We start from the raw sequence: 263,611 nt of genomic DNA, 5'->3' as shown, positions 1-263,611 counted from the left end.
TACTACACCCACAGGGAAAGAGAGATTAACTCCAGAGGTGACAAAGGGGGAGCGCTGTGCGGTAGGGGGAGGAAACGCAAAGCTCCTGAGCTGTCTGACACGCTGGGAAGGACGAGCCTGAAATGCACAGGCGGCAGAGGCCGTGCGCTGTGGGCAGGCACGGTCAGCGGGCCGGCAGTGTAACTTTGCACTCCCAGCACCTCACGGCTGCCGCAGCACCGCGCCACTGCCGCACCCCCCATCACGACGCCGCGGCCATTGCCGCAGCCCTGCCCGGGCACACCCGGCACTGCGCCTGCGCCAAGCGCGCCCCCTGCCGGCGCGCCGCCCGCGCGCTTCCAGAACCATCCGCGCGCGCGTCACCGCCCCGCCGGCCAATGGCGCCCGCGGGCCCGCGTCACGTGGCGGGAGCGAGCCAGTCGCGAGGGGTGCGCGGGGCCGCTGGCGTCACTTCCGCTTCCGGGGGCAAGGCCGGGCGCGGTGCGGCGGCGGAGCGGGACCGAGCGCGCGGGAGCGGCGGGGACCGCGCCGGGCCGGGCAGGTGCGGGGCTGGGACCGGGACCGGGGCCAGGGCCAGGGCCAGGGCCAGGGCCAGGGCAGGGGCCGGTGCGGGGCCGGGGTGGCGGCGGCCGAAAGCGGGAGAGGGCCCGAGCCGGCCCGGCTGAGTCAGGCGCCGCCCTGCCGGGGCTGGGAGGGGTTTGTGCGCGCTGTGGTGCGGCAGTGACTCCCCAGCGTTACGTTACGCTACTGCCAGTTAAAATGTGGGAATTTCAGCTCTAGGCTCTCCGCCCTCCTTGCTTTTGATAAAACACTTGAGGTTGCCTTGCTGTAAATGCCGGTTTGTAAAAAGAAAAGTTCAGATTTCCGAGTTGGCCCTGTCAGTTCTGCAGGCCGTGCCATCCCGGTGGGAGAGCTCCGTGTGCTGGCACGGTCGGGATGTGCCCCGCCAAGCGCTCCCCGTTACAAATGCGGCATTTCAGAACTGCGCTGCAAAGTGACTGTTGAGCTGTGGGATTGTTATATCCTCTGTCATTCCTCTGTGATTAATGCCAGCTGTCCGGTGCTGTGCGTGCTTGTTTCTCACCCGTGTTTAAACCTGCTTTTCTTTAGAATTCTCTCAGCTTCTGCTAGTCACTGCCCACATAAGGTATGACCGGTCATTTGGAAAAAGACACTGGTAGTTGGGGTGTTCGTGATATCAGAGGTTGTGTGTAATTGTAATTAAAGGACATTAAAGTGACTCCAAGGCCTTGGGGTTTCTTATATGATGTGCACCATTTGTGGCAGTTTTTATGCTTCCAGTGCAACACGCAGGCTTGTTTTGCTGGTGCTGTGGGTTTACCCGTGAGTGGTGTCACTGTTTTCTGATCAGAATTGCTTAGGGTGGTCTGAACCAGTGTTCTGGGCTGTGACCTTGACTGAATGCTGTGCCCACTGAGGTAACTGATTCTTTAAAGGATGGCTTAAAACCTCTCTCTGTTTTCCACCATACATATTGTGCTGGTTGTTCATTTGGGTTTACTTAAAACATGGAATTTTAAGTAAATTTGTGCAACAGAGTAGTCATGCAGTGTTGTGTCTCAAAATGAAGTTTAGTTGCCAAAGTAATTCAAACATAAGTACATAAAGGGTCTTGATTTAATTTATACATGTGAATAGTGGAATGTGCTCCTGTTTTTGAGTAAATTATGCAAGAGAAGTCTCTGATGGAACTGAGGGACAGATACAGGTAAAGCAAAGTTAAACTGTGTATTTAAGAAGGTTTAATTTCCTATTACAGTACTTCAGTGATAATACTGTTTTTACTATGGATTTTCAGGTTTTTTTACAGGTTGCTTGATTTTTATTATTTCTGTTATAGTTGAGAGTAAGTAGTAAATGTACCTTGTCTGACAACCATGTAACAAAACAGCAAATACATTTTCTTGTACGTTTGCAGGAATACGGTGTGTTAAGTTTTCTCAGCAACCATGTTGGCTGCCAGGCTGGTGTGCCTGAGGGCACTGCCATGCCAGACCATCCGCCCCACCATCATTCAGGCTTCTCCAGCCTTGAGGAGCTCCAGCATAAAAGCATACAGGCTGTGGCAGCCTAGCCAGGTGAGGTAATTCTCTTTCTGATAGCCCTGACTGCACATATTTAAAGGGTTGAGTGTATTGCTAAAATAACAACTTGATGTGAATGAGCTTGAGCCTTCTGCTTGTTTGAGGTGCCTGCTCTAATTTACTGAAGGAAAAATATTCTTTTGTCACAACACAGGGGTTTTGGAGCAGATGAAGTGAAATTTTCTCTTTCAATGACTGACATGGGTCTTGAAATTAATGGGCAAAAGAGGTAGTTGTGGATGTACAGGCCTTACTGGGTAAGGTGGGAGGAACAGAAATTCTTACCCTGTCCCTCTGTTCCCAGTTAGAGTCTTAAATATAACATTAAAATAAACACTTTATTTTCAGTTCTTTTAGTCCCTGTATGTGTTTAGAGCTGTAGTGTAGGTTAGAGCAATTTCTGAGCTATGGCAAGACAGTCACAGGTGTAAGCAGCATTTTTAAAAAGCGCACTGTCATTATCCTGAGACATTGTTTATCCTTCATTGAGAGAGGGTATCACAGACCTGCAGTTCACAACTGTTAGGGGCTGTTGTTGTTCTTCTGCCATCTTGGTGAAGCTGCTAGTGGCAAAGTCTTAATTTATTTTGTATTTTCCTCTTAAGCATTCAATGTTTGTAGGTGCATAGTGGGCTTTTTTGTGTCTGTGAGTTTTCTAGCATTGGGCTGGATTTCATTAGCTGCCAAACAGAGGCAAACTGAAGGGCTCTGGTAAACCCCTTGAATTGTAGTGTTCTAATGGTTCATGAGTAATGTTTGTAGGTTTTGTATTTTAGTGTTGAAACAAGCTCACAGCTTGATGTGAGTCCTTGACTGCTCAGATGCAATTTTAATTTAAAAATTCCTGTAAAACATGGTAAGAAAACATAAAGTTGTTTCTGAACTTAAGTATGAGTGTATTCTCTGTTGCTCTTGCAATTTACCAAGACTTTGAGCAACATACTGTAATTACTTGGAGCTTGTTGACCTTAAAAGTCTTGAGTTTCTAGGCCTTCATTCAAGGTTTCTTGAAGTCTAACCTTGATTTATAGAACAAATTTGTGCTGCTTTTCCAGCTTTAGTGTCTCTAAAATAGCAAAAACTATTGTGCAAAAGTTTTTTTTACATTGAAGTGTTTGCATGGAAGAGTGTTTTAGCGTAGAAATCAAAAGGCTTTTGTACAAAACAAAAAAGCAATGATTATGTTTTTCTATTTAACAGAGAGGCTTGTGGCAGTGTTTAGTACAGTGGGACTAAAGTAGAAGAAATGCAGTCTGAAATTTCCAGCTTCTGGAGTTCACTGCATTGGTTCCGTACTCCTAGAATATGTGAATGTTTTTCACAAGGTTCCTAAATTTTAATGCTCATTTGTTTTCCTTGGGCACTGTTGCTTGGAATGTATGAAGGTAATTACAGATTAAGAAGAGATTAATTAGCAATTTTAAGTGTAGCAAGTAAGTTGGTAAGACTGTCTTCTATTTTATTTCATTAAATATGTGTTGTGTTATTTCTGAATTTAACAGAGTTATGCCACCAGAGCGAGAATGGGTGCAAGGCGTGGAAAACTTGGCCAGGAAGTGAAAGAAGCAGCATTTGAGCCATCTGCAGAAACTGCACTTAAAGGTAGAGGAGCTCTGTTTTAAATACTGAGAATCTTTTAACCTGAACTGAAAACTTCCTTCAAAGGAATATGATTTTCACAGCTGCAACTGGTAGTGAACCGACTTGAAATTAAGTGAAGCTCTTAGAAGGAAGGTTAAAGTGGAGCAGCTATTGCAGATACATCAAAATTCACGTGAGGATGTTGTTAACTACCCAAGAAAAAGCATTAATGAGCATGTGTGGTTTTATTTCTTCACACAGTTGATCGCCTGGGGAAATTCATTGTTGCTGGAGGTGCTGCTGTTGGCCTGGGAGCCCTGTGCTACTATGGAATGGGCATGTCCAGCGAGATTGGGGCTATCGAAAGGGCTGCGTAAGTAAGACACTTTACCTCTTCAGTGAAGCAAATCTCCTCTTTACCCTCAGCTTAGGTTTTTCTAAGATCTGAAGAGTAAACCCCCAGCTATGTCTCTGCAGGTTTTTTAAAGCAAAATTAGAATCATTCAGCCTTAAATGGATAGCAGTAACCTGAATGAGTTTGTTTTGCTAAATCTAATGTGAAGAGTATATAAACTTGTCTTATAAGTTAGGAAGTGTGGTCTTCCAAAAAGCATTGCTAAGACCAGTTTCCCTGGTGTTCTTGTGACACTGTTCACTAAACTTTAATTCAGCTGTTAAGAAAGTCTTCATTAAACACGGTGTCTTGGCATAAGCTTTGATCTAATAAATGCGTTCTTAAAACTTTGTTGGTCAAAAAAAAAAACTGGCTAATGGCAAAACTCTAGTTAGACTTGAAAGATGGGTAGTAATTAGCATGGGTTTGGGAGAAATGTGTTGGGGACATTTTGCTTTATTTTGCATTTGTAATTGGAAGTGGCAGTCTGTATTTATGATGAATATCTGCCATTTTTGTCTATGAGAAGCTTGTCATAGAGCTGTGTCTTTTTTTCCTTCACAAGTCTTGAATAACAGGTCAAAAGAGTGAAGTGAGAAAAAAATATGTGCAGTGTTCAAATTTAGCGTTAGCAGGGGAAAGTTTTTTCTATAGTGTGAACAAATGATACTGCAGAAACTTGCTTATGTCTAGGTCCGTTGCTATTGTTAGAGCTCTCAAAATGACATTTGCGCCCTGTGGTGTCAGATAACCATGTGCACTATGACTCAGCAATTTGTGAGCTGCTCAGCAGGTTGCCTTGTGCCAGTATACATTCTGTAGACCTTTTACCTGAAACCAGTTTCTTATATGCATACGCCATTCTTTTATTTTTTTCTGTAGTTCAAAGCATTCATAACTCTGTTTTCCATGCATGTTTCCTGCTTAGAATTGGAATTGTAGCTAGCATTATTTGTAATTTTCAGTGTTTCTACTGAGTTAACATTAGATTAAATCAGCAAGATAGACAAGTTTAGTCACCATTGTAAAGTAAACTCATGGCAGAAGTTGCTAGAGCACATCATCATAATGAAGCCTCCCTTATGTCCATGGCTATAAATGCACTTAACAGCTTGATTGTGTTTTTAGCTGCTGTCTGTTCTGAACCTGGTAACTGCACAGTTCTGTATGACTGTTTATTTTTCAGTATTTGGCCACAGTATGTGAAGGACAGAATTCAATCCACGTACATGTACTTTGCGGGCAGCATTGGCATGACAGCTCTGTCTGCTGCAGCAGTGAGCAGATCTCCTGCACTCATGAACCTCATGACAAAGAGCTCCTGGCTGGTAAGCTTTGTTATAAAAATAAAAGTATTTGCTGAGGTATGTCACCAAATGATGGTTGATATTAAAAAATCTGAGAAATATAACTACTTGGTTACATTTCCTTGAAAAGTAAGATAAAACCCAGATTACCATACAGACTATTCAGGTATCCTGATGATATTTTCTGATGTAAGAGTTGGTGATTCTAGTCACATTCTGACATGTGTTTTCTATACTGTTTTGGTGGTTTGTCAAAGGTAAACTACATGAGCAAAAACTGCTATGCTACCCTTACCAGCTGTATATGTGCAAATAGGAACCTCTCAGAAATAGCTTCCTAAAGCTAATGGCACAGTTTCTATTGCTGTCTGTAAATACAAATTGGGGTGATCCCTGTGCATCCTTACTCTGCCCTGTGCTCTGACATGCAGCACTTTCTGCCAAGGCTGAAACAATACTGATACGCTTAGTATGTATTCAGTGTATTAAGTGGAGTGAAACAGTAACAAAGGCCAACACCTACGTGACTTAGGGAGATTATTTTGATAAAACATAATTGGTGGTAAAAGTTGAACAGTTGAACACTTCTGACCAGATTGGTAGATGTTCAATGATTCTGCTTGGAATCATGAGTAAAAAGAGGCACTGAGGTTAAAATATCATTGGTAGCAAAAGCTGATGAGCTAGGTGTTGGCTTTGGGTGGAGAAATGTACAAGAAGGAAGGCTAACACATTTCAGGTGCCTTCATGAGTGTGAGGGGCAGAACCATGGTTTTCCTTTTCTTACTTTACACAGCCAAGAGAGTTTACCAACTTCATAATTAAATTTGGATTTCTAGAAAACAGTAAAAATAAATGAAAATTACTGTAAGCTAAGATCTGCAAAGATTTGACTGTAGCAGAATTGATGAATACTCCTTCCAGTTGTGAGTTAGGTTGCTGTTTTCAGAATCAGTGTTGACTTTTGGGCTAGGAGATTGGAATAGAGAACGTATGTCCATATGCTAACTTGAGCTCTATAATGCTGTTTCTTCAGGCAATTGGTGCAACTTTTGCAGCCATGATTGGTGCTGGAATGTTGGTCAGGACCATATCTTATGAACATAATCCCATAGCTAAACATGCAGCATGGATGATGCATTCAGGTATGTGGCTTTAGTGTTTCTTGTAGAGATGTCTGTGTTTCTGTGACTAGATGCTTACTTTAACAAAACTCCAGCTTTAAAGTTAATTTTTATATACTGCTCAAGGGAAGTTGATATTTTTCAGAGATCAGAGAGAACTTCTGAATGTCAGGGAAAGACATGTGGCTGTTGGGCACTGGAAACATATTTGCCTCTCCAGAGCTAACATGTCTGCCAAGAAGAAATGTTTATTGCAGTGATTATTGTTAAGTGAAACAACCTAATGAGATATTAATGGGCTAGATACACATTTCCTACAAGCCTCCAGCAAAAAAAAATCTGACTTACTTGCCTAACTAATTGTTGTATTAGAAATCTGTCCTGCTTTTCAGTGTTGCATGCTCCTAATGCTATTATGTAGTTGATAAGTCCACACTAAATCTCTTCTTACCAGCTCTGTTACGAACCAGTCAGTATGTTGGCTTTTGTTAGTTTTTTTTTTTTTTCCCAAGATAAACTCCCTGATGTATTCTAGTGCTAAATAAAAGTACAAAATTATATATTTATATATATAATAAGGTCGATAATTTATTGTGCTTCCTTCTAGATAAAAGCACAATCAAGTGCATTGGTGTTTTGTTGTGGATGGTTTAGTTTGAGCCATGCCGTCTGGCTGGAGACGAAAACCAAGTGGGTTTGGCATGTGGTGTTCCAAGTCTTACCTGTGTTCTGTTTTGTTTTGCCTAGGTGTCATGGGTGCAGTGGTGGCTCCTCTGGCCTTCCTTGGTGGTCCTCTGCTGATCAGAGCTGCCTGGTACACTGCTGGAATCGTTGGGGGGCTCTCAACTGTGGCCATGTGTGCTCCGAGTGAAAAATTCCTGAACATGGGAGGACCACTTGGCATAGGCTTAGGCTTTGTTATTGCTTCTTCAATTGGTAAGATACTGCTTCAGGACTGTCATAGAAAGTAGATTGTGAACTTAAGCTACTAAGGTGCAGCTCACAGTTGCAGGCTGGTCTGCCCAGTGAAGATTTGCCTTAAATATAGCCCTTGCAACTCCTGCACAGCAGAAAATATCCCATCACATTTGTTCTTTGAAAGGAACATGAAATTATGGTTCTGGAAGATACTAGTCTGACAAACAGCTGATAGGGGTACCTTATATTTAGATACTGTAATGAGTAGGGAAGGCAGTAAATGTGATCTTAATTCTTGATCCAGTTGTTTTCCTTCATCTGTTTTAGTCATTGTTGTAGTCATAGGTACTTTCAGCTGAAATAAAATGCACAGTTCCCCAGGGTGCTCAAAATTAACAGATCAGGTTGTATATGTGACATCTTCAGTGTGCATGCTAAAGGTCTTAGTATCAAACACACAGCACAAACAGAGAATTGAGTGCCTACTGGAAAATGTGTGCTCCAGTGACTGGAGTTTGACCTAACTTGCAGTAGCAGATACACGGAGTTACCTTTAACACCCTTGTACGTTCCTCTCCAGGATCCATGTTCTTGCCTCCCACCTCTGCTTTTGGTGCCGGCCTGTACTCGGTGGCGGTCTATGGTGGCCTGGTGCTCTTTGGCATGTTCCTGCTCTATGATACACAGCTGGTGGTCAAACGGGCTGAAACCCTGCCTGTCTACGGAGTGGCTAAATATGACCCCATCAACGCGTGAGTGTTCTCTGTTACAGCTGATCTCGGTGTCTGCCTACGAATTTGCCCCACGTTAGATTGAAGTATGCTTTGAAAATAGCCTTTTGTTTGTTGTTCAAAAGCGTATTGCTGTTAAATGTGAAGAATCACAGGGTTTGAAAACAGCAGTGAGAAAATAGCTACAGAAGTTAAAACTGAAATCATTGTGAGAAACAGAATTGAGCATCTGATGTCACATACCTCCAGCAATACATTCTAAAATGTATTTTTGTTTTCTAAAGTGTTGCTGGGAGAATTTATACCTGCTTTCTGAAAAAAACTGTCAGTATCAGTTGAGACAAAAAACGTTAATCTTCCATAGTCATTTAATATTTATTATTCTTTGTCACTAAATAAAAAAGCTGAAATGGTGTGATAGGGAATGAAGGATTGACTTTTCAGTAAAGATCTAAATTTTGACTAACAAGTAACTTTCTTGTAAATATCTGTCTGGTGCTAGGTGAATTCTTATCTGTGGTTCTGTTTTATTCTAATTAAAGTAGAATAATACTGATCTTGAAAATTCTTGAAGATAAACAGATCAAAGTTCAATATAAAAGCAGAGGCTCCTGTATGAGAGCAGTATACTGTCTGTTAGGATTTCTGTAAATAGTTCTTGCTGGCAGAGGTGGTAGAACAAAACATGGGTGTTCTTTGACATACAAAGCACTGAGGGCAGTTAGACTGGGTTTTGTAAAGATGGTTCATGCAGGCTCTTAAAATGAAGTATAATGGTGTGAAACGCCAAATAATTCTGTGTCTGTTCAACAGTAATAACTGTGATTTCTTGTTTCCTAGATGCCTGGGTATCTACAGTGACACACTGAACATCTTCATTCGGGTTGTCACCATGCTTGCAGGTGGTGGAGGTGGCAGGAAAAAGTAAACAGAGACTCACCTTTGCAACAGTCTGACAGCCTACCTAGTGCACATATTAAATAAACATTCATAATTAAAGCAGTAATGCTCCAAGTGAGAGTTTTAAAGCATTTCAGCATACTGGTTCAGTGCAATGTGATTCAGTCTTAGTTTTTCTTCAAACACTTCCCAGCTCTGTGTTTAAAATAGTCTGAACTGCTTCTTGCAATTGTACATTATTTTGGGAAAGTAAATTATTTTTAATATATGAATAAAATAGTCCTACCTGATTTTTAGGGGGGTTGATGGCAGTTCAACTCTTACTTTTTTTTTTTTTAACTATTGTTACATAGTAAAGGAAGTAATTTTTGAACTGGTATCCCATAGGCAGATAGGGATACAAGCGACTTCATGAGATGCTGCTTAGATGCATCAATTTTCTGTTAAGTTTCATAAATTTTATTTTAGTGGCATCTTCTGAAGAACTGAATAAATTGCTTATGGCCCTGAATGCAATCATGACTTTGACCTGGGCAGAAATTTCAGAAAAGTTTAAGTTTAAGTTTTGACAGGTTAGATGACCAAAAAGTGTAAAGGAGGCAAGTTATGGAAACTATGCACTATTTGTCCCATATGAACTTCAGTCTCCTTCTGGAATACACATGAGAATTCCTTGCTTTAATGTTGACTGGCTATAATAGCTAGCTTATTTTGCTACTAGATTTATAAAACTGTTGAATGGCAGTATAGCTCTGTCTTTCTTCTGGTGGCTAAATTTCTGCACTGCAGATGAAGGTCTGTCCAGAAGAACTCCTAGTGATCATCTCTTGGAAGCTTGTACGATTGGCACAGAAACTGGGAATTCAGGATGGCATGCTGTAAACCCCAGGATCATAAATTTGCCATACTGTTGTGCAGTTTAGTCTGTTTAACTCTTCTCCAAATTGATATGTTAACTGTGGTCTAAAAGAAATGTTTCCTAACAGTGAAATTGATTTAACAGTAAGAAATCTATCCTTTCCAGACTCTATGTTGGAATAAAAGGGGAGTTCTTGGGCCATGAAAATTTTGACCTAATGTCAGCACCTCATATTTTCAGTTTCTGGCAAATATGCTATGTTTATGTATTGACCTATGAACAATAAAATTCTGGCCTCACAACTTGACTACTCTCACTTTTCCCCATGTTAATAGAAATATTTTAGTACCCCTGCACTAACAGCTTGGTGAAGAGTACTATAAACATTTTTTTGGTTATGGTTACCATTTCCTTTGTAAGAGAGTACATATTCCTCTGTAAAAAAAAATCTGCAAAGATGATTTTCAGTTTCACTGGCTAGCACCTTTTTGAGGGTGTTTCCCGGCTGGAAGATACTGGCTACACTTGAAGTGATTCTGTTGGTGTAAACTTTTGGCCACTTACTGCAGCCAGTGCTGCTTTTATGTCTGTCACACACTGTAGTATTTTTTGACTCTTCAAACAGAGGGAAGAAAGAGTGGATTGTGAAGAACCTTGTTGCAGCTCCTTTGTACCAAAGATTGTAAGGCACAATCTAGTTCTTGGCACTATTACAGCTGGAGAGACATCTGTAGTTCTGAGAAGGAAGAAATCTTTGGATCAAATCAGTTGTAAGTAGCCTGTTCAGAGAGTTTTATCTTTTTAAGCAATATGATAGCCTTACTTTCTTCTACTGTAGTAAAAAACAGCACTGTGATTGTTCTCAAAATCTGAAATGTACAGGGAGATGTCTTAAAATCCTGACATTTGTGCTTGTTACAAAAGAAAATTAAGGCAAGAGTCCTTTTGTCTAGATTGTGAGGCTGAAGTTTTAGAGCTTGACTATAACCCAAGGGAGCGATTCTGGACTGTTTGGAATAGTGAGATGTAGAAACCAGCACACTGCTTACGGGAGGTATTTGTATGGAAAGTGAGGTCAAGAGGAAATGTAATAACCTTTTTGGAAATAGTGCCTGAAGAAACTTGAGTATCACTTGTGCTCAGTCTTGTGGAAAGCTGTGACTTGGCTTCTGTGGATGACATCACAGCACTAGCAGTATTTTCCTAGTGTTGTCTCCAAAAGAAGAAAAAAATTTACTTGTTCCTTTACATTTAAAGTCTTAAGTCAAAAAGTAAGATGTATCTTAATTAAGACAGCTCTGATTTGCTGGGAGATGGAAATCTAAAGCCAGCACTACCATTGGTGACTCCTGGCAGACTGACTTCTGATGGTGAAACTCTGGGATTTTTTGTAGATCCAGGTGTGATTCATCAATACATAAATTGAATTTGCCTAAAAATTTCCCCACCTTCTACAGTAATTAGTTATTACGTGTGCCTGAGGACATTAAGGACATAAATACTGTTGTGTAGTCCACAATTTAATTAAATTCTGATCTTTGCTACTGATTATAATTGGTTTCTATGGGTTTTTATGATGTTTCGAGTAATTATTTTAAATTATGATCTAAATGAACAGCTACATAATATTTAATCATTTACTTCTATTTTATCAAGAATATAAAAAAAATTATTTTCCTAAGAAAGTTCTTCACTGTCACCTAGTATAATTAAGAAAGCCAAGTTCAACTGATACACATATTTTAAGTTTGTGTAGCAGAATGCAACATAAAATTTAGATCTCATCTAGTGAAATTATTGAATGTAATTAACTGTGCAATTATCATCCAGATTTCCTCACCTCTAATGCTGCTAAAAGCTGTCAAGTAATACACACTTACCCTCATGACCTTTACAACTGACCTTTATAATAGTTTGCCTGTAACACAGTAACGAGGTGTGCCTCCTGTCCTGATGTAACTTGAATTGCTTCCAAGACAAAGATTATTCTGTCATATTCCTGCTGTCATTTAAGAATAGAACATTTATTTTTAAACTTTTCAATACTTGAAAATAACTTAGGAATACAGCATAATTATGATTGAACTTCAGTTTATAGCAATCTTGGAATTTAGAAATTGTTGCCATAACTTCACTTCAAATATTGAAACAGACCCTCTGGAAATAAAAAAGGGCATTTAAATAACCCCTCAACAGAGTATTTAAGTAAGAACTGGATTTTTATTTCAATATTCAACCATCTTGGTGACCTTTAGACATCATAAGAAGGAGAAGTGGGGAAAGCAGGACAGGCTCTTGCAACACAGGAACCCATCCATCAGTCTGTGGCAGCCGGGGTGGGGGCGGCTGTTCAGGCTTGGCACAGGGGCAGCTTCTACAAAGGCATGTGACTTGTGGCACAAGGTGTGACATCAGGCTCTAGCCCAGCCTTCCCCCATCTGGTTTTTCCAAATACCACAGAACTGGCAAACACAAACCCAACATGTCTGAGAGTGATGGCTTTTAGATCTAACCACCTATCCTCTGCCAGTGATGAATAGGAGTATGTCCAGAAAATAGTCTTTGCTAATTCCTTCACTCAGTTTTGACACTTTGGTGTGTGCCTGCAGACATCATTAAGCTTCTGAGCAAATCCTTAGTACTGCTGTAAGGCATTTCTTTTATGAGCTTGGGCACAGGAGCTAAACCTTTATTGCAGTATAGTGATGCTTGTTTTTCCTTTTATGAATGATCATTATGTACTACATTATGTAGTACATAATTACCTTTTGTATTCTTGCTAGTGAAGAACACCAAAGAGAACTACTGAAACTGTTTTTAAATTATAACCATTTCCTTTAAAGAAAAAGCATGACATCACATTCTTGTAATGTTGGTCAACAAAAATTAAAGTGGGATAGGGAAGGTAATGAAAAGCTTCTAACCACTATCAGAGAAAAAATTTAATCTAAATTTTTACTGGAAAAGCCAAGATTAAATATAGCTCCCATGAAAAACTTTACATGTTTATAACTTGCATAGTGATCTGCATATCTATGGAAGTACCAGACTTCTTCCTGGACACTGACTCAGCACCACTGCAGTGGTGAGCTAGCAGAGGCATGGTAATGTACATATATCAGGGTAATGGCCTTGGAGTTACAGGTCTTTACTGCCTGCAAGTGTGAAATTACTGCATCATCCCACCTAGATTGGCCATGAGATGTTGCACATCTACTGAGCCTACCAACTCAGCTTATTCCTGACTGTTGAGAAGTCCATTCACAGATAAAGATCTATTTTTTCCTTCCTAAGCAGTACAGTACATCCTCATGCATCATCATATTTTTTAAGAAAAACAATGCTACAAGTTTAAAAGCCCCAACAATCTGGAAAACCAAACACAAATTGCATGTCTTGTAGCACTACATTTCTTAAGGACTTCTGAAGAACTTGTAGGCACAAGAGCCACTGATCAGATTCCTCTTCCTGCCCAAGCCAATCTAAGAAAACAAAACTCCATGTGTTTACAAATTATATTTGAGTCTCAAGGTGATGAGAACTACTAAGCTGAAGTGCAAAAATCTTATGTCTCATATACAGATGGATTCATTCTTGGATTCTTAAAAGTTGCAGCAGAGTTCTCCTGTCCCATCAAACTTTAACCTGAAAGTAAAGCCATTCCTGCAGAAGCCTTTTTTCTTTTACTGCTTCCTAGTCACATAAATGCTTTGGTGGACAGACTGTGTTCAATGCATTGAAATGGTGCCCAGTAAACTGGATTATGGGATTTTAGCAAGCTGACAGTGAATCAACAATTGAATGTTCTCAAATGTCTCTTTGTCGGATGTGGCTGGAAGAAAAGTTGAAATTCATACCATTATAGAAATGGAAGGATCTTTAACCTCTAAATTCCTTAGTTCAAGTTCGGGAGTTTATTACCAGCTAATTTTGTTTGTATAAAATTATTATCATATCTACAATGTACAGAATAACCAGAAAGAAGTGATAGTGGCCAAGTAACTTCATCAGGACGAAACACAGTTATCTCTGCAATCACCTCCTATCAGATAGCAGAGACAGGGCTTATTCATGTCTTTAAGAAAGAGATTAATATGCAGAACAATCTCAAAATCTTTCCAAAAGCCTAAGGGCTGACATCTGCACAGTATTTTCTATTTTGGAGGCTTGCCAGCTGAAGTAAACACCTTATCTATTCAGGAGAAAGAAGAGTGAGATGCCTGCCCAGACATCTGTCATTGTACCACTTCACTTGCTCTTACCAAGTTTTCTGGAACTAAGCACTGGGCAGCCAGACTAGTTACTTTGTACAGAAGACCAGATCGACTTCATATTCTTCTATCATCTTTCTGAAAAACAAGTGCTGAAAAACAAGGACTAATCCTTTAGAGCCATGGTAAGTGGCAAGAGAGATAATCTTCCCTGCTTAGGTGCCTGTTTTTTCCCTACTTTGGGGGAAGTAACATGCAGTGGGAACAGATCTGCCTCCATAATGAGAAGGTTACACTCCATAATGAGAAGGTTACAAAGCTCTTCTCACCACCCTGTCATGGAAGTGCGAGCTCTGGCAGATCACCTGTCAAAAACAGTCTCTTAAATCACATCTTGCCTGAACTAGAAGACTGGGCTACCACAAAGAAATGTTTCCATCACACCTAGCACACTGAACACTGCACCCAATGTAAATTTTTCTGGCCTGAACCCTTGTTGAATTTCCTTATGCTGTTTAGAAGCCTACAGCAATCAGATAAACCACATCTAAGGCTTGAAAAAGAAGAGAGAACTCATTAACTAAGCAGGGGGAAGGGGAAAACATCCGTTTTTTCAAGTTTCCCAGCAGGAGGAAAGTTAAAATCAAGCAAAATAGAAACAGCTGTAAGTTCCATTTTAGTAGAACTAGGACAGTGACCTGTGAAGAGAATGGAGTGAACACACAGAGCCTGGACACCCTGAACAGCACACAGATTCACAGACACTCCAGCTGGCAGATCTGCAGAGGCTTTACTTGCAGGCACAATGAGTGGCAGGACACTCATTGAAAAAGCTGTGTCAAAGATGCTTTAAACCCTGTTCCAGGACAGTCTTCAAAGTGTTTATCAGCTCACTATAAACTGCTAGGAGAAATTATAACTTCAGTCTTGCTCTACATTCTGATCTTTGTTAGTATAGTTAGTCTACCCCACATGTTGTCATTATTGCTTCTCATACAGTGACTGCTACTGCAGCCTTCAGTTTCTACACTGTGTTCCCTTCTTCAAAAACAGAGCAGCACATGCTCCTGGATAACTGTGTTGGTTCACCATAAGTGGTCTACCTTGAATTAAATTAACTTTGTATTCTTAAAGTTCTTAATGTTTCCTGCCTTCTCACAGCTCAAAAGTTAGTTTCTTTTAGCTCTAAATTTAAGACTATTTGCTCTGTGTTATTCTCCTCATGTCACAAACAGCTGTTTCAACCTGACTAGAAGAAATTTTCATATACAAAATGCAGATTCTTCTAAGAATGGCATGACCTTTAAAAAATATCAGTGAAATCTTATTAACATACCACTTCCAGAAATAATGACTCGGTGAAGATTGGAAATCCAAGAGTTTTGGCAAGCATAAAGGGAGACTCTGGATCATGCCTTAATTTAATGTTAAGAAATCAAACTACTTTCTTTAAGATTTTGAGAGACATCCTATATGGATTTTGAACACCAGGTATTAATGCAAACATAATGCAAATCTCAGGATGCATCTCTTATTTCCCTGGATGATTCAAAAATACCTCTGCATTCAATTTTAAACTTTTTTCAACTGGAAAGGTGTACATCAGCTGCTGCTCATTTCATAAAATTTATGTCCAACAGAAGACTAGCATACAGATGCCTCAAACTTCCAGCTGATAGATCCTAAGGACACAGGTTATCAGGCTATTTAGCAATCTGTGTTTTTATTCTATCTTCTGTCTCCAGCCACTCCCTTGATACAATTCTGTCTCATTATTTTATATAGTCTGCAACCTTATTTGGTAAAGATTTTTATCTCAGGGCAAGTCTAAAGATTATGCTAAGTCATTGCTTCTAGTCTTCCCTTTTCAGTTTGCTTCACATTTCCTGTAACATTAGCATTTATAGAAGCATATGAAACAGGGCATTAAGAATTACAGGGTTTAACCACAGCAATGATCAGATTTTACAGCCTGAAATTTAAGATATAAAGCACAGAAATTTCTTCTGAAAGTATTCAGTCTAGGAGGAAAAAATGTCTTAGCTATATTTCTTCTCAAAACTGCTAAGTAAGATATAGTGCATGGACCCCAATACCTACTCAAAAGAATCTCTCAAGGTTTTCAACTAGACTTCTCAATTGCTGAAAATAAATAAATTGCTTACGATATTCCCACCACAGTAAGTTAGATCAATAAATTTCATGCAGTATTTTAGTTTTAGAAAGTTTTCGGGTTTTCTATTAGCATTCCTAGAGCAGCCTGACAGTAAGACAGCACAAACTCCTCAAACTGATGCTGTCCTTGAAAAAATGGGCGCTTGCTCTTGTTCCTACCAAACCCCTCTTTTGGGGTTTTGGGTGTGCAGTGATGACTGTACAGGTTTGCCTCATTTCCCTCATAGTAGCTGGAAGGCTTGGATTGCTGTAATAGAGACCAAGTAGCAGCCTGCCTCTTCCACACAGAAAACAAGTGGAGCATTCAGGTAGCACATGCTGTTTTCTTGCTTGGGGTGATTGGTAAAGGTACAGTGCAGTGATGTATACTTTGAAAAACAAGTCTTTGTAAATACTTCTGTTGCCAATGTTATGTTGTAAATATTTCAGAAGAAAAGTTTTGAGGTAGGTGTTGGCAGAACTTTTTGTTTAAATGAACGCATTTGGAAATGTCAGTAGCCATCATGTGATGAGGTTCTGTTTTCAAAGTCATCTCCCATCTTAACCTGGTTACTTTTTTGTATTCATTTTTTATTTCTTATCATGCACACAGAAAGTAATGCTTCTAGTTAAGGCTAAAAATACATAAACAATTATTTGAGTAGTAACCCCAGCTGGCAACGAAGCCCCACACAGCCATTCACTCACATTCCCCAGTACATGAGCTTGCGTGGAACTTTTTCAGAAAGTGTAATGGAGATAAAATACTGTAGTCGCCAAGTGAAATCCTTGCTTCAGTGCTACCACTACTCACACAGCCTGATTGAATGTTGCAGAAAATATTACTCTCCTACCAACCCTTTCATGTGCCTTATTGACATTTTAGATCTTCTGCAAACTTGTATGAGTAGGCTGACGAGCTCCATTTTACATGCTCAGTTTCTGTTGGGATTTATGCTATTTGATTCAGTCTTAACCAGCAAAAGTGTTGACTTTAAAAGTACAAAATGAGGACACACACCCATATGTTTCAATATTCAAAAGAAGCCTGAGATCATAACAACATTGTTGCTCTGTTGTCATTCATCTTTCTCTGCATCCACTGAACTGTAGAAGTCCCTCCTGACATGTTCAGCAGGGATGAACATGGGACTAGCAGCCTTACTGCAGGCCGAGCAAGGTGTGCCAGTGTGAGGCAGGGCTTTCATAAAGCACTTTGAAGGTTAATACTATCTTGTGGCAAGATTTGTTAGTGATTGATTCCTGAACCTTGGTAATGCTGGCCTTGGCAAACAAAACAGGCTGTCAGACATTCACAATCTTCACCATATATGGATATTGCTACGTAGGACCGCAGAAATAAGCTTTTGGGGCTGAATTTGATAGATTAAGAGGTGACCCAATTTGGAAGCCTGATGATGAATTGAAGAAACAAGCCAAATCCCAAAGCTGTAATAGGAAACCTTTAAAATGGGCTGGGAGCAATATTTGTGTACCAGAGTGAAGCCTTCATCCTGCTGTGATTCTGGGTGGCTTGCAGATACTGCTCCCACCTTTTAAGGAATCATTTTAACATATTCTGTTGTTAGAGACCCAAATCTTACCAAATTAAGCTGGGAGAATTGAATGTTCTCAAACCTGAACTTTTTGCCTTTTTTAACAGACACAGCTCTATAGTTGATCCCTCCTTGAAGGACTTTTTTTTAAGTACACTCTGTGAATCTTGATACTATGTTGAATTTGATGATTTTTAAATCTTAACTGTTAGCTGGAATCTTCACAACTTAATTATTCAGATATAACAGAAACTGAGATGTTAACAGTAAACTCAGAAATCTGCTGCTTAGCCAGCTGTCTTGTTAATTATGGTAACAACACACTGGCAATTGCTTTGAGTAAAACACACTGGGTTTGGTTTGCCTTTTCAAGCCCTGATCACTGTCCATACAGATTCAGTTCCGCTGTGCTCTCTCCCTTTCCAAGTGTGCAGAGGAACACACCAGGTCCTCTGGAGAGGCTGCTGTGAAGCACAGGACAAGGATTCTGCCTCAGGACATCCCTGTGTACTTTAATGCTACAAGCTCCTGTGTAACTGGTAAGGAGCTCTCTATGCTGCCTCATTCTGAGTAAATTGCTTCTTGAAATAGGAAGTGTTGTTTCTTTTCATCAGTTGATGCAATACAAAGGCCAAATCTCCACCCATTCTGAAGGCTCTATCTTATAAAAAGCTGAGGTTGTGCTGGAGGAGACTGAGACACTCCTTCAGTCTCCTCTGGTGACTAGAGGAGACTAGCTGGAAGGATGAAGCTCCTGACCCTTTGTGGCTTTTTGTTGGTCTGTCTTCTGTGCCTCAGTGTTGTTGCTGTAGAAGGTAGAGTATTATAGTCTTCTAACACAGCTTTCTCTTTTCCGTTCTTTCCTTTTTTGATATAAAATGCTTAATTACTGTGTTGGTTTTAATTAAAGGAAACAAACAGAGCTTGACAATGAAGAGGATTGAACTTAGAAAAAGCCTTAGACTTAGACTATCAGTGCTTTGGTTTGTACAGTAGTGTTTCTTCTGTTATTGCCTGTTGCACAGCATGATTAACTTTTACCTTAATCTGTGTTCTGAAAAATCTGCTCTTCTGAAAATACTTCCTGTTATATTTTCCCAGTAGATAACCAAACATCCACCAATGTAAAAAGTATAATTTTCTCAATAGTGGGAAATGTATTAATGGAAAAAGCTTCTACCCTTATGAAATAAGGGAACATGAATCAGGTTAACAGAGTATATGATAAGTTCTTTATAGAGGAGTGAAACAAATGACAGTAACTCTTCTGACCTTCGGTCAGTCTAAACCTTTTTTCCTTTTTGTTTTGTTGATTGGGTTTTTTTACCACCAATAAACCACACTTCATCTGCAGTACCTTGAGAGACTTAGTTACCATTTTGCAGTATTAACAAATTCACAAAGCAGTTAAAATCTTGAAAATAGAGGATTTTTCATCTGTCTGTAGCCACATCTCTGCAGATGTCATTGTGCATTTGCAGGACAGTTCAGTAGCATTTTTTAATTGAGAGGTGCAATCTAGAGTTACCTGTACAGATTTGAGGTTTGAAGTTGTAAATCTCTGAGACTCACCATGATTTTTAACAATGTGTATTTAGAAAGTAAACGTGAGATAAAAAAAACAACTAAGCTAAGTGTCCAAAGGTCAGGAACAGCAGATTTGCAATGCTTGATATTTTCTAGGAACCTTCTAAGAATTGTTTTATGTGTAAATATGAGCAAGGAGAAACGTGTAGAAGCTGTTTTTCTAATTGGTTAAGTCAGCTGCCCAGTTTTCTCATTTAATGGTGTCTGTGCTGGTAGAGCTATTTGCCAGAGCAGTGGTACCTGAAGCCCTTCTGCTCCCTTTGCCTTTTTTACTTCTTTTTATTCAGTTTTTTCCATGACCCTTGAAGAAAACTTTAGGAACAGTGCACGGGGAGTTGGAGAATTTCTAGGTGTGGCCACATCAATAAAACACAAATTAATACCTGCCAGTTCCCCTAATAGTGTTTTCTTTTTGTTGATGTGCATGGTACTTCCACGAGTCAGAGGTTGGGGAGGAAACGTGCAAAGAACACTTCCTTATATGTAAGCACTGATGTCAAAGTCTCAGTGTCCTGGTGTCCAAGATAAATGTACTTTGTATGTTAAACCTGTTATATCAGAACTAAATTGTGGTGATAAGATAGCTCATCACCAGCCTTGGCTGTATACTGTGCCTTAGTGGTTTCTAGAAATATTGACCATATGTTAGGTTTTGTTGATGAGAAATCATCTGTCTCTGTCCTTTCTGCTCCATCCCAGCTCCAGAGTAAACCTTTTTTTCCCCCTTTATTGTGACCAGCACTGTGGTCAACTGCAGTCAACAGCTCACTTATTTAGGTGTGGTGGGAGGGAATATTTCAGTGGCTTTGTCCACCAAAACAATTTATTCTACACTCCTATGCATCTGGACACAGAGATGCTCTTTTTCCTGTTGGTAATTTTCTATATTTTCTCAAGGTGGTGTAACTATAATTGTTACACCTGCCAGTGTGACATTTTGAGGGATAAAGAAATCTTTACAATGTGTATCTGATGTATGTATGAGTAACGATGGAAAAGAGCAAGTAAGTTCCTGTTCAAGCTGTGCAGAGATCTAAAAATCAGTCATGATAACACTTTGTTTTACAGATCTCTCCATACAAGAATGTCAGTTGTAAATACAATAAGCAAAATGTCTGTGGACTCTGACACATTTGCTGTATGTGTACAGTTATTTGCCTTACCTGTCTCCACTGATAATGTATTCTTTTTCACCCTTAGGTCAGGTTAGAAGACGCTGCTGCTCAAAAGTACCCAAACGCAACAAAAATTCACGTGAAGGTAAAAAAGTTTACAGTTTCATTAGATGAATTAGGTGATCATTAGAGAGAAATCACAGCACTCTGGGTTTCTTCCATGGGGTGCAAACTTCACAGAATTTTCCATGCAGGTAAATATTAGCTTCATTGAATCACTGAGAACTTGTTCTCTTTTTCTTAGGAAACTTGCTGAGTGTTTGGATTGGGAAAAAAAACAAGATTAGAAAATATTAGAATCCATTTAATGCCCACAGGATAAAACAATCAAGAGAAATATGATCAAGTCTGATTAAAGGAGTATCAGTGTTCCTCACTGATAAGAACAGTTGCAGAAGTGAAATATTATCCTGCCTTTTCCCTGCTGTATTCTATCACCATTCATCTGTGGCTGCATTCATTTTATGTTTTGAGAGATCAATCGAAGGGTGGTTCTGTAAATTCCCAGAAATCCAATTTTTGAACCCACAGCTCTACCATGAAGAAGAATTAGCTGAGATTGAATTTGTTCTAAATATTGCATCTAAACACTGTGTAAGTAAAAGTACATAATATCCCTGGTTTCAGTGAGACTCCAGTGGACAAAAAAGCTAAACCATGAAGAAGTCTAGGAAAAAAGCATTAGTATTCTTTTTAGAATCTTAGCATCTTAAATCTTAATGTTTCTAAATTCAATAAAATGTCTAGCTGATAACTTCTGTCAAACTCTAAAGATAAAGAATTTGATCTAAAATAGTTTATTTCCTGTTTCTAATCTTTTAGTAATAAAATTACTAATTTGTAGTTCCAAACAAATCAGTTCTAGCTGATAAAAATATCTTAAATGCTTTATTACTTTTTATATTTATATAACTTAGATGGAAATCTTTGTGTTACTCTACAATTTTCCTTTAACTGCAGCCTTTCCTTCCTGTCCAGTCTCCCAGTGCTGAATCATGGGCTCTGTTTTATAGGCAGAGTCCCACTGGTACCAGGAGCAGTGAACAAATTGCAAAGTTATTATGGGTCAGGGGTTTACAGCTGTCTGGGGCTCCTCATTTAATCAGCAGGTGCAGTAACAACTGAGGGCTTGAGCAATAGCAGGTTCCCAGCTGGTCCACAAGGCCTGGGGGAATGTGCAATGCCAGAGGCACAGAGGCAGCTTCTGTCACTCCTGGCCTGAGCTGGATTCACCTGCTGCTGCCTGCCTGATCCTGTGCCTTTTCCACATTACTGAGACTTCATGTGACCAGCACAGCTGTGACTACTCAGTCTGAGTACTTTCTGCTACCTGACAAAATAGGGGATGTTTCGGGTTTTTTTACATGCAACAGGCATGAAAACTCTCTGCTAAAAGTGCTTGCAAAGAGAATGTTCCTTTGAAAGCAGACTGCTGTGTCCTGGGGATGAAATCCAGTGGTGTTGGTCTCTCAAAACAATAGAAGGTATTGTGCTGGGGGAGAAAAAGGAGTACAAAGGAAACACTCCATTAAAACCTGTAAATTCACCACAAAGATCTGCTACAGAGGGAATCTGAAATGCTTTTCTCTGCTGCAAACACAGTAATACTTTATGATCTTTGCTTGTCACATTACACTGTGGCCTGATTCTCAGAGCATTCCAGTATGCCTGCTGTAATCAGCTCCTGTCCTTACCCACAGCCAAACCTTTTGTACATCAGGGATTGTTGGTTGTTTGCTTCCTCATAGGGTGCATCTTTCTACTGCAAATGACTTCCTCAGATCTGCTTGTATCAAAATGCTTGATCTGAATTGGTTTCTACTCTCACTGAGAGGCAGTTGGAAAAGCTTGGGCCTAATGCAGCAACTGCCCAAAGCTGAATTCTTCTGTTTAATGTGCAGTTCTTGACTGGAATCGTACAATGTTGGCTTTGTTTTTATTGTTGCTATGAGATTTCTGGATGACTTGTGCTGTCTTTTTTTGGGGGGGATATTCCTTGCCTTATAGTCTGCAAGCAAAGCACAAGGACTGTTTTTCAGCATTGCTCTGCACTGTTCATTGTGCTGGGCAATTGCCATGGGCAAGCTGCAAATCCACTTGGAGACCAGCTCAGTGTGGCTTGAGGAGAGGGTTATGTATAACCACATATAAGCACACTGGCTACTTCTTTTGAAGCAAAACCACTGATTTCCTAGGATGTTGTCATTCCATCAGAAACAATTGCTTTCCCAGAAAGCAAATGCTTCAAGCCAATGTCAGTCTATGGCTTCTGACCAGGAAATAGGGAGAATGTGATGATAGTAAGGGGAATATACTGTTTAATGTGTCAATTGCAGAATTCAAGCTCTGGAGAGGCAGTAGCACCATCCTGTGTCTATGAAGACCTTCACCTGACTATGGAAGGTTCCAGCAGCAGCAAACTTTCAGTGGTTGAGTACCCTCACTAAAGGGAAAATAGGGTGCTGGGCATCAGTGACCACCAGCAACCTAATGAAAAATAAATTGCCATCATGTCCCTATTTATTTTCAGATCACTGCTAATCTAAGTCTTCCCACACAAACATAGCTGAAATTCAGATATTAAAGTTTTGTGCCATTCTCCACACTCCCAGTTAAACAAATCTCTCAATTTTCTCTCTTTTTCGTGTTTGTTTTACAGGTATAAGTTCTAAAATAATTCCAGTGCCAACAAGGAGATACTGCAAGCCTTGTCGTTGGCGAGACCCTATGTTTCCTGGACCACTTCCACAACTAAAATAAGCAGACTGAGAGGAGGGTGAAAAGCATCTGCCTACATACACAACCAACAGTGCTTCACTATCTTGAGGATCTTCCTTTCACAGAGAGGACATGAGTGTACATTGCTTTGTGTTTGGGGAAAGGCTTCATTACTGTTTATTCATGCCTTCACTCAGGCACCTTTGATAGTCTTAACCTGGCAGAAAGAGCCAGGCAAAGTTGTCTGGCTGCCACCAGACTTTGTGGAATATTCGTCTGCACCAAGTAAGAGAATGAAGAGGTAGCTGAATTGCACTGGTTTGCATTTCTAAATGCGTTTTAGGCATTCCATTGCCTAAAAGGGGGTGAAGGGCTGATGCTTTTGTTTCTAATTATCAGTATACATGCATATTTAACCTTTTCTTGAATCATTTATTTTATATTAATATAAGGTGTTTGTTTTTATGATTATCAATCATTGATGATTTTTTCTGCAGCCCTTGTGCTCGGTGCTTGCAATCTACTTGGAAGTAGAATTCTACAAATTATAAAAATCTCATCATTTACAAAGACCTGAGAAACCAGATAAGCAGATTATTAAAATAGTGGTGATGGGCCAGATTCAAGTAAGCTTTTCAATATTTCCTCTGAGGGGGCTAAATCTGACTTTAAAAATCAAAGTGGCCTGGTTTTAACTTCCTTAAGAGTGTCATCAGGTAGTTATTGAAGAGCGTACTGAAAAGATGCTGAACCTAATCAGATTTCATCTGTTCCTCTGAAGCCAGAAGGCAGCTGTTCTTTCAAGGCAATGGAATTGTGTGATCACCTCAATAAAAAAAGCTTACTGGAGCATGAAATAAATGCTAATAATACCAAAGGGCTGAATAACAGAGAAACTGAAGCACCCACAGATACTTCAGCCATGTATCTTCTGTCCTTTCCTAACTGTCCTCTGCATTGCTGCTGTTTCTCTGCCTGGGGGAGAGTCCTTAAAACTGAATTACTTGGTTGTTCATAAATTCAGTTCTCCTTTTAGTGAATTTGAGGAGGAGTAGAAACCTTTTCTGCTGCTGGGTAAATTGCAGATTGCAAATAGTAATTTTTCTGTCAATACTCATAGTACTACTCTTTATCTTAACATAATTGTCAGTATGATAGAAATGGTTTCAGTGCCCTTCACAATTTGGGGGAGTTGAATGCGAACAGTCAGAGGTCTGTTGTAATTCACACAAACAAATGCAATTCCAAAAGGTCAGGTTTATGGGCACTTACTCAGGGTCCTGCTCTTATTGAGAATGTTTCTATTGTACTGAGCAATTTAACCTATTTCTGGGTCTTCTGTGTGCTTGCTATTACTTTATTTTCATATTGGTTTTGAGAGTAGGTAGATCTGACACTCAGCTTCCCATTTTTGAAGACCTGACCATGGATAGCATTTTTTTAATCAAGGATAAAGGATCTGCCAGTCCTCCTTACAAGACCTCCAAGTCAGGAGGTTGGTGAAGGAACTTGTGTTTCATTCTTCAGTTCTGATCAGAGAGCCAACATATTTTATTTCTGTTGTTTTGTGGAGCTCACAGAAAGAATCTGTAGGATATAAATGACAAGTAAATGTAAAAAGCATTTTTGGTATTGTTTGCAATAGGGTTTTTCTCTGTAAAATATGGCCATGTGTTTACAGCTCTGTATAAAGCTTCACTAACAGGTTTGAAGATTATGTTCTCTAATTTGAGTTTAAGGCCTTTTCTTATATATCTGAAAAATGCTCTAAGATTTTCCTCTTTGTCTTACATCCTCCAAACAGCATGCTCCAAACTCTCCAACCCTCCTTCATGCAAGATATTCTCTCTGATAAAAAAAGCATAAACCCCAGAGACCACTAACACAATTCTTACAGAAATACTCTGTGTAGGTAGATCATCTGTGGTGATTGGGGTGGGGCTGACCCAGCTTCATCCCCATGAGCACAGCTGTGAGCAGCAGTGACAGCAATGAGCCAGGGAGTGCCCAGGGCACTGACCAAAAAGGGAGCAGAGGCTCACAGGTGCACTGCATGAACAATCAGGGGTATAAAAGGCTGGGCTAAAGAAACAGAATGGCAGATGCTTGCAGCCTTTTGAAATGATATTGTGCTGCTCTGTATGGGCAAATGTCTGAAGCCTTCTGATGTGGTGAGGTGTTACTCTGTATGGGCAAATGCCTAAAGCCTTCTGAAACGTATGGGGATGCTCTGTGTACTGTGGCTGTCTCGACTGCAGGATGTGCTGTGGCATATGCTGAGACAACTCTGGATCTCTGGAGAGATCCCAGGACATAACTTAATGCACTCACCAAGTTTCCCAGGCTGGCCTCAATCCCAGGTTGGGGGCTATTCCACTTAAAGATGTTAATTGTCTGAAGTCCCAGACTTGGCTGAGCAGACTACAGCAAGATCCTCCAAATAATTTCAGCGTGGATTGTGACTGCTGCCCAAATGCTTTGTTGAGGTATCAGAATGTTGTGTGTCCTTTTGTGTGTGTGTCCTTTTGAGAGTAATTCCTCAGCAGAGTTTGACTTTTATGTAAGAGGCCATTTCTCCATGTGGTACAACAGAGCTACCATCTGATCATGGTTTCACTTACAGGCATCTGTTCTTCCTTTTTATTTTCCTTTCACTTCTACATGTATTTGTCTGGCATTACTGGAAGAGAAACACATTTGCTCAGTGGCTTTTCAAAATACACAAACTGTATGCTTATATAAAGTAAATTTATCTTGTCCAAGCTGACAAATGCATTTTTTGTGTCTTGTGTTTTTGTGTGCAGTCGGCTGTCAAGCTAGAAAATTGCACAGCCCTTAAGTTGCAATAAAGATGTTTCTGAAATGTCTCTATGCCTGACAGGACAGATGTTGAATCCTGGTCTGACCCTGTCAATTAAGTGAGCCAGGTGCCTCCTCACTTTGTTTACAGCTTAATACCACTAGCTAACATCAAATCAGTCTGTTTTGTTTGGCACTATGACTGTGAATTGTCAGGAGCATGGGAGAAATGATCCCTGCTGACAGGGACTGTTGGTTTAGAGGCAAGTGTTTGGATCTCTTCTTCTAAGTGGGCAGTAGGAAAAAGAAAAATATGTGTTCTTTATACAAAATATTATCCCAAAAGGTGTAATGGAGGCTCTTGATGTTGGCTTTTCAGCTCTAGACTGGCTCACAACTGATGCAAGGGCCCAGGTGTCCTCAAGGAGTTCAAAGTTTTGGCTCTGGTGAAGTTCTGTTTATCCGAAGTGTGGACTAAAGGGGCAACTTCTTGTGTTCCCATTTGCCAAGGAAAGCTACACTCCTCCATGAACTCAGCTGGAATATAAAAGCAGAAGGATATTTCTTGTGTAGGTACATGGCTAACTCTTGCCAAAGCAGAATAGAAGACTTGTGGCTTCAGTGTTCTTTGGATCAAGTCTGAGGACCTGTTGCCTGACTATTATGTCCAAAGTTATTGCTAACTAGGTTTAGTAAAATACTGTCAGATTGTGCAGGCAGGTCAGATGTGTGTGCACTTTTTACCAAAGTTTTTTCTGAGGAGAATTTATCCAAAGCTTGTCTCTTTTGTCCCTCTTGTCGACTGAGGGGAAAACCCACTTATACAGTCTTTTTTACTTCAGTTGTCATTAGATATAGGCAGTTATCTTTACCATAGCTAATTGCTCTGCAGGAATAATTTTTTTAATTGCTGTTGGGGAGCAAAGAGAGCCCTCTAATGGCAGGAGCAAAGATGTTGGTTCCAATCCACATATGCCTGTGGTTCCCAGTAGCCTTCAGTATTATAAGATTTACAGCAGCCATTGGAAAATCTACCTTGCTTTTGAACACATAACTGTTCCATTATGCTTTGTCTTCTGATCTTAGAGCAGGGCTCTTGGTACAGAAGGAATTCCCAGGAATTACTTCTGTTTTCAGTGTCTCAGTAGTAGATCTCTGCTAGAAAAGTTCAGTATCTGGATATAGATTTGTTCACATTATCATTCAACCTTTGTGCCAACATCTATTAGTGTGTTTAAGATGCACTGACTGTGAATATCTTGAAGTGTGAGGGATTTAGGCCCACGTATCCAGGCTGATGCTCCACAAGGGAGCTAAGGACAGATTTCCTATAGGATAAGCACCTTACACTCACAATGCCATCTGGTCAGGCTCTGAACACGTTATCAGAGAAATCGGGTCGCTCTGTGTCTGTGAGCAATCCTCAGGTGAACGTGACTGGTCTGGCTTCTGCAGCCTCACAGCCACAACAACCTCAGCTGACTTGCAGAATAAGGGCTTTGCAATTAAAAATTGTAAAGCAGGCATATTTTATTCCAGCTGGAATAATGTTGCAGGTATGTTTTATTCCAGCTGGGCTGTATGGGGGATATTTCCACAGAAGACATGCGTACCTGGTGAGACAGATTCCAGGTTTAAATACACATTGATCCCCCAAGCCCATACCTCCTTGCCTGCCCATTCCCTTCCCAGAGTCTTTGGTGGTGCCACACCTCCAGGTGGTCCTGGGTGGGTGTCTTTGATGAGGTAACATCATCCTCCTTGATGTTCACTGCCTTCTTCTAGGCAGGTGCAGTAGAGGTTTGGCCAAAACCAAAGGGAGCAGAGGCACACAGGTGCAATGTATGAAAAATCAGGGGTATAAAAGGTTGGGCTAAGGAATAAGAAAGGCAATGCTCGAAGCCTTCTGATGTGGTAAGGTGTTACCCTGTATGGGCTGAAGCTTTCTGAAATTGTGAGGTGATGGCTCTGTGTGTTGGGGCCATCTCAAGTGCAACGTGTGCTGCAACACGCAGGATCATTTAACTGCATTGCTGCGTGCTCCATTTGTGATGCATGGTGCAGACACAGCAATGGTTGCATCCTGGCTGAAGGAACTCTGCGTGCAAAAGCCAAACAGCAACAGGGTTTCTCCTCAAATACCTGACAAGCAGGATGCTGCTTAGGTCGGTGAAGAAGAGTGCTTTTCTGCTGGGTTTTGTCATGTTGTTTGGACTTCAGCACTGATGCCAGCCTTAAGGGGCAAAATATTCCTGAGACATCATTTGGTGCTTACCTGATCTCTGAAAAGTAAATCTCTTCAAAAGTGCTTCAAATTGTCTCCCAAAACTGAAGTGCACTGGAAAATGCTGTCTGCTAGGTGGGTCCTCCACACAAAGCTTCCTGTTTGCATTATCCCAGAACCCTGTGTCCCAGTCAGTGCCAGTTGTGTGGTCTGTTCACTGAGCAATGCTAAAACCTATTTGCATCACAGATTTCTCCCCAAGGAATCAATATGCCTGTATAGGAAGGTGTTTTCATCAGGAAAAAAAAAGTGTGAAGAAGTCCATCTGTTTATGAATGCTATCAGGGAAGCAGTGAGGTGGTTAAAAACAAGATTCTGTATGAGCTGAGATAATGCACTAGTGTCTCCAAGTCCCTCTTTAAAGCATTCTTTTTGACTCAGTGGTTTTCCTGTTGTTAGCTTCCATTACTTGGGAAACCATAAATGATGGCAATTGTCACTGAGCTCTTATCTTGATGTTGTTTGAGTGTACCAAGGTTAAACAATTCGGCATTTTCTTTTTACTTAGTTAAATATATACCAATGCTGCTGCTTTATTCTGCACACATCTTCAGGAGTGTGGTTGATGAAAAGAGAGAAAGCACTCTATGTCTTGACCTTAACCTCATAAGCTCCACCTTTGATAGTCTTTGAAAGGAACTCCTCTTAAATTTCCATTTAAGTCAGGACTCAGCAGTTTTTAAAACAGATCCTTGATTCTGAGCAGTAAAGTCAATCTACTCTTCATAATTTTATTTTGAAGAATTAGTGCTTTGCACTTTTTCCTGGCTTTTGAACAGAAGTTTCTATTTCCTTCCTCAACATTTTTTTCCATACTTTCTTTTGTTCCTAAACATGTCAAGTCCTCCTTTTCCTTGTCAGTTTTCATTGAATAGAAAATTAATATTTTGCCTCTTGGTAAAATGATCTCTCACCCCTTCTTTGTGTATGTGGGATCTCAAATAAAATCTGTAGTCTGAATTTCCTCAAGTGCTGAACTACATTAATTTGTCTTCATGAAATTCTGTCCATGAGACTGACTGGAGTGTATATTTTCAAAAAATATGTTGTGAAATGGGGCTGCATTGCTTTTTTTGCTTTGACACTAATTTTGTACCAAGGACACTTACAGGATTTGAACATCTCTGTTTCAAGGCACCATATAATAATCTTAAAGCAACAGTATGATAAGGGATTTTTCTGTCATTTAATTTGTATTTCAGCATTCACTGCAGTAACTTTGGATTGTGTAATCTTAGCAGATGAGAAAGTCTTTTCTCGGATATTTTATTAATTCCTCAGTATCTATTGTTGAGATTCTTGCTATGTAGTTCTCTTGATTTACCTTATTGATAGATTGATGAAAAAAAAAAAAGCCAAGTACAGCATTTTGAGATAAAGTTCTAGAAATTGTGGGAGGAGATGGTGAGAGCACAGTGCTCATAGGTAGAGCTAGTAGGAATGAAGAGACAATCTTTGGTCTCTTACCAGTTTAAACTATTTGATTTGATTTGAGAACCATATACACACACTGTAGAAATCTCTCCAGGCAGAGTGGATAGTTGATGAAAAATGCACGTGGGACTAGAGCAGTAGTCCCACATGTTTTGAAGGTAAATTATTCAAAGCTGAGTATTTAATATTCTTGTAGTAGAAAATCTGTTGACATGTAGCTTGTTTTTTAGGTTAAGGACAAGCACTGCTTTGGTATAAGGCTGCCTGGATATTCAGGTTTCCTCTGGCCACAGCAATCCAAGGCAAAGGCTGCTGTGTGCCCTGGCCAGTGGGATCTCCATACCCTAACAAGGTAAGTACCTTGTCACTTAGTCCTGTGTGAGAGGTGCTGACTTGTGGGATTCCCTTTGGAGAATGGTTTAAAGCACACCCCTGCATTCCCAAGAGAGATCATAGGAAGAGCTACCTGCAGTCAGTGTCATACATTTATTTTTATTTACCTGAGTAAAATCCAGGGGCTGCATCAGCCCCTGTGGCCAAAGTGCTGGTGTGGTTCAGAGCTGATCTCTAGCGAGAGCTTTGGCTCACCTGTAGTCTTTGCATTCATGCCCTTCCTGCACTGAACAGCTGAGTCTGGACAGATATGGCAGTGAAAGGAGCATGTTTCATCTTCATACATCATGTTCAACAAGTCATGTTCCAGTCTTGTAAGCAGGTCATCCACACAGGGGTGCCCAGGCATGCACACCAGCCAGGAGATTTATGGGGAGAACACACGTGTTTCTTTCCGTTGCCTAAGCAAGTCTCATTATTTTTCTCAGCCACACTGAGTAAACTATAAAATCTTGATTTATTCATTATTCACACCTCAACTCTGAGTTATATGTATAATTTTTACAGGCAAAACAATGAACAATACTAGTTCTTTCATAAATAACTTGGACTACCTGTCTGCTGCTAAATGGCATCCTTCACACAGATCTGTGTCGTGCTCCACAGCACCACATCCATCACAGATCATGCTGCTGAAGTGAATGTAGGCTAGCTAAATATACCTGGATATTCTAGGGACTATTTGTTCATTTTCCATCCCTGTCAAAAGAAAACTAGGAGAGTGATTCGTAGCTCCAAAGAAGGAAAGTTACTGAATTGTAAATGGATTTTGCAGTGGTCTTTAAAAGCCTCTAAGCTATCAAAATGGATAGCAGGAACTTTAATTACTTAGCAGCTGCAGAAAATGTTCCCCTTTTCTCAGTTACCTGCAGCACCTTTTTTGCAAGTGCTATAAAACACTTTTGGCAGACTAAAACCAGGAGAAGCTGTATCTGAGATGAAGTTACTTCTTTTTCCCAGGAGTTCCCCAAACCTCTGCTGCCACCCACAGTGAATGACAATAACTCATGATAAATCATGCTGGCAAATGCTCTGAGATTTTTGGTGTGTAGACTAGGATTTTTTTCTGATGGGATGAAAGTACCATCTCTTTACCTGTGTGCAAAAAATGCCCATCACATTTTGTTGGGAAAGCACTTAGTTGTCTGTTTTAAAGCAATTGTGGAAATGGTAAAACTGGTAGATATTTGTTCTCCTGACATTGTAATATTTAAATTCCTTTGGAGATAATAACATCATAGCTGAGTGTTCCTGTTCTTGTTATCTAAAATAGGGGGGTTGAAACCCAAGGGGCTCAAGTTGATATAATGCTGGTAGTTACCTCTCTAAATCTTGTTTTTTCTTTCCATAAATTGGGAATGTTTTCCTTCTTCTGCTCTTTGGGTGTATCTTCCCGAATCAGATGAGTTACAAAGTCTTTTTCATGCTGTGTAAACACATATCAGACTAAATATTTTCTGATGAGGGTGCTGAAATACTGGCACAGGCTGCCCTGAGAAGCTGTAGATGCCCTGTTCCTGGAAACATTCGGGAGCAACCTGATCTAGTTGAAGATGTCCTTGCTCATTGCAGGGCTTTGGACTAGATGAGCTTTAAAGGTCCCTTCCAACACAAACGTTCTGTGTGGTGCAACCCAGGTTTCACCATTCTCCTGCACACTGCTGAGGTTCAGCATAGCTGCTTAGTGGAGCTGCAATATAAAAAAGGATGTGTAGACAGCTGAGTTAGAACTCATGTTGTTCATTAAATTCCATAAACCAAACAGTACAGTGTCACTTTCAGCCTGGAATTACTGAAGTAAGAGAGGTTTATAATTTTAATCAAGATCATGCATGGTCACATCAGTATCTTTTGATTACTTCTATGAGAATTTAATGATCTTTGGCTGCTTATTTATAGACTGACTGTACTAGATATGAAAACCCCCATGAGTCAGAACTGTAACAATGAGCTCATTTTCCTTTTAGAATGTTAAATTCATTCCATTAATAGCAAGAAAATAAGAGAGGAAGAAAGAGGTGTTTATTTGTTTGCATTTTAATGTGTCATGACTACTAAAACTTCCACGTCATTTTAACAAATTTGCCTATCCTAAGTGATGAGAGTGGGCTGTGGAGAGATGTGGAAGCTGTCATTTAGGAGGTGACATATTTGTTCTGGCAACTGGAAGGAACAGAGTTTAGTGATAATGGCCAAGGACTCAAGAACACATCTCTGATTAGATTTAACCACCAAAACATGGGACTAATTCTCTTTTGTAGTTCCTACTGAGCAAGGTTTGACTTATTGCAAGTCTGTTTCTCTCTCACAGTTGGTAATTCAAAATGTAGAGGTGGACCTTGAAGACTTCTGAGGGACTTTAGTCTTTTCTCTCCTACCAAAAAACTGGCCCAGGTTCTTGCAGATGCCCCAGTTCCTGTAGTTTCTCCCAGCAACCAGACAGAAGGTATAGTGCTGTACTATGAAAATGTAAAATTCTTCACCACCAAAACCAGTCATCTGAAATGTCATCTACAGCTGTTCCTGGATTTCCAGCATCATCTGTATTCTGTATTAATGGAAATTGGTGGAGAGTGATGATATGCCCCCGTAGAAATCATCTCTCAGTCCTTTGCAGGGAGATGTTTAGGAGGAGGAATGATGTTTGGGCAGGCAGAGTGTTTGGTTTGTGGTGGGAGCTGTGTGCTTAACTGTGTCTCAGCTCTGGTGAAACAAGAGTGCTCTGATCCCTCCCAGGTGCCAGCCAGGCAGCAAACACCCAGCAACAAGTGTGATCATTCCATTTACCTTACCTCAGCGTGTCCTGCTGCTCCTAAGGTGTTTGGAAATCAGCTGAGACAATTCTTGCTCACACCATGCTGTGGGACTTGCTACTGAGCTGAGCCTTTGGTGTTCAAGGGACAGCCCAGCTGGGGCCAGGGTTGTTAGGGTGTTTGTCTTACCTATGGTTTTTGTCATAGCCCTTTGCTTTGTTTTCAAGCTAAAAAAGAACTTCCCAATCACTTTCAAAGATGTGAGAATAGAGAGTTTTGAGAAAATTTGACTGATGCTCCACTTCTCTCCTTTGCAGAACTGCATGAGGAATTCTGAGTAAACTGTGCTGTGCACAGTGCCTCCAGGTACCAGTGCTAAGTTCCACAGCCCCTTTTAGCATGTGATTTACAAAGAGAAGGCCACAATGTGATTTGGTGTCTTTCTGCCCATGCTGAGGTTTATATAAAGTGTGCAGCACTTTCTATGTTGAATTTATTGACACACCCAAATGTGCACACAGAAAATGCTGCATACTCCTCTCCAGGATAATGCCTAATGTCATATACACCCTGAATTCAAGGACAAGCGTGTAAAAAAATAGCTTTAACTATTGTTATATGAGTGTGAACTTTATTACTCATTAATACTTGTCCAGAGCATAGAACAGAGGGAAATGGAAATACAAAATCTGAAGACAGTATATAGTAGTTAAAAAGCAAAGCAGGACAGTGGAAAATAATATCTGTTATTTCTTTCATTTTATTTTTCTCACTATTTTTAAATTGCAAATGCATGTAAGCATCCAAAAACTGATCAAAATGCAACTCATGAAAACCTCCCATTTATATGCCAAGCAGGCATTCCCCAGGTGAGCAGCTCCAATGTGATCACCCTGAGGTGGAAGGGCCACTCAGGATGTGGAATGAGTAATTTCCCTCTGTGCCAGCTCAGTCGTGCCCTCTGCTCAGCCTGCCAGCACAGGTGGCAGCTGGGATTCCAGTGGCACAGCTGGGATTCCAGTGGCACAGCTGGGATTCCAGTGGCACATCTGGGATTCCAGTGGCACAGCAGGGCTCTCCCTCCCTCAGCTGTGAGCAGGCTTCCTACTGCCCCCACCCCAAGCTCCTGGTGGCATTGCTGTGCTCCTGGGGAGGTTTAGGTGCCATTTTATGTTGGCATCTGCTGCCCCTTCTAGTCTAGCCACTATTTTAGGCTGTGCTTTGGGACTGGGCTCAAGAGCAGCTGTCTTTGTGGGACCCACAATTCCCCCATTCAGGGTTGTATAAACAGAAAAAGTGAAGCTCTTGGTAGTGGTGAAAGCCCTTTCTTGATTAAGGAGGATTACTAGTCTTAGGTTTAAAGTTTTGGGCTAAAAAAAAGTTAACATGGTGGGGTCCAGGATTCTCCAAGATTCTCAAAGAGATGAGAGTTAACAGGGCAGGAGCTGGCTTTGTGTGTGCTGGTTTTGTGTCTGGCCCTGTGCCCAGCAATGATCTAGTTTCATGTTGGGAAGTAGCTTTGTCTTGGAGGAAGAAAAGCATCCACTGCTCCGGGCATCCCAGGGGGCTTCTCAGTGCTCAATCCAGCAGTTTTACAGCCATGCAGTTGCACACCCCAGCTGCACTCGGAGGTGGGGAAGTCTGAAAAATATTCACTGCATTATTGCAGCACCCTTCAACATTTAAACTTAAATGGTATAAAAATTCAGGTTGTCTAACAAGCTCCTGTAGATATTGCTAATCAGTCACCCAAACTTCTGTTCTGAAGATATTGGAATCTTTCCTGGATGTTTTTCATACTGAATAGAAAACAAAACCCTGGGTAAACCAGTTGGTCCAAACCAGGTGGGTATATTTGAGATCAGATGGGTGAATTTAATTTTTCTTTTATGTTTCTTGCTATTTGATCTGCTAAAGATGTACAAAATAGCAAGTTTCTTCTACATAGAGAGAGACATCCTATCATTCCCAAAAATGCTGGGACAGAAGGTACTGCTTTCCTGAAACCCCCTCCTACCCCTTTTCTTCCAAAGGAGAAAGATCATCAAAATAAGCCTGGATCCATGACCTCTGTTGGTTTTGATCAAAGTGTATTTTCTGACAGAAAAAACAACTCTGTCAAATGTTGCTGGGTTAGGTATGGATCTGACTGTGCATAGACACATATTAGCTATGTAAGGGGATTAAGAGCTCAAACTCCTTGAAATTCAGGAGGGAGGCATTTTGCTTCTGTGGAGATGCAGGCCCTAGAGATTCAGATCCCCAGGGGAACAGACAGCTATTAACTTTGACAAGAGCTCTCCATCACTTGTTCTAGGAAAATTCTCAGTAGAAAAAAATCATGTTGTTAGTCCTGGATTGAGGAGGCAGATGAGAAGACATTTAGGTGCTATTTATATTTTCTTTTGGGCACCATGCAGATCTATTTCTGTGATTTTTATCAGTGGTTTAATACTATTTTTGACAGAGTTGGGTGATAGTCCCTATAACAGGGACTAAATTTATATCCATCTTCTATATGTGTATCTGCTCCCACACAGTTTTCAGCTTTGAATCCCCATATCATGAATTTAAATGCACTAAAAATACATTTGTTTTTCAGAGTTGCCTGCTGCAGGTTTTCCTGAGCTTTACAGGCCACTGCTGCAGTCACAGATTGGTTCAACATGGAGCTTTTGTAAATAGTGCTCTACAAATATAATCATAGAGTCAGAACAAAGGTTTGATCCCATAGGAGATGGTCAGAAAGAGATCAAGATGTTAAAGAGCCATCCCCTGGTTTAATTTCCGAGCTTCTGGCAGGTGATCATGTAGTGCTGTACCGAACCAGGGTTTGCACCTGTGCCATCACGTTTGTTAGTCATCAGTGAACCCAGTCTTCATTAATTTGGCTCATCCATTTGCAGCCTTCTTTTGCTCTCTGTACCATTCTCTGGTAAATCCCATTATGCACGATGAGTTTTGTTAATATTGGCCCAAGAGTTTTGTTTTTCTCCCTCAGAGAGCCTCGCAGTTGATCTGTTCTGCAGCGCTGTGGATCGCAGGGGATCTGCAGGTGCCCACCAGCCCTGTCCCCATCCCACGGCATGGGAGCAGCACAGCAAAGGCCTCTGCCACGGCCCCCTCCAGCATTGGTAAGGTGCACTATTCACACAGGATCTGTCAGCTCCTTCTGCAGGACAATTATACTGGAGCTGCCCAGCCTGTCCCTCCCCTCCATAAGTGATGAAAGCGCTGCCCAACTTCAGCTCTGCAGCCTGGGGCTGGGAGAGGGGGGAGCCTGTCTGTGGGGGTATGGCTGGACAACAGCCACCTGTCCCTTCTGCAGCTTCAGCAAACAATGGTAGAACACATGGGTGACTGAGGGAAACAAAGCTCCCACTGCTGCCCTGTGTGAAGCTGCTTCCTGGCTCTGCCCCTGCTTTCAGTGTTCCCACCTCACCTGTGCCACTGCAGCACCCAGCACATGCAGCTTCTGCCATGTTCTAAAGCACTGTGATGGGCAGCTCTTTGATTAATTCCTTGGACATGTCTTTCGCTCTGGCTCTTCATTAACCCAGAAAACTCCATTAACACATCCTTAAAGAGCAAGTGCTTTGCTGCAGGTCAGGTTTAGACAGCTCAGCTCCAATGTAAACATCTCTGCTTGGCAGCCAGGTGCTGCAGGATCACTGTCACAGAATCATCTGAGCTGGGAGGGACCACAAGGGTCATTGAGCCACCACTGTCACTGATGGAGTTCCTTTCAAGCACATTTATCTGTGCTTTATCCTTAGTGTGGCTGATTTTTAACCATATAGTGTATTGCAATATATGTATTTTTAGTTAGTGAAAACATCTTTTATATGTCAAACCAAGCAATTTTAAAAAGCTATTCTGTTAGCTTTTTCAGTGTGTTGATAGTTAAACACACTTCTTAGTATGTTGAAAATTTCCTGCTGAAAGTAAAAGATGCTTTCAGCAATTCATGCAGTGTAAGAATTAAATGATCAGGCCAATTCATAAAAATAACATTTTGACTTCTGCATTTTTAATATGCAATATTGTATATGTTTTTGCTATCATAAGTGCTTTCTTTTAAATTGTAACAATCATTTCTGTTGGTTTTGCTAATACTAGATTTTCTTCTTTTGTAGTTTCTCAAGATTACCAGAGCTAAAATAAAACTAAACTTCTTTTAGCACTTTAAAACACAGAACAGTCTTAGAGAATTAGAGTTCAGAAAGAAAACTAATTTCTGCTTTACCTTCTCCCTGACTTGTGTGTTTGGACAGCACAAATACTGACAGCAAAACATGGGAGTTACGCTGATTCCTCCAAATCTTGTCTCAGAGATGAGTCCCACAGCTCCCTGCAAAGTAATTGGTCTAATTAGGTGGTAGGAAGGAGCTTCTTTAAATTCCTCAGAAATTAAGACGTGTCATCCGCTTAACATCTTAGCATCTGCTACTGCCTCTTCCACATTTCTCTGCTACGTCAGTCTGAAGGGCACTTTCCTGGACATTTCAGAGAGACAAAAAAATAAAAATAAATAAAACCAATAAAAACCAAGCCCTTATAACACAGAAGTTGGCTCTTTCTTCAGTGGGATGAAGCATGTAAGGCATTTCACCCCCTCCTTATTTCTCAGTTTGGTGCATGTTTGCCTGGGTGAGTACAATAATCACTTTGTTAAGTAAAAATATAAAATAAAAGCATAACCTTAAATCCTGTAATTATCCTAACTGATGTAATGTTGTTCTGAAATATTTTCCATGGCAACTGGTCCTTGTGCAAATGTTACCCTCTGTGTTTATATACTTGCAGTTTTGTTTCAAATGGGCTATTTTGAATCTAACAGTCAGTCAGTAGAATGACAACTAATTTGTTGTTTTTTGTTTTGTTTTTTTTAACTTTGCTGTTGTCTGGCAGCAAGTAAGTATTTAATTATGGCTAATTGCTCATGTAGTAGGCATAATTTTAAGGCAGGATGTGTTTAGAACACTGGGTAAGAATACTGGGTAAGGCACCAAGGCACTGGGAAAGTTTCAGGCTTGTATGTGTAGGGGAGAGGTGTTCCATCACTGCAAACTGAAAAAGTTAATTTTTCATTGAAGCTGTCTGGACTGGTTGAGTTTTTTTAAGGGAGATCCTGCTATTTGTTTTATTTCTGTTGGTTGGGAGGTTTTTCATATACTCTATTTCCTACCGTGTAAATACTGGCACAGTGGTATGTAGAAGTAATTTTATTAAAAAATATCTATACAGATACAGTTCTGAAAGCTCATTGCAGCAACTGGGTGTGTTATACACTTCTAGTATTCCCTAAACAGCTCCTGTTTACTGGGAGTCAGGTAACTGAGACAGCCAAATAACTGTCACCTACAAAATGCTTCTGTTTGGCTTCTGTTTTGTTTTAATTGCAGTTCAGGCAAATTATGCCCCCTATTTCTTTGATAATGGAGCCAGAAGCACAAATGGGAACATGGCACTTCTCAGCCTTTCAGAGGACACGCCTGTTGGTCAGTATTAAAATGTTGTTTAATATATGTTTAAATGTATGTTAAAACTGTGAAACTGGAATTGCTTGCTCGTATGATTAACATATATATTTTCTTGTAGGTTGTTGTTATATGTTGTTACATATTTTTCTCTCAAGCTTTTAATTGGCTTCAATTTAAAATGACATGTTTGAATTGTAGCTGCAATTTAAAACATGAATTCTAGCTCCCTCTTTTCTTTTTTTTTTTTGTTTTTTGTCTACCAATCTATTCACAGCTTCAGAGAACAGACCTTTGGGGTTAGAAATAAACTTGTGGTGAGAGACTTCTTACCAATTCTGTAAATGCTTATGAGAAGAAAGTCTAGTTTCTAGTAATTTTATCAGCCTTGATAAAAGCAAGCTGTACATTGAAAATTAAGGGGCATGATTTTTTTCTAAACACATTTCGAATATTTATGTACAAATGGTAGAAAATGTTTCCACTTGCAGTGAAAATTGCTTTGTCTAAATAACTCATGTTTTTTTTTAATGGTTTTGTTTTGTTGTATTGAAAATTCAAAAATTGATAGTTTTCAGATTTCAGCACTTCAAGGCAGGTCTATTTATGCTTCTTTTAACAGTAGTTGCACTAAGAAAAGTTAAATAAGAACAAAAGGTGATTTAGAATCAATATTTTCTGTAGGGGAAAAATAACCTCCTCAAACCTAAACAATTACTTAAAAATATATTAAGTGATGAACATTGTCTTTACTTCAATCTTTGCACTGAGATTTTATTTAAGATTTTCTTCTGTAGCTTTCACAGGCTAAATCAGAAAAATATTTAGTTAATGCAAACTGGGTACTGAAGCACCCCCTTATTGTGCTCGTGTAGAGAGGAGCGATATGGCTGCACGGGGGGTGCAGCCAGCACCCCCTCCCAGGGCTCAGGCAGCTGGGGAAGGCCAGGCTGAGGGAGGGATCAGAGGGCACAGCCTGCTCTGCAAGCCTGGCATTGCCACCCACGCCTTCCTACAGCAGACCAAGGTCACTCTGCCCTGGCAAGCAGCTGCTGGGTTTGCTCAAAGTCTCCATTTCTGAGCCAGTGGTGTTCATGTCACCCAAGACCCACACTGGGCCTGCTAGAGGTTGGGGAGAGGGGTATTTGGAAGTAGCAAATTCTCCTTTACCTGCTCAGCGTGAGAAGAGGAGGGGGAGAAGGCAGCACATAGTGTAGAAGTGACACAATGAACTTAAAAGGAGCTTGGTTATGATGCAGCAGGAATTTGCTATAAGCTTGCTCAAGCTTAAGTGGAAAGCTCAGCCTGAAGGCCAATAGTAATGTAGTAATGTAGTGGCACTTGCAAAAGCCAGAGGCAGACCAAGGAGCTGCAATTTTTGCTGTACTTCTGCCTGGATTCTCATGGAAACCACACTTAGTTCAGCCTTGGCACTCCCAACAGTTCTGCTGATAGCTGGATTAGATTAGCCAGTGGAATCACTTGTCCAAGTGTGATAAGGCTGTAATGCCAGACAGCCACAAAATGGGACCCCAGCTCAGTTTGTTTGGGGTGATTCTTGCCAATTCCACCACTGAAACCACAGGCAGTACAATTGCTTGCCATCCAAGTCCCAGTCCCTGGTGTGGTGCCAGCCTGCTGACATTCACAGAGCACCAGCCTCTCCCTGCCACCACTGGGAGCCTGCAGGCACCTGCGTGGGGATGAGGAGATAAAGATGGCACAGAGCCACAACACGGGGAAAATGTCCCTCCTGTCAGGACTGCAGCACCACATCGTCTCTCAGATGACAGCACTCCCTGCAGCAGTGAAGTACAGCAGTAATTCCAACTGCATCTGATCTGCTGCTCCAGCAGCCAAAAACAGGACAGTGTGCCTCAATAGCAAAACAGCAGTGTGAGGGATCAGAGCCTGTGATAGTGCTCTCCTAATTAGCCCGAGTAAGAATAATGAGATGTATGTGATAGGCTTCTGTATGTGCTTTTGTAACATTAGCAACCAGACTAGGAACACAGAGGTCTCAGGAGAGTTTGTGCTTTGCTTCCAGCAGTGATGAAGCTCAGGCTGCTCTGTCTTGAGAGCTGCTGTTCTTCCTGCTGACTAGCTTCATCCAGAATGTGCTTACATGTATTTAAATTGGCTGGCTTGTACTTCTAATTTGATGTGTAAATGTGCTTTAAAAGACAAGAGAGAAACAGCTTCTCTCTGGAAGTTCCAAAAGACCTGTGGAAACCCTTGGGAAAGAGAGATAATACCTTACTTTTGAGAAGACCAAACGTGGTTGCTATGTCACACAGCTTCTAGTGCTTCTTTGGGCTAATTCCCAGAATACTTTGACAAACAGCTCTAAGTACTGCAAGGTCCTCTCTTCTGAAAGCACTTTTGGAAGTTCCATTGGAACATGGTTGCTTGGGATTTGCTTAATGCAAACTGCTGCTGCCCATGTCAGCATAGCCACTCCCCGGGGAAGCTTTGGCAGAGACAGTCCCAGAGAAGGGCACAAACAGCACTGACACTTCAGTGCTGGGTGTTCTTTCACTCTGTACAGGGCAAGAGGACCAGAGTTCACATCAGAGCACAGCCAGACCTTAGTGCTAAATGGCTCCCAGGCTGGCCCTTTTCTGTGGCACTGCAGAGGAGAATATTTTTCTTCATCTCTTGCTCTGATCTCCTCCAGAAGCAGGAGAAGGAATCTGGTCTCCCATGTTTGTGTGCAGTCCCAAGCATCCACACTCCCACAGTCATCTCTCAGGTTGAGCAGGATGATCAGTGACAAAACAGGGGAACTAAAAAATGTTTGATTCTGGATGGCTTCACTCATGTTTAGGTGCTGCAAAAATGGACAGGTTGCTATTGGATCTTCCCTGTCCTTATATAAAGCTTGGAGTCATGGGTAGGATGCTTTTCTTGGCAGCAGCAGTGGTTTGATCTGTGCAATGCCACAGACAGCAGCTTTAATAAACCTTCAGAAATTTTATGGTCTTTGACCCTGCTGAGATTGCAAGTGGTTGGCAAAGTAGTATGTGTTAGTTTTATTCCCAGACATCTGTAGGCAAGGGACACGGAACATTTGGGAACACAGAAAGGACACAATGGAATCTGTGTGGCTGTAGAGATATTGCAGTTCTGGAGCTGTGAGAACACATCAAATTCATTATCATTCTCGTATTGTCCCTAACTTGACCATTTTTCCCCTTGTCTAGTTTTGCTTATTTACAGATAGTTGTAACTTTTGTACCAAGTTATCATAAAAACAGCAAGTATGATTTCTGCAAGAATGCTTCAAAGTACCTGCAGATTCTCAGATCCTATTTATTGCTGCAGGGCTTGAGACCCCTCAGGGTAAGAGGGGCCAGGACAGCAGCCCCTTTCAGTGCCACATTTAAGAAGAATGGGAGAAGTTATGTTATATTTCAGGTATATTTACTGAAATAGCAGTTGATGCTTGTGGTTTGGCAGGACAGGTGGGTAATTAGCTCTTTGCATGTGTACATACAAAATGTGCGTGTGCTCCTAATCAAGGTCTTAAGGCAGGAGTGGGATACTATTTCAGGTTGTTTGTTTCATCTTACCTCATAATCCACTGTAAGCCTCATGGTGGGGACAGAGTGGGGCTGGGAGCAGCTGCAGAGCAGGGGATTGAAGCATATGCAGAAGGCCTAAGTTCATTACTCTCTCAAAGCCCAAATATCATCGGTGCTCTGCAGATCTCTGCATGATCTGTTTTTTCCATTCATTCCCTTAAAAGCCAGTTTGCAGCAGCAGTTCTGTGATCAAAGCTACAGCTGCCACCTACTCACCACTGGGTGACTGATCCCTCCAGATCCCTCCATCCTTCAAGCTTGCCCTGTCCCTATGTGCTCCTGGTCTCCTTTCTTCCCATCATTCACAGCTGACTGAGCCTTCTTGTTCCCTGTGGTACCTATCATTCTTTCCTTGTTTCTGTCACCCTGGTCCACCTCTAGGAAAGCTGGGAGCTGCCAGAACAGAAGTGTTAAGCACAGCCTGCCTTCTGCACCCCTGCAGCAGTGCCAGCGTGCACAGAGCAAAGCAGAGCACTGCAGAGATGCTCTGAGGACTCACAGGTGTTACAGCCTTCAAATCTCTTTAGATTCTTCTGACAGAAACTGCAGATACATCAGAAAATTGCACTCAGATTGGTTCTCCTTGGAGCTGGCTGCCATGGGTGCTGCAGGACATATTGCTGCTGCCCATGGTCTGGGCCCTGTGCTGAGCCCTTGCTGCCATATCCCATCTCTCCAGGACAGGCACTGGCAGCTGCAGGACGTGTTTTGGCTGCTGCTGTAGCTTTTTGGGCTGCTGCTGCTGCCATGTCTCTGCTTTGCCAGCTGGCTGGTGCACCAGGGTGCAGGGAAGGAGCAAGGAGTCACCTGGGCATGGTCTGGAAGGAGCAGTAGCAGGCAGGGAATGGGGAAGGGACTTTGGGGTTGTCATGGTGTGTGTCCATAGCCTCCAGGAGCCTGAGCTCCCCTCTGCCTGGGGTGAATTTGGTGTGAAAACAGCCATCTGTGCATTAACTGTCCATCTCCTTTTCTGCTGGGGAAATGGGCCCTCAGTTGAGACAGGTGGAAAGCAGGCATGGGACCCCAGGCAAGGTGGCATTTGCTGTGACATTAGGAACAGAGGTCTCTTGTCCTGGGAGCATGGCCACACATGTCCCTCTCAGCATCTTGTTAACAGTTGTCAGCTGTGGGGGCTAAAATTTGAGTCACAAATAAAGTAAAATGGAGCAATGGCATCATGAGACAGCCATCAGCCCAAGTGGCAGAGCAGAGAGCAAATGACTTTTAAGATGGAATAGAAAAAACAGAGTGAAAAAGCCTGGCATGGCTCCTGTGAGAAGCCACAGCAGGAAGCAGCAAGCAGCTCCCCAGGACTCCCCTGTCCCAAACTGATGCATCATCCTCTGGGAACTCAAAATATCCAGCTCTCCTAACTGTGGCATTTGCCCTATCCTCAAGTAAAGACCATTTTATTCCCATATTTTTATGACAGAGAGAGGGTGTTTACTTCATATCCTCTGGTAAGATTTCATCTGTCTTTTTCATTTATTTCATTTTCAGCAAGTAGAGGCAGCACACTGAGAACAGATTTTTAATTGGCATTAACACTGTGGTGAGAAGTGTTCCTGGGGGTGTTAATGATATGGAGAGTACTGTGCAGTGAAATTACAATTTGGAAAAAATAAGGAATTATAATGAGTTAGAAAATAAATTTTGATCCACAATGTAATTTAAAAGGCATGCGAATATTTTGTATTATGAAAAATAAAGTATCAGCTTTAGCTAAAATGCAGAGTCCACTGTAAAGATCAATGAAGTCCATCGTTACTTACTCAGAAAGCTCAGTAATTTCAGTCTGTACCAACATCAATGTTTCTACTCAAATTTAGCAGCAAGAAAATTCCTGTCTTCCTTATAAGAAAAATCTAAGACATGTAGGAAGGGAAACTGAGATTTAAAGAACCAGCCCAAGTTCAAATGGGTTCACATAAACTTTGAGCCTATTGTTCTCCAGGCCTGTGCCCCCCGAGGAGTGGTTTGCATTTGTGTGCTGCTGGTATTGGTACTTCAGAGCAGCCACAGCAGAGACCTTGGTGGTGTCCAAGGGAGCCCAGGGGTGGTGTCCAGCCTGTTTCTCCTCAGCACAGAGAGCACTGCTCAGCAGCTGCTGCAGGCATCCACACAAGCTAGAAACAGGCAGGACAGCCAGCATTGTGTCAAGTGCAAGGGACAGAAGGTGCAGAAAACAGCTAACTAGAGACAGCTAATGACCAAAAAAAGGCTGTAAAAAAGCATATTTTTATAAGCATATATTTATTCATTGAAAGCATATATTTATAAGGACAAATGACACCTTAAATCTCCACTTGGACTCAGCTGTGATAGGAAGGCAAAGCTTTTGAGAAACAAGAATAAATAAGTCAGTGCTGGTGCTCCAGAACCTTCAGTTTTCAAATTTCTTATATAGTTGTATCAGGAAGCAGGTGTCCTTTCAGGGTACTATTTTATATCAGTCCCAGTTAATTCCTCTCCTTTCATTTCCTTGTGTTTAGAGAGTTGTTACAGTCAGAAGTGTCTCATCATACTGCTCATTGCCTTTCCCTAATATTTTTCAGGGATCACAGTTACAGATGTGTGATTTTCCATTCTGCTTTGTGGGAAAAGTACAAGAAAAGTATGGGAAAATGTTTTGTAGTTTTGTGAACTGTTTTGTAAGTCTTGATTATTTGTTGGCTGGCTGAACCAGCTCATCACATGGTCTCTTGTAAGTGTTCTTGTGGGTGCATTGGTTTTTGCAATGTAACATTTTTCTGTACAAAGGTGCCCAAATATTGCCCTGGTAATTATCATAAAAGAGTTACTCCTAAGTGAGCACAGATTCCACATGGTTTGGTATAATCTCTTGCTGTGACAAGGAGACAGCCATGCTTTGCAAATATCACCACTGGATGTCCCACGGCCACTAAGGCCCCTGAGCAACTTCAGTTTGCATGCCAAGGAAGAAGCAAATGACATCCAAAGGTTGCCTTGCAAAACTGAGGAAACCTTTGAGAAGCTGACCTGTCTGTGGTGTGGGCAATGCTCTAGAATTAAACACAAGCTTACAGATCTGGTCAGTGATCTATGCTACTGAAGAGGGGAAATAAGAAAAAAAAAATCTCACTTTTGTGTACTAAATTAAACATCTGCCAAACTTAGGGACAGAATAATTCAAAACTGAGAATTTAGTGTTCTTCCTGAACTTTATGCTACCTTTCTTAGCAGGGATGCTTCCATCCTATATTTGGGTTGCATGCACTAGCAAAGCTCACTAATGACTAGTGAGTCACTTGTCACAGTATTTCCATTGCAGAGGGCTTTGTTAGATGAAAAGCAGTTTCCATAAAGCTTAACCTCTACAACCTGAATGTCTCAGGTAATTTATCCAAGGCACAGCAGATAGGAAGGAAACAACAACAGTGGTTTATATTTCAGGCTCAGTTAACTGGTGTTTGTAAACTGCTTGAAGTTATTTAGATAAAGCCGTTAAAGCATAGTAGAATGACAGACATGTAAGTTTAAAAAATAATACTAATAAACACTCTCACCTTGCTTTGAAAATATGGGTGTTATAACTCCCCCAGAAATTATCATTTATAATACACAAAGTCAGTTTAGTGGAAAAACTGGCACCAGCTTCTCAATGCTTAAAAACAGAAATAACAATCTTTCTCTAGCTTCTGAAGGAAATACATTGATGAGTTTGAAAAATTTAATAATTGGTATGAGCATGACTGGGTGTGTCAAGTAAAGGGTTTAATGAGAGAGAGCTAATGAGTGGAGTGAAATAGGAGAGAAGACTTTTGCATCTATTAATTCTGAAAGTGGGAAAGTATGAAATGTCCTTGTATCTCCCAAGTTCCATATCTCAGTTCCAGTCCTGAGTGAGCTCTCCTTGAAGGGAGATTGCCAGATTCTCTGCATGCTAGTTTGCAGTTCTGTTGTTCCTACAAAGAAGAGGTCTGTGAGGACCTTTTGCTGCTGCTGAGATTGTCACCCAGCTGAACAACAGCATCACTTCTGGCTCACCTGGGCTGAGAGCTGGTGAAGAGCTTGTCACCCATGTAAACCCTTGGATATGAACAGCGTTGACCTGGGTGCAGCTCCACAGGAAAGGGCCTAAAGTGACAGAAACCAGCACTGATGAGCTCAATTTAACCAGCTGGCTAAAAAGTTGCCATCAGGACTATTGACCTGTCTGCTTATCCGTATTTCCCAGTAAGGGGGTTTGATTGACAAAGCCAGGTTCCTAAGGAGCAGACCAGTGAAAGCTTCACTGATGGAAATAACCACAGGGAAATGCTGTTGAATATCAATTTTTCAGGTACCCACGTGTACACTCTGAATGGCACTGACCCAGAAGGAGATCCTGTGACATATGGCCTGACCTATGAAGCTGGATCAAGGCGCTACTTTTCTGTTGACGAGAATTGTGGAAATGTTACTTTGATCGAGGAGCTTGACAGAGAGGTACAATCAAATGGCACCACTCCAGGTGTTTGTGGAATTTCTTTCAGTTTAATTTGATCTGAGGCTTTGAGGGACAAGGCTAGTTTATTAGCCTCTGAAGCATGTAATATACTTTGCAATTCTAAGACATTATACTTCACCCATCATATTGCATTCCAGTTGACTTGTGCCACTAACATTGCTGTCAAATTTTTCAGCTGCTGTCTGTCCAGCTTTTCTCAAAAGAGAAGTATAGTCTTTATTTATCTTCCCCCCTCCACACCCCATCAAGAGCTTAGGGGCAGCTGCAGTCATCAAATCCTCAGACAGGGAACTCTCCTATCATGAGGAGGAGATAGAGATTTGTGTAAGCAGTGATCCAGGACACTCCTCTAGTACATCACAGCCCTTTAGCCAATGTAGCTATGCTGGTTAAGATGCCTAAAGCCAGCCTTATTCTGGGAAGAAGGCATTGAACCCTTCATATCTCCTCACTGAGAAGCTTACACAATATTTGGTAAACGCTTTAAAATTCTGTACCTTAAGACAGAAGAATTTGGAACCAAAGTGCCATTTTAGGGAACATTCCTTGAAAAGGGTGACTGATTTTTAGGAGCACTTTAGGAAGCCACAGGGATTTCGAGAGCAACCATCTCCTGACAGTAGCCACAGAAGGTTCAAGGAGCTGGAACTTCCAAGGGGTCATCCTGGCCTCTGCTGGGATTGCTTGGTGGTATTAGTTGTTACTTTCATCTGCCTGCCTAGACAGGTTTAAATCTGCAGTCCCTTTTCCAATCAGGACAAACAACATCTCTCTAACAAAAGAATTTTCTTCATTTACAGAAGGAAGATGAGATTGAAGTTATTGTCAGTATTTCAGATGGCCTGAGTACAGTAAGTATTTAATTATGCTGTAGCTTGTCAAACTGTCTGTCCTCACATACCTACTTCTATGAAATTACCTTAAAGGGAGCATCTCATTTGATCAGAAAACATAATCTCATTAGAGCCTTACCTCCTGTTCCAAGAGCCACTGAACTCACAGTTACTCAAGTCTCATTTCATCTCCTTGCTCAGCTATTTGAGGATAATTACAATGAAGTGTGAGCTGAAATAGTGACTGAGCAGCCTGCAGAATTACAGCAGCTTCCCATGGAGTTTCACTGCCAGCACAGTCAGATTCATGCCTAAGATCTGGAGGCTTTTTGGAGAAATGTGTGACATTATAGGAACCAGTGTTGTGTGCCCAAGAGCTGCCTGTCCCCACCCCCACAGTGTTTCTCTGGCATGATGTTAAGAAGATTTGCTTGGGCTAAGGTGGTGGGGGTTTCTTGTCTGCTGCTAGATAAAGCTTTGCTCATGACTAATCATTAAGAACTTATCTGAGGTACTGAGCATCCAGTCCTACTTTCACAGATTTTCTTGGTATTTTCAATTTATGAACTGATGCTGTCACAGCCAGGATGGCAGTCTGCCAGTAGGAGGATGTGGGCTTCATCACTAGAGGTACCACAGAAGTGGGGCCCTCTTCACATTCACAAGGCTGGATAAATCTAGAGCTCTTCCTCATTTCAAATAAATTAGTTGAGATTATTACAAGAAATTTTTTGAGTATCCCAGCCTCCTACAGGCACAACTGCCCTGGAAACTTCTGTAAAAAGTAAATAATGGGATTCATAAATAATGGGAGTCATAATATACCCTTCATATTCTACTCCAGGTTTCTGAAAAAGTCAGGATCCTTGTAATGGATGCCAATGATGAGAGCCCAGAGTTCATCAATACACCTTACATAGTCCAAGTCCCAGAGGTTGGTGAAGCTCCTTTGCATACTGGAAATATACTTCTATAGGATGTAAACAGGGGAAAATATGTTTTCAGTAAAATAACAAGTTGTGCAGGACAGACTTGCATTCTTTTCATTTAGGGTTTGGGTAGATATTTAATATTCACTGCAAACTTGGGGAATAAGTCTGTGAGTATTTAAGGTGTGCTATTTTTGGGGTAAGTTCGAAGATGTGAGTCAATGTGAGGTTTTGGAATTTACTACAGTGGGAATAGGATACATCCAGTTTCAGCTAAAATATTCTGCTATTTTTATTTCACAAAGTGTTTCTTCTTGTTTTCCAGTTTTAATCTCTTCCCTCTTTCCTTTCTGCTCTTTGGTTCTCTCAGTGCTTTTACATTCTTTCTACCATCACTCTCTTCTTCTGCCTCCCTGCATGCTCATTGTTCATTTCTTTTACCTCACCTGGTTTTCTGTTTCTGTGTGACTCTGCTAACTCTTTCTGGTCACAGAGCACTCCCTCCAGCAGCAGTATCTTTAAGGTCGAGGCAATAGACAAAGACACAGGTTCTGGAGGAAGTATCACCTACTTCTTGCAGGTAAAGTATTGTCCGTACTTTCACAAGTCATCTCTCATTTAGTGAGGTTTCAGAAAGCAGATTTTAAAATTATTTTGGGGGTTGAGTATGCTGCTAGACCAATTTTATACCACACACAAGAAAATAAGCATTGGCAGGAGGGATGTTGTCTGACTGCAAGCAGCCAAGGGGGATCCAGCAGGCAGAAAGGGGAGCTGGAGTTGCCACTGACACTCCTGTGCTTGCCAGCAGGACCTCTCATGGCTGGGCCTTCCTTTGGAGTGACAGAGATTAGCTGGTAATCTTGTATGCTTATGGGATTTCTAAAGCATGAAATAGTTTTCTTTAGGGAGTAAAACACACTGGAAACACAAATGTGCTCTTTAGTGTAGCAGGCTGGTGCATAATTGATACCTGGATCACAGTGTGAAATGAGAAGTACTAAATCTTCTCCCTGACAAAACAGTGGCTGCCTGAAACCACCCTCAGTTCCTACCCACTGGTGAAGAACTGAACAGGCTCCAGATTTAAAGCAGAACCTCTGTATTACAGATTGTCTGTATGTCACAAGGGCAATTTTTTGCATCATGCCCTTCAAATTCCTTCTTTCTACAGGTAGTTTCATCCAGATTATCTGCAGTTCCCTTGCAAACAAAAACAAAAAAAAAACAAAAAAAAAAAAAAGGAAATTTGTTTTGGATAAGGATATTATTTAAATTTATTTTATCCAAATTTAATTTTGGATAAGAATGTGGAGACAAGTTAGAAGATATTTACATAGCACTAAAGCTAATCCTGTTAAGAGCTTGGGCATACTGTGAAAGAACACCTTGAATGTCTCGTTGAAATTTAGCTTTGATTTCACAAATTATGGTCCATGCACAGGATTCAATTTTGCACAGGACTTTTATCAGAGAGCTGATAGTCTATGAACCAAGAGACAGCAATTTGAAAATTCTATGTCTTGTTTATAATATACTATGTGGCAGAAAGGATCATAAATATGTGTATTTGTTGAAAAAGTCTTGCCATGTCTTTGGGCACAGTTTCTGAGAATTCTCAAGTTGCACAGAAAAAAACCTCTCCACAAGTATGATAAAGGCAGGTGCTGATGTCTGCTCAAACAGCCAAGATTACCTGACAGTGGCCATTGTGTCTGGATACAAGAACAGAGGTGTTTGTACAGATATCTCCAGTTCAGAAGAATGGAGGGAGGCACTTTTTAGGCCTCTTTTAAAGTCAGATGTCCTTTAGATTTTTTTTGTACATCACAAAAATCACCAGACCACCACTGTGTTTGACAATAATCTATACATGCAACCTTTCAGCTTTTTTTTTTTTTTTAAACTACTAGAACTTCAAAACACTAAGGGATAACACCATTTCTTTTTATTTCCTTTTTCCCTTCATTTTTTTTGCTATTAAGTCTCCCCACCTCCTTCCATGCAATTAACTGAGTTAACCAAAGTGTAAGTTTTTGCAATGAATTACTGAAAGATTAAAAAAATCTACATTAGAAGTAACTGATTTATTCTGAATAATGAGAGTCTTGTGGTCGGCTCATGAATAGTTCATAAACACACAGAGGTGAAATTTATCAAATACATTATTCACCCAAAACATGTCATTATTCTAGTTTGCTCCCTTAGCACATGAAATAAAAGATGAATCCCTATGGCAATCCTATCTCCATATATGTAATCCCTGGCTGTTTCTTCTTTTCTTCTAGAGCATCCATGCTAACAAGTTTACAATAGACCGTCACAGCGGCGTCCTGCGCATCAAGCCAGGGGTCACCCTGGACTATGAGAAATCAAGAACACATTTTGTTGTTGTCGTAGCCAAGGTAAAAGGCTTTTATGTGAGACTAGAGGAGCTGGGCTGCTGTGTTTGAGTGGGACCAATTAGTTTGAATATGAGTGCTGCTGAAGCATGAAGGTAGCAGAGTTACTTCTGCTGTAACATCTGGAGGTGGGGGGGGTAACATGGAAAGGTGAGGGAGGAAAGGTAGCAGGTGTCTGATGCTGAACAACATCTGGAGGATTTGGGAGGGAGTTTCCCACATTTCATTCTTGTCACCTGAGTGCCATGAGACTCACCTAAAAGTGAAGGGTTGGTGTGTCCAGCCCTGACTTCAATGGCAGCCCACAAGGACAAACCCCTGGCAGGCAGATGGGCCACAGTCACTACCCACAGTAAGACAGGACACAGCACAGGTGATGGATTTCTTTTCTGGAAATATCTGTGAATGTTTCTTTTTTTCCCTTCTCTGCTGCCTCATGGCAGGAGCTTATTTAAATAAAGCCTGCAAATATTGCTGCGCATCCCTTCTTGCCACTGTCTTTCCCTTTCTTACAGTGCCTGTGCCTGCACATGCTAACAGGCATTAAAAGTTTATAGATTCTGAAGTCTCTCACAATCCTGTGGGGACCTGTCACACAGACAGACTCACATGGGTGGAAAGAGGGCAGTTTTGCTGTAACTTATGGGGACTTGGAGTTGCTCATATTTTATAAAAAATGTATGGACCTTTTCATGTATTTTTTAGCCAAGGTTCATTTGAGAAGAAGTAACAAAATTTGGCTTAAATTCTGCCTTTGGGGCAGTAAGGAAGAAAAAAAATCAGTGTTTGTTTTTTTTTTTTAATTGTAATTTTTAGTATTGGTACTGCAGATATGTTGAACAATTCACACTTACACACCAGCATGACTACTGACCTACAGCTGGTGCTCTGAGACTGAGGGTGTTAAAAGCTTCTGAAGTAGCAAGTTGTCTTCCTAATTGGCTCAGGTGTATCAGTCGAGCAGAGCTGGTTGTAGCCAGGTCCCCAGAGACTGCTTACACAGTGTGGCTGTCTCGCAGGTTTTGGCTGCACAGCTCCTCTGTGCTTGCACTTTATCACATTGGAGCTCCTAGGAGACTTTGAGCATGTACACTGTTTATTTCCCTCTAGAGATGCACTACCTTGCTGCCATGCCCTGCCTTGTGTTCATATGTGGGATGAAAAGTTGTAGACCTTGGTCACTAACTTTTGCATCCATTTCTAGTGTTCATTTTTCCTGAAAAAAATTTTGAATTCCCTGTCCCTTCTCTAAAGATCATTTATGACTGCATATATTGGCTCAATCACTTTTAATATAAGAAATTACTTATGAGGCACTGCAAGCTGTCTTCCTAATCAGAGAGAGAGCAGGACAAATGGAAAAGAGAAAGGACTTGGGCAGCACAGATTAAATCAGTATGTTCAGAGAGAGAAAGGATTCCTGGAACTGTGCTTCTGAAGGCTCATGAGGTCCATGAAATGCCTCAGCTGATTTGCAGGCATGCTTCAGCAGAGACATCTAACAATGACTTCTTTTCTAGGATGGTGGTGGGAAGCTCAGGGGAGACAACAAAGTCTTTTCAGCCACAACAACAGTTACCATCAATGTGGAGGACGTTCAGGACACTCCTCCTATGTTCATTGGGACTCCCTACTATGGATATGTCTATGAGGACACGCTCGCAGTAAGTTCTGGTTTTCATCTGTGGGAGAACAAGTACAGCCTTTCCCATCTTACTCAAGATAGCCCTAAGGTTTCTAGCATGGGCTTTGCTGGAAATAGGACCTAAACTCTGCTTTGACTCCTGGGTGAACTGAGCTGACCAAATCTCACATTTGCTCTTTCTTATGTCTACTGCAAATTTGCCATGCAAGGCTTCCTGTTTTTTCCATTGAAGTAAAAAAAGATTCTGCCTATTTACATTGGTCTAAACCCAGACAGTGGCTAAGAGCTCTTCTGTAGCTCAGACCTCCAGAGGCACTTGGCTGAAGGCTTAAGGAGGCTGCCAGTTACCTCACCTGAACACACAATGCTTAAAAGCCTTTGTGTGTCTGTTTGCTCTGTGGTCTCACAGTGCTTTTATTTTCTAGCTCAGATCAATCTGCTACCAACAGTTAGTTGTACAAGATGCAGGCAGAATTTATGCCCAAATACTCCAGACTCTCTGTTGTCCCATGGACATCACGTGGGGAGAAGCAACCCTGACATCCCCAAAATGCAGGATGCTTTCTGCTCAGTGATGTCTGGTTAAGCAGGATGGACGAGGAAGGCCTCCAAGGCCTAAACTCAACCAGATTATCAGTGAAGCAGGGACATAATTAGGAGAACCAGTCATTTTCAGAGACATATTCTTGAAGCTGCAAACTAATGATTTTTCTCTATATCTAAGCAGTGACATGATTGTGTATGGATCAGCTTTCACCCTGATACATAAGATTTAGTTAAAATTTTCTTCATATATAGGACAAGAAATGGTAGCTACCCATGAAATTACCCAATATCAGGCTATTGATCAGTTTAGCAGTGTGACTGCACTCTGTTCATTTGACCTTCCTTTGAGTTTCAGGAAAGATTGTGTCTTACCTTTCTATCCAGAAAGGAACACTGCAGCCCATGCATGACTGCAGAGGCTGTTACATTTCAGCAGGGCGGATAAGTAATGCCTGTGTACTTTGCAAGCATTTAAAATGAATGATATTATGTATATTGATTTATTCTGCGTAGTTACATATAGATCTTGAAGTAACTATAAGGGTGCACACAGGAATTAGTGTCTACTATGGAGATGAGAATCAATAAATGTTAATTACATCCATCTTGAGCTCATAACTTACATTATGATATAATGATGGAAGCACGAATCAGTCCTTCCCTGTGTGGGTTTTACCATTAGAATGAACTCCACAGAGAAAGAGGCAATAGCTGATTTTAGTGGTTTGTGCATTTGGTGTTAATTTTGTAAACTTGCTTCTTTTCTCCTTTGGTGGAGTTGTCAGGATTTACAAGTACTCTGTCACCTTCAAAGGGATTGCACTGCATTTTGCCCAATAGGCAGATTTTATTGCTGCTACCAGCATAAACAATAATAAACACAGTTCTGTATTTCCAGTTGCTTTAACAGAGCCTTGCTCTTGTTTGAAAAATTCACTCAAGGGTTGTCATGAAAATATTCTTTGTTGCCATTTGTGATTCACTGACAGTTACTTCAGTGTTCCTCGGTTCTGCAGCCTCAAACAGAAACACTTTAGTTCAGAGGCCTGAATTGTGCAGCTCATTGCCACTTGTGAGAGCATTTTAATGTGACACTCATCATCCCTCTGAGCTGATAGGAGCAGTCACATGAGCCAATAGGTCCTCAGTACACAAATTCTGTATGTATGGCCCATGGCCACATTACTTGTGCAGAAAGACAGCGAAGGTTTAAGGGCAGTTAAATCACCATCATTTTCATTACAACTTTATATCCTAGATCTTCTGTGGACCAAGTTGTTCTGTGATCTCTGTTTCTATTGCCTGTCTGAACTTAATTGGAAGAACCAAAGTGCCCCAATGACTTGTTGGCAGCTGCCTGTGTCTCAGCACACGGTGTGGCCGTGGGACACAGGAGCCTACACAGAGGCAGCCTGAGGGAATCTTGGTAGTGCCCCAAACTCAGCTTTGGGTTTCAGATTGGCTGCTCCAAATTTTGTGGCTCCAGGCAGGGGACCTTGGCTGCAACTTCCAACCATTCCTGTGACCAGCCAGCCCCAGGGCTGAGGCACCCATGGCCTGACAGGGGATACAGCCATTTCCCCCAGAGCAGTGGGCACTGGCCCTTTTTGTGCTCCCCATGTGGCACAAGCACAAGTGTGAACTCTGCCCCCAGCCCTTCACTGCTGAAATACTTGCAGGAGTTCAGTTTATTAATGTGCAGCTGCAATTTCACTGCTCTGATCTTGGCACAAAGACTGTGATTTCCCATTTCTCCCCAGGGCTCCGAGGTCCTTACTGTTGTTGCCCTTGATGGAGACAGAGGAAAGCCTAACAGTATTCATTATTGTATCATGAATGGTGAGTAGGCTCATCTTGTATGAAATTTGAAGGGCACTCAAAACTCCATCTGGCATTAAATTAGAACAGAATATGCTAGAGTTTAATAAACCTGAGACAAAATCTCAGGAAATAATATCAGGTACTTCAAGCAACTTCAGGGCCCTGTCCAGCAGAGAGTAGCGAGGATTCAATTCAGTGTGTTTCAGTATCTTTACCGAACTGTGCTTGGAGCTGTTAATGTTGCTGATTTGTTAGGCATCAGTAGCCTGCTTGTCATTTCAGAAAGTGTAAAGGGAGATTCACTCTTCTGAGCATCTCTACCACTTAATCTGGGAGGTGAGATAATTCATTGGGAGACCCAGATATGCCATTTGGAGGGATATTTTTATTAATACAGTGATGAAAGTGGCTAAACAGTCAAACCTCAGATTTCTTGGAAGAATTTATATTTACCAGTGAAGAGACATTGGCGGTACACTGAAGTGGAAGAAAACAGATGTTATCAGAAGATTGATGCTTTCCATGAGCTATTCTGAGAGTGTCTGTCACACATCTTTTAATAGCATGAATGTGAAACTTAGTGGAATTGGTGATTCATTAGGTGGTGAAGACAACAGCTTAGAGCAACTAAACTCCAGGCTACAGCTTTGGGAATTTTGGGTTTTATACACTCTCCCTTCCACAACAAGGCTTCTGTAGGAACTGGGCACAACAGCTCACAGGTGTGAAAGATCCCAAAACTTCCTAAGAGAAATCTGAGGTGTAGTTGAAGAGCTATGGAGTAAGTGCTTCATTGTGTTGAATGATCTAAACAGCCAGAAGAGAGAGATAGAGATGAGTTTTTGTGTTGGTGTGAGATGAGACCCATGCTGAGGTTCCTTTTTAATGTGAGGAAACAGGTAAAAGAAAGGCAGAAACATTGAGACAGAAGACAATGGATATAAAATTACAAAAAGTATAAAGAAAGGTGCAAAATGAGGAGGAAGAACAAGTAAGTGGGATGAAAATATGCTAAACAAGGGAGAAATTAAGTAAGGAGAACAAGTGAAGGCAGAAGAACCAGGGAAAACGTCAAAGGGAAATAAGATTAATAAGGAAAGATACTGGATTGCCAAAGAAAATAGAGAAGGATCAAAAGAATTCTCTGGGATAAAAAAAAAAGGTAAGTGTTTAGGAAAGAGTGAGAAAGGAAGATGGAAGAGGATAACAGATGAGTAGAACAAAATATGACTTAATGGGGAGCAGCTTTTCTCTTGCCCATTAACAAAGGGCTTTGTTTGTGTGAAATGGAAAAGAGGGGAAGGGAATATGCTTTTAGTGCATAGAAAGTTGAAAAACAGAGAATAGAAGATTGCAACAGGTTTCTGCCCCTGCACCTCAGGCACTGGCATTATTTTTGACAAGCCATTATTCCAATAACTGCAGGCTGGGATGTTAAAGGACAAGAAAACACTAACAGCAAACAGGAAATTGTTTGTTCTTAATAAGCATTTCTTATCCCAGGAGTATGAGATAATGATAGAAAATGCTCCAATCTTCTAAGCATGCTGTTTGGAGGAACACACATACACACATGTACTTCAGGTTACCAATTTCCCTGGGATAACTAGACAATAACAAGAAGTATGGTGGTTTGAAACCACTATTGACTTAAGCTTCCTCTCAGTCAGAATGTATTTTGCAGGCCAATGTATCTTAATAATTGGGTATTGTGAGTCAATATCTGTTCAATGTTGTATCTAGAGTGCTTTAATGAAATTGCAGTTATTGTGGGTATCAGCTAAAGAGGATACTATCAGATTGTTTACAAATCAGCGTTGGGAATGCATTTGAGGAAAAGAAGAATGACTGGGCTTTCAGGTCATCATCTGTTATTTCTGGAGGCTTGATCTCCTACATTTAAAGGAATTTCCTCTTTTCCTTTCAATGGTAGACTGCCACAAAGCACAGATGTGTGTACATGAGGCATACTGTACATGAGGCAGCCCTTCCTGCCCTTGGCTGTGATGTGAGCTGGTTCCTGACATCCTGGTGGGACACTGCTGCCTCTCTGCAAGCTGGCATTTGCTTCACATCAAATATACCAATCTCAATAAACTGCTGCCTGGAACTGGTATTCTCCAGATCAATGGAAGTTGGGTAGCAATAGCAAAGTCAGCTGCAGCCCTGTCCTGCCTCTGTCAGACTCTGCCTCAGTTCAGAAACCTTGGGGTTACCCCAGATACTCCAAAAAACTCTTATTGTTCAGGAAAGCCTTGCAACAGGCTGAAAGTTTTTTTTCTGACAACTTAATGTTTAAGACCAGAAGACACTTCTCCAGAGATGCTGTCTGAAGGAAGAGATTGTGTTTATTTTTAGCAGATTGTCAGATTTCTCACCTTAACTGATATTAGTGAGAGAAATGTTCTTGCTTCTCAGAGACTTAATTAAGCATTTGCTCATTACAATGACAAATTTCTATTTTTTTCTAAAGTAGCATATGAAGAAGACAACATAATAAAAACTAATACCAAATTTGCATTGGTAATGCCTGGATGCTGAGGCTTGAGGGGAGCCCAAGCAGGATGGGAAGAGAAAAATACTCACAGTTGCCCATAAAGGAAGAACTCCACTGAGCCGTTCCTAGGGGAGGAAACCCTTTTAGGCCCCCATCTGTGTTTTTATCTCACTGTGACCAGTCATAGAAATGCTTCATTTTTCAAGAGAGGCTTCAGATCTACTGATACTTATGAATACACATATGGACAAAGATGTGCTTAATGAAGTGTACAGTTGATTTTCCCATGTTTGTTCAAAGAAAGTGTGGCATGTAACTAGAGCATCTTGGTTTCATTGCAGGAAGTGAAGGTTCATTTGAAATCAGCAACACAACTGGAGCCATTTCTGTGATAAAAAGCCCAAATCAGCTCAAGAAAGAAGTGTATGAACTAAAAGTTAAGGTAGGTACTGTGCCCACTTTAAGACTATTGGTCTAAAATGCCATGAGTAGGCATGATTATCCAAAATTGTGCAATTTACCTGTTTCAGAAACTACCTCCTATATCTGAGCAGAGTGCCACATAGTATAAAGCAGTACTAATTGCTTCTGTTGGGATGTTGGGATATTTTTGTTGGGATATTTAGTATCTCAAATTACTTCTTTCAAATGAAATCATCTTGTCCTAATTTCATCTCTGAGGCTAGAGAATCAATGTTCTTTACAGTCCATAGATGCCTGTTTTCTGTGTTTCCAGATTTTATTGCTAAACTGGGAGCTAATGTCTGGAAACCTCCATGTAACAGAAATAACAGACAGGTAACAGTCAAGTCTATGATGAGCAATAGGACTGGGCCAGTTCATGCAGTGTCATGTCCATTCCTGAGTCACTCATCAGCCATGTACCAGTACATGCTCACTCCTTGATGAGCTAACACCTCGATGAGCCAGTACTCATGTGACAGGCTGTGTTATTTGAAGCAGTTTCTAAAGAAAAAGTGTTTAAAAATGTAGAATTAAATTGTGAAGACTGTATATCAGTCTTCTCCAGCACATTGGAACTGCACATTATTGTTATGATAAAGACAATACTGGCTTAAAGGCAGCTTTGAGGAATTGCACACTGCCAGAACCAGTGTGCAGCACCCCAAAGGGCACTTGCTTGCTGCTGGGCTCAAGCAGTGAGCTGTACCTGGGAGAACACAGTTCTCATGGGCTCAGTTAAACTCAGGCACCATTTCTTCCTCTATCAGCTCTGCTTCACTGAGTCTCCTACCACTCCCCAGATGCAGAATGAGTTAAAGCCTTGCACGCTTTTCTGATCTCCTAATTATGTATGTGGTGACCCAGAGCCCATGCAGGCTGCAAAAGCTGCTAGAGGAACAAAAAAGCATGTTAGATATAGTTGTTGGGACAAAAAACACCAGCCAGTTTCTGTCCTGGCAGAAGAAATGTCTCAGGTTCAATCCAGTGAATCAGGCTGCATGTTGCAGTTGTTGAAACCCAGACAGATTTGATTTTGTGCTTCAGAAAAATACTAGCTGGGTTTGCCTGTCTGTCTAAATTATATCCACTTTAAATTAACCTCATCTAAATGTCACAGAAGAATTTTGAATCAGACTCAATCTCAAAAAAAAAAAAAATGCACTTCTTCAAATATTTACCTAAATGCCACAAGTAGAGTTTTTCTCACAGTATTAAAGGCTGCAGTCCTTGCAGCAATGAGACAATGAACTGCCTGTGGTACCTCAGCAAATTTAAACATTGTCTTCCTTTTCTATTCTATCAACACTTTAGGCAAGCAATTACCTTAACTCTATTGGATTGTTTTTAGAGAACTGTTTTCACCTAGAGTGAGTTACTGAGATGACAAAATTAGAGAGAGATTCAACTGGTGCTCTACTGGGGGTGGTTTATTACCATAATCTTCTAATCATCATAAACTTCAGTGTGAAATGGACTGAGGTTTTAAAGAAATATAAGTCTATCAATCTTCCTACAAGTTAGAGTGCTTTGTACATGTGGAATAATACCTGAACATGAATCTCAAGAAGGAGAAAACTGCTTCATCATTCTTTTCTTCCTCTTGCCTGCTGTAGGCATCAGAAGTCAGTCAGGAAGGTGACATCTCCGACCACACGTTTGCCACGGTGACCATACGGGTGGTGGACCTCAACAACCATCCACCAACATTCTATGGAGAAAATGGTCCCCAGAACAGGTTTGAACTGACCATGTACGAGCATCCCCCAGAAGGTGAAATCTTAAGGGGATTGAAGATTACAGTCAGTGACTCAGATCAGGTAAATGGAAACTATGTAGATTTTCCTATTTTCCTAAAGACTAGAAAGAGCTCTCAGATGGAGAAATGTCATTTTAGAAACTCAACTGTTTCACCTGTATTTCCTAAAAGCCTAGAATAGACAAAGTAGTTGTGGGGTCCAGTACCACAGAGAGACTGGACCCAGGAGTTCAGTTAGTCTGTCACATATGGTTATGCCAATGGGAAGGGTGGTCCTAAACCTGCAGCCCAGGTCTTGTGGCAATTGAAGTTGAACAATCCTTATGAACTTCCCTAACCACTGGTTGTGTTCATTTGTTGCCAGTGCATTCTCTGAGAACATATTCCCTTTGAAGATTTTCTTGAAGGTTCCAAGCCGTTTAGTAACTTCAGGTGCAATAACTGTTTGCATCTTCTTCTGGTCTTTATGCTATGGTCAGGGTCTGCAGTGCATGTTTTCATTAGTCATTCCCACTGGAATTATATTTTTAGGTATTCTTAAAAAATATGCCCAAGCCAAACTAACTCTTACCAGATCCAGGAAAAGGAAAGAAGTCTCCATCCATCTCAGCCTGCTGTCTAACTGACCTGTGATGCCTGTAGGTACTATGGCTATGGTTGCTATAGGGACCCCTAAGCTAAATACTGTATGAATGACATCCATCTGAGTTAGCCTCAGGTTAGGTAGTGACAAGAAAAAAGCTTAATGCATCTGAGAATTGTATTACTATTGGAAAGAACTCTCTTCTCTAACTGTGCTCAGTATTGTGCTGGTTTGATGGTATTGTACTTTATCAAACCCACTGGCTTCTTCCTCCTCCCTCCTGCTGCTCTGCAGCAAGCAGATAAATGACTGCTTTCAAAGCAGTGCTATGTCTATCCTGCTATTGTCATGGGGGATGGTGCTGCAGAAGGGGAGAAACAAAACCCATCTCTTCTCTTTAGAGACAAAATATATATCTAGGCTGACAAAATATTCAGGCTGCAAGTTAGGCTATAAAATAAGCAGAAAACACTGATAAATACACTATAGATTTCTCAAGAATCTTCCTATTACAACATAAGGCATCATGCTAAGGGGGGATGGGTTGCTTTCCTTCTAAGGCAGAGACTGCAATATTTTCCCTTCCATACAAGATAATTCCATAGAGAAGAAAATTAAACATGTGTCTGTCTCTGTCACAGCTGCTAGAGGCTCTTTGTTTTGGGGGAGTGGATGATACAAGTGAGGAGGAGGAAGAAGCTGTGGTTAAGGTCTGGTTTAGGCCTACAGGTTGATGGAAATGCCATGCTTACTTGTAAGAAAACTATACAGGAATTTCCCTCCCAGACCTCTTCAACATGACTTAGAACTCAGTGCTGCTGTTCCCTCAGTCATTCCTGCCCCCTCCAGTCCCGTGGCTGTCTGCCTGGAGACATGCAGCATCATGGCTGGCTCTGAGCAGATCTGGGTTCCATGGACATCAGTGGCAGAAATCACTCAGTTGTTGGAGGGAAGCAGTTCTCTCCCTATCCCATGCCACCCTTCTAGTCGTGTGCAGTCCCATGTGCCACACACTTTGTATGACTTTGTCTGACTTTGTGTTGTCAGACTGTCCGCTCTTCCTATTAGCACTATTTTCCACAGTCCAGCAGCTCTGGCTTTGTGTGTTTGGCTTTGTCACCCAGCAAAAGAGAGCCTGTTATCATCTCTGTAGTTGGGGAGTGGGTTTTGGGTTTGTGTGACCAAACAACACAGACCACTGAGTTTGGATGCAGGGTCATTCCCTTAAGGGACTATTGCTGAATACTTTTTCTCTTGACATGAGCTAGGGCTGCTCAAGAACGGCTCATAACAAGCTCTCCAGGGATACAGCTGAAACTAAAGTTGTCCTGTTTGAAAGCTATTGTTAGAAATTCATCATCTCAGGCAGAATGTGGCACCAGGCAGGCAGTGAATCTGTCTGTTTGTCACAGTGTAAACATGACACTGAGAAATTGGTGAACCCAGAGAGTTTGGTGTGGTAGGCTTAGTTCATTTTTACATCTTCCCTGTAAGGCAGAAACATCTTTTCTTTTACATGCTCCAGTTTGGTTTGAAAGAACTAAGCTGGCTCACTCTTCCCAACTTGCACACACACAAGTGGTGATAACCCTTTAGATACTGCTGCTTCCTATGTTCTCTCTGGCTAGAAGGTTTATCTGTGTAATGAGATTTGCCTTCTCACTTCACATGGAGCTGTCAAGTGTGTGTCAGATTTTGTCCTGCACAAGTGGAGCTCCTCTCTACCCACAAGTGCATCAACTTCCAAAAACTTTAGTGTTTGCATCCCTGGGCTAGCTTAATCCAATCAGTGTAAAATGTGGAGTACCACTTCTGTCTGGAAATTGGCTGTCACACATCATGCAGAATGCATGAACTCCCATAGCATGTGAGTTACTAGGACACAGGCTGGACATGGGAAATGTTCAAGGCCAGGCTGGATGGGGCTCTGAGTAACCTGGTCTAGTGGAAGGCATCCCTGCCTGTGGCAAGGGGGTTGAAATGTGGTGATTTCAAATGTCCCTTCCAACCCAAACCATTCTATGAGACTGGGTTTGTGAGGGTTGTGTTGTCCTCCCTCGAGCAGTTCAGTCTTTCCTTGGTAGGAAGAGGCAGGACTTCCCTGCCAATATGCACATGGTGTCATCTCTGCCTGTCATCCCAGTGTGTGCCACGAAACCCAAGGCTGCTTGCCACAGATTCCTCTCTTAGCCAGGCTGCTGCAGGCTTTTTCCATTATGACCAAAAGAATAACCAAGCTTGTCAATCTATTTTAAGAAAAGCTGTGTCTGTCTTGTGACTAGGGCTAGAGGGATTATACAACTAAGCTTCTTAGTGATCTCCTGCCCAGGGGATGGAGCAGAGGGCTCTCAGCAGTAAGGCTCGTTCTCATTTTATATAGTTTGAAGAAACAGAGCAATCTAGGCTGTAAGAAATGTGACATTACTGAAAACAATCAATGTCATATTTGCTTTTCTTAACAGGGAGCCAATGCTAAATTCAACCTCCGTCTTGTTGGACCTGGTGGCATCTTCCGAGTGGTTCCTCAAACTGTCCTGAATGAGGCTCAGGTTACAATAATAGTGGAAAATTCTGCTGCTATTGACTATGAAAGCTTCAAGGTGTTAACCTTCAAGGTATTTCAGCTTTCCAGGTCCTCTTTTTAAGTATATACAGTATGAGTATGGTGGCTTTTGTATCAGATGTGATTTAGCTTCTTAATCCACCCAGAGCTGTCTGATGCATTATCAGAGATACAATAGTTCATGTAAGGGAAACTCATTTCTGCCCCTGGTTCACCATCTTCACAAGGTTTAATGGATGCATCTATGGACTGGTTTAGTCCAGTCGGTGCAAAATGTTGATTTTTGTGTCTCTCTGGAAACTGTACATGTTGGTGGCTCTGAATCATTCTAGACTGAACCCTCAGGGTGTTATTTTGCACTCACAATGATACATTCACAGGATGAAATCCTAATTTCTCTGCAGCGAGAACTTTACCTACTTAGTGCTAAGTAATTTGATTCATGATCATGCTTTTGGATGTTGGCAGCCTGAAGACCCCAGCTGACTGGAAGATAATTCCCCAAAATTGCTCACTGCCTTTGTCAGAGTCTATTGCAGGCTGACCTGAGGCTCACCCATGCTCTAAACCAGCTCTGCAAGAACCAGTCTCATCCAAAAGCTGGAACCTTGCATTACCACCTTCCCTGATGGATTTTTTGGCTCATCAACAAGATAATTAAGTAGTCTGGTTTTCTGTCAGCTACCTCTGGACATGAGTGTAGATGTTTCAGTTCAGACTGCAAAGAGCTGCATAGACAATCCCTGTAATCATTAAAAAAAAAAAAAAAAAAAAAAAAAAACCTGCCAAAAAAATCTAGGTGAGCATTAACATATGCTAGTTTTGTAACATACAGAGAGAGGCATTTCTTGCACAGTCCAAAAGCCAAAATTCCACATTTTTGTTCTCTCCCTTGCTGTACAGTTTTCTTTGTGTCCTTAGCAAGTTTCACTTCAATACATTTCAGGCCTCTTCTTGTAATGCTCCTAAGCTATTTTGAGCTTTATCATTATAGATGCTACAAAAATATAAGGCATCATTACTGTATTAAAGTGGAAGATTCTGAAAGGGCCATAAAGTGCTACTGAAACTAATTATAACAAGCACACATTTATTCAGGTTAAACAACCAAAAGACCGGTAAAGGAGTTACACATGGTTTCCTCATGAATGCCAATAGAAATCAAAGTAGTTAATGTGATTGCCATGAATACCAAAAGAATTAATTATCAGGAAAAAGGGTATATATTTTTACAGCTTAAGCAGTTATTCACCTTTTTTTTTTTTTTTTTTAATTATTTCCACTGAAGAAAGACTTTCCAAAATTATTTCCACTTGAGACTATAAGACTTGGCTTAAAAAGTGCAGCCTTTTTCTGGATTCCAAATGGAGAAGGTGCAGATGGATGATATGGTAGCAATATATGGCAGCAAATACTTCATAAAGATCTCATTGCTGGCTTCATTTTCCTGCAAAGTTCAAATCACTTCCTAACCAATTTTAGCTGTCAGTGTAGTCATTCTGGTTAGAATTTTGGATAAAATATATTTCTTATTTAATGTGTATCTCACAACAGCTTTGAGAGGTTATCTTCAGGCTTTTGGATTTTTTTCTGTAAGCAATGATCCCTTTCCTCTAGTTCATTTTTGAAGAGTAAAATGCCAGATAGTAATTAAAGCTAATTTGTCTGGGAGATGCACTGAAAAACTTTCTGAAGCAAAGGTGACTAGAGAAACCTATCTTCCATTTAGTGCTGGCTCTTAAATGTAGGTGGTAGTCAGGAGTTCCTCCATTTTCAGCTGTCTAAGAGCTCAAATGTGTTTCCCAGAGTATGGCAGTGATGGTAATTCACACAGTCCCTTTGCCACAGGAGCACATATTGCTGTCCCACCTTCTTGTGGGCTGCCATGCTTTGGGGGCAAACCTCCTGCCTCCATCTCCTTCAACTTAGAGCACATCCTGCCTTGGCAGGAGCCTGGACATGCTGCAGACACATCTACAGACTGGGACCAGCTGAGGCTGCAATTATCTTCAGCTGCCAAAATCAAGCTCTATTTTAGAAATTTACCTACCACTTTTAGGATTGCATGTCAGTTTGCTCTTCTGGCAGTTAAGTATGAATTGTTGATATGTAGTCCTGTGAGGTAATATTTTAAGCTACATTTTTTTCTCTCTGCATGAAACAAGCAATACAGGTCTGCATAAGGTACTGCAGGCAAGTAAGATGATAAAATTTCCTCCCTGAAGGAAGATGTTGTCAGCATGTTGACATAGCACAACCGTGCTGCTTAAAGAAGAGGGAATAAAAAATGAGTGTAGAAAAGAAAGAAAAAATACTGAGCTTTCATAAGGTGTACTAAGATGGGCTGATTGCAGCAGCAAAGATGATTTAACAGCAGATGTTATAATTTAGTAATAGCTCCATGTGCACAATCAGCACTAAGATTTTACCTCTGTACTGCTTTAGGAGCTGAGATTTTTCATTAGGAGGTTTTTGCTGATGTCTGCATGGCTGTCCCTTCAAAAATTTCTTTTGCTGTAGCACCACTTCAGAAATTAGCACAGCAATGGAGTGACCAGGCTCCCCTTTTAGAGCAGAAGTGTCCTGCAGTAATGGCAAGCAAACCTTTGAGATTCATTTCTTCTCTATATTTACAAACATTATTAATGTCCACACAGCATGCACAGCTCTAGGAGATGACACTGAGATAGCCTTTTCCCTGTCTACTTGAACAGCTCCCCACTCTCTGCTTTCACCTCGAGGTGGTACAAATGTGTCCAAATCTGGCAGAGCAGAGGCTTGAGCCCAGCATGTCCCCGGGCACTCGTGGTGCCACTGCTGGGGAACATCGCTCGCCCACCCCGCGGGCCTGGGCACGGGAAGGAGGAGCTGCCACGGCACCTATGGCAGCCCTGCTGCTCCTGCCAAAGCTCACCTGGGCACTCCCTCTTCGTGGGAGCTCCTAGGACACGTCTCCTAGGAATTAAAACCCCTGCAGGCCAAATTCCAGCTGAGTCTCTTAGATCTCAGTTGACTGCTCACTAGTCTATTAGTGGTGTGCTGTCTTCTCAGAGCCCTCCTGCTTTGTGTTAACTGTGTTCTGCCCAAGCATGAAAACCAAGCATTAGACCATCGTTTTTGGTGTTAGCCATTTGGGCTCAGCCCCCACAGAGCCCAAGACTGATGGCCTAGTGCTGATCCTGTGTGATGCAGCCACCCATGGGACAGACGCTGTGAAGGTCCCAGTGTCTCTCAGTACCCATGGTTGAAACTGCTCTTTCTTGCTCAAACACAGACTACCTGAGCTTGCTGCTGTACCAGCTGAGGCATCCTACTGATGCTCCCCAAATCCAGTAGATTTTGCTCAGTAAGGAGCAGACAGATACAGTAAATACCCAATTTACTCTATGTGATTGCCTGTTCTTTCAGATGACCAATTATAAGAATGTGTAATGTCAGAGAGCTCTGTTCTCCTCAGAGACAGGGAGGCAATTCAAAAGTCCCCATGAGGATCTGATAAAGTACCAATCAGCATGAGGCAATGAAGATAGAAGTGCCATGAAGTTGGTAGTAGAAGTCCTCACAATCTTTGGGAAATGGGATGGCCAACCATCTAGCATTTGGCGTGGGAATCATGTTGCTTCAAAACAAAAGGTTCCCTCATCTTTTTACCCTGTTTGGTGCAGTTTATTGTTCCTGACTTCTTTTCCTGATGAAGAACTTCCTTTACAAAGATTGCAATTAAATTTATATGGTTATTGAAAATAATTCCGTGCTTATGTTTCCTGAAGTTCCAGAAACTGCCCAGGGATGATTGTTTGACAGCTTCTGTTATGGCTTTTAGATGTGTGTTGGTTAGGTGTGTTAGTTATGACTAGTCACATCTGTCACATGAAGTCAAACATGAATACACAGGTCTGAAGGCCTCTCCCCACAGCTTGATTGCCCATTGCAAGCAGGCACCACAAGCTGAGGCTGCACGTGGACCTGGCTCATCATCCCCCTGGTTCTGAGCTGTCTGGTCCAACCAGGCTAAAATGCACTGATGTGCCATGGGTGGTGGAGGAAGCTCCTTTAAGAGAACTAACAGCTGCTTTGTAGTGATTTCTGGTTTTTCTCTTCCTAGCTTCTTGCAATAGAGGTGAATACACCGGAGAAGTTCAGCTCGACAGCTGACATAGTGATTCGCCTGCTGGATACCAATGACAATGTCCCAAAATTCTCCTCTGACTACTACATTGCCAGGATCCCCGAGAACTCCCCAGGGGGCTCCAATGTAGTTGCTGTTACAGTAAGTTCCATTCACTTCTTAAGAATTGTTCTCTTTTCTGGGTGTCTCTGGAGACAGTTCAAGCACGTTAAAAATAGTGGATAGAGCAAACAGCAAATATTACTCAACATTTGACTTCTGGACCAAACTCCAATTCCTTTCCAGAATCAACTGAAAAAAGAATCACTTTGGGAAAAAATAAAGTTTTACACAAATATTATTTAGAACAACAAGGGCCATCTGCTTTTAAGACAAATCACATGGCCTTTGGGTATTAAGAAAGCCTCAGCCAAATCAGTGTCCAGTGGGAAGATTCACTGCCTAAGTGGAATTAGATTTACTGGATTTGCTTGGTCAAGTATGAGTAAAAAGAAAACAAGATGGCTGCTTAGTCAGTATTAGTGTCCTCCTCTTGGGGGGAACCTGGCTGCTAAAGGAATAATTAAACAGTTAATGAGGGCAAGAATATAAAATTAAAGTGCTTAGGACTGGGGAAAAAAGATCCCTATGTATGTATCTTCTCACAGTGGGAAAAATATGCCTATAGATTTTCCAGTATCTTGCGTTTTCATACAAAGAAAGACAGGGTATTACATGGGCCCTGAGTGCTGGCGGAGCATTTCCAGCTGCCTCTCTCTAATGCAACTGCTGAGACTGGAGACAGCCCTCATGTCACAAAGCCAAGAAAGCTCCTGGCCACCTGGGCCTTGGTGGGGGATGCAAGTCACCTTGCAGAGGCCACATAGGTAAGGAGGGTGGAGGCAGATTGCCAGAGATCTCCAGCAGAAGCTAGCAACACATAAGAAAGACAATTAAATAATCAGAATACTAAAGTACCGAAGGCAAATTTTAGCAATGAAAGAATCAAAGAACTGAAGCATAAACAATAGAGAAAAGGTTATTGCTTTAAACTAATAGGAAATCCATTAGAGACTCTTAAACATTGCTATCTTTGAGGTAAGAGGAATAAAAAATTTCAAGGATGGGGACTGCAAAATAAAAAGGTATTTAGGTATTTTAAAAATATTTACAGAAGCAACAAAACTTCTGAGCCAAAGTGTGCACAGGAAGGCATAGCTGAGGAGCCCCTGTAAAATTTAGTTATATCCTGTCAACTCAGTACCTGACCCAGATTCACACCTATATGTGAAAAACTAATATGTTTCAAGTACTCAGAACAGCAATTCTGGAAGAAGTCCCAGGTATGCAGATGTTTTAAGTAAAGTTAGACAGTACTAAACTAGGCTGTGGTCAAAATTATGGGGTGAGAGCATCTGACGAGCTCACGCCAAAGAACAAAACTACATCTACCAGTAGGGCTGCAGGTGTGTTATGTTAATCATGCAGGAATCAAAGACAATGTCCCAGTTCTCAAATATTGAAATAGGAAGATGAAGTAATCAACCAGCACCACCATGAATTTTGATGGCCAGATACAATGGTATAACACCTCAGAGCTATGAGAGAAGCAGGAGCTTATGGAAATAGCTGCTACCAAATAAATAGCTCTCCTAAGCCTGAGCTAAGAAAGGAAGCCAACAAGAGTATGAAACAAAGATATCATCTGGTAGTAGTATTTGCATTATTAAAAGTCACACAGGCACAAGAGTGATTAAAAAATAAACAAAGCTGAAATACAATGTATAGATTGAAACATTTGTTATTCATCACTATAAATTGACTCAATTAAACAAGCAGAAGCTTAAAAATACAATATATAAAGTAAATCATTTTGTCTAGGGAATATTCATTAATGTTTAACTGATAATTAGGAAGGTTTGAGAGCTGGCAGCGTGTTCATGTCATTGAGATTATCTCCATCAAGGAGGATGAGGTAACTGTGGATGGATGGGGCCATCTAGCGTTGCTCTCCCTGCCAGAGCCCCAGAACAGGAGGCACAGCGCTCCTGGGACTGGCAGGGACATTTCCTGCTGCTAGGTTGTGCACTTTCTGGGGGCATATTTGCTCATATTTGCGGTTTCCTACTAAAAATGTGAGGGCAAAGAGATTGAAAAGCATTTGGGTCTGTTGTTAAAAATGAAACAGTTCTTTTTCCATTTTACTAAAGCTCTCTTTTTTTTCTTTTCTTAAGGCTACAGATCCCGATTCAGGGCTCTGGGGAGAAATCAAGTATTCTATCTATGGAACAGGAGCAGATCTGTAAGTAACAAGCAAATACAGAAAACTACATAACCTCTAAGCAGAGTTCTAAAATAATTATAAAAGAGAGCTAACAGGCTCATTCTTGGTCTGCCCGTTTCCAAGGAAATTTATGCCATTCTCTTTTTGAGCTCTGTGAACACAACAACTGTAAAGCTACTGTGATTGTTCAACATCTGCTTCATGAACCCAAGGAATCCTACCCACAAACCCCCAAAGAGAAGTATCAATACACAGGATTTGTTAAATCACCGTTTGAAAAACACTTGTAAAAGAAAGAGAGGTTTTGGTCTAGTTGTGCAAAAGTCAGTTCTATAAAAAATAATTTCTTGGTTTTTTTCCCCTTCCCTTCCTATATGGCTTTGCAAATAGCTCTTGTCAAGATAAATCAAGGAAGACAAGATATCCAAGGATACACACTTCAGCTTTGGAGGTCAGCTGCACTGGGTGTTAAAAGCTTTTCATATATTTAAAAATAATAGTCCTGCACCAGGAAAAAGGGAACCTGATGCTTACTTGATTTGGTAATAATGCCTCCCTCCCTCTCCCTGTCTCTGGAGACAGTGCAGTGGGTAGAAGATCTTGAAACACTGGTTCCTTCACACCATGTCCATCCCAGCTCTGAACATGGCTGAGATCTGTGGCATGGCTGTCACAGATATTCCTGCTGGAACCTGCATTCTGCAGGGCAGAATGCTGGAAATGAATGAGCTTTTCAGACACTCATCTCAAGAATCATTTTTCCTCTGTACATTATCCACCTGGAGCTAAAGCTGAACTCTTGTTGTTAAGGTGAAAGCCGTTTAGGAGACACAATCAAAGTCCAAAATCCAAGATGTTAAGGGTGAGCCTCTTCTGTATCCAGAAGGATACACATATGGGAGCATTTCCACAATGGATTATTTTGAGCTCTTCACTAAGTCTTTAAGCTAGCTGCTAACTGCACAGAGAGAAGCAAGAAAAGGTCATGTCATGCAGGCAGACCTCTTAGGTTTAGAATGTAGCAGCTGGTGGAAAGAAGCTTGAGAAGGTTGTTGACAAAGGATTTACAGGGAAAAAAATCTAAGTGCAACTTTATTCTGATTGGCATTATGGGGATGCTCAGATTCACTGTTCTTCTGCTGTTGAATGAAGAAATTATGATGTGAACTTTTCTTTTCCTTCTTAAGTATTTTTGATTGTTTTCCTCATGCCAGAATGGCATAGCTCTGCGAGGCTGGATTGATTTTCTAGCCCTGGCACCTCTAGATGTGCTGAACACACAGTTTGATGCAGATAGGAGAATTTCAAGTAGAGGCACGATGTTTCTGTCTTGGATATTACATCAGTGGGTGTGCAGTTGTGTGGGAAGAAAGATGAGTTATACTGGAGTAAGAGAAATAGTGTTAAGTGTTAAAGATGAAACCCATCTGATGGTAATCCTACTATGGCAATCCAAGCTGGCAGTGGGAGCACTTCTTTTCTTCCACTAAAATGGGAATGATAGGGTGCTGTCTTCATGGTTAGGCTGGGCTGGGTGCTGAGGAGATAGCACAGGCACTGTCTCCTACACACATTTCCACTTCCAGATCTTGGATTTCATCAAAACTTGTATTTGTATTTAACAGGGTTATGAGAACAATTGAAGACTCTGGATTGTTAAATGCAATCACTCTCAATTGTATTCAGAGTTGGAATACAGAAAATATTTTGCTACCCTGTGCATCGATCAAAGGAAATATAAAAACTTTCATCTGTTAAAATCACTACTGCTTGGAGCCTACAGTGGCAGTCCATTTTAAAAGGACACTGTGTTGTATCCTCTCTATAAATCCAAACTTTGGACTGACACTTTTGACAGTGTCTCTGTAATTACAAATGTGTAAAACTGAACTTGCAACAGATAAATCTGAACACCCACACCATCCCAGTGTCAGTCTATGGAAAAAATTATTATTTATGGAGAAGATAATTTGCCCTGCAGTTTGGGAGATTTAAGAGCAGATTTTTTTTCCTACCCATTCTGAGAAGTGAAGAGCTTAAATATGACATTCATCACACTTCTTTTAGGTATTTAGATGATAAGTCAATCTTCATTTATGCAGGACATAATCTATTACACTGAAAAAAAAGTAAAATTAGGTTTAATGTTTTTCCTTTTAATGTGAGAAAATCACTCTGGGAAAAGGCCATCACACTGAGCATTTACTGAGGACAAAGACTTTTAATGGAAAATGCAGCTAAAATGGCACAAGAGAGAGAAAACTATGAAACACTGATAGTTCTCTGGTTTTCAAGCCTAAAGGAACTAGACAAAAACTAGGTAGAGTGAAGGATTTGGAGACATCACCCAGAGAGAAATTAGGTGAAGAGTACCAGTGTCTGGGCACAGCATTTTAGTGTTTACAGCCTAGACCAAAGGTGGGATCTAAACACATTAAGTGACCAAAAGTCTTTTCTTGCTTCTTTTCCAGGTTCCTAATCCACCCATCAACAGGTATAATTTACACCCAGCCCTGGGCTGTACTAGATGCTGAAGTGAACTCGAAGTATAATTTCTATGTGAAAGCAGAGGACACAGATGGGAAATACAGCTTGGCTGAAGTGTTTATCACCGTGCTAGATGTCAATGACCACTCTCCAGAGTTCAATGAAAACATCCAGGAAAAGACGATGATCATTGGGTCACCGGTGAAGATAGAGGTGAGCGATGGCACTGTGTGTCACAAAGCAGAGTGCTTTGGAAAAGCCTTGGCTCTGCTGTTTGCTCTCAGGGGTCATGATGAATGTCTGAAAGTTGCCTTTTCTTGCAGCTTTATTTTGCACATCCATTTGGATGTAACAAATGGATTAAAGTGTAGAATTATAGTATTTACTGACTGCTGAGAAGGAGAAATAATTCTACAGGCAGAATACAAAGTCTTGTTATAGTATTTGAACAATCAGCTGGGAGACAGTCCTGGATTATAGAGTGATCACAAGAAGCCCAAATAAGATAAGTGAATGAAAGTACAGGGTTTTGAACACATAACCTTCTTGACACCCCTTTGTGTTCAACCACACAATGTAGTTCCCTTCATTTTGAAGAACCATATCCAATAATCCAGTGTGGAACAGAAGGTGAAAAAATGCAATAGCAATTCCCAGGCAGAACATCCTGTATTACACACATTTAAATGCATATCATGAAGCCTGATCACACGACACCTAATGTTAGTAGAATAAATACTACAGCACAAAAATTAAGGCAGCTATAGTTTATGGCATGGAGCTAGTCCCATTGTTCTGCATCACTCCACATTTGTTCCCCACACTGTGTGAGAAGCCCCCAGCTGAGGACCATTTACATTCCACAGATAGTTTACGGTTCAGTTTTTCCTCTGATTTTATTTCATCTCAAATAGAAATAATTTACAAAGAAAGGAGCCTAGTCCTGCTGGTTTTTACTAGAAAATGGAGCCTAGCTTCCAAGATGAAATGAAAGAAGCCCAGTCATGGCATAGATACTATCAAAAGTGAATGCTCAGAATGTGTTTGTCCTCAGGCAAAGATACAAACAATAAAACCTTTGTTTTTCACACTTCCCCTACCAGGCTATAGACCAAGATGCAGAAGAACCCAACAACATTGTGGATTATTCCATCATGCAAGCAGATCCAGCCAATGTGTTTGACATAGACCAAAGCACTGGGGAAATCAAGCTGAAATCCTATATCCGATCTTTGGACATCATCCACAACATCACAAACAATAAAGACTGCATATGGTCATTGGTGGTCCAGGCCAAAGACCGAGGCTCCCCATCCTTCAGCACCACAGCAGTTCTGAAGATTGACATCACAGAAGAGGTAAGCAAATGTTTTAGAAAAATCCTTATGGGAGACAATCCCTGAAAGGCACCAAAGAGTAGACATTGCTTACTCCATTTCTGGGACTTCTTTGCCAGCTCTGTTTTGCACAGTATTTTTATAGCCTTGTGGTGAAGTTGGATTTTACAACCACAAATGTGAAACATATTTTGATCAGAAATATTGCAAAGGTACAAAGGTAGGAGTATAATGTAATTGGAAGATGAGTTTTTTGTTAGAGATTCTTAGATATGAATTAAGGTACATAGACTTCTGAGAGTGAAGCTAAATCCCAACTGCTAAATTTCTGTTGTTTTATCATTCAGAAGAAAAAAAACCTCTTTTTTCCTTAGAAAAAGTGAGTGGAAAACAGCTGGTGTCAGAGTGAAATAAATCAGAGAAATCAACCCAAGTGACATAGAAAAAGTGAGAAAAATACAGAAATACTTTAAAGTACATAGAACTTTGGATGAGAGTTTAATAATTGCAGTATTATTAGCAGATGAAACAAGAAGACTCTTTTAGAGTCTTGCACATGTAGGTTGAGATTTTCCTTAGTCCAGCTTTTATGTCAGCTGAAGAACAAGCAGCGATTTATGGTGTGCAGCACACGCTTGCACGATTCTTATTTATTGTAACTGCCTTGCCATTCCTTTAACTAGGTACCAGCAGGGAGGAAATGGGCTTTAAAGTAAAAGAGAAACACATCATTAGCCTAACAGTCTCTGGCCACACACATAAACTGGGCAAAGATGTAAATCTCATCCTACAGACAGCAGCTGGCCTTCTCTTTGTTTGGTCGCAATACTCCCACTGCTCTTAGGTCTGTTATAATATTTTTCTGTTTTCTCCATCTTCTGTTATTCAATTGATACTCCGTGTGAGGCACATTCATATGATAGGTTTTGTACATAGTTCAGAGCCTGCTGGACTGCCAGGGCAGTGCCTGGCATGGGGCTGCCTTTTGTGGCTGGCCAGCCCTGTGGGCATGGGCTGAGCTTGCTGCTGCAGGCTCTGCCATGCGGAGCTGGGGGGCTCTGCATGCGGGGTGTCGGTGGTGAGTCCACAGATTTAGCTGCTCGTACAGATACAAAGGATTAACACTTAACACTTGGATTTCTCATGGAAATGAAGTTTTGGTGGGTTTTATACTACAAACAAGAGTTGCTGCCCACAGCCAAGAGTGGGAGTACTTGCCCTCCCTGCCTTGCTTCCAGGCTTCTCACAGGCTGCACGTTTCAGGAGTGCATGGCAGCAGGTGCACCCAGGCACAGTCCTCAGGCATGTCCCTGCTGGTGGCCACCAGCCTTCCCTTCCCTCCTGGGTGAGATGGAAACCTCTCTGTCAGCATGTGGGGCTGATGGGTGTGAGTGGAGGGAGGGTGTCCCACACTTCCCCTGCTGGGGGACAATGTCCCTGAACCAGCTGATGAAGGACAACTGTAAGGAAAACAAACATAGCTGATACTTTGGGAAAAGGAGTTTCCTGAATTTCCTTCTAATGCTGAAGCAGTAGCAGTACCTGGTGAAAGATGGTGTCTTGTATGAAGTCCCCTGTCTGCTCCCTTTTCTCCCCCTCCAGGGGCACATATTTAGCACAAAGTGAGGGAGAGCCCTCCTCATAAAGTCTAAAGGGGAAGCAGAGAGCATGTGATGACATGGATTTTCTCACACACACGTTTTTTCCTTTTTCCCATGCTCTTCTTGATGCCAAGTCCCAACAGAGAGTCTGAGATAGCAACAGCATCTTCTCTCTTTGAATAGGTTTCTTCAGCATGATCTGGGCTACTAATCTACTGTCACATCCTCCATAACCTTTTGTATATGTGTCTATTACTTCTTCCATGGCTTGTAATGATTTGGGTTGTTTGGGTTGGGGGAGTTTTTTATCCCATAGCATGCCATCTTTTTTGCAGAAACAGATTTCAGTTTGCAGGTATGTGAGCTGCAAAACCCTTGGTCATTGCCTTTGTCCCAGGGACAGCACAGTCACTGCTAACACTTTGAAGAAAACAATCTCTTGGTGTAGGCATATTGCATACACACTCTCTCTCTCTCTCTGAGGCTGTTACAAATATGCATTTCATCCCTCTGTGCTCCTGCTGTACAAAGGCTCTTATTTCACTGTTTGGTGGGCATTTATGTATTACTGATTTTGGATAAGGAGGATATTTTTGAATGCATCCTCTAGAGGTTTCCTGCAGTGTTAATCACAGTAAGTAATTAAACAGGCATATTTTCTGATTAACGTTTACCATTGCAATTAGCACAAGTCTGTGCCCTTCGAGATGGATGCCTTGTGGCTAAGTTCAACAGTATTGCACATCAAAAGAACCTTCTCTTGGAATAATACAGTGCTAAAAGTATCCAAAGGCCTTTTAATTTAACTAAGTCTGATTTTATGGAAATTGGTATTGAGGGGCATCTGTTAATATCCTATCTTTTCACAATAAATAAAAGATACCCTTTCACAGAATAAAAAACATGTGCTGGAAAAGACAGTCTTTTTCCATCCATATGTCTCACTCAGAAATCTATTCCTGCTGCCTGATATTTTCAGAGAAGGCTGATTCCCATTCCTGTTCCTGAAAGTTGGCCTGATGGGGGCATCCCTCAGCCTCTTGATAATTCCACTGAGGTTCTGGAAATGTAGAGGGGGGGTTTATTTACACCTCCTCACAGACTGAGCCTTAAATCTATTTTTAGACAGCATAATCTGTAGTTCTTAATAGCTTTGACCACTCATTTAGACTTCTAAATAGAACTGGTGAGTCTCAGTTTTAGATTCTCTTAACTGAAATGTTCAACAAAAATCTTTGAAGTAACATGGAGATGTTTTCCTCTCTCATATTAATGGCAACCACGGGAGCTGTGGTTGATGGCACTGAACAGCCCTTGCCACATTTGCAGAGCAGTTATCCTCTTCTTTCCACAGTTTCATGGACCTGAAAAAAATATTAGTTTGATTTGAGAAGCCTTGCTTCATGCTGGTGTTTGTATTGCAAAGTGATGCAAACACAGCCTTCATAAACAATGATAGCACTGAGCTTTGGGATGAGCACTGCAGGGCACTGGCATTCTACCTTGGATCAGGAGTCACTTCTGCAGCAAATCCCCTGATCATCCCCATGTACTGTGGGATGGCCTGTTCCTCACATAGCTCAAAGGGTGGACTTCCTTCAGAGGAAAATGTGTCTTGGGAGCACACCTAGTGTGCCTGGGTACCAATAGGCAGTCCCTCCCTGCAACTAGGCTAGAACAAAACCCCAGAAACCCTGAATGTGTGAAGTGGGCTCCTCAGAACCAGCTGGTTCATTGCACAGATTGTACAGATCCACTTGCTCAAGTTAACACAGCCCAAGTTGTCTTTAACACGATTATTGAAACAAACATTTAAGATTGAGTCCAACTGTTAACCCAGCACTGCCAAGTCCATCACAAAACCATGTCTCTTAAGTGCCACATCTAAAAATAATCTGCAATAGCTTGGGCTCTTAACAGGTTTGCCTACTTAGACTCCTAAATATATCTGGTGAGCCTTAGCTGCTCTTGTGATGAAGAGCTCAACTGCATTCCTTTTGGGTCCAGCTTTTGGATATTTGGCCCACGTGCTCTGTTCACTGCAACCTATGCATTAGGAAAGTCTCTTGAGAAGCTACCACAGCCAAAAAAAACAAAAAACAAAACAAAACAAAAAAACAGCAAAGCATAGTCTTCTGTGGGCAGTGGAATTTTAACTCCTTCATGTCTGTTAAGAAGGAGTGTTTCTTCTAGGTCCTGGGCCAAGAGATATGACAGCTTTCATTTAGTCATATATCTGCTTTTATTTTATGTGTACCATGCCTTTTAGGAAAAAACAACAGCTTCAGCAATTGCTAAGTGGCACTGTTTGTTGAGCTGACTACATGGCACTGCTGGTAATCAACACAAGGATTTGATGTTTTAAATGTGCACTTCCCATAAGTCTCTCTACAGCCTGGCTAAGATGATGGCATTCCTGGCCTGTATTGCAAGTTATTCCTTCTATTTATCCTGCCAGTGTCATGGCCATGACAAACAGAAACTCTCTCACTGTGTGCTTACAGAGTGCCTGATGTTTTTATGCAGAACAGTTGTTGTCCAAGGCTAATTCCAGGCAAAGCTTTGTATAGTAGAGGTCAAGTAACTAAAATAGAGGCTGAACCAGCTAGCTGTTAATGGGTTTAGTTTTGGTATTAATCGTCCCTTCATCATTGGAAGCTCTGAATAGATGCCAGATTTTCTGAGACCAGGCTGAACAAAGCCAAATGTCAAAACTCTCCTTACAATTTTTATCTGTCCTTACCTCTGCAGCTGTAGAGCACAGGCAACATGTACTTCTGTCTAATCTCATTTATTCAAGGTTTTCAAATAGCTAGTCAGATACTCTTCAGCCATCAGTGCCTTCCTATAAGACAGATCTTGACAAAACTCATAACAGGTGGACTCGGGTCGTGTACTACTTAGCAGGGTTTATCTGACACTTAATTCATCTGACTTTTGCATGAAGTTAAGTAAGACAGGGTAGAATTTCTGTCATCTGATGGGATTTAAGTACAAAGAAAATCCATGGAATGCAGAACAGCAAAGCTAATGTAAGTCTAAGCTCCACCAAAGCCACGGGCTGCTTTGCTTTTGGTTTTAGGTCCACTCCTAATTAAATACTGGAAGAACTCTCTGTACAGCAAAATGATGAAAATTTGTCCCCAGCTGCCCAGTGACATGGTCTGTCAATTCACTAGCATTTCTTTGCCCCTTTCTTGTTGGCAATGGGATACATTCAGGGTAGGAGAAGAGTGGGCTTGATAATGTGTTTGAGATAGGTTGTGAAAAACAAAAATTAAGACAAGGAGGTGTTTATTAGCTAATATACATGCCCTAAGTTTATTGCTGTGACACTAATGATGAGAGGTACTCTGAAGCACACTCTGGGATACCCCACAGACTGGGGAGGAAAAAGAGATAGGCATCCTAGATTAGAGTCATACAGGGAAATCCATCTGATCCACAAGTCAGAGGTTCAAGTCCAAGCTGCTGACAAGGTTCTACTTACACACACTGTCTTTGATACCTATTTTGGCATATGGTGACTACTGCTCCAGAGGGGTCCTTTTCTCCCCAGTGACCAAAAGCTGGGAGTTTAGATCTCTAATTAAAATACAGATCACTAGACAGGCAAAGTTTGGGTGAGGATTCCCTCTTGTAGTCAAAGACAGGGGACTAGGGCACAGTGGACAGCCCTGTCTTTCTGCAGCCACACATCACTTTATGACCAACTCTCAGTAACCAAACCTGCACGTGACTGTGCCATTTCTGAATGATCTCCTGGCCTTACGTAGCACTACTGTCTGTTCAGACACCACCTGTATTCACAGTGAACTTCTCCTGGGAATGCAGTCCAAGGATAGGCTACCACGCCCTGAGTAAGGGTGATCTATGTGCCATGCCTCTAGCCTTTACTCCCCAATCAGCCAGCTGTTTATATGTGCTTCCTAACTTCTTTTACTGCTTCTGGATTCAGTTCAACATCATTGCAACTGCCTCCTCTCCTGTGCCTAGTTCAACACTTAGCTCCCTTTATTTTATAGGCTCTCTATCCTGTACACATTTCAGCCTAGTTCCCCAGTTGTATTTATAATATATACTGGCCTCTTTCAAATGTAAGCATGTGAGGGTTGACCATTTCTCTTATTTTTGATATTTCCAGATCAAGTCCAGGGTAAAATCCTATATTTTAGGCCTCAAGAAGCGTCCATGGACAATATATGGAATATGCATGAGTGGCGTCCTTTCCACCATTTCTGTTACAATGGTGATCTCCACCATCATGTACTGGAAAAGTGTGAAAAGATCCAAGCTCCACCCGCAGGGCAAAATCCGCAAAATTATACGGGGACCTCCAAGACGTACAGTGTGCTAAGCTGGAAAGTGAACTGGCCATTCATTTGTCCTTAATATGCCATATGTAGCTTATGTCATTGCTGATTTCTTTTCTTTCTATAAACAAAGCTCTTTAACTCTACTTACCTCCCCTACCTCAAAGAGTTTTGTTATGTCTGTAAAAGAGTACTTGAAAACAGAATGCAGCACATATCTGCTAACTACTCGTTTGTACACTGACATTTTATAAGCAGAAGCTTTCTCCTAATCCTTTTCAATGCCATGCTCAGTAATTGAGCCAATTATTTTCTTGTTCCATTCTTGCAAGTTAAACACTATGGTGACATGCAGGAATCTGCCCTAATTTGGTGGCAATGCTTCTGTAGGCTTTGTGTTCAAGTCATCTACCTCACAATACTATAATGTTTACCCAGTCTCCAGCCCTATCTAAATTCTCCACCACTTGACTGAACTGGCTGTGTGACTCTCATATTGTTTTTTTAGAGACAACTTCCATCAATCAGCTCTACTTGTAACATATTTTGGACAAATGAAATTTCTGGGTCACTGTCTGTCCCCTAGAGTAAGTCACGTGTTTTCTTTGTACTCCTTTACAGACTCTTCACAAAGGGCCTATGGCCGCCTTTTTGATGCAAACTAAAGATAACCCCATGAAAGCCTTAGGAGTGCTAGCTGGTGTCATGGGCATAATGGTGCTGATAACTATCATGATCTCTACTGCCATGTTCTGGCGCAACAAGCGGTCCAACAAAGTCATGCCGGTGAGAAGGATCATAAAAAAGAGACAGATGCCGCCATCCCGGGCAGTCAGGATGGAGTGGCTGAAGTTCAAGAGGCCCAGCAACGCTGCAGAGAAGTTTGTCGTTGAGGAGGACACGAAGAGCCTACACAATGAGAACAGCAACAATAACATCCAGGTTGTCCCCGTGCCGCCAGCAGCGCCCCTGCCCCCGCCACCCCCTGCCCTGGCTCCCCGGGGTGATGCCCCAGGGTGGCGGGTGCCAACCGTGTCCGGGTCCCTCACCCCCAAGCATATAATCAAGCCACCAAAGAAGAAAGGTCACAGCAGCACCCACAACGCCCTCGTGTCAGAGCTCAAAATGAGGTTTGAGAAGAGGAATGCAGCTTTTGGGGAGCCCCACATCTAGGTGCTCTCAGCAGCCCCCAGAGATGGCAGACTGTGGCTGGGCATGGATGTTTTTACTTGCTGTCTCTTCCCTGTGTCTGTCAGCACCCTGTGAACCAGAGCAGCTGCTCGCTGTGATAGCCACCCCTCACCTTCTGCAAGTACCATCGTGACTGCAGCTCCCTCGGCCGTGTCCCGTGGGCCCTCCCTGCAGCCGTGTCTGACCACGGTGCTGAGCGCACCGGCCACAGCTTCCCCAGGTGAACAGGGACTCAGGCTGCCCCTGGTTTGAAGGTCTTGACCCAGAACTTGGGTTTTCAAACAAGATGCTCTGCAGCCAAGGCCCTGGTGGATGCTTCTTCTGACCTGGTCTGGCATGTGGGTTTGAGGTGTCTGAAAATCCATCACTTCAAATCCCAGACCCATTTTTGAAGATGTTGGCCTGGCTGTGGCAGCAGCACTGAGTCAAGGTGCAGGTCTCCTACAGCAGTGACACTGCCCTGTCCTGTGCACAATGTGCTTTGCAACAGCTGGCGGAGCGATGTGCTCATGGCCTGAGTACCTTCATTCCCAAAGGGTAAGCGGGCAGGCTTGGAGAAGTTCTTTGTTTTCCTGCAGCTTATGCTGGGCTTTGCCAGAGCACATTGCCATGATGCTGTGCTTTGCTTCTGCCCTGGACTTGCCTGCCGGGAAGGGATGGGATGGGCACCTCAGCCTTCCCTGGACCAGCAGGGACAGGATTTGAGCACAGAAGTTCAATAGCAACACTCAGCATTGCCTCCTGAGACTGCGCCCCAAAAGAGCGGGAGCCCAGCAGGAGAAGGACATGAATAAAAACACTGGGAAGACAAGGTAAAACTGAGAGGCAAACGATAAGCAGAAGACAGAGACAAGTACTGGAAAGTTGCATATGTTGGTCAGGGAAGTGTCTGGAAAGGTCATGTGGTGTTGTACACTGCTAACAGAAAGTGTCAAGGAATATATTTCATCACCTCCTCTGGCTTGTTGCAGGGACTGGTGTGTGCAAAAGGAGTTTTCCATAAAAAGTTCAGGTATTTCATATCAGTATTTTTGAGTGAATTACACAACAGTTGATGGGGGAGGACTGGCAGGGCAGCTGACAGGTTTTTTTTCCTGTTACATGACAGTAAAAAGGACCCAAGAGCAGAGCACATTTCTCACTGGACCTACCCCACGGACTCCCCCTCAGGTTGGTTTCTGAGGAGATGTTTTTTAGCTGTTTCCCATCCCCTGGGGAGAAGGCAGCACCAACCAAGCTGGCTGGGGAGCAGCACCCTGCACCCTCTTTCTGAGACCCAGCCCTACAGAAAAGCTGTGCTGTCATGGTGCCAGGAACATCAAGGTGGGGAGCACACCTCGTTAATTCAAGGGTTCATGAGAGTTCTCCAGCTGTCATTTCAGCTGAACCAGCAGACCTGGTCCTCAGGATCTCATCTCACTCCAGTAGCTGAAATAATTCCCCTTTTTGCACCAGGACTTCCTCAGTTTAGAGGATGGCTGGTTGAATATGAAATTATGCACTTACAAGGAAAATCTTGTATTTTTTAACTTCAGCTCAATCTACCTAGAAGCCAATAGTGCTCGTTGCTCATACCAGCAGAAGCTGAGCCAGCAGCTGTAGCCAAGAGGTGCAGGAGAGTCCCAGCTGGGAGCCATGGCAGGAGCGCTGCTCCCAGCACCTCTCCTGTCACATCTCTCATCTTCTCTACTGTTTTCTTGCTTATCCCTCCTCCTGGGGCACTGTGATGTGAGGCCAAGTTCTCACCTGTCCAGTCCCCTCGTCCTTGTCCCCTGGCCATAAGCTGGCCGGAGGGAGGGGACATGCAGCTCCTGACCCCAGTCCTGTTGCCCTGCCTTCTGCTGGCTGAGTTTCCACAGGTTCTGCAATGTTCCCCCAAGTTCCTGATTTATTCCCCATTCTACCGTCTTCCCAGTGTTGTGTTATTGCCAGTATTCAGTGTTCATTCTCTAATGAGGAAAGCCTATAAAGACCATTCAATTAGTCAGATTTAACAGGAATTACAGGCTTATAGTCTTAGAGATTATATTTAAGAGGCAATAAAGATGTTTTATTAATATGTTGTGAGACTCCCAGTTACTCTGTATTTCAACTTCAAGGGTTTTTTTAATAAATAAATTTTTTAAAAATCTGAAAAAGGTGCTTCTGTGTGCTTCTGCTGGCAACAACGCCCTGTGCACACCTATTACATCACCAGACAGCCACAGGCAGCCAGGCCACTTTTTAGGATGGCCAAATGAACCCTTCTGTGGGCTGTGAGTCGGGAGAGGGGCTCTGTGGTTTTTGGACAACGCCAGGCTGGAAGGAGGGGAGGTGAGGAGCTGGATGCCATTGGCACAGGCCATGGGCAGGGTCACAGAGAGCCCCTGGCCGAGGTTCCGTGGTACAGCTCACTGCAGCATGGTCCTGGGGCAGGGAGGTTCAGTCTGATGCCAGTGGCCAGTGTCTGCAATTTGTGATGAACTTCCTCCACATGGTCAGGGGATGTTTTGTCTTGCCCTGGCTATTTCCTCACTGTGGTGCAGCAGCTCTCTCCAGTCTCTGCAGTGTGCTGTTGTCCCTCCCTGCTCACTGGGGTGGAATAAGGCCAGTCACTGCTGCCAGTGCTTTGTTATTTACTCCTCACCACAGCCCCACATTGGTCTTCAACCAGCATCAGCTCATGCCTCACTCTGTACTAGCTGTGTCTGCGGGTGGCTTTCTCAGGACAAGGTTTTTCTGCTTGGCCAGCTGCTGCTGCCCCTTCCTCACCACTTCAGACCCCTGTGATTTGTACTGAAGCTGCCTGGCCTCCTCCATCCCTGCAGCCAAACCCTAGAGCTCCTTGGAATCCAGGTTTCTTCTCAGTTTGTAACTGTAAAAGGCCAGAGATGAAGCAGAGGACCTCTGTGTATTCTGAAAACCTGTCGTGTTTATTCCTTTGACACTAAAAAGACTGACAAGACTGGGAAGTCCTGTGAAGTATTAACAGCGAGAGTCAGCAGTGACGAAACAGAGCTCTGTTCAAAAGCTGTGCAGTACGGTACAGCAGAAGGAGATGCTGGGAGAGGAATCATAGGTCCTGAGGAGAGACAGCATGGAAAACACACACCAAAAACCAAAATACAATTAGAAAGCCAAGCTACCACAGCATGAAGTTCACAACAGCTGGGGTGTCTACTCTAGGTTTTTCTTTTCGAGATTATCTGTAACACATATAACAAGGGCTGTGGGTCTGTGGGCCACATGCTTTGGTTGTGCTGGAAAGCATGAGGTCAAAAAAGAAAAACAGTAAGTCACATGTCCTCAGACCTCTGAGAATCACAGCACTGAGCTGCTTCACAAGCAGGAGGCAGTTGCTTTTACATGCATCTTTGGGGTTTTTTTGCCTCTAGCAAAGAGGTGAGCTTTGGTTTCAAAGCAGCAGGATAGGCAGGCACCTGTTTGCACTTAGGGAATGTGCCTGGCTTACATCTTCAGCTCCTAAACCTCTCTGCTCCACTGTGTTCTCTGCCGCTGTCCACTTATCCCACTAGCCTGGTTCAAGCACTTGCACTTTTCCTGTTTGTGGCACAACCAAAGCTGTGAATCTCTTAGGGCTGCGTAAACCTTAAGGAGGAGTAAGAAATGAAGAAAAAAAAAAAAGGAAAAAAAGGAAAAATCAAAACAAACAAAAAACCCACCCCCTAACCAACAGCTATGGTCAAAAATAAATTCTCTCCAACTAAAACAAAATCTCTTCACCGTGTTGACCCAATCCTCCCCACCATTTGTTGTTGCTGGGCTGTGATGCAGGCGTGCTCAGCTTCCCGGTCGGCTCCCAGCAGCTGGCACACAGGAGAGCCCGGCACCGAGCCTGGACAGAGCTGCGGACACAAATACTTAAAGACGCAGCTGTGAGGGTGAGTGAGGGGACACTTCTGCCCTTGGCCACAGGCACTGCTATTGGTTCGGGGGTTGCTTTTTGCTCGTGCTGGTTGTCTCGGCGTGTCGGTGCGCGCTGCCCCGTGGCAGTGCAGCAGGGCAGCGCGGGCTATGGAGGCGCACTGACCCCCGTGGGCCGGGCAGCCCGGGCCCTCCACTGCAGGGCTCCCCGGGCCCGCAGGGCGGAGCCGCCCCGGCGCCGTCCCTCGGGACAGCCGGGCGGGCCCGAGCCGCCGGGGAAGGCGCCGCCGGCCTAGTAGAGGTCGGCGCTGTTCCTGTGGGGCGGCCGCGCCTTGCCGGGCTCGGGGCGGTCCGGGGGCCGCCGTGCGCCGCCGTCCGAGCGGCAGAGCCCGTCCTCGCTGCCGGCGGGCAGGCTGTCCAGCGTGCTCTCCTTGCTGCCCGCCGCCTGCGCCGGGCCCCCGCGGCGGCGGCGCGGGCAGGCGCCGGGGCAGCGCGCCAGGCAGCCGGGCAGCGCCTCGGCCGTGCAGGCGTACATGCCGGCCGGCACGGCCAGCACCATGGCGCACACGATGACCACGATGTGGATGAGCTTCTCGCGCTGCTCCATCTGGCTGACGTCGCTGCCCGTGACGAAGACGACGCACTGGCCCTTGCGGGGAGCCTGGTTGCGCACGGCCACGCACACCTCGTACTTGGTGGCGGGCAGCAGGTCGGTCACCGAGTAGGTGTTGACGCCGGGCCCGATGTAGATGGTGTCCTTGTGGGCGGCGTCGTAGCGGCCCACGAGGAGGGTGTACCAGGTCTCGCCCGGCTCGGCCGCCGCCGCCGCGGCCGCGAACCACTCCAGGGTGATGCCGTAGACCGTCTGCTTGGCGATGCGCACCTCCACGTGCGCGCCCGGCTCCGCCGCGGGCGCCCAGCCCCGGGCCGGGGTGGACGCCCACGGGGCCACCACGCGGAGGCTGATGGCCACCGAGGCGTTGCCCAAGAAGTTGGCGGCCGTGCAGGTGTAGTTGCCGGCGTCCGCTGGCCGTGCCGCCGGGATCAGCAGCTCCGAGCGGACGGTGTCCTCGCTGATGGGCTCCGTGGACACTGCGGGCAGAGGTGAGTGGGTCAGCGGGGAGCCACCGTGCCCGTGGCCGGTCTGGGACGGGACCCGCCCTGCCCAGGCACAAAGGAAGAGGGGCACAGGAGTGTGCCAAACCCCACAGAGCTGACAGAAAGCGTTGTCTGTCCGAAAGGCAATAAACGCGTTGGGACACGGGCATGGGAGACATGCGGTGTGTCCGCCCCTGACCCAGCAGGAGATGCTGCGGGCAGAGGCCGAGCTCCCCATTGCCGTCAGCATTCTTAGGTCAGGGCAGACCGGGAGAGGCACTGAGCAGGCACACCTACATTTTGGACACATGCTCCATCCTGTGTTAGGATTAAAAATGTCAGTCTCAAGAGGCTCAGAACGAAATAGGTGTAGGAAGGTAGAAAGTGTTGGGCTGGAAGTGAAATGCAGTTTTAAGTGAAACCTTGTCATCTACCCAAACAGAGGTGTGTGGCTGTGGTTGAGAAGAAACTGCATGTAATTAATCAGCATGTGCTTGTGGAAAGACACACAAGTGCTGCTACAGCACTGCAATCGAAGCAAATTATCAGTCCAGGATTAAGGGCTAATACTATCCTATTTAGTCGGCTGGTTTATTAGGGACACTGAACCTGTGCGCTGGCTGCCTGTATGTCTTACCTCACCTGATGAAAATAGCAACTTGTCCTATTGAAGGCTCTTAGTAAAAATAAACATGAGGGAGGACGGATTGGGAGGAAGAGGAAAAGATCTCATATTACAACACCTTTGCTAAAGAATGTAAATAAGCAAGACTTCAGATAAACAACGACCTCCGTTTCAGTTCATTCTGAACGTGAATGGACACAGACAGAAACAGGGCTGAACAGTTTTGTGGCTTGTGTTCTATTTCTTGAGGGAATGCGTGGGAATAGTGTAGGAACATACAAGTCTGTGTATAAGGGTGTACATATAATTATACAAAATGTGTGTATATATATAGTATATGACATAGTAAATTGTGTAGTGTATAATATATATAAATATACATGCATATTTCGATAACTACATTTTTATTAAATATGTACAACTAATATAGGATTAGTAGCTCCTACAATCATGTATCATGAGGAAAGAGCTGCTTCTTAAAATCCGCAAGTACGATAATTGTATAAAAGTGAGGCCATGCTCCTTTTATCTTTGACTGATGTCCTGCATGAAGCAGCTCTTCTTATGCTGGTCAGATGTGCTTAGATGCACAGGATGATTGAGATCATTTGGATTACTGCCACCACAATAACTGTGGTGTTCTAAAGGGGCTGGGTTGCTGTGGTGACTGTGATGGCCTGCAGACCTATGTAAGTAGAATAGCACAGCATAAATTTTTAATTAAAAAAAAAAAAAAGAAAGAAGAAAAAGCTTTGCTTACCATTAAATGCCCTTAAAAGTTTGAGTGCATAGGTCCACCAGACAGCCGGGGAAGGGCTGGCTTGCACAAAGCAGGTCAGGGTGATGTTTAACCCTGCTGGGACTGTCAGGTTGGTGTCAAGGGCTGAGGTCAGGGGCTTCGTGCAGCTGTTAAGCTCCACTTCGTGAAAAAACTTCCCTGTCCTGAATTTTGGGCCTGAGCAAGTTAGATAGGAATTCATCAGAATAATAGGTGGGCCCACAGACTTGATAAACTGGACAAATCCCCGCAGGCGACAGTCGCAAATCCAGGGGTTGTCATGGAGGGCCAGGACAGCATTGGAAATAGCTTCTAGCGGCCCCTCCGTCCTCTGGCTTCTCTGGTACACGGGCCAGTTGTAGAAGACATCCCTGGATATGATGGTAAGCTGATTTGAGGATAGATCTAAATAGGTCAGGTTGGGCAGATAGCGCAGCGCGTGTTCTGGAAGGACATCCAGCCGGTTGTGCTTCAGATCCAGGATTTTCAGAGTCGGGGTGTCTTGAAATGCTGTCCATGGCACCGAACTTAATTTGTTCCCTTGCAAGCGCAGCTCCTTCAGAGCTGGCAGGTATTCCAGGCTCTTGATGTGCATCACTGTGATGTTGTTAAAATTGAGCCACAGATACTCCAAGGCACTAACATTCTCAAAAGACCCACGAGGCAATTCTGTTAGGTGAGAATTTTCTATTCTGATTTTCCGGATGTCCTGAGGGATGTTTGCAGGGATCTGCCTCAGCAGTGCTGACATGCAGAGCAAACTCCTAAGGGGGAAAGCAGAAAATTTTCCAGGTCACAGACTACATTTGAGGCTAATAAACCAGTTCCCTATGCAGGTCTACAAGCACTTGAATAATTATAAGGTATTGTATACAGGGCATGCATAAGCCATCCATCCATCCATCCCTGGAGTTTACACCAATTTTGCCATAAAGAATGCAATTAAGTCATAAAAATGTCTATGTATGTAACTACATATTTCAGAAAAATAAGAGAAATCTCATTCTATGCTCACGACAGCACAATTCAAGTATTACAGGTGGCACTCCATGCATCAAACTGTTTGGTTTTGGTGCTCACATCACCAGCAAGTTCCTACTGGGGCTGTCTGAGCCACTTCACTGGTGCTACAGCAGGGGTAACAGTGTTCTTACCTTCCAAAGCTGTCCTGAGAACATGAGCATCCTGTGATGCAAGATGAAACAGATGGGTTTATCTCGTGGAAGGCCAGAAGAAGAAGAAAAATATGACAGAGAGGGTCCATATTCTCCTTTAAGAAAGCACTGTGCGGGGGTTTGCACCAAACACACCAACAGCCTCCAAGAAGCAAATCCTATTAGCTGTAATCTTCCTTGACGCAGAAATAAATCCTGCTGGGGACCCAACCCTATGGAAGACATGTAGTGTGGTTCTCAGTCTGTGTCTCAGTGCTAAAAATCACCCCCAGGATCACTCTTGGCATTTCTCCTCCAGCTGAGGGGATTCTGGCAGACATATTTATTTGGTTGGGAATATAAAGATGGAGCCAAAACCGCTTCTTTTGCCAAGTGCTTGCAAGTAATTAACCAGGCCTTTTTTTTTTTTTTATTTCATAGGGTCTGTCTCTGTCTCCTATATTTTAATGACTTTTATCAAGGCAGAAAGCCAGGGTAAGGGCCAGACTTCAGCTGTAATTTCCATAATGCCCCATTGCACAGTCCATCCTCTCCCAAACCCTGCCTGCAGCGCTGTGCAAGGTGTGTTCTACTCATGGTGAGCATGAAGCCTGCTCCCCAATCGAGGAACCTAAAAGCATGGAAACATAAGCATGGCACCTTTTTCCTCTGAAATATAGCTGTGGCCAGCCAGTCCATGGGTCTCTCTGACAAGAATCTCTAGGAAGTCAATCTCTTTTGTATAAATACAAAAGTATTTATAAATAAATATAAATTTATAAGTATTAATATTATATAAATACAAAAGTATTTTAAGTGCTGTTCTCTGGCTTCCGTCATAAGATACATGCTGACGGCCTTTCAGTCATCTTAAAAAACTGAGCCAATCTGAGAAGGGATTTTGAGTAACCAAATTCATTGATCTTTTCTAAGCCAAAATAGCAGGTTTAGTTATGCTTTCCAGGGAGTTCTGCGTTCTCCTGGGGCCATCTAGTGTGGATGGGCTTCACTACAAACCTGCACAGGAGCCTGCCTGGGAGAAGGGCTGCACCTCACTGCCTGTGTGTGATGCTGGGTCACAAAGCAAGATTAGCCTGAACCTGCTTAACCTCTAACCTATGGGACCAGAATAGGAAAGTATTTAAAGTGTGGCAGCTTAGAGCTATATGTGGCTCTCATGGTTGTGCTGCTTTCAGCCTGCAGAAGACACAGGCTTGATTCTGCAGTGCTTAAATCAACAGGAGCTTTTATTTCGTGGCAAATCAGCAAAATGAACTGGTGGGGAGCTTTTGGGGATTGATAAGAGTGCTCTGTTTCTGTACCCCATGTACAGGGAACGAGCCACAAGGAATGGGCCTGTGGGGATGTGGTTTCTGGCAGTGCCTGAAATCTAACCACAAGCATAGGGGATTTTTACGGTTTGGGTTTTTTAGCTGAAATCTTCCTTATTTGTCCATGGTGCAGTATTTGATTTTTCAACACCTGCCCTGTATTCAAACCCGTCAGTGAGCTGGGAAGGGGAAGGGCTGTGCTCTGTGGCACAGCAATGCAGCAGCTGTAAATCCCCAGCGGGGTGGTGGCTGCTGAGGAGGTTCTTGGTGAAGCTGCTGCTGCTGCTGCAGTGGGGGTGGCACCACCACAGCCCCTGTCACCCGAGGCACTCACTCATGGCACTTTCCATGGAGCCAAAGAGAGGAGACACCCATCAGCAGGGCTGGCTGGCCAAACTGAGGATGTTGCAGGAGTAACGGGCAGCTGCCAAGGGAGGGTGTGTCCTCCCCCATCATCCATCAGCCACTGAAGCTGAGGGACTCAGGGACCCCCACTCCCACCCAGCAAGTGCCACAGTCACTGGTGCCTTTAGTCTCTGTGGTCTGCCATGAAAATACTCCCTAATAAATACAGTTATATTTTTTATTTTAATAATTTTCTATTTTTACACTTTACCTTAATAATAATTTTATAGTAATAAAATAATAACATATAAGTAAAATTATAAATAAAATAATTATATTATAAACTATTATATAGAAAATAGAACCATAAAATAATTCTACATATTAATTTTATATTATATTATATTATATTATATTATATTATATTATATTATATTATATTATATTATATTATATTGTATTGTATTATATTATATTATATTATATTATATTATATTATATCGTATTATATCGTATTATATCGTATTATATCGTATTACATTATATTGTATTATATTGTATTATATTGTATTATATTATATTATATTGTATTGTATTGTATTGTATTATATTGTATTATATTGTATTATATTATATTATATTATATTATATTCTTATATATAATGTATATAAAATATAATATATTTCTATTATATAAAATATTTTATATAGTATTTTATATAATATTAATATAATATTTTATAATATTTTTATAATATTTTTATGTAATATTTTATATTATATATTATATATTATATAAAATATATTATATTATAATTATATTATATTAGGGTTTTATTATAAATATAATATAATATAATATAATATAATATAATATAATATAATATAATATAATATAATATAATATAATATAATATAATTAATATAATGTATTTTACCCTTTACGACAAGCAATAACGGTAACAAACTGCTTACGATGCAGTAGTTAGAAAACGTCTGGGTATCGGGGGAAATCCTGGGGTTGGCCATGTGTGTGTGGGCTGCAGGGCCTGGGACCAGAAAGCTTTCAGCAGAGTCAGAAGATCAGTGCCGTGATATGTTCAGCTTTAGGGGGGATGGGGCTCCTCCCTCTGGGGGGATCCGTGGCCAAAGCCCCCCAGATCCCTGGCATGTTCAGTCTGGCTGGGGAGGTGGCAGCACGAGGGATGGAGACACCCAGCAGGGATTCAGGGAGCTGGGATAGACAACAGCACACGTGGCACCGGGGCGGCTCTGGGGTGGGATGCTTTGGCTGTGCCAATGGCACCAGGAGGGACAGCTGGTGGCATTCACCACTTTTAAGGCCCAAATCTACTTTGCTTGAAAGGAAGAGCTCTTCCTTATCACCTTCCCACCCCTCCTCCATGGCCCATGGGGAGGGTCTTAAACTAAGTCACGTCTTCAAATGTCTTTCATGAAAAGTGAAGTGTTCTTTATTTACAGGTTTATAAACTACTGGAGTTTCCCTCCATGTAGATCTTCAGGCACAATGCCAAATGTCCTGGGATACAGGAAGAAAAATTACATCCAGGGTTCTCTGTTAGAAATACTTTATTTTAAATAAATGAATTGCTTAAGAGAGAAAAAAAAAAACAATAAAAAATAATTGCAGTTGTTTTCCTTTTCCCACATGACAATTCCTGCCAGTCTGACCTATCTTCTACAGGGCTAGAAAATGGCCTTTCAAAGAGTGGTGTTATTCAGTACCATGGGCCAATGCTCTGGCTGTTTTCAGGCTGGTATTTATTTGCTGCTTGAGAGGCCATTTATCTAAATATATCCAAACCCCAAGTGTACTCAGAAGGTTCATTATTAACCTGAGAGTCCAGTGGTGAACCAGTTACCTAAGTTAGATGAATTAGGGTAGAGAGAATGGGGAGGAGAAGGGGGGAGGGGGAAGTAAGGGAAATAAATCCCCCAGCGTTAGGCACAGTCATTAGGCTTATGTTCCCTACTGGACTGGGATTTTGCTGCCTTTTTAATTCCGCCCGGTTTATGCCTGCTTGTAAATTTAATGGTCACTATTGTGACAGCAGATGTCCACTCAGTTCAGCTGCTCTTTTACATCATGTGGCATCCTGGCTGAAGCCAAAATGCAGAACAAGCTGTCTAAAACTCAAGATGTCAGAATAAATCTCCACAGAGACAGTGTCTATGGGAAGTGGAGTTTAAGAGACTGCGCTGATTGCCAAAGCAAATGCCAAGAGATCACCCACTGTGTGCTGCCAGCTATGGCTGGGGAGTCAAACTCCATCTTGAAATGACATTTCTTCTTGTAAGAAATCAAGTCTGGGCTGATACTTTTCAGATAGTCCCTCTGCCACGGCTTTCAGTGTTAGAAATCACTGCTGGGCAGGACATAGGCATTGAAGGCTACAGTTGGGTATTTCAGATAGTGCATGTATCAAAGTGCTTAAAAATTGAGTTGACATAATATGGTTTAGTGGGCATGGTAATATCCTGTCCAAGCTTGTTAAGAGGGAGTGCAATAGCAGATGTTTGCTTTGGTTCTTACAGCACATCTTGAGAATTGACTTTAATCAAGAAAGAAATGGTTTCCTCCTTACCTGGAGGTAAGGATGAAACTAGGTGCCTAACAGCCCTTCAATGACAAACAGAAAATCCAGTGAGGTACATCTTTACATATCTGATACCTCTGAAAAGCTGACCCAGAGCATTGAAGTCACATCAGCTTCCTTCATGGTTTGAAATTTCCCTCATAATTTAGCAAGTACAGGGTTTCTTCTCTGACCAATGCCAGACAAGACAGAACTTGTGCAAGTTTGTTCTTGTTGCCTATTGTGTATGAACTATCAGTGCAGTAGAGAAAGGCTTGTCTTGAACAACAGCAATGAGATGATAAACTGCAATGCCTCAGCTATGAGACAGTGAGGGAAGGCACAGGAATGAGAAAAATCACATATTCTATTTGGGATCACTATTTATTGAAAGTACAAAAAATATCCAGTAGAGTCTGTAAAATTGAGCACATGCACAGTGAATGTCCCAGGATGATCCCTCGATGGAGCACAAGAAAAGAGGGCCAGGGCTGGCCCAGCTGGTGGCTTCTCCACAGCCAGCCCACAGACCGAGGCTCGCAGCAGGTGAGGGCTGCTCCTCACCCGGGCTGGTGCAACAAATGGCCCAGCTCATGTCTCCAGTCAGCTGAAAAGTGAATAATTCTGGTTCCCAGTCAGCTCCTGCAGACCTGATTTACAGGAAAGTCCTTGGGCAGCAGGTGCACTCTGTTCACCACAGGAAAACTTCAGGACAGCCTTGGTTCTTTAGGAGCTTACCCATCCAGGGCAATGGTAGGGAGAGTTTTGCACAGCCCAGTGCTCCTGCTGCATATGTGGGCAGGACCCAGGCTTACATACAGCAATCCTTGCAACTCAGCACAAAAACTGCTTCTGGAAAGACAGTTTCTTTCTGACTCTAATAAGCAGGCTGGACAAAACTTTAAAACATTTTATTAAACTTTATAAATAAGGAATAGATCTATTATGCACCATCTTTCATCAGTCAATTTGTTGCATTAAAATATATAATTTTACAAAACTTTATTTGTAAACCTAAAAATCTACACAGTCCAGTGATAGAAATAGCATGAATTATTTTATACAGGGACTGACAAATTCTCCCAATAAAAGAGAATTTCCTTGTCATAAATGCAAGGAGTACAAGAGTCCTTCAGAAACTCTTGTGATGTATCCCTGTTGCTGGTATTTTTGTTGAGATCAAATGACATGCTTTTTCCATCAGGCCAAGTAATCTGACATAAGTGAAACCCTTCTGTGTACAAGGAGGACTTGCAAAATCCATACAGGGTTCCATCCCAGCCAGTGAATCTTGTTAAGCCACACTGTACATACACATCCAGAATGTGAGTAGAAGTCCTTCCAATAAATTTACAAACACATTGCAGAACAATTCAGCAAGCTTTATCCATTAGCATTTCAACTTGACTGGATCTTTCCCATTCAGTATTTGGCAGAACATATATAATTTTCTTCATGAATAATATTTATTACAAAGAGAAAAATGTTATATACAGTATTGCTACATGAGGGACTTGAGTGGAAAATTACACATCTGGGAATTAGTTTGTGATAAGCACTCAGATTCAAATTCCAGTGAAGCTGCAGAACTTAAATGACTGGTCAGTTCACCCTGACTACATTTAGATTAATATTAGACAGGCTTTTTTCAGAGTCCTTGAATTTGTAAAATGTTTGAAACCCAAAAAGACTGCACTGAGACCATAGTCAGGAGTGGCTGATGTGTGCATGGCCAGTGGTCTGACACCACATCACTTTCTCCTACTCTTCACAAAGCAAGTTCTTTCCATGACCAAGTCACATCTACCTGGCTGATCATGTGGGCCTTCACCATGGGTTTTGCCAGGAGCTCAGGCAGCAGTGACAGAGCTGGTTTGGGAGATGTTTGCAAAACTCTCTAGTGTAGGTTTTCCAGTATGATTGCAAAGCATTACACCACCACACACAATGTGCAAAGTAAGCCATTTTATGATTGTAATGTAGCATAGCTGGTATAAAATATATTCTACTAATTACAATACAGATACAAAATCCCAGCTAGGACTGATACTGAAAGACCTTTACTATTGTTTCATATCTTTAGAACAGAGTTTAGGGACAAAATGCGATCAGCAAATGCTCTCTATTATGCATTCTTAGGAGTGGATTGTCTCTTCATTTTAATCTCCTTTGCACATTTCTCTGAATTCAGAGCATAGAGTTGTAATTATGTTGGACATATTAGAAAGGGTTGCTGGACATCTCTATTTGGTGATCTGTTAAGCATCAAGCTGTATGTTTCATGAAAACATGGAGGGTGTAAAAGGTAAGACTCTCAATCTTCACTTTCCTAAGTGTTTTTATTAAAATTACTAAATACTCCATCTTGTCAACCGAAAGAACATCAAAAGAGCTGAGAATGAAATACGTAGCATATTGTGGAGCGGGTCCTAAACAATACCAAGCAGAGCACACTCAGAAATGTTTCTTAATGTCCTTACACTTAGTGTGCATACTTCATTTGACAGGCAAAAAAAAAAAAAAAAAAAAGTGGTCCAAGAGAATGAGGCCGTTATCAGAGAAGCTTTTGACTGGGTACAAAGCAACCAACCCCAGGTGGCATGAGCAACATGTTTCTGTAAAGCTTGGGCACCGTCTATGCTCTTGCATCCTCTTCCAGAACATGTCAGAAGCATGGACAGGCTGGCCTGCAGTGCTGGCACAGAGTCACAGATTCAGCCACATGCTTCCCACTGGGGAGCTGACAGTCAGCCTAGGTGCTGTCAGCAGAAGTATTCATTAGGCTGTCCCTCTATCTTTGGTATGGCTTCCGAGTCCACGCTGGAGCGGGCAGACAGCAGCCTGTTGGACTCGTCAGGGGTGTGCCTGGTCAGGTACTCTCCTTCCACGCCTTTCGCCTTGGCCCCGGGGGACAGGCTTTCAAAGGTGACATAGGATTCCTGCACGTCCTTGGGCTTTCGCACAAAGCATTTTTTGCAGCGCCGTTTCAGTGCTCCACAGCAGACCACCAGAGTCAGAGGAACAGCAATGACACAGGCCACGCTGATAACAACCACATTGATGAGCTTCTGCGTCCCTCCTGCACTGACAACTTCATCTGTGGAAAATATGATGCACTGCTCCTTCCTGGGGATCAGCCCTTTCACACAGACACACACGATGTACTTGGTCTTTGGCAGCAGCCCATAAAGAGTGACCTTGGTCTTCCCTGGCTCCACATTGATCCGCCGCATGTCCCTCTCCCCAAAGACAGCATAAAGCACACTGAACACCGTGGTGTTCTTTGCCATAGGTGCCTTCCAGGCCAGGGTGATGCTCTGGTCACTGTCCCCTATGACCCTGACAGACCTCACCATCCTCTCTGGCTCCTGCTGGCCCGTGGTGGGGCTCACCAGCAGGTTCTGGGAGTTGCTGTCTTGTGCCATGTCTGGGAGGAGGACGCTGTCTCCGGTGCCCACCCCAGCCCCCAGGGTGGGCACAGTGGAGGTGGTGATAACATACCTTGCCACCAATTTGTCATTGTAGGCAGCTGCCTCCATCCCGCTGGCCTTGCCATTCCATGTGCCTTTGGCACTGGAGTTAGGGTCATCCGTGCCTTCTGAGTCTGTGATGATGAGCGAGATGAACGCCTCTGTTGCCCCCAGGAAATTCTTTGCTTTACAGATGTACTCTCCTGAGTCAAGGTAAGAGACTACAGGCAGGCCCAGGATAGACCAGCTCATCCCATCACTGGAAATCTCTTGGTGAACTGCAAGGCAGGAGACATGTTAAATAAACAGGCAATAATAAATGGAATTAATTCCAAGTTTGTAAAATATTAAGACTCCATCACCAAACATCTGCTCAATAAAGTATATGATAAAGAATCATGGTTTCTGCTCACCACTAAGAACATTACAAAATCAAACTGAAGAAAAGGACTATAATTAGATTATGTCAGGATTTGAACTGCTTCAAAATTAATATACATTAAAAAGTTGATGCTGTTTCCTCAAAATTAATGTACAGATTTAAAACATAACAGGAAAGGTTCTTCCATTAAAAATAAAAGCTTGAAAATTCTTATATAAGTACAATACTTGAAAGAGTGGATGGAGCAGGCAGCAACATGATCTATTAGAGCATTTGATGCAGACTGTGGAGGCAAAGAAAATGCAAACAATGGAGATGTTATTGTAATAAACACACACAGACTAGCCTAGAGTATATGGGAAAATAGTTGAAAGATAATATCCCTTCTACTACTTAATTATTGCAGGTGTTTATCTTTACAGAGGTGTACATTTGGTTACCACCAAATGATACATACATAGCTGCCTGTTGATTTGCTCATGTGATTTACTTGCAGACTAAAACTAGCTTTTTTTGCCTTTTTCTACTGGTGCAGAAAAAAAAAAATAGTTGGGATCTTGTGGAAAGGTAAAGCATCCTCTTCGTGATTTAACCAGCCTCCTTAGGATGGGCATGTGCTGTCTCAGCCCTTTTCTGCTGAAAGGTAAACCAGATATCTGAAAGGCAAAGGTGAGAGAATGCAAACTTCTCCCAAGCCCTCCTGGGGTCAGGATCCAGCCTTGGCAACTAGGGTCCCTTCCAATGACAGCAAAATACAAGATAAAATAAGTTACTTTTTCAGTTTAATTATTTACTGAGTATGTATTTTAAAAAACAAAGCTATGGGTCTACCTATGGCAATAACCTGTAGATACAGACTGTGTACTGTTTCTCACTCCTTTCTGCTAAGAACACCTCAAAATAGTCACATTGTAGCATTGGCACAGAAGCTTTTTATTGAAAGGTGCTAGCATCTGATTTAGTGTGGCACAAAATAAATCATTCTCAGTTGTAGCTCAAAGTAAACATAGGCTTTCAGGAAATCATCCCATTCTATTTTTTGTGGTGGCTCTCTTTCCAAGTGTAGGAGGCATGTTTGCAGCATGATGGGTACACATTATCATCATGAGGAGCAGCTCTGCTACATCGTGCACAACAGAACAATGACATGTGAAGATCCAGGAAACAATACTTACTACAAATGGTTCTACTGCTGAGAAAGAAAATTGCTCTCTTCCCTGTTCTGTGCACGGAGGAGCCCTGTAACCCTTTGAAGATCAGACCCAATATCTAGCAATTTATCTGCTGGGTTTAGATTCTCTATGGAAGTCAGGGCAGGACTAGGATACAGAAGTATTCAGGGCAAGTTGGAGGCAAGAAGGTTCAGGTCCTGACTGAAAACTTCTAGGACAAAAACTAAGGACAGCTGTCTTCAGCAGAACAAAGGCTTCTTCTCTCAATTCCATCACAAAGTAAAAGACCAGTGTTGCAATTACAGCTCCAAACTTTCTTGTGAATGGAAATGAAATCGTGATCAGTCACAAAACCAGTGTTGGTTTGAAGGCTTCCCCCAGGAGAGGTGCTCAGACCAGGTGGTCAGGGTTTCTTCCATAAGCCTTTTTTCCCAGGACAGCTTGTCAGTCTGTCAGAGGGAATGATTCCTCGGGGACATTCCCACTGAAGTATTTTAGTGGGTTTTTTGTTGTTTAATATATCAGTGATGCTGTATGTTTGCAACCTTTTCTTTTTTCTACAGCTGATCTGAATCCCAGTTGAATTCACATCAGACATCTCTCTGCCGGAGATGTTTCCTAATGGATTAGCAATAGAATACATGAATAGAATATAGAGTAATTCAGTGGAAAGCCTTTTCAGTGACTGAATTATTAACTAACTGAAAACAGCTAATTGCTACTATTGGAAATATTTCATTTCTTTAGCTCCAGCAGATTCACAGAGAATCCTCATCTCACCACCAGAATTGCTATGAAAGAAAGCAAAACTTCCTGCACATGATAACAGACATTTATCTGATAATATTAAGATCAACATATAAGTAATTCTATAGTCTATAGAAAATCACAGTGCAAGAGTGGATTGCACCTAGTACAGGTCTGCCTCACTCATTCCACGTGTGCAGAAAAGCTTAAACCAGACCCACCTGTGCCATTCAGGGGAGCCCCATCAGCTCTCCTCCAGCTGAGCTCGGGGATGGGCACGCCCGTGGTGCCGCAGCGCAGCAGCACCGTGCTGCCCAGGATGGTCTTCACCTTGGCCACAGATGTGTGCACCACAGGGCTCTGACACTTCCTCAGCTCCACCTGGCTGAAGAAGACTCCTGCAAGGCTCCGGGGGGTGAAGCATTTCAGCCTGGGCTCAATGAAGGCTATGTTAGGAGACTGGAAATTTAGGAAATGCACCATTTCGTACAGACTGCAGTCACACACCCAAGGATTGTCTTGCAAGCCTGTCAAAAAGAAATTGGGGCACTAAGTCACTCCAACAGCACCTTTTGTTTCTCCCACTTTGGTTTCTATTTTTCAGCAGGACAGTGTGGTAGACTCCCAGTCTGCTCCACAAGAACTGCCTGTGCAGGACTATGTGGGATAGGAGGGGTGTGTACCCCCACTGCTGCTGCATCTGATGGAGCCCACAGTTGCCAGAATGGAATAAATGTGACTTGCTAAAGTATCTCCAAACCTGATCTGAAATCATATTCTTTAAGTTTAAAGCAGGATTATTCATATAATGAAAACATTGTGATTCATGCCTACAAAGAAGCAAAACAAGAATTTATTATAAATACATTTTGTTCCAGGATGAAAGAAACAATTACTCATGGGAGAAGGGCTGTGGATTCTTCTGGCATGAGGAGACTATGAAGTCTCAGACAGGCCAGAAAATTCTCACTGGACATTCTTAAAATACTAGGCCAGATTATCATCCCACTTTTCACACCTGCAATAGCTGTGGCTGGTCCTACTTGCCTGCCATAGTTGTCTTCCAGCTCTGTTAGTCTAAGTTATTTTCATTATTTTGGTAATCAGTTGCTTTTCCTGAAATTCTAATTGATACTGGATAACAAGGAAAAACTGTTTTAGGGATTAAATTGGAGAATATGCCTGTTATGGTATATAAAAAATGTAGATAGACCATAACTATGTTCGGGCTATACACACAGAAAGAGATATATTGAAAAACACACTCCTGTTTCAGACTCTTGGAATGTTTATCTTCTTTATTCTGCTCTCCCAGTTTACACCTATTGAATTCCAATTCTGAAAAAAAAATATACATTATTAAAAATAGACCTGTGAAGATAGTACTGAAAAAGCAAATTTGGAACTGGAGCAATGCATATCCATGAACAGAAGTTGCTGCATTCTGATTAAATCTGTGTCATCCTACTTACAAATGTTCGCATCCAGCTGTGCTGTGGACAGGTATCTCTAATGATTTTAGCTAGCAGAATTGGCACCAGGGATATTAATGCCATCAAACCCCAGGCACACATTTGAAGCCTAAGCCAGGAGCATGGCTCCCAGGCATCCTGCCTGCCACAGGGGTGAGTTCTGCTCCCTCTGAGGGGGCTGCACCTCCTCTTTTCCTTGCACAGCCCAAGGACGTGCCTGGGGGCTGGCACCTGCCCGAAAGGGAAAAGTACTAATACTGCCTCAAACTGTTTTTAAGATGCTGTGGAAAAACTTCTGAGTGCGTTCCATATCTTCTTCCCAGGGCTTAGAAGAGGATCTAGAAGTGATGGGTTTTGGCAGGAGCTCAGTTCTAAATTAATATGTTATAGTGAAGGGGACTAAGTAAATAGTGAACATTCAGCTTGGCTTTGTTTTATGGCATTTTTGCCAGCAGTTTCTAGTTCATGCACTATATAACAATTGATCCCAGGTGAAGCAGCAGCACCCACAAAGCCCAGTGAGGCCTTGGCTGCCCTGCACAGCACAGTTCCATGGGCTCACGTGGGCAGCCCTCATGTGGAAAAGCTTGCACCCTTGGCACAGACTAGCAGCCAGCAACTTAGCAGAGGAATTACTTCTTCTTGAAGGAGTCTGCAAGTGGTGGCTCTGGAGTCACAGTGATGCACTGCAGACAAGAAATGGATTGGGCTGACTCTTTTTATTATTCATGATTTTTTTATGCCTCCATGAGAAACAGTCATGAGCAGAGTGAAACAGAAACATGCAGCTGTGTTTTCTCAGCCTGCTCCTGTGAGGGACATGCATTTTATCTCCATGGTTCCTGTGGGTGTCCACAGGATAGGACCTAGAAGCTGGAGTGTCTGTACATTACTGCATTAATTTTAGCATTGTACTCATATGGCTGCATGATTTTTTTAGGATCCTGGCACAATCAGCCTGTGCCTAGCTGGATACTATTCAATTTGGCCATGTGCATCAAGGCATGATTTGTTCTTGATAAAACACTCTCCTAATCTGTATTGAATGGAATAACATTTTTACACATAACTTGACTCTAAAAATAAAAAGGAAAAAGTATGATCTGGGCAGTCTTGCCACAAATGAAATGGGCAATCCCAAACTGCCAATTTTGGTTTAAAGAACTTGTTACTGCATCTGGCAAAACAGGATCGTGAAACACCTGCTCCTCTCCTGATACTAGTGAAACCTTCATCAACATCTGCTAAGGACACTAAAAGCTTTGTAGGTGGTATTTTGTACATTTTTAAAGTCTTGTATCTCTTTCCACTGCAGTCTGGTTTTAAAAACTTCACCTCCCTAAATTTATCAAGGGAACAAAGAGCAGCAAGTACTTGCCAGAGTGAGAGGAAACTTGCAGTGCTTCTGCTGAGATTATCAGCAGGTGCCTGAGCTCACAGCCCTGGCTGCAGAGGCTGTACATGCAGATGGCAACAACTGAGCCATCATCAACCTGTCATGGATTTGAACAGTGAACAATGGCTAAAGACCATGCAATAATCCCCTGAACGAAGAAACGGGCTCAGAACCTCACCTGGACATCCTGCAACTGAGAGTCAGCTGTGAGAAACCCTGACACAAAAATGGGTAATTGCCCCAAAGCTGTACCTCTGGGGAGCCTAGAGCTGCCACCAGAAAGGGTATTCTTGGCACTTCATAGGTGCCCTTCTTGGAGCTTCATAGCTGCCCTTCACCACAGCACTGTCTTGGTGTGTTCGGGTAGACTAGGGTTTAATTCTCTGAGAACAGATAAACAAGGCTCTGGGAAGAGACAAATTGGCAGCTCTGACCCAGATTTTATGCTCAGTCATGGCATTATTCCTCTTTAACTTAGGCATAATAAATAATCCGTCCTTTTATTTAGTTCTGCTTAAAATGGGTCAATTCCAAACACAGTGCTATTAGAAAAGAGCACACAAATGATGAAGAGCTGTAAATATATTTATATTTCTATGCAAAATGGCAGTGGCAATAACTAAAAAAGCCTTGAGCAAGAGTCACCAATTTTGTGCTGCAAAGATCCAAGCAAGTAATCAAATTTACTGCATAATAAGATGGGTGTGATGAGCCTGAGGCGAGTTTGTTAATATGCAGATGAATTTACACACATTATTTGGGCTATTAAATTGTATACGTATAATAGCAGTGTACTTGCTGTGGTAACCACAGTGGGTGAAAATGCTGTAAGGAGATGAGGAACCCTTGACATTTGTGTCCCCTGCAAAATGGCAGGTATTTCTCTTACCTAGGATGATCTTGGAGTTATCATTGGGGAAGTAGGGAACAGCTTGGAGGTTGGCCCAGGTGGCAATGAGAGCCTGAGGAAGAGTCATCAGCTTATTGCTAGACAGATCCAGGTATGTGATATTCTTGACATAACGAGCAGCATCTGAAGGGACTGAGGTGAGTTCGTTGTTGTGTAAATCCAAAAGCCTCAGCTGTGGCATCCCAGCCAGGCTCTCCCAAGGGAATGATATTAAGTTGTTCCCATCCAGCCTCAGCTCCTGCAGACGACGAAGGCCCTTGAAGGTGATGCTGCTGAGGCTGGCCAGGGAGTTGTAGGGCATCCAGAGGTACTCCAGGTTGTGAAGCAGGTGGAAAGCCTCTCCTGGCACCCTGCGGATGGCTGTCTTTTCTATCCGAAGCTTGGTTGTATCAACAGGGATGTTCACAGGAGGGAGGGTCATCTCTGGGTCATTACACAGCACTGTCCTGGTGGGGAAAGACAAGAACAAGCAAAGATGTGACTCTTATTTTGAAAATATTTGAAACCTTATTTTAATGCAAGATTTTGATCTGCCTTTCTATTTTCACAAGATTTCTTCTTGTCATTTCTTTCTTGCTGCTGATCACTGCATTATCACTGTAAATACAACAACTTGCAGTAATTCATATTACTGCCTTCTGACTGCAGAGAGTGCAGTGGTGTGAGTCCAAACCTGGCCTATTCAGTCTTCCTGTTGGGTTTTGCTATCAGGTCTTTTAGAGTACTTATGATAGCAGTGACAACATTCATGCACAACAGGATTCTAATGCAAGTTAAAACTAAAGGATCCATAAATTGAACTACAAAATCCCTACAAAAAGAAGCCTTATTGACATGTGGGAGGGCAAGAAGTTATATAGATTAAATATGACATGGGAACTCTGGTTTGAGAAATGAGAATAAGAAAGCCAGCTAACAACTCCTTGGAAGTACTCTGGAGTAAACTCTGCTTTACTATGGAGGGTGTGTAAAGATGGCAGCAGTCACTGCACCGCAGGCACGTATAGTCATGAGAGTGAAAGCACAGAAAATTAACTCTTTGGAAAATGCTATACTGAAAGCAAGGCAGATTTATGTGTTTTAATCATTCCTCCCCATTTCTAATCTCTAAAGGTCAAAGCATGAAAAGCCTGTGCTGCATTTTTGCAGCTTTCATACAAAAAATGTGATTTGGGATTGTAGAGAGCCATAAGAAATGAAGGGAGATAAAACAGGTCTCTCAGACTGAATTTTAATTTGCCTATCAGCAAGTAGGGGAAGGCAAATTCTTAACAAAATACCAAGCCACCTGCAAAAGGTAAGAGTTTGGATGGGTGTGTTCCAGTTCACTTGCTGAACAAGACACCACAAGAAATGTAATGTCATCAGTCAAGTAACATTTTTCTATCACACTCTCTATAAACAGAATATTACAAAGCTGTCAAAACCAGGCTGGTTTTGGCTGAAAGCAATTATTCCTCTACAATCAACAAAAATATATAACATTGTTGAACTGCTCAGGCAAACTTCCCAGATTTAAATGCTATTTGAGCCTGCAGTTAAATTGTTAATTTATAATCAAAACACAGTACATTACTCTCACCCAACACTTTTATTGTGGCATTAAATCCTGCCCACCCTCTGCCGAAAGTTGAGATTTTGAGGAAGATAAAAATCTATCAAATAAGAAAAATTTAGAAATCCACTTTCAATAAAACATTTTTACTTTGTGTAGTCATGTCACAAAATGTTACTAACAGAAGGACCACGGCAGTAAAGCAGAATGCTTCTCATAGTGTCCCTAAATTATGTCAGTGAGCACTGAACATTTAATCTATGGGATAATCTCCTTCTAGTGAGAAATATGAATTCATAATACATAAAAAAGGCAGCATTATGCTCCTTAAGGGACTAAGGATATTTGCTTCATTATGTATCTTACTAAAATGTACAACAGCTTTTTCCAGTCACTGAGAGGAAATTCCCCTGGGAACTGTCACATTTATGGAGAAATAATTGGCTCTCACACTGTTACACTCCCTTTTTAGCAATTGCAGGCTACTTGTGTCTCTACCATGCTTCTTCTTACTGGGAAAGTTTCTAGTATTAAATCTATAGTGCCATAAAAGAGATAAGAAAGTAGAGCTATTTCATGGGGTTCCAAAATATTTCAGTAATGAAAAAATATTTCAGCCTTGAGAAAGTTTATTACAAAGGATTTTGCAAATCCTGTATCTCTGTCACAAAACCTCCTCTTCTGTGAACCACACCTTATGAAAATATGGCCTCTATTTTCTTTAAGTCAGATACTTCGTGCTTACCCTTCAGAAGGACTCTTTTGTAACAGTCCTCCAGAGAAATATATGTTCAATGGCTTTGCATTCAAAGATGGATGTTCTTCTGGTCTTGCCTTCTTTTTTAATGGAAAGTTTCCACTCTGAGAATGAACTTCTTTTAATTTTTTTGTTACTGTCTGTTTTTTTAGTTCATTCTTGTATAAAGTATATTGCTATGCCTAAAATCTCCAGCTGAAAGATTTTTTAAGTAAATTGTTGGGTTTTATACCACAACGTGAATCAAATCTAGTCACTCTTTAGTAACAAACCAGCAGATCAGAATAAAACCTTTTAGAACCAGAATTTCCAGCAGAAAAGTAAAAAAAAAAAAAAAAAAATTGTTTAAATTTTATTCCTTTTTTGCCATTACACCAGCAATAATTATGTCACTTCTGTTCTCACAGAAGAGATGCCCAAACGCTTTCTCTGAAATCAGCTTACTGTGTTTTCAGAAGCTAATCCTCTGCAAATATAGCCAGAGCTTGGAGCAGCCGGAAAAATAATGGCCACAAAGTCCAGACACGATATTGTCTCCCTTGAGCATCCTCGCGGAGGAGCAGAAGCACCCCCCGACCCCGCCGCGAGAGCGTACCTGGCCTTGGTCCCCTCGCCGAGGCTGTGGAAGGCGCAGCTGCACTGCGAGGGGCAGGAGCCCCGTGCCCGGGGCAGCGCTGCCAGCGCCCAGCAGCACAGCAGAGTCCCCGCCAGCCACATGGCACCTGGGCATGGGCACACCTGGCTCTCGGCAGCGTGGAGGGCTCCGGCGATTGTTTTATCCCTCGCCGCTCACATCTTGTTAACTCCCTTTTGTTTTCAGCCACGCTGGGATCTTCCAGCGCTCGCTGAGTCCATCAGATAAAAAAGGATAGGCAGGGATTAAGGATGGGGACTTGAGTTATTTTCATGAAGGTGCTTATTGGTTCCTGGAACCGTACTAACGGCATTTCTTCCTTCAGCAGCCCCTTCAAAACGCCTTCCTCTGCCAGTCTGGGGCTCTCAGGCAAGAAAAAAAGCAAATATATTTTTGGGGGACCTACATCACAGGCAAGATAACTGATCTGACCAGGAATTAGCAATAATTTACTTCCCCGCAGAGGTGTTGGTAAGATTTAAAACAGTTATTTGTGCTAATGGAATGTAAGCCTTCTATCTAACACTATACATATATATATATATATATATATATATATATATAGTGATGCTATTAAAAGGCTTTATTTTCTTTTAAAGACTCCTAGTGTGATAAAGCAATTACTGAACTGTTGGCAACAAGTCTGTTACTGCTAAACAGTTGATAACCCAGTAAATACGTACATATTTCAGTTTCTACCAGGGCTAGCATCCACCTGCAGGACTGACCACTGTGCTCGGACTCGCTGACACAGCTAAGCTCAGATAAGTGACCCTTTTGGGAAATGCCACCTGGTGCAGGGCTGAGTGGCAGGAATTCAGGAATGCTAAGAAAAGCTCAGTTCTCTCTTAAGGTCAGCTGAAGACTCACCTCACTTTTCCAGCATTTCTCCCTGTTGTGGACCTGTTGATACTGCTTTTCCTTTTGGAATACATAATGAGAAGTTACCACTCAGAAATGCAGCAATAACACACCTATCTATGTACTACAAACTACTTGAAGGTTAAAGACTGTGCTTACATCAGTGTTGTTCCTAACAAAGATTGCTTGCCAGGATTTCTGGAGTGGAGCCCTTCTCTGCACAGTTCAGCCTGTGTTCTTCACAATGAAATTATGCTGGTGATATTTCAATAATTCTTGGTAATGAACTTTTGAAGTTTCAAGGTAATCCAGATGTGCTTTGGGGCTAACTATTAAACAGATATTTTATGATGCCATTTCACATAAGCTTGTTTCACAAGTTACTCTGATAATTAATTAAGGCTTGCAGAAATCATGTATTGAGAGGATGGCCCAAAGGATTACTTCCCCCCTGATATTTTCACATTCTACATTTACTGTTGTTCAAAGAGAAATTCAAGTATCTTATTATGTGTCTCCGAAGAGGTGAGAACATAATGCAGTGTTGCTCATGAACTATCCATAGTTGTTCTCTCATTGACTTCCATTAGGTCTCATTTCTAGATTTAATGATTTCTCAGTTCCCTTAATGATCTCCAAGCTAAGACCAAGCTTATTGGTTTTTTTAAGTGTACTCATTGGTCAGCTTGCCTTGCTGCCCAGACTCTGCTTCAGCTCAATACTTACAACATTGACTGAAACATCTGAAGTTAAATTCTATTTGAAAAGGCAGTGCAACATAATTAACCTGTTGCATCTGTTTTCTTTTCAACACATCTGATAAAGTAGTTTCCCTCTATTGGAGGTCTTGGATAATAAACTTGTAGAAAGCAGAACTATATTGTAGGGATTGCTTTCATGCACCTCAATTTTGCCTCACTAATGAAACATTTAAGTTACCACTAAATGGCAGGAGCAGTAGAAGTAAACTCAATTTGTAAAAATCAACAGCAATCAAAGCATACCTTAGCAGCAGCTAATGCTCTGCACTTTGTCAAGAAAGCTGCTATTTACTTAACATGACAGAGTCACTTCTGAACAAGAAAGAGAAAGACCTGGAGGTAGGCTGAGAGATTAATAAAACCAGATAAATAAAAGAAGTAACATGAACAGGTTTCACATCTTGTAGTGTATTCACAAGTGTGTCTCTGGAAGGAGGAAAAGGAAGGGAAAAGGACCAGTTAACTATTAACCCAGCTATGTTTTATCAGCACTTACATGTTGGAATTTTCCCTCCCTGTTGATTGGATTATTTTATAATCCTTCATCAACACACCACCAGATGATGCACATGATGGGTTAACCATCAAGACACAGACACCATGTTAGCCTTGATCTGAATGGTTAAGAGAGTGAGTCTGCCCTCACCCTGCAGATCTCAACAAGAGCTTCATCAGGAGAGTGGAAACCAGCTCAGGTAGGCTTTGGACATAAGGAACTGGAGGAGAAAGAAGTAGAGGAGCAAGGCCTTGGTGGGCAGGGAACAGATACATTCCCCTGGTTCACAGGCTACATAGATCATAGCATCACACAATGGTTTGGTTTGTTTGATTTGGTTTGGAAGGGATATTAAATATCACCTCATTCTGAACTTGCTGTAGTGGGCAGGACAACTTCCACTACAACCACTTGCTCAAAACCCCATCCAACCTGGTCTTGAACGCTTCCAGGGAGGGGCATCCACACCTTCTGTGGCCATTCTGTTCCAGGGCTTCACTGCTTCATAAACAGTAAATAATTTCTTTCTAATATATAATCTAAACCTGTCCTCTGCCAATTTAAAGTGATTCCCTCTTGTTACTACACGCCCTTGTGCAAAAAGTCTCTCCAGCTTTCTTCTAGGCTCCCTTTAGGTACTGGAAGGCTGCTGCAAATCCTCCCCAGAACCTTCTGTTCTCCTGGCTGAACAACACCCATTTTCTCAGCTTGTCTTCATAGGGGACATGCTCCAGGCTCTGATCATCTTCATGACTCTCCTTAGGATTTGTTCCAGCAGGTCCAGATCCTTCTTTCGTTGGGAGTCCCTGAACTGGATGCAGTACTAGAGGTGAAGTCTCAGAATGGAGCAAGCAGAAAAGAACAGAGAGAATCAATGAAACAGAGATGATGAAAAGAGATCCTTAAAGCTGTAAGAGGAGATGCCAGTACCTGCATGTCAAGGACTGCATGAGGCAGAATTGATGATGAGTGGGTTGCAAGAAGATTCTGCTTCTGCTTACATTCATGCTCCCTCCTTAATTCAGGGAGATGGGAGAAATAAAACTGGAAGCAAAATCTGATTGCTGTGTTCAACAAGACTATGAATTTGCTTCTACAAAAAATCTGGTTTATCCTGAAGCACTGTTTGCAGTACAACAGCTTTCTAGATTTTCATTCTATTTTTAAGGCTTAAGTGTATTACCTCCTCCCAACTACTGAACAGTTATTCACACATTATGCTATCAATGTAAAATGAACAGTCATTAGATAATTTCCTTGTAAGTGCAGGTGATATTTATTTGAGACTTTAAAATCAATACTATATTTTGCAGTGCAGAGTAAAAACATTTTTTTTCATGACAGACAATTCCATTCCATAATGAAACTAGTGGGAGTTAGGCTCTTTACTTACAGTTCTGCACTCCCAATCTTAATAATTGTGCTTCTTGCTGTTTACTTAGGAAGGGAAGTAAACAGTTTCTTCTCTGCATGAAACTAAAAATATCAGTTGTAGGAAAAAGCATACAAAGAAGCAGAATGTGTCATTCATCTGAAGTGTAAGAATTTGTTTTTCATTCGCTGAGAAGAACCAGATCTCCCATTTATATTTTTGGTGTAAATAAATGCAAAGCAAATGGGGTCAAAGTCTACTGTTAGCAAAGTTCAGCTGTGTTCAGCCAAGGCAATCTTTCTTATCTTTCTTAGGTGGGGTTATAATTCAAAGAAAAAAAATTGCTTTGTATTTAATGAGATTAAGCTAATTACTTGACATCATAGTTCCATTTTTTTTCCCCCAGAAAAGCCAGAAATATTTTATCAGAAGATTCTCCTCACAAACTCTCCAGCTAAACCTGAGTGACAAACACAGCATGCTCCACTAAGTCTTTCATTTTTAATATGGCAATTAGACAGAATTTGTTTTTATTTCTGTTCTCCATATACTTAGAAAAATATGGCATAAAGCAAATCAAACAGCATATATTAGCATAAATGAAAGCCATAAAATACCTTATTATCATGATTTTGTATGAAAGATTTTATTAGCAGGCAACACAGGCCAGACACTAAATCAATTTCATTAGGTAAATGTACCTCCAAGAAGCTTCTGGCAGGGCACACGTAAAGTGGAAAATCCTTCCCACTGATGCAAGCCGTGCGCGTTAATGCACGACGTCATTCTAAATTGGATCTCGCACTTAATGCTGATGAAGGCAGCTCCTCCAGACCTGTAGGACCAAAGTCATTACCAGAGCTCTGGACATGCTGAAGAAATAAAACAAACCCCCATAGCTTTTGGGCACATTACAAGCCTATCAGTGGTAGTTGTTTTGTGCATATTTAGCGTGGTTGTTGGAGCCAGTGCAGAAGAGCAGATGTGAGGGCAGACCTCTGGCCTGTGGGGGAGATGAGCTCACACACCTCTCCCATGAATGCTGCTCTGTGCCCATTTCTGTGCGTGCAGCAGAACCGCCCCGAGGCCGCACTGTGCTCAGCAGTGCTCAGCAGGCAGAGCCTGGCAGAGGATGCAGGGTGGCACCCAGCCAGGGATTGGGTTGGGTGTCTCCCTGTCTGCTCCCTCTGCGCTCAGGCACCGCGACACCTCGCCTGGCTGTGAAGGGCTGGGCAGAGCTTCCAGGTCCAATGGAGAATGAGCCCCTCAGCAACCAGAGAAATAAGCTGGACACAAGCTGTTGCCTCACCTTAGGGGAGGAGTAGGCCAGCCACCATAGCTCTTCTACTCTTCTACAAAGGCCCCACAGCAACAGGCAAATTCCAGGATTGGACATTCAGGGCCCCAGAGCGAAATTCTCTGGGACAAACCCTTTGTGAACTCCTCTACAGAGGGAAGGCAGCAGAGGAACTGATTATCAGGGATTACCAAAAACACCTAGAACAGCATAAATGTCTGTCCAGCAGCATCATTCTCACTGAAAAATGCACTGTTCTCTAAGATGCCTCAGCCACATACACATCCCCAATATCCCAGTTTAATGACTGGACATACCATGGTCATATCTGATGTATTTTAAATGAGTGATGCTTTCTTGGGTTTATATTCCTCGTCCCATATCTCTTTTGTATATTTATGGCCTAAAATCCAGTGTAGTTCCCTCAGTTCAACAAAATCAGCTAATTTTGGGCTTAGCATCCTCAGCTGTATGACAGAGGGGGTCATGCAGTAATATTGCTGATTGCAACCACCTTTTCTGATTTGGACCTTAGTAGTATTTGTCTAAGCCCAGCAGAGTCACCTCTGCTTAGGAAACAGTGGCTGTTTTATTTTGCTTCTTCAGGCATGCAAGAACATCCAGCATTTTTTATCTGGCTCCTGAATGCAGATGGAGCAGAGTGTTTTACACAGCAACCCTCTGCCCTCTTGCCAGTCTGACAGTCACCAGCTTTCCTACTCTGATTTACCTGAATACAGCTCCAAGATTTTGCAGGCTGAGTACATACCTTTGTGGCAGTTCTTGTATACTTCTTGGAAGCTGCAAGTCTTACAAGGACCAAGAAAATGTTTGGGAAAACAAAACAACCAAAAAAAAGTACAAAGAACAAGAAAAGCTTTTCCCCTGTTTTTATTTTTTTATGTTATTCTTCTCTGCTCATTGCATCCAGTAACAGTAAACAAAAGCCTAGCTTAGACTAGATAATTAACACATTTGGGTTTTATATGAGAAAAAATTTAGATGTGATTAATCCCTCTAAAAGTAAACACAGATCTTACACTGAAGTTGAGGCTGAACTAATGCAGAATTCAGGCTGAAGTAATGTTTGTGAGGGAAATATCATTAGGAAATTTGGGGAAATTCTGACACAGACACTGATAGAAAACTGCTGAGACAAACAAAATATACAATAATACATTGACAGGAAAAAAGATGTGACTATGTCATATGTGGTATAGAAGTTCATCTACATACATGGTCAGTAGCATAGACTCATGAGAAATGGTTCAGGGAGAATCATGTTGCTTTTTTACAAGAGAAATAATAAACAGGAGAACTGGTGTGCAAATCCTCTCTTAATACAACTAAAGCCCCTCTTGAAAGCAGAGGGTTTTTTGATAACTGGGTACTGGTCTTTGAACTGTAATCCCTGGAGGAGTTATTCTTCTGCAGTGGGAAGGTCTCAATGCCAAGGGGGAAATGCACTACCAGTGTTAGGTACATCCTGCATTCTGTAGGACTGCCTTCTCCTTCAAAGTCACTATTCAGCAGAGAGAGACAGCATATCACATTATACTGTGAATATGTATATGCCTCTAAAACTAGTAGGCTAATTGAAAGAAAAACACATTTATAGGTGTCTAGAATGCATTTTGAGGGATGGGTAACAGACCAGGGCAACAGCTATGCATATTTGATGATGATCATGTTTGGTACATCCAGCAAAGACTAAGAAGTCTAGGATGCAATAAATGTTCTGGTAACTATTAATTTTCTACCCTGGGTGGATATACATATATTTATGAATTACATATTCAATTTATGGTGAATTAAGCTACCTGTCTCTGGAGAGGTAACTCAAACAGTAGTGGCAATGCTTCCCAGCTCTACAGGATGTTCTGACTCTCAAAAGACTGAAGTGCAGCAGCAGGCAGGGAAGCCAGTCTCAGGCATTGCATCCTCATAGAGCCAATTACAGGACTAAAGTGTGATATTTGGGGAGCAGGTGATAGATCTGTGTCCTTTTTTGAAGAGACTTTGACATAGCAATGCTCTGCCTCTGACACTGAAGTTGTCCCTCCTGGCTTTCTTACTTCCCACTAAGTTTACAGCTCCTTCATTTTTGCTCAGCATGGCCAAGGAGCTTTCCCCAGAATTATCCCTGATCTTGATGCTTTCTTTGTACTTGCAAGTGAGCCCTTTCCTCTACCTTCCTCTGCACAGACAGCACCTCCACGCCTGGACCCCATCCTGCCCTGGGCCCCTCACACCATCCCCACCACACCTGGGGCTGCCACGCTTGCTCCCCAAAGCACAGTCCCTGGCTCCTGCCTGCCCCAAGCTTCCTGGGCTCTCCCCAGGCCTTCACCACTACATCTTCCTCCAACAGCTCTGAGATGGCTGCAGAGAAAATCAGATTGAGCAGGGTGCCATACTGTGTTATGCAGACTGTTGAGGAGAAGGGTTATTATGTGGCTGCAGGCATTTCCAAAGGGCTGATGCCTGTCCACACACTGCTGTGATGACTTTTTCCCTGCATCATCCCTCCTATGGCCAACACCAGGTGCTTATTTACAATCTGGGTCATGTTCCCTATCACCCCTACCAAGCTGAAACACATTTACACAACTGCAACTAGAAGGTCTCCAGACAATACTCTTTCTGTTTCCTTTCTTTGGCAAGAAGCCTTTCCCATGAGGACCAAGATTACCACTCATTTCAGTGATACCAAACTGCAGTTCTGGGTGACTGCATTTGCAGCCTGCTTCTCCTGGGAAATGCTGCCGTGTTTCATTTAAAGGTATATTTCAACATAAAAAGTCAAATTTGGCTAAACCTGAATTAGAAGAAAGGATTAGGAAGGCAGAGGAATAATAACACATCAATTTAGCAAAATTCTTGCTGTGAATATAAAACACTGTGTCAGTAATCTGCATTGATTGCTTGAAGAAAATTCAGAGTGCATGAGCACTCTGTTATCTTTGCACTGCACCTTTTTTTGTTGTGCTTGTACCAATGCATATTTTACAAAGATTAATGCGCTCCCACCAAATCTATACAGTTCTATGAAATCCATAGGAACATCTGGCAAGAACCTATCATACACTTTTTCTGTGCATTCCTTGCAAACTGATTAGTAACCAGTGAATTATTCTTAAGTGAGAGGATAAAAGGAAATGGATCTGTTATTGATGCAGAAAAGAGAACAGTGGAATTCAAATTATGTAGTTCTAGGATGACATCAGGTTGAGCAAAAGACCTTTCCCCCTCAATTTGGAAAGAGCAAGTAGTTATTGAAAGAGTGCATAAAATAGAAAGGCATCACTAAAAACTTCATCACTAAGGAGTTAATGAGTGTCTTTGGCAAACCTGTTATTATCTGCACGTTTTCCCTGACTTCACAGGAATACACAATGTCAGGTTACATCTTACATAAAAAGGACAGAAAGGAAATAAATGCAGCTTTGTTTTATGAACTGGAAAAAGATCTTTATAAGATTCTATCAAAGTCAGTAATTTATTCCTTATTTGCACCTCCTCTTTGCTTGAAGAAAACCATTTACAACCTGAACTTGTAACTGAAGTTAGAAGCCACATTGGACCATATATCATTCCATACTATCTCAACACCCCCCTAGGAAGTCAGCTTAACACAGCATCAGCAAAGGACTTAAGAGACTGATGAAAGAAGTTTCTGTCAACATGAATTTCACTTGAGTCAGATGCTGAACTGCCACTAGAAAGTTTGCCTATGACTGACTTGCAATTAGACTCTGCACTGATAAATTAAATGAGACTTAGACATGGAAATTGTTAAGATACTTTAAGAAAAGCAGTCAACAAGTTAATAATAATCATTCTAATAAAGGTCTGTTAATTCCAAGGGGACTGGGGTAGTAGCCTACTTTCATGGAAGAAATAGTACTGGAATGAGCAAAGTTTGCCCCACAGACTTTAATTCAATCCACAAAAACTACCAGCAGTGTAACACATCTGGGAGTGAAGGTGAAGTACAATGGCAGGCAACCAAATTTACCAGACAGGCCTCAGGAGGGCAGTTCAAATATCTGTGTCCTTTATCCCCAGTCTAGAAGAGTTGTGCAGCTTTATGTTGACAAGCATTACAATGAGCCATCCATTTTCAGAACTATCACACTAGGAAGATTTACATCATATTTACAAGATCTAGCACTAATTTTTTTTTTTGCAGGAACACACAATGGATCACTATTAAAACACAGGTTTATATCATTAATTTGCCATGCTAGAAGGCAGGACTGTCACCTTCTTTGTCATCAAGACATGTAGGTGAGTGAAAGGCAAACATAACAATGGATTTATGAGGTGCAATGTAATTTTACTCTGCTTAAACCAAATATCTGAGTAGCCTAACAAATATCATACCCTCCTGAATTCTACTTCAAAATCGAAGAGCATATCCATCAAGGCAATTACCTACATCAAAAAGAGCTGTAAACTGAATACCAGGTATCAAAAAAACTCAGCAAGATGATTTCACAACAGCCTTGAAGCTCTAATCAGTTCTCCTGGGCATCACAGCCTTTAAGCACAGATTTTGGGAAAACTGCAAAAAATCCACGATCTTCAACCAACACCCCTGACTGTAAATACGTCCCTGAAATGTAAGCTTCACCATGTAGTCAGGAGAACTGAACAAGCTCTGGTGGCATCTGGAGCAAATTTACTCTGACACCTCAATCAACAGGGAGCCAGGTCAGCACAGCATGGGGCTTGAGCTGGGGAAGCTCATATCCCCTGTGCTCATATCCCTTTCTGCTCCCAGTTTGCAGTAGGATTATCAAATGAAGAAAGTTATGTATCAAAGAAACAACTATCATGTTAGTGGCACCTTGTTAAAGCAATGATCTGGAGGTTGGACAAGCTGCAGGCTGCACCTACTCCAGAGCCACTGTACACCCAGACTGCAGTCCCCAAACATCTCCAAAAGGACAGTAAGGTGATTCCTGTGAGTGCTCACCACTGAGCAACTCACTCACATCCTTGTATGTTTAGGGCCCCAAATCAGTACTTTGTGTTTGTCTTTAATCAAGCTGTGCCAGTGTGCATATTAATTTAAGGCCAGTTACAAAAAAGAAATATGTTAATATAGAGAACAGTCATTACCAGAAAAATACACTGGCCAGTTTCTAAAAAAATGGGTGAAGGGAAATCCACAAGCTGCAGAAATTATTGGTTCATACTTTTCCTCTAATTATCAACTCAATGAGTGCCCCTTTGTTTTTCAGGTCACTCCCCAATTACATGTTTCCTTTGTTCCACAACATTTAATTCTTTTCCAGTGTTGCAAAATTAACTGGACAGGTTTCTTAATCTTGTGTCTACAAAGAACTTGTTGTAATTGCCATGAATGCTTTCATTTTGCTGGTGTCTGAAATACGATTTGCAGGGGAAGGGGGAGTGCGGGTTGATGCTAGTCCCATCACTAATAACATTCCTGCAGGGATTGCAGTGGTGGGAGTAAAAACCCCAAAGCTTTTATATAATAACAGCATGTGTTTGCACGTGAGCTGCTCCTTTAAGAAGCCTTGGGCTACTGGAAGTAGAGAGATCCAGAGAAAAGACAGCCCCAGAGCTATAACAGAGGGCAGAGGTTAAATCTTTTGGCATATTTACCATAAGAATGGTCACTGCACACCCTCTCCCTGAAGGCTTCACTGAAATAGAAGTGTTTGCCATTGGCACTGCCCTGCTGGTTGAAGGTAAGTTTGGTGTGGGACCTCGGCAGCAATAAGATTTTTTTCTTCCTATTATTTCTGGTAAGAGGGGGGAAGGAAAATTGGAGTGAACGGCAGCATTTGTGGTGTGCAGACCCTGGCTACTGTGGCTACATCACCGAGCACTCATTACTTCTGGTGAGTAAATCAGGGTGAGCTGCAAGCTTTTTGCTGTGAAGATCTGCACTCTATGCGTAGCTGTGGCAGTGAAGTACTTGCTACTCAGCTCTCTTCTCAGGAACCTGGGATGTAATGTTTTGTTGTTGACTTTTAAAGGCAGTTTTATCTTCCTCTGGGGAAAGAAGTTGAAATGACTGATAATCTCTCAATAAAATGGGACTGTTTGTTTTGTGGGTTGTGATGGTTGTCTTACAATCAAACATGATAGCTCCAAAAAAACCTGCAAACTGTTAGCATACATCCAGACTGTATTGGTAGCACTGCAATTAATGGCTGCTGGGTAAAAGTAACAAACCATATCAATTTAATTTAGCCAATGTGATCTTTTCTTAAGGCATATTCCACTTATTGAGAGACTGCAACACAACTGTGAGTTTATATTACCTGGCAGCCAGCAAAGGCTCATAGGTAGGATAATGTTGGTGTCAGTCCCAGGGCCTGGGATCCCATTCCTGCATAGTGCCGATCAGACGGGGATGTTGGAATTGTGGGGCCCAAGAGCAGAGGAGGAGAAGCTGTGAGCACCCTCAGAGTGGGATAAATGCTCATTAGCTCACCCCATGAACGTGGAGCATGGTTGCTCACCTTTGCTTTGCACCTGAGCTCGTGTCTGGCTGCACAGGAAAGCTGGAAATGCTGTCAGACACTCTTCTTTGGAAGAGAGGGGAAAAAGCTTCTACTTCTTGCCCAGGGGCAGGCTGCTGCCTAAACAGAACTAAGCCTGGCAGACAGTCCTGAGCCATGTGCACAGCCTGGCAGGACTGCACTCCGATCCCGAGGGTGGAAGCAGAGGAGAACAGGGACAGCACTGGGGGCTGGCAGAGCCCGAGAGCCAGGTCCTGCTGGGGACATGCTTGTGAGACCCTGGCTTTGCTAGTCCTGACCTGTGCTGGGGGCTGCAGCCTGCCAGGGTCCTGCAGCTGTGGAAGTTCCAGCAAAAAGCCCCGTGGTAACCTTCACTTAAAACTAGGTGTAGTCCAATACATTTATGATTTACTAAACATAAGTATATTCCATAGAGTTTTAGGCAGAATGTGCCCAGTAGATTGGCATTAAAACTTTATTATTGTCATCTGGGTTAGAAGACCAAGCTAAAAAATCAAATATTAATTCACTTTCTGAAACACTCTGAGACAAAGGCAATGAAGACCTCTCCTTTTCTTGTGGCAGCTTCTAAGTGCAGTTTGCAGAAAAACGTTGTGGTTAAGACTTGCATTCACTTTATTAAGTGAACATATTTGCTGATCTAGAAATGAAAATTAAACACTTTTTAAAAACATTTAGTAAGTTCTCTATTTTTACACTCATGCTGACCTTCAGGAAAGCAGAATCTGGTAAAGCCTGAGGCTTCCAAAAAGAGGAAAAAGATAGAAAAAGAATCTGATATAGTAATAACTCTTCAGCTGTACTCTAAATATGCTCAGAACACATCTCTCCTGAAGGCTTCTCTGCATTTGAGAGAGTTGACATCAGTTTTACCCTGTGGGTGGGAGGTAATCTGGCAGGGAGGAACTAACAACAGCAGATCTCAAATGGCTCCAAATAGTTCTCCTGGAAATATTTTGTTATATGTTGTGCAATGATAGACACACATCAGCTGTTACTATGGTTATGCCATCAGGCATTAATGCAATAAAGGTAGAAGCAGGATTTCTGACTAGAAAAAAATCATCCATCTTATGTAACTGCAAAATTAAGACAATAAGCATAACTACACTACTTTATAGAATTAGGAGATACGGATTTTTTCTGTGCTACAGCATTTCTTTTTCCAAGAAGAGCACAAAGGCATAGTGCCTCTCATCTAACTGAGACTTAGAGTCTGGATGTTGAGTCAGATCCTCATCAGAGCTAAAATAATTCAGGTTGCCTTGAAAAGGGCATTAAAGGACAAAGCTTGAGTTTAAACCAGTGAAGGATGGGATTCAGAGTGGCACAGCTCTGTGCTGGGTGAATAGCTCAGGTTGCTTGGATCACTCTCTGAGGAACAACATAAACCTATTTTTTTAAGTCTCTCAGTGACTGCTTTTCATAATTAGATTCTTCCTTTCCTTGTATAGTCTGTTGACGAGGGACAGTAATAAGATTGAGCTGGTGTAACCCAAGTACTGTGTAGGCTACCCTGAGAAGCCCAAAGGGAAGCAGGTTGACTGAAACATGGCTGAGGGATTTCTGGGCTTAAGCAAAAAGGAATGTTATGATGGATATTAAATACAAGCCATTTTTCTATCAAAGTCATGCCTGGACATGTGTACACCAGCAGCATGTGCTGGCTGTCAGCTCTCTTGAAACTCACTCACACTCCTCTGCATCTCACTTGCTCTGAACCCTGAACCATGTGTCCCTGCATGGAGCCTGAAAATCCCGTTTCTCTTATTATAACAAAAGGCAGAATTACAAATAAGATCAAACTGCTTCTGCTCCACATGACTGAAGAAGTCTGAAGCAGTCTGGCTTGAACTGTCATCTAGGACTTCTCTTCTGAAAGCCTTTGTAACTTGCATGCAGACTTGACCACTACAGATCTATTCCCTGTGCATAAGATTCCACTGTAATTATTGTTCTCTCATCAAAGAAAACAGCACTATCATTGTAGTTATTTTCAATTTCCAGTTGAATCACACCAAACAATTCTATCTTTCAGCCCTGCTTGGTTTCTGTCTGAATGGCTTGACAATTATTTCTTTCCGAAAAATCAAAGAGCTCCGAACACCCAGCAATCTGCTGGTTCTCAGCATCGCCCTGGCCGACTGCGGGATTTGCATCAACGCCTTCATCGCTGCCTTTTCCAGCTTCCTCAGGTATGGCACAAAGGTTTTCCCAGAGCATGCTCAGAAGAGCCACATGAAAATTAACTGCTTAAGTTCTAATTAAATGGCTCTCTTTCTACCATAAATCATAGCCAAAGTTCTCATGCCCTCAATCTGAAACAACAAAACAAAACCCTACATGGCTCTGCCAGGCAAGTAGAAAAGCAGATTTTACTGCATAACATCACTGCCAGATTATAAGATTGACCAGAGAAGACATTTAGCCAGACAGATTTGCCAGTGGTTATAGAAGCTACTTGAATATCAAAATATCACTTCACTGAACCTCTAGATTGACCCTAAATTTGTCTGCAAGTCTTTATCTGTTTGTTGTGTTGCACTGACTAGCACACATTGACAAATTGGCTCCTCACAAAGGAGGCAAAGTCTTGAAGATCTGGATGAAATGTCAATTTCAAATTTTAAAACCCCAGCTTTTTAATACACAGATGCAGGGTTATATCTTCTTCTCAGTATTAAGAGTACAAATAGCTGTTGTACCATAAGAGACACCACAACAAGAAAATGCTGGCAAATACCTAAAAACAAGCAAAGTAACATTTTTCACAGTGTTTCTCAGACAGATTCTCAGAACGAGCATAGGCTATCATTTTACCCTCTCTGTTAATGCAATTTCCAAACATGTCTTCACCTTTCTCTATCATTTTCATAACACATTCCTTGTTTGATAACAGATACTGGCCCTATGGCTCTGATGGCTGTCAAATCCATGGATTCCAAGGCTTCCTGACAGCCCTGGCCAGCATTGGCTCCAGCGCTGCCATTGCCTGGGACAGATACCATCACTACTGTACAAGTAAGGGTTACAATTTACTTCACAACCTTACCCACAAGCTGCAAAAGGCAGCTGGCTTATGTTTCTGGGACTCAAAGCAAGCACATACTTATTATTTGTGTATCTTATATATAAGTTTGTTTTTCTTACACACTTGTTAGAGCAAATATAAAGTTTCTCTAAAGGACCTCTTCCCATACAGGGGAAATTATCAACCACTTTCAGGAGATATTTCCTTGTCTAGATCACAACCAATTTGTGACCCTCTTGCCATGCTTTCTTTTAATCCATAAGTAAACGTTAAATCAAATCCCAAATAAAATCCAATTCTTCATATTGAAGAAAAATCTATTCATCTTGGGCTTTCATCCAACACCCTGCTGTGTACCAAACAGATCATCATGTCCATGCAGAGTTTACTACTGACAGATAAATTTGGGGTAAGCAGAGAGCTGCCTCTGCAGAGGCGGTGGCTGGAACAGAGCCCATGCAGAGGCACGACTGGGCAGACACAGCTCATCAGGCCCTTTGTGCAACACAGGTATTTTGGAGTGCAAGAGACTTCTTTTACCCATAGAGCCTTTCAGGCACAGCCTCCACATGATTCCACCAGCAAATGGCAAAACACACCCAAAGCACACAGGGAATATGGTCAGTCTGATGATCCTGTTGAGGAAAGGCAGCCAACTTTGTTGTTCTACAATTTCTGCAGGAATCCAGCTCAGGCAAAGAAATCCTTTTTCATGTCTAGATAAAGGCCCCAAATAATGCAGGCTGTGAGCTAAATCCATACTAACACCCCTTGGACACTGAAATGCATTTGGAGCTAGAGAGGAGCATCTGTATTTTACAAGAGAGAGCCTGAAAATAAGCGTGTCTGGGAAAGACATTTTACTCTCTGCCACATTAATGCTTTCGTGTCACGCGCTCCCACCAAGAACATACACTACATTAAGAGGACAGAAGGACCTTCAGGGCACAAGCTTCTTTACTCTGCTCAAATTGTTACTTACTGGTGGCCAAACATGGCTCCTAAAGTGAACATTTTGAACAACAAAACAAAACTAAAAACCCAGAAGGTGCTCATTCCCTCTGGTTATTCCAGTAAAACCAGCCCCTTCTAGTTCAATTCTTCACATGCTGATTGCAAAGATTAAGTCATATTTCATAGATGTGCTACACCAAGCCCACAGGCTGTGTTCTCAATCCATACATTAAACTCCTGTTGACACCGGTGCGAGTTGCATGCCTGTACAGAAGGTACAAAATACCTTTACCTAAAATACAAATCTATCAGCCTTTTATCTTCATTCCCCAGGACCTGGTACTCCTTTGAGGCTCAATTACATCATCCCCAGTTTTTTGTTATGTCCTAACAGTTTCCCAAGAAAACCTTCATTGTGGCATTCCTCAGCTTGGCACTTGATTATTCACTATCTATATTTCTGGGACGAAAGAGCTGATGAGAATGTAAGAAATTACTATGATGGTAGGATAACTTGGGACTTTACAACCATTCTGGATCCTAATATGACAAATTTGTTCACCAACATTCTGAAAATTGACCAGGTTTTTAGATTTGGAAGTCAGCACAACCCTGAGTGACAAAGCACTACCTTTAAAGTGTATTGATAACTAGACAAGTCACTCACCAGAAATCAGGTTGATGTTGCTTGGCATATGGAAGAAAATAATATTATTGCCCCATGTGGCAGAGAAGGTCAGGATATTTTACTCTCCCCTCTCTTGTTTTTTGGTATTTTTTTTTTACTTCTAGGCAAGCACACTGGGCAACTCTCTGTTCATCCCCTAAGTGTGGCTCTGGGGTCTCTGAGATTCTACTTTCACAGCACAGAGGAGAGAATTAACCTAAAAAAAGAGAAATAACCTAAAAGTATGCAATAAGAGGAGAGATAGCAGGGGAGTCTGAAGGGTATCAGTGTCAATCCCTGTAAGATGGCAAAAAAAAATTAAAATTTGATCATTAGGAGGAAAAGGAGAAAACAGAAGTAGTTATATGTTAGTTCCTGACAGTGAAGAAGAAAAGGGCAGATTCTGAGGAAGCTGTCCCTCAGCAGCCAGGTATTCAGGACAGAAGGTGACAGTTTAGATCAAGGCAGCTCCTCTCTGGCCATTCACATTGCCATTAGAAGTTTGGATCAACTTCTATATGAGGACAAGTTTGGGAGGAGGGGAAGGATTCATAAGCACAGCATAAAGTTATAGATTTAAAAGGAAAGAAAAAAATACAGATTTTTAACTTGCATTTAGGGGGAAACAGAAAATCTGACATGATTTATATCATTGTTCCTTTCAATATCATAAAAAAGAAGACAAACAAAACCAGCAGGGATTTCACAGCAGCATTCAATTTCTAAAAGCAGCATTACAGTGACTTTTATGTAATCCTTAACAACGGAGGTAGCCTGGGTTGTTATATCAGTATTCAAAGATTACCAAACTACCATTTGCTAAAATGGCAGCTGTCAGCTCTGTCAAATTAGGAGTAAGTCCTAAACTCCTGTCACACTGACTGTATTCCCTTCATCTAGCTTTGCACCTGGATCAGCTTTCCCTGACACAATGATGATGTTTTTACAGATCTCATGTTTTTCACTGAAGCAAGACAGTCATCAAGATTATGGTGAACCACAGCAAAATAAATTTTAAAATTGAGTAAAAAAATCCCTTAAATAGGTTATTTTAAAGAGCTTTTTATAATGATATGCACAAAATAAGCTATTACACATTACAGCTTTCTTATTCCTACAAAAATTGAGTACCTGTGACCACCAGTGACTGGTGCTTTTTGCACTGCAGATAAAGTAGGTGCTAACACCTATTTTATTTATGATTGATATATATTTTTCCTGATCAGATTTTCAGACATTTCTGCCTTTGACAAACTTAGCTAATTTTAACTGATGCATGCCAGTAAGTTTGGTACAAGCCATACACTGTCCTGGTATATATTATAATTTAAAATTATACAGCTATTATAACTTAACCATTTGCAAGAATGAGAAAAAGGGACTATTTCTCCCCTCCCTCATCGAAAATCCTGTTGACCTTTTATTTCGGACACTCATTTTAAACAGCAGACTGAAATCTAGCTGAAAAGTAGCCTAGTGTCACAGACGTATTTTTCAGTCTGTGAAAATCAGCTAAATGTTTGAATAAATCATAAATCTCATAAAAATACATTCATAAATGCTACCAGAAACTAAACCCCAAAATATAATTATGATTATATCACTAAAAACTGGCTTTCATGATCAAAAAGATTAAGGTTCCATGCTCTATCTAGCACTTTCTAGAAGTTCATCTTTCGGCATCACAATTTTAGTAATCTTTGAATGATGAGGGAGCAGTATTCCTGTTCCAAAGCAATTAGAGAAACCATTTAAAATTCCCTGTATTTCTATTTCCCTTTTGCTTTTCAAAGAGAGAAAACCAGAGCCAAGAGTGATTGGATTTAATGGGACCAAACTGCCAGCACTGGGTCCTAATTAAGAATTATATCTGTAAGCAGACGCTGAACCTCATATATGTGCATTTAATTGAATTAGGACCTATACAGCTATTACATCAAATTTTATCAGGCCAAGAAAAGTCATTTAAGGTAAAGCGATGGTCTGCTGTGCACAAAAACAACTGAACTGCTCTCAACTTGTCCTCTTGCTTTCAGCCTTCTCAGGGGAGGGCATTTTTGCCATGTGAGCACAGCACGATTCTTTCACTGTTCTTGTATTGAAAGTTTTTTCTGAGTAAAACTAAAATAATCTCAAGCTTGTTTAATTTACATTCATACATTTTTTAGCTACTTTTGATGTGTGTGTGAATATTTTCTGAAGGGTCAACCAGCAGCTGGTTTCACCAGGTCTAAAAATAAATGCACCTCATCCCCAGTCCTTCACCTCCCAGGGACAGATCGGAACTGGCCTGAATCTTCTTGCCTGCTGTCACGATGCTGTGTCTAAGGGCAGACAAAAAGACTGCTTCCCAACCTCCGTGAAAATGACATCATTACTTGTCCCTAATGGGAGATTGGATTAGAAAGGAGTGCTGGAAAGTCACTGTTCTCCTTGCTGGCGTCATGGGCTGCTCAGCATGGGCATGATGACAGACACTGGCCTCAATAACAAAATTATCCAGACCTTTTCACATGCAAGCAGTGAGGCTAGCACAATATCCTGCAGCTGCAAGGAAGCCTCCCTGCCTGCCTTCTCCATGAATAAATACTTCCTGTGTCTTCTCAAGTTTCCAGTCTTCCATTACATTCCTATAGTATTTGATGGAACCAGATGGGATAGGCACAAGGGAACATTTTATTATAAAATTAGAAAAAAATTACTAATGCTGAGCTTCCCATTTCCTGTTATAGGCTAAGTGATGATCTTAAGGGCAAAATTACTTGTCCAGTAGTATTTTTAGAACAAGCTCTGTTCTCAGGTTGTATATATATATTCACATATATATTGATGACCAGTAATTTTAGAAGAGAGTATATGAGATATACATACATGCTGTGCACTCCTGGCCTGGCAGGAAGGAAGAAGGCAGGGGCTGGGGAGTGTGTGCAGAGTCACATTTCTGACCTGACCCACACTCTGCAATGGGACTAATGTTTCTTCAAACACTGTTTATTGCATCACACTGTTCATTCTACTCGCTGCCTTGTCTGTGTCTTAAAACACATTCCCAAAACACAAGAGTATAATGTTTGTAACAGCAGCTGTATCTCCAGTGTGGTACAAAGCTGAGCAGCTTGCTGTTTCCTAAAAGCTTTCTTCGTATTTTATGGAAGACTGATTCCTCCAGACTCAGATCAGCTTCAGGATACAAAGCAAGAACAACTGCTTGTTTCTGCCTGAGGCCCAAGGGCCTGACAGCTGTTTCCAGTGGTTTTGTTCAGGGCACGGAGACCCCCTTTCCTCTTCCCACAGGGAGCAGGCTGCAGTGGAGCACAGCTGTCTCCATGATGGTGTTTGCATGGCTGTTTGCTGCCTTCTGGTCCGTGATGCCCTTACTGGGGTGGGGGAAATACGACTATGAGCCGCTCCGAACCTGCTGCACCCTGGACTACAGCAAAGGGGACAGGTGAGGGCCAGGGCAGCTCCCACAGGAGCAGAGTGGAGGCTGCCATCCCCTGGGACAGCCTTGGTGGCACACAAACCCTCTCAGCTGTGCCCAGCACTGTTCCTGGGGCAGATGTCCCTCCCCAGCAGCTGGGACAAGGCAGGCACCACCCCAGGCTGCCTGGATTCGCATGGTGGCACACGGAACAGCTAAAGTCAGCTTCCTCTGTGGGAGAGGCTGGTGCTCCACTTTCTGCCACTCCCTCACTCGTCTATAGGCTGCATTTTTCCTGGGTTTAGGGCTTGAAACTATTTCAGAATGTTTTTGGCTTTATGCAGGCCAGCACAGATGTCTGAGTAGTGGTGTTTGGGTTTAGAATACAGATATCTGTTGTGATTTTCTACAAGACTATCCATCCCACACACACAATAGCATGGCACAGCTTAACTGGCCTTCACTGAAGCACATTGACAAAAGTGGTTTTTGCAATTTTAAAACTACAATTTGGTAAATATTTACAGCAAGTTTACATAGTTGCACTAGAGTTGACTTAACACCTCTTTTTTTTCTTTCCTCCTCACCTATCCCAGAAACTATGTCACATTCCTTTTTGCTCTGTCCACTTTCAATTTCATGATCCCAGGCTTCATCATGCTGACAGCCTATCAGTCCATACACCAAAAGTTCAGGAAAACTGGGCACTTTAAGGTAAGAAAGCTCCCTGAATCCCTGCAATCACCATGACAAAACAGGGTTCCATTCAGTAGAGACAAAGTCCTTGAAAAACAAGAATTTCTTTCACAAGGACTTTGACCCAGCTCCTTCTGCCCCAGTGCTACTTGAGTAGGAGGGTAGTGCAACACAGGATGGGGCCATTCAGAAAGTTCATGGAAACACCATCCTTGGAAATGTCAGCATTTTACCAGATGGCCACATTTGCCCCAACCTAGTGATGTAAACAGTTCCCCATCAAAGAGGAAGTTGCAATGGTGATCCTGAAGATTTCCATCCATCAACACTGGCCCAACTCTCCTCAAAAAACAGAGCATACAGAATATTTGCCAATATCATATCAATGTTTATCCAGGGAATTTTATCTCAGGAAGGATTGTTATTTCCTGCTTTGCTACAGGCTTTTGGTTTATGGCTGAGGAAGTCAGACAACTACAGCTCTGCAAGGAAGCATACAGGCACCCCATGGGGGAGAAGGACCTTCCCATACACATTATGTTAACACTTGGCTGAGGAAATTCAGAAATCTTTATGAGCTGGAAACAAAGGAATTGTTCTGGTGTGGCAGGTTTATGGGAATCTAATGTGGTGATTATATGAGTTGTTTGCTGAGGCGCAGTCTGGGGCACTATGCATGGCTGGTGGGCACGGCCCAACCCCTGCACTCAGTAAAGACAGTCAGATCTCAAGAGAAATGTTATATTGACAGAGACAGGCAGACTTGATTGTAGCTGACTGGAATAAATACTTGTGCCCTCTATGTATTTCTTGAACAAATATCAGTGTTCATTATTATGTCTATTACTTTTTTCCAGTGAGTTTGTATGCACTAGCATGTGATTTCTTTCTTATGATACTCTAGCTCTGCAGAGAAGTTACAATGCAGAAAATTTGAGGATGAAATTTTTACTTCCTTAGTCATTAATATTTATAAGATACTTGGGAACAGCTAGCCATGAAAACCATGGATAGGCCCTAGCATAAAGGACAAGAGAAATTCTCCTACCATAACAGAGCTACTGCATCTGTACGAGCATAGCAGTGGCTTCACAGTTTGTCTACAAGACCATTGAGGAAGTCAGCAAAATATCACTCCTTTCAATCTGCTTTTAAATTCTCACACTGCTCTCTCCCCTCAGGAGCAGTTTCTGGCCATGGCTTCTATATCTAGCACACACAGATTTATCTGATCTACCATAAGGTGTTTTGCCACCTCTGTCACTCCCCACCCACGCCCAGGATCAGGGCTTTGGTGCTGCTGCACTGTTCTGTCCCACATCCTGTTGGCTGATCCTCTCCTGCTACTGAACACAAACAGTCCCACAGTACTCTCCCATCCATTTGTTGTAGTGTGTGATTGTGAAACACAAAGAAACCTATTGCTCTTGTTTTCCAGTTTAATACTGGTTTACCACTGAAGACACTGGTCATTTGCTGGGGTCCCTATTGCCTCCTGTGTGCCTACGCAGCAGTGGAAAATGTGACATTCATCCCACCAAAATACCGCATGGTACGTCGGTGCCACCCCAGAACCCAAACTGACGTTCTCCTCACTCCCCTCTCTCTGTCTCTATGCAACATTCCCCATTTACTCACTTCTGGGTTTCGTTGTAAAAAACATATATAAGAAGTAGTCCTTTTGCTCAAAGCATTCTGTTCATCTACAGTTTTTTAGTGAAAACAGGTAAGCACAGTGATACAATGGCCATTGCATTACTGCTTTGATCAAGCAAAAAATGTAGGAAGTCAGGGGTATTTTTCTTCAGCAATTAGTTAGGGGTGTGTAACCTGTACTGTTCTGTGCCATGTAGGAGTTTTTGGGTCCTTCCCAGAGTGAGGTACCAGCTCAGAATTTTCAGTTTTAAAGAGACTGGTTGTTCCATGCATATTTCTAATACCTCTCTCTCCTCAAGGAAGCTGTCATTGATCACTTCTAAGGTTCTGCCTCCTTTTTCCCCTTTCTTCTATGAGTCTTGGCTCCAAAGCCACTGCTGGGACTCAATAATATCACATCAAATCTTTCGACTTTCATTCCCCAAAATGAGTCCCTTTCAAGTCACCAAATGCATTACTGTATTCAGTATCCCACATTAAGTATGTTAGCAACATCAGCCTATTTATCCATCCAAAGGTGTCCATGGCAACACCTTTCACTCCTCCTAAGCGTTTGTATTCACTCTCAACTGAATTGTCCCTGTTTCAGGCAATGCCAACCTAAACCCTTTCTCCTGGAAGCTATAATTTCCTGAATAGGACTTCCCACTAGCCAAATTGCTTTTACTTCTCCCTGTCTTTGAGTAACAAGCTAGCGTCATTGGAGACAGGCTTTTTTTTTGGTAAAGGGAAACTAAACCTAGGCTGACATCAGCCCATTGGCTTCTCAGTGTGTTTTCCTGGTAATAAATATCGTGTCTCATGACAGATTCCTGCTCTTATTGCCAAGACTGTGCCAACAGTGGATGCCTTCATATATGCCCTGGGAAATGAGAACTACAGAGGAGGAATATGGCAGTTCCTCACAGGACAGAAGATTGAGAAAGCAGAGGTTGATAACAAAACTAAATAACCCATTATGGTACTAAACAAAATTACTGCAGGTACATCACTGAAAGCAAAATTCAAGAGAAAACTGAGTGCATTCTCTGATATGTATGTGCAAATGTGGTTCCACATTGGAAAGGCTGTGCACTGGCTACAAACAATGAAGTATGGAAAGAAAGCCCTCCAGATAACTGTCCAAACCATCATGAGCTGCTTGTCAAACAAGCTGCCTTAAACCTGTGTCGATTGTCATCAGTCTCATTTTATAAGTCACTATGAATAAAGTATGTGCTGGAAAGCATTTTTTTCTCCTGATAAAAGTTAACATAAAAGCTCAGCAAATTAACTGGAGCAGGATATTCATTTACCCAGTGAAGCCTCATCAGATCAATCTGTGCAGGTTGTCCATATGGTAATGTCTGGATTACCAGAAGATTAAACCAGTATCCAGTATTGACCACATGTCTGTATAAATAACTTGTTCATCTGAACAACTCATTTTCAGTGCACTCAAAACAAGTATTTCCAAATTTCCATCATGAATCTGACATCCTAGTTCCATAAAAACACTTCAGTGAGCATGTTTCCCCAGTAAGGAATATTGGCTTGGCTCCTATTCAAATGAGTTACTGCATGACATTCAGCTTTGTCACACACTAAACTGCATCGGATTGTGCAGCTGCTGCTTAGTAGGACAATCAAAAGCTTATAGTCCCTCATAAAACACATTCATCTTTTTGTTGAACATTGAGCAAAAATTAAAGGGAGGTATGAGTCAGATTCTGTTCAAAAATGTCATAAGAATAAAAAGTAACTTCACATCTTCCATTAAATTTCTCTATGTTCTACATGAGAGAGCAATCCATGGATCAGTGGTGATTAAAGAGTCTGAGTAATTAACAAGTCACTTTGATAATTATCATAATTTGTATGTATTTTAAACTCTCAAAATGTCCATTTTAAACACTTGTATTTGTCCGTGTTGCTCATATTGCTTATGGGATGAAAAACTGTCAGTTGATATTGCCTGTTATTCCAAGATGTGTCTCAGAATTGCCCATTTGTAAAAAAAAAATGTGCACAATACAGATTAGGAGAGATTTTATGCACAAAAAAAAGCAAACCTAATTGATACTTACAAGGACCACATGGTTCACTTCCAAGCACTGACAGTGAAAGGATTTTTGAAACTAACCAAAGAAAAATCTAATCCATCCTTTTGATGCCTTCCAACATACTAAAAAGGAAATCAGTTGCTTATGAGATACAAAAGGGTAAATGTTACAATCCTGCAAGCTAAACAATCAGTGGGTAGAAAGAACATGTCTAGAAATAGGGAATAAATGTCATTTTGTCAGCAGTTAACCAGCAGGATCCCATTCAGAGATGTGCTTTGGGACTTCATGAGGTTCAGTCTGGTCACAAACTACCTGACAGAGCACCGAATAATGCCATGACAAAATTATGCAGAATAACATATAATGCTGACAGCCAAGACTTACATCTTAGGTACACATAATATAAAGTGAGCAGATGACAAAATGTTTGCACTGATAAGTGCAAAATAATGTGTCTGGGCACAAAATTATCTCTAAGTATGTATCTACAGTGACAAGTTCTAAATGTGCAATTATCTCTTTCTCAGGAAAGAGGCCTGGGTAGGTCTTGCAATCACCAGCTCCATTGTCAGAGGGGTCACAAAGATAAATCCCAGCAGAATGCTAAAAAATAACTAAAAAAAGAAGTAGGTAACAAAATAGAACACAGTGACACCATTTGAGAACTATTTATTCAAACTTAGTGAACAGGGTGCATAGTTAGGGTCATTCCAACTCAGAGAGGATAAACTAGAGATGATCAAACACAGGGAGAAGTTTGAACACAGTAGCGAGGAAATGGAGTGTTGGCTCAGAAGAGATGTCTGATGAGGAGAACAGAGACAGCCTTATTGAACCAGGGACACAGGGCATGAGAGACAGACTGATTGTTTGCTGCTCCCAGCAGCAGAAGAATGATGGGGTATACAGTAAAATTAGTTTGAGATGTGCATTTTCTGAAGTTCATGGTTTGAGGAGTGTTCTTCATATCTGCCTACTGAAACACATTATGGCTTACATAAAAAGACTGTAATAATCTAATAAATAACAGCTAAAGACATTTCGTTGGGGACCGAGTCCCTTTGGCTTAAAGGAAACATACATCAGGAACTCATCTCAGATTTTGGCTCTTAGTCCATTTGGAGATTGACTTTTGACTTGCTCTTACTACAAACTTTCTAATGTGGGAGTAGAAAGCAGCAGAGCTGTTTCTTCATTCTGTTGGACAGCCACAAATCTAAGTGTGCCTCTGCTTAGGTTTGTGCACTCTTATTCATATTGATTACTGAGAAGTAGTGATGGGGAAAGCTGACTTAGAGAGTATAACATGGGTAAATGGTATTAAAGCCTTGAGACAAATGGGGCCTCTGTCCCAAGCAGCAACCAAAGCTGTCCTCTGGACCCCACTGAATAAATGCAAGGTAACAAAGTCACTGAAACCTTTCAGATGGTGCAAAACTTACAGATGAATTGTGAAGAACACAGGGTATGTTCATATGGCCCAGCATAGTGCTATAAGCCTGGGAATAAGCAGAGGCAGCAGAGTGCATTACAGTGAGATGAGAACAGCCTGTCCCACCCAAGAGAGAGACCTCACTTCAGATGGTTTCCTGTGCACATTGGGTCAGAAATTCCACCTGGTTTCACTCTGCACCTCTAAACCTAAAGATGTACACAAAACTTGAGTGATTTCTCTTGTCATTTATCTCCCTCCTAAATATCTTCAACAAATACTTCTCAGCCAGTCAGGTCCATAGCTGTTCCAGCCTGAGGGTTCCTTTATACAAGTTACAAAAGCTCCTGACTGAGTGAAGAGAAGTAAACAAAGCATTGGAACAAACTATTCAAACTCTAGTTTATTGCCTTGGCTGCTGACTTCCTGCCTGTGAGGGGAGGAACTGAGGTTTCTCATGGCTCATTTATTGGATTATGGATACTTAAAAAAAAAAACTGAAACAAAAAAAGACATAGAAAGAAAAAAGAGAGTTTCGAGGGACTGTTCACCAAGACCTAGCAGTACCTGATAACTGGTCACTCTTCTGGCTATGACTAGTTCTCACCACTGGTTTATCCACATTAAGAAGGGGTGATGACCACTAACAAGTGTTTAGGCTGATGGGCTAAAGAAGTGTACTGTGCTTCAGGAAAACGTCTGAAAGAAAACTGCAGTGCATCAAGAAGCCCGACACATATTTCCAGTTAATTACACAGTTTATCCTTAGCACAGTCAGCCTTCACCACAACATGCTGGCCCAGTGCCCCATGGCACTGCTGGTTGTCCAGGTCTTGCCAGTGGGTATCTCTTACCATCCCCTGCCACAACAAGGTGTTATCTTGAGTAGTTTAGGCTGAAGTATACAAAATCCCATAAGGATCTTGCACTCTGGAGAGTCACAGATGGCTAGAAACAGGATTTACATTACCCTAACCAAACTACAGGCCAGTGGGGTATACAGGGGATGCAAGGCACTCCTATACACGTAGTATTCCACCTATTCTCTAAAGCAAACTGCATAAGAGCAAAAATTGGAGAGTCAGCTTAAGCCAGTCCAGACAATATGAACAGCAGTGATTAATACCTGTCCTGTCACTAAAGATGAGAGTGACTACAACAACTGTGTGCCCACTGTTAAAAGTAATTAAATGACACCTCAGGTTATGTCACATAAGCCGCTGGAACTCTTTGCTGGGGATATTTTGAACACAACCAAAATAGAAGTGGAAGGTGGGCCTCTCCTTAGGCTTCAATTACTTGAGTCAGTATCCAACCCTTCTTAACACCCAGTGATCTGCAGCATTATATCCAATATCACTTAAACACCCTCCCGTGCCTCTCACAGGCAAACTAATACTGCTCATTTGTGTCAGAGTGAGCATTGTGACACACTGATGAAAAACAGACTCTCAAAGAAAAAACAGAAGGCAATTTTATCTCCTTATCTTTAGATACAAAGTGTAATTTCTTCAGGTTTTCTTTCAGCAGACATAAATGCCTCACACCTCAAACAGCATTTCACACAGTTCTATGTTCAAGGTTATTAAACGCCCACAACTCCAAATGAAGTTACTATGTCCTCAATAATGCTGCAAATCCAGATCTGGCTGACTCAGCTTTCCTGCACTGCCCACACTCACAAACACCCTCCAGTTCAATAAAAGGGAGTCAGGTTTTTCTGCAGTGCACATTCCTCATGTGCCTCACACACATTGTGATGTGTTTTTCCCAGCACCTGCAATACAGCTGATGGGAGCGTTACACAACAATTCTTCAATAGGGCCACAGGAGGAATCTGCACTGTTCCCAGTCTATCATCATGATTCTTTGAACAGCATTACTGTAAAACAGGGCAGTGAGCTGGTTTTGTCATCACAGAGAACAAAAAGGGCTGCCAAAATCTTAAACATGGACCCAAGTGCTAGTGATTGGTTTGCTTCAACAATGACACAAAAAGTGAAATATAAGATCCTTATAGCATGATGAATGGCAAGTGTTAGTCACAAGTACTCATCCTTCCTGTATGTCTCACTTAAATTTCTGTTTGTGTTCCACCTACAAGGATGACAAAGTAGAGGCTCGCACCTCAGCCCATGATAGTGAGAGTTTGCATGTTGGAGTTAAACTGCAAAAATATTTGTACCATCATGCCTTTTTATACATATTCCCATTTGAGATTGTTAGACAGAGGATTACAGTCAATGGTCTGTATGAGCTACCCTGACCAGGCTAACACAGTAAATACTCACAGGGCTTTTTGTTATGAAAACAGACACTTCACTTTCTGCAGAGAAAAAAGGAGGGTGGGCCTGGTGCATTAATATTATGTAAAATAATAAGAATTTTCAAATGGTGAACACACATGCCTACACATATATATTAGGTGTTGTTTGGAAGCCTAATAATGTAAAGTAATCTTTTTTGTATATCATTAAAAGGATCCAGTAAGAGCATTGGGAAGCACAAAAATGCTTCTCAATGAGATGCAAGTCTGAATGATTATTAACACAATTTAAATTGTACATGCAAGATTTAAGAATTATTTTTTAACACTTTGAGATCCTTGGATTTCTGCAGACTGTAATTTCTTCCAGTGTTCGCCATGTATGAAATTTTCCAAAGCAGGTTTTGTTCAGAACAGAACATCAGATTACAGAACTGTCAGAAAAGGAGAGCTACTGCTGTGTAAAGGGGCTGTGCTGGGCTACAGGTTTTCCTTGTTTCAGAAGAAGCAGGAGACAAGCACAGAGCTCACTGGTTAGGAATAATACCCCTGAGCAGTGCCACAGAGGTGAGGCAAAGGGAGCTGCAGAGAGCTGATACCTCCCTTGAGACTCTGACCCACAGAAATGGTCAAGACAATTAAGATTTTGCACCTAAATGCCAATTTAATGTCTTTCGGATGCAAATTCAATTACCTGTTTTAAAGGAATCTAATTTTAATTAACCCAGGTCTCAAATTAATGTAAACTAATTAAACATTATTTAGAAATATGTTTCAGAAGAAAATACCTAGTTCAGTAGGTCTGTCAAATTCGGTCAAAAGTCAAGTTTTAAAAAATTCTTTCTAATTATAGTAGTACAAAAATATGACTCTAGGAAGACAAACATTTGTATCCTACAAACATATCTTTTTTTAAATGGAGACAACAATAATTCACTTACATATAGGCCAAGTTGGATGGGGTTCTGAATAACCTGGTCTAGTTAAAAGTGTCCTTGCTTAAAGCAGAGGAGCTGGAACTAGGTGATCTTTAAGATCCTTTCCAAACCAAATAAAGCCATTCTATGTTATAAAAACCAACAAAGAATATTATGCAAGTGGAAACAGGGAGCAAACTTGCAAGTGCTACAGCAAGAGTGCTAAATTTCCAATGTGCTTTAGATCCTGACAGTGAAAACAAACTGTATTTTGACAGCAACAGCTGGAGGCTCAAATTGCTGGAGAAGCCACTCTTTTAATCTTTGTGGTGAACAGTGAGAAAACATATTTTCATGGTATTCATTGATTCATGCCCACTGTCCCAAGATTTCTTCCACTGACCTACACCATGAGGTGCTACAGCAACATTCTTGATTTCTCTATCAATAAGCTGACCCATCATTCAAAGACAACCACTTTGCAAGCAAATTATATCACACTGGATGAGAAACCATTGTGCTGAAATCAGCTGTAGAAGCAGCAGGTTAAGGATGCTGTTAACTATGGATGGGGCAGGGAAAATGCCATCAAACAAACAGAAGGAAGGCAAACCCAAAGCTTTAGTGGCAATATTTGTCAGCTCTTTCTCTACTGAACCAGAGTCAGTTCAAACTTTAAAGCTAAAGTTTCAGCACCCTGCAGTTGTGCTTCTGTCTCAGCAGCTCATTGAGTAGCAGCATGCCCCAGGTATCACATGGAATGGTGCTTCTGAGGCATGGATTAAATACTCCATTTCCCAGAGAACTCTGAAGCCTTTCCTTTACTAGGAAGGTTCAACTTTCTTGAAATAGAAAACAAACAAAAAAATTAATGGAGACAAGACAGTGGGCTGATTTACTGTTAGCCCTTTATCTACAAAGAATCTGCATACTGAGATGCGTGGCACCACCATGTGATACATCAGCTCCTGGAGGATGGTCTCCAAGCCTGAGTTTGGTACATAAGCTCTCCCCAAAACTGGAATCCACAAAGAAAGTAAGGAAAGGCACCTTAGACTATAAATCTGAAAAGAGGGGGAATTTTTGTTTCATGTCCTTTCTCAGCACATTGAGCCACTTCACTGCAGCCTGTTTTCAGCAAGGTTTCAAAACTTGGGACTAGGCAACTCAGCATCATTGAATTATTTAATCCAGAAAAGACCTTCCTAGAATCACATTCTTGTACTACAAATTAGGAATAATTATTTTTAATTAATGGTTGGACCTGGTTTTGCCAACTGAATGAGAACATGTAATTTGGAATTTATTTGACTTGACCAGATGCAAAGAAATTTAGATAATGATATTTTTCCAAGGATAAAATGCAAAGACTCCCGTGTTCCTAGTGAAAACTTGAATTTCCCCAGGATACTCATAAGGATAAGCAAGATACAGCCAATTACACCTTTTATGGAATTACCACATAACATGTTATATGAACTGAATAGTAGGTTACTGCCAGCTCTTAAAATACAGTTCATAGGTAGATACCACTGAATGGGGACATTTTAAAACCAGAGACTTTTTCTTCACTGAGTCTTTGGTTTTGCTTCTCTGTGCTGTAGTCCCATCTTCAGAGGACATAAAACTGTGTGGAGTAGTAACAAGAGAGAGATGGGTAAATGAGCCATCAGGGTTAATAGTTGTAACCTGAAAAAATGTATTTTGGTAAGATCAACTGAGATCCAAGAATGGAAGTTGCTTATATTTACATGATAGAAGACATTGCTTTGAAAAACAGAGCTCAGAAAAGGATTTAGGGGTCATTATAGATAATCGCCTCAATGTAAGCTGTCTGGGCAATGCTGTTGCAAAAAGGACTAATGAGATTCTTGAATATGGGTGGGGGAGAATAATACGAAGCAGAAATAATGAAGGATTTCAGCATCATTTGGCAGCACTGCCAAGACCATTACTAGGTTACTGAATGCTGTTCTAGTGTCTGCATTTTAAGAGGATTGAAGATATTGGACAGAGTTCAAGTGAGTGTCACAAATGAATTCTCTGGCTTTAGAAAAAGCTCATGCCTTCTGACATGATGGGTAGGAAGCTCAGCATATTCACCTCACTGAAGAGAAAGTGTAGACATACCTTCATCACACTGCAGAGGTAATTGTTCTTGGGGAAGACATACGTGAGGAGCTTTCCAATCTGGCTGACAAAGACCCAATGAATAAAAGTTGAAGCCAGAAAAATTCAGCCTTGAAGTAAGGGGAAATTTCCCAGCAACAAAGGAACGAAAGACAGAAACAACTTTTCAGAAGAACTAGTGAAACCACCATCACTTGCAATCTTTTGGACAAAGACAGATAGTTCTGAAGATACACATTTGGCCTAGTTTCAGACTAGATGATTGTAGTTGTCCTTCCTGGCTTGTAAGCCCTTAGTTTCCCATGCACAGCTTTATTTCCTCAGCCCTTGGTGAAACAGGGCTGCCTATACTGTAATCAATGTGCTTGCAATGTTTCCATGGTGGCTCAAATGATGCAACAGGAGCTATGACTGGCAAGGATGAAGGGATAGCACTGTGGGGCCACGTTGGCCTCATGGTCAGGGAGAAAGGGTCACCTTATGTCCTGTTCTGACATAAACAGTCAGGTAAAGTTTGATAGCAGGTGTTTGAGAGATCATAATCCATTCCTAAGGATGCAAACCAATTATAAAATCTTGGGTAGCAGTGGAGAGTGATCAACCCTTGTGAAGCTATGAATGCTTTCTTTTACATTAAGGCCAAAACTATTTTGAAACAGCTTCCTAGTTTCTCCAAACTCATCCACAGAGAACTTGGAAAGTGGAGAACATCACAGATATGGTCAGATCTGATCCCATGTGCCTGCTGAAGAGAGTCACACTAGCCAACTTCACTGGTCTAAAAGTTTAGAAGAACCCAGGTGCTTATTCAGAGGCAGGATCGTGCAGGGAAAATGTACACTGGAGAGCATTGCAGACAGACAGATACACCTGCTGTGGGATAGAGAGATGGGGAGAACAGAGTATCAGCACCTCTGAAACAATTGCCTAAAGATGGCATTTGAAATCAAATGTATATAGCAGCCATACCTATGAAGCAGCAATGAGTTTTTACCTGAAGCACCAGTGAAAAAAACATGGTTCTTGACTCCAGTGAAACCTCATCCAGTAGCTGAAATTAGAAATATTAATCCCATGGCATGTCCATAATTAAAGACTCCATCTACCACCAAACAGCTGTGTAACTACTGCTGGCTGAACCTCAGTGCTTTGAAATAGGATTAGGAGGAAATTAAAAGAGAAGTAAGCATTGCAAGCATCAGTAAGACAAGCAATACCATTGTGTTACATGGATAAAATTATAAAACTAATGTTCTTTTGCAGTTACTCTTTCTTAGAATTCATTACCAGCAAAAATGAGAGTATTACAAACAAAACTAAGGAATTCAGGACTTGAGGCATGTCAAAATTCTATCACCCAACAGTGTCTGCTTATGTTGAACATTTATTAACTTCTTTTTGCTATTTTTCAGGGGCCTGAATTTGCTATTTGTTCTGGTTTTGGCTGGGTCAGAATTCATTTTCTTCATAGCAGCTGGTGTACAGCAATATTTTGTGTTTATAATACAGTGATGTTTTCCTTATGGCTGATCAGCATTTACACAGAGCCAAGGCCTCTTCTGCTCCTCACCCCACGCCACCAGTGAGGAGGCTGGGGGTGCACAAGGAGCTGGGAGAGGACACAAGCAGGACAGCTGACCCCAGCTGACCTAAGGGATATTCTGGACCATATTACATCATCCTCAGCATATAAAGCTGGGGGAAGAAGGAAGCACTTCCCAAGTAACTGTTACATGTGAGGAAGCTCAGCTTTCCTGGGGATGGATGAACATCTGCCTGCCCATGGGATGTGCTGAATGAATTCCTTGTTTTGCTCAGCTTATGGATGTGGCTTTTGTCCTGCCTATTAAACTGGCTTTATCTCCACCCACAAGCTTCCTCACTTTTACTCTCCCAGGTCCTCCCCATCTCACTGCAGGGGGGTGAGTGGGCAGCTGTGTGGAGCTTAGTTGCCGACTGGGGGTAAACCAGGACACTGCTGAAATCTACTCCATTAATTTACCACCACCATGCCTCAGACAAAGATTTACAAATAATTATCCAAAGGGATGGTTTTCTCTCCTTGAATGTCTCTAAACAGTGCATGTTGTTTTTCTGACTGAAAACTATTTGTAGATATGGACAAATAACAGGATAGCAATAAGAAAGTGTCATCCTGTGAGAAAGGTGCCATATGGTACACAAATCCTATTAAGAGGGTTTAATTGTTATTTAAAAGCCTACAGACAAGCAGGAATAAAAGGGACCCCAGTTCAGACATTCTCTGGATGATGATTTTGCTTCAGTTTCGGTTGCAGTCAGAAACAAGATCCCTCCCTCCTCCTGCAGGGAGCCATTAAATGTGACTGGAAGAACACAGAATAATCCCCAGTAAACTGGTGCTGTGCATGTATCTGACCAAATCACCAGGCTCCTGCAGTGTCTCAGTGCTAGCAGCCAGTCCTTTCTCAGTTGCACTGACAATTTAACTCAGAGAAGCTGGTTCATCTATAATGTATGATGGGAATTCCATGGTTTAAAATTTTTTGTGTCTCTTTTCAGAAGGAGTCCACCCTCCTGCCAGAGCCATAAAGCCATGGCTCCAAACAACATTATTTGTCACTATTCTGTCTCTTCTTCCTTTTTTTTTGCTCCAGGTGATGGAAAATAAATTAGCCAGGAGGTCTTTTCAGGCGAGGTGGCTGTACTGTGACCAAGGGGCAGTACTGGAGCTGCAGAGCTGCCATCTGCACTGGTTCCTCACATCCCAAGCTGGGTTTCCTTGTCACTGTCATGGAGGCAGGAATACAGACAAGGAGCTGGCTAACTGCTGCCTCCAGTAATCAAAAATTATGGCACAGAGTTGGCTTGCCAAGCTTCAGGCAGTGGGAAAAAAAATGACCCCTGAAAATGTATCCTGGCTGTTCTATCAAGGGTAAAACTGAAGTGTCTAGTTTGACTTTATTAAATTGGTGTATGGAAATAGTACATAATTTAGAATCATAGGCTTTGGATAAAGATATGATTGCAAGGTTTTTAGCAGGTCAGGGGCCCAATTAAAAAAATTAAGTCCACAAAATTTAATCCCTCTGTACCTTTATGCTTCAATGTGACTCCTGTTAACTCCCTAAAATTAGATTTTTAATCTCAGATTGGCACCCCTTTCTCTGCCTCTCAAGTAACACAAGCAGTGAGAAGATTATGGCCACTTATGTAGTATCTATTTTCCTATAATCCTTTTAGCACCATAAATGCTAAATATAGTATCCAGTTTAAATTAGCTTTAACCTCAAGTTGACTCCAGTTAACCATGCAGAAACAGTCAGAAGAAAGGCAAAATCAAAAACAAACCACACCCCAAAGAAGGCTAGAAAGAGGTAAAAATATTTCCACACTTAAAAAAAAATGTGGTAAGCTGTTCAGTGCATATTAACAGATGACTGCAATAGTGCTGAATTGTCAACAGCTTTTTGAAAATGTGGGGCTTGTGAGCCCTTAGTCTGCCACACACGAGTAGATTGGTCACAGTACTCACCCTTGCAAACAGCCATCCCAAAAAGTACAACAAGAAATTGGGGCTGCTCCTGCAGCTCCTTACTCCCAGCTGTATTTACAAATCATTAACACTGAACATGGAGGCATTTCTGTGAATCAAACTCCCACTAGATTTCCCAGGACAACCCTTTGCAGGCATCATGAGACCTTCACAAGGAAAACTGATCCATCCCCTAATTAGGGGAGGACCCCCATCATAACTCAATACTGAGAAGAGCTAAAACAGGCTCAAAACCTAAAACAAGAATTACTTCAGTAAAACAACTGCAGAAAACCCTGTCTTTTGCCTGACAATTGCTTCAGGAAGAAAAAAGCTCTCAGCACCAAAGCAGGAGGGTCCCAGGGAGTGGGTGCCAGCTCCTGCTGACCACAGCCAGCTTTACAGCTGCCAGGGCCAGATCACTCCATGCATTTTACCTGGGACATTGATAGGTACATACTTGTTATCTTGTATGCTCTGTTTCTGCCTCTGCAACAACACTTACTCTGAGCTGTTTTTCCAGCTGTTTTAGCCAGTTTGCCTATAGAGCATAACAGCAAATGAATCCCAACAAACAAATCATCCTGAAGTAAACAATCATACACCATTAAAGTTACAGGTTCATCTCAAAACTTAATACTAGATTTAATAAAGCTGCAAGTTTCTCCACTGCTTACTTTTGCCCTTTTCAAACATCACATGGAGACAAGGGAAACCCTCCCTCAGACAGCCTGGCGTTTTTCATACTCCAGAGACAGAATGACTGCCAAACCCTACTCTGGCATGGAAAATATCATAGAGATGCAAATTAAAATATACCTGATTGTGTCTGCCTGTCCATTTTGCTTCAGCTTGTTAGGAACAATCAAACAGATGCCTAATGCTGAGCAGTAAAATGAGTACCCAGGAACTCTTCCCACAGTTTTCCTCCTTCACTTGGAGGACTGCCACATACACAGATTGCAACAATCTCAAATGTTCATTATCAAGATACACTCATCTGTTAAACACAGATTAGAAGGAGAGGATAGGCAGGGTTGGTGAAAGGAGAAATAATGAATTAGGAAATGTTCGTGTGTACTGTCACAGCCACTACCAAAACATGTGGTTAGCTTCTGTTTAAAAAGCTATGAAATTTCAGCAAGATAAACAAACACATTGATGAAATGTGGTAAAATTGGGGTTCTACACCAAAAGCAGAATCAAACTGGCTGTAGGCAGGAACTCCAGAGCCCACAGTACACTCATGCATCAAATTTCTTTTACTTTTTGGAAAGGATTTATAGTAGATGAGTAAATAAAACATTTTCAACTACACCTGGCTAAAAAACCAAGACAGCAACCAGTATAGGTCATATCTGGAGGAAATATAAACTCCAGGTATTTGTCTTGAGCCTCCTGAGGTTAGACTGAGCACCTCGTGGACCACAGCAGGAGTATCACTGCCTGAGGAACACTCAGTCTCTCTGAGACATGAGGGGAGCAGCAGTACCCTAGAGAGCAGGGGGAATACCAAGGTGAAAGCTAAGGGCACAGTGGTAGAATCACATATTTAGAGAGAATATTTATTGCAAACCTATTCAATTCCTGACTTCAGCAATCTCTCTCACTCTGAACCAAACCCCTACAGCAGGTGATGGACAAAGATCCCAAGTAAGTTGCACAAGAAGTTATCTGGCTTTCATAAACTTCACTTTTTGGAATAAAATCTTTCTAATTACTCTCAATCTGCAGAATTTTCAAAAGTTTCTAATGGTTCTTTTAAAGTGATTAGCAAGCTGAGCAATTATCTAAGCTATCATTTCCTCCTGAAATACAGGTTAGTTAAATCTTCTTAGGCTCTGCAATGGTACTATGGCACACATTACAGTACAGAGTAACAAGCCACTCCAGATGAAGGAGCCTATTAAGGTTTTGCTCTCCTCTTTATTCCTAAAAACGAAAACCAAGACCTCATCATAACATAAGAAAACCCAGTCCTAGAAACTGGAAGAAAGAGATTACTGTTATGATGCTAGTGGGGCCATGGCCTGTAATAGTGAAGAGTCAGCATGTGTTCTCCTTATTCAGTCCTGTGTGCCATCACCAGCACACACTGAAATGGCAAATTTCCACAGAGGGCAAAAATAAATGGCTCTATGCCAAATCACCCCATCCACAGCCCACAGCCAAAAAAGATTCACGGCTGGCACATACCTGAGGTTGCCTAAGGACATTTCCCACCACAGCAGCACCCTCAGCTGGGCCCCAAGGAAACCTCAGTCAGTCCTTTTTGTTCTTAGTTAGCTCTTTTTCTGTCAGAACAAAAGACTTTGAAGTTGAAAGTGTAATGAGAAGAATATTTCTTTAATAAGGTTTTAGGCTTAGCCAATGCCCAGGCACTTCCTAATGTCACCAGTGCTGCAAGTCCCTTGACAAGAGCACTGGACCTCTCTTTAGCTTTTTGGGGTATTTATTTTTTGTTTGTTTTTAATTTTTTTTTATTATTTTCAATTGGGTTTGGGGTTTGTTGTTGTTTTGTTGTTTGTTACCTTTTTGTTTTATTTTTTTTTTTACCATGGCATGGATAGGGATTAATCAATTTCACATTAGATTTTTCCTCACCCTTCCCTCAAGACAGCAATGAAATCCAAACTCACATCAAATTGATTTCATTTGTCATGAAACAACAGGTCTGTGTGTTGAGGAGTATTGAGTAGTCCTCATATATAAATATATACTCGTGTACAAATACATGAGTGGCTTGTTTAACTTCTGCACCTCTTAGGGACCTCTCTAACTAGATCTCTGTCATTACTTCCAAGTAATGACAAAATAATTTCTCCAATTAACTGTTTCTAGTAAGAGTAGTGTTAGAGGGAGAGAACAGTTCCTGCCTCTCTTGCTTGGGGATCTGGTGTCCCAAGTACATGCCAGTCCATTTAATACAGTGACCTGTCTCCATTTACTGAATTGATTTGGCATATGAATGTTTACACTGCCGAGTGTATTTAAGCTAATGGCTGCTAAAGCAGCTTATGTGACTTTTTAATCTAGCTTTTGCTTAGAGTCATTTGTGGAATGACTGTTTGAAAGGGAAACAGACAAGAAATTGGGGCAAAACTTACTCTGACAGACACTGAAAATGGGATGATGTGGCCACAGCACTTACACAGGCAGATTTGTGGCTCATTCATTACCATCAGACTGTTTCCCACAGCTGAGCTTTTCCACAGGCCAGCTGACCAGAGGCACAGCCTGCTCCCTGTGAGCAGACCTCAGGCAAGCCCTGGACAGCCTGCACTTTACAAAATTAATTTCATCCTCTGAAGCAGAAAATACTAATTCCTCTTTCTCCCCGAGGAAAGGGGCTGGTGGGGAATGTGACCAGTTAAGAGAGGCCCAGCTGGGTGCCTCATTCCCCTATGCTGTCTAGGGTTTTGACTTAATGACCTCAAAGATATTTTCCAACCTAGCTGATTTTGTGATTCACACATTCGTTTATAGGATTCTGTGTGAATTACAGTGAACCTCAAAAGCTGACAGATAATTCTGTGTGACTATCATTAAGCACTGAGGCTGAAGGGCCATTGGTGACTGAAAGATAGTTTCAAGGGCCTGCTGCAATGTACAGAGACTGGCTCTGATCACAGATTACCTGATTTATTAAGCAGGTATAATATTCTGTGTCACTATATGGTGGAAGTCTCCTTGTGCCATTTTCCCTTAGAGAACATAATGTTGATCTCTTACAAAGCACTGAGATCTGTTGATCTGTTAGCAAATATATCTGTATCATACTATTTTCCTTTTCAAACTCTTCCAAATCTTTTTATAGTAATTAAGCATGCTACATCAAAAATCAAACCTGTGCAAAATCATACTGACCCCCCCCAATATTTCAGACAACTCATCTCATTTCAGCATATGATGGAAAAAGTGAATCAAAGGACAGAAAACAATCTTTGCAAGAGTAATAATTAGATTTACTTCTCCTAATTCCTTGCACATGATCTTCTGATTTGCACTGCAGGCTTATCCACCTGCCACACTGCAGCCCTGCTGCCATCACAGAACCACGTCTAGGTATTCTAGATAACACCTAACTTCTTCACAGGCCTTCTTGTAGGTATTGCCACTGCTGTTTTAAATATGACCAATAAATTGACATAATGTTCATTTGAAAATGAGCATTGTCTAAACCTGCTATTCTGACACTGATATATCCTTACCAACATTTGGTACAAACATTGCTTCAAAATTAGAGAAAACAAAGCCAAAAACTCCTTCAAGAGGATTGGTGCCTATCCCATCAAACATCTCCACCTGCAGGTGCCCCCACAGAGCCAGGAGCTGGGGCTGCTCTCACAATCACAGATCCCTGGTGACTGTCCCACTGCACTCACAACTCTGCTCAGAGCAGAGGGTTGATGATCCAAGGTACAGAAATAGGAAAAGGAGATGAGAAGGGACACATAACACAATTATGGTTCCCATCTTTAGTTTCCTGAAGGAAACCCTATTCCATCATCCTGACTCCAAAGGTGAAGAGTCAGTTCCCATCACCTGTCACAGCAAGAAAAGAAGTCATCTTTGGGTAATCTCATCCTGGGGATAATCATGTTAGCTCCTCCTGACAGCTGCTGCAGATCTGAGAAGCAGGAGGTGCAGAAGCAGCATAAGCAGCATGATGTGGCCAGCCCAGCTCTTTATGAAAGCCACCTTTACTCCTGTGTGGTTGAAGCTCTGAGCAGGACCTTCCACTTTTCTGGGTATCCCACCTCCCCACAGCAATGGCAGCACCTGACTTTTGCTGCAGCATCCAAAACTTTGGAAGGAAATGGCATGATTGCCTTAAACTGCAAGATCCACCTGGCAGAGGATTTCTGAGTGATTATCGCATACCTCTGCTTGTCCCTGGACTTCCATCACCCAAAAGTGTGATAATCCCCAAAACACACGCCCTGCTGTGTCTTATCTGCAATTACAGCGATGTCTAAACGATGAGTTGTGCTTTCCTCACACGTGTGGATCTGGCACGAATCCCAGGAGCCAACTCGAGCCCTCTGCTGGGTCAGGTGTGGAAATCGCCTCTCTCCTTTCACCGCTGCCGGCTTAAAGACATGCCACAAGGTCATCTCCAAACACAGCTCATCAAGCATTTCTGACTAGATACTTGGATTCACAGCTGGGAAATGGAAGGTCATTCAGCACCGTGTCTCCTCTCAAAACATAGCGTGACTTGGATAGAAGCTGCTGAATGTAGATTGTCAGTCCCAGACTGACAGCACAAAGCAGCAGAAAGCCAAGCAATGAGAAGGGAAAGCCACAGGACCCTGTCATGATTATATCTTCAGTTTCAAAAATTGCTTTGATGTTCTCTCAACAGGGGATAGTTTCCATTCCCTTCAGTCTTTCCTGAAGCTTTAGTACAAATATTGGCTGTTTCTGTTGGATTTTTAGTTAGAAGTGGACTAAACAATTTCCTGCACAAACCACGGTGTCATCCCTCAGCACCCATTTAGACAGTATGAAAAGAAATGAGTAAGACCAGAACCAAAGGGGTGCCTAAAAATACAGAAAATATTCCTTGGAAGAAGGCAAAGACACAGAGGTGCATTCAGGCTGTAGACACAAAACAGTGCAAACCTCTAAAAGCCCAGCTGGCTCCTGCATTCAGCACCTTGTCTAAGGAGCCCAGCCATAGCTCAGCTTCAATTCATTTTAGACTTCCAGGACAGAGCTGAGTGTGACAAGCTGGAGGAAGGTTCATTCTCGGGTCTCCTCAGGCTGGTGGCCACGGGCAGCACACATCTCACTGCAGCTTCATCAGCTCTAAGCAGCCCAGACAGCAGCTGCCCTTCGCTTTGTGCTCTTGCATAAATGCTACAGATTTTACTCTGCAATCTGGATTTGACAAACTGGGAACAAATAAAGATACTGATGGTAGTACCCAGGTATCTGAGCAGACCCTTAATGGAAAAGAACTCTGCCAGGAAGAAATTTGTTTCTTATATTTTTAAGATTTATCTTTTTGTTTGCTGTTCACCAAATAAATAATTTGAACAATATTAATCTCCTACATTATAACCCATCTTCACTGACATAAACCTAATGCATTACTGGAGTTACAATAGAAAGAAATAAGAAAAAACCAAAACACAATGTCACAAGTGAATTAGTATTTAACCCACTGATCATAAATCACAGTGGGTACATCCTCAGAGAGAGGAAGCTTTTATCAGGATCCTCATGAAGTGTTTAGAGAGTATAAAAATAGGACTTCCTCCTGCAAAACACCTGTTAAAGCCAATAACTTTAAGGTAGCTCCTAAGTGAGGAAAAAGTTCCTAAATGTTCTATCAAGCATGAAGATGCCAACATTTGTCAAAAAAAAAGTTTTTTATGTCAAAAACACTGCCTTGTGCTTCTTAATTCTTTTAAATAGTTCTACCACTACATACCTACCACTACCCTATATATAATCTACTGAAGATATACAACATTTATTTTAAAAATTTCTAAACATATAAGACTGCTATCAGAGTCTCAGAGCTATCAAATCAGACAGCTAATGTTTGTGTTCAGAATTCAGTGTCAGATATGCCAGCCCAGAACAATACTTGCTAAAGCAGCAAATCAGGGTTTATAGTGGTAAGTAACAGAGAATGAAGTTTGTATATCAAACCCTCTAATAAACAAGAGGAAATATCATATAAGTTCACTCTGTCATCCTGAAGATGGAATTAATTTTTGGTATGCCCCAATAACGAAATTCCTTCTCACGTCAGAAAAACCTGTTTTTTACATGCAAAAGGTGGCATCAGATCTTTGTGAAAGGAATGAAAAGGCAGAAGTCATTCCATAGCTCGAACATGAAAATAAAGTTGTTTGTTTGCTTTTGTGGAAAACACATGCAGAAATGTTGTGTTGTCAATAACAATAAAAATACTCTATAGAAAATAGAAATGAGTGACAGTAAGTGGAGGGAACCCCATTCCCTGCCAGGCTCCTGTAACTGGCATATGTGTAAAGTGAAATTAGATTCTATCAAATAATGCTTCTCCATCTGCTGACACTCTGCATCACCTGTGTTCCCTTTCTCCTTTTTCATTAAAAACTTCATTAAAGGCTAGGCACTAGATACTTGTGGGGCTGATCTGAAGAATAAGAGGGTTTTTTCCCCATAAAACACACGCTACCTTTGCACCCCCTACCGGAAGAACAGCCACGAGCAAAGAGCCTGCAGAGTCTCACCACGGAGATCTTTCCCCCCCCCATTACCCAAATATTACCACAGAGGAGTTGTGTTCATCTTAAAAGGGTCATTTCTTCTAACCCTGTCACATCGATTGGATTCTAATCAGAATCTTTACTGACTTTAGTTCGAGACAGCAAAAAGTCCACAAACATGAAAATACTTTATCATATTCTTGCAAGGTAACTCAGGTTTTTTGTTTATTTGGGTTTTGGTTCTTGTGGATTTTGGGGTTTTTGTATGGAGTTCCCTTGCGCTGAGTAGAAAGGCCATTTAAATTTAAAAAAAAAAAAAAAAAAAAAAAAAAACAAAAAAAACTCTAGTGGCAATATATATCACTAAATAATATGTCCAGCGGACAAACAGTTGCTAGCTAGTAAAAATCAGACCTTTGTTATCGATGTACAGAAATGGCTGTAGCAGATTTTCTGTTGTGAGGCTGGCAAGTCCTTTTCCAGAACCTTCCCTCTCCAAGGTAAGCAGCAGATCACAATATAATATTTTCGTTCTTATCTATAGTATATTTTACTAGTATAAACAGTAACCCAAGGGAATTTTTTCATGTTACTTGGTATAAAAAAGGTGCTTAAATAAAATTATCCAAGAAAGCCACCGAAGAAGTTTGTCAATATTTGTCAATCCCAGTTTGTCAAAGGCAGCAGTAAACCCTTTAAGAGCAGCTCTGCTGTTACATTTATAACCAGGAGGTGGCATTAAATGGCCACAAATCTGCTCCCAGTGTCCTTAACTGCTGCTGCCAGAGCAGGGAAGGGTCCTGCGCGATTCACACAGCGAAAACATGAAATTTAGGTTACCCCTCGCATAAACTCCCTGGAATTAGAGCGATGTAGTCATTAACTAATTCGTGTTACAGTAGCAAGAAAAAATACTTTATTTCTTCTCTCCCGTCTCTTCTCCTTGTACAACCAACCCATGGCATATCTGCTCTGGCTTTTTTGAAGCCCACTGAAACCACAGGACTGAGAGGGACCCCGTTAGTGTGTGCAGTACTCTCACGTGGGGCGGACCTCAAAAGCTCGGGAGAATTTCAGAGGAACGGGTTCCATGATCCTTGCCATTTATTCACATCATCTCCAACGATTCCCACTGGGGAAACTGGGGATGCGATGAGGCTGAACCCTCAGCTGGTGTCCAGCAATTGCGAAAGGCACGCTGCCACCTTGCCTCTCCCCTGCGGCGTTTCTGTGTAAGTCCAGGGATGCAGCTCTATCGGTGGCCCAGGAGCAGCTTGCCAGGTTTTACTTTGGACAAGTCCTCCCAGGAGCTGGTGCGCAGACAGGAGCCCTGCCCGAGGGCATGGGAAAGCTGCCCAGTGCACACCGAAAGCATCTCGCATGGCTGTAGCCTCGGGGGAAAAAAAAATCCACACATGCACACCGACACCAAAGAGCCTCCGAGCCCGGGCTTCCCGCCCGCGGTCCAGCGGAGCGGCAGCAGCCCCGATCCCCGCCGAGACCCGGCTGTGGCACACCCTGCCTGCGGCACCCGCGCCTGCCAGGGTGCATTAGAGCTGTCCCGTGCCATGGACGGAGCCGCGGCTCGGGGTGCCGGGAGCAGGCGGTGAGCGTGCGGCTCCGGAGCGGCGCTCAGCCCGGCGCTGGGGCGCGCACGGCGGCAGCGCTCCCAGGAGCACTGCAGCAAACGGCAGAGCCAGGGCCCCGCTCCCCTCGGCCTGCCACATCCCCTCACCAAGTTTCAGCCCCGCCATCTCTTGGAAGATAAGGGCTTGGCTGCCACGGGGCCAGCTGTGAATCAGTCATACTAACGGCATGCAAACACATGATGCTCTGCCAGGAGCAGTTGCTGTCTCAACACAGGCTGTGGTATGCTGACATAAAAGAACTTAGAAACAAAGAAAAAAAAAAACTTTTTTTTTTTTTTACTAAGCCAGCTTAACATGGCTGTTTCATTTACCCTTTTTAATGAGTTATTACTCCTTCTCAGTAAAGCCTTCTCTTATTTAGTCTAGTGTTGTCCCCAGCCCATCACAACAAACACATCCGGGAGAAGAAAAATACCATTTACTAAAGCAGTACAACAAGAGAAAAAAAAAAAGGCATCCAAAACTCCAGAATGGCAGGATCAACTATTCATGATATTTCAACTGTACTGCAGGATAAGGTGACTAAGTGAATACTGGAATTTCCTTCTTTCTGTAATCATTTACCTGCAAATGCAAAAGAAGACTCTTGCAAGGAACAACCCAGTTATTGGAGCCATTCTGTATCTTTTATACTATTACAGAGTAAGTAGCAATTATCTCAATGATCTTTAACCTTACCTCAAAGTTTATGTGTAGTCTTGCTTAAAAAAGAAAGATTAAAATAGTATATTTTATTCCTGTATTTCAGATAAATAATTCAGAGGTTTCTGAGTTTTTAGACATTTGTTTTGAAGAGAAGGTGCTCCAAAATGATAGACATGTAAAGAAGAGAAAAGCTTTGTCAATCCTCATGGCAGCCCAGACAAAATGAATATATGCATGCAGAGGGAAAGCAGGGAAATAAAATTCAGGGTTGGAAGAAGCCTTGCCATTTGGGCTGCCAGTCAGCTGGATCAGCAGAGCCTCCTGACAGCCTCCAAATCTGCATTTCCTTTTCCTGGGGCTTGGTATGTGAAGGACAGGCTGAGACCAGCTCCCAGCATGACATGAGCTAGATGTGGTCCCGAGTCACACCTGGATGTACAATATAAACATGGTACAATATAAACGTGTGATCTGGGGGGTGCTTAGGTGTGACCCCCGTTACTGCTGCCTCAGACTGTGAGCCCCATTACTGCTGCCTCAGAAAACATAAGGCAGGGAAAGGCTTCGAGTGAACAGGCAGTGGCAGGTCGATCCAATCAAGAGCACAGCGATGCTCAGTTTGTAGCACATGAAACTGCTGAAAGATTGAGTGCTCAGAGAGACTTAGGGAAATGCAAACAGAGCCCCCGGAGGGGACCCATTTTTCAGCAGGTCATGAGCAAGCCAATAATGATTTCCACTTCATTTGTATGTGTGCTAAACATACTTGGCATTACTTCAGAGACTGGGGTCAAAAGTTCGATGGTTGCTAAAGGCATTGTGCTAGAAGATGCAGCTGGATAGCTGCTAGGGGAGGGTAAAAGCCAGGTTTGCACTAACCCTTACCCCTGCACTACCCTGGTGGGGTTTCCCAGCTGAGATCCATTATATCTGCAACTGGCACACTGAAAAATGGCCACAAAGTTCATCTTGCATGGTACCTCATTGCCATGATACATCAAAACAGAAAAGCAGAAAGCAGAGCAACTAGGGCCAACATTCCTTTTAAATATCTCAATAGCCTTTCCATGCTGCTGGTCTCCTGGGCCAGCAAGAACCTCTTTGCTCCTGACTCTCTTCAGCATGTCCACCAAAAACGTATCTAAGCACAACACACACAAAAACCAAGTCACAGACACATGAGCTGAGGGAGCAGCTCCCTCAAACAGCCATTGCCACAGCCCTGTGGCAATTGAGGACACTGCACCATGAGCTGCTCACTGCTGGCTTTGCTGTAATGCAGCAGCAGAGCCAGGCCCAGCACTACCTGATGTGCCTTGAGCCAAGGGATGCACTTGGCAAGAAAAAGGTTGGCCAGCCAATAACTTAATTTCTTGGAGACACCATCAGCATTTAGCCTCACTCTTCAGGCTTTGGTGGTCTGGTAGACTCACAGTGTCAACATCACATGCTCAGAGATACATGGTGGAGTTTCCTCCTACCTCCAGAGAACTCCTTGAACTCCATGACCTCCTTATGCTGCCCCTTATGGTCCCAGTAACACTTCACTGTGCTGCCTGGGGATGAATGGAAAAGAAAACTATTTGCAAGCACGGGTTTCTCTGCTTAAACATGATGACAAAGCTACAGGAAAAAAAAAAAAAAAAAAAAAAAGAGGGTCAAGTACATAAACACAATGCTACAAATGCCCCTTCCCACAAGCACTCCATTTCTTCTTGACTGCCTTGCCTTTCTCTGAAACATAACTGAGTTTCAGCACAAAATTTGACTTTCTTTGCATTGAACTTGCAGGAAAGGAGGACATTTATGTTGGTCCCAGGTATATTACATTGACTGTGTTTTCCAGGCACAAGTAGCCCCATGGAAAAGAAATCTTCCAAGGGAACAACAAGCAGACTCAAGGGAAATGGAGGAACAGAGGCTTCCATTAACTCACACAGGGCATGGCTAAACAGAAGTCAGGTACTGAATATTGGCTGGGGACAATAGAGGCTCATTTTTCAAAGACCCCTGTGCAACTGTCTTGAACGTGACTAGGAGCTTGCAATGTGTGTTCTAAGACTGTAAGCCTGATAGATATGCATTGTCAATTTGACTTTTCACAAGGTGGGGAAGAGTAAAGAAAACAAACCTCTCTTTTTTTAGTAACTCTCCTCTGCCTTTTTCATAATTAAATTCACCATAATGACCACTGTACTAAATCTAATAAGAAGTCCAGTTTCTGGTTTCCATTGGCAGCCACTTGCACAGCTCAATTTAGGCAACTCACTAAAGCATAAGAACAGTATTGTAAGGCAACCTTCTTGAGTCAGTAAGTAAGAAGAAAAGCTTACCTAGAAAGTACTAAATCACTAAAATTGATTGTACCCTATTCCTTATGCTCTGATTCCACTGACAGGAAGGCTCTGAGCTGGCTTATTTACACATGCACTAGTGAACTCATTCACACACAGCTGCTTTCCACCTCAGAGCAATAAAAATTAATAATCAAAATAATTAAACCTCATCAGCCTTCAAGCATTTGTAAACCCCAGAGCCCCATTGCCAGATCCTCTAAAAATGCATCAGCCTTCCCATGAGAGAGGCTGGGGCTCAATTCCTGCAGGGACTGGCTGCCAGAACTACCGTGGTGCCTGGTCATCACACTCCAGCAACAGATTATTCCATGCTATCGACCCTCCTGCTCTGGGTTAATTCTTTTAATTGTCTCACCACATCTTTTCCCATTAGGCTGATGTAACTTGTTTTAGCATACGCAGATTGATTTATGATGGCACTAGGGATGTTAATCCGATGCCTGCTCCCAGTTAATGCACGCACAGTGAGAGATGCAGGGCAGCAGTCTCCCATTTGGGAGCTCCAGCCTTTTGCCTTGAAATCAAAGGCAGCTTCCCAGAGAGAGCAGAATTACAGTACTCCAGGAACAGTGGTTTCCACTGGTGCTATGGGTAAGTCAAGGTCACTGCATCCTGCTCTCAATTCTCAAGTGCCATCTTTTTAAATATAGCAGCAACCAAGGAAATGGAAAATCTCTTTAAAAGTTCACTGTTAGGAAACTATTGGAGCCTACAGAATTCCTAAAATCTTGTCAGGAGGTAAAGAGGTCCCTTCAAATGCAACCTCATTTGTCTCCTATTAAAACCAGTTTCCTTCACAGTGTATGTTCAACATCCTTTAGCTCATTGCTGTGTGTTCCCTACATTTCCCTTTTAATCAAGGGATGAGCGCATAGTACAGAAACTTGCACAGAGCAGCCTTATGTTTCATACATACAGTTTAGGTCATGAAATACACAGAATACATAATGTTTATATAGTATGAGTTGAAAAACAGTTCTCAACAGCACCAATAAAAATCACAAAACTCCGGGAGAACCAAAGTACTTTTTCAGTCTGTTGCATGTTCACAATTAAAACAATTGAGTACACTAAAAACAATTAAGTTCATCTGCAGGTGCTACCATCTTACTGAAAGTCAAAGAAAACTTACCCTACAATTTTGTGGGTTTGGGACAAAAAAAAAAAAAAAAAAAACCAAGGAAACAAAACAATCAAACAAACAAAACAAAAAAACTCCCAACATATCCACTGTACCAAATTGCTTAAGAAAACTGCAATTCTGCTTCTGAATCTGACCTACATATAACCAAGCATTCTTTGGGATTACAACTGGGACACCACCAGTCCCATCACATTTTGACAGCAAAGCCCATGCATTTTCCCACCTCCAAGCAGGCTCAGAGCAGGAGTTGTCTCAACTGTTTCTCCCAGGTATTCCTTCTGCTACCTAGTTGGTCCTGCCTAGGTTAGTAGTAAATAGACTTCATCTCCTTAGATTTTCAAATCCTCCAGACAGCTTCCAGTACAATTTCTAAACACAGACTTACTAGATGTGCTGTCAAATCACACCACTTTTTATGAAGTTTATTCCACTTATGATCTACTTTGCAGTTTGGAGGGCATAAACATGCTCGGGCTGAGACACTAATACTAATTCCATGTGACTCCAGCCCAAGCAGGGAAGCAACAGGTGGTGTTCCACCCCTGAGAGCCAGTCAGCTCAGTCCAGATTTCTAATGTCAGGCACCTCATTCTTGCGGCAACTTCTGACAACAGCCTTCATGCTAAGAACAACTTACAACATTTTCAAACAAAACAAGAGACAGCTGTACAAGTGTCTCAGCACATGCCACAGCTGAGATGGCCACAGTACACAGAGTATCCCCATACAGTTTCAGAAGGCTTTAGGCATTTGCCCATACAAAGTAACATCTCACCAATCAGAAGGCTTCAGGTGTCTACCCATACAGAGTAACATCATTCCACTTCAGAAGGCTGCAAGGATCTGCCCTTCTTGCCCTTTGGCCCAGCCTTTTATACCCCTGATTGTTCATGCACTGCACCTGTGAGCCTCTGCTCCCTTTGGTGTTGGTCAGTGCCCTGGGCACTCCCTGGCTCATTGCTGTCACTGCTGCTCACAGCTGTGCTCATGGGGATGAGGCTTGGCCACAGCCCCATCCCAATTATCACAGACTGTGTGCCTACAAACAAGTACCTTCAGATGGTTCATGAACAAAAACGAAAAAAAACCCCTAATGTATTATTAAGTACAGGCTATTATTCAACTTTATTAAAAAAATACCAATACTAATACTTTTGATAGATCTAAAAGCACCAGCAGGAGTCACTGCCCTTTGTACCTTGCAAAGAAGAGCCCCCAGCTGACAAAGGCCACACATGGACTATAGACTGCTCTGAAGCTGCAATGGAAACAGAGACTTCAGCAGATACTCCCAGTGAAAAAAAGCACCACAAAATCACTAACTTCACTCTTCAGCCTCTACTGAGAACCAGTTCCAAGCCTTCACTCCAAGAGCAGTTTCACAGTGACATCAGTGGCTCATGCCATCCCAAGACCAGCTGCAGGCTAGCAGGCTAAGAATCAGTCTCGTAACCTCCTGAGGTGGAAACCCCTGATTTCCCTACCTAAATTTGTGTGACTACTAATCCCACACAGCTACAAGGACCTTCAGGGTGGCTTCAGTCTCCACTGGCTTTATCTGTGCTGTAGAAAGGAGCATTTTTTTCCACTTCTTTTTAAGCACTTTGTTTTGAAACACCACAGCTATTCAAAATGTTAAGGCACAGGATGAAAGCTACAGAAGCATAACTTCTTATGAACTAAACAGTGCACTGGGAAGATATGAGCAAGTCTGGTGGCAAAAGCTGCCACAGACAAACCTAACATACAACATATGGACAGGAGTAAATATCTAAGGCTTAGATATTTAGATACATTAGATATACATGAGTATTTACCTAGGTTTATTTTTTCTGATTTCCTTAGGTCAAATGGGAAAGTAGGACCCACTACAACTCTGTGTTGAATCCTGACACCAATGCCTAGTTCATATCGGAATTTTCTCCTTGGCAATAAATTTGTAGAAAGGCATTACAAAATTTCCAGATAGCTGAGCTTTTCCTGATAGTGAAATTTTACTTAAAGAGTTAGAAGATACAAGCTGACTTGTATCCTGTCACTGGGATATGTCACTTACAATGTATCTTTCAAATGTATATTTAATTATTTCCCAAGATATTTGCTTCCCCATTTAACTAAAACATTCATATTCAATTCGTTCTGTTTTGGACAAATGAATGTCTTTGCAGATTACCAATCCAAAATATCTGACAAGTTTTTTGATATATCATTCTTCTGTAGTCAGCACAAGGAGAATGTCCAGCATGATGGAAATGCACATTTGAACAGTCAGCAAACTAAATTGCCAATCTGACACCACTTTTAAATCCTGAGAAAATATTTGAGCATGTGGAAGATGTGTTTCCTGTATCACAGTTTTGAAAGGCTGTTAAGCAATGAGGAATTTGATTTGGACTGCACCAAAGCCCCAGAAGTTGAGCAGAGATGAGTAGCTAATGGAGAAGGATGTTAAGAATCAGCAGCATCCAAACATTCATTCAGCTCTTGTTCCCTGCAAAATTGGATCAGAAATGAACTTGAGGAGTCTTGGGGCAAGGACAGATTCTGTATTTTTACAGCTGAAAAGATGAAAACTGGGATAAGTTTGGGGGAGGAAATATACTTTTGTGGTGGGTTGGAGAGCATTTTGACAGCCTTCCACAAAAGAGCAAAGACATGACAGGAAAAAAAGGGTGTTCAAGGACCAGGAAGAGAAGCAGTCATTGGGAGGAAAAGCATCTTCCCAAAAAGCTTCTTGCATCTGGGACTAACACAGGAAATGTTTGAAGAATATAAAGAAGAGAAAAAAAGTGGTTTGATGTAATGCACACAGCAGACATAGGCTTAGCAGGAACAAAACAGGAAAAGAAATTTCAGACTGAACATCAGGAGATTATTCAGGCCCTGAATTTTATTGGACATATAAGTATTCTCCAAGAGGGAAAACTGAAATTCCATTCACTGAGCTATTTACATATTCAGAAATTACTTTGTCATAGAGAATACCCTGTACTTTTAGAATTGGAAGACACACCATCATTTTCTAGTTTTCTTTTAACTCTAAATGAAGAACTATCTCTTACAACTATCAAAAACATCAACTATTGCTAGAACTGACATAAACTTAGACACAAATCCTTGAATTGTTTTTTCTCTTATTTTCCCTATCTTCTGCTATTTTTCCTTCCTCTCTAAGCACTATTTCCAAAGAATGAAGCAGCATGAGGTATGGGTATAACATTAATTTTAAAAATCCTCCCTGATCATTTCACCATTCCTCAAAGTATGACAACCATTAATCAAAAGCAGTTTTGCCTATTGAACAAAGCTTTTACAGAAGTGGAAGGACACACCTTCATGTACAGTCTCCATCCCACATTACACCTGCATCACACAAGAACTTTTGACAGAGATACAAGACACACAGTCTCCCCAGAAGGTTGTGGCTAATCCTGCTAATCACAAAAGTACCGATGGCTAGAGAGGCTAAGGCTTGTCCAGCCAGAACTGCCAACCAGCCCAGCTGGAACCCAAAGCAGAACCAGGGGCACCAAGCCCTGCCTGGCATGTCCCTGCCCAGTGCCACCTCATGGCACCACCAGCTGCTGGCAGGATTCCCTCTTTGCTCTCCAAAGCTCCTCTGGGTGCTTCATGTGCTTCTGTCTGTACTGTGTGTCCATCTGCCTTGGCAACAAAGGTTTCAGAGCCCAACAGGAAGAGCAGGAACCTCAGCTACTACTGACCTACTGCAGTATGTTAATGGACAATGCAAAATACCCACTGTTTTCTCAATAATTACATTCATGACAATAACTTATTGGCTGCCATTTGACAGCCTGACCGTTCTCTGCACAAAAATGCATCTGAAATTAAGTTGCTGAAAATGGACCTTACCTTCAATCTCTTCCATTTTCCTCTACCACACTTCTAAAGATTGTAACATACTTGTCAAAGTAGGTGAGCCTCTCCTATTTGGCAGAATCAGATTAGCAGGTCTTCTAATCAAAAAAGGAACACATAATTAGTTCAGTCCTAAGTGCTAAATGTATTGCCATATCCTGAAGAGGGCAAGCTCTCTACTGCAGACATTAAGTACTCAGGCTATTAGGAGTATTAATATTTTGCAGACCTGGAAGACTCTTAACTCTCTGACTCATTGTGTTTGGACACCTCATAGCAAAACTTTTTCTCCTGTAAAGAAGGGCTTCTAAGGATGCACAATTAACTCAGTTCCATTCCTGAGAGCAGAGTGCATCACAGCAGTTGTTGCTTCTCTCTCTCTCTTTCTGTAAAATTGCCCTGATACAGCATCAAAAACAACTGTCATTTCAAAGCACAAGGACTATCAATTCAGTAGGTAGCAGGACAAGCAAGAGCAGACTGTACACAAGTAATTTTACCTGTTTAACTACTTATATATTTATTTTGATGTTTGGAGAGAAGCCTCTCTGATTTTTCCAAAATTCCCAATGGAGGTAGGTGTTCTTTTTTAAACTGATTGTTAGAAATGTGATCAACTGGTCATACTAAACCCTACTTTACCCTTACATTCAATTTAAACTGATACCATCATCAGATATAAAGGTTTATATGCTCACATATGTTATATATTTTCTAGGATTTTTTTTTCTGAAATCTTGAAGATCCTAAGTATAATTTCTCTTCCTGGGCCATGGGCTCTTTTGGATTCAATAATAAATTCCTTTTTATTTCCAAATAGTCATCCTGAGCTATTTTTCCTTCATCTACAGCCTCTAGAACAAAGAAGGTGGTAGAAATCCTAGTGCAGTCATCCCTGTTCTTTATACAGATCCAAAATCTTCTCTATCTCCTTGATATTAACAGTGGCTTTCCAAACCCGCATGTTCTGCACTGGAGGGCAAATGAAGTACATCACCTCCTCCGCATTCCTCCTCTCAAACTAAATAATTGTCACATCTCTGGGCTTTGGGATAAAAGCACAAAATTTTAAAAGTCATCTCATTTCACCTTAAAGTCCCTTCCTAAATATAATTATAAATTTCTAAGCCAAACACCAGGGATACTTTTTTTTACTTTAATTTACTGTGGGTCCATCAACTTTGACCACACTCGAAGGTACATTTTCTCCCCATTAGTTCTGTCTAGTCAAAGAAGCTCACGTAGAGATGACGCATCTCTTTCAGATAAGGGTATCCGCTGATTTGATTTACTAAGGAAGCTAAATTTATTATGCAACATTTTACAAGTATAATTCTGCTTTCTCTTGATGGTAATAAATTCGATATCAACTCCCACGAGACAAGAGAACCAGTCCTTTTATTATCCAGACATGACCCCCAGAGCCAGATTCCATTTTAGAGACGGGAAATGACCATATCTCTGATTAAAAGGGAAACTTTAATCAAATAAAGTGCCTCATCAAGCGAGAGCCAAGATTCCAATACTCCTGAATGCAGCACAGCAACGATCCAAAGTCATATCTGCCCCCAACCCATTACTGCCTACTGCAAACGTGATATCCATCCTAAATGGATGCATCCTAAATGCAGGTGCATCCTTCAGCCATTTCCTCATCATCTGGGTAGCTGCTCCTCCCATACTCACAGTCCTCTGCAGAAACATGTTCTAAAGAAAGCTGCCCCAGGGGTCTGTTTGAGGAATCAGAGGAGGATGGACTTTGTAGTGTTTAGTTTGATTTTTTCCCAACTAAATCAGTCTCACAGGTGACAAGTATCTTGACTCCACGCAGTCAGCGCAGCCAGCCTTGGCTTTTAGCTCAGTACCCTTCCAGTTAGACTCTTCTATTCCTTCAGACACTTTCCTTCTACACCCTGAAATTAGCTTTTGAAGCATTTAGGATAATAGCTTATTTAGAGTCCCAGGTCAAGAGCTTTATCCCGATTGTCACTGGTGCGTTTCTGCAGTTTTACAGTGGATATAGTACATGAGTCACAACGGTAACAGTGACAATATGGATGTCAAGGACTCTTGTTATTTTAAATATTCTCTAATGTTCTACTTCTGTACAATTGGATGTGTATGCTACTCCAAGCAGGGATCCATCTTAAAGTGTTTCTGGCCATCTAGAATGGTTTCTTCAACAGAGCAAGATACAAAAACTGACAGATAAATCAGCTCCCTTTCAGCTGTGGAAGCCCGGCTACGCAAGCAAATGAAGTTGCCCAAGCTCCACATCCATTCAGGAACCGCCCGGCTGAAAGATGGGATTAGTTCATACAGCCTTCTGCAGAGATCCTCCTTGGATCAGCCCACATGTCATTTCTGCTACAGGAGTACAGATATGCTGCTTTGCGCTAAGGAGTACTTCTCAATATCAAAGCCTCTGCACCGGGCGAGGCTCCTTGCTCCGCAGCTCTTCCAGCTGCCACGCTGGCCCGACAAAATGCGGGCAGTGTCCAACCGCGCCTGAGGATTATTTCCCTGGCGTTTGTCTGAGTGTCAGAAACACGCTCGCACGCAGGAAGACAGTTATTGTGTTGCTCTCTGATGTCCAATAAAGCTTCCGTGGTCTCACGCCCCCGCTGAGGCGTGCCCACAGCCCAGCCCTGCCAGCCCCGTGCCCGACGAGCCCAATCTCCCCGAGCGCCCCCACACCCTGCCCTGGCCAGCTCCCGCGTGCTGGGGAGCAGCCCCGAGCAGCTCTCGGGTTAGACGGCGGCAGCACAGCGGCAGAGCCCGTAAGCGCCGACCTCCGCAGGCGGGCCGGGCGCCGCTGAAGCAGCGGCGACGCAGGGCTGAGAGGACACATGGCCCGCGTCGTCCCGGCCCAGGGGGAAGCAACCGAGAGCTCCGGGAGGCTGCCGGAGAACCGGGCTCGCTACCAGCGATACGCGGGCGTCCGCAGCCAGCCGCGCCGTCGGGCCCCCGCCTCGGGGGCGGTGCCGCGTCCCCAGCGCCCTCCCAGGCACACCCCCGGGGCGGAGAGCCCCGGCGGCACCCCCGCCCCGCGGTCCCCTTACCGCGGCGGGCAGGGCTGCCGTCCCCGGCGCGGTGCAGCGGGCGGGGCGGGGCGGGGCGCGGAGTGCGGGCGGGCGGGCGGGCGAGCGAGCGGCGGGGCCGGCGCGGTGGCGGGGGCGGGTGGGGTTTCCGTGCGCGGCGCTTATTAGTGTGGTGATGGAGGATCGGCCCCTCGGAGCCGCCTGGCAGCGGCGGCGCGGGCTGACGGCAGCCGCCCGGAGGTGAGCGGCGGCGGCTCGGGCGGCTGAGGCGGCGGGGCCGCCCCCGCCGTGCCCCATGCGGGCGGCGGGGCGGCGGCGGCGGCGCTGAGGGCGATGTCGGAGGCGGGGGGCGCGGGCCGGGCGCGGGCCGCCGTGGAGCGGCTCTCGGAGGCGGTGGGCGAGCGGCGGCGGCGGCTGGGCACCGCCATGGGGGAGGCACGGCGGCAGCGGCGGCTGCTGCTGATGGTGGTGTGCGTGGCGCTGCTGCTGGACAACATGCTCTACATGGTCATCGTGCCCATCATCCCCGACTACATCGCGGCCATGCGCGGCGGCGGGGGCACCGCCGGCCCGTCCGCGCCCGCGGGGGGCAACGGGAGCGGCGGCGGCAACCGGAGCCTTCTGCCAGCGCGGTACCCGCCGGCCTCGGGGAGCAACGAGGACGTGCAGATCGGGGTGCTGTTCGCCTCCAAAGCCATGCTGCAGCTGCTGGTGAACCCCCTCAGCGGCACCCTCATCGACCGCGTGGGCTACGAGGCGCCGCTGCTGGCCGGGCTGGCCGTCCTGTTCCTCTCCACCGCCACCTTCGCCTTCGCCGAGAACTACGCGACGCTGTTCGCGGCGCGCAGTCTGCAGGGGCTGGGCTCTGCCTTTGCCGACACCGCCGGCATCGCCCTCATCGCTGACCGCTACGCCGAGGAGCCGGCGCGGAGCCGCGCCCTGGGCACGGCGCTGGCCTGCATCTCCTTCGGCAGCCTGGCCGCTCCCCCCTTCGGCGGCGTCCTCTACGAGTTCGCGGGCAAGCGGGTGCCCTTCCTGGTGCTGGCCTGCGTCTGCCTCCTCGACGGGCTGCTGCTGCTGGTCCTGGCGCCGCCCGGTGGCACCGGGGCGCGGGCCAACATGCCTGTCGGCACCCCCATACACCGCCTCATGATTGACCCCTACATTGCCGTGGTGGCAGGGGCCCTGGCCACCTGCAACATCCCCCTGGCCTTCCTGGAGCCCACCATCGCCAACTGGATGAAGGATTCCATGGGGGCCAGCGAGTGGGAGGTGGGCCTCACCTGGCTGCCCGCCTTCTTCCCCCACGTGCTGGGCGTCTACGTCACCGTCCAGCTGGCTGCTGCATACCCACACCTGCAGTGGTTTTACGGGGCCCTGGGCATGGCCATCATCGGTGCCAGCTCTTGCTTGGTGCCTGCCTGCAGGAATTTCGGGCAGGTCATCATTCCCCTCTGTGGCATCTGCTTTGGCATCGCCCTGGTGGACACAGCCCTGCTGCCCACCCTGGCTTTCCTGGTGGATGTGCGTCACGTCTCTGTCTATGGCAGTGTCTACGCCATTGCAGACATCTCCTACTGTGTGGCGTATGCTCTGGGGCCCATCGTGGCCGGCCAGATTGTGCACACCATGGGCTTTGCGCAGCTCAACCTGGGCATGGGGCTTGCCAACGTGCTTTATGCCCCTGTCCTTCTCTTCCTCAAAAACGTCTGCCAAATGAAACCCTCTCACTCGGAGAGGAACATCCTCCTTGAAGAAGGACCTAAGGGACTCTATGACACCATCAAAATGGAGGAACGCAAAGGCATGGGTAAAAGCCTCCAGCCAGCGGGCGAGATGGATGAGAATGGCATGGGCTCTTACCACAGAGACCTGAAAGGGGTGTCTGAGGAGGACTCATCCGACTATGACTACAGTTAGGTTCCCCCATGTGGCTCAGACCCAAGAACAAGGAGAGATGTGGGAGAGAAGCAAAGTGGGGGATGAAAATGTTACTGCATTATGTTTCTGTACTGACGTGCAATATCTACAGTTTAACCTTTGTCATGATGTAATGGCTTTCTTCTAGACTTACTTTTAATCAGTATTTCCCTCAGCATTCTGACAAGGTGGAGGGGGTGGGAAATGGGAGACAATACTGAAAAAAATTATTGGAGTAATCATTAGCAGAAATCTGAGGGGAATCTTTCAAAAAAAATCACCAAAAAGAAAACAAAAACCCAACAGCTTTGTAGCTGGGGTATAATTGTGCAGAGTGTTCTCAAACTGAAACTGTGTGTGACATACTGTATATCTCTGTAAAAATTATGAGAAAAGCAAAAAAGTATGTGTAAAATTTCAAATGGTGTATTCAGGGACTTAGTAAATCTTGTGTACATATTCTCAGACTTTCAGTTGGTTTCCTATATTTAAGAGCAACAGCTGTCTCATTTTATTCTTCCTTGGGAATAAACTGAAGTATTGTACCTTTTTTTCTCTCTTGTGCTGCTCTCCGGTAAGTGCAATATGCTGTATTATGTTGAAGTCCAAGTTACAAGAATAATACGATCTGAATAAACAGAATTGAAGGGGACCGATTGTCTTTTGTTTTTGAGGGCTGCTTGAGGAGGGAGCTGGTCGTGCTCAGTGTAACCCTAAAGTAACAATTTCCCAGAGCATAATTCTCACTAGCTACCAAAATGGCACAGGAGAAAACCCCAGTACAAAAGGTTCTCATTCATTCTTCACAACATAACGGGTCTGAGCAAACAACATCGTACTGCAACCGTGCAACTGCTTGCTTTAAAAACAGCTCCTTGAATTCTCATGTGAATTCAATTTTAATTCCCCAAAATAATGAATTTCAATTTTCTAATATTTCAAAAATTACATCACCAGCAGTTAGAGGTACAATGCTGGAAGGTGCCTTTCTCAGTGCTAAATGCTGCCCGAATTAAAAGGCACCCACCTCAGTGACTCGACAGGGATTAGACAAAAACAAAAGATGGGTGAAACCCTTCATTGAAACATTTGCAAAGAGTGGAAACCTTCGATTCATTTACAAGGGAGCCAGACTGCATAATTTGCCCTATAAATTTCTCTTAATATAAAATGAAATCGTTTCTTTTAATTCCTAACCCAATAGGAAACAAAATTAATTACTTGTAACCGCAAAAGGGGCAAAAAGACATTTGCAAGCGGCCGTAACACCTATTAAAGGGCTCCCAGCCGTCCCTGGGGCTCTGGGCGCCGCGGAGCAGCGGCCGGTCGGTTCCGCTGAGCTGCGCGGGTCGCACGACTCCGCAACTCCCGCCGGGGAGGCCGAGTCGCTGCTCAGGCGGCGCAAAACTAATGAAGACAGCGGGATGGCGCTTTGGCACGGGGGTTCGGCGAAAGAGCAATGGCCACCGCGGTGTGAGGCGGGATCCGCTTCCCTAAACCGCAGCCGCTTCTTTGCGGTAAGCGGCAAAAGCGGGGCGTCCCCCAGGCTGCCGCCCGCGCTGCCTCCCCGAGCCGCTGCTGCTGCCGGCCCCATGGCAGCTCCTGCAGAACCCGGGCCCCTCCCGGGACCGCTGCCGCCCCGTCGGGGCTTCCACCCTTCCCCGCCGTGATGCCGGCAGCCACCGGCAGCGCCGCCCGCCCGTTCGGCCACCGAGCTTTCAGGAGCCGCAGATGCCCCACAGCGACACTTCTCGACATCGGCGACAACCCCTGCGGCAACGCGGGTCTGCGAACACAGCAGCCCCTCGGGGCTGGACTTGCCGCTGCCGAGGCTGACCCCGACGGCCCTAAGAACGCCGGCGAGCCTGGCTGTGCCCGACTGCCGCCGCCCGCCCGCAGGGGACACGGGCGGCACTGGGCGCAGCAGCCGCACGGGCACAGCGGGCGGGCAGCAGCGCAGGCAGCAGCGCCTGTTGCGCGCAGCGGGAGGGGCGGTGGGGCCGGGCAGGGCAGGGCCGGGCCGGGCCGGGGAGGAGCCAGCGGCGGCGGAGTTGAGCCGCCCTCCGCACGCCCCCACCCAGAGGGGACCTGGCCGCGGAGGAGGCGGCGGTACCTTGGACAGAGCCGCTGCGTCTTGCAGAGCCCGCCCGGCAGCCGCTCCGGAGCTCCCCGACGAACAGGTACGGGCGGGCGGGCTGCGCGCCCCGCGCCTGCCGCTGCCCGGACGGCGCGGCTGCGGGAGAGCCTGGGGCCGGGAGAGCCTGGGGCCGGGAGAGCCTGGGGCCGGGAGAGCGGCAGCGGGGGCGGTGGGTCCCGCGGAGTGGAGCCGAGCGAGCTCCCTTCGCCAAGCCCGGCGGGTTAGGCGGCACCTACGGGGCCGCCCGTTTTGCCGCCGCCCAAGCGTCCCGCCGCGACGGATGGTACGGGAGGGAAAGGGCTCCTTCGGGGCTGAGGCTTAGGAAGGCTTCGGGACGCACCGGCAGCCTCCGGCGGAGCGTGAGCGCTCCCCGACGGGTCGGGCGCTACCATGGCCCGCAGGGAGCTCACGGCCGGCGACAGGGCGGGTCCTGCTCCGCTGGCAATGTCCACTGCCGCGGCAGTGCGCGCTTCACACGTGTACTCCTGACAACGCATACGTTCCTCTTAACTTCAAGCATAGGTTCCTGAAAACTTTAAGCTTATCCTCCTGATAACACTGAGTGAGGAGTAATGGATGGGGACTGAATGTATTGCCCCAACAACACCATATACTGCAAGCTGCCTCCTGAGTCCATCATGTCAGAAAAGCTCAAGTATAAGCACATGGGCTTTAGTTCTTCTCTGCTATCTGCTCATGGAGAGATCAGTGCCTTTTGTTATGGAATTGAGTCGCTGCTCTGAGCTGTGGGGAAGGCCACCCGGCTCCCCAGCCTGCTGTGCTCGAAGCCACTGTGCTAAGCCTCTCACCCTGGCCCTCCAGCTAAGCCAGCTGTAAATAAAAACAGCTAGGATTTTTATTTTTTTTTCTGCTTAATAACTTTGAAAATGTACCTCACAGCTTTCTAGTGAGCAACTTTGAAGTCATCTTCAATTTCTGCAGGATTTTCTCCTGTGTCAGTTTTCTTCTCCTTTATTAAGCAAATACAGGATTGGGTGTGATGCTAAGCTGTCAGCACTTGAACCAAAGACAAAGCCTCCGTTCATCCCTACAACAGAGAAAAGCACAGTTCAGGCTACCACTTCCAAACTCTTTATCACACTGTTTTTACAGATATGCAGGGCTGTTAGTAGTAGCACTTCCTAGAGACACTGAGCCAATATAGACTTCTAGTCACCGTGACACGATATTGCAGTTTGACAAAAAAGCATAAGGAAAGAAAGAACAAAAGTGACAGCAAAAAGAATACCAGCATGATTTTTCCTTTAAGGGAGTACAGTTTGAGGGGCTCTAAAGACAAAATGGCTGCTCTGTATTTGAATGCAGGTGGGGGCTGAGGCCAGCCCATAAACAACTGGGCAAGCCAACAGTCTTCCAAGAGTTACAGGACGTGCCTTATTTGAGGTGCTTTGAACCTGTGTTGTAGGAATAGAGTGAATGGCTAAGTGATGAGCCCTGTGCAGCACACGAGGGGGAGTGGAGCAGTGCAGCGAGTTAATGTGGCCTTTCCACAAGGGACATCGTCTCTCTCCTGGGTTGAAATTGTAAGCAGATGACAAATCAACACGAGTTTGCTGTATAGCTCATTGCAGGGCCCCAGGGACATCTCTGAACCTTATACAACCTATTTCACAGCACATGGCCCCAATGACAGCCAGTGCAGGACAGGGAGAGGACAGGATCAACACAAGGTGTCAGTGACCACATACACATTGGCAGAGCCATGCTGAAGCTGCAAGGCTGCAAAAGCCAAGCTAATTCCTCAAGAGAGGAATAATCCACAACCATCTCTGCCCTATTGCTAAACAAAACTCTTCAACTCACTTTCATACATTGTAGAGTTTAATACAGATTATTCTTAAAAGCTGTTGTAGAAATAATTTCAGCACCCTGAATGTAATAATTCCAAAGATTACAAAAAAAAATACTTTCTACATAGTCAACACATGTTGTCTTTTATATTTTGCATATGCACAATGCAAAGTAATTAGAAGAAAACAAAAAAAAAAAACTTTTAATCCGTCAAGACCTGACTGAACACAAAAAATTCCCTCTGCTTTAGCTGTACTTATGTACTGTCATAATTGAAGGACAGTTAGTGGTCACTAGTATATCAGAAGAAATAGAAGAAATATCAGATAGCTTATTCCTGCACAGAAAAGGAGTGAAGAGGCATCTTCAGAAGTGAAAACCAGAATAAGCACAGTACAAGAGAGAAACCAGTGGAAGTGTTTGCTGTGTCACAGATCATTTCTGTGACTTTTAGAAGGTTAAAATGTCTCCTTGGATAAGTATATGATATTTGGAAAAACTGCTCTACAAGGCAGCTCAAACCCAGGGTACAGCATCCCTGGTCAGTCCTCCCACAGCCTTCACAGGCAGGCTCACAGGGTCCCCCTGCCCAGACCTATGCCCCAAAGCACTGGTACCCTGTGAGATTCTAGGCTGCAGAGTGCAAAGGCACATCTCCATCAAGCTCCTTTTTACATCTTCTAGCACAGCACCTCACCGTACCCATGGAGCAATGCCATGAAAAATACATTTAAGGGCTGTGGTGCTTTCATATAAAATGGTAATGGGAGAAAAGATACGATCCTAATAGAGAAAACTGCAACATTATTATTACCTGTGTCAACATAAATACATTCAAAGGAAAGTCCTCTCTTTCCTCTGGCTAACATATAATAGTAATACAAAGCACGCAGGTTATGCCACAATAAATTGCAAAGTAAATTACAGTGACAAAATAAACCATGCTGAGAAGGGACCTTTTATGAGCATCAGATAGTTCTGAATAAATAAATTTATAGCAAATTAGACTAACAGAATGTCAGAGCAATCTCCACAGGGCTCAGTTTAGCTACATTGAATGTTGCACTTCTATTTCTCTTCAGGTTTGCATTCTGAAGCTTCTGTATGTGTTTGTGCAGGGAATACTCCCCTCGTACATTTTGGTTATAAATAATGGGTACTGACAGGACTTTAAATCTTTTCTATTTCCAGAACTGAGGCATCAGGCTCCATAAGTGCCCCCAAGTGACTTCAATTTCTGTCCTCAGCGAAAGATACCAAAAGAAATGCAGGAATGCCTGACCTAGAAAAAGACATGCAGAAGAACGAGAAAGATACATGCAGTAAAGATGAAAGAGTAAGTAACTCTTTCTGGGGAATCAAAAAGGAAAAAAGAAGATGACTTAAAAACTTTTCATTCTGTAAATTAATACCATAATAGTAACCCAAGCTCTGTTCTAGAGCTAATTTCTTCATTTCAGGGAATACCAGTTATCCTGCAACAGTTTATAGCCAGAAACCTTGATTTAACACTATGCTTCCCATATCCAAATAAACTCTTTCTCCCAACATCCTCTGAAGAATTACAGTAAATTAAATATCATTATACTACAAATATTTTTATACTACAAAGTCAGACATGGCATGAAATTATTCATGCTAGTACAGCACTATTAAACTATCGCATATGATTCACTTTCAAGCTGGTTTAGAAGGTGCTGGGTGTGTATGCCTGTCAATAGTCAGCCTTCAGGGTTTTTTTCCTAAGCAAGTTATGAACTGCACAGGAACCTTTCCCAGAAAGATTGGGCTAAAGCCAGGTATCAAAAAGAAATACTAGTTAGCACATCTGTTTCCAATGACTGAGAAATCAATGACAGAAGAAATATGTATTGACTAACCTGTAGAATTGTCATTATTTTCTTCCTGGGTGTATTACAGGCTAAGTTGGATTTTCATTTCCATTAATAACAGGTAATCCTATGACACTTTTCATGAGTATCTAAAATCTTTGGTTTCTAGATAGGGAACATAATGCAGCACTGACTTTTCTGTGTATGTCAAAAGGCAGAACTGGTACTTTAGCTCAGAGGACACCCAGTCCCTGCCTACTGTTCTGAGCACTTCCTCCCTGCATGCACTGGACTAACTCTGAGCAGCAGGTGGGACAGGTAACTGCTAATCCTTTCTTTCCACCCAAAATCACACTATGGTCTGCAATCCTTCCTACTAAAATGAATGTCCATTACAGCAAGAACTAGCAAAAAAAAAAAAAAAAAAAAAAAAAAAAAAAAAAAAAATCTGAACATTGCCTACTTTAGGAGGCAATGGGCAAAAATCAAATCAGAAAAATAAAACCTCCAAAAATTTATGGCCTACACTAATCACTAATGGACAAGCATAGCTGCATTAGATGACCATTTCTCAACTAGGCAACACAGCTCCCTCCCTGAGGAACCACACTTAGAGCATCACAGCCTCTTGCAACTTCCCAGTCTTTCATGAATTACCTCCTTGCTTTGTTTTCCTACTGCTCCCATAATTGCTTACTGGTGATGGAGAGAGAGAGAGATGGGGAGACTAAGAGCTGGTCAGAATCCAAATTGATTGTGGATGTGCTTATATACTATTCTAGGAAGGCTAGTAATGTTTTACTACAATGATTGGGTTAATCATCACATAAACAAACTTATACATTTTACAACATCTCTTACTTGCAGAAGTCTTGATGTAATTTTCTTTTTTGGTAAGTCTTGATTTAATCTTCAGCTAGTCTTGATTTAATCCTCAAAGTTCTCTTTGTTCTTGCCAAGGCATCCTGATGATCAAATCTCTTATGCTAATCAGGTCCAAAGTCCATCATCTGTCTTGTGTCCCAATATCTCCTCCTTCTCTTTTCAACCAAAACCACTCATTTAAGGGCCTTATCATTTAATCTCTGCACACACTGAAACAAGCAAGATATCATTATTAATACAGTTATTATGAAAATCATCACATACATACCCGTCTTAAAAATAATCTTTTAGCTAAAACCTTAGCCACTAAAGGCTCAGGCTTGATCTTTATAAACTAAAAACATTCCTGATGGCAGCCACAGGAGGGGCATTACTGGATTTAGAAAGATTGCAAAAAGAGTAATTGCACCAAAAGGTTTGATTCTTATACATGGGTTGATAGGGAGAAACATTTTTAAAGTTTTAGAGTAATTTTTCCCCTGTATTTAAAATTAACACAAAAATCCATTTTCACAGAACCCAGGGGCTCTAATTCTTAGGGTTCCAAGGGTGCTTCAGGAGGGTAAGGGGTCAAATTTGATTTGATTTAAAAATTTTTTGTGTCAATATTTGTGTACAGTTCTGGAGGAACTATGTTCCCCCTAATCTTTTTGGGTTTTGGTAGCATGTGTATTTCTCATTATGAACGTGAAGGCAACATAGAACAATAAAAACAATAAACTTATACTAAGTAAAAATAAATTAGATAATATATACATTTAGTAGCACTTGAAAAATAGAATGGTGATTTAAAATAATGCATTATCAATTTCTCAAATATTGTACTATTACTTATCTGTAGCAATTGGCAAGCTTCATTTTTTTAAAGTGAGGGCTTGGAGAACTATTCCGGGTAAGCCCTCCAAGTTCACTTTAAAAGGAGGTTTAGCATTTATAGGTCCAAATTTGGCAAGTCAGAATGACTTGAGTATAGTTTTGATGTAGAAAACACTTGGGCTTATTGGTATATTTCTCTACTAGTTAAGACTAGGATTTGGCCAAGATCCAGCCTTTAACTGGAAGAGACTTTTTAATATATTTTAAAAACCTCTTATTAATAGTAGCTAGAAAAATAATATATGTCTTGTAAATAGCTATACAACAATATGTGAAGGTTTGTAAATCAGCTGACTTTGTAATTTATCTTTAGTTAAATAGTAGCAAAACAAAAAAAAAAAGCATTAAACGGATTACAACTGATAGCAGTCATAATCTGAAATTATTACCCATTCTTCAGTACTACTTATAAAAATAAAATAGCACAAATTGTTCTTATTTCTATTATAAAATAATTGTAACTTATAATTTAAATGAGCAAATTTTGACAAAATTCATTTAGGCTTTATGTTATTCGCTTGTATAGTAAAGTAATTATATCTTACAATTTAAACAGGTATACATCAACAAAACTTAAAATCAACTTCACTAAAACTTAACTTCAGTAAAACATTAGAAAAATATACTTAAAATAACTTAAAGTAAACATCATTGAGACTAAACAAAAATTAATCTTAACAAGAATTAACTCATTTAAACTCTGTTATTATCAAAAAGTTACTGAAAACTTGTCATATAACAGTTAAACATCAAGGCAAATAACAACTGTTCTGAAAAATTTACAATAAAATTACCTTTTTGAAACTATGGAGTAAAAAGCAAGCACTTAATAAAGCCTACAGTGGGCGCCTATACACTAATTCTAGTTAAGTCTCAAATAACTACTACAAATAAAGTTCAAAGTTTGTCTTGAATCTGAGCTAAGGAATCTTGAATTTATTACTTATCTAATTACTCTCAATGAACTATGCAGTTTTGCTTCTTTATTAATATGTAGGAAGACACCACTTTCACACAAGCACCTCTGAATTTTTCTAGTAACAATCCTGTTAAAAATCACAAATCACAAGTTACTAAAGGTAAATGTTAACAGAGTTAAGATAGTATGTAGCATCAATTGGTATTTTGATGTGCTATAACTTCAGCATGCCATGTAGGTTAGACCATGCTGGTGCCAGGCAGGGGGGCTGCACCCCCTGCAGCAGCTTTTAAAGATTGCTTGTATGAGAAATTTAAGTTTGAGAGATTTAATAAAAGTAATGGGATATAAACATTGAAGGCTAAAACAATAAAAAAATAGTTATATAATACTTAATAGCTCTCCTAAAAAATTCAAAAGAAAATACATTGTTAAAAAGCAAGTACCTGAAAATATAACTGATTTGACTAAGGTGAGGTGTCCCTCAGGGCTTTACGTCTCTATCAAGTATTGCCTTTTCTAGCTGGGCTGCTCCTTCTAATGCTTGAAAGCATCTTGGGCACTTCAGTCAGGGACCATTGTTGGGGGTGTCCCAATGACTCCTATACAAAATTTGAATGCATAAAAATTCCTCACTGTGTCAACACATCCCTCTCCCATAAAACCAGGGGGACAGACAGCACAAAATGTTTACCTGTGGCAATCTGCCCATCAGGCCCTGTAATGCACACGAAGTGCTGTCTTCACAAGCTCTGACTATTCCTACCCACACCAGAGCACTTGAGGCACAGACAGTAATGGCCAATCACTGGGCCATTGGCCTTTTGAGATAACAGTCACATCTGCTTCAGTACCAAGGAGTCCTGCTAAAAAGTATGAGTTGGGCAATTCGGCTCCCAGCCAGGACCACACAGGGCAGCTGAGGAGTCCAAGCCATGAGCTTAAATTCCCCAACCGAGTCAGAGTGAATAGCCCCAGGGAGAACAAACAACCCTCTAATCCATGTGGATGATCTACCTATGATCAGAGCCTGCATATGCTGTCTCAATGGTCCGAAAACTCCTGTGGGAAGCAAATGAACAGATGAATCGAGTAATGTTACTGTGATATTGTTTGATATGTCCAGTCCTGTGCTGCCTGTGGTGGCTGCACGTAGGTCAGCGAGAGTAGTCCGGCGGGCAGGAGCAGAGCTGGTTGGAAGTTGGCATTGCTCCTGATTGCTGCATCAGCTGTGGGATTTGTGACTTTGCATGGTGCTGCTCCGCGCTCCAAGATGAGTTTCCCTGCAAAAGTTGGCCATTCTGGTGAAACTTATAGCGGCATAGATTAGCAAAGTGAGGACCTTTCCAACAGTGAGGTCGTATATCTGGGGCTTTGGGTTTCTGTGCTTTTTGGCAGTCTCTTTTAATGTGTCCAGACTCCCCACAGCCAAAACAAACCAGCTGCTTTCCGGGGGTTAATTTCAGGGCAGCAAAATCATACACTATGCCTTGCCCCATGACTTGATAGGTGATTGCCGTGGTGTGTTGTAGTATCCCCAGGTGGTTGCATGCTTGTATCATTCGGAATAAAGTGGGCTCAGGTTCAGAAGGCGAAGATTTCAAAAGGCAACTACAATTCTCATCAGCATTTTCTATGGCAAATTTGAGGAGTGCAACATTTCTTGCTTGATACTTATTGACTTGTCTCTCCATTGTTTGATTTAATCTGTCCACAAACTGCATATAGGGCTCTTGTGGACCTTGTTTGATATTTATGAAGGACTGTTGAGGGGTTTTGGCATCAGGAACCTTAAGAAATGCCAAATGAGCTGCATCTCTAGGGCTTCTCTTGGTAAGACAGCTTGGCCATTAGGATTGGTATACCCTCCCCACCCTCCCCTGCAAGGTGGTCCATATTTAAGGCAGCCAGGGCTTGGTTTGCATGCCCTGCATACATTGTAATTAAATTCTCCAGTCCTTTGTTCCATTGCACCATAAATATTGCATATTGTGTTGGTGTGAGCAAAAGATTTGCCAAAAACTTAACATTATGAGGACTCATGAGGTGAGTAGTAAAAGTTGCTCTTAATAAATTACAAAAGTAAGGGGACCCCAGTCCACATTCCACCATGATATGGCACAGTTCCTTAATTTCCAAGTGACCTAGGGGCTCCCATCATGGATTTTCCGCCCTCAGGCTGAGTCGCATGGGGACCAAAAAGATTTCTGCAGCAGTGTCAAAGTTTGACACTGGCTTAAGGCTTAAGGGCTTCCTTGCTCATTCGTAACCAATCATTTTGCATACCCGAAGGAAATAAGTCCGGATCTTTTTCAGGCCGGGGTTGAAAGGGTCCAGCTCCCCTTTACTGCTGGAGTCAGTGTCTGCTGCATAAGCAATAAGCGTCTGGCAGCTCTGGGATCACCGGTGGTGTGGTGGTGGGACTGGAGGGGTGACCAGGCTCTATCCCTGGTGCTCATGGGGGAGGGTATGCGGACAGGGGATGGGGAGCGGGACTTGGGAAGGTTTCAATCTGGCATGGTTGCCGGGACCGTCTCAGCAGTAACCTCACTGGCTGCCTTGCTCCCTCTCTCCTTTTTAATCATGTCCATGACTGCCCTCAAGGCAGGAAGCATTCAGAGCTCTGGCTTGTGGCTAGGCATCATAGCCAGGTTGTAGAGTTTTACACTGGCCTTGTCTGAGAAGCAGAGGGGATGGTGTCGAGGAACATGTGTGACACCCATCGTAAAAGTGATTTAAGGTCGCGCTTTAGGATGGGGGAGCCATGCCTGCCTAGAAGGCAAGCAGGTTTCATTGATGTGTCTCTCACTGGACATGTTCCATGCCATAGTTCAGCTCCCCTGGCTCACCTGTCACGTCACAGCAGACAGGTGATTGTGGGCCCAAACGCGGTTCTCTCACTGTCACAATCAGTTCCGGGGCCTCGCCGATTGCAGCCAGATAGGCTGTTCCTTCTCCTCACACAGAGCACCAATTATCAGCCATGGAGAGACTGATGGGAGACTGAGAGCTGGTCAGAATCCAAATTGATTGTGGATGTGCTTATATACTAGGAAGGCTAGTAACGTTTTATTACAATGATTGGGTTAATCATCACATAAACAAACTTATACATTTTACAACATCTCTTACTTGCAGAAGTCTTGATGTAATTTTCTTTTTTGGTAAGTCTTGATTTAATCTTCAGCTAGTCTTGATTTAATCCTCAAAGTTCTGTTTGTTCTTGCCAAGGCATCCTGATGATCAAATCTCTTATGCTAACCAGGTCCAAAGTCCATCATCTGTCTTGTGTGTCCCAATAATTGCTCTGGTTTTTAAAGGACTAATTACACTTCACTTGGTTAATTCTACATTAAAAAACAAAGGAAACTTTATTGCATGGACAGCATGGAACTCTTTTCTTCCCAGATATTATTGCTCCAAACAGGGTAAGGATAAAGGAAGTATAAACAGAAATGTTTTATCAAGCCTTTTGGAGGTGGTCCAGACTGACTGACAGCAGAGGTTTGGCAGGGTGAAGTACAAGCTTATTGAGGACTGTACATAGTCAGTATTAATAAACAGGTAGACCTGCATGTTTTCTACGTCTATCATTGTATAACTATTCATATTACCAACCAGACAAGTATTAACCGATGGTTTTACTAACCAAAAGCTAATCACAACTTCTTTACTAATGAAATACCATTAAGATATTATTTGATTATTTTTTAATGTATTTGCAGATTTCCTAGAGTTAGTTCAGGGTATTTCCTTGCCTCGTGCCTCTTTGTCCTAGGATTTCTAGAATTTTTACCAAGGAATAGTGTCCTCGATAATTTTCCACTAGTCCACTGCTCTATCCATTTGAAAGTCTACAAACAGTAAATTTGGCCTCTCAAATGTATTAATTTACAAATTAACTTTAAAGGGATGTAACATATTAATCAACAACAAAAGAAAAAAAAAAGAAAACAAAAGAGGACAGATTGGAATCAAGTAGAATTACTCACTAATATATATTTCTTTTTAATGACTAGGAAGTGCCAAAACTTCCTGTTCCACCACTGCAACAGACATTACACATGTACCTACAGTGCATGAAACACTTGGTGCCAGAAGAGCAATTTAAAAAGACCAAAGCCATCGTGGAGAAATTTGGAATTGCAGGAGGCCTGGGGGAATCCTTGCAGCAAATGCTTGAGGAAAGAAGTGAAAAGACAATAAACTGGGTAAGCAAATGCAGTGGAAAAATAATTGCTGTGTTTCACATTGCTTATTTACAAGTTCTTTCTGATGTCCTTTATTCAATCACTGTTTTCTTTCAGCAGGTCAATGCAAACAGGGGTCACTCTGATAAAGGAATATTTCAGAAGAAATAGGCTAGATTTTTAAAATTATGTCAAAATCCATGTCATTATTATGTTTTCAGATCAGCAGTTTGTTGACATTAATGACGACATTCATTCAACTCATGTTCATGCACAGAAGTGTCACAGCACTTGTAGGAAACACACCTTTTGGATGTAATTCCTTCCTTTGCCCTAAATAACTGAATGTAGAATTTTTATTAGAATGAAAAATACTTTCTGATAGGGCTTTAAAAGTGCCTTGCACAGCCATCTACACAAAGTTGTGATCCACTCCAATTATTCTGGAATGGAATACTTTATTCTAGGAATTAGTCTTTTAAAATTGAACTATTATTTGCCATTCATTGTCACACTATACCAATGCAGTTACCCTGAAGTAGTTACTTTGCCAAATATGCACATACATGTATACACATGTACATCTATCACACAGACCACTTTGCTTTTACAAAAGCTCAGCTTTCTGCTTCCCAAGACAAGCAAATTAGGTAAGGCACAGCTAAAGTAGATTTTACCATTCCACAAGGTCACAGTTCATCCTGCCCTCATTAACCATGTTAAAATATGGCAGCTGAAAATTAGAGTTTTATTGAAATCCTTCTATTCCAACAAGAAAAATGATTCTATGCATTCTGTGAAACCCTGCAGGCTTGTTACTGATGTCAGTGAATTGTGTTTCTCCTTTTTGTGTGACACACCAAAAAACTTTAGCAAATTGCTGCTACAGTCAGGGGGAAAAGGCTACAGTGTTGTCAGTGCTTTCCATTTTAAAAGCAGTGCTTAATTTGTGAACAAAATGCTGCCCAATCTTCTTTTCATATTGTGATCACAGAACTTTGTGTTGGTTAAACTAACCAGCATTTAAATAGCGTTCCTGATAGGAAATAATATTCCAGAAGACAACTGCTCATTTGAACACTTATAGCATGAAAATTACACAGGAAGGATGCATAAGTATTTTCTGAAATTGTGACAGTTTAAAATACTTGTTATTAAAATAAATACCTGATTCTTAAGGTAAATTAGAAATGGTTTTATTTGGAATTTAACTTGCCAGGAGTGCATCTCTAGCATGTTCCCCCAAAGACTCCAGAGACTGTGGGGGAAGCATCTGTTCTAACAGCAATGAAATATCTCAGAGGAAAACATTTCAACTGATGCATGCATTTGTAATTATTTTTGCATAATTTTGCTGTTGTTTATAGTTACCATATGCAAAGCCTGCCCTCTCAAAAAGGCCATTTGATCTTTTTATGATCTTTTAAAGCCTCAATTTTCCAAATAATGATTCTTCAATCTCTGCTCAGACATAAAGGAATGCAGTTGCTGCTCATCTGTGTTTTCAATAAAAATTGTTTGAAATTTAATGTGTGTCTGTCTGGGTCAAGAATCAGCACTCTGCCTTTGTGTCAGTGGACACAAAGGAAATTCTCCAGGGGCCCTATCCACATGCCACTCTCTGCAGGACTGAACTATTAGGCTTGGGAAATTCTTCTCTGCTCTGTCTTGCTACAGGACAATATCTGATGGCTAGCAATGGAGCACCTTGGCACCATTCACAAATATTGAAGCCCCCTGAGAAAAGGCATCACTAGTAAAACTGTGGTCCTCTCTTAAACATATTCTAATTGCCATGCAAGAGTTAACATGTATTCAAACATTTTCTGGTTGTAGAGAGAAGCAAACAACAAAATACCCAAAGCACCACAATCTGTAGTTTTTAATGGAACACACTGTAAATTGCCATTGATGGAGAAACAGGATTATGGAATTGTGGCTGACATCTGCTGAGCTGAGGTCACAGAGCCCAGGCTGAAAATGCTCAGCAGCTCCATTAATCAGAGCCCATGGCTGACACCAGGAGCACCAGGCACTGTCCCCTCACCCCCCAGACTGCTTTTCTGAGTGCTGTTGGCAGCTTTGAGACGTTGTGTCCCCTTCCCTCAGGTGTTTAACTACTGGCTGGATGACATGTACCTCAACAACCGCCTGGCTCTTCCAGTCAATTCCAGCCCCGCAATTACCTTTGCTCCTCAGCATTTCAAGGATATAAATGACCAGCTGAGGTAATGTATTACGACTTTGCAGCTTTTGCTAAACGAAAGGATATTTTAAATGTACGGCCTTTGCAAAAAGACAATCAACTTTCATTAAAAAATAAGGGCTGTAGCCATTAAAATGATTTCTTATGAGGCCTGCTGACTGAGGGTAGTGTTTCTGGGGTAACTCATAATGATATGCAGAAAGAAAGATGTCATTACTATTACGTTCATTGCATGAAAAAATGCCAAGGTACTTACATTTTTAAGGAATGTTAACAAAGCTTTTTACTGTACGTGATTCAAGTAAACCACTTTGCAATGAAAAAAAAAAAAGAGTACTAATTTCTGACACACAGTTTCAAGGGAAATAATCTTTAACATGGCTTCACTGTAACTCATAGCCACCCTGCAAACTGAAAAGGCCACGCTGGCATTAAATTGCCCCTCTCAGATGCACAAAAGGGCACCAGAAACACAGGGGATCTAAGAATAAGAATTCAGAAATCATTCTTCCCCAAGAATACTGCTTCCTTCAGGGCCATCAGTCCCAGCTCTGATCTGATCTTTCTACTTTGAGCTGTTGTGGGCAATTACTATCATTTAAAAAGTGAGAAGGTAAGCACATAGCCAAGCACAGAATATACCTCTCCAGACACCCTTAAAACAGGATTCCATTCTTCAGCCTTTGCCAAAACATCCTTCCTTTTAAAACAGTAAAAATCTACCTTCATATAGTGCAATTTTCCTCTTTGCTTTTAGCACTCTCTAGCTGCTCATTACTGAAATAATTAACTGCATGTGAATTTATGCTACTATAAAACAGCCAGAACCTTGAAACAAATATGCATTATTTTAACATTTTGCATAGACAGCTAATGCATCTTTTTACTTTACTTTAAACATAACTATAAATGCTTCCATTCATTACTAACTAAATATATTGTGCACACAGCTTTCAAAAAACCTCCACTTTGCATTTTCTAATGCACATGCTTTAACAAGGAAATATTTTTCTCAGAGCTTCCCATTCTAACGCAGTGCAAACAGATAATATCAGGAAAAAATACACTTGTCCACAGCTCTGGAAAAAGAATATCTGTTTAGGACAGAAAGTTCTTTAATACTGGACGGGTTGTGAGTATTGATATTGAAACCCATGTGAGGATTCTATTAAATATTCAGTCTCTGCTCCCATTCTCTAAATAAGCACTTTCAGGCTTCCTCCTGTGGTAGTCTGTTTAACCATTTGAAAGGACTGTCTCTAGGATTTTATATTTCTCTTGACATGAATTAATTTAGGTTTTGGGTGGGGGCAGGGAGCTCTTCTTGGCAAGCCAGAAGACTTTCTCTCCTTCTGCCGTGTCATCAATCATTCAGGCTTTCCTCTTGTCTCCCAGAAACAGCCCAGTGTTGCCAAATGACAAAAGACTGATGTCACTTCTCTCTGCTACTTGCAGGTTTGCTGCCAATCTCATTTCAGGAGTGCAAGACTACAAAGCTTTACTGGACACGTAAGTGGCTTGGAAGGAGAGCTTGAGTATCCACAGGGCTTCTGATTCAAGGCTGCTCTCAGTACAAAGCTGGACTGTATTGCACCTCTCCACCATGGGGAAGGGCTGGGGGTCCAGCATGCTTCAGGGCAAGTGCTTCAGCAATTTTTTATGCCCTTTCTGCTGTATCCTGCAGTGTAACATATTGAAGAAGGATGGTTTTTGAGGGCTGGCAGTCATCACTCTGGAAGGCACAGTGCAGCCCAAAAGGGCACAGACAATTTGCCTAACAGAGTTATTGAGAACACAAGAGGAAGCTTGTGCTCCCCACACCCAAAGGGCAGCAGCACTGTGGTTACACAGCCTGCACACCTTTCCTGGCACTCTCCACTTACAACAGCACTGTCCCACCTCCCTCCCCCCAGAGAAATAACACATCCCAGCAGGGGAGGGAAGTCTCACCACAGAAATGCTGACTCAGTAGCTAGTAAAAATAAGCTACTTATGCTCTTGTTACTTTCTGAATAAAAACACATGGGAAATAAATGGTTCTTCAAGTCATGTATGTATTATGCACCTGCACAAGGAAATAAGTGATACGGAGAATTTAAGAGTTGGGAGCTAAAGAAACAGTTCTAAAGACACAGTTAAGCAAAGTAAACTAGGATAAAACATTACCCCTCATAAGCTGTATGAGAGTAAACCTTGCCTGCTTCTTTACCCCTCCCCTCTGTCTGACAAGTTGGAAGCTTAGTCCCCTTTTGCAAAAGAAAAAAGCTCTGCACTGTAAGATTTTCTTCCTCCTGTGGTCTCTGCAGCCTCTCCTGACCAGCACCACCATTATTTCCTGCTGCAGTGGGGCATTTTACAATCCATAATAATAATTGTGACTGTGGTAATTCTTTTTTTTCCCTGGCCACTAAAGAAGCTTTTAAAGAGATGTTGGTTTCACCTACCTTCCAATCCAAAAAATAAGTTTTAAGCACATATTACTCCATGGATCTAAGTAAAAATTAGCACAAAAGTAAATACCTGTGGAAAACAGAAATTCCCACTGTATTGACCAAGTCATTCCTGTTTGTCGAGCAAGACCCTCACTTACACACTCTAACCAGTCAGCACAGCACAGTACATGACTTCTGTAATTTGCAGGGAATTTCATCAGTACCTTTCTTTGAGGTGCTGGTCCTTCCCAGCTGTTCTGCTGACTTCTGTCCTGCCAAATTTCCAGGGTCCCATCTAGGCAGCCTTCCTATGCACATTGCAAAGCTGCTCGTAACCTGTCATTTCCATTTCTACTAGATGACAATGCAATTGCTTAATGAATATGCATGAAACTGCCAGAAATGATGTATTTAACTTTGGTATGGGAATTCATCTATTTCCCTTATACTGTAATCGCATTTTATTATTCAATTTGTGTTATACCTGATCTAATTGTAACAGAACAAAGGACAGATAAAATTTCTTTTCCTTTCTGTCTCCCTTCTTTTCCTCTGGCTTTTTCTCCTTCTCTGCAGCCATGCTTTACCGACTGATTTTTCTCGTGGACAGCTGTCTGGCCATCCTCTCTGCATGAAGCAATACTATGGACTCTTTTCTTCCTATCGTCTTCCAGGACTTACCAAAGATACCCTCGTGGCCCAGAAAAGCAATGTAATGCCAGAACCAGAGCACATCATTGTTGCTTGTAACAATCAGGTAAATTGGTTTTCTTTTTTCATACCTTTCTATATTTCTTAATTTGCTTAAATTCAGTCCAGAAGAGCCTAATCTAATCTCTGTTCAGAAATGCAATTAGCATGCTATGAGCTCACTTCTTAGCAAGCATTTGCAGTCAATATTTCTAAAAGATGCTTCTGCAGCATTTTTGTCCTTGGCCCATATTATGTTCCAAGTACAATGATGCAGAAAGGAGGAATGTGACAGAATTTATTTGCTTTCTCTTTCCAATAAAAATGTTTAATAAACAGAGATGAAATCACAAAATAAAAATAATCCAATTAGAGTGCATTTGCTGGAAATGCTCTTCTCATGACAGTCAAGTATTGGCACAGTCAAGTTCATGGCAACTATACCACCATCACACCTATGCATGGCATAGACACCATGTAGGGGCCCTAAGCTATCTATGCCTGAAGAAGTTAGCACAGGTGCAGGCAGAAATACTGAAGTGTTAGAGTCAATCTACCCCAACCAGTAATTACCAGGGAGCAGCAGACTCTGTTTCCTGGGCACAGTACCTTATAGGCCAGCTTGACTATTTGCAGTACTGGAGCCATGCCTGTAGGTGCTCTTGGAATGAGGAGGTAGCTTTCAGTGAAGTGCTTTCTGCTTTTCCAGGAAGCACAGAAAATTTTCTAGATTCTCTAGGTTATGTCTAAACAAATAATACCATAAAAATTACTTACTACCTGATTTTATCTCTCCAAGTTTTTTTTAAGCTTATTCAAGTAGTGTACATTTTATTTGCGTCCAACACAATATATAATTCCCCTAAAGAAACTGGCATTATATTGGTGTTAAAACACAGGAGGGGTGAGCCCTGATCCATTCATTCTCCAGTGGTTTTGTGTTGTATTGCATGCAGGCCTGGCCCTCCAGGCAGGATTTCAGCATCTCAACACCTACCCAGGTGACAGCAAAATGTTGGACCACAAAGGGTCCAACCCACCTCTGACTGATCTGACTTCTGTAATTTTTTTGCAGTTTTTTGTTTTGGATGTTGTCATTAATTTCCGTCGTCTCAGTGAGGGAGATCTTTTCACTCAGTTACAAAAGATAGCAAAAATGGCAGAGAATGAAGAGGAAATGCTGCCTCCAATTGGCCTGCTGACAACAGATGGAAGAACAGAGTGGGCAGAGGCCAGGATGACCCTTATGAAAGGTTAGCCGCAGCAACCCCAGCTTTCTCTTCATCATCTTCCTCCTCACCATCACCTTTCTTTGCTGAGAGCAAACATCACAGCAAACACAGGACTGAATGTGCAACCCCACTGCTGAATTTTTCCAGCAGTAGGAAACTCTGTAAGATGTGTGTTGCCAGGGGAGCAGCAGAAATAGCTTGACCCTTTGGCTGTGTATGTTTAAGTGTTATGCCATGTAATAACTCTCACTCCATTCTTTGTTTTTCATCACATAAATTACATTATGTCAGATTTTGTGATTTGTCTCTTTCTTCATATCTATTTTGTACCAATAGGAATGATGTATCCTCTTAGCTTTTGGCAACTATTTGATATTGTTGATCTTATCAAACAAAAGCACTTGCAAGTTAAACACCTATTGAATCTAGTTGTGTACTCTCTCTAATCAGAGGAGAAGGTACCAGGGCTGATTCAACCAATTCTTAAGTATCTAGGAAAGGTAGCACCAGTTATTACCTGGGAACTGCTATCTCTTTTCCAACAGGCAGCATTTAGCTGTCTCACATTCTGGACTTGAACGTCAGACTTGAAAACAGATGAAAATAAAGGGTGGGATTAGTGACCTCCATCATATCACATCGCACCTTATGTATTTTGCCCTGAGGCTAAGTGATAAAAATGCCCTCTTTTTGCCATTTTACCTGTAATAAGTATTTACTTCTTCATCCTGAAGAAAACATTAACTAATCTCTCTATCTCCAGTTCAGCAATGCCACATAAAATACTGCTGTTTTACTACTGCCCTGGAATATACAAAAGTTGCCAATAGTCTCAAAGTAAGTTTAGCCTCCTAAGCAAGATTCCCCTTTTCTTATTCAAGTTTATCTGTGCTTATAAAACTTGGTACAGATACACACACAGAGAGTCCTGGCCATTATTTCAGCAACATTATATAGCATTAGTCCCATCTTTAAGCTTTCTCCTCCTCTTCCCATAATTTATTTTTAAAGGAGGAGACAAAAAAAATATTATTTTAATGATAATTGAAGTGAACACTTAATAATTTCTTTTCATATCATGCTAAGTGTGACAGTAAATACCTTGAAACTTCCAACAAAATTATCTGTGTTAATGCCTACATCATCCAAAAGAAAAACAAAAACAAAAATCAACAAAAACTAGCAAAACCCTCTCCATGGTATTTTTAGATTGCCTGGCATTCCCCAAAATATTAATTTTAATCAGAAAGCAAACAACTCATTTTTGCAGCTGAAAAAAAACAGATTCTGCACTAGTAACCCTCACAGCACCATGATGTGAGTCTTCTCTAATCTAAGCAGGAATCCCATCCCATACCATTCATGTTAGGACAGCTCTTCTATACAGGTGAATGAATTGCTTTTATACATGGATATATGATCATCAACAGCCCTTTTCCTTCTTATCTGTGATGGTGAAATTTCTTATCTGTGATGGTGAAATGTTCCTGCAACAATAAGAGAGGAAGAGAGAACCTGGGAAGCAATGTGGGTGAAAAGGTCACTCCACAGCTGGTCTGTGCTGGGCAGGGCAAGAGAGAACACTTTGGGACAGAAAACCTGTGCGGTGCTTTGCAGAGGCTACAAAGGAGTTATACCCATGGTATCCACAGACCTGCAAGTAGAGCATTGGTCTTCTAGGAGAGAAAATGTCCAAGAGATTGTAATAAACTCAGCCATCACTGATTTATAAACACACTCAGCATTGTAACTGCCTTCAGGCTGCAGAACCAGCTCGCTCTTCCTAAGGACAAGAAGTGAATTCTGTATGAAGTGACCAGCTACAGTCCCATGCATACTACATCTGAATTTGATTCAAAACTGTCTTCTCATATTTTCCTTTCTACAACTAAATTCAAAAACCCCAACTAACCAAGAGCTGACTGGTCAATTCAATGCAACTGTGCATTAGAAAAGAACAAATGTGTTGCAGGCTTTAGGCTTGGTATTACTCTCCTTTGTTTTAGCTCTTCCTGCAGATATTTTCAATCCCAAGTCATGGTTCATGAGTTCTTGTGCAATTTATTGCCTGCTTCACATGATAATTTTTCAGTGTTTGATCAGCCTTCTGGATATGTCTGTTTCCTTCTGTAAAAGCATCTTTCCCCTACTTCTCTGTTTCTGGCACAGCTTAATTTTATTCATTCTAATACCTAGACTCCAGATACCCTGAAGCCATATGTCAGACTAAGGGTTTCATATCTGTCAAAGATGTGTGGTAGCAGCCACAATGAAATATATATAAACAGTGGAAAGCAGAATGCTGAGCAAGCTGTGAGCAGTTTGTAAATCACTATCCAAGCTGTTTTTCCTCAAAGCTGCCTGTCTGCCAGCACCAGAAGCTGATGTATACAGGGCAAGTTCCATTCACAAGGATCTTTTCAATCTTTGTACTGATGCACCCGGATCATCAATGAAAAAAATACCACGATTACAGTCAGCCCTGCAAGTGTGAGATACTAGGAAAGCTTTACAGCCAAGTGGACAGGGATGTGTCTTCTCTCTTATAAAGCTTTTGAATGCTTTTGAAGACACTCCAAAGGGATGCTGGTGTTCACATTTTGCAGGGCAGCAACCTCTCTGCACGCCCCATCAAACACAATCTCTTGGCTCAAGCCTTTGTAGGAGCTGGCAGGTGCTCCAGCTGCTTTCCCTCAGACTCTTCTGTTGGCAAGGTGACACAACACACTCTGCACTCCACCTGGTCCCCAGGGAGCCTGCGAGAAGTCAGGCTGACCATCTCTGTCCCTTGGGCCCTGGCTGCTAATGCTGCCTTGCAGGAGCCACCAAACAGCACTAGGCAGTACCTTACCATAACCTGCACAAGGCCACAGCTCCCCCTCTTCCTTCTCACCCACTGCTACCACTTGCCTCTCCTTCTCTTGACACATTTTTAATTTCTTGCATATTTGGTCTCTTTTTCACTACACAGCATCTGAAGAATGAAGCTGGATGGTAACAAGTGTCTGGGCTTTTTTTCAAGGTCCTGACTAACCTATGTTACTCCTTGTAACCTATGTTACTTTCCAGGAAAGGTGCATTATTTCTTACTATGAAAAATGCTGCTCTTTCAAACAATCAAGCTACTTTAAATACTTGCAAACCTTGAAAATATGCATATGTTGAAATGGCCCCATATTTCAAATGCAAATCAGAATTGTTTAATTTTAAATTTTTTTCCATTCTTTTTGGCTAAAATAATTTTCTGAATTGAGCACAGATTTGTTGAACTTCACCTAGACTTGAAAGAAGTTTTGATAAATCTGAATTTGTATCTTTTGTTGAGAACATTCTGAAACAAGTTTACATTTACACCAAAATCTAACAAAACCAGAGAATGAAAGCTGCTCTGTTAAGAACAAAATGAATTTTATGTTGACACTTGAAAGCTCTTTTTCCTTTGATCGTGTTAACAATTGTTAAAGCAATTAATAATTTGATATGTTTTTAAATGAAGCAAGTTCTTGTTATAAGTTACACACTTCTATCTTTTCAATGAGGAACTGTAAAAAGTGCTCACAATTAAATATTTCCTATGCTTCAAACTGGTCCTCAGATGCAAACAAGCCCTGAACCTTTGCAACATTTCTGAGCTAGGCAAAGAAACTGAGAAATACAAAAATATACCATAAATAAGGAGAAAAGCACTGAGGATAAGGTAAAAATACCTGCAGTAGTCCAACCATATAAGAGGGTCAAGACAGGCAAAAGAAATAGAAGGAAAACCAGAAAAGCCCATTTTATTCAGCAGTACAGTAGTGATAGGAGAGCAGTGTAACATGGCAACCCATGGTTTTGGCAAAACCACGTCCAAAAACTAAACCTCAAAACCTCATCCACAGATGTTTCCTCATGTAATGTAGGCAATATAAGCTAATGATCAGAGACAGGACAGACAAGAGGGTTTTAACACAATAAGACAAAGTCAACATAGACCCCGATGTTCCTTGTTCTGAAAAGTGTTTTCATGGGAGAACAACAAAAAAACACTCCAAGCTCTGCTGTTCCAGAGCAGAATACTGCAGCAATAGCATGAGCTCTGAAGTTTTCTATTTTCCACCTGTCCTCTGTAACTGTTATTTATAAAATAAGTAAGCAATGCTGGCTTTAAGAGTAAAATAGATCTATTTTGTAATACAATTACTTCAAGGAAATGAAAGGCAGAAAAATTAAGTGGTTATTATTGAATCATGTGAGAGATACACAGCGTTACAAAAGTTAACACAGGAATGAATGCCTTGGTATAATGTTCCCTTGCACTGAGATGATCTGCTGCTGAGAGAATCTCTGCAGATACCAGCTCATTGCAGAGTCAGGGTCAGATCTTCAGTGCCCTCCAAGGCAGAGGGTTCTCCAGCCAGTGTTGTACTCAGAGGTAAGAGGATGTGAACATTTCACTCTTTTATCCCCAGACTCCACCAACCGTGACTCTCTAGACATGATTGAACGGTGCATATGCCTGGTGTGCCTGGACAGCCCCAGTGGGGTGGAACTCAACAACACAAACATGGCATTTCAGATGCTACATGGAGGAGGCTACCATAAAAATGGGGCCAATCGTTGGTATGACAAACCTATGCAGGTAAGAAACTTGCATCACTGTGACATTAGTTGCACATTGCCTTATGGTGGGGACCACTCAGAGTCAGGTGGGAGAAAGAGGGGAAGGTGGTGTCAGCATCTGCCTGGATAGGTTTGGTGTAAGCAAGGCTGTCCCTTGCAAGGCAGGGGAAGCAGGGATACGTCCATCTTTTCCAAAGCAGCCCTTTGCTCTTGAGATAACATAGACATTCAGATGTATGAGTAGGTAGACATAGGATATAAAAAACCAATGCATTTTTCTACACTAAGTCAAATGGAATGAAAATACTAGCCTAGTATCCCAGAATGAAAAAAAAAGCACTATATTTTTCTTCATATCCTCTTCTTACCCATTTTCCTGACATCCTACTGCTTATAATTTGGCATGTGTTTAAATCCTCACTTAGCAGACTGTTTACTCATTTAATGGCATCCTTGTTGAGATTTTCCTTAAGTATTGACTTCCCTCGCCATTTTCCCCATCAGATTTTACTGTCATATTTTAAAGTGTTGCACTGTTATTTCCACACTTTGCAATAGACCCAGAGTGAAGTGATGTATTAATCTCCAACTGTCAACAATGTTGACACCTTATGAAAAATTGAAAAAACCCCGACTGATACATTGCTTGCATAATGCTTTTTGCTCTTGCCGTATCTAAGAACAGCAACATGAAAAGAGAAACACCTAAAATAATTGCCATGACTGAGACGGGACTTTGAAGGAGGGATGAGAGAAGTCGAGGCAAAAAGAAGCCAAAGGCACTTTATTGTTATCACAGATCAGTTTATATATTTTTGTGGCCCCAAGCAGTTACAGCCCCAAGCAGTTACATCCTTAAGCAAGAATTTCCCACTAGTTACACAATCAGCCAGCCTACTGTATGTGTTATTTGGCAGCCTTACAAAACCACATAGTTTCAAAAACTTAATAGCTGTATATGCTGTACTTTTCTAGTTCTTCTTTTCATCTCTATAGTTTCTTATCCCACAATCTGTACCAGACCAAGGCCAGAATATCTCGATCCATAAGCTCAACTGTGCTCTCTGTTCCATCTCCCTTCTGTAGTCCCATAAATAATTTCACTTGCATCAACTTACCCAAGAGCAAATACATTTCAGTAATCATTCCTGATTAATGGCACTGCAAATGACATTATTAGCAGACTCTTTTGAAGAACAGACCACTTGTCTTTAGAAGAGTTAGAACCCTGTTATTTGCAGGGTCAAGCGTTGAGATATTTCAAGCAGATGAGAATAAACAACATTTTCTTTTTGTCTACTATCATAAGGCAGCAGAAAGCAAATAAAATTGCATAGAGTGTAAGAGCACTTAATCTGTCCAGATGTATTCAGGCCAAATTAGTTCAAAGGTGAAGAGAAATTCTTAGGGAAATAAGATCTCATTTCCTTTTATGCAAACACAGATTATTAGGAAGCCATTGTCACAGTAGAATTTGTTCTTTCTCTCCATATTCTTCCTCACCTTTGCAGTAAGGGTTCAGAAAATGTCCAGGTGAACTTGTTACATCATGCCCACTCTCTGAAAACCTCATGGAAATCAGGGAGGCAGGGTGTGATACAAATGTGCAAGAGAGAGCTAAGTGGGTGAAGTCCAGGAAAATGCTCTTCAAAACAAGTGTGAGGAAAAGCCCAGAAAAAGGACAGGAAAGCTGCAGTATTGACCTAGACATCTGCTTTTGTATGAGACACAGAAGTTACAAATTGCATGGGTGTATCACAGAACTGGAGTGCAGCAGGTTGTCACCAACAGTGCCATGGGTACATGATGAAATTAAGAATGAAAACAAGAGGGAAATGAAATGAAGAAAGCATCTAGAAATAAAAGATTCAAAACAAGCTATGAGAAAGCTATCAAATAAAGATGAGCTTTGTAATAAAATGGGGTCCTAAGGATTTCCCAGATACAGAAGTTTTGTTGTCCTCAAAAGTGGAAGGTGAACCCTGGCCTGTCTTTGTATTGATGGGTTTTATGTACCATAAAGCAGGTGCTAAATCAAATTTTCAGATTCCATTGGGAATTGCTAACATTTACATTCTCACAGGATTCAGTCCCAAATAGCATGAAAGGAATTCAGTGCAACACCTTTCACAGGACAAGCAAGTCTCCTGCAGTAGATCTGTAAGTCACCCACTGATCTGTAGGGCAAGGAAGTTCCTGATATGAGCAATAAGAAACCCACAGGAGAAGGATAACACCTTTGTCAGGTTTCCATCATGGATAACTTAGCCAGAACACAATTTATCCCTGTGTATGTTGCACCTATCCTTCTCCTGCTTTAGTTTGTGGTAGGAAGAGACGGACTCTGCGGGACCGTGTGTGAACATTCCCCTTTCGATGGCATCGTAATGGTGCAGTGCGCTGAATACCTGCTCAGGCACATGTGAGTTCCCTTTCTGTACATTTTATACCCATTCTGGCCCCTGGGAAGCTCCTGCCAGTGGCAAATTTCCCGATGCAAAGGGGCATTAAGACATGTAAAATGGTTGAAAAGCAGTAATTCACCTGCTAAAAGAGCAGTGTTTAATAAATGGATTATTCCTGTGACCTTAATGACTTCTGTCTCACATACCAACAGAAAAGAAAGTTCCAAGAAATTAGTCCGAGCTGATTCAGTGAGCGAGCTCCCGGCTCCACGGAGACTAAGATGGAAGTGTTCCCCTGATATTCAGACACATTTGGCATCAGCAGCAGAAAAACTCCAAAGGTAGAACAGATGCCTCATCTTTCTCAGCCATGACTGCAAGCTGGGAACTACCCAGCACATTGCATGGGCTCCCTCCTTCGGGGCCTCCTGTCTTCCTGCTCCTCCTTTTCTTACCAAGCTGTATATACTTAGCATCTCTCTGCAGGATACGACCCTTATGGGCTGAAGCTACTTGTCTGTGTTCAGGAATTTAATTACCATTGTTTTCCTTCTGTGTAAATATTAGGTACTCCAAAAACCACTGGAAAAACAGCTTACCCATATTTGCACAGGAGGCAAACAATACTGGTTTTGTGTCTTTATGGGTTTGAGCTGACTCAATCTGAAGCCAGGGCAGTAGGGGTACATATAGAGAACAGGAGAATACAACTGATTTGAATAAACAATTTGAATTTAGGAATGTAATTTGTTTGCATTCATATAGCTCCTACGAAGTCTAGTTTTTCTGACTCTGTTTCCAGGCTGTCAAAGATTTGCATGGTCTGTGGGGGTGGGGGCACCAATAAGAATTTTTTCTCAACATTCAGGTCTGTGATCTCTTTGTAGAGAATTAACACATTGTCTGTATGATCAGCTGTAAGCATGTTCAGTGTGGTTGCATAACATAAGACTTCAAAGTGGCTAGAAAGATACATATGAGTGAGAACATTCAGGATGCAGAATAACCCCTTCATGTTTTTAAATAAAGGTAGTTGAATTGAATCTTGCAAGGAGCTTAGGGCCGTCATCACATCCTACATGCACCCAATTCTCACACCAGTAAATCTCTCAGAAATTTGTGAAGAACAAAGGAGACCCTTGCTTAGGCTTCAGGAGTGGAAACACTAAGCTTGAGGGGAGGCTGTTGGATTTTTGGTTTGATTTTTTGTTTGTTTTAAGGGTGTCTTACTCAAATGAACAGACTTAGGTGGTACAGTTAAAGCTGCAGATAACAAGCCTGGTATAGAATCTGTATGAATAAAAATTGCTGACTAGGAACAAGTTACCAAAAGCCAGGACTATCTGCAGAGCAGGAGCCTCTAGGAGGGTACTGGCAGGAAAAGATCTCTGGGTTTTATTTGCAAACAGAAATGGGGCAGAACATGGTTTAGTGGTGAACAAGGTAGGTAGGTTAATGGTTGGACTTGATCTAAGAGTTCTTTTCCAACTTTAACAATTCTATAAGATTCTTACATCTACCCCAATAGTAACTGCCTTCTGCTTGTTTTCCAGGGCAGTGGAAAATCTGGATTTTATAGCCTACAAGTTTGAGCACTATGGAAAGGAATTCATTAAGAAACAAAAGATTAGCCCAGATGCCTACATTCAAGTAGCACTTCAGCTAGCATTCTACAGGTAAGGTTAGTTCAATTCATAGGAACAAGGTAAACAGGGTAGTAGGATTTTATACAGGGTCCATTTTTTCCTCAACATTCAAACAAATGCCTCCTGCATGAAAATGAGTGATCTTGCCTAATGACTGTAAGGCAGACAAGATAGAAACTGGTTCTGGGAGAGAGTACTCCTTTCCTTCACTCCCTTTCCCTCTTCTTGCTTTGCCTTCCCATCCCTGTGTCCCACACATGCCAATCCCAGCCAGTACCCTCCCGACAGCTGTCCCTGTGCTTGGCGTAGAGAGGGTGAGGGAATATGGCAGGGATGTCTGGAGCAGCAGCAGCTGGGGAGCCCAGGTCCCTGGGGCAGAAACTCCACTGCCTGGCCTCGTGGGTAGCCTGGGAGGAACCACAGCAGTAACCACACATGCATCTCTGGCACAGGCTGAAAACCATCCACTACAGCACAGCGTATCAGACTGGGGTTCCCACACAGAACAGTAACTGCTGCTGTTCCCTTCTTCACAAGCATCCCAAGATTTGAAAAGATGCCCTAATTTCCATGGCTTTATAAAAATTAAAAGCTCCTTTCTATATTGCCAGAACAGGTAGAGATATGTTGCATGGTTTCCTGCAGATCAACCTATTACACAAATAATTCTTTATCACGTCAAATTAATTCCCAGGTAAAGAGTGGTCTTTACCTGTCAAGACTAGAGATGCTTAACACATATCAGGTACTCCTTTAACGTCTGTTGGACATCCATTTTGCACATTCCATTAATAAAACTTCAACAGTAACTTAGCCCAAGATTTTCATCTGGATCCCAGCCATGATATAAATCCCATGTTTGCCATAAAAACCTTAGGGAACAATTGTGTTCTGAGACCACCTGCTTCAACTGAAAGACAGTCTATCTCCTGAAGCAAGGAGGAGTATCTGTATACCTGGACTCAAATTAAATAACAGTCTTCATAATCTGTTCTAATTGCAATGAGGATTTTCATTCCAGATCACAAAAACACCCTATTTCCCTTTTAGTTTTCTTCTTTTCATTCACCCACTCAGTGCATTTTCTCTTGTTTTATATAAAACATATTTCAAGCCCATAAGTAAATGATTAATTACACAATTATTTTATGATGCAGTACAAATAAAACATTCCTTGAGATCTTTCAGTAAATTTTTGTTTACTAGCCTTGTTTTTACACAACAAGTCATTTTTTTACTGGCAATGCATAACTAAAACATATACAGCTGTATGCAGCTCTTCCTATTAGAAAGGAGTGAGCATCCATCTTTTTAAAGTTTCTTACAGAATTCTATCGACATTGAGATGAATACTGTGCAAGAAATAAAAGTGTGGCTGTAACAATAAAATGTACCAAGCCTATATTTCTCTTAGTCTTTATGACTCTTAGAAAACAATCATTCTTTGCTTTTCTTCACTCTCCCAGGTGTCACAGGAGGCTTGTCCCAACCTATGAAAGCGCTTCCCTGCGCCGATTTGATGAGGGCCGGGTGGAGAATATTAGGTCTGCTACCTCCGAAGCATTTGCTTTTGTCAAGGCAATGGCAGGCGACAAGGCAGCTGTGTCGGTATGTTGGGCTGGCTCCCTCTCTCCTCTTTGCCAAAACACTAAGCAAATAATGCATTCATGGCCCCAATTCACTCACTTTTTAACTCTTAACTGAGCACATAAAGGCATAGGGCAGGGCAGCAAGCATTACAGGATTTAGCTTTTTGTACAGACCGACCATTAAGCTAAATATAAATATTCCCTTTCTTTTATTTAAGCATCCAAAAGATTCAGAGGTACCTAAATGTGACATTATAAGAAAAATAATATCTAATTTTAGATTTAGTACTGTGATATGAATGTTCTATCATCAGATCCAAGTTCAGTTCCCTGGAGAGATCTAGGCTGAACATGCAAAGTTCAGGATCATTAAACCGCCACACCAGGGGAATTGCCTGGCAGGTCTCCTGCAGTGGTTAGTTTTGCTGCAGCCTGCAATATGTGATGTAATTGCCATGCTTTCATTTCTGGATATGTGGATATCTTTTGATATCTTTTTTGTTTTAAAGGGATTTTTCTACCAAATAGACAAAGTCCTATAGGATCCTCAAGGGAGCTGAACCTTAATGATGAAAAGCTTCATCAAACTAATCATCTCTCTAAACCGTCCTGATATCATACTGCAAAAAGAAAAATTAAAATTACCTTTCTCTGGGACACCACCAACTGTTTGCCAGAAGCATGATCTCTGTACAGAGTAGATGGGGATGCAAAGAGGTGCAGCTGAGAGCAGAGTTGCACAAACAGCCCTGTGCACTGTCCTGCCCACCATCCCTGGGGAGCCTCCCTCAATATCTCTGCACCACTTCCACCCACTGCACTGTGCTGCTGTACGGGGAATTTCCAGGTGGCTGTTTAGATGCAAAATGCTGCCACAATACAGTTTATTTTTCACAGTAAGCTCATTCCAGTGGCAACAGCCCACATGGCTGTTCTTTAGAATTTAGCATAACATTGCCAGAAGCATTGCTGGGCTATAGATTAGGTGTAAATTAATGAAAAATTATAAAACAAGATCTAACACAGAGAGAATTATGAAAATTTGCCCAGATAAGTCATCTCTTCATCCACAGCTTCTTCAATTTCCTTAAGGTTATCATGCCCAGAACTTAGCTCCTGATAAACAAAGCTCAAGTAAGTCCCATGGTAAAATAACTCAAAAAACCCAAAGTAACTCCCTTTCTTGGGTGGGTAATTCATGGCAGACTATTGCATATTGCAAATGACCACAAAGTAGGCAAGAAGAAGCTGGTTTTATTTGCTGTCAGTGTCCTGTCTGACAAGATGGTTCTCAATCACATCACATCAGAAGTTCCTGTTTGCTGTGCACTTTCCTCTCCCCACCTGGGCACTCAGCACAGTCCCAGCCCATGCTGTGGCACACTCACTGTGCTCCTGGCAGGAACCAGCATGCTCCTATCACGTTGTTTCAACAGATCTTTCCAGCCCCCTGCAAAAATTTCTTCCTTCCTGCCTTTTTCAAATACTGACTCCTGCAGCTCTCCCAGAACTTCAGCATTTCCCACCTTTTTCCCACCCAAATCTGAGATCATACTCCCCTTTCCCAGCCTCCTAAGCTGTCCTGTTTGACATAAGCAAGCCAAAGAATGCCAAGTGTCTCATGATGAAGTTCATATCTTTATACTGCATGCCTTGGCCATACAGAATAGGGGGAATAATGGTTTCATTTCCCCTGAAAAACCTGTAATGATAAAGCAAACCAACCCAGTGATAGTTTTCCTGGCCTCTTCTCCACCAAGAGATACAAAGAACACTTACACTGGTCTGAGATTGTTCTTTCCAACAGATATTAATAAATCTTTGTTATGATATGAACATCTTCATCTTTCCATGCAAAACTACATATATATTAGTATCACAGAAACATTAGAAAATTAATTTAATACAACCCTATTCCAAGGTGATTTCTTTAGACCTACACACTGCTCTGAATGTGAAGGGTTAATTCTTTTTTTCTGGACAAAGAGATGCACTACCTGGTATAAGTAGCCTCGAAGTCCCCAAAATATTGTTTGTTAAGAGCAATTAATTTAAATCCAATTAAAAAATGTTTTTCTGATACAAACAAAAATTATCCTCAAACGATAGCTTGAACAGTCACCAAAGATTGATTGAGTCAGATTGATTCTTCAGCAGGAAAAATATCTCATGCATTTGACACTTGCTGTAAAAGCAGCAGCTACTGACACTAGAGATTGCTTGAATAGCTGTAAATTAATCAGATTTAAAGACTGCATTTGGTAATTTAATCTGTACAAGGGAACTAAGGCCTGGCTCTAGCCTTGTGAAAAGATATCAGACTTTATATTCTGAAGGTCCCTGATGGTGACCTTGAGTTGCTTCTAAAATGAATTTTTTGTTAAAAAGATCATTCATCGTCCATAGAAGCTGAAGGTCCCCTTTTTATCTGGAGACCCACTCATTTCTGGCTGTTTCAGGGTCTCCCAAAGTTGCAGTGTTGGATTTGATGTACAGCAAGGCAACATTTCTTAGGATCATTCCCTTAATATAAAAGGCTGCCATTTGACAGGAATTAAAATTTACTAGCCTGTTATCTGAAATGTGAGGCATCTGTGGATGCGGCCTTGGAAAATTCTAGATGCCCTTTCACACATGGGAGTAATTTTTTGACTGGCTAGTAAAATATCAGTAATAGCTTTCATTAATATATCATTGTCTAGATAAACCATTCTGAAGAAGGTACACTGCCTGTTTTGAAAATACTGAATTACTTGAGGCAATTATTTTCCCTACTTCAAACATAGTGATTCTATTGGTAATAATCTACATCCCCAAAATCAATGGAAAGAATACACAAAAGCAACTGCAAGCCTTTTCCTGACTTCTAACAAACCACCACCAAGAAATCTGTTCTCCCTTTGCACAATAGATGACCAGCTGATGCTGATCAGGGCATTGATCCCTGTGGTTTTTCATCTATCAGAGTACTTATACCTGAGCCAAGAGCAAAGGACATTTGGGGTGCTTGCTATTTGGCTCTCAGTTGATGGAAGGTGCTATTTCTTTGAGAGTTGATTCAATAATATATATATTCTGATTACCCCAACAGGATTCTGAGAAGATGCAGAAATTTAAGGATGCAATTGCAGCTCAGACTAATTACTCTGTTCTGGTGAGTAAAACACTGCCTGTCTGAATAAGAACTGGTCAGCTTTTTCAAGAAAAGTATGAAGATAGTCATTAGCTATTTAAACACTAGAAAAATGTAGGCATCTCCAAACAGGAAAGTATCTGCTGTGTCACACTTTAGGAACATTTCTAATGGCCCAGATAGCCATATTCAACTAACCTCAACTTAAAAAAACCTACACCTAATACTAACCATCTATACATTTTCTTATATTCCTCTTCACTACATGGTAGAGGTCCCTATCTGGAACCAGATCCTCAGATAGATTGGTATTCTGGAATATGTATTCTGGTATTCCCAACTGCCATTTCTAATAAAGGTCATTAACGAAGGAGTGATTATAGTAGTTTTCTTTTAAAGACCTGAATGCAGTGTCTAATAACAGGGAGAGATGCCCTCCAGTAAAGAAATCAGTTTAATATCAAATAAAACTCATTTTCTGTTGATTAAAAATGAGACAATCCAGTCTGGGTAATGCTGTACGTCCCACTGTGCCAAGACACAGCATAGACTTGTTCTATAAACAACTTAGTCATACCACTTATGAAATGAATAAATATTAATAACCAGCTATGATAAGTGAATTTGCTACCTATGGTTTTGACTCAGAGCATTGCCTATAAACCCATATTTTTGATTATTCTTTGAATATTCATAATATTCAAGAAATCATTCACCTTCAGAGGTGGTTTTAAAGGTATATTCTGAGCACTGAAGAGGCAAAGTGTTGCTTTCAGGCAGGACTGTGAAACAAAAGAAAAACAATTCTGTGTTTCAAGCCTTGTGCTTAGAACCCGCATCTTAGAAGCTGAGACTTCACATGTTCTGTAAAGAGAAGCCAAGTCTTACTTCAGGGCAGCTGCCTTGCCTGAACCATCTTAGGGTAACCTCACAATGAACACAACACACTGTAGGTCTATAACAATGGGTTGGGTCATAACCAATGGAATTTCTGTACAGCAGCTCTTAAAAAAAAAAAAAAAAAAAAGAGAGAGAGGAAAAAAAGCAAAACACACATTAATTCTCCCCTCCAAGTTATTTCAAACCCAGAAACTGCTATAAAATTCAGCCTCCCGTGGATCTCATGGGAAAATATTAAAACTTCCATTGGAAAAATAATTTCTCTTTAAATTTAAAAAGCTCTCCAGGTATTTCTATTTACCAAGCTCCCCCTCCTTTCTCAGAATAGCAGAATGTAATCTTTAGGGCTTTAAACTCTGAGTAAGACTTAGATGGTCTGACTAAATTGTGCGTAACAGACTGAAATGTAATAGCTCCTAAGAAAACAAAAAAAATATACTTCATAAAACAAAAAGCAATTTAATGATTTTATTTCCCCTTGTTAAGGCTTACTAGTAGCATTGCTATCTTAAAAGTGGAGCTCTAAAATTCAATTTAGGCCAGTTTTTTCCTATGCGTTGACTCACAGTTTATTTCGTTAGCCTGTCTCAGCCTCTCTTCAGACTAGACATTGATCTATGTTGCAAAAATGTCATTGCTAACAGCCTTATAAATCTTGTGTGATAGCAAAATATTTCCTTTGATTATCAAGTCAGTTTCCCTGTATGGGAAAAAGAACATAAACACAAAGCTGACGTATGCTACTTTTTTGCAAGCATCCTTCCTCTGGGCTGATGAACAAATAGCTCCTTTACCAATGGGTGCTCAGTTCTTAATAAGCTAAACCAGGCTAAGCACTCCCAACCCCCTGTTTCAGGCACTTAGCAGTGGTTAAAATTATTCTCCTCATAGGAGAAGTAAACTTTTTATTTTCTTTTTTTTTTTTTTTAATCCTTAAGAGGAAAACCAAGCTCATGCTCTTTTTTATATCCTGCCTTTTCTCAGGCTGTTTGTTCCCCTTGTTACAAGGGTCCTGTGCCACAGGGATATCAGCTCTGCTCCCAGGGCAGTACAATGCCCCTAGTTCAGCATTCCCTTCCTACGTGACTTCAGCCTGGGCCACAGAAGAGCTACAGCTCAGTCCACAAAATCAGTGCTTTCACCAGCAAGAGCAGACCTGGACTGAAGGATTCTGAACACACTTATCTGAGGCAACTCCTGGTTAGCTGGACAAATTTTGGTTTAGTTTCCTAAAGAAGCAAAGCTCTCTAACTATCCTGTCTACCAAGCCCCCAGTGCTGAATTTTGATCCCGTTAGCCGTCTTCAATCACATTTACTGCAGGGAAAAGCTCTTAAAGCTAATAAATGCCTTAAGTCTAGAGCACTTGGTAGCTGGGCAGAGCAGAGACCTGAGCATAGGCAGGGACTCATTGCAGGCTCAGCAGCAGCTCCTGTGAGCTGCCACCACTGCTTCTGTATCCCTAACTCAGTTTTCTCAAGGGGTGGAGCTTGCTCATGGATCTGTGATAGATCATGGCAAATCTATCCATTATTCTGCTCAGCCTGTTCCAGACATCTACCAGATCCTTGGATCTACATGCTATGGAATGGCATATGCTCTAACTGCCAAAGGGAGATGCAGGCAGCAAAGTGATGGAAGATTTGTTCCAATTTGGAGGTGTTTTGCAGCCCTCCACCTTGAAACATAATCCAAATGATGCACAGAAAATTCCAAAACAGACTTAGAAATTTCTGCTGGCCCATATGCTCCCCTCAGCATCTTTAGAAGCCCAGCCCATGATATTCAGCTCTGAGAGACAACAAACACACAGATAACATCAGCACATAATGCACATCAGGACTGTCTCCTTCCTAATTTGTAACTCTTCAGAGTTTCTAGTTATTGATCTTCAGCAAAGTACATACTCAGAGTAATATTTGAATGTTACAGGCTTGACATCAGTCAAACCAAGTTCATCAGCTCTGACCAGAGCACTGGGCAGTAATAGCCCAAATGCCTGCAAACTCAGTTAAATGCTGTTGTCTTTTCACAGGCTGTTACTGGAATGGCAATAGACAATCACCTGCTAGGGCTCAGAGAGGTGGCACGGGAGCACTTCAAGGAACTGCCAGAGATATTTACAGATGAGACTTATCTGACAAGCAATCGATTCATCCTCTCAACCAGCCAGGTGAGTGCCTCCTGCTCACTGGTTTTGCCAAGCAAAGCATAGTGCATTTGTGTTCTGCTGGACCTTGTTACCCACAGTAAGAACAATGTAAAAAGGCAAGCAAACAAAAGCAGTATCATCAGGAAGTCTGCAAATTGCTCCACCTTTTCAATCCTGTTTTAGTTCATCAGCACAGTAAATACTGAGTGCAGTTATCACTTCAAAGGCAACATTCCAAAGTCCTTTGCAGAAATTCTGGAAATGCACACAAACTAGTAAAATTCACATGAGGGCTCAGTTTCCAAACTACATATATTCCCATTCCCCTTCTTTTCTTCCTTCCCTTAAGATGACATCTCTAGTGAGCAGTCATTACTCCACTGACAGTAGCCACAAGCCAGAAGGGCTGCCACTCTGAGAAACAAAAAGCCAAGAGCCATGAGGAAATTTTAAAAGTTGCTACATTTAAGATCTTTGGGAGCCTTCTGTTGTTTGCTGTAGGACAGCAACACATGCAGATGTGCAACTTAAGACTTACAGACATTTTAGACAGGTACAGACATTTACAGATTTACGATTATTTGCACATACAAAGGTACTCTAAGACTCAATACTTCCTATATTTAATGTTATGAATAAGGAAGCATTTTTATGTCATACAGCCTAAAAATTAAATGTTTCATTGCATGTAGTAGCAGTCCTAATGAAAAAAGAAATCTATGTAGGAATTCATTAACTGAAACACTAACCCAACTGCAGCAGATTGGGACTATGCAACAAAACAGACTTACAATATCATGCTACAGCATAAAACCTTAATAAGTAACTTGATCTTGTCATAATGTTTGTAGGCTTGCAGACATGAGTGAATGTAACCAACATGCTAGTACATAAATTCTCCAAGAAACTATCCATGAGCCAAGAATGCTTCTGAATAGTTTTATGGCCTTCGGCTGTTGCACAGCAAATTCATCTGACAATTCTATGGCTCTATTAGCAGGACTAATGGCCTGTTCTACACCATTAAAAAGGCAAATGTTGTTTGAGAAGGCCTATGAACACAAAGTCTGAAACATAGAGATTTCTAACACCTTTTTTTTCTGCAGAAGAAAGTGTTTCACTGCCATATTATGCTATGATTAAAGTGGGGTGTAATAGAATGCCTACTTGCATTAAATTATTTTTATACAGCATTAATTATAAACTATTATTAGAAATGGACAATGCTCATTTCTCTAATTTAATGAAGTCCTCACATTACAAATTTAACATAACCTTAAGAAATTAAAAACCTTAAAGAAGTTTTACATATCCATTTTATGTACAAGGATTACATAAAATTCCTATCAATAACAAATCTTCTAGCTTTCAAATATCTATAGAAATTGAGCAAAGAAATGCATTATAGCCACCTTAAACTACACCAGTTTTTAAACCATAGCAAACAAATAGAGCAACGAGATTCTATACTGAGATCAGCTTTTGCCTTCCAAGGTAAATTATCTCCAGGTCTGGACTTCTGAAGACAGTGATACTCCACAAGGCTGGATTCACCACATTACTAGCTTTTGTAGCATTTTTCCCTCTTTTTCCTAATTCCTAAGTAGCTGATTTTATGTGCCCTGATTAATCAGAGATCTCTCTTTCCCTTCTCCCTGCAACCAGGTTCCTACTACGATGGAAATGTTCTGCTGCTATGGGCCTGTGGTGCCCAATGGATATGGGGCATGTTATAACCCTCAGCCAGAGCATTTATTATTCTGCATCTCAAGCTTTAAGGAATGTAAGGAAACCTCCTCAAACTTGTTGGCAAAAGCTGTGGAAGAAAGTCTCCTAGTAATGAGAGATCTGTGCAACAAATGCAGTTCTATTACAGCAAAGCCACCTGCTAAACAAGATGCAACCACACAGCTGCAGAGTGACCACCAGCGCTAGGAGACTGTGGGAATTCTCCTCCTGAATCCACTCTAGGAAGAAACATGACATAGCTGTTCAAAGGCAAGATAATACTAGTAATATCATAGTGTAGAACCAAAGTGTCATTTGTTTCTCATTGTTGCCAACACTTACAACTCTGTGTACTAAATCTACCATTTCTTGCTTACAAGTCAGCAAAAAAGATTAGGTCTCACTGACTGAAATGAAGGAGGAAGTCATAAAAGTATGTGTTGTACTACCATTTTCTAACCATAATTACTTTGTGCCATTTTATTACCTAAAAAATTGAGTAAGTTATATGCATATGACATAAATTAAATGCTAAGGAACATCAATTAATTAATATCCCCTGCAAGTAGTTCTAAAATATTCTCATCTATTACTGCAAGATTTGCATGTAAAGAAAAAAAGAAATTTCCCCTATTATAAATTTTGAGAGTAACACTGTAAATAATAGGCTGATGCCATTATATCTTGAACTTTTGCATGAAGAGTATTTAATACCACCAGTCTATTTACCATATAAGAAAAACTGATTATTTTTTTAAGAGTGGCCCCTGTGCATTCCCACAGAGTTTAGGAACATGACATGAGAGTTTGCATGTTTCCCCCAATTTGAAAATGCTGCAGAAATAATTTAGCTTTATTCTAATTTGCACTGGTCTCAAGCACAGTCCTGTTCTGAAAGCAGCATACTGGAGACATGATACATCACAGATAACTGGGAGAATTTTGTCCCTAATGAATTGGCTTAATAATTTCTTTCTATTGGTGAGCAAAATCCAGCCTGACAGAGCAGCAAAGCACAAAACAAAAGTACTATTCCATCCTACTTAAGACCTTTTCTGTTTGTATTGGAATTAATTTAGTCACTCTGACTGGCAGGAGAGTGAATGCAACCACACAAAATCAAAGAGCAATAATTAGAATGAAGAGGTAAATTGCAATATAAGGAAGTCTTCATGCTAGAGTTATAAATACCAGTACTGGTACTCATATCAGCTTTGCATCATCCTGCTTGGAGGGATTTATATTTTATATGTTTTAATAGCAGATATAGGGTATCATATTCCGCAATATACAGTAAATTCAACCAGGAAAGTGGTAATATATAGTGTCTGCTAATTCCCATTTTATGTGAATCTTATCCTGAGGTTTTCCTAATTATCTCTTTCATTCCCTATAAATCCTTCCAGAGACTGATATTTCCAGTTACTTTCTTGTGAGATCAAATATGCTGCCTTACTTTGAGGTGTTCAGTATCATTGTTAGAACATAAGTTACTCACTGACTGAAGACATTCAATTCCAAACTCCAGTGCAGATCCCGTGCTGCACAAGCTGGAACACCCTCTGAGGCCTGGCCAGGGATTGCTGCCTTGCCTGTGGAGAGGTGATGTTCTCTCTTCCTTTGTAAACCGAAAAATCACACATTTAAGCACTCTGAAGCCTAAAAGGAGAATAGATTTATTGCAATAACCTAGAGATGCAGATACATTTCTGTTTAAGAACGCTAGATATAAATTCAGGAGATTCTATATGTCCGTGATTATTTTACTGCCTCTTTGGAGGTGCATATGTGCAATTAAGCAGACTGCTGGATAAAGGATATCCACAATCCCATATAAGAAAGCACAGTGGGCCGGATAATCAATTAGAACAAGTAGCTATGTTTAAGTAAATCAACTATGATGATTAACAGACATTAAGAACTCGGTTCATTTTTTTAAAAGTTATTATATTTCACTGAAAAAATATGTATGTTTTATTACTTCATGAGCTGTGGTTCAAACCAAAGATGAAATCTGGTTTTAGATTACATAAATAGTATTTTAGCATAAAAGCTGCCCCAAAGTTATTATAGAGTGGTTTAGGTTGGAAGGGATCTTAAAGATCATATTGTTCCCACTTCCCTGCCATGGGCAGAAACACCTTCCACTAGACCAGGTTGCTCCAAGCCCCATCCAACCTGGCCTTGAAAACTTCCAGGGATGGGGCATCCACAACTTTTCTGTGCAACCTGCTCCATTGCCTCACTGCTCACAGTAAAGATCTTCCTAACATCTAATCTAATCTAATTTAAAAATTAAGATGTAAAAATACATAAACAAAACCCAAGAAAATTGTTACCAAGACCAAAAGTTTGCTTAAAGAATGCACAGTTCAAAATAAAACTTTAAATTGTTCCTATATGATAATTATGAAAATTACTTCAAAACGTTCCCAGTAATTTTTCTTTTAGTGAAGTATCACTTCACTACAAAAGCATTCTGCATTTCTAACATAAATGTAGCACTATATATTTTTTGTAAAAGTTTATGTTTAAAATTGTAGTCATATTTTAAGTGTGTAAAAAATACTGTGAATAGTTATTTGATAATTTATTAATTTTCTTCTAATTAAATATATACTTTTATTTTGTAATCCTAGCTACATAAGTACAGATAGTAATTTGAAAATATTACCTGTTTCTCATTTTACTTTTTTGTCTATAATCTTAACAGTAGCTAAGACACTATGCTTAACACAATCACTGAGAACTCAGGAAGCATCTACACCCACACCTGATACTTTATATTGTCTGCAGCTGCTGTAACAGGTGTTTTGCATTCTCCAGCTCTGGAAACTACTGGTGGTGGAAAATACTGACAATATATTTTTACTTGAGGACCAGTGACTACCCATACTTCCTATTTATTCAACTAACCACTCTGTACTTGTATCTTATTGATCTGGTCTTAGTGTTCAGCCTGAATATCTGAAAGGAGCAGCTTTGATGACCTCAGTCCCTGCAGAAGAAATCTTTTGTGTACATGCTTTACCTTTGCCACTACCTGTGCTAAAAGCACTATCTGCAAGGTACCTGACTTGGTGCAGGAAGCTTCAGGCTAAGTTCAGATCTGTTTAAATTGGAGGATTCTGGTTAAATTACAGATGGATAAAAATTCACAGGCATTACAAACTTCTCTGACAAGGGACTGTACTGCTTCTCAGTTAACACAATTCCCTACACCTGTGTGGTGTGATCGCACACTGTATCCATCATGGATTTCAGGAAATAGGTTAAGATCTTATTTAAAATTATTTATGTTATGCAGATGAAGTTCTTTTATGAAGTGTAAAAATACACACCTTTATGCACTTATGGAAACCAAACATGAAGCTTTTAAAATGTTTCTAACCAGAATACTGCAGAATAGATTGTTCAGTATGAAAAGAGAGAAAATTGACTGACAAACTAAGTGTAACTGCATTGATGTAACAAGTGGCTGTGATTTAATGAGCCCTCTTGGTGGGACCCGGGGCACACAACCCCCTGCAAGAGAACTGTCAGAAGGTAATTGTTTCGCTCTCCCCGTGGGTGTACTCCAATGTACACGCTGTGCTGGGGTGCAGAAATTAAAAAGCAAATTTTTAAATGAAACTCCGTGTTCACAGTGATCAAAAGTAAAACACGTTCGATTTCCAAACAAGGGTGTTTCAAAGGTGTAAGAGCCCGACCTCGCTCCTTTGACAGAAGCGCTGCCAGAGCCCCTGTGCCACGGGTAATTTGGCAGGACACGGCTGTGAAAACACAGCTGTGAATTCCAGAAGACAGAGAAATATTTTAGTGATACTTTTATTTTTATAAAGAGGTATATATTTATGACAAATGTAAATGTGTATTTATAGCACATGTTGTTCCTGTTATGTTTTGTCTCTACTGAAATACATGTATCTGTCTATATCGATATGTACGCCCTGAAGTGTAGGCTAATAACGCGCATTCAGCTCATTCGCGGACGGAGCTCCGCACCGCCAATAAAAGCTACCAGAGGAAAGATCTTGTCGCCTTTTTGTGCCTTCAGCCCCGGCGCCTGGAGCCCCCGTGTCCCCGCCGCTCGGAGCCGCAGGGGCTGCCCCGCGGGGAGCAGCGGAGCCGGGGCCGCCCGCGGCCGCGGCCCGGGGGTGTGCGGGGGACTCCGCCCGGCCCCGCCCGGCCCCGCCGGGGAGGAGGCGCGGGCGGGGCTCGGCCCGGGCTCCGGACGTGCGATCCTGCAGAACCGCGAGTGGGAAGGGACTCACACGGACCGGCGGCTCCTGGCCCTGCGCAGCACATGCCCGGCCGTCCCAGCGTGTGCCCAGAGCGTTGTCCAAACGCTGCTTCAGCTCTGTCGGGCTGCTGCTATCTCCGCTGCTCTGGGGGGACTGTTCAGTGCCCAGCCACCCTCTGGGTGAAGAACCTTTGCCTGACGCCCGGTCTCGATCTCCCCCGGGGCAGCTTCAGGCCATTCCCCCGGGTCCCTGCTCAGATCCCTGTGGCCGCACTGAACCGAAGGCTCTCGGCTGCAAGGCTGGCAGGCTACGAGGGGGGCTCCAGCAGCTGAGGCAGGGGAAAGGGCTGCTCCTCAAGCACGCCTCAGAAAGCACAAACACCTCCATCTTTTGCGTTTGCTAGAATGAGCTTGCAGTACAGTGTGCATACATTTTCCAGGTACACAAACCTCATTAAAAACACGGACTGAAATAAACACATAAACCAATGATGAAAACATTTAAACCCAAATGTAGTAGTAAAGTGAAGTACTTGGGAGTAGTTCCATTTGCTGCTCACAGCTCAGCTATTATTTCCAGCAAGAAGGCAGGCAGCGGGTTCCCCCAGGCTCGGCGGCTCCGAGCTCCCACATCCGCAGGTGAGGGACCGACCAGCTGCGGCGCTCGGGGCACTGCTGCGGGGCTTGGAATGGCTCCTCGGCACCTCCGACACAACAGCAGCGCCTCGGGCCTTTACTGAGTTTGCAGGTGCTGCAGAACTTCACTACCCATACCTAAAGCTGCAGTGATGTACACCCACAGAGAAGGGTTGTAGTTATTTTTTTCTCATTCATCTCATTAAGGAGTAATCTATTTCCTATTTATGAGGGAATGAGCAACACTTTTCCTCTGCTCCAATGCTCTCCAGCTGTAATAATAACCATTTCTGCCTAGCAAAATTCACCTAAGGTTGCAAGACAAATCAAATTGCATGCATGTGATCTCAAGTATACAAATAAGTAGAGTTTTGTGAATTTAAAGGCTTTAGAAAACATAGAGGCACCACCCCCACCCCCCCCCCCCAAATAAAAAAATATAAACTAAGTATCAGACAAATCCCTATTTGCTTTACACTGAAAATTTACAAAAAGCATGAATCAATGCAATAAGTGGGCTACTGGCAACGCATTCCAATTTTTCTCACTGGGGTTGGTAGATCATTGCAATGTACCTGTCATGGCCCTGAGAAAACTAGTTGGGTGGGCTTTTAATTTAGAGCCCACAGTATAGAGATGTCATCTCTCTCACCCATTTTATAAGTGTGAATTAATTGTCTGGGATCACCAGCAAAGCTTCCTAGAAAGCAGTGAGAGCTGTCTGATGAAAATGGCAAAACAGCAGCAGAAGGTGAAAGCATGCTACTTTATTAAACAGACTCTTTCCTCAGCCTCTTCTACTTTTTCAGTAAGCTGAATTAAAATGCTGCAAACAGCCCTCACAGGTGGACACAGGTTAAGTCTTTGAGAAATGCTGATCCTTGCAAGTCATACAGCTGCAGTGGAACTGGGACAGACAAAGTACCTCCACCTGCCAGAATAACTGAGGTGTCAGTACAGCCTTAACACAGCTGGTAGAAACCTGGAAAGGTGAGACCCTGAATGTTTGACTGTACAGGAATTTGCTTCTGCTTTTTAAAACAACTCAACAGAAAGCAATGAATTAAAACAAATTTAAATCTGGGGTGTGTCCAGACAAGTACTTGGCATTTCTGTGTTGCTGGAACTGCATTATCAGTCAGTTTTATTTCCCCAGTTCTGAGTAATTTAACATTATACAATGTACCATAATAAACCTGAAAAGCACCTAATTCTTCTAAAAAATATGTGGATCAAGAGATTATTTTGTCCATTCTGATTCTCAGCTTCACAAAAATCTCAAGTGTTTAATGTCCTGAGAAATTACTCTTACAGTAGAAGAAAGATCAATTATGCGTCAATGAACAATTGGGTTATCAAGGTTGTTCACTTAATGTTCCAGCTGTTCTGTAACACCATCTTAATGCTTACTGGAGAATTCTTTTGAATTTAGTCTTATTCTGTGGTACTTATAAATAAATGCATTTTGTTTCTTACAGCTGCTCTGCCAGTTAGCAGAGCAACTGTAGCAAATAAAAGTACAAAATTAATTTCTTGCCTTTTACCCCTAGACCTAGAAATGACAAAGGGTGGAGGCTTCATCCAAAGGAGATCCATTAATGTAATAATAGTGAAGATGGAGATGAAAGCTGATAGGCTTTGTGGGGAGTTCTGTACAGCACTTAACTACATTAACACTGGGTTTTTCTCATCCTCATCAGTGCTGGAACTTAGATATACTCAAAATTCACTGGGAAACAAGCAAATACAGTACCGACCACTGCTTCTTTACCCTTTTCCAGCTGGCCTGAATGGGGATGGACATCACCTTATTTTGGAGGTGGTAACAAACTGAAATGCTGTAGACCTGGTGGTAAACAGGGAGATGGTATTTCATTGCAATGTCTACAACCTGGATTTTGACAACTCCTGGATTTTATTATTTGCAGTTTCTCCAAAAGAACTTGCATTTTGAAATCAGCACTTCCTAAGGCACAAACAGTCCAGGTTCTATCAACGTTTACACTTTTAAGCTCTGTACTGCTTTATATTCAAGGCAGTTTGAAAGGCACAGCCAGGAACAGAGAATGGCTTGGGAGTTAAGGCCATGCTTGGGAGAGCACTGTCTGGGGCCATCCCACATGCACCAGCACACAGCCACAGGAAAACCTGCTAGGGTTTGGTCCACAGAGGTATTTGGGCTTCCCTCTGCTTTCAAAATAGCAATTTTTATTTTTTGCTTGAACTGACTCCATCTTAGATTACAGAATTAACCACAGCAGAGACAAACTGACTCCAGGTACTGTGAGGGAGAGCACAAAGGACTATATGTGTTGGGGTAAAAAGCAGAAATGTAAAAAGTAAATACATTTACTTGCATATATATTGTAAGTTGTAGTTTTCTCCTTTAGGAGGTGATGGCAAGTTAGATCCACTTTGTGAAGAAGCCAGAAAAGCAGTGTCAAATTCTTAATGATTTACAGGTATCTTGATCTTGAGTTTCTGTCAGGCAGCTTACTTGCATCACAAACATATTACCAATTGGTTCTTTACAGTTTTAGGTCTCTTAATGAAGAGAATAATCTTGTTACACCCCCATGTCAACCAAATAAGAATAGAACACCTTTTACAGAAACAGTTGTATGTTACTACCCTGAATATTGCAAACTTGGGTAGAACTGACTTGTACAGCATTTTGATAATTTGAATTAAATTGAGACTGAAACTCTGGATATCTTTCATTCTTTCCACTTTATAAAGTTTCTTATGTCAAAGATACTTTTGAAGTCATTCATAGCTGGTAATACTTCTTTTTACAGTTATACAGGTTTACAGTTCAGCTCTTCTCTTGGCCACAAATATCTCAGAACATTTGTGCATCACTAGGGAGCCCAAAAGTAGAGAGAAAGAAGTTGTCATAGCCATAAGGACAGGATTAAAACTGACTGGGTGTTATCACCCCTGACAGTTTATGTACCTCAAAAGTAACTAGAGTATGAAGCTTCTTTTTTGGCTCCTTATTTGTCAACATACTTTCAACATCAATATTATTTTAAAAACAATTTAAACTGAGGTAAATTCAGCAGTGTGAGAATAATCATATGCCAGAATGCTGGTGCCCTGAGCAAAATTCAGTTTGGCCCATAATTAGTTATGCAAGAAGGAAGTGGTTAATCTTTGCATACTAACAAAGGGGGGGTTGAGCCAAGAAACACAGGATTTACTGAAGCCCAGGCACAGCAGGCAGCAAAGCTGCAGTTTCCAGCACAAAACTAAAACCCAAAGAAAACCTGTCACTCAGTATCTTCTTCCAGCTGAAATCCACAGGGAGATAGCAAACCACATCTACAGTAACACTGATCCAACACAAAAGTGTGTCAAAATAACACCATCACTACATCCAGATTCAGTCCAGAGGCATTAAACCAATATTCTTTAATAACAAAAACAATACTCATAGTTAAAGCTGAGCAAAGCAGGAATTGTGTCGTCCCTTTAGAAGACTGAAACATTTTTGCTTTCTACCACTCTTAATATAACATGGAAGTGGGTACACCCAGATTGAGCTGGACTGAGAAAATCAATACAATTAATTTTGGCACAGCTGGCATTGGGGCACTTTTTGCAGGAAGCTTTCACACAGACAGCAAATGGGGTTTGTAGCACCTGCCCTGGATAGAGGGAGTTTGTTCACACCTTGCTGTCACCCTGGCCCTCCCTGCCACCACTGAGCAGATTGTCCTGCCCATAAAGCAGCTCCAGTACAGCTCTCAGCAGAGGCAGGGCTTTCCCAAACACACCTACTGCATTCATCACTGAGACACCAATAAATGACTTTCTGCTCTGGCAGTAAATTGTTTATTGGCCTCTGAGGTAAATGCATATTAATTAGACTAAAATAGTTTAAATAATGATAGTTCTGGGCAGGATTTACTCCCAAAAATAGCAGAATAAACTCCCCAGATCTCTTGAGCATGGAAAGCTGCAAACATCACTGGAAATACAGCAAGCAGATGAGCTCACTACTGTGACTAGTCTTGGGGGAGAATTTTTTGTCTGTTATTTTGTTTGTTGGGTGGGTTAATTTTGCTATATTTGGCACCTTCTTTAACATCACTCTGAGGACATCTCTGACATACCTCCGAGTCAGAAAAACAGCAGTTTCGTAGGGAGATATTAGGCCTTAATAAATCATATGTTTAACTGGAGTAAATACAAACAAGCTTTGAGGAACACAAAGCTGCAGATTTGAAACAGCAAGCTTTCAAGACAGGCATGGGCTGAGGGCAACTGCTCTGATCTTGCTTTAGAGTAATATTATGACCGAAATGTGAGAGTGAGGCAAAAAGTCAGCTTCACCTAAAAGAGATCTCATAGCTCCACACAGAGAACTCAGGCCTGGTTTTTGTTTTTGTTACAGAAGGGAGACATAAACACAAATTTGCAGTATCCCTTTCAGTCTGGTACCCCCAAACCAGTCTAGTGTCCCCAATCACTACCTGCAGTTAGTTGCCACAGCACTAGCAGGCAGCTGGATATTGAAAGGCACTACAGTAGCCAAATGGACAAGGGCATGTAATTTTTTTATAATGAAATATCCACTTTTTTCTCCTCACTTTTCCCCTCATTAATACGGGGATTATCTGCCCTGTGGATAATCATGGCCATTCAAAACCAAATTTAGCCTCCAGGTCTCTACAGCAACTTTCAGCCAGACTATTGTGATAAAGTCAAATCAGGAAGAAGAAAGCAGCCGCAGCAAATTATTCCAGTAGTAACACCAACTAATTGCTGTACAGCTTTTATGGTTTGACTAATTGTCTCATTAAGGCACATTTCTGATCACTGAAATGGATCTCAAGTATTATTAATCACTGAAAAAACAGTACCACTAAGAGCCTCTCTCCCTCCTATCCCTGGCACTCTTTGCAATGGAAAAGGCTCACAGACTCCTGTTGATTGGAGCCCCACTGCTGCACAGCTGGCAGTCAAACAGTACTAATGGCACAATACCCCATATAACTAAAAGAGTTATGCCTTTCACAGTAACAATCTCTTATAACATGATTAAGCTCCATCATGTGCATTTCCTTGTGTTTTGCAAATGGCTCAAAAAATCTGACAATTTTTCCAGTAACTTCCTCAAAAGGAGAGGGGGAAAAAAATCTATAAAATTAATTAGCTATAAAGAAATAAATTTAAAACCTTGATAAATTTTAGAACAATATGAAAACAACTGCAGCAAGCATGGGCTGCATGACAGCATGGTTGTGTGGCACCTAGTCCACTTCCCCTTGCAGAACATACCTCCAAAGACTGGCTTTGGCTCAGTTATTTGCAGGCACTTCAGCAAACCTTAGTTTAAGAGTTGGCTTGCTCTGGGCTAGCTCTGTAACTGATGAAGAGAGACACCTCCACAAAGCAGCTCAGATCCCTGTGTACAGACTGTAGCATTTCCAGGCTCCTAATCTAGGTACCTCACTGGTGTTTGGTTTGAAACAATATTAGAAAATTTCAAGCTGCTTCCTCATATAAGGAGCAAACTGGCATTATCCAAAACACCACTGATGGGCTCCCTTCATTCTCAGCAAACAGGAGGACTTTGTTCTTGGCCATCACTCCCAGTGGCTGCACAGGCCATACCTTGCAACAAGACAGTTCCCTTACCAGGGGAGGCCTTTAGGTGTTTATCCCATGCATTATCATATTAAAGACAGCAGGCACTTAATTTCCAAGCAGCTGATTTTCAGAAGCTTAATGCAAAAGTGGTACAGTTATTGCTGCAAGACATACAGACTTTCATGGTTACCAGTTTGATCAAGAAGAAAAAAAGACCTGCCAAGGTCTGGGGGCTCTTCTGTGGAGATGGAAGTGGTGCACAGGAAGGAAATTACAGAGGTAATCCTCAGTATAGACTCCTTCAAGTAAGAGAGAAGATGCATCACTAACTTTAAATTTATTTGAAATGCAGCCATTGCTTGCTGCAGCTTTCAGTTTTGATCAGTTTTGCAAGGCAGTTTTAAGAAAAGACATGGTTGCTCTGTACCCACACACAGGCAATTTTCAGGCACATAAATATTTGCTCACATGTAGGTGTTTATGCAAATGTGCCCAGGAATGACCTACTGAGGCTTAAGAAGTATAGCCAGAAACATCACAAACAAGTGGTCTTTGTTGTAGGCTTTGGAATTAATTCTGGGGAACAGAACGTGGCTACAGAGATCCCCTTCCCTTTGGGCTTTGTTACAGAGACAGGTACCACAGAGTTGAAATCTGCATAAATCTATTGAGCTCCTGAGCTGTGCAATATTATGCTCATTATGACAAATATTATTTTACTGATGAGTCTAATGAGGAACCTCAGGCTTGTGGTAAATGAAAATGAAATAAAAATTGAAGCAACAAAACTAATCACACTTCATGTAGCATGTCCCTAATTTTTTAATGCACATAAATATCAGAACAGTAATGCTGAAAAGAAGGAAAAAATATTCAGTTTTCCTGGCAGTCCCTTCAGAAGCTATTTATGAGCAGTCATAAACTGACGTGTATACTCAGATATATTTTCCTGAAGCCTGTAGAGTTTTGTCTAAGCAAAAGCTTCAGAATATGTGGCTGTAAATAAATTAAAGACTGTCTGGTTTATAATGAGAAGGGTATATTGTGGTATAAATATTGCAGAGCACATTAAATAAACATGGTCACATATGACCAGGTATCTATTAAATGAGCACATCACAGGAGAAGTTAATTATCTGAGAGTGTAACCAGGAACAGTTTAGAATCACTGGAGATTAAGTTGCTTTATTTCTGTTTATCTTTCCTTCTGAATAGGCAGTAGGTCGTTACAATGAAGAGTCCCTAAGCAACACAGAGCTTCAGCTCTTCATCAACTCTAAGATGACAGTTTTGTCAACACCAGTTTGAAGTCGGGATAAGCCAAAATTTTCATTCAATGTAATTTTGTGCAAAATGGGTTGGCACAAACCACTATTTTAAGATGTAAAAGTGCTAAATATTTACAGATACCTTATGATATGTTCAGGGAAAAGAGGAAAATTTTAATGCTAAGTATTTTTTTGTCTCACACACTGCTGCCTGAAAAAAGCAGATAAGGACTTCTCCAAAACAGATTTGTAGTGTCAGAGAATAATATTCTGAGTATAACATAAAACTTTACCATAGTAGTAAGATTTTTCTAGACTTCTGTGTTTCTGTCTACATACAAAAACATCAGTGTTGATGAAATTTCATTTTGCTTGGGCTGTGAAACTCACAAAGAAAACTGCCCACTGTTCATCTTATACAAAATAACCAACATTGCAAACATGGACTAAGTAAGGATATCTTTGGGCAAACTGCTGTAGCACAAAAAACAACTGATGAAGGAGGATTCAATCACATACAATTATCGAATGCAAGATGAAGCCAATCCCCTTAAATTACTTAAGTACTGCTTAAACTGTGTAATTAACATATAGTAATAAATATTTCATCTTTAACAAGCCTACTGGGAGCAGTTTGTTAAACATTTATTTCTAGTCATGGGAAATTATTTACAGTCGTTTTGTCATGTTCTATATTAGACAATTTTATTTTATCCTCTTTATTTTACCCCCAGCAGTGGGTGTGCTAATTTGGGGAAATAAAATTGTTCATCTAATATATCTGAAACATACTATTCCTTCATATGTCTTTTGGCTTTTACTAATTAACTTTACCCTTGCAAAGTCTGGGCCAGCACACAGTTTCTGCTCACATCTACTTACCAGCCTCTCCTGTGGAACTGACTCACCCCAGATAGAGGAGCTTTAGTGGGAACCCCAGCAAAACTAGCCAAAACTGACCTCCCAGCCTGGGATGTCACTTTGGGCCAGCAGAGAGAAGAGCCAGGTCTCCTCTTTGGCACAGCCCCAGGGTGCAGGGGTGGGATTTCAGGCAGCTTCTAGCACTGACCTGCACTTTTTCCTTCAGCCCAGGTGGCATCACAGGTGCATGGGGAATTCTGTGAGAGCACCAAATCACTGTTTTTCAACCAAGTCTATGTGCATACAGCTGTTATTCCACTGCAGGTGGAATCCCAAAGAAATGCAGTCACTTAAACCAGTACAAAAACCATTATAGGGATAATCTACTGTCCACCCAAGGAAAATAACCGAGAGCCAAGCTGAGCTCTAACACAGACCCCCTCCTCTTGCAGCAGGCTGAATACACCCTGTCCTGAAGTGGAGGAGAATCTCACATTGGTTGTGCATTACAGGAGCAGAAAGTGTCTATGTGCTCTTTTTGTAGGAGTATCTGTGAATTTATGGGCTATTGAGCAGGAAGTAAAAATTTCTGAAATTTTAATTCAGGGTTTCACGCAGCATATTTAGCGATGACTACAACTGTTTTCCCCTCTAAACAAATTAGATTTCCATTTGCCATTAATGACTGAATCACTTAAGTATCACAAAGGAACTGCCTGGTGCGCTTATTAATAATTGAAAACTTTGAGGAAATCTGTGAAACATTTTCAATCAAAGCTAATAATTTTCTAAAATATTATTTTTCCTGAATAATTACTCCTTTTGTTCTTTTATTCCTTTTGGATAATAGGTGACATTTTAAATAACGGCATTAAAAAAACCTGAAGTAACTGTTAAGAGGTATCTAAATCCAGAAGTGGTTTCAATGTTAAAAAACGCAAATTAGAAAAGAAAAAACTATTAGTCTGTTTCCTTCCAGCAAGTATGCTGAATTTCTATTTTAGACTGCATGCTGCTCCTGATATCTTACACCAATGATTAAGAAAATGTACTCAATCTCTGTCCTCATTATGTATAAACATGAAGAAAACTTTCAATTATCTTTTTAATCAGTAGAGTCCATGAAACCAAGACTTCTATTTCTATACATTTGGACTTTGCAGAACTACTACTCAACAGTCAAAAGAAGCAAAGACCAAAAAAAAAAAAAAAAAACAAAAAACCAATTTTTTTTAAAATCAGACCTAATAGGAATCTTGAATGCCACACTGTAGTTACTCTAATCAGTAACCTTTACTATTCAGGAACCAGGGCAGAAAGATATATGCAAAATTGCCTGCATCTGAAAGGGTTTTTTGGTGTCTAAAATGATCACCAGCACAGAAAGATTGTGTGACAGGTACTGACAAAAATCTCCAAGACCTGCAATTTTGTCCACAGGACATGAAAGAGGGAGAAGCAGAGGTGCAGTGTCTGTCCATCTCAGCAGGTCTCACCTGGGGATGACGGCTGCAGCCTGGAAAAATCCAGGTTATTCTATACCTCTCCCCAGGAAAGGAGAATTATTTTTTTTAAGTACTTGGGTTTTTTGCCAAAAGAACAAAAGGCATTTCTGTAGCCCTGGGAGTCCCCTCCCGTTTCCCAGCCAGGCTCGGCGCACTCTCCCTGCGAGGGGCAGCAGTTTACAGCCCCACAGATCCCCAGCCGTGCTGTGCGCTTGACTGCAGGCCCGACAGTGCCCGGCAGCTCTGACAGCAGCTCAGCGCTCCCTCCGCCCCAGGCAAGGACAGCACGTCCCACACCGTTCCCAGCCTCTTACCTGCCCACACAAAGTCCAGTACCTGGCAGCCTGAGGCCTTTCCAGCAGCCATCCTCGGCCTCGTTCCCCACACCTTCCTACTGCGGCAATGGCGGCGCGGCCGCGCGGGGCCCTCACAGGGCACAGCCGCAGCCCTGCACTCGGGGAAAACACGGTAACGCGCTCGAGGTGTTTAGGGAGCAAATCGGAGAGAGATGGGCCGGCTGTGACCACAACCTGGGCTTTCAGCCTCACAGCACACAGGCCAGCCCCATTAGCAGGAATTAATTATCCCCACCTGCCCTGGGCTGCTCGTTAGCCTGGCCCGGACACCCGCATCACATCCCAGGGCCCAGCACCAGCCCGAGGAGCTGCCTGGAAAATCAAAACATTCTGAATTCACTGAGCCAATATAAGAGACAACAGTGGACTCTTCTCTTCCGTCTTTGACCAGACCTGTTAACTTTACAAATCTATTCTATCTGCTTCTACAGCCATTCTGGTTTTATGTGAGCATTGAGTGTGCCTCTTTCATGTGTTAAACAATGGTCGACATCATCTATGCCCACAGCAATTAAGAGATATATACACACACACTCATATATATACATACACATACATACATAGATATACACGCATGTATGAAACCACAGAGTAGAGGTTCCCAAGCTTTCATTTAGTTGTCATTCTTAGCAGCAGTGGGTATTCCCAGCTCTGTATCAGAGGCAGCACATCTGCTGGTTGTGCACCCAGGTAAGAGCTACCCAGAGCTCTTGGAACAGCAGCCAGAGAGTCTAGCAAGGGATACTTAAAATAAATAAAAGAAACAGACAATACCCCCCAAGGTACACACTTTCATCTACTCAGTTCAAACAATGCACACATATTCCTGGTTTTTGTCTAGTCTCCTATATTAATTTTTACCTCCTGGAACAAACAGAATGGTTTCTCTTCTGGAAAACAGGTTCCTCCTCTGCTCTAGCACAGACTGTCTGTACCATGGGCAGAGCAAAGGAGCACGCTCCTGCTGTCGGTCAGGAATGAAGAATAGTGACAGAAGCTGATTATCTTAGCAAGTCTTGCTGCTGCGGGCATGCACAGCATGCTGTGTCCCCAAATAGATGAAGTCAACTCACTCTCACATTTGCTGTTTCTCCTAAATTGCAAAGCTGTCTTTTGCATTTCAGTGCCAACTTTTTTTCACAAGAGGTCTATATAATATTTTAGCCCTTGTCAAACATTATACAAATATTAATCTTTTAATCATATACCATCTCAAAGCTGAAGACACAGCACATTTAGAGAAATTATTAACAATGTTTAGAAATTAGAGATGTCAATTCCAGTCAAATTCCAGTATTTTAAAAACTCTCATTGAAATAAAAATGCATTGATGTGTTATTTCAGGAAAATCAGCAAATAATAAAACAAAATAGTCTAATATAATGTCAATGTTATTATCAATTTTGACTCAATGGTTTTGAATAGTTATCTTTTGCTACTCCAAATGTTGTCTACCTCACTGCTTCTATGTTTAAATAAGCCAACACTGAAGAAACAAACGGAAAACAGAAAAATGAGCTGTCCTAACATTTTTACAGTTAGGATGTTAATGTCCCCACTCAAAGGAGAAATTTTCAAAAAGAACAGCCATAACAGAGAATTTTCTTCTTACGTACTTCTATTTTATTGGTTTTTTTGCATCTTTGATGGAATTTTTATGAAACTATTATGCCACAATCTATGATACACAATGAGAGTGAAAATCTGTCATTTACTGTTTATATTTCTATGTTAATTTTGTTTTCTACCTCTGCCTATACTGTGGCAAAAGTGCATTTAGCATATTTCATGCAGCACTGACTCCCTTATGCAAGCTGAGAATACAATAAACAGAGCCAGGAATATTTAGCTGCACTCAATTCTTGCTACAGAAACAAGCATTCATAAAAGTATTCAAATACTTTGGGTGATGGTTACTGTCTATCAGCTTAATGCTTTGAGCTATAGAAAGGGATAGGAAACAACATTTGTGGCTGTCAACTGCAGTACTTTCCAAGTTTATTAGGTTTTCAAAGACTGAATTAGCTGAAATGCTTCAGTGAGAGAAAAAGCCCAGGGCAGCCAGCCTGATTTCAAAGGAATCTACAGAGTTTCACAAACATTAGACTAAGTTCAGTTCTGGACTCCATGGTAAGTACCTTACCACATTACTTCTTTGCTCTGACAGAAGGATTGTTTGTTTATCATCACAGTTATCCAAGCCAAATAAAAGGTCAATACAAGGCACACAGGCCTTTCTGGAAACCTGCCTGGATATGTAGTATCTGATCATAGCTAAAGTTTTTAATTACAGCTTTTTATTTTGATGAGACAAGAAGCCCAGGGAATGGGAGCACCTCTTACTTTTGAAATCATTTGATGCTGAATTCTCCTGGTGATCACCTACTGCTCTTCAATTCTTGCCTCTTTAAGTATCCCCAAACAACCTTTTCTTGGTCCCTTTTAATTCTGCGCTTCTAGACCTCATATCTAAATGGTTCACACTACTTACTGTTACCCCCAGTTGAACAATTTTATAATGCTGTTTCCAGTTTCCTCCTCACATCTCCAGGTTACCTCACCATCTCCTTCCAACAAACAGCTGGTACATTTCTCTACCAAAGTCATCTACCAACTCTGCTTTTCAGTATCATTGCTCTTCTCTGATATATAGACAGAAATAAGTAATTTCTTTTCCTTGTGGTAATGACTCTTGTGTGCATAACTATGGTGCTGTCCATACCTTCTCTACTTATTTACAGTAATTAGAAGACCCACAGACTAAGATATGAGCCTCCCCAAGCACACATTGCAACCTGGGATAAGAGAAGCTTCTTGTGTCAAAGAGGTCCCAATTTAAATAGACAAGTGACAAAAAATGGTGGAAGATAAGCTGGAATTTTTTCCTTATAAACTGGGAAGCAAGGTACAGAGTAATGAAGTCAGCTGCTGGATCCTTTTATTTGGTAAAGCAAAAATACATATTTTCCAGTATTTTCCCCACTTTCCTTTTAAATGCAGTGTTTTGAGAGACTACTAGTCAGAGACAGGTCGAGGCCCTGCAGTTAGAATGTCTTTCCCTCAAAGGCCTCCAGGTTGAAAGCTGTATCCAGGAACCTTCTGAGTGACACCAGATGCATGTTCTTGTTGCCTGTGGCAGGTGCAGCAGCAGGCTCTCGGCCAACATACCTTCATGACAAAAAGAATTGGGCAGAAATGAGATGAGACACTATTTTGACAGTAACAAGCATGAGGACATGCTGCTTGATGCAGTTAAGTTAGCTTGGCTGTTTTGAATATTTAGTTATCAATCTTTTTTAACTAAAAATCAATGTAACTTGTACCAAGTTATACCTTCTGGTCAGCATTCCTCTCTTTCCCCCCATCATTGTTAAGCTGTGTCTTCTCCCCATCCCTCCCAGGGCAGCCAGCTACACTGTCTCATAATTTTGGCAATGAAGACTCTCATTCTTTTGACAGCTGCATGGGCAGATCTGAGAGTCAGTCATCTAAAATAAATGCAAAGGTGCCTGGACAGAGCTCTTAAAACAGCTGTCTCCTGCAGAAACCTAACATCTGGAATGAAATCCTTAAAATGACAAAATCTTAGACAAAAGAGAGTTAAGTGCTGTGCTAAGTAGCAATAAATACAGACCTAGTTTCCTACTAATCTTCTTTTAGATCTGCAAGAAGGTGCAATATGTGCATGTTGTATTTGAGAAATAGTAGTCTAGATTTTTCCCTCCTTCACCTAAGAACCCAGACTCAGACGTTTTGATTTGTGAAGAACCTGACATACCCATAAACACCCAAAAACCACCCCAACCAAATTTAAAAGCAAACAAACAGGCCCAGGAGACAGAGCAGTTGTTTAAAGTCTCATACCAGATGGGTCGAGTGCGGTTCACAATAGTGCGGAAACGAGGTCTGACATAATCATAATATCCACTGTTTTTGTGCTCCTCCTGACACCAGACTAGATCAGCAGTTGGATACTTATCAAGCTCTTCTTTCAGCAAGTCAAAGGGGAATGGTGAGATCTGGAAAAGGAGGGTAATAATTATCAAGGCCTTCTCTTATATGGTATTAGCCCATGGTGAGTCATTACTTTTCCATGGAGAGTGACTCATGTTTCTCTAATTGATTTAATGCTCAGAAATGAATACACAAGTATTTTATAGTTGTATTAGTATGAACAGAAGTAGGTTGTAGTCCAGACCACCTGCACTCCTACAGCTTTTTTAGTAAGTAGCGTAGTGTGTCCTTAATGAATGAATGACAAAATAGCTTCAAGTGCAGTATTCACAGCATTTAAACCTGACTGCATATACAAATTTAAGGTGCTATCATATTGTAATCTTCACTTTGTTATGTTGTTCTGGAAAAATCATCAAGTTTTCTGGATCTCATTGATGTGTTCCTTCTCCACAGGGCCATGAAGGATTAGAATATGTCTTGTAAGATGCTAAGTGCTAGAAAAATGCTATCATTATCTACTCCAGGAGAGGTGTCTATTTAAAAGCACAGGAACCCCCATCACCCTGTTTTCTGAGATCAGGGAGCTCACCTGTTCAAGTCTGGTTATAGCTACTTGTTTCTCCAGGTCTTGGTTCTTTCTCTCTTTTACAAGGTCATAGTAGACTTTTCCTGTGCACAAAATCACTCGCTTGACCTCATGTGGTGCCTGAGCTGCTGGCCCATTCTCAGGAATCACACGTTGGAAAGTGGTACCTAGTTGGAGCACAAATTAGAAAAAGTGTCCTCAGTGGACCTGACATTTCAATAAAGCAGCCCAAGAAACAGTCTTTTAGTCCTTTACTGAGCAAGCAGCAGGTTGCAGCAATCAAAGAGTTCTCCTGCCTGTCTGGTCCTACTTTTCAGACTGGTAACTTGGCTAAAGTGACTTTCAGCAGTTCTGTTTCAAGAAGTTAGAAGATTGTTAATAATCTAGTCTTTCACCATACTTAATAGGCAGAATCATATCAACAGTAGGCTCTTTTTCAGCTTTGTGCTGTGTATTACATCTTTACTTTTAAATTGATTAGACAGTTCAACTTTGCTTCCAGTTTGGGGTTTTTTTCAGAGAATCACCTGAATACTCTCTTCTTTCCAAGATTATCTCAACCATGTAACATTCATACAGCTTTACAAATTTCAGAATATTCTATAAAAACAAAACACATATCCATAATGCAATTAAATCTGGCAGCTGCAGAAATATTTACCCAAGCACATTACTGCTGCATATTTGATTTAAACCTCTGTTTGAGAGCTAAAACAGCAATAGTCAAAGCAAGAATTAGCACAGAGCTGAGCCATATGTATAAATGCTAATGTACAAGTACAATTTCAGATGCATATCTTCACTGCTACCATCTCCCAGGAGTACAGTTTGCTTGGGATGCTGGAAGAAGGAGTTGATGGTCTAAAAGATCCTTTTCTTTGCTCTCATATATGATTGAGTAGAATTATTTCCACATTAAAAAACTGCAGGGTAGCAGACAGCAGCTCAATCCCTATTCTGAATCGGCACACTCACTTATCAGGAGAATAAGCTCCTGTTTTAATCATTTATCTTGGGGAAGGAAAGCAACAGCACAAACATATCAAAGAAGAACTGATTTATGTCAGAATTATCTTGTCCCACTGAACAGCAGAATTCATCATTAAAAAAGACTGAATCTGTGCTTCATTGGGTCAGCTGGAGTCAATCTTCCTCTCTCTCAGCTTTCTATTAAAAGCAGAGCAAAAAGGGCTAGCTGAGAGTCAGAAACACTTTATTACCTGTTGTCCTCTTCAGCAGAAACATGAAAATATGCCAAAACTCAAAGTTAATTTGGAGTCTGGCCACTACTGAGGTTAGCTTGAAGTAGAGGGGACTCCCTAGACAAAGTGACAAATTTTACAGAATTTCTAATCTGACCCATTCTACAGAGCTTTTAAACAGTAATAAAAACAGCAAATGCCTTTGCTTGAGAAGCAAATTTTACACACTTAGAAAAATAATATAATACAATATTTAAGCACACTTATATAGTGTAAGTTGCTTTTAAAAAACTGAGCTGTTGCTTTCTTCTGACAGCAGTCAAGACCCTCACTGGAACTGGAGATAGACCAACACACTTATTGTCCACATTATCACTCTGAACAGTCACTTTAATCCCTCACTCATTACATGCCACTGCATTTCCTGATGCCACTCCAACACAGTCTAACCAGTGCAAGGTAAGACAAAACCACTGCAGTGTTTGGTATTCCCCCTGCAGTCACTGTGTATCTCTTGGTGCTGATGGCATGCCAACAACAGCTCTGAACTCACTGATCTCACTTTAGATCACTGGTGTGACACAGCAGCCCCAAACCAAGCATTGTAACAAGAACTGGGCACATTATTCTTCCAAATGGGCCCAGTGTAATTACAACCCATCCCTCAGTCATGGGGTCAGGAGGCATGGGCAGTACAAAGAACAACTACATTTTTATATGAAGAGAAAAAGAGCAGAGGGACCTCTTGAGGGGAAACTCCCTGCAGAGATAGGAATGCACTTACCATTAAGTTTAAGGGTTAAGGTTTCAAGATAAACCTGTTAAAATTATGAATCTATATGTGAAAGCAAATTTTTCAGAAAAAGTCCCTGTTAGCTCTCACCATGGCAGCTCCACAGGAATTATGCCGAAAGAAAAGACAAACTGCAGAGCAGATTCTGTTCTTCACAGTTTGACATGCAACTTGGTATAGCTAATTATTTCCCTACAATACTTTGAGATGACCTACCAGACACCATTTCATCAAAACTGGATTTAGCTTCTGGATGCCTCAGCAGTGACTTGGGTGTCAAAACAATCAGCTGTAAGACAGAAATTTTTCCAAGAGTCAGGAGGTGCTTTATCTTCATTACACTGCAACATTTGTAACACTGTGCACGCAAAAACCATAAACTGAATATGATATAGAATAAAATAGTATGAATAGCAAACACAGTAAATTATTTTTTTCCTGTTTTGAAAGCCATAAAAATTTCTAAATTATTCAGATTTAGGTAGCCTACTCCTCTTACAGGTTCTCAAAACTCACTGCTTATACTTTTTTTCTGACAACAAAATCAAATCACAGGCTATGAACCAGTAAAACATTAAGCAGTTGTATCTTGGGTCTTTGAAGTTCCAGCAATTAGACATGCAGATGACAGTTCTGCAACCTCTAAGCTACATCACTAATATCTTGACAAGCTAATCTGAAGATCTGCATAGCCAGATGGAAGCAAAGCTGAAAATCAAGCTTTAGATTCATAGTAAATCAGAGCTGAGATCCTTTCCATCATACTGGCAACTTCAACCTGTGTTCAGTTAAGGTTTTTCACCAGTAATCCTCATTCTTTTCAGCAGTGTGTCATACGCAAAGGCCACTCCTTGTCTGAGGGCTAATTTACCTGGAATAATCAAGTCCATTAAGGTAACCTTACCGGCTTTCTGAATGGCAGCAAGATCTGCCTCCGGAGGACATGAAAGTAATTGGCTGGAGTTGAACAATTCACCACAATCCAGTTGCATTCATACAGCTGGGAAACTTCAAACTGCTCCGTGAACTCCTGTGAGAAACATTAAAGGCATTAGAAAAATGTCTCAAAGATCAGATAAAAGGTATGAAAACCATCCTTTATTTCTGACTCTCAGCAACTCCCTTCCTCAAAAAAAATTATTTAGCGGCTCTCAGCTGAGGTTGTTTTATTGGCTAGGGAAGCATCCCTACAAATCTTTCCTTTCTGTTTCTACTCTTCCTAAAAATTTATGCAAATAAGGAAGAAAAGTTTCCATTAATTCAAAAAAGATGGGAAGTCCAGGAAGGAAGACTGAGGAGGACTAGGACATTAGCAGATAGAAGAAACAAAACAGAACTGCTTTGAAAGAATGTTAAACTATAATTCAATTTTTCAGTGTACACTTGGCTTTCACTCTCTTTCCCATCCTGTAGAGCTGTGTACTTTATCTGTAGAAGTGAATGACCAATCTATGAAAGCCTTAGTCCAATCAAAATTAGAAGTTGCTTATTTTCATGCTCCTAGCAGTACAATTTAGCTCCACTGCAAAGAGCCAGGGTAGTCTCACTTGACCTCCTTTAGAAATTGGCTAGAGACACCTATTTGCAGTGCACACAGCAGTAGAAACAAGTGGGATCATTGGCCCTGAGAACAGCCATAAAAAGATCATGCTGCCAGAGATTAACTGTATTTGACCTCAGCTTTGTAATGAGCAGCAATGCTGCTTACTTCCATTACTTTTACTGGGATCAAGTTAAAGTTACACCAAGACTTGAAGCTAAATCCTAACCCGCTATACCTAGCTAAAAGGATGCTAGTAACAAAAAAATCTCTGGGATGTGAAAAGCAAGAAAAGGACAAAACTACTTACTGGATAGGCATCAGAATCATCATTACTCATCTGCAGAAACCTCTCAGGTCTGGCTGATGAATGCTCTGGACCCTGGTAAAGGTATCATTTAAAACAATGTTAAAGAGCCAAATGAACAGTAAGACATCAGTCTAGAGTACTCGCTGTCCCCTCTGCACCAGCTGTACACCTGACCCCCAGCCAAAGGCATCAACAGCAGCAGTGGGAGAGAGGACACACCACAGGACAGAATTCCTCATCTTCTGTTTTCATAGAGGTTTGGGTTTCACATGTATTTCCAACATTTCTACCAGCTGCAAGTGATTTCTACCCTCAGACTAGCTGCACAGTGAAGACCAGTGGAAAGGCAGTGGTCCATGTCGGTATAACAATCACCTTGCTAATACAGAGCAAACAGCAGCACAAGGAATGTCAGGAAGAGAAGCACTGGGTGCCTCAGAATACTGCAGTGAGTCACTCTTTGTGCATGCTGAACAGGACAAAGTTACCTGCTGATTACTTTTAGCAACAAAAGCAAGCACAGGATCTGCCCTACTACTGTTCACTGTTCAGTACAGGACCAAATACTGAGATGAATGCCTTAGCTAAAATAGATCAAAATACACACACACATTATCTGCCAGACTAACCTATGATTAATTTCTGCCTCCTCAGGAGATATTTTATGTTCTGTCATTACTGAACACTCCCATCCACTGTCTCACTAGCAGTACCCATGGCAATTACTTGAATTGCACAAATGCTATTAGCTCCATTTTACATTAGCAAAACATGCATGCTGGCCACAGAAATTATTAGGAATAATGAATGTCACAGAATCTGTTGTTTTTACTTTTCATGTGCCTGTTTATAAAGGATAAGAGAAAGCTGTGAGGAACGTGAGAATGCAATATGTTTTTTTATGTATTGCTATTGCTGACAGCATTGGCTTGTTCAAGTGACAGGTGCCCTTAGAAAGGGCTTTAATTTTACACTCAGCTGTTAAGTATTTTAATCCACAGACAAACTATTACACCTCTCAACTCTCTCCATGTCTCCTAAGCTAATAATGATCATAAAGAGATTTCTTCTTTATATGGCTCACATAATATCTTCCTGTGTTGAAATCTTAATACATTAACTCCAAAATCAGTCATTATTCTGACAACTGGTAATCCCCCTTGATTCCTTCCTAATTCCAAGTGCAGGATTCCAGATCCATGGGAGGGACACAAAGATGATCTGAGAACTGGAGCACTTCCCCTATGAAGACAGGCTGAGAGAGTCAGGATGGTTCAGCCTGGGCAAGAGATTGTTCCAGGGAAATATTTTACAGCACCTTACAGTACTTAAAGGGGACCTGCAAGAAAGCTGGAGAGCTACTTTTTACAAGGTTGGCCAGCAATAGGACAAGGGGGAATGGCTTTATGCTGCAAGGGGACCAAGTATAGATTTGATACAAGGAAGAAAACTTTGCTGTGAGGGTGGTGAGCAGGTTGCTCTGAGCAGCTGTAGATGCCCTGTCACTGGAAGTGTTCAAGGCCAGCCTGGATGAGGCTTTGAGCAGCCCCTGGTCTAGTGAAAGGCTCCCTGCCATGGTGATCAGTAGATGGTATTTACAGTCTTTTCCAACAAAAACCATTCTATGACTCTGTGATTCAGTCTGCTTCATGGACTAAGGGAATTCAAAGGAAAAAAAACATTCTGTTGGCAACAAAGGTATAATACAAACAGCCTAGGACAGTATCACCACTCCTTTGAATTCTGCCTCCACTTTTGAGGTGCCAAATAATCTGGTCATAGACAGGAAAGGACCTGAGAGCAAGCAGCAAAGCTGCACAAAACTGTGGTGCACAGTAGCACTGGGCATCATTGTAGCACCTCTTCTGTTCACATCTGTTTGCCGTAAATCAAATCCATGCAGCAAGCATGGCACACACAGCACAAAACCCAGAGCTTCACAAGCACACTGCAGGCAGTACACTGAGAACAGAGATGTTACCAGCAAACAATTACAGGAGAGGCAGGTGAGGCTTTCCCATCACTCACACACTGCCCCAGCAACAACCTCAGTCCAGAGCCTCAGTGTTCACATCCATCTTCAGTTTCTGTGCTGACACCACCAATCAGACTGCCAGCAACCACTGCGTGGGATGGGGTAGGGTTTATCTCTACTGTGACCACCTATCCAGTGAGACCTATACTGAATCCATTTGCTACTTTCAGATGAGTCCCCAAGGAGCCATTAGGCTGCAGAGTCTTTCAATCACAGCCAACTTGCCTGTGAATGCATGACCTAGAGGTGAAGGGATCCATATCCCATTAAGAATCCTTCCCCAAATCATCTTGTCCCCAACACTGTAGTTATAGAAAGACTAGTCCTCCTCTAATGAAAAGGTCCTCTGGGAAGATAAAACTACTTCAGCAGCCTGGTGGGATTCTTAAATATTCCAAAAACAGCTGACACTAGTAGCAAAATAAGCATATTTCAGAAGACCTGTACAAATCTTCTCTGCCAAGTGGCTATGGAAAAAGAAAAATTAAATGTATTCTAAGTAGCAGAGAACCACCCCTTAAGCTGAGTGCTTCCCTGCAGAGGACCACACCTCCTGCTGAGGGCTCATTCAGGTTGTCCCCTCAAGATACAGTTAAAAAAATTAATTTATCAAAACCCTTGTGAACAGCATCAGACCTGTTATTCTTTAAGCACAATTGATATGGAAAGCCATTCATAAGATATGAATGCACCCCAATGTATCAGGACAGAATGGAAATAACTAAATTGTTTGTGAGAATAGAAATGACACAGTTTGAAGTGAAAAGGTCTAAAGCATTTATATAGATGGAGATTGCCACTGTGGCACAAACTATGCTTTTTAAACAGAAAACTAGAAACACACATGCAATAATTCATGAAGGTTAATGTATTTGAAAAGGAGAAAATTAACCTTGCCTGACATGATGCTCATGTAATCTTAAAAATAATTTTAAATATTTGAAGAATAATTCCACTAATGATATGAACTTCATGTAACTTTACATATAGTGTGTACCCACACCCTTTCCCTCTAAGACATTGTCCAGTTCCTCCTACTAGCCATCAAAGACAGTCAACAGCTAGTAGAAACATTTTCCTTTCCAGAAAGAGGGAGATTTCTTATTATATCAAAATTAAGGTCAATGATTTTTAAAGACATTTTAAACTTGCTTTATATCATTTCATAGCATGAGAATTTAGTGCAGATTTTACAGAGATATACTTTATGCAAAATAAAACCAAGCAAGCACTCTCAGATATGTTTTTTTTTTCTTATTGTACACTGAGAATGCAGCTTTCTGGGGAAAGAAGGCAGTGTCTTAGGGAAAGATACCAAAAAAGAGAGGAAAAAAAAAGGAAAAAAATGGGGGAAAGTGATACATGCCACTAAGAAGGACATAAAGCTAAGAGCTCAGAAATATTTCTCAGGGTTTTCTGGTTTTCAGCAGTCAATCTATCTGCATTCTTCTCATAAAACTGAGGCAGCCCCACATGCTTAACAGTGCCTTCTTCCCCTGGGTCCCTATCACCCCTGGATCCCCAGGCCACCTTTGGCTTTTCCAGCTGCAGAGAGGGCACTGCAGCCAGCAGCACTCACCATTCCTTCCATCCCATGTGGCAGGAGCAGGACGATCCCGTTGTGCCGAACCCACTTGGCCTGGCCGGAGCTGATGAACTGGTCTATTATACACTGAGCCGTGTTGTGAAAGTCCCCAAACTGGGCCTCCCAGCACACCAGGGCATTGGGACTCGCCATAGCAAAGCCAAGCTCAAAACCTGACAAGCAAACAAGTAGGAGAAATAGAAAATCAACAGATTTCCCAAAAATTCTGTTCATTCCTTGCTAAAAATTAAAAATAAACCCAAAATTACAGCATGAACTGGATTTTTAGAGCCCCATTATAAATCATGCAGTTTTCAATAGTACCATTTCCAAGCCTGACTTCAATCCTTCAAACTTTTCCTCAAACACTTCAATATCATAGTAGTTTTTAAACAAATTACACTCCCTCCATCTGCTCCAACTTTAGTATGTTTCCCTAAGAGCTCACTGCTATCTTCTCCTGTAAAAATGCACTTACGGCCCAGTTAAATGAGTTATTTATTAATTTTAATATTTCCAGAGCCCTATATAACATTGTCTTTCTTTCCTCCTCTCATACGTAGATGATAAAGAAAATTACTGGTGACATCAATTTTCAGCCTACAGACATGATCCCAGTCTTCAGATCTTCCAACAAATTTGAATATAACAGCCACATGGCAAACACATCTGGGACTTGGATAAAAAAAATCCTTTCTGAGGCAGGGCTGAGGACATTTAGGTGTCTGCTTCAGTGTTACAGTATTAGATCTCTGTTCATATTTTCCTTTGACTCTTTGATATAGAAGAGGCTGAAGTGCTGAATGAATACCTGTACTCAGGCTCTTCACCTAGAGTTTGGAGTGATTACAACCAAAAAGGTTAAAGCTCTCAGTAAAAAGCACAGCTATATAGCAGTGGTCTGGGAGTAGAGGTTCTGACTGAGGTAAAACTGATTCAGTATACACAGAGAATAAATATTTAATTGATAGATACATTTCATGTTGAAGCTTTACACAGAATATAATGATCTGGTCTCAAATAGGGAACTCCAACAAGGAGTATTCCCATTGAAGCTTACTCCAGCAGATCAACTAACTTTTGGGTCTTCACAGCCTACTCCTTGGCAATTCCAACTCAATTTTTCATTTACCATGCCCATGGCAAGAAATCTTTGAGTCACTTAGCTTTTGGACTACTCATCTCTGAACACTCCGTCCATGACTCCAGCAGATGCTCATGGTCCCACCAAAAAGGCAACTGATACATTAGAGGCCAAAAAAGACTGCAAAGTCAGCCAGCCAGCCCTTTGTCTGTGAGTCCCCATGACAGGTCATCACCAAAGAGAGTGACTTCTTCCAGCCTTGCCTTTGGCCTGACTGCCTGAACAGCCTTTCCTCCGTCTCTGGCCTCCTCACTTATATAATTCCATGGTTCTTAACACAATGAAAACAGGGGAAAAATTTACACAACTCCTTCAATCATATTCCCAAAGGTATCTGAAAAATAAATTTCCCTAGATAGGCTTGAATCCCATTCTAATTTTACACAAGCTTTAAGAGACCATTTCTACTGATTGGGTGACATGGTTGAGAAAATATGCAATATGTTCAAGACTTATTTGTACATACGCTGCTCTCTGTAAGGGTGGGGTAATCTAGCTTTTAGAGAAGCACAAACTGAGGTCTTGACCACTCAGATTTATCAATAATCAAACAGTGCTTTTCAAAGAGTACGAACCTTAGTGCATACTTAAAATTTGGTCACAGCACGCACATAATTCTACTTCGTATATGAAAGATCACCTCTAAAATTCACAGGGAAAAACAAGTATAATTTCTCATTTCCTATCTTTTTGACAACTTCACACTAATCTCTACAGGGTAAAAATGTTCTAGGTGAAGCTGCATCAAAAAATGTGATCTTAACACAGATACCATTTGCAAGCTTTCTGATAGCTATAAAAATGTCTAGGAGAATAGATCCAAATGTAAGCTATACATTCTGATTAGTATTTTGAGAATAATATTGTTGAGACTACTATTTCATGGCACATATGTCTGTGGTATACACATCTTTGGTATACCAGAACTCAATTTTCCACCAGGGAAATGGCAATGAGAGTTACTAAATTAAAACTATTCCAATCATGATTTTAGCAGTGGAATGGCTTTAACTCTTGACAGACTAAGGAGTCTGTGAAGAATTACTACTACTACCTTCATGAGGAGAAAATTGCTTAAAGAACAAGGTCTAAACTGCTAAATAAATTTTTTAAAAGTGCTGGTGAAGAGAGCTCTAGACAGATTCAAGGCAAACAGCCCAGGAGAGTGTGAGGGGATTGTTGGGACACCAGAGTCAAGATCCAGGAACGTGACCTGAAGTAGAAAGTCTCCACCATTCTAGCAATGGGACATGAACTGCAGGGGAGCAGGTTCCTACTCAGGTCCCTCACAAGGGCTCAACCTCAGAACAGAAAAAAAAAAAAAGAACAAAAAAGAAAAAAAAAAGAAACCAACCAAAAAAAAAAAAAAACCCAAAAAAACCCCAAAGAAAAACTACAGCAGAAACCTTGCAAATTTTATTGTTTGCATCTGCAGAAACAAGAACTGAACATTTCATTTCTTTTAAATCCTGTGCAAATATTGTGGGTTTAAAATATTAACTCTTACACAGCTAAAACCAGAGAGAATAGGTTGAAGCTGTGAGGAAATCTAAGGCAACCAGGCAGCAAAACCACTTTCAGAGAATGTTAGGTAAGGAATCTGCACACCCGAAGGGTGTTGGAGAGCAACCAGCCAACTCCAAACAGCAGGCAGCTGCTCAGGGCTCAGAGCACACCAGGGCACAGGGAACCAGGAACCAGCACAGCAATTTGGTAAACTTCTACACTGAGGAGACAGAGGGAAGAAAAATACACCGCACTTGATTAAGGCTGCAAAGCTAATGTTTCAATTGCTGGAGTTCATTATGGTCCCTAGATGACAGACCTAGCAGAAATGCTTGTTTCTTTTAGTCCAGTGCCTGCTGTGCGCCCTCACTGTTCTTCTGTCACTCTGGCAAAGAAAGAAGTGTTGTTGAGCAAAGTGGCAGCTTACACAGCATACTGTGCTGTGTTTTTCCCCACAGCATTTTCATCACTGTCATAAGAATAGCCATTTTTCAATTAATGCAAGCAAGGCTACAGCCATAACTTAATTTAATATGATTTTAAAGTGACTTAGGGCATGAATGTTAACAAATGGTTAAAAGGGCTTACCAGTACAAGGATTTTATGTCAGAATAAAGAAAGGTTCAAAGACAGATTTTTGCTATCTTTAATAAAAATTCTAAGCATAGTGACTACAGAGGGGGTAGTGCATGAATCCTTTCATAAACCCAAACACAGCTCAGGACAAAGTGAAGTTAGTACCCATCTGACTCTATTAAACAGGGAGACTAATGCCTTCCCAGAACTCCATGCAGATGCCATTGATTACTACAGTCTGTCCTAGTTCCTAACACAATTTCTGACAGGTATTTGTATTTGCTACCCCCAACATTAAAAATACATTGTTCTGACTGAGCAGTAGTACTACATATTTCATCCGCAGTGTTTATTGCAAAAAAAAAAAAAAAAAACAACTTACATTAATACCAGTCTTCTTCCTTTCATCTCTTACTTAAAACTTGACTTTCCCTTGAAAAAAAGAATATACTCCAAGTCCCATGGTTCAGGAATTTCCTGAACCACACACTAGTTCCAAGTTTATCTTGCCTGATATTCCTTGAAAGCTCCCTGTATGGAATGCCCCAGCCCAAAATCTCTCAAAGGCTGTATTGAATCTGACAAAGAACCTCACCTCTTGGCTAGATTCAACACTACACAGTGATTCTGAGGGCCATAAAGAAAGACAGGAAATCCTTTCAAGTATTTAAAAAATGCTGAAGAGTTATAATGGAGCATCTGTAAGTTAATTTCTTTTTCCTCCTCTATCCTAGTCAGCAAATAAGTTCAGACAAACATCTTTTGCTTAAAGGACTTCTCATGCCCATCACTTACACTTCCAGATATTCAGTTTCAGTACAAGGGAAAAATTATAGTAAGGCAAGTGGATGCACAACTAAATTTATTATAATCTGGTTATAACTAAAAATAGTAGACATAGGATGTCAAACAAAATTATCAAAGGGTAATTAAATACTCTACATTATCAGAGATTATTAAGTACTCTGATTTAATATTGAGGTTACACCCACTCCAGAGCTTCCTGTGGACAAAACATAAGCAGTTTTCAGAAATACAGTTGATCAAGACTGCCTTTATTTTCTTTCTAGGTGAAATCAGTCTTGAGTATTGTTTTAATGGAGCAATGGCTCCCCAGGTGTTCCTAAATATCTTGACTATAACTTGGTGCAAAGCTCACAGCTCTGAACAGATACCAGCTCTTGGCTTATATACCTGCCAAGGAAATAATCTGTAGTTATATCATGCTGGGCTGTTTAACCCATTTTTACTTAGCTCTACCTCACAGAAACTAAGGAAATTCCTAATATGCTTCTGAGATGCTGCATGTTAACACAGTCATAAATTCCTAACACTTTTTCACCATTTTCCCCCTTTATATTATCTCACAGCTCTCCCTACAACCACCAAACACTTAAGTGTGCTAATTCTAAACTGCTTCTTTTAACAGAATTAGATAGTAGAAACAGCAGTTAGAGAAAATAAAGTGTTCAGGGGTTTTGGGTCTCCTGAAGAATCAATTCCATAACTACAAGCCTTCACTTATTCTTCCATGTATTAAAAAGGAGATCCAACGATGTTACCAGCCAAATAAATATAAATTCTGATAGCTCTTCTTTGACTCACAGCCTTAACTAGAAGAGACATGTTCACACACTGCTGCTTATCCTAAAACTGTCTCTCTATGGAGACAATACACAAGAGTAAACATGTTGGAAAAGGTCACTAAATAAATACCAGCAAGAGAGAGAAAACTTCATTATAAAATCACTTCAACACAGAACCTGGCATTTTTAGCTTTAAAAAAAAAAAACAACCCAACAAACACACAAAAAGCCACATCACTTATCAACTATTTGTACCAATTTAATCTCCTTTACTGTTAGAAACCATCTTGGACATAAGGCATTTAAAGTTCTTGAAAATTGAAAGCATTAATATTATTCATTTTGAAGAACCTGTCATCCCATCTGCTGAAGCAGAAGTGCACAGAAATTGTATTCTTGTTTTCAGCAGACAAACAAAACCCTATTTTACCATATTGCTTGTATTCAACAAATGTTGTCAAATCAACTTTCACCTATCTTTTGCTGGAAAATGTGGAAGGGCAATAGTGAGCAGGATGAGATAAAGAGAAAGAAAGAGAGCCCACTTGGTGAGTTTTTAAAGAATGGAATTGTGACAGAATTGCCTTCACACTGTATCAACAACACTAGGCTTCCTACTGAGGTGTTATTTTTGAAACAAAATCAGATTTCAGTCATATCCAGACATTTGTCACTTCTTTTAGGATGTAATAAAACCAAATCCAGAAACCTATGAGCCACTTACCTACAGGTTTTGCAGCAATACTGTAAAAAGGCTCAAATTAAGAAAAACCAGAACACACTGTGAGAAACAACAGGAAATTAGAAACAATCATTCTCTGAAATTAAATTCTTCGTTTTTATCTATGCCAATTATTTTTCTCCCATTTATACACATCCTTGCTTGCACTTCCCTATTTAGAGTTTACCTTTACATGTTGGTGACACAAAAAATTTGATTCTGTTCACACTAATTCTGCCAAAGAGCTAACAAAAATACCTAAAAAATCTGCTCTTCAGTCCATGCTCCAACTGTACAATTTTCTACCACATTAATTTTAATATTATTAGCAATATGTAATATGTAGCATTGCAGCAATGACTAAGTAACCAAATATTTCTAGAACTTTAAAACAAGCAGCTATCAACTACCACCTTTATCTACTATGATGTTTCAAGTTTTTCCTTCACATGATATTTTATTATCCATAGAATCAGTAATGCTTTTGATAAATTATTAGATGTATTTGTTTCATGCTCCACATTCCTCTTGCCACCCTCATCATGTCAGAGTAAGGTTATCCATTCACTGTAGCTGAGGGTAAAATAATTCACTATGATTAATGCTATCACTAAAAAGAATTTGTTTTCTTGAAATAGCACATTCAGAATAATAGTTCAGATAAGGCCAGGGCGGATTTTTTTATATCTCTATGACAAAGTGTCTCTGGTTTTCTTGTCAGTTCCTCTTAAGAAATCATCAGGTACACATTCCAGCACTGCCAAGATCAACAATAGCAGATAGATGCTTTTAACCAAATCCCAGAACTGTAAAATGCTTGTTTATGGGAGGCTTGTTTAAGGGCTGCCAGAACCTGAGAGGAAGAGCTTTGATGCCTGTTTCATATATGACCATTTCACAGCTTTTTTTTCCCCCACATTCTTTTCCTTGTTGAGCTCTGCTTCCTGTCTGGCAGCCCTGGCAACCCCATGGCAGATGGAGACGTACCTAAGACCCCGTACTCGGAGAGGGAGCTGTTGCACACGGTGTAGGGGGCCTGCTGCTCCCACAGGTGATTCATGGGAACACAAATTCTCTTGTCAACTTCTTGATCATGAAGTACATGGTGACGATGGCTGCAAAGAGTTGTTGAAAGAGACTTATTAGCCAAGAATCATTTTGGGCTTTAACAGAGCTATTTTTAAAGCTAAAGCATCAAAATTGTGTTCTGGAAAGCAAGCAAGCACCATGGTTATCTCTGCTACACACAACACCCTGGTCTGATTGAAACCATGGGAAATACAATCACATGTCTAAATACAATTGCTGCACTGTAAGAACTTTTACTGACTATCCAGGCTTCTCAAGCACTCAAAGAAACTGAAAATACCTCGTCGGTAGTAGAAATGGGGAACAAGAGAAAAGGATGGGGAAGTTGTTGCTATCAAATAGAATTATTAAAGAAACTCGGAGGAACAAAATTGTTATTAAAAACATGTCCTTCTGCCTTCCTCACAAATTCTAATATTTTCCTTGAAATAATTGTTTGTCTTTAATGGAAAAAAATGTCATCTTCAGCACTGAAACTTGAAGGAGTTGTATCCTTTTTCCTGCTCTTTCCACTCACATGCACCATTTACGGTTCTCTAGAACACCATTAATCAGCATTAGAATAGGGCACCAAGGAATACTACCAAAGCAGAGATGACTGAAGTAATTACTGCAATCCATTAACTCTCTGAGCAGACTGAGTGAATCACAGCAATATGCCCAGCTTTACAATCACTAACATAAGGCCAGTTATTGTACTGGTAACAATACTGTGTGTTGTACAGCTGCCAACACTGAAGTCTGACTCTTTTTGCACTTCCCTTGCTATAATGAATGCTAGCAAAAGAGCTCTGAAATTTATCTAGAACTCAACAATGTAAAACCAGAAAAAGATTGAACCTTTGAAGAGCAGCACAGGAATGGAAGTAGAGAGAAAGGGGGAAATTCACACAACAGGCAGCTGTTTCGCAGAAATCATTTTTGCCACTGTAATTTTGATTTTGTCATTAATTCAACAACAGAAGACCTAGCTGTTAAGCTTCTTGAGTACAAAGTTTTGTGTTTCCTTAGCAAAAGGTGATTAAGATGAGCAGAGATGGCTAGTCAGAAATATACAGACATGAAATCTGCACATCTGCAAACCAGTACAGAATAAAGGCTGTCCCCCCCCTCTTCCCTCTGTCCTAAAGAGTTTGTCTCCAAGAGGAGAAGGGCTCTGCTGCTGCTATCAGCAGTTTTATCTAGCTTCTATCTATTGATAGTGTTGAGGACTGAAACAGGAAGAGAAGAATCCATCACATGGAATATTGAAAGAAAGAACTATTTTCTAGACATCACTTTAAAAGCTCCAAAATAGTGAAAGCACCTCATCATGTTGTTTTACTATGGAAACACAGTATATTCACTTCTTTCCAAATTCTAGCCAATGCCATACCAGAGAAGACAGGCACCAAGATTTATTTCTCTCTTCTGCAAGCATTCACAATGAAGCACAGTGCAGCATTCACCCCAGGTATTGGCATTATATCAAAGGTTTCAATTAAATACATCATTAACATTTTACTCTACAGAAAATCAGGTAAGGCAGCAAACTGTACATATTTTACCAAATGATAAGATCCTGCCTTCATACATGCCCCACAGACATTAAAAGTCTTAGTACAAAGGACCTTATTTCACTTTAAAAACCAACTGGCAACACATTTGTTCACAGGGTACACAAGCTCCAAGCAGTCACCACTGGAATCTAAGAGACTCGGGATCTGCTGCAGCAAGTATCCTCTGGAATACAACTGTATTTTTTGTTAGAAAGCAGGGGAAATATACCATTTCTGCTTTTCAGCAAGAGAAGGTAGAAAGTGTCAAAAAATGTTTGTTCTGGCTTAAATACTATACTTTAAAATGCTGCTTACAGATACACAGGAAATTTGATTATTATTGGCTGCAAGAATCTATAATATTCAGATTAATGCTGAAGAAAGAGCCCAAACTTCCTCCTCCCTGCAGAAGACCATATTCTTTAAACAAATGCCAAGTTATTTCTTTAAGTGTGGGACTTCAACAGTTTTAACAACATCTAACAGTTATCTCAGTACTGACCTGAAAGTACCTCTCTCCACATCCTGCCCACTCAGTCGGACATGGATCCCTTCTTTGAGCACAGAGCCAAAAGCCATGTACTCTGCTAAGGCCCAGTCAACAAGCCTGTTCTTGGTCATTTCCGAGCGGGCTTTCAAAATCCGAGAGAGTCCTACATCAGAACAAAGATCAGAAAGGAATGGATCTACTTCAGAGAAATTCTCTGTTTACACAGCATTCACCATTCTCCTTCCTCATTGCCTAAACTAACCAGAGATACCAAATCAGGTCTACAAACTGTTTTTCTAGAACTGAACTGCTGGCAAAATAAAACAACTTGCTTCCCAGCAAGCAGTTGTATAATGTTCATACCTTGCTTTTGAAGAAGAAAGTAAGGTTGACTGTGTCATAAACTACTGAGGACAATTAAAAAGACCCATGGTGAATTTATTCTTCCACAAGATTTATTTTCATATCTCTAACACCAAGTGCTGTTTTATACGAGACCAAAAACAACTATTTGGTTTCTGAATTTTTGTCTTCTTTCTTTCCTCATTTTCTCTTGGCATTTGTCTTATTGCACTTCTGAAGATGTTACACAGTGAAACAGGATGGATGGATCAATACTATGAATATCATATAAACAGAAAAACTGTAGCAGCTGCCAATGGATTTTCAGTTGGCAGCCAATAGCTGACTTTTCAGTGAAGATTTTATAACCTTGTGAGCCAAAGCACAAGCTACAACACTGTCATTTTCAAAGGGAACAAAACTCCACAGCTGCACACAGGTGCTTCAAGTTTTGAGGCCACAAGTCTCTCGTATTCACTGTCAATTGATAGCACCTTATTTTGCTGCACTGATACTTTTGGTAAGCTTTCCCAGATGCTATTTTCCCATTTTCCCTTTCCTTACTTTCCACAATTTTACAGAAAAACACCTCATTTTCTTTCTACATAAAACTCTCATTGAAATTGCCTCATTTTAAGTAAAAAAAAAAAATCTTGAAAATTTTCCCGTTAGAACATACTAAACATTTGATTAAAAAAATAATCTTCCAATTGTTTGTTGCAAGACTATATGATATTAAGCTTTTTTATTCTAGTGAAAGGACAAAGTACTTCAAATTTCTGTTTCTCTCCCCTTGTTTCTCCACAGATTCCCTCTCACAGCCTTTTAAACTGCATAAAAGAATCTAGCATACCATAATTGTTTTGAACCATAAATCTACCTTATATACTGGCAAGTGTTCCCTAGTGTCAATGGTTAATCAACTCACTAACAAGGGACCAATTTACCTTTTTAATTAGAATGTCTAGAATTCCATTTTATTGGGTAACTACAATTTTTAATTTATCAGTGTCACAACGAAGTGCACAAATGTGTAGAAGAGTTAAATTTATCCATTAATTGTATCTGCTCAACAAGCCTTTAATTAATAACTGGGAATGCCCCACCATCATTACTTGTGTTTTACTTCCCAAAGGAACAGAAACACATAGAATATTTACAGAAGACAAACTTTATTCTTTGATGGATGACTCCAGAAAGGATTAGCTTTCTCTGTTTAGAGATTTTAAAGAGAAAAACTTCTCTTTATACCCTATTCTTAGTATGTACCCTACAAGTCAACAAAAGAAAAAAGATTCCTAAACAAAAGGTCTCCATGTTTCTCCATGGAATGAGCAGGTAATTGATCCTAGTAGTTGCTAGATTTCAACCTGCCCAGGAAATAAAACTATCTCACAACTCTTAGACAGTGTTGGGGCTCCCCAGTGAGACAGATACTTACTGTAATAGATGCCAAAGTGAGGAGTGAATCTTTTCAGAACAAAAGATAAGACTTTTTCGGAAAAAAAGCAAGGACTTGAAGAATTAAAGGAGTTATTAACTTAAGGTTGCAAAGAAACTTCTACCTCACACAAAAGAAAATCTATTTTAACGAGGTATGAAACAGAAGTGGTGTGATTCTGAAAGAATATTATGCTGACAACAAGCAGCAGGAACTTAAATGTCACATTCTCCTCACCCATAGAGTGGAAGAGTCAAAGTAAAAAAAAGTCACAGGCATTTTCCTCTTGGAGAAACAGTCCAAGAATAACTTCTGTGCAGAAATACAGAAATGGAGCAAGACACAAAGCCAGGAGGAGACACAAAGCCTTCAGCTGACCTGAGTGTATTTTGAAGTCTTTGACTGGCACTGAACTAGCGACGTTGCCAATGTGAGTGAGCAGCTCCTCCGAAATGCCCGTCGGGGGACACGACATGCTCTTGGGCTCTCCATCCGCAGTAAAGAAGCCTGCCAGGACAAGAGATGGAGACATGGTCAAGGACTGTTTAGGAGATATGTATATCACCTACAATTTGTTCAACAACTCAAGTGACATGCTAAGCAGCAGACTAAGCCCAGTTCTTCCCCTTTTGCTGGGAAACAATAATTTTGATTACATGACAAGAGAAGTTGATCTTGCAGGCACACAATGATCTATATTGTTCCTGCTTTCACTCCCTGTGAAGTCCTACTATGTGGGCAGAGGCTGCCAATAAAAGGCATATGGCACCTCAATCCCTCAAACAAAAATAAACAGATGAATAAAGAACATGAGACATACTCCTTCTTCCTGACAGCCCAGACAGTTAACAGTATAGGAAAAACACTTCCCTGCTAAACTGGAAAATGGCTTTTTCAAAGTCACAGCTTACTTCGCACATTTTTTAACAAAAGCATTTATTTCAAGTTGATCTGGCAGAATGCAATATTTACTATTAACAGGGGCAAAACAAAGGTCACATATTCCATTTTAAAGGAATGTTGTCTGATAAAATCTATTTAAATCCTAGATTTTGGACTCAAAATAAAAGCACATTTGGGTAACACTAGGATAAGTGAAAGTACACTCCTTACCAGGCCAAGGTGAATCCAGCCAGTGCTTGATATGAAGGATCTTATTATCCTTAGATCTAGTATATGCTTCTTCACATATTCTGTCATATTTTGCAATTTCTTCCTGTAGAACAAAAAGGTTTTAAAATGGATAAACATAACACCCTCAAATCTTACAGATGATACTTCTCATTCAGCATGACAATAGCAGCTATTTAACTCCATGAGAAAATTTTCATTACAATAATACAAATAAATAAAATTCATTTTATCTGGGATCAAACTGCCTTCTAGAAACATGCTTACACACATTACTCTAAACAAATCATTTCATTGGATAGGTGTTACAGTGGAGTGTACCAAGAGCTGAAGCTGCAAGCATTGCTGTTGAATGAGACACAAGTGAAATACCAAATATAATTTACAGTCATACTTCTAAGATCAAAATCATCCAGCTCTTATACTCCTGGCTACAAAAGCCACTAAAGTTTGGAAAAGAAGGTTCCAAAAAATTAGTCTAGCAAAGAACCTACTGGCCACACCTCTCAATGGCAACAGATTGAATACCATATTCCATAGAGACAGAACACTACTGCAATGCCTGTGTTTCAACCCAGAATCACACTGAAGTTATTGAGCTAGCTAATCTTTAAAGGAATTAGCAGTGTTGAGGTCAGTCTGTGCAGCCAAACATCCATCCAGGATCCTAGATCCAGTCACCAAATCCCACGATTCCTCTACTGGCACACTCTTTCAATAAATGATTCAGGAAAGCTGCTTCTGCATGAGCTGTGATGCTTCTTATGGATCACAGAATGCACCTACCAAACTGCTTATTTCTTGATCTGCAATATCACGTCACTACACCTTCTCAGAAGGTCCAGAAGGTTTCATCTGCCCTCTAAACACTCATTCTCAAAAAAATTCATGTAAAGGCCTAACCAGTTTAATACAGACACCAGACTCAACACTTCACCATTCTGGAATACTTCAAATGATCTCTGAACTTGGTTGAATTCTTGCAAGAAAACTAAAAGGCTAAATTGATTCTATTTCATCATTGCTGGACACAAGCCTGCCAAGGTTATCAATATGAAGCTATCAACAGGAGTGTTCAAATACTGTCTTGCTGCTGAATCAGGGTTCTAGAGATGAAGAACAGCTGACAAATGCTTCTATTTTCCAACGTTCTCATTTAATCACCTTCTCCCTCAGAACTGAAGCAATTTTTAATGAGCAATATATTTTAATTACTTCAGAGCACTTCCAGTCCTTTTGCTACAAGAATAGTATTTTACATGAAAATCCAAGCCAAATTGAATTACAAATTGTCAAAGGTAAAGACTTATCACAGTAAGGAAGTTCTCAAGCAGGCAGCATACAGTGACAGTTGGGTCTTTCTCCTTACAACTCCTTAGATTCCCTCTAACTCTGCTGGCATGTACCTCAAATTCCTGCAGTGTCACAGTCCCATCTGCAATCAGTTTGTCAGCATACTTCTTCAGCACTGGCACCTGCTTATGGATCTGCTTGTACATCAGAGGCTGGGTGAACATGGGCTCATCCATTTCATTGTGACCTCGCCTACGATAACAAACCTACAAAGGGAAAGATTGCTTCTGTTGATAAGGAAAAATGTAACATGGAATATTTCCATTTCATAATTTTACAGAGATTTTAAGAGATTTATTGTATAAGAAACATTCATGGCTCTTTGTGGGCTTGTTTATTGCTTGGTTTTTTAAAATGAGGAAACTGAAGGCCTTTAAAATGAAATACATTTCTTGACTGGACCTTCTAAGCCACAAAAAAATAAAGAGCAGTACATAATGCACAGAATGAAAAGTAAAGAAAACCAAGACTTACCAAGTCAACCACCACATCCTTATTGAAAGTGTTTCGCCACTCTGCAGCTACGCTGCACACGTACATCACTGCTTCAGGGTCATCAGCATTCACATGGAAAATGGGAGCATTGACCACACGAGCAACATCAGTGGGATACGGGGATGAACGGGCCATACGGGGGTCTGTGGTGAAGCCAATCTAAAAATTCCAGAAGCTTCCATTAAAATAAATTAGCATCTCCTGCTAACTCTGTTTTGAAGTTTGCATTTAATAGCCATTCACACAGCAACAGCACCAGCTTTTCATTTTGGCTAGCTAGCTTATTTTTGCTCCCTTAAATACCAAGGCAAGCCTAATCCAATTAAGTATTACAAATTGAATGGAATATACATGGGTGATAAAATATTATCTGCTCAAGAGCTGCTAGATAATAGAATAATTTTCAGAAATATTTCAACCATTCTAATAACCAGAGGGGGCAAGGAATACAGTTAATAACAAACAATAAAAAGAGATAGATGGGCAAATATTCAGCAGAGAAGTTGATTGCAAAAGGCTGTACTTGTTACCTGGTTGTTGACCACAACATGAATAGTGCCATTTGTGGTGTAGGATGGGAGGTCACTAAGATGAAAAGTTTCATAAACCACTCCTTGTCCTGCAAAGGCAGCATCCCCATGTAATAATATGGACATAACCTAAGAGGGAGAATTGTACACACATATCCACACATATATTAGAAAGGAAAACTGCAATTTGAGCTTTTCAGCAAGATTTCTTGGCTCCATATTTCTGTTGTGCTTATAAAATAAAACAGTAAATACATAATAAACCATAAATTTCTCAGCATTCTGCTGCTTTTTCTCAATTTGCAAAGGAAATAAAGCTTTAAGCCTACTTTCCAAAGTTACTCTTGAGGTCTCATGTCAGAAACCATACCTAGTTCAGAAGTTGATATATCCCTTTTGATACAGGAGGAAAAGTGGATGATTCTGTGATATGAAACTACTTGCAAACTCTTTTTATTTGAAACACCAGGAGAAACTACCATTAAAAGTTACTATATTAAACAATCTTTACCTTTTTCCCCGCTGTATCCCCTCGATAAAACTGTTCAGCTTTTGTTTTGCCTTGCACAACAGGATCAACTGCTTCCAAGTGAGAAGGGTTAGCCATCAGGGACAGAGTGATTTTCTTGTTTGTTTTTCGGTTGATCCTCTCATGGTACATTCCTAAGTGGTATTTTACATCCCCAGATCCCTAACAAGAAAATTCAGGAATGTCATTGAGACCTGCTCCATCTGGTTCACTAGGCCTAAAATTTTGCTTCAGCCTAAAAACTGCATCTGGTTACCTGAACATCAGTGTGCACTATGGGTTTGACACCATCATTTCAAACAGAAACACTGTTTCTATTCTATTATCTTACTGTTGTCATCAAATGTTAGATAACTATTTACAGCATATTAATACTCTGTTCATTCATATAAAACAACAAAAAGAGATGCTTAGAAGTTACAAGATCTGTCAAATGGAACTTACTTATCTACAGTCACTCCTGAGAAACCGTCTGCATGTTAGAAGTATAATATAATTCTTAAATTTGTTACAAAATTTCACCAAACCATGTTTCTTAAACTAGAAAAGAAGGCATTGCAGCTGATAATGCTGATTTCATAGTAACCATGACCAAAACAACTAAAAACTATTTTGAATATTGACCTCTCCATACAGATCTAATGGAAAAGCATCTTACCTCATCAGCTGCTTCAAGTTTGGGATCAAACTGACAGAAGATCTGCTCCAGCTCTTTTCGGATTACATTAGCCAATACATTCAGCCGACCTCTAAGAAAATTTCAAACACAGATATGCCTCAAAAATGGTACTAAGAGAGTCAACAGCATAAAACTTACAAAATCTGTAAACCACCCTGTAAGAAATTTGCAAATGTTCTCTTCAAACTTTTGAACCTAAAACCCTTAATTTAGCTCTTCTTCCCATTACAAAGTTCCTCCAACGCATTTCCATGGACATTTTAGATCACCCTGTTATCCAAGTGCATTTTGTAGCTAACTAGCAGTCTTCAAATAATCACATTATAGATTAGTTAAAACAGACTGCAAAACTAAGTTCAAAACTACCTCACCAAGCCTTCCCAGTTCTAGAGATTCTATGCAATGGGAGAGATACCATGGCTGCTGCCACATTTGCTTGCAGCTTCAGAGTACACAGAGTTTCTCTATCATTTACTTTTGTAGTCTGTAGCCTCTTATTGACAGGCATTTGCTACATTTCTCATTACTTGTTATGACTGACTCTTCCTACCTCAGCTTCTCTAATATCAACTTTTTAAATAAATTTCTAGAACCCAAATCTTGTCCTGACACAATAAGCCTGTTTGTTGGGGTGTTTCCATTGGCATTACCTATGAGGCATTCCCATTATAACATATTCAATTCCCATTTCACTGGATTTATCAATGATGGTCTTAAGTGCAGGAATCATTACTTCACATCCTTCCAAACCAAATCTCTTTTCGGAAGACCACTTGCGAGCAAGGAAATCTTCAAATCTTTGCCAAAAAGAAACCAAAAAAACAAGAGAAATTATTTGTACCAAGCAAATACCAATAGTTTACTATCTTACAGCAAATAAAGTTACATTAAATGGTTTTAAAATATCAGTGAATACAAGTTAGACACCTGTGGAATTCAGTCACACATGGGGAGACAGAAGAAAATTCAGTCTTCTTTCTTCCCCATCTGAAAACTATTGACTAGGACTTTGAAGCAATTAAGGGTCCCCACCTCAGACAAAATTAATTTCCCAAGTTAAACTCTGTTCTCATGTACACAAATCTGACCTCTGGGAAGGCAGAGTGACAGCAAATTAGTCTTTTCTATGAATTGAAGAAAATATAACAGAGAGCCTCTATTTTCTAATACCTGTAACAAAACCAGAGTAGAAAACACACCTATTCCATAGGTCTCATTCAATAGCAAGGCTTCTCAGACTGAGTGATGTAACACTTAAGAATGGGCCAAGAAGCAGGACACTGCCTCAGCTTCAGCAGCAGAATGATGTCAATCCCTGACAGCTCTAAGCTCTTTTGTCCTTTAATGCATTTGGGCCAGAGGCAATGTGAGTGGTTAAAAAGTACCTTTTAACAAACACTGAAAGGATTATATATTGTAAAGCTTAGAGATAGGAAAGGCAGAGAAAATACATCTCCATGAAAGTAACTGTATTGGTTACATCATCTGTGCAGTACCTCACCTCATAACAGTACCATAATCCATTAACACTCAGCTTATTCCTCCCTTAGAATCCTGACATTTAACTCTTTAGACTGAAGTACTAAAGGCAGTGATATGAATTGTTACCAAAATTTCACCTAGCTCAGCCATCAATACCTTACAATCAATCTCACTTCATTTTTAGATCTTTTGACATAGAATCTTAACCAAAAACTGTGCCTATACAAATATCTGACTCCTGTGTTTAACAAAGGACATATACACTGTTTCAGATTGTAGGGACTGAAATAAAACTTGTGTCTGAGAAGCCTTGTTCCAGGGGTAAGAAGATAATTCCATCTCTGGGATCACAGTATTTCCGCACAGATAGCCCCAATGGGAGCAGCCAATAAGCTATTGTCTAATGCGCTTTCTTTTACTGTAGATACTAAAACTGCTGCTGCCAGCTCATGCAACAGCACAACACATCTTGGCACTTCTCAAAATGAAAAGGGCAGAAAGGACTTAAAATAACACACCAACATTGTTCTGACACGTTCTGCAACAGTCTACAAATCTTTAGCACATATATATATATTACTAGTGTGTTGAAACAACTTTTTCCTAGTTTACCTCCTCAAGCCAATGAAAACATGGCCAGGCATGCCACTAAATGCCTTTTGAGAGAACAGAACACTAAGACCCTGACAGATTCCTCACAGCACACACTTTCCTTTGATAAGGCAGGCAGGTTACCTACACCCTCCTGTACTCCAGATTTCAGTGAGGCTGTCTCTCCCAACATCAGCAGCTTGCAGGTCCCCCAGCTCGCAGGCAGCAGGCCCAGAGCAGTGTCCCAGCCCAGCCCAGCATACCTCATGGAGCGCACCAGCCTTGCCAGCAAAGTCCTTTTATCCTCGTTCGTGAACTTCATCACGCCCGGCGTCTCAAACTTCTGACGGATCCACTGGCACTGCTCCACGTCGTTGATGAACATGAACTCCAGGCCAATGTGTTGGCAGTAGGTATGCTAGCAAGTGAAAACACCAACAGAGAAGCTCTAGGAGCTAGTGGGCCTAATATATTAGTTTCACAAAGAAATATCCTCTTAATTGTATCTTCTGTTATTCTCATGAAAGCTACCACATCTTCCTCTTCCACAATATCTCCCCCAAACTAATTCTACAAATTAATAAATTGTTTTACTGAATCTAGTTTTGTGTCACAAAGCTTTCTCTACAAAGTAACATTTCAAAAATTTTAAACTGGAAGATTCTCATCTCATGCTACAGTCCAAGTAGGCTAACAAACCTGCATTACACTGACTGGCACATTTCAACTAACTTAGTGCTTTTCTTACAGGCATGTACACTCTACTTTAGATGCACCAGCAAAGATTTCAAGTAATTTATCAAAATTTGTGTATTTTATCACAACTTTTGTAAATGTAACCTTAAACCAAGAAATAAAGACAGTGAGAAGACACCTATGAAGTCTAATGCAAATCATCTGATAACTGTCAAGTTTCAGAAACCTGGAAATGTGAAAAAAAATCCAAGCAGCTGAGAGCAGAGAAAGGACAGGGAGAAATGCAAAGACACAGCAGAAATTTTATCTTCTTGTTCATTTTCTAAATTTTATTTTTCTTACTTTAAAAAGAGTATTTCTTTAGAAAAAAATATTTCCAAAAGATTTAGACATCAACAGAAGTAAGACCTACTGTGAGTTTGAGACAAAATTACTCTCAACATAGTGTATATTCTCTACTGCCTTTAAGGAGTTGACTGTGTAAGGAGTTGTTTTTTTTTCTATTGAAAAAAATTCCAAAGCTCTAGAGACAAGAGGAAAGAAGAAGGTTATTTCTCCTTAACATAAATCAGTTATTTAAAGCTTTTCTATTTTGCAATTGATTTTGTCCTTTTGTTTGAACATTACAATTTTAAGGATTATTGCTACACAGATAAGCTAGAAGTGCAAAAACAAGCAAAAAAAACCCCAACCAAATATAGAGCTCAAATGCACAACAAAGATAATGTGGTTTAACAATTTACCATGCCTCAGCTAAGCCAACATAAAAGTCAAGCAACTGGGAATATCCAACAATGACTCACTCACTCAGCAGTCTACAAATACATTACCATCCCTATTTGCTGCCTTGCTATTTGGAGTTTGCTTCTAATTATATTTATTCCTTCAAATTGTTTTTTCTTTGAATTATTTTAGTTTTGATGACTTCCTGTGGCATAAACCACATCACCTGTCAGATAATGAAACTCTAGAAAAAAGACTGGGGATGGAAAACAAGGACCAACACAGTCTACAAGCTACAGCTGGGCTTTCATGAATTTGTTACCCAGCCTTCATATTTTTCCTCAAGTAAAGGTCTTACTAGAGCGGGGGATCTGAAAGCAGCCCCTGAATGCACAGGTGTTTTATCTGTGTTACAACACTTAAAAGACCATTTCTAAAGGCTCTTCTCCTTTTAAACAATATCAGGTCTTTCCAGAACGAGGGCTGACATTAATATTCTACCATATTCCCCTCTTATATTCATCCTTAATCTATGTATTTCCAATATCCAGCTAATTTCACAGTGGTGCTGCAACCTCTAGAAATAGTACAAAGGTTATTTTTAATGTTGTTGGAATCTTTTACATTCGTTATAATATTAATAACAACTCTATTAACAACTGCCAAATGATAAGGGGGTTTTGTGACTGACATCTGGAAGAAGTTCACTTTGGTTTGAATGAAAACAATCCCAAATGAATCATGTTCCACTGACCTCCAGGCGTTTGATGATCTCTCGCAAAGACAGACTGTTCTCGTTTCCTCCTATGAAGGTGGTTGTTGGCAGCTGAAAGACTTTGTCCAAATCTGACTCATGCAAACCATAAAACCCTACAACAGGAACGTTATTGATTTGCAAAGCAGAACAGATGACAAAAGGGAAGCCAGCATTGTTTTTCAAGCCATGGCAATCATATTTAATACAGCAGTATTAAAAAAGAAGATTAAAAATTGAAAGCATGAATATTCTGAAGGTATCCATTAGTAAAATGGACTTTAGTCTGGATTTTAAAAAGTGTTTTCAATTAAATAGTCATTACTTAATTCTTTCTTAAATGCTCAAATGAAACAACTGAAATTAGAATCATTCTAGCCTTTTTTTATATTTTACCATATTAAGACACATGTAATCAATTTTCCACACCACTTCCTACAGCTCACTGTTAATAAAATAACTGACTCTATCATATGCAGCAAACAAAAAGAATCCCTCCTCACCGACAGAACCAGTTGGTTGGAAGCATTTTATATTAATAGACAGATCAAGAGAATGCCCAACAGTTCAATAAAATGCTGTACAAGGACTCTGGAGAACTTTCAAGGTATTTCTATTCACTCTCCTCTTTTTAGGGAAATTAGTTTGAAATAGGTCTCTAATGACCTGTACAGCTCTAGTTCTCAGGCAGTGACCCCTTATAAAATGCACAGACTTCCACACCCCTACCATCTAAAACTTATTTAACCACACTGATCCATCTTGATTTGGACACATCTAAACTGAGAATATTATTTAAGAAAATATTTAACCTTACTACTATGCAGTTTCAAAAGCCAAAATACACAGTAGACAAGACTGAAAGACTGGTATCAATGCAAGTTAAAGGCCTGGTGTGATTCAAGTTTAACTTAGACCTGTTAAATGAAGGAAGGAAAAACAGTTTCTTATAATTTTAAGAAGCAAAGGTACAACACTTATAATACACCACAGTAATAGAAACTTATATAAAAATTAAAACTACATATGTTCCTACACATGTAGAAATATTAGAAAAATTAAAAATAACATCTCCATTTTTAATTTTGAACTCTTTTATCTTGGTTCCAGAGAAGCTGTGTAGACAACCACTTTAACACTGGTAAGACAGCATGCACATAACTCTTAAATCAATAAACTGCTTAAATATTAAGTTACTTTTCTGAAGATAAAAGCAAAGCAGCAAATTAAGGATGAAATAATAACACCACAAAAGATTTGAGAACAGGCCACAGGACTGCATTGCTACGACTTTTACTATACAGCACTGTCAGTAAATAACACTTTTTCACTTTAAAAATAATACAATTCAAAATTTAAATTTTGGTTTTAATAAAAATTTCAATAACATATTAAAAATTTCAGACCTGGCATGGCCAAAAAAAGCATAAGTACCATTACTTCTCCTTTTTGGTATTGTAACAGGCTTTTTCCCAGCAGGAGGGGAGAGTGACACAGGGGATGACAGGGCCTTTAGTGTCGTTTGAAACAAAGCAATGCATTTATTTTTTTCACTTTTGCTGACTTTCCCTTAGACTTCAAAGGCTCTTGATGTCCTCTCATGCATAAACCAGAACACATACAGAAGTGATTTGGGCACACACAGAACATCTGTGCTTTGTACCACAGCATCACATATTTACTGAAGCATCACCTCATGTTTAAAGAGATACACTCTTACTGAATGCTGAAAGCAATTCTATACTGTGCAGTAGGTACATCTCTAACTACCTGCATTTTTAGAAGCAACTCTCAGAAGAAATTTCCTACCACAGGTTTCTCAAAAAAGAAAGCAAAAGATGGGACAAAGAAAATGCACAGAAAAATCAAATATTAAAATAATTTTTGTCCTGCCAAAGACTTTTTGTAAGTTTCCTACTTAGAACATTCAAGGATAGGATTTGAGATCTTCCTCTATTTTAGCTCTGCCAAGACTGGGTTAGGAATTTTGTTTCCCCTCACAAACTGAAATCTCCTCAGTTACACTCTCAAACACATCCTCCCATCTCATTCAGAGGTCTGGCGTATTTTTCCTTTGGGCATGAGCGTTTCAGTGGATGCCTTCTGATCAGTCACACCACCCTGTACTAAATTATCCGTAGAGAGTAAAGAAATGTGTACTGACATGCTAGTAGTCACATAAGCTCTAAATTAATTATATTTGCTCAGTAAATGTCTCATTTGTTTTCTAGTTGGTACTTTTCTTTGATTAAAGCTGACAAACTTCAGAGAGAAGACCCAATTTATGTAAGCACCCCTCTAGTCTTAGGCATCCACTTCCTTTATATGATCAGAACTGCTTCTTTCCCTACACCAGAAATAGAAAACAGAGAAGCAAAGAGTAGGTATGCTTACAGTAAAATTAGGTAGAGGGTGTTTTATTTACTTCCTGCACTATATTTTCTGTCTGATCAAAAAAGCTTCCCTACACATCAAGGAAAAATTGATTCAGTGTCTTCATCAAGTAGAAAACCAGATTTTAAACTAACCAGGTAGAATGAAGAGCAGAGAAAAATCAATCAGGTGTTTTTTTATTCAAGTAGAGAGAGGCAAAGAAATTGATCAGTGCCAATTTCTCAGACACAAGCCCTCCTAACAATGAGAACAACCTTTGCAAAAGCAGGCCCTAGTGCACTACACTCTTTTAGCAGTAAATTGATGTTTATAATAGAAGATATAATCACCCTTGAATTATATTCACAGGTAAAGAATTCTATGCTTTCCACATTTTCTTCTGTTAACTTCAAAGAGACTTCTTCAAGACATACATAAGGAAGTATCAGACATTAGATTCCAAATTTGGTATGAAATTTACCCTAAGTTCTCTGTCCAGTATCTTGTTTATTGCTTGGTTTCCCTATAGACTACCCTTCAGATGTCCCCAGTTGAAACAAGTTTGAATTGTAATGCTATAAGAGTAATTAAGATTATCAGAATGCATTAATTAGTATTCATTTCTGGTGTGGTTCAAAAATAAAATATTTAGGGGGTTTATAACAATCATTCTTTAGAAGATGAATTCACAGGAACTTCACCTGTGATCTCAGAGTAGAACTCCTTCATCCTGAAATTTTAGCCTCCTTACAGATGCTCAAGGGCTCTATGTCATGGTAACAGCAAGCAGAAAAGGCAGACGCATCCCTAAAAGTGGCATCCCTGCCCCTAGAGGGGAGTTGTAACTAGGTGATCTTTAAGGTCTCTTCCAACCCAAGCCTTTCTATGAATCTGTGCAATGTCTTATTAAATCATTTCAGTCGAGCGATACAAATGAGCATTTCAAATAAGAAGGCACACAGCTTACACACCAAGTTTATCAATTGTGGTAATGAGGTCAGATGGAATAAATGAATCCAAATCTGCATCCAGAATTCCAAGGGGATCTAGCTGAGCCACATGATGGCCACGGATCTGAAAAAGGAGGAAAGTAGAGCAAAATGAAGTCACCCTAAAAGTCAGACAAAGGGAAAAAGTCAGTGATATCTCTCCACAAGAACAAGAAAACACCACTAATGTGATGACAGGGTTACATGTTCCCAAGTTTTCCCATAAGAACAAAAAATAAGCATTATATCACTGACTACATATACACCTCTCTCAAAAATTACACATTACAACACAATCTTCTTTATGTCTGACACACAATTTAACTGGGATTACACTGGAGTTTTAGTAAAGAAGGCCTCTAGAGAGTACAATCTCAGTCCTTGGGTAAAATTAAGTAACTATGATAAGCCTGATAAGCCTAATAGATCTTTCCACTTGCCAATTCAGTCATTTTGTATTTTTGCCTGAATTCTCCTTTCTGCACCTTCAGTATATTAAAATAGAGAATTGCTGACTTAAAACAGATTGGTGCTGAAGTAGCTTATATTGGAAGTGAAGGGGTCACTCTTCCAGAGCTCTGCTACAAACAGACAGCATCTGACAGCACCTATTTTCATTCATGAAATTTCAGAAATTTGATCTGATAGAATTGATATTCAAGGCACTAAAGAACAGAAACTGAATGAGGAAGTTAGCCAGCTTTCAATGATCAGTGTGACTGGTGTTAATGCATGCCACAAGTTGCTATAAACTAGTGAATTATCATATAACATTGCTACAGAAGAAATAACCATTTTTAATATGCCTCTTATGTGTGACTCTCATATACCAAATTAACTCATTAAAATCTTTGTATAGATTAAATATATTAATAATTTCTCCTTATAATTTTTCTTTTTAACAACAAATTTGCATCCCTTGGGTAGAATTTCATTCACACTACTAGTATCCTAATTGTCTCTGAGAAAAACCCAAAATTATAGAGTGCAACATTAGCAGTGAAGTGCATCACACAGTAACAGAAGATGATTACAGTGTGGTTCATCAAGAAGGGACCTGTAAAAACACTGTTCAATTATTGCATATTTGCAGGAAAGTTTATAACAAAATGGTTTCCAGTCATAAGAAACCAGAAATACTGCATCCTTTTTGGAACTATCAGCTCTGTAAACTCAGCCTGACTTCTGTGATTTTTTTTTTTGCATCTCATGAATCACCAGTAATGAAATTCTGACAGGCCAAATGATGCCCATAGCAACATCTGTGCCATCTGACTGTTTACAGCAGCACTAAGTTTATCTGACTGAAACAAAGCAAACAATTCTGTCTCAAACATCATCAACAGGAAAGAATTCACCTCCCTAAGTTACATCTGCACTTCAGCATTAATAGGAAGAGGAAGAAGATCAGCAGGAATGCCAAAACCCAGAAAGGCAGAGCAGTAAATGCTGTGCCATATTATTCCAGGAACAGTTTGGTCTTTAACTAAAAGACAGTATTATCCACAATATCAAGGCATTTTTTAGTAAGTCCTGCTGCTTTCACTGAACACAGAAAATAGGAACATCTGCAAAAATCAGAGATCAGCCTTGTGAAAATACATACAAAGAAAGTTTTCATTGACTACTATATGACAAAATGCAAGTACAGACCAGCAGAAACTAGACCTTGATTTCTCTGGCCTCACTTTTGTTAAGCACACACATCCCACTGAAAATCCTGCTTTCAGTGTCCCCAGTGCTCTTGCTTAGAAAAGCAATAGATTAACTGCCTTCTCAAAGTCCAACTCAACAGACTACAAAGCAGTCTACCACAAAACCATAAAACACTGACTGGTTTGAGAAATGAAAATTCTGTATCCTTCTCCATTTCATCTCATTATCAGGCAAAGGAAGGTCACAAATTATCATACCCTTTCAATACTGAATTTAGAGGGTACTAAATACCTTTTAAAAAGCAGGCAGTTGCCTTAGGCAATCCTCTGTGACTGTTTATTGCAGACACATGGGTGCCTGCCATTTCTACAGACATTTCTGTTCCATCACTTGACAAATACAGAGAGCAAAATGGCAATCCCTGAACTATTTTCAAGTAAATTGTGTCAAAGCAGCCTAACGTTCTCCAATTTTCTCTAATGCTTCACCAAATTTTTACAGTAAAATTGGTTATTTTCTGCATATCTATTTCTAAGCAAATTTCACATATTCTTTATATTCACAACCATTTCTACTCTTTTACAACAACCCTCCAACTCAATGGTGATAATGTGATGTGTACAAAAAAAGGTCTTTTAAGAAGCTCCTCTTCTCTCATGACACCAAACAGGATTTAAAATACTTAAGGCAGGGAGGAATAGATCTGCTCTAATCAAACTGTAGGAAACTTCTTGAGAAGTTACTAATTTAAAAAGTACTTGTGGAATATTTTGTCAAACACAGATCTAGTTTTATGGGTTGGTTATTTTTGGGGGGTTTCTTACATAATTTGTAAGCCTTTTATTGAAACTAAGATAATAAATGCAAGACTAAACAAAAATATTTAAACTTATTTGTCATTTGGAAAGCATCTAACAAAACCCACTGTCCTATTTCCAAATTCCTTCTTCTTCTAGAGAAAAATAAGTTATATTTAATTTCTTAATTTAATAAAAGGGCTAAAAATCAGAGTGTGAAACAAAATCAATGTTGATGAACAGACTCCATCAAAGTTAACCCAAACTCAGTACTGTCAGCCTCCCAAAATTCAGTTTCTGGTTAATTCAGTATTTCTCCTCTCTCTTTTTATCTAGAATCCTGCTCAAATCAGGAATCTCAATATTCACCTTAGATGTATGAGAGGGCAAGTGCATTCCATCATTTCCAAAAGAATGGCAGTAACATTTAGAACTGCAGTACAAACTTCCCAGAGGTGAAGACAGACTTTCACAAACCACTGTCTCCATAAAGTCCTTCCGGGCTAAATCCAACGATCAAAATCTGGTCTGTGGGTAATCTGAATTATGAGTTTGCAACCCAGAGGATCACCCAAGTCTGAATCCAGCACTTCCATGTTTAGACACTGTGCTGGAAAGAAAAGCTGTCTAGTTCAAGGCCTTTTGGATCAGAAGCAAGACAGTAGTTAACACGGGAATAGAAATGAGAAAATAAAAGGGAAGCAGGTTGTTTGCACAGAAGAGGCCTCCCCCAGCAGGCACTTACTTGGTATGCCCTTATCAAGGACTGCACAGCAAGGTGGTCTTCAACAGCCTTTTCAGCTGTCCCTGGTCTCGGGGCCAGGCCGTGGCTCTGCAGAAATGATCCCTTTCCCTCCTGCTGAGCTGGCAGATGGGCTGCTTGGCCAGCGTTAGCACTTCGGAAAAACACATCCCAGGACTGCACGCGTGTACAGAGAAAAGAAATATTTAAAACCTCAAACTAAAGTCTCATCCAAAGCAGCTCTTTCAAACTGCAAATGGAACCTCACTGCATTTCAGTGTTAAACACTACTCAGAGACAGCAAAAAGAGCAACACTGGTATGTCCCAGTCTCAGTACAACTGTGTGTTTTATTTACACAGAACACTTTTCTTCTCATTTCTTACACCCAGCTTGCTCAACAGAAAACTCTGCAGCACATAGGACTGTACAGCATCTCCATATATTATCTAATCACACAGCTCTTTTTAATTGTGATTTTTATTCAGGCAGCCAAGAGTGGGTACAATAAAACACTGCTGGTAAAGAGCTATCAAGCCTATAAAACAATGAACCTCAATAAACTAAATCCATTCCTTTAATGATACCTATAGAATTTATGGTACTTCGAGACATTCACTGATTGTGCTAAATCAGAATCAGTCCTTAAGAGCTTTTCTTGAAGAAGCTTTAAAAGCAATTAAAGTTTTTTTGAGTGAGACTTGTTCTAAAATCTTTTCCTCACCAGCTTAGGTTACTTTACCATGAAAGAAATTATGGGCTTGGTTTCAGGTGCAAATCATAATTTTAGAAAAGTACTTATCTCAGAAACTGAATCACAACAAACAAGAGAACCTTTTATTTCCTTCTGTGCTTTTACACAAGCTGCTTCATTCACATATTCCCAAATCTTGTTTTCCTGAACTGTTTTCATTCTGATGAGGTGGTCACTGTGCCAGGTTAGAATAGTATCAGATATATGAATGCTAACAGAGAGCAGCAGAATGGGACAAAACATGTGAGACACATACTCAGCAAAGAAGGAAGTCTCTGTAAAACACTTCCCTCAGCTGGCTAACTTCAGAAAACAAAAAGGAAGCTATTTAAAAACTTACATATCTTTGTGGCTGGCACAGAAAAATTGCAAGAGATAAATTTCTGCCAGGCTGCAAGCCTTGCAGATTTCCATTACATTTCAAATAACCAAGTGCCAGAAAAAAAGAAAAAGTCATCCAAAGCAATTATTTTTTTAAAAATAATTATTACTTAATATATGCATTACAGAACCCACAAAAGAGACAAAAGAATATAAGCACAGCATGACAGAGAAATATTTACAGAATCCTTTTTGCTTTCATTAACAAAAAGTCTTCATACTGAAATTTCTAAAAGCTCTAAGGTGTTCAGAAACACCATGAGAGGGGCAGCATAAAGGAGCTAAACATCACCCAGCCTCCCAAGATCAAGTTGTGGAAGTGAGGTGATTCATTGAACCTGTGGGTGGGAATCTCATCATTAGCATGAAGCCACTGCCCAGGAAACATTGTTTTAATGCATCCCTCTTCCTTCTTCATTCATACAAAGCTGCATCAATACAAATATAGTAAACTTAATCTACCACCCTGCTCTTACACAGGCTTATCTAAACTCTAAACATAGCCTGACTTTTATATGCCCCAACAAATTAAGGCAGACAGATCATGTGTGGTGCCCAGTTCCAGACACACTGATGAAGAATTCATTCCTCCTCCCTTCTCTTATTTATGCCTGTTTCCTATATTCTTCTTACCTTGACATCTTGGCAGCTACACTGAGATTAGAAGTCTGAATTTACATCCTATAAGTGGTCTACAAGAGCCTATAAGTGTGCCTGTATTTCACCTGGGATTCTCTCTATACACCTGCTTGGTCTGTGTTAAGAACAATACTGTTATTCCATGCCTACACAGCACCCAGGCCAAGAGTTTGGAGATCCCTGACAGTGAAAAACAATCATAATCCCTTCTTTAACTACTAAAGTTACCTAGATTGAAGAAATTATTTGGGCAATACACAGTAACAAATTATCATTAAACATTAAATTAGGAAATTCCTAACATACGTTTGGATCTATGACATCTCTCACCTTTGAAGTTTTAATAAATAATTTGCTTTGCTTCTGTTAAGGTTTCTTCCTTACTTTTTCTAACACCATGATACATGATGATAATAACATAATTATTCCTTTTTTGAGTAAAACCTTTCATTTAAATGTAAAAGTTACCACAGCACAGTCCCACAAACAACTGAATGTGGTTTTAGATAAGTGCTCTGCTAAGAGAGTTGTTAACAAACTCCAAATCAACTTGCCCAACAAGTGACATGTTTAAGGAGAATCAGTATAGGGCTCTTTCTTCATGCAAACTCACAAATATAAAGAAAATGTTTCCATCTGAAGATGTAGCCAGCTGAGACAGAATGGACCCAGACTATTTTTTCCTATCACATTTTTGAACTTATTGATTTGTTGGACAGGCTTGACATTTAATCAGAGGGGAGGGAAAATACATCATTTGGCTACAGAAAATTAGTTTTTACTAGATACACATCCATCAAAGCCTCTACAAATTTCTATAGTGTCTTTCAAGATTGATACCAGATTATAGTCTTCAAGTTCTGTGTATCAATGTCAGTCTTTGGCAACAGCATTTGCCATGTGACTGAACAGACAGAAGACCAGATTGCTCTCATTGAAAACCTGCAGCTTCTCAACTAAATTAGTAAAGTTCATCACAAAAATGGTAGAGGAAATTTATAATACAGAAATACATTCACAAAAAAAAAATACTATAGTGATAGATTATACTTTTTCTTTCCTTCTGCCAGCAAAGCTATATTGTAGTTAGCCATTATTTTCTCAAGTAATATAACACAATTCAAGTGATTCAGTAGCAACATTTTACTGTCATATACTAAACAGGGTTGCAATTAGAATAACTAGTAACATATGTTTTATCTTGATGGTTTGGGGTTTTTTCCTAGTGCCATCACAATACTCATCAACTACAGTGAGGACAGTAAAGCCTTAGAAGACACGCACTGAGGACCACTATATAATTTTAAAAAGAAAATGAGTAAAATGAAGTCAAAGCAAAACAATCCCCCACATCTTTTCCTAGTCCATAAACCAAGGAGGTGAGTACACACTCACAGCAGAACAGCTGCACACAGGATAACATGGCAGGCATTATGTACTCCATAGCAAACCATGCAGTTTTGCAATTAATCTTGTGATAGTAATAACTGAGCCTTGTCAAGCTTCTCTCTTATGATCTATGGCCCTGACACCAAGCTTCAAGGAGAAATAATGATGCCTTTTTCAGAGCACACGTCATTTTATTCTGATTGTTGTTTTGGCCACTCTGACGATAGGAAATTCAAAAGGCAAAAAAAAGGAGGAAATAATCTGAAGTGGATTTGTACAAAAGAATAGAAACTCTTTATATATATATATATATATACATTTTTCTTGATACACAACCATGATAAACACAGAAAGGAGAAATACTTTGGAATGTGTCTGCCGTATTTCAAACAGCTCTAAATAAGCATACGTGGGAAGACATGTCCAATCAAATCTTCTGAGGGGGAAATCAGTTCAGGAGCCCTAATTAATTGGAGTTTGTAAGTACAAGTGAATAGAGTATGAGTTTTAAAGCCCAAGAAAAATCAAGTTTTTTCATCTAATTAATGAGGAGGCACATCCCCTCTGAAAAAGGGTTATCTAACAAGATACATAAGGAGAAGTAAGGTATAAAAAGGAAAATGAGGAAAGAGAATGCAATGTCTAAATGCATAAGTTGGTTCACTAAATCATGCTGGACATACCAAATAAAACAACACAAATGAGTGCCCTACAGAGAGCTAAATAATCAACACCACGTGGTGCCTCTTGTCATTATTTTCCAACACTTTCTCTCCTTTCCATACACAAATGACAAATGCACAACTTTACAGTCAAAATCACAGCACAAATTTTTCTACATTTTTAAGAAAACAGGGTGATTTCAATACTTAGCATTTTAAACTTGTTTTATGAAAGCTCAAATTGAACAATTTCTGTCAACAAAAATCTGGGGAAGCTATTTGCAGCTTTCAGCCAATGAAATGAGATGGTTTTTAAGAAACGAAAATTAATTTTGTTGATGAAACAAAGTAAAATTAACTGGCATTCTTCTTCCCCTCCCCTTTTCTCATAGGCTGTGAAAAAACTAATAATTTAGGCAAGAATAGCCATAATCCATTATTTCCATCCACCATATTCTTTCAAGCCTCATAAATCAGGGACAGAGTGAATTTACTTCAGTTTGTTACTGTTGCAAGTTTATTAAACACAGTTAACCTAGAAAAGAATTCACAGTTTTATAATCATGCTGGTTTGGGCTGGGGTATTTAATTGCACAGTAACTGGTCTGGGCTTCAAAAGGGGGTTGGCAATATAGAAACATTTTTGTTATTGCTGAGCAGAGCTTACACAGTGTCAGGGCCTATCTACTCCTTATCCCACCAGTGAGGAGGCTGGGGGTGAACAAGGAGCTGGGAGGGACACAGTCAGGACAGCTGACCCCAGCTGACCTAAGGGATATTCCAAACAACATCATGCTCAGCATGGGGAAAGAAGAAGGAAGGGGAGATATTCAGAGTGATGGTGTTTGTCTTCCCAAGTCACCATTACATGTGCTGGAGCCCTGCTGTCCTGGGGATGGCTGAATATCTGCCTGCCCACAGGAACTGGTGAATGAATTGCTTGTTTTGTTCTGCTTTGCTTGTGCATGTAGCCTTTGCTTTCCCTATTAAACTGTTATCTCCATCCACAAGTTTTCTCACTTCCACCCTGCTAATTCTTTCCCTCATTCATGCATATGTGTGAGAGAGAAAGCACAAGTGGCTGCGTGGTTGCCAGATGGGGTTAAACCACGACAAAAATGCATCTTTAGTCACCTGGGATCCACTCCCTAGGCCACACCCTGCATTCCTCAGTCAATTCATTTATTGCTTGTTGTTCAACCCACAACCTGCATCACCTCAACAGGATCCATGATCAGACTGCGCTTGAGCTGCCAGACAGTTGGATGGCCTTTCGGCAGGATTTGAAGCCTTTCTGCCTCCCGAGCCCCAATCCGTGACGCGGAGGTGTGCATCCCCCGGCCGCCTCGGTTCAGCACCCGGGCAGCTCCGGGCGGAGCGCTCCAGCGCTGCCGCCCCGCTCCCGGCTGCGGCGGGCTCTGCGCTGCCCTGCCCGCACCGAGGGCAACTCCCCACCCACAGAGACCACTGCAGGGCTTCCCAGCAGCAAAACGCACTCCACTGCAAAGGGGCTGAACCAGGAACCTCATTCATCTAAAAGGAAAGAAGTTAGCCAGAAGCCAATATAATGTAAATACAATAAAAAACAAGATGTCACTCCTTACGCAGGAGTTCATCCCTTCGGTATCCCCAGTATAAAAGGGTTGATATCAATCTACAGCCTTGCCACATCATGAGGATTTTGCAGAAATTCAGTACACCCACACAATGTGCTACCCCACCCCACACTGGTGGAGCTCAGCTGGCAGCTACAGGACAAGGGCTCAAAGTCAGATGAGACAGAGCCATTCTTGGAGAAGGTTTCTCCATCCCAAGCTCAGGTGTAAGATAAAAGACCTAGGATCAATCTGCCATGTGAATAACAGTCAGTCTTCAGAGCTGGCACTGCATATGTCATCTTTCAGCAAGACTAAGTTCATGCACAACATCTAAACAAAAAAGAAACAGCTACAAAACCACCATTTTTCATTTCCTTTTTAGTTTCTGCCCTCAGCATGCGTCACTTCCTCACACGCTAGACAGATTATCAGATTAGAACAACAACTTTTAAGTGACATTTTGATATACATGCCTCAAGAATAAGGGAGCAGACAACCAATTTGGTAAACATTCTGAGCACAAGTCACATTACTTCTTGGAAAATGACTTGTCTGTCTTAGAATTGATCAGACTTCTCATCAACTTTTAAGTTACTATACATGTATCACCATAACAGAGCCCTCTTTGTCAGCAGAAAGCTTGTTAAAAAATAAGCCTATGTATTTTGTCCACAAGAAAGGATTTGGGTAATAGAGTTTTTAGAAAAGCAAACAAATGTCTATTGCCAAAAGAGAGAAGGAGAGATACAAATCAAAATACTTTTCAAGATACTTCAGAAGAATATTCTGACAATTTCAGATTCAGTTTTAAAGTTACAACTTCCATAGTTTAATCCAAAGACAACTGAACATTTGTCTTCTTCAGACAGTTTAGAAGTACCAACATCAACACATTATTTAAATATATTCTCTGATACAGCCTTAATATAAACCAAAAAATTAAATATATTTTATTTTTGGGTCTTCTTCTGGATGCAATGAATTACTTAACTGTCTGCTTGACCAGCATTTCCATGGAGGAATAAAGTTTCAGAGCAGCTGTCTATTTCTGGTCTGTACTTATCCTTCTTTCTGCTCTGCTCACCATGCCTGTGCCTCCTCTGTGCTTTAATACTTCCAATATCACATCTTACACCAATCAATAGGTGGGAAATTAATTTCATGTTTTTCATTTCACACAAGACCTTTTCCTGAACTTTTTATTAAAAAGTAAAAAAAGTAAAAGAAGCCTATTCCATTCTTAGCCCAGCATTACAGTCAAGTTTTAGACTTACCTTATGTACACTTTTAGGGTTTTCAAGCCATGCATAGTACATTTCCTCCACATAATTGGAATTACTCCCACTCAGGGATGGCTCTGAGGTTCCAGATGAAACATACCGTTGGCCATGTAAAAATGCCCTTCTGGCTATATCCTGATTTTCCAGAAGTTTAAAGCCATGCCTCTTCAGCGTAGCTGCAAACAACTTCAGATGACTCATGTTTGTTTATTAGCCAGACAATCCAAGTCTATTAATAAAATAAAACCAAATTTAATTAGCAAAAGAGTCAATGAATTGCAGACACATTTCATTGTCACAGCAAAAACAGAGGTTTCTGGCTATGGTGCCCTAGTTCAAGGCTGAGGCTTAGGCATGAAGCTCCCTTCAAAGCTACAGCCACAGCAGTGGAGTGGCTGCTGCTGGCCGTCCCCACATCAGCCAGCTCCTCTCTCAGCTCCTGTACCTGGCAATGCCACCCTGCTCCCTGTTGCAATCACCGTTTGTACCGCGGGGCCCCGCTCCTGGAACAAATGGGGTGTTAATCACTGACCTCTGCAGAGCTCCTGGCAACCCCAGCTGCTTTCCCTCTGTTTGGAAAGCTGTGGCCTTTTACCCACTCAGGCTGGGCTGGGGTCAGCAAACAGTGTCAACCACAGGTGCTGTGGAAAACAAAAAACTGCTACCTCGAATTTCTGCCACGAGTAATGGAGCTGACTAAATAATTAGAAGTGTTAGTTAAGTGTTCATATTGACATTAGCCTTCAACCAAACAGTGAAATGCTGAGAAAAGGCTCACTTTAATGTGTTTTCCTAACTGGTGACATTTATCCTGTGCTTCCAATGATCACTTATGGGCTTTGTAACAAGGACAGCAGATTCCATGCAATTTTTAATTGAGAAATTCAATTTTCCAATTCAGTTTCCCACAATAAGGGTTGAATCTTCTGAATGCTGAGTACCATCAGCTCCAGCGCTAGTAAAGGGAATCAAAATAAAAAAGAACAAATGCATCTTAAAATTAGTCCCAAAATAATACACTATTCATGCTGAAGTTGCTAAAACTGCAAAGAAAGAGCAATAATGTGAAGAGAAATAATTAATTTTGATTTAATTTTTAAAATATTTAGAAAGCTATAATATCACGAAGGATAAGGTATTAATTTACAACAAGTAAAATTCAGATTTAACTCCAAAGTGTCTCTCATTTGTTTGGCTGTTCATCTGTGGAAATAATATATTTGGTCCAAGGTAAAACCCAAGGTCTTTTGTTGCTTGGTGTGACTGAAAAATTGCTAAAAACAAAAGTACTGAGATGCCTAATGAACTTCTAAGTTTCTTTTTAAACAACAATGTTATTTTGAGTAATAGAAAAACTTTTATGCTACCTATTTCATTTTCTTCATCTCTAATTCAAAAATAGATACTATCAAAAAACTTCATAAACATTTTCTGTATATAAATCCCATTAAATAATTTCTCACAGTTTCTCTTCTTATAGCCTCTTTTCAAAAAACAAAATACATGGTTATAAAATGTCTAATTTTTTAAGGGATAGGAATAGCTATATTTTTCATCATCCAATTTAAAAATTAATACTGATCCTTAAAAAAAAAAAGAAAAAGGGCTCCTACTAAATAAAACAGCATTACTGCTTGCTCTTCTCTGGCATCACATTTTTAGCTCAACATCTATTTTAAAAACTGACGACTAGATCCTTTTCTTAGTCACTACATTAAGTATCATTCCAGCAGTGAACTGTCCTTGATCATACCAGGTTCCCTTGTCTACTCTTTCAAGACTTCTGCAGCCTTTTCACTCTCACCCACCAGCAGACCATCATCCTTTGTTTAGGATGCCCTAAACAAGCACTTGTCCACGTTCTCCATGTGCCCAGACATGGAAGTGTTCTTCCAAGGCAGCAGCACTGAAACTAGCACCTCATTTAAACCTATGAGCTCCTCAAATCACACACCCTTATCTCTCCACCTGGCATTTGCAGCACACTGGCAGCAGTTGGGCCACTGGCATGCTGAATCCCTACTCATCAGTGTTATTTCCTACCTGCTTATATTACCTTATCATTTCCCACTTCACACGTTCAAAGCTTATCACAACACCTGTGTCAACACCCATCTCTGACCAGGGCAACTGGTGGAACACAAACACCACCAGGACCATTTTGGAAGCATATTAAGTCCTGCAAAAGCACTGAAAGAACTCATATGCTGCCTGCACACATAATTCTCTGTAAGATTTAACAGCAAACATTCATTATGTCATTTTGCAAAACTGGGTGACACTTCAACATGCTATATGTAAGAACAGAGAAGTCACTATGGCACTTATAACTTTATGTCTGTGCTCACTGTCATAGAAATTATTGTTATTATTGCACCTACCTTACTGGATGCAAATCTCACCCTCTTCCACAAAACCTTTGCACATGTACACTCACTCCTAAGGGATTACCTACTCTCACTTAAAGTACTTTGTAAAGACTTGAAAGAGAATAGAGAGAGAGAAACATTTTTCCCAGTTTATCATACTGCAGTAGCAGGCTTCTTAAACATGAGTAATTTTACATTTTTTCTTCATCATATGTCTGCCTGAAGAATGTGTAATTCTTTCTTCTAGAAGTTAGTAAAGAACACATAACAGAATAAGAAAAAATTGTCAGGGAGAATGGAAAATAGATGCAAATTACATACTATATAACAGAAAAAAAGAGCTTTTAAGTGCTACCAGTCACTTCCTTCTGGTTCCATTTAAATTTCAAAATGGGGTCAGATCCATACTTCAAGCAGTAACTACTGCTTATGCAATTTATAAAAGCATACTGGAGCTATGTCATTCTAACCAGCTTTCAGTTACAGCTTAATATGACTCAAACCCCCGGACTTCTTCCTAGCTTTTAATTCTGCACACATCGCCCTTCAGCACAGATGTCGGCTGTCAGCAGCTAAACAAACCAGAGACCACCCCCGTGATCCCAGACCATCCCAGCCCGCTCGGCCTTGAGACCGTCAGTCAGGGATCAGCACCGAGGACAGCGCACAGGATTCAGAGCTGTTAGAACTGTTCCGCTCCACTGTTCCCCAAACCAGCCCTGAAATGAAAACAGCGATTGGAAAGGGATCAAACTGAGCTAAGAGCAGCCTAAAGAATGGTATTAACTAAATCTCTAGCAGAGGTCAAAGAGAAGAAAGAAGCAGTGAACCACAAGAACAACCTGATATTTAATGCACCACAGCACCCTCAAAATGGTGGAAGTAAATGAAAGCCCTAAGTAGCTGAAAATTCCTGCAGCTGTTCTGTCTCAAACGACGACCTAGCTTTCACCTTGGCACTTCCACCTCTAGAAGTGCCCTAATGTCACAGTCTTGGGAATTAGTCTACCCAAGTTTCTAGAGGATCATAGAAGCACATGGAAAACAGACAGCAGACACTTAGGATAATAAAGTTTTTATCCAGCTCTTTTCAAGATCACTTTCAGAATAAATACACTGCACATATGAATTAATGTCCTCCTGGTATTGTCAGCGCCCTTACTGAGTTTCTTAATCCATGCGAAACCCTGCTGCTAATGTTCTTTATGCTCTGCAGAAGTGGTGGTTAAAAAATATGGTCCATATATCATAAAAACAGTTCTTTATTCACTATCATGTTAATTTCTCACAATATGCCCCACACAGCTTACTCTTATTGCTCTTTTTAAGACTGACTAATTCAAATAAAACAAGGCTGACAGTGAAAAAAACGGATTATTAGAAAGTTTCTCCAAAAGATTATCATAGATAACTTCAATTACAGATAGAGGGAACATCCTTATTAAATAAGGCTACTTCAGGGATACCTCCATGCACTGAATATTTCTTTTCCCCCAGCACAGAAATGCCGTGCTATATAGAGAATCTTAACTCTCCACACAGAAAATTGCCCTGCAGGAGCTTTTCCAGCGGCGCATCGGCCCCGTGGCGCACCCCACGAGTCCTGGGCAATGGAAGGGTCTCGGTGCCATGAAACTTAACGCGTTTATTGCAGCGCCCCGAAAAACGCCTTCAGCGGGTACCAGAGGGATGACACCACCATGGATTCCAGGCCACCAATAGAGCAGAGGGAGGATCCGGGAGGGTCGGGTTTGTTCTGCGGCCCCTCCCCGTAACGCCGGGACGCGGTGTCCTGGTCACCCTGCCCCGGGGGCCGGAGCCTGCCGGGCTCTCAGGGCGCTCCCGGCTGAGGCCTCAGCAGAGCCGGGCCGGGCCGGGCCGGGCCGCCCCGCTCACCCCGCGCTCCGGCCCGGCCTGCGGCGCGACCCCTCAGCCGCACGGCGAGAGGCCCCGCCGCGCCGGGGGCCTGCGCGGGGGACGGGCCCTGCCCCGCGGCCGCCCCCCGCCCCTCACCGGCGCGGACAGACCTGCGGGGCCGCGGGGGCTCCAGCGCATCCGCGGGGGCGGCGGGGAGGGCGCGCAGGGAAGGGAGCGAGCGCCGGGAGCGGGAGCGCCGGGAGCGCCGGGAGCGGCGGGAGCGGCGGGCGGGGCCGCACCTGCGTCACGTGAGGCGCGTGACGTCACGGCGGGGCGGGGCCGCACCGGCACCGCCGCCCGGGACACGCCCGGGATACCGGGCAGACACGGGACACACCCGGGACACGCTCGGGATACCGGGCAGACACGGGACACGCCCGGGACACGCTCGGGATACCGGGCAGACACGGGACACACCCGGGATACCGGGCAGACACGGGACACACCCGGGATACCGGGCAGACACGGGACACACCCGGGACACGCTCGGGATACCGGGCAGACACGGGACACACCCGGGATATGCTCGGGATACCGGGCAGACACGGGACACGCCCGGGACACGCCCGGGATACCGGGCAGACACGGGACACACCCGGGACACGCCCCCAAGTCCCGCACAGCCCCGGGCCCCTCACGGATCCCGGTCCCGCACAGCCCCCGGCCCCTCACGGATCCCGGCCCACACACGGATCCCGGCCCACACACGGATCCCGGCCCACACACGGATCCCGGCCCACACACGGATCCCGTCCCACACACGGATCCCGTCCCACACACGGATCCCGACCCACACACGGATCCCGGCCCCGCACAGCCCCGGCCCCTCACGGATCCCGTCCCACACACGGATCCCGACCCACACATGGATCCCGGTCCCGCACAGCCCCGGCCCCTCACGGATCCCGGTCCCGGTGCTCCCACCCCTCAGCTCTCACCAAACGGGTACATAAACACAGACGAGCGCCGTGCCGGTGAGCACCCACGACAGGGAACGCCTAAGGAAACCCATCCGATGGACAAGCTGCTCGCACCGCTCCTGTGCAGGAGAAGCTTGACGGGAAGAAGATGGGATGTTTGACGTTTGCTCTCCAAGATTTGTACATAAAGTAGACTGAACGTAGTAGGCCTTGACAAAATGATAGTATCTGACCTACATGACCAAATATAAAATGCCAGACAATACAATTTCAAGTGTTCCTTTGCTAGTAGAATTCTCATTTACAACTTTGATGTTTTCTTTTCTCCTGGTTGCCTTCAAATTACATGTCTGCCCATTTTCTCTCATAAATCAAAAATTATGTATTTTTTATTTACCTGCTGTTAATTAAGTTACAGCCAAGATCAAATGCCTACATATATACATTGGGCATTGGTATTTCAGATAACTATTGACACCATCACATACATTCCAATGTTTGTTAACTTTCTGGGTAAGTAATAAGGAAATGGGGAAACTGGACACACCTTAAAAGGAAGAAAGAGCTATAATTTGTTTTGTGCTAAGAATATAGTACAAACATGAGCTTTTCAGGGTCACATGGGCAGAAGTGGAAAGGAAAAACCTTAGGGAGGAACACAACAGGCGTCATCTGGGGTTTTGTCAGCTAACAGTCACTCAGATTTTTTTGAGGCTTACTGGTTGATACAATTGTTGATTAGAGTAAAATTAATTTCTTCAAGATGAAAAAAAAAACCTTAATCCTCACACAAAGATATCAAAAACCTTATTATCATCTCAGCAGCTTTCCTAGCAGCTGTGCACCTTCGGGGGACTGCGGAGCGAGGGTGTGAATGATGCGTTCATGGGTTTGTGCCACACTGTGCAGTGCAGGGAACAGCTGGAGCAGGGCTGGGGCACAGGGAGCCCCCAGGACAGCCCATCCCTCGCTCACTGCTCCCGGGGAGGGCGGCCCAGCACCCCTGCAAAGGGAAATGAGAGCTGAACTGGTGCCGGCAGCTGGCCAGCTGCTGCTTCAGCCTTCTGGCAAGTGGTGAAACATTGTTAGGTGCTGTAACTACTAATTGAGTCTTAACCTTATTATGGGCAGACAGAAGCCATGTTTAGAGCAATCATGTTATGCTGACTGAACATAAATTCAATTTAAAATAATAGTGAGGACAAGCAGACCTCCTTTCCAATTTAGAGGGAAACCCACATGTCAAATCCGACTGTGAATACCATTGCAGTGAACAGGATAAATTAAATATGCTTGGATAGACACTAAGATATTACAGTAGGTTTCAAGTGCTTATGTTGTTCCCAAGAGCCTTTTCCCAGTTTCACATTTATGTTATTTTTCTTTTATTTCTTTTTAATGCTTCATACAGTGGAAATTTGTGTGCTTGAAACAGCAGAATTCTGGTTTATTGGGATTTGGAGGAGCTCCCAAATTCTCCAACATTCATTGTGACTTGGTTGTCGCACCGGCCTGCCCCAGCAGGTTTTGGTGTACTGAGCTACTGCCTTGCTGCTGCTGGCTTCTGGTGTCACTTTGTCACCAGTCTACGCCCCTGAGCAGCACCTACTTGCTACTCATCCATTTGCTCTCCAGTGAGACCATGATGGACAATAAGCTATGTACCCACAATTCCTGTTTCAATTCTTACAATTTCCATTTACAATTCACATTTCCCTGCCCATTTATGTGTCCACTTGTATACTTACCTCGCCCTCTGGCCAGTCAAAGGGAGATCCACACACTGGCTTTGCTTCCTGCTAAACCATCACACTTCAAAATTGGCTAGAATGGAAATCCATCAGCAGAATGAAAACTT

General features: G+C 41.5%; 9 protein-coding genes across 19 annotated transcripts; 6 read left to right on the top strand and 3 right to left on the bottom strand.

The window, feature by feature from the left end:
• Window positions 1-477: 477 nt before the first annotated feature.
• GHITM (growth hormone inducible transmembrane protein) lies at window positions 478-10,221 on the top strand. 2 transcript variants are annotated; one of them, XM_021536144.4, is made up of 9 exons: window positions 478-541; window positions 1,940-2,099; window positions 3,608-3,707; window positions 3,948-4,059; window positions 5,267-5,408; window positions 6,424-6,532; window positions 7,259-7,447; window positions 8,010-8,181; window positions 9,001-10,221. In XM_021536144.4, the coding sequence occupies exons 2-9, from the start codon at window positions 1,971-1,973 to the stop codon at window positions 9,086-9,088; spliced, it is 1,041 nt and encodes a 346-aa protein (XP_021391819.2). In that variant the 5' UTR covers window positions 478-541; window positions 1,940-1,970; the 3' UTR covers window positions 9,089-10,221. The 2 variants fall into 2 exon arrangements, with proteins under 2 accessions (XP_021391819.2, XP_085438534.1); XM_085582408.1 differs by having other exon boundaries at window positions 478-1,147.
• A 25,908-nt stretch (window positions 10,222-36,129) lies between these two features.
• CDHR1 (cadherin related family member 1) lies at window positions 36,130-83,519 on the top strand. Of its 2 annotated transcripts, none has more exons than XM_085582406.1 (17): window positions 36,130-37,633; window positions 38,389-38,484; window positions 46,351-46,496; window positions 47,319-47,369; window positions 48,196-48,285; window positions 48,651-48,860; window positions 50,569-50,685; window positions 52,203-52,346; window positions 54,634-54,712; window positions 57,533-57,633; window positions 59,270-59,473; window positions 62,458-62,610; window positions 66,664-66,828; window positions 68,901-68,968; window positions 71,422-71,650; window positions 72,541-72,795; window positions 79,310-83,519. In XM_085582406.1, exons 1-17 carry the CDS (start codon window positions 37,573-37,575, stop codon window positions 79,859-79,861), a joined length of 2,721 nt encoding a protein of 906 aa, XP_085438532.1. In that variant the 5' UTR covers window positions 36,130-37,572; the 3' UTR covers window positions 79,862-83,519. The 2 variants fall into 2 exon arrangements, with proteins under 2 accessions (XP_085438532.1, XP_021391814.3); XM_021536139.4 differs by having other exon boundaries at window positions 36,131-37,633; window positions 48,774-48,860.
• Window positions 83,520-83,615: 96 nt separating this feature from the next.
• On the top strand, window positions 83,616-136,558 carry RGR (retinal G protein coupled receptor). 5 transcript variants are annotated; one of them, XM_021536148.4, is made up of 8 exons: window positions 84,281-84,847; window positions 113,146-114,676; window positions 117,516-117,672; window positions 118,377-118,498; window positions 123,424-123,577; window positions 124,147-124,264; window positions 125,685-125,798; window positions 126,711-136,558. In XM_021536148.4, exons 2-8 carry the CDS (start codon window positions 114,598-114,600, stop codon window positions 126,852-126,854), a joined length of 888 nt encoding a protein of 295 aa, XP_021391823.1. In that variant the 5' UTR covers window positions 84,281-84,847; window positions 113,146-114,597; the 3' UTR covers window positions 126,855-136,558. The 5 variants fall into 5 exon arrangements, with proteins under 5 accessions (XP_085438538.1, XP_021391823.1, XP_085438537.1 ...); XM_085582411.1 differs by lacking the exon at window positions 113,146-114,676; XM_085582413.1 differs by having other exon boundaries at window positions 113,146-113,243; window positions 117,516-118,498.
• Window positions 84,036-87,841, bottom strand: LRIT2 (leucine rich repeat, Ig-like and transmembrane domains 2). The gene is made up of 3 exons (XM_021536143.4): window positions 87,399-87,841; window positions 86,227-87,008; window positions 84,036-84,835 (listed from the first exon to the last, which is right to left on the bottom strand). The coding sequence occupies exons 1-3, from the start codon at window positions 87,506-87,508 to the stop codon at window positions 84,036-84,038; spliced, it is 1,692 nt and encodes a 563-aa protein (XP_021391818.3). The 5' UTR covers window positions 87,509-87,841.
• On the bottom strand, window positions 92,037-158,155 carry LRIT1 (leucine rich repeat, Ig-like and transmembrane domains 1). Of its 2 annotated transcripts, none has more exons than XM_085582407.1 (4): window positions 151,988-158,155; window positions 101,200-101,666; window positions 97,664-97,969; window positions 92,037-95,419 (listed from the first exon to the last, which is right to left on the bottom strand). In XM_085582407.1, exons 1-4 carry the CDS (start codon window positions 152,029-152,031, stop codon window positions 94,434-94,436), a joined length of 1,803 nt encoding a protein of 600 aa, XP_085438533.1. In that variant the 5' UTR covers window positions 152,032-158,155; the 3' UTR covers window positions 92,037-94,433. The 2 variants fall into 2 exon arrangements, with proteins under 2 accessions (XP_085438533.1, XP_021391822.2); XM_021536147.4 differs by lacking the exon at window positions 151,988-158,155 and adding an exon at window positions 104,128-104,260.
• Window positions 158,156-158,327: 172 nt separating this feature from the next.
• On the top strand, window positions 158,328-160,704 carry SLC18A3 (solute carrier family 18 member A3). The gene has a single exon (XM_021536140.2). It carries the CDS (start codon window positions 158,466-158,468, stop codon window positions 160,050-160,052), a length of 1,587 nt encoding a protein of 528 aa, XP_021391815.2. The 5' UTR covers window positions 158,328-158,465; the 3' UTR covers window positions 160,053-160,704.
• Window positions 160,705-162,020: 1,316 nt separating this feature from the next.
• CHAT (choline O-acetyltransferase) lies at window positions 162,021-201,447 on the top strand. The gene is made up of 15 exons (XM_021536141.4): window positions 162,021-162,232; window positions 165,193-165,337; window positions 172,533-172,724; window positions 174,813-174,931; window positions 176,365-176,418; window positions 177,918-178,098; window positions 179,107-179,284; window positions 183,715-183,884; window positions 186,187-186,287; window positions 186,483-186,611; window positions 187,824-187,946; window positions 189,383-189,524; window positions 192,597-192,659; window positions 195,573-195,710; window positions 197,355-201,447. The coding sequence occupies exons 2-15, from the start codon at window positions 165,275-165,277 to the stop codon at window positions 197,622-197,624; spliced, it is 1,923 nt and encodes a 640-aa protein (XP_021391816.1). The 5' UTR covers window positions 162,021-162,232; window positions 165,193-165,274; the 3' UTR covers window positions 197,625-201,447.
• A 1,280-nt stretch (window positions 201,448-202,727) lies between these two features.
• On the top strand, window positions 202,728-210,421 carry C6H10orf53 (chromosome 6 C10orf53 homolog). The gene is given in 2 exon segments (XM_085583312.1): window positions 202,728-204,196; window positions 204,686-210,421. Coding segments are annotated over 2 exon segments (405 nt in total). The 5' UTR covers window positions 202,728-203,854; the 3' UTR covers window positions 204,749-210,421.
• Window positions 210,422-213,484: 3,063 nt separating this feature from the next.
• Window positions 213,485-261,098, bottom strand: OGDHL (oxoglutarate dehydrogenase L). Of its 4 annotated transcripts, XM_077784555.2 has the most exons (24): window positions 260,944-261,087; window positions 257,326-257,502; window positions 256,542-256,776; window positions 249,849-250,022; window positions 246,633-246,735; window positions 243,289-243,404; window positions 241,379-241,533; window positions 239,693-239,839; window positions 239,022-239,112; window positions 238,346-238,525; window positions 237,835-237,963; window positions 237,284-237,463; window positions 236,863-237,015; window positions 235,439-235,541; window positions 234,704-234,832; window positions 232,555-232,705; window positions 230,413-230,540; window positions 223,887-224,065; window positions 220,273-220,344; window positions 219,327-219,452; window positions 218,639-218,711; window positions 216,431-216,594; window positions 215,749-215,903; window positions 213,485-215,052 (listed from the first exon to the last, which is right to left on the bottom strand). In XM_077784555.2, exons 3-24 carry the CDS (start codon window positions 256,746-256,748, stop codon window positions 214,929-214,931), a joined length of 3,039 nt encoding a protein of 1,012 aa, XP_077640681.1. In that variant the 5' UTR covers window positions 256,749-256,776; window positions 257,326-257,502; window positions 260,944-261,087; the 3' UTR covers window positions 213,485-214,928. The 4 variants fall into 4 exon arrangements, with proteins under 4 accessions (XP_077640681.1, XP_021391825.1, XP_085439397.1 ...); XM_021536150.3 differs by lacking the exon at window positions 257,326-257,502 and having other exon boundaries at window positions 260,944-261,098; XM_085583271.1 differs by lacking the exon at window positions 260,944-261,087 and having other exon boundaries at window positions 257,326-260,749.
• Between the last annotated feature and the right edge of the window lie 2,513 nt (window positions 261,099-263,611).

Source organism: Lonchura striata, chromosome 6 (assembly GCF_050655825.1).
Source record: "Lonchura striata isolate lonStrDom1 chromosome 6, ASM5065582v1, whole genome shotgun sequence".
Lineage (NCBI taxonomy): Eukaryota > Metazoa > Chordata > Aves > Passeriformes > Estrildidae > Lonchura > Lonchura striata.
Note: the sequence above shows the minus strand (reverse complement) of the source record. Positions and strands in the feature narration are given on the sequence as shown.

Excerpts from the sequence above, each read along its gene's own strand:
- OGDHL (XM_021536150.3), bottom strand. The coding sequence starts at position 256,748 with ATGAGTCATCTGAAGTTGTTTGCAGCTACGCTGAAGAGGCATGGCTTT. Across the intron at positions 246,736-249,848 it reads CCTTGATAAGGGCATACCAA|ATCCGTGGCCATCATGTGGC; the intron begins GTAAGTGCCTGC and ends CTCCTTTTTCAG. Across the intron at positions 224,066-230,412 it reads CTCCGAGTACGGGGTCTTAG|GTTTTGAGCTTGGCTTTGCT; the intron begins GTACGTCTCCAT and ends TTTGCTTGTCAG.
- LRIT1 (XM_021536147.4), bottom strand. The coding sequence starts at position 104,249 with ATGTGGCTGGCGGGGACTCTGCTGTGCTGCTGGGCGCTGGCAGCGCTG. Across the intron at positions 101,667-104,127 it reads GGCGAGGGGACCAAGGCCAG|GACAGTGCTGTGTAATGACC; the intron begins GTACGCTCTCGC and ends TTTCCCCACCAG. Across the intron at positions 97,970-101,199 it reads TAACTCCAAGATCATCCTAG|GCTTGCAAGACAATCCTTGG; the intron begins GTAAGAGAAATA and ends TCTTTTTGACAG.
- LRIT2 (XM_021536143.4), bottom strand. The coding sequence starts at position 87,508 with ATGGACCCTCTCTGTCATATTTTTCTTCTTCTTCTGGCCTTCCACGAG. Across the intron at positions 87,009-87,398 it reads TCTCAGGACAGCTTTGGAAG|GAGTTTGCTCTGCATGTCAG; the intron begins GTAAGAACACTG and ends TTTCCCCCTTAG. Across the intron at positions 84,836-86,226 it reads ACTTTTAAGGGCATTTAATG|TGTCCACGGAGCCCATCAGC; the intron begins GTAAGCAAAGCT and ends CTCTGCCCGCAG.
- RGR (XM_021536148.4), top strand. The coding sequence starts at position 114,598 with ATGGTCACTGCACACCCTCTCCCTGAAGGCTTCACTGAAATAGAAGTG. Across the intron at positions 114,677-117,515 it reads CACTGCCCTGCTGGTTGAAG|CCCTGCTTGGTTTCTGTCTG; the intron begins GTAAGTTTGGTG and ends TCTATCTTTCAG. Across the intron at positions 125,799-126,710 it reads TCCCACCAAAATACCGCATG|ATTCCTGCTCTTATTGCCAA; the intron begins GTACGTCGGTGC and ends GTCTCATGACAG.
- SLC18A3 (XM_021536140.2), top strand. The coding sequence starts at position 158,466 with ATGTCGGAGGCGGGGGGCGCGGGCCGGGCGCGGGCCGCCGTGGAGCGG.
- GHITM (XM_021536144.4), top strand. The coding sequence starts at position 1,971 with ATGTTGGCTGCCAGGCTGGTGTGCCTGAGGGCACTGCCATGCCAGACC. Across the intron at positions 2,100-3,607 it reads GGCTGTGGCAGCCTAGCCAG|AGTTATGCCACCAGAGCGAG; the intron begins GTGAGGTAATTC and ends TGAATTTAACAG. Across the intron at positions 6,533-7,258 it reads AGCATGGATGATGCATTCAG|GTGTCATGGGTGCAGTGGTG; the intron begins GTATGTGGCTTT and ends TGTTTTGCCTAG.
- CDHR1 (XM_085582406.1), top strand. The coding sequence starts at position 37,573 with ATGAAGCATGTAAGGCATTTCACCCCCTCCTTATTTCTCAGTTTGGTG. Across the intron at positions 48,286-48,650 it reads ACATAGTCCAAGTCCCAGAG|TGCTTTTACATTCTTTCTAC; the intron begins GTTGGTGAAGCT and ends TGGTTCTCTCAG. Across the intron at positions 72,796-79,309 it reads AGATTGACATCACAGAAGAG|ACTCTTCACAAAGGGCCTAT; the intron begins GTAAGCAAATGT and ends ACTCCTTTACAG.
- CHAT (XM_021536141.4), top strand. The coding sequence starts at position 165,275 with ATGCCTGACCTAGAAAAAGACATGCAGAAGAACGAGAAAGATACATGC. Across the intron at positions 187,947-189,382 it reads CTTCAGCTAGCATTCTACAG|GTGTCACAGGAGGCTTGTCC; the intron begins GTAAGGTTAGTT and ends TCACTCTCCCAG. Across the intron at positions 192,660-195,572 it reads AGACTAATTACTCTGTTCTG|GCTGTTACTGGAATGGCAAT; the intron begins GTGAGTAAAACA and ends GTCTTTTCACAG.